Source organism: Pinus tabuliformis, chromosome 6 (assembly GCF_031772625.1).
Source record: "Pinus tabuliformis cultivar Carrire ecotype Pingquan chromosome 6, CPIR1, whole genome shotgun sequence".
Lineage (NCBI taxonomy): Eukaryota > Viridiplantae > Streptophyta > Pinopsida > Pinales > Pinaceae > Pinus > Pinus tabuliformis.
Genome location: NC_142292.1, coordinates 1,754,572,906 through 1,754,861,263, shown reverse-complemented (window position 1 = coordinate 1,754,861,263; position 288,358 = coordinate 1,754,572,906). Strand labels below are relative to the sequence as shown.

General features: G+C 38.3%; 1 protein-coding gene and 1 pseudogene across 1 annotated transcript; one reads left to right on the top strand and one right to left on the bottom strand.

Annotated features, from left to right (window-relative positions):
* Window positions 1–6,071: 6,071 nt before the first annotated feature.
* LOC149265946 (ubiquitin carboxyl-terminal hydrolase 26 pseudogene) lies at window positions 6,072–8,085 on the bottom strand (annotated as a pseudogene).
* Window positions 8,086–116,642: 108,557 nt separating this feature from the next.
* Window positions 116,643–262,096, top strand: CLPR1 (CLP protease proteolytic subunit 1). Its single transcript, XM_089429871.1, has 9 exons — window positions 116,643–116,990; window positions 179,907–180,022; window positions 180,335–180,541; window positions 180,693–180,797; window positions 180,943–181,005; window positions 260,585–260,696; window positions 261,002–261,063; window positions 261,201–261,383; window positions 261,553–262,096. Exons 1-9 carry the CDS (start codon window positions 116,747–116,749, stop codon window positions 261,643–261,645), a joined length of 1,185 nt encoding a protein of 394 aa, XP_089285997.1. The 5' UTR covers window positions 116,643–116,746; the 3' UTR covers window positions 261,646–262,096.
* The last annotated feature ends 26,262 nt before the right edge of the window (window positions 262,097–288,358 follow it).

Here is a 288,358-nt window from a genome sequence, read left to right as displayed (position 1 = left end):
AGATACATGTGGAGGCAAGATAACTTCAAAGTTTTATGCCAGTTCTTTATTCTGAGAAGATGGTTTTCTTGATTATGCGGATAAGTTTCTTATTTGTTGATTCAACAAATTTCCTTCCAAATAATAATTTGATGCATGTTTCAATACAATCCAATTCTATAATGCGAATTCATAAAGTTTTAATGATGAAAAGTAAGTTTCATTGTCAAAGACAAGTGACATAGGAACACCAAAACTAGTTATAATATTTTGTTGCAAGAAGTGAATGACTTCCTGGTCATTTACTTGTCCGAGAGGAACTGCTTCTGACCACCGAGTGAAATGATTTGTTGTTGTGAGAATATATCGATGTGTCTTTGACAAATTGGGAAAAATCTCTCGAATAACATCTAAGCCCCACTGTTGGAATGATTCCTCAATTGCTACTAATAGCAGTGGGGCGGATGACCTCTGATCACGACTGACGCTTATTTGACAAGCTTGGCACTTGCATACATATGCATGAGCATACTTAAATAGAGTGGCCCAATAATAGCGAGCCCTCATAACTTTATGTGTTGTAATGTCACCCACATAGTGGCCACATGTCAGTCTATTGTGTAAATCTTTAAGGACCTTCTTTGTATCCTGCAGCTCAAGGCACTTCAGCATGACACCATTGTGGTTTTTCCGGAAAAGCACTACGTGAACTAATTGATAAGATAGAGCCTTTAAACAGATTTCCCTCTTCTGTTTATTCGATAAGTGCGTGGACAAGGTGCCATACTCTAGAAATTGCCATAAATTTGCATACCATTGTGTTGTAGACATGGACTGAGGAACATGCTCAATGTTGTACATTTCTATCTCCCATCTTGAAAGATCTTACTCGGGAGCATCTCTTGCTTTGGTTGCTAGTGTACATAGGTTGTGACCCTTTATGGTATGAATTGGCTTGAAATCCATATCATATTCTTGTAGACAGGTCCTCTAGTTAGCCCTCTTCTTACCCAACTCTTGTTGCTCGAACAATGTTCTTACTGTTGGATGAAGTACACATATGATTGTGTGAACTTTTAATAGATTAGGCTTGAAATACTTAATTTCCTTGTATATAGCGTATACTTGTTTGTCAATGGCAGGATAATTTAATTTTGGCCCTTGTAGACTAGCGCTCATAAAGGAGATAGGCTGCTCATTTCCTTCAATATCTTTCTTAGTCAACATGGCCACAATCGTTGAACCTGAAAAAAATGTATAGAGCAGGAAATCTTTGCCATAATCTGGACTAAATAATGCGGGTGCATTGGGAATAGTCTGCTTGATCTAAGCAAACATGTTCTTCTCTTATTTATCCCATTTGTATATTGCATCTTTCTTAATCATCTCTTGTATGGGCTTGACTATCTGAGCATAATCAAAGATGAATTTTCTCAAGAAATTAATTTTCCCTAAGAAAGACTGCATGGATTTCTTATTCACTGGGAACGAGATCTGCGTGATGGCTTTGACCCTCTCAGGATCAATCTTAATTCCACTCTTCGCAATGATGTGCCCTAATAGGATCCCTTCGGACACATCAAAGATGCTCTTCTTGGGATTAAGGGAAATCCCATACTTCCGACACCACTCGAATATTTGTTTCAGATGATGTACGTGATCTAATATTCTCTTGGAGAACACATTAACGTCATCCAAATAAACAATGACACTCTGACCTATAAGGCCATGGAAAGCAATGTCCATCTCTCTTTGGAAGGTTTCACTGACATTGATAAGCCCATTTGGCATCCTCTTGAAGGTGAATGTTCCCCATTTGGTCCAGAAGGTAGTTTTAGAAATGAGCTTACTACTGGGGGGGGTGAATCACTAGTAATTGTGATTCTGTAACTTTTAAATTTTTTTACTAAAACACCAAATGATTAGTGAGCCAACATCAAAATAGAATTAATAGCATGTAGAATCATTACAACAACAAAGTAAAAACACCATGAAGAATCAACAATAAACCATGCACATAAGAGGACACATGTTTTTGGTGGAAAACCCTCTCCAGGGCAAAAAACCACCAAGTAGTTGGAAGACTAGACCACTAAGACAATCTGCTATCAACATTATTTGGAAAGACTTTTCTCTCGCGACTCTACAAACCACCATTCGCTGGAAGCCACCACAACCAACGACCCTCGCCCAATTCTACTGGACTCTGGAGAAACTGCTTCCCGTACTGATATGTCTACTAGAAGGCCTCCACCTTTTCTGCACACTATTTACTATGAGCCTCAACACTTCCATGTGAACCACATTTCATACATTTTCAAACTGGGCTCTCAAACCTGCTCAACATGAGCAACCCAGCAGCAACTCTGATATGAAAATAATATCTAATAAAGCATACAACTCCACACAACTACATATATGAAATATGCTAGATAGATCATTGTAGCACACTCACTCTCATGCCAACAATCAATCCACAACACCATCTTCTCACACAAATATAAGCCAAAATATCCTCAATAATTCTCCATGCGAATACCACAGGAAAATACCATGGTTATCTCAATACCACGGACACCTGTACCATGGTAATCTCCAAGTCAATACCACATGTAAATACCATGGTTATGCCAATACCATAGACACCTGTACCATGGTAATCTCCAAGTCAATACCATGGGTAAATACCATGGTTATGCCAATATCACGAACCCTCGTACCATGGTAATATCACATGCCAACTAACTCCACACACATACCAATACCATGGTAATGCTAATACCAAGAATACATGTACCATGGTAATACTCTACTCATGAAATATGCAAGATGCGCAAGGAAACCAAAGAAAATTCTCAAACAGAACTGAAAACAACTCAGCTCCAAAACATCTGACATAAACCAAGCCAAATCACTTGCAACAATAAAACATCTACAACCAGTGGAAAAAATCGCCAAATACGTCTGTAACAAGCCACAAACCATAGATCAAAGCTCAAACCACCTACAACACAATCATTTGCTATACATGTGCAGGTTGACATCAATGCCAACAATCTCCCCTTTTGGCATTGATGGTAACCCTAGTTGGGCCATCCAACTGATATTGGCCTCTGAAACTCATCTCCACAAGCACTCTCCCTTTGACATCAATGGCAAAGGGCTCACCTCAACAAATGATGGAACTAACAAAAACTCCTCCTAGACATTAGTTGGGTCAATCAGCAACAAGAAATCACGTTATCCTGGAGAAACAATAGTAGCATGCCATAACATAACCATCAAAATAGTATGGACAACAACAAAACATCCTACTAAACAACAACATAACCATCCGCAACAATAAAAATCAAATAGCAATAGCAGCAACACTCAACTCAGCAACAACAGACTTAACCAACTCCATCTCCATCAACATCACTATCAAAGAAACCTAAATAGCAGCAATCATATCCATCAACCATCTCTCCTCAAGCAACAACATAACATCTGCCTGATCAACAATCACATGGTAGACATGCTCCCCTTGAGCATCATCATCGACCAACAGTGGCATAGTTAATCATCAATATGATAAATATATACTAGTATCAACAAACTCGTGCATCAACTCCATCTTATGCCAAGATCAATGTAGCAATCATGAACTAGACGTGCTCTCCTTGAGCATAACAATCAATATCAATCTGCAATCAAAGCTTTCAAGCTCTTCTCCATGAACCATTTCCATCTTATGCCAAGATCAATGACGAAATCATGAACTAGACATGCTCTCCTTGAGCATCACCATCAATATCAATCTGCAATCAAAGCTTTCAAGCTCTTCTCCATGAACGAATGGATTGACTCTTGACGAATAATACTTGACTATAACTTACAGGGCTTTATAAACTAATTACAAGGCTAATTATGAAATACAATAATGCTCATAAGCCCCATAGACCTCATTATAATGTAACAAGACTCTATCAATACATTTGGTAGCAACAACATGCTAATACAAATGGCAATGCATCAATGCAAACATGTAATGCCCTACTTAATATTATCATGCAAATTTTACTAGTGTTTAAATTACCTTAAAATATTGACTTATAATTATCAAGAAATATTGGTACATACCTACATTGGTAAAATTGTAAATTTATTGCTCATATAAATTTTGTTATTATTCAATTCCCAACTTACCTCCTCAAATTTAAATTTTGATAGGATATGGTATCCTTTCATTTATTCCAATTTAAATATTCATATCGCATCCCCAAAATGTTCTCTCAAATTTACTTGGAAGAAGACTTGGCCCTCTCCAATTAATTACCAAATTATATATTCATATCTCATCCCCAAAATGTCCTCTCAAATTTACTTGGGAGAAGACATGGTCCTCTCCAATCAATTACCAAATTATATATTCATATCTCTTCCTCAAAATGTCCTCTCAAATTTGTTTGGGAGAAGATAAGTCAAATGTAAGGATGAAGGGGTAGTTATGACATTAATGAGAGGTGGTTGAGGTGGAGAAGAGAAGGGGGCATAAAAGGGGAAGGATGAGGGGAGGAGAAGGGATCCTTGGTCTTGCTTTTGGTTTTGGTTTGGTTGTGGTTTTGGAGGATTTGTTTTGAGAGGAAGGTGGAGAAGAGAGAAGGGAGAAAATGAAAGTATTGTTTATCTTGGACACACTACATCTAGTTGGACTTGGGCTTGGAGGGTTAAGGAACTTGTGGAGGTTTTCTGGGTTAGGAAATACTTCCTAATTGGTTGGGAGGTAAATCCAATCGGTAGTCAAGAGGAGCATCCCAGCAAGATCAAGAGCTCAGTGGAATCTCAACCAGGCTATCGGAACAAGTATTCCTCTGTTTATAGATTACTCATGTAAGTGATTGAAATGAAATGCTTACTATTTAATTGTGGGAAATAAATTTTAATGGTAAATTATCATCGATTAAATGTTTAGTTAGAAATAAGTTATTTCCTGTTTTATTGTATTTAAAATTAGAGAAATTTAGTTTTTGTTAGAGGACCCTAGGATGGATCCTCACACGTGGTATCAGAGCAAGTTTCAACTCTTCGGGACTTTATAGGCCCTATGCACTTGCTTCAACATACTAAAAATTTTTGCTAGTAGAAATTTAACAACCAACTCATGGGTAGATGCTTGTATAACATATCTATGTATCCAATAGAATTTTTCGTGTTATTTTTCCTTTTGGATAATTCAAACAATAGATACACACTTTCTGGGTTCACTAACTACTCGCATTCTCTAAATTCCCTAATTTTAGCAGTTTCTGTCAATGCGTCATCAACAATAAAGCCATTCAACCTCCACGAGGAATCCTTCACACAAACTCTATCATGAAGTGTTCTCATCCACTTGTGAACATCAAGGCTTGAAAAACTTGCAGAAAGGATCCATGCTTAAATTTTTTAACCCCAAAACTTGAATCCACCGCTAATAGATTATTATTTCCAAAGCGAATCATTTGTTGTAGTTGCCACTCTGTTTGAATTCCAAAAATGAAATCATCAGTATCAGACGAACCCTGGTAATAGAATACCTTGTTTCGATGATTTTCAACCCATATTTTTAACACTCACTGCATCATCCGAGTCCAGTTCATATGTCGACCGTCTAATATCCCTCTCTAATTTCCGTACATAATTGTGAGAGAGGAGATCATCACGATTACTAGGACCACCATGTCTCTAAATAGCTTTCATATGCTTTTGCATTATGCTCTCTACAGAAAATCCCGCATATAGCATCGATGTCATCCATAATCGAAGCTCCTCTGAGATGTAGGGAGCATACATGAACCGTGTTCCAATGGCCTTGTCATCAAGCGGTCCGTGGCAAGGAGAACCAGACTTATCAACATGCTTTCGTTGGTTGTATATGATAAGGGCAACAGACGGCTGAGCATATAAGCGTTTCACAATGAAATGACACAAACAGTCTCTCTTTGTATGTGGTCGTCCAACACTTTTTCTTTGATGGTTTAATACACTTTCTGCTAGGCCGAAACAGCTATGTTGCTAGTTGCTTTCGAAGCTCTAATGAACTCTTTCACACTACCACTCACAAATTTGCATCATAGTTTACCCCAGCCACTTTCTCTTGCCAGAAGGTGTGTTTCAGTTCCAGAACCTGATATTGAAAATGGTGACAGAACCCCTCCTATAACTGCTCTCCTGAACAACTCAAAATCTATATCATACGGTTCTACTCTCTTGTTTCCAACACCCACCCTGCGTGTTACATCAACCTCCTCTTTGCCAGAGTTGAAGCTTCCTAAGACATCCTTATCTACACTATTTCTTATCTTCTCATAATCATCAGTTGAGATCCAATAATATGGTTCATCAAGGAAATGTACAGGTGCCTCAGAAAGAACAGATCTTACTTCATTTTTCCGATCCACTATATTCTGCAATATCTTCTCTTTTTTTAATCTATATTCTTCACATATACTATCATACTGTCTGTTTAATTCCTCTAATTCCTCACAAAGATGTTTTGGAAGCGAAGGGCCATTAGTATTTAAATTTTCATTTCCATCAATATCCATTGGTTCAGCCTCTGAAACCAATAGTTTGGATCTCTTCACACACTCGTCTGACCTTCTACGACTATACATCAACATTTATGCATCCGCAGAAGAAAATATGTTCAGATTATCAGTATCATTGTCATCTGATATTATCTGTTGACCTAAAACAGAGGGATCTGTGTTGACATTCAAATCCGATGAGCTGGTATCAGGTTCCTGCAAATAATTGCCACCTTTACCTCGTGTAGACGATCCTTCCCCAAATGGATGAGATCCTAACTTTAACACTTGCTCATCATCAAACTCCCACCACATTCCACTGTGTTCTTCTTTAATATGTGCAACATAATGACCACTGTTTACCATGGCCCCCTTGTGTATCAATATAGCTGACAAATCATATATGAGAGGCACAACCTCTTGATTCTCACTCAATCTTGATCCCATATCCAAACTTCTTGGAAAACTGAATTTTGAAGTGACCTTCTTCTTCGATGGCAAGGAAAACACACCGTTTAAGCTGAAAATTGAGAACCGGAGGAAGGGTGAACAACTTAATACAACGGGTTGCATCTACATGAGCTTTACAAGATTCACAGAAGTATTGATTTTCACCTTGCAGATACTCAATACTCAAGTAATCATCCAAACTCTCTTGCAAATTATTTAAACCTTTAACATTCAATTCCAATTCATAGAAGTCTTCAACTTTACCAGAAGCCTCAGATTCTTGCCCACACATTGAGCACCTAGTAACATGTGACAGGCTTCCACGAAACAAATCCTGAACCACAATCCTTGCTTGAGGATTTTTGGAGCGACCAAGAAATCGCTCCAATAAGGAAAGAAGTAATGTGAGGAACTCGTGGCTATCTTGTTGCACGCCATTATCTAGCTCCAATGTCCTTGTAAAGGCATCTGAATCTACAGCAACCCTTTTGCCTGAGTGCAATTGCGCAAACAACCGTGAAAGTTGGTATAACACAGGCTGTTGTTGCAAAAGTTTTGGCTCGGCAGAAGAAAAAAAAACATGTCCTAAATGATGTATTCATGTAAAGGCATTGAAGTATGTTGTTTGCATAACATGTTGCACCCAAGTTTGTGAGACCTGAAGGAAAATCCAAGCTGGAACGTAATGAATCATTTGGATCTGGACCAAGTGCTACTATGGTGTCTGCCACTTTTGCCACAGGCCCTGCTTTCTGACTCCATTAGGAGGAGGAATCAATCCACAAAAGCAATTAGGTGAGTCTTTAGAATTGACTCGACAACCATGGCAAATAGGTTTTCCAATGTTGTATAACTGAAAAATATCATCCTTAGTTATCTAACCTGTTGCATTGATTTTCCTTAATGTCTCTGAGCAGGCATCCTCAATATTACTCAACCGTTGTTTCTTGCTTTTGCCTCTTGTATTTGTCCCACTCATTTTACTGCTAGAAATGTTTCTACCTTGTTAACTTGACTTTCCTTCACCTTAATAGCATTTATCAAGTTCCTACCACCTCTCTAACAAATAATTAACAGAGCAATACCGATTAATGATAGTAATTACTCTTTAATTATACAGATAAGTCTATTTACTCAAAGTCGTGTTGATCCACGAAGGTACTTCAAAGCTAGAATATTTGGATTTCCAAATTCTGATCAAGGGGCTCTCATTAATGTGAAATTAGTTCAAAGTGAACAGATTACTGATTTTGTGGGAGACAAATAAAGTCGTTTCACCCTGTTTCCTTGTTGTTAATCCTTGTCTTTCTCAACAAAATTCGCTCTGGCATTTCATAAAAGAGATTCAGAGCTTCCTTCATATCCCAGTTCTGAGGGTGCCCTGTAATCATTACATTCCATGTTGGAGTGCTTCGTTCAGACATTTTGTCAGGTCTCCACGGCCAAGTGCTCCTTTTCAATGCAGCCCATATATAATATAATAGGCTAAAACCTAATAATAATAATAATAATTAATTCCCAATTTTGCACATATTAATGTTTTTGTAATTTTTGTAATTTTTTTGGAGTTGTCTTTAATGCGACTTTTTGGAAGTTTTTAAGGTGGGTTTTTCCGGTCAAATTACTCTAAAATCCGGCAGGAATTTATTGAAATCACAAGCTTGATGGGTAATCCCGTGCAATTGAAGTGCCCTAGGGGTTTTCCAGGGTGCTAAATCTTTATATACAATCAAAAAACTAGTTTAAATAACACAAATGAAGATTTCACCTCAATGTTTTCCAGCAGAGTCCGGCACCAGAAAGTCCAAAAGTTCGCACTAAAAACAACTCTTTTTTTTACATGTAAAAAGTGTCAGCTTTTTAAAAGGAAATATGAATTGTGATTTTAATAAAGGAAAGGCATATTTATTATTATACAAGTGAGAGATATGCTAAATCCATGTGAGACCCCTTAAATTTGGGACAAGGGATATCATCCATATAACCATTACAATGTGAGGGATGTGTTAAATTGGTGTTAGAAACTTTGTTATTTTGGGATAAGGGATTTCATTTATATAATTATTTTAATATATAATTCATAAAAATATATATGTCTAAGTTTTTATAATTTATAATATATAATATTTAAACTCAAAATTATTTTGATTTTAGTTTTTCTAGGTGTAATAGTTAAGAATATGCGTTTTCAGTTACAGATTTGAATGCAGAAGATATTAGAGTATGTACACTGTTGGTACCATTCCATTACCATCTTTTTCTTCTAGAAACACCATCATTTGTCTACCTTTTTCCTCCATAGACCCCTTATATCCCTCGAAATTGATTAATTAATAACATTATAGTTGTTAGTTTGCATTAAAGTTAATTTATGAATTTTTATGTTAAAAATTAGGAATTTTCAATAAAAATATTACAGGAAGTCACAACATCCTGTAAATGGTTTATCATCTGACACGTGGCATGACAGGCAAGCCAAAGCAATGGATAGGAACGAGACTTGGAATGTACATGCATGGTGAAAAATCGATTCTACAGCAAATTAAAAGCTCCTGGTTATGCGGTCCACACTAGTCAAACCCCAGCCTTTTGGTTACAAAGGCAATAAAAGCAATGGTTTCCCAAACCGATTTCATTTTGTTTTTTTTTTTAAATCGGTTTAGATTAGAAATGACCAAAAATCATTCCATTGTAACAGCAGAAACATCTGCTTAATGAATGTACATTCGATTCAGATAGGGACAGGCAGATAAAGACTGCGTATTATTTTGTTTTCAAAAACAGTTACGATTATTATCTCTGTGCATCGTTTGAGAACAGAACTCTTGTATGTGATTTCAATCTTCAGCACTTAAATATAGTCACGGTTTTACTCCAGCAGTGTTTATGCGTTAATACTCTCGTTGCTTGAGTTTACTTCAGTGTACCATTGAAACGTGGATGGGCCTTGCGTGGATTGGTATACTGTTAATTTCATTTCCTTAGCAGTTTTTGAATTTGAATAGAACGCATAGTGTTTAGTGTTATTTCCATGTTTATAACTTTGTCAATTTGACTAGAAATTCTCACAAATGGTATTTATGGTGATAACTTGAAGATTTTATCGTTAGATCGTTGAACCATATCTTGTAAGAGATTTGATCCATCATTATATTTTAAAGCATCTCCATAGACTTTGTTTTCATGCATTTAAACTTTAGTGTGCTTTTGATTTTTCATGAATGCTTAAGTGTTAACTAGACAGAGCTTTTGTGCATAGCATCCTTGTAAGAGGATTAAAATCTCAGTCCAGCAATACGTTGTATCCTTAGGACAGTTAGATAAGTTAGGTGATCTGAGTGTTAAGGTGAGAGGAAACATATCTTAACCTTCTGTAAAGAAGTATTGTAGCCTATCACAATAAACACTTAGTTAGGAATCCTTTATGTCTATAGACTTTAGACACATGCCTCGAAGTTTACTGACCCTAGTTGATAATAAATCTAGTCTAATCTAGCACCCTAGATTGGCCACTACATTTTGGCGCCATTGCCGGGGAGGCGTAGTTAGAGGATTTCGAAAAAAAAAAAAAAAAAATTAAATAAACAAAAACAAGCAAAAACATAGATTTAATTTTAATTCATCATTTTAGAAGTCATGTTTACTTATGCCTAGATCTAGAGATAATAAAGGTAGATTCATAAAAACCCCCCATCCAAAAACTAACCTACCATCAGGAGCAGACCCTTTAGGAAAAGTTGAACACACAACATCAGCTGAGGAAGTCACCATACAAATATTAGAGGATAAACAGAAATCAGGGCAAAGACTCACACTCATCGAGAGGCAAATTCTATTAGCACACAAATCACAGAAGAAACATTTCCCTGAATCCTCTATAAAAGGAGAAAGTAGCACAGTAACTGAACAATATTTCCTTGAACTTCTCTTTGAAACAAGTGACAATGAACAAGAAATTAAATCAACAAAGGAATCTATCAAAATGGCTGAATAAGGACATGGATCAGAAAGAGGACCACCAATTCAAGGTCAAGAGGAAGAGTCAACCTTTAAATTTCCTATCCAAGAACCAGAAGAGGATGACGAAATAAAAATGAAAAACATACCTCCATCTGTGCTACCAAACTTTTATGGCATGGCTTTAGAAGACCCAGATTCATTCTTGCTTGAGTTTGACATTGTATGTCGAACATATGGTTACACAGATGATGCACATAGGCTTAGACTCTTCCCAGCAACATTAAAAGCATCAGCATTAAGATGGTTCATGGGGCATGGTGAACATGCGATAACTGATTGGGATGGCATGAGAAGAATATTCCTAAAGAAATATCAACCTTATTGTATATCGAAAGATTCCAAAGATGATATCTTTAGGATGAACCAACAAGAGGATGAAAATTTAGAGGAGTACTTAGAGCGGTTTGTTTACAATTTACAAAAATCAAAACACAGAACCATGCCTCTTGATCTGATTCGAACAATATTTTTGAAGGGCATTCGAGAGGAATACTTAGATGATATTAATTTGATGGGCAAAGGTGATATTTCCACTTTACCTTTTGAAGAAATTGCTGAGTTATGTGAAAATTATTCTAGGAGCAAAGCCAAAATTGGAAAAAAAAAAAACCATATCCTCCAAAGCCACAAAATCTGCTTCAGCAAGTGTCACCAGAGCTGAAATAGGAAACCTGTTAGAGGAATTCAGAACAGATCTATTGAGTACCTTGGGAACTCAAATTGACACTCTCAAAGCTAAGAAAAGACAAGAAGAGGAAGATCAAATGATGGCTATGTTTTGTCCAAAATGCCGGAAGAAACATGACTTAAAAGACTGCCCATTAGAAAACATTCAATTTTGTGCCTTTTGTACTGAAAATCATGATATATTTCATTGCTCTAAAGTCAAGGTTTTGCAGAACTATAATGTGGCAGCTAACACAGATATGGAAAATGTGTATTACATGGGCGCAAAGAGACCATGGCAGCCAAAACCAGCAGCTCAAGACATGTTCCAAAACCAGAATTTGCAATTTCCTGTACATGATCAGATGTATGCTCAGAATTTGTGGAATCTACCCATGCCATGGCAGCACCAAAATTACCCACAACAACAATGGAGACCATCTCAGCAATACTCTCAACAATATCAATCATATCCTCAACCATACCAACCATATTCGTAGCCATATCAACAACATCATCAGCCATATTCGCCATATCCTCAACCATATCAGCAATATCCTCAGCAGCAAGTTGTTTACCCACATCAACCTCAACCCACTCAGCAATCATTACCTGCTCCTCCACCAATAAATCCACCACAATTACAACTTCCATCTAACCCACAACCTCCTAGACCTACTCAAATCCCTGCTCAACCTGTACCAAATCCAAATAACAGAGTAGAGAGACCAGCCTACAATGTAGATGAGGGAACCTCATATCCCACATTACCCTTGCAAAATATCAATTTGAGGTCTGGTAAGATACTTCACAAAGAATCTCCAACAGTTGATAAACAAGAAGAAAACGAAGAAAATGAAAATGAAACTCCAATTCAAAGGAAACAAAATGATGACATCAAAAATAAACAAATGCAACCGTTGCATCCACCACCTTTTCCAGACCGATTGGTCCAAACAAAACTTCCCATGTCTATACCACAGTTTGATGTTTTAGATGAACTAAAGAATGTCTATATAAAAATTCCACTACTACAAGCCATAAAAGACATTCCCATATATACTAATGCCATCAAAGAACTGTGCCTTAAAAAGCCTACTAGAAAAAGAGTTGATCCACAAACCATTCATGTTATCGAACATTTAGCTGGCCTTATGACAAACACCATCTCAATGGAAAAGTATGTTGATCCTGGTATTCCCAGAGTCACTACAATCATTAACAACATACATATTCCAAACACTTTAATTGATCTTGGGGCCGCAATAAATGTGATGATTCTTGAAACCATGAAAACACTCCAGCTCACAAATTTGCAGCACACAACAATTGTTCTAGAACTCGCTAATAGGTCTAAAGTGATTCCTGAAGGGATTTTGGAGGACATAATTGTTTCACTGGACTCTTGGGAGTATCCAGCGGACTTTTTAGTTCTTCAGCCAAAATCCAATTTAGGAGGACACCCTATCATCCTTGGTAGACCATGGTTAGCAACTGCTAATGCATTCATAGGATGTCAATCGGGTAATATGATTATTTCACGAGGAACTGAAAGAAAACAACTCACTCTTTACCCATCAACACAATCACCAGCAGTAGCACACAATTTATGGCTTGACGATAAATACAATGACAAGGAAGAAGTTCAATCTGTTTTCAGCATCAACCAAATCTATGATTTTCAAGAACATAATAATGATGATTTGGTAGAGTTGTTCCTTTCGCAACCTAATGTTTCCGAAGATTTGAGAAATGACCAATATCATGCTGCAGATGAACTTTTGGCACAAAATTTTTAGGAAACATGCACCATTCAATCTTTGCAAACAACATTTCAAGACATTTTTCCTATCCAATCTATCACAAACACACAGAGCAAAACCATAGAGATTAGTCCAGGAAAAACTTTGAATATTGGCACTCACCTAGACTCATCTCAGGAGGAAAAATTGATTCAATTATTGAGAAAATAATAGAAAGCATTTGCTTGGGACTACACCGATATGCACGGAATTCACCCTGAAACATGCACTCACCATATTTATACGGATAGTAATATCAAACCAGTGAGGCAACCGCAGAGACGAATGAATCCCATGCTTCAGGATATTGTTAGAGAGGAATTACAAAAATCGTTGAAAGTCAATTTTATCTATCCTATCTCTGACAGTCAATGGGTATCCCCATTGGTAGTAGTGCCCAAGAAAAATGGTAAGTGGCGGATTTGTGTTGATTACAGACAATTAAACAAAGCAACCCTCAAATATTATTTCCCACTACCATTTATTGACCAAGTGTTAGACACATTAGCTGGGAAATCATCATTCTCTTTTCTTGATGGTTTCAGTGGCTACAACCAGAACAGGATAGCCTTAGAGGGCCAGGACAAAACCACTTTTACGTGTCCTTGGGGCACTTATTCTTATAATGTTTTACCATTTGGACTTTGCAATGCTCCAGCTACATTTCAGAGAGTTGTATTAGCTATTTTTGCTGATTTAGTTCATGATTGTGTTGAAGTTTACATGGATGATTTTTCAGTGTATGGTAATTCATTTGAGCATGCATTAGAGAATCTTGAAAAAGTTTTGAAGAGATGTATTGAAGCTAATCTGTCCTTGAGCAATGAAAAGTGTTTTATGATGTTAAATGGGGGGATAGTATTAGGCCACTATATTTCTTTTCAAGGCATTAAAGTTGATCCATCAAAAATCCAGATCATTGTCAATTTGCCAATTCCGAACACTCAAAAAGAGGTAAGAAGTTTCCTTGGCTATGCAAGCTATTACAGAAGGTTTATTGAACATTTTAGTAAAATAGCTTCACCTCTGTTTAAACTTCTAGCAAAAGATACACCTTTCAACTGGAATGAGAATTGTCAGCAAGCATTTGAAACACTCAAAGAAAAGTTATCAACCACACCAGTCTTAAAAGGACCTAACTGGAACCTACCATTTCACATCTTTACATATGCATCTGATACTGCAGTAGGTGCCTCATTAGGCCAAAAAGAGGAGTCTTGTCATTATGCCATCTATTTCATTAGCAAAAATCTAACACCTGCAAAATTAAACTACACAGTGACAGAAAAAGAAATGCTTGCCATCATACATGCTGTGAATAAATTCCGACATTATATAACTGGTTATGAGGTTTTTGTACATACTGACCATTCTGCCATTAAGCATTTAATGAATAAACCAGTAACTAGTGGCAGAGTTACCAGATGGTTGTTATTGTTACAGGAATTTAACATCACAGTGTTAGATAGACCAGGTAAGGAGAATCAGGTGGCAGATTTTCTTTCTGGACTGCAAAATCAAGGTGAGGTTGTTCCGGTTGAAGATTCTTTTCCAGATGAAAATTTATTTTCAATTTCAATAGTGAATCCTTGGTATGCTGACTTGGCCAATTATTTGTCCACAGGAAGAACACCTCCATACTTTACTCCAAAGGAAAAGAAGAGGGTAGTCAAACAAAGTGCTCTTTACTCATGGGTTAATGGCGATTTATTTTACACTGGTTATGATATGATTATTAGAAGATGTGTAAGAAATGATGAAATAATTGATATTTTAAAATCTTGCCATGATGAACCGTGTGGTGGGCATTTTACAGCTAAACGAACAGCATTCAAGATTCTTAGTCTTGGATACTACTGGCCATCTATTTTTAAGGATTCCAAGAAGTACGTGAAGAGTTGTGATAGCTTTCAAAGAATGGGTAGGCCAATAGCTACAAATGAGATGCCACTTCAGCCTCAAGTACACCTAGAGCCATTTGAAAAATGGGCTCTAGATTTCATAGGACCCATTAATCCAACTTCCAATGGTAAGAAGTACATCCTAGTATGTACTGATTACGTAACAAAATGGGCTGAAGCCAAAGCACTAGTCCGGGCAACTGAACAAACAATGGTAAACTTCCTTTTTGAAGAAATTTTTGTAAGGTATGGAGTACCAAGGGAGATAGTAACAGATCAAGGTACTCAGTTTACTTCAAAGTTAATTAAAGACATCACAGAAAAATATCAAATCAAGCACAGAAAAAGTACACCTTACCATCCACAAGCCAATGGCCAGGTGGAATCCACAAATAAAACATTGGAAGGAATTATCACTAAGACCGTAACAATGAACAGAAAGAATTGGGAGGAGAAGCTCAAATATGCACTCTGGGCTTATAGAATCACGTGGAAGAATACTACAGGATTACACCATATCAGTTGGTGTATGACAAAGAGGTAATGCTTCCTATTGAGTTTCAAATACATACTTTTAAGATGGTTGCAGATTTGGGAATTGATCTTAATGAAGCACAACAAGAAAGAATTCAGCAGTTGAACCAGCTGGATGAAATGAGGCAGCAAGCAGAGGAGACAACACTCCTCATGCAGAAACAAAAGAAGCAGTGGCATGATGCACATATCAAAAAGAAACAGTTCAAAGAAGGAGACTAGGCTTTACTCTTTGACTCTAAATTCAGAGATCATAAAGCCAAATTTACCACACATTGGATGGGCTCATATGAAATAGTTCAAGTTTATGACAATGGATCAGTCCAGCTTATTACCATTGATGGAGAAGGTCACCCCTTTCTTGTCAATGGCCATAGGTTGAAACTCTATCATAAGCCCATCACCAAGGAGGATTTTCTTCAAACTGTAGCTCAGCAAAGGGAGGTTAAGATATTGCAGCCTTCAGCTGCAGTATCTCTACCTTAGTTCATTTCATTTCAATTTAGAAATTTAGAAAAAAAAAAAAAAAAAAAAAGGAAAAAAAATTAATTAAATAAAAAAAGTTTAAAAAAAAAAATATATATATATATATAATGGTTTAGATGTGAAAACCAAACTCTGGCACACTCTAACCCAGAATTCTTACTTGAAAACCAATTCTTTGGCCGGTAAGAATTCCTTTTCTTTTTGTTTCTTGTTTGATTCATCGATTCAATAATGACTTGAGGACAAGTCAAAGCTTTAGTGGGGGAGAAGCATCAGCATTTTTGTTTTTATCTCATCTCCTCATTGTAAATTCTCAAAGAGTTTGTTTCAGCACTTCAGTATTTCAATAAAGAAGTTGTTTTTGTCTTTGTTCTAATCAGAGGGACCTGTTTAAGCACTATGCAGTGGGACCTGTTCAGAAGACCATGTTACCAGCACCAACATTAGAGGGACTTGTTCAACAAACATAAAAGGGACCTGTTAGAGACTGCTATCTCAAGTTACTTTAGCAAAGCTTCAACAAAGTTTCAACAGAGATTCAAAGGTTGCTCGTCACTGAGGCTCCATCAAACACCAAAGATCAAGGAAGCTGCACACATATAGTTCTTTTCTAGACTTCAAAGAAGTTGCACAAACATTCTCCAGATCTCAGAGGGACTTGTTGTATCCAAATTCATCTCAGAGGGACCTGTTATGGACAGCAAAGATTAGTCATATCTAAACAAGAAAGACCATTCCTACCTATGCATGCCAACTCAACTCTTGATCAACCAATAAAAGTGTAATGTATTGTTGTAATTTTTATTTTTAACATTTAAATTCTTAGATTATTTTAGTGTTAAATGTGATGACTATGACTGCTTATGATCAATTTCAAAAACACCCACATATCCATCACCCTTGTCATATTCCTAATTCCTATCATTTCCCAACACTCTAGCCTATCCCCATACTCCTCCTATGATTTTTAAATCCTCTATTATACCACCCTCCCAACCTTGTTATTAACTCCTTATCGGCCATCAAACTTTACTATCGGTCCAACATCTCCCTATTCGGCCAAGTACCAATGAGCAAGGGATAGGTGGTGAACTATTGGAAAGCCAAATGTTACACGGTTTCATTCATTGTTTTTGAATTGGCTAAGTTATAACATGATCGTTCGACCAAGTCGACTCATGCAAACAACTATCCGTTATTATACTCCAGTACTCCATACATGCTTACGGCGTTCTCATGATGGTACTCATACAACCCAGTACAGCTACTCCTCTTTCATTGAAATATGAATACGCTTTGTTATTATTATAGTGAATTGGGTCAAGTCGGTTGTTAAAATTCCATTTCATTCTCAGTTGTAAAAAGGGCGTTCCATACTAGCAATTCAAGTGCTGTGATTTCAAAAACAAAGGCCGAGAACAGCAAGTGCTATGAAAGGAAAGCACAGTAATTGGGCTCACAAGTTTCCACCTCTGCCATAATTCAAGGACAGTCATCCGGTCACTGCTTAAGCCATTGAAGGAGCTAATCTCGAAGAACAGAGGGCGCCACCAGGTCAGTTGTGTGGAGCGAAAAGCAAAGGTAACAAACCAAAATACCCTTGTTAAATTAGTAAGCATAAATGAAGAGGGTTAGAGCAGGAGTTTCTCTGTCAAAATGACTAATAGAGTAGAGCCAAACACATTTGATAGTTCTCAGTACCACGATGACTGCATTGCAATTTTAAGAGAAAAACAATGGCTACCCTTCTTGGAGAAGTTTAATGGGAGCAATGAGGAAGTAACTAAACAGTTTGCCTTTACATTTAATGGGGAGAAAGCATTGATAGGCAATTTCTCATTTAGGATCTCAGAAGACACCATAGCACAATCCTTGGGGATCAGCCCAGAAGGAGAAAAATACTTCAAAACAAAACAATTCAAAGAAAAATCATGGACCCAATTCATGTCCAGGTCGAGGGTTTCATCTGTTAACTGGAAGAAGGGTGTCCCTAGGAGCTGGCTGATGCATCCATGGGACGAAATGGTGTATATCATTCAAAAATTTGTTACGTGTGAGGGTCGTTACAGCATAGTCTATTTATACCACATCAAACTCCTGTTACATTTAAAAGGGCAGTGCACCATTAGTTTACCATATTTCCTCTTGCAGAGCTTGACCAAGATGTCAAAAACTATCCAAAAGCAAAAGGGTAATGAAGATAAAAGTTTATGTCATTTTGGGTTAATTAAAATTCTAATTGAATTTGAATTACAGAGGAGGGGAAAAACATGGAAGGAATTTCTAGCTACCAATCAAATCAAAGATGGAGAGGATGAGCAAGAACAGCAAGAACACTCAGGATTTATGCTTGACATTGATGAAGAGATCCCTGTGCAAATCAAGCAATGTCCCTTCACCCAGTAGTAGTGTGAGGACGAGAAAGATGAGACAAGAGGCTGCCCAGAAAATGGAGCAAGATAAAATTTTCACTACATATACAAGAAGATCCAGGAGAGCACAAAAGACCTAGCCACAAGAAGATCAACCAGAATCAAATGCACATGCACCGATGGACATCGAGAGTAGTGCTCACTCACAGCCTGGACCAAAAGTCGAAATGGAGGTTGAGAGCAACAATAGGCAAGGAAAAGAGTCACCACATGCAATTAAGAAACAAAGGAGGCTGGAAAAGCAAATTGAAAAGTTAAAAGAAGAACTGATGGAGGCCAACATGCTGGAGAAAGTCATTAAGAGGGAGAACGAAATGTTGAGAACTCAAAGTAATGAGACTCAACAGAAAAATGAGAAGCTGAAGGAGCAAATCAAAGAACTTGAGGCTGAACAAACTGACATTTGCAAGTGGGTAACCAGTATACCCAAAAGAAAGCCCTCAAGGAGAAATACAAGAGTTTGAAACATGAGCTCCACATTCAGAAAGATGCTCAAGCTAAGAAGAACATAGATGCATTGTTAAAAGCAGCAGAGGTACAGGCAGGAACAGAGTATAGAGGCAGCACATCAGGATTAGCATGAGGACATGCTAAGTCATTGAGCTTGGGGGAGATGTTGGTACCATTCCATTACCATCTTTTTCTTCTAGAAAAACCATCATTTGTCTACCTTTTTCCTCCATATACCCCTTATATCCCTCGAAATTGATTAATTAATAACATTATAGTTGTTAGTTTGCATTAAAGTTAATTTATGAATTTTTATGTTAAAAATTAGGAATTTTTAGTAAAAAGATTACAGGAAGTCACAACATCATGTAAATGGTTTATCATCTGACACGTGGCATGACAGGCAAGCCAAAGCAATGGATAGGAACGAGACCTGGAATGTACATGCATGGTGAAAAATCGATTCTACAGCAAATCAAAAGCTCATGGTTATGCGGTCCACGCTGGTCAAAACCCAGCCTTTTGGTTACAAAGGCAGTAAAAGCCATGGTTTCCCAAACCGGTTTCGTTTTGTTTTTTTTTGGAAATTGGTTTAGATTAGAAATGACCAAAAATCATTCTGTTGTAAAAGCAGAAACATCTGCTTAATGAATGTACATTCGATTCAGATAGGGACAGGCATATAAAGACTGCGTATTATTTTGTTTTCAAAAACAGTTACGATTATTATCTCTGTGCATCGTTTGAGAACAGAACTCTTGTATGTGATTTCAATCTTCAGCACTTAAATATAGTCACGGTTTTACTCCAGCAGTGTTTATGCGTTAATACTCTCGTTGCTTGAGTTTACTTCAGTGTACCATTGAAACGTGGATGGGCCCTGCGTGGATTGGTATACTGTTAATTTCATTTCCTTAGTAGTTTTTGAATTTGAATAGAACGCATAGTGTTTAGTGTTATTTCCCTGTTTATAACTTTGTCGATTTGATTAGAAATTCTCACAAATGGTATTTATGGTGATAGCTTGAAGATTTTATCGTTAGATCATTGAACCATATCTTGTAAGAGATTTGATCCATCATTATATTTTAAAGCATCTCCATAGACTCTGTTTTCATGCATGTAAACTTAGTGTGCTTTTGATTTTTCATGAATGCTTAAGTGTTAACTAGACAGAGCTTTTGTGCATAGCATCCTTGTAAGAGGATTAAAATCTCAGTCTAGCAATACGTTGTATCCTTAGGACAGTTAGATAAGTTAGGTGATCTGAGTGTTAAGGTGAGAGGAAACATATCTTAACCTTCTGTAAAGAAGTATTGTAGCCTATCACAATAAACACTTAGTTAGGAATCCTTTATGTTTATAGACTTTAGACACATGCCTTGAAGTTTACTTACCCTGGTTGATAATAAATCTAGTCTAATCTAGCACCCTAGATTGGCCACTACATACACATCATTGCTTGATAAATTATTCAATAAAATGCATCTCTTTAGAACCTTGTCATAGGCATTTGGATCCAATAGGAGTCCTCGTTCATAAAAGATGCCCATGGCTTCCTCCAAGCATTAGGTTCATTATAAATTATACATTTTCTGAGTTTCAATTAGTTAGAGTTGAGGATAAACAATACAGAATGCAATGGCATTGACATGGTAATGGAGTTTGATTTTGGGATGTTAATGTTTTCCTCTTTGTATCTAGAGGAATTTGGTAATTGGTCTCATTCATACTCTAAAATATACTCATATAATATGGAGTCCATTACATTGCACAAAACATATTTCTCTTTTCTCTTAGTAGATTTTAATACATTAAAGTTGTCAAATGTGAACAACAATAGATTTGTATGTTAGAATCACATACAATATACAATACTATTATCTTAAAGCATGTAGCACTAGCCATTCTATATACATCAATTGGATAGTATACATCTAACAATAGTGTCAATATGGAGTCGATTGAGACAGCTAGGCATCCACTTTGAAAACTAATCTAACATTGTTGATGGAATTTCTAGAGGACACCTAGTATAATAATGTGATTAAAATGGTAAGCTAATGTTTATGTGAATGCTCAAAATATTTAAGATGGATTTAGGATGGTTGTTTAGGGATATCTAAAGATATTTGAGGGTGACTAGCAGTGTGTGGTAGCACTTGCTTAGATAGCAATGGGAGAGGATTTAGTAGACCCACAGTTATCATCTCAATATTAGAAATAGTCATTTACAAGTATAACAAAAGGAAAACTTGCATCTATCATTATGCAAAACATGTGTGAGCCGAGTAAGAATTGACAAGGCCCTAAGTTGTGCTAATAAGTCTTACGTATCATACATATATTTGAACAATTCAAAATGGTGAGGACGCGAAGAAATCAAGGTCAAGGAGGGTCATCACAAGGACCTCCTACAAATGACCCATTACCTTCACCGGAGTTGACTCTCATCTTGTGTTCCCTAGAAGCAATTAATGAGACCTTAAAAGGGCGCCAAACAAATGAAGTGGAAGTGAAGCACCCTCCATCAGGGTTAGGAAATCTCGAGGTATCAAGAGACTCCGATAAAGGACCTCCAATCGAGGACATTACTAGGGAGCTCCAAAAGATTAAGCTCCAAGAGTTTGCTGGAGGTCATGCTAGCGAATGTGCAGAAGCCTGGTTAGAAGGAACGAGAATGTGCTTCGCACTAAGGGATTATAATTCCATTTCAAACGTTAAAATAGCAATATTCCAACTTAGAGATAGTGCTCTAAATTGGTGGGGTAACTTAGAGTGTCAGATACACCTCACTCTGGACACAATTACTTGGAGTTATTTGAGGAGAGATTCAGGAAAAAGTACCTACCAATATATTATGAAGAACAATAGGTAGGAGCCTTCCATGCCTTGGTATAGGGAAATCATACAATAGAAGAATATGAAATTAGATTCATGGAATTGGTCAAGTATGTCTCCTACATGAATACTAACCAGCGCCAAGCAGATCATTTTATTTATGGATTGAACCCTAAGATTAGGGCAATGGTGCGGATGTGGAAACCATCCTCAGTTGCAAAAGCTATGGAACAAGCTCGTTATGTCGAAGAACACTTAGACTTAAAGGGTGGAAACAAAACCATTTTTCCACGCCAACCAAGGTTTATGGGGAAGGCCCCTCGTACCTTCCCCAGGGGAGGAAGTTTGAGGCCACCACCATATGGAAACAGGGTTGTACCCAGAGCACCAACAGTGGGGATTTCAATGGTTACTAGTGTAGCTTCACCTGCAGCTTCAAGGGCACGTGCAAATCAAGGTCATATGCAAGGAGCAACAAGTAGGGGCAGGGGTCCCAAGGGAAGGAACTCTTTCCAAAGAACTTCAAAACATTTGGTTCAAGGTCTACCATCCGTCACTTGTTGGGGATGCGGGGGACCTCATTACCAGCGTGATTGCCCTGAGTTACAAACTGGTAACAACTGTAGAGAAGGAAAAGCACCAATGGGGGGGGCAAGTAGCCACCATCGAATCTATGCAGCAGTTGATAACCAGCAAGTTGAACACCAGTCTGCCATGGTAGAAACCTCAGGTATGATAAACAAATTAAAAGTTAAAATTTTGTTTGATTCAGGTGCTACAGATAGTTTCATTTCACCAGTTGCATTAGAAAAATGTGGGTTGGCAGCCTATGAGCACAATGACTTTAAGCAAGTTGAGATGGCTTCTGGGATAAAACAAGCAGTAGGACCTAGTGTTGACCAATGTCAGGTAAATCTCGGGGTGTGTATGACTAAGTTGAAGGCATACGTCACAGCATTAGGGATGTATGATGTAATTATTGGAATGGACTGGCTAGAAGCTCATCGATCTTTGGTAGACTATTTCAAGAAGAAGGTGATTTGTTTAGATGATGAAGGTAGGCCAATTTAGATTTTTGGAATCAAGAGAGGGGTGTCGCTACGATTCATATCCATGATGAAGGTAAATTGTTGTCTCTGACAAGGTTGCAAGCTATATGTGGTCAAGGCTGTAAGTGACCAGAAAGGACCCTCCCTAGATCAACACCCAATTTTGTCATAATTCAAGGATGTTTTTCCTAAGGAATTGCCTGGATTACCTCCTGTAAGGGAGATTGATTTCACAATTGACCTAAAACCTGGTGCATAACCAATATCTAAGACACCCTATAGGATGACAACTCCAGAACTTTGTGAGTTGCAGATGTAGTTAAAAGAGCTCTTAGACTTGGGATTTATCAGACCTAGTATTTCACCTTGGGGTGTGCCAGTGATTTTTGTCAAGAAGAAGGATGGTTCCTTATAGCTATGCATATATTATAGGGACTTGAATAGAGCCACAATAAAGAATAGGTACCCAATACCTCGAATAGATGACCTATTTGATCAAATGAAGGGAGCAACGATTTTCTCAAAGATCGATCTATGATCTAGATACCACCAATTGAGGATTAAGGAAGAGGACATCTCAAAAACTACATTTCGAACTTGGTTTGGGCACTACGAGTTCGTAGTTGTTCCATTTGGTTTGACCAATGCACCAGCAGTATTCATGAGCCTCATGAATGGTGTGTTCAGGAAGTATTTGGACCAATTTGTGCAAGTCTTTCTGGACGACATTCTTGTGTATTCCAAGAATGAAAAGGAGCATGAAAAGCACCTAAGAGTTGTATTGACTTTCTTAAGGGAAAATCAATTGTATGGAAAATTGTCAAAATGTTCCTTCTTTCAGAAGAAAGTTCATTACCTTGGGCACATCATTTCAGGAGAAGGGATTTCAATTGACCCAGAAAAGGTGAAGGCCATAATGGATTGGCCAGTACCGAAAAATTCTCATGAGGTGCATAGTTTTATGGGGCTAGCAGGGTATTATCGTAAGTTTGTGGAAGGGTTTTCGAGGATTGCAAAACCCATCACCACATTACAGCGAAAGGGGGTCAGGTATGAATGGGCATATGAATGTGACACTGCATTCACAGAACTAAAGAGGTTACTAACTAGTGCACCGATCCTTCGAGTACCGGACATGGAAAAAGACTTCACTGTCTGCACTGATGCTTCGAAGCAAGGATTGGGTGCAGTATTGATGCAAGAAGGCGGAGTAATAGCTTACACATCTAGAAAATTGAAGAAACATGAAGAGTTGTATGCTACCCATGACTTAGAATTAGCAGCAATGATGTTAGCTTTGAAACTATGGAGACACTACCTCGTTGGGAGAAGATTTGAGTTAAGAACAGATCATCAAAGCCTGAAGCATCTCTTCACTCAAAGGGATTTGAATGCTAGACAAAGGCGGTGGAGCAAATTCATGAGTGAGTATGATTTTGAGATCTCATACATCAAGGGAAAGGAGAATGTGGTGGCTAATGCACTAAGCAGGAGACCACAAACCTTCTCCCTAGTAGCCTTAAAGGTAAATTTGAGGGAACATGTGTTGGAGAAACTCTTTGAAGATAGTTGGTATCTAAAGGTTACCTTGGCACTCCAGAGTGGTAAGAAAATAGAACAAAGTTTGAGGGATATGTCCTTGAACCAGATGGACTATTGAGATCTCAAGGGAGAATGTACATACCTAAGGAAGGGGGTATAAGAAGGACCATCTTCGAAGAGTCACATAGAGCACTCTATTGTGCACATCCTGGAGTGAAGAAGATGTACACGGACATGAAGAAACTCTTCTTTTGGGCAGGCATGAAGCACGACATAGTCTAGTTTGTCATTGATTATCTTGAATGTCAACGATTGAAGGCTAATCATCGCCATCCAGCAGGACTCCTACAACCACATGACATCCCTATGTCTAAATGGGAGGTAATTTCTATGGATTTTGTTGTGGGTTTTCCACTCATGTCCCAGAGGCACAATGCTATATTGGTTATAGTTGATAAATGTGGCACGAGCCTTTATAAGCAAATTTATTTGACTACATGGGTTACCCACAAAGATCATTTCTGATAGAGACTCTCAATTTAGATTTAGGTTTTAGACAAGTTTGCAGTCAGCACCAAGGACTCAGTTGAACCTAAACACTGCATATCATCCAAAAATAGATGGGCAGACAGAAAGAGTAAATCAGGTTATGGAAGACATGCTTTGAATGTACGTCATGGATAATCAGACTCAGTGGGAAAGGTACTTACCATTGGTAGAGTTTTACTATAATAAAAGTTACCACAGTTCAATTGAGATGCTTCCTTATCAAGCTCTATATGGAAGCCCATGTAGGATGTTGTTGTGTTGGGAAAAGTTGGAGGACCGAGTAATAGTTGGGCCAGAATTAGTTCAAGAAATGGAGGAACAGGTAAAACAAATTCGACAAAGGTTAAAGGAAGCACAAGATAGACAAAAGAGTTATGTTGATTCACATAGGATTGATCACAGTTATGAAGTAGGGGACCAAGTTTTTATTCGTATCCGACCCAACAAAAGCACCATTCGGTTTGGGAAAGGGATGAAGTTGTCACCTCAGTTCGTAGGACCTTTTAGGATCAAGGAGAAGATTGGACCAGTTGCCTATCGTCTTGTACTACCACCCCATTTGCATAAAACTCATGATGTTTTTCATGTATCTATTTTACGACATTATGTTTCTGATGAATCTCACAAATTGGATTGGAGGGAATTGCAGGTCTCAGACATGGGAACCATAATGGTCGAACCATTACGCATATTGGACCGTAGGGTTCGACAGCTCAGACGTTGCATGGTGGACCAAGTTAAGGTCCAGTGGGACAAGTATAGCCCAGGATCTGCTACCTAGGAGGATGCAGAGACTATACGTTGTGACTACCCCTCACTTTTTGAGCATCTGTGATGCCCATTTTTTACTTAGACAGCTACCTATGCTAAGGTTCTATTTTGCAGTTCCATGTTATTTATTTATGAACGTTATGTAATATTGATGCATTTAGTTGGACACGTGAAACTACTTATATAAATCATTTGATGGATTTGGTATTGATGATGGAAATGTTTGATGTATGGCCTAATGTATGACTTACTTGGTCATTAATTATCTAGTGCATGACTTATCATAATTATTGTTGTTTATGTATGGCTCAAGTGGATATGATTTATTTAATGAATGACTTAGTGAAATTATAATTTATTTCCCATATGAACTGCAAGATTGACACGTGGATACTAGACTTAGTAAGATGATGTTTAAGATCACTTATCTATATATATCTTGTTGTTATATAAATGCATGAATGAGAGCTAACCCACAGATTGGAAAGAACTATATGATAGCCAAGATCTACTCTTCCATTGGGGGAAGGTCGAGATGTCTCATGAGGACATGCATAATGTACATTGTTCTATTACATTTTGTATCTACGGGATATGCACCCTTATGACATGGGTAAAATGTGAATGACAAGTGACAAGACTACCTGACTAGATTATTCGATAACAAGTATCCAACCAGCATTGTAGTGTGGTCCATATTACGGTGTTGACCCTAGTTCTGAGGAGAGGTGGAGGTATTTCCCACCGTGTAACCTCCAAACCTAGAATCGTGGGAGGGCAGTGGTGGACACGCTCCCCTAGACATGTGATGACGATTGCCAGTTGCTTGCTGGGGAAGTTAGGTCGATATAGTCGATGCTTCCACCATATTGGTTTTATTAGTGGTTAGATTGGTATAGCCGATGCCACCGTATATAGCAGCAGAGGATGGATAGGGTGGGAACGGAAGTAGGTCAGGAAGGATAGGAGGATATAGATCAGTTGGAGACTCTTGATGGAATGCGATGTCATTGTCTAACTTATCAAATTTTACTACTATAACTCTCTCTCTATTTTGTTATGCCTTATTTCCAAACTGCTTCGAACTCCTTGTATCTTTTACACTCTAACTTCGGGACGAAGTTTTCTAAAGGAGGAGTGTATGTAATGCCCTACTTAATCTTATCATGCAAATTTTACTAGTGTTTAAATTACCTTAAAATATTGACTTATAATTATCAAGAAATATTGGTACATACCTACATTGGTGAAACTGTAAATTTATTACTGATATAAATTTTGTTATTATTCAATTCCCAACTTACCTCCTCAAATTTAAATTTTGATAGGATATGGTCTCCTTCCATATATTCCAATTTAAATATTCATGTCTCATTCCCAAAATTTCCTCTCAAATTTACTTGGGAGAAGACATGGTCCTCTCCAATTAAGTACCAAATTATTTATTCATATCTCATCCCCAAAATGTCCTCTCAAATTCACTTGGGAGAAGGCATGGTTCTCTCCAATTAATTACCAAATTATATATTCATTTCCCATCCCCAAAATGTCCTCTCAAATTTACTTTGGAGAATGCATGGTCCTCTCCAATTAATTACCAAATTATATATTCATATCTCATTCCCAAAATGTCCTCTCAAATTTACTTGGGAGAAGGCATGCTCTTCTCCAATTAATTACCAAATTATATATTCATATCTCATCCCCAAAATGTCCTCTCAAATTTACTTGGGAGAAGATAAGTCAAATTTAAGGATGAGGGGGTAGTTATGACATTAATGAGAGGTGGTTGAGGTGGAGAAGAGAAGGGGGCATAAAAGTGGAAGGATAAGGGGAAGGGAGGGGATCCTTGTTCTTGCTTTTGGTTTTGGTTTGGTTGTGATTTTGGAGGATTTGTTTCGAGAGGAAGATGGAGAAGAGAGAAGGGAGATAATGAGAGTATTGTTTATCTTGGACACACTACATCTGGTTGGACTTGGGCTCAGAGGGCTAGGGAACCTGTGGAGGTTTCCTAGGCTAGGAAATACTTCCTAGTTGGCTAGGAGGTAAATCCAGTCGGTAGTCAAGAGGAGCATCCCAGCAGGATCAAGAGCTCAAGGGCATCTCAACTAGGCTATCAAAACAGGTATTCCTTTGTTTATAGATTACTCATGTAAGTGATTGAAATGAATTGCTTACTATTTAATTGTGGGAAATAAATTTTAATGGTAAATTATCATCGATTAAATGTTTAGTTAGAAATTGATTATTTCCCGTTTTATTGTATTTAAAATTAGAGAAATTTAGTTTTTGTTAGAGGATCCTAAGATGGACCCTCACACAAACATTATAGGGCTTCATATGGCAATGCATCAATGGAAACATTACAAGGCTTCATATGAAGTACAAGACTATGACAATAACATTTAAGCCCGTACATAACTGCATCAAAAATCTTATATGCATGCTTACTTCAACCTTCTCTCTTACACTTGGAATCACTTGTACCATTTGAATGCTTTGATGTCTTATAAAAAACCTCACTTGTACAATTTGAATACTTTGACGTCAATACATTTGTAACAGTGGTATAGGTATACTCATGACTAGAGCACCCACAAAACAGGATATGAATCCAATTTGCCCTCATGTAATTCAAGATATCACACCTTGTCAAATTAAACAGTGTTGTCAATCATACTACAGTTTGTTCCAAAGCACTGCACTTGGTAAATAACGTACTCCACTTCTGTTCCAATGCTACCTTTGAAACACGAGCTCGATTTACAACCAAAAACTTGATCACATTACAAAGGAACATTATTTATTTTTCCATGAGTTCTGAAATAACCTTTGCGCACACACACATTTCTAACAAGATGCTCAAGCACCTCATATTTCTTACCACCATGGACATAAGCCTTGAAGAAGCTATTGTTGGAAACAACAAATTCCTTTCTTTCTTTTTTTCGTTTTATCCCTTGAATGAATTCAATGAAAGGTTCCGACAATATTTGCAAATACCACTATAGTTTTTAGAAATGTGGAAACAACAATAAATAATGAAAACAAAAGACTGGGTAAAGTGTCAAAAGCTTGTATTTCCCATATTTGTGCTTCCATTCAATATGATCCTTGTAGCGGCCACAAACACCGCTTGCTTCTGCCAATGAGGCTCTGTCTCAATTGTCAATACGCCATTTCGTTGATGGCAACACTAAACTATTGATATTCAACTAAAAAATATCTAGTGTTGAGCAGTGTGGATTTTCTTCAAACTTGATCGCACAACTCTTATTGCATAGGTGCAAATAATAGAGCTTGATTTGGGAATTGTTGCATAGTTTGCTTCCTCTAACCAGATGTTATCTATGGTTGTCACATGTTCTTGTTGTATTTTGATGAAACAATCCCATATTCATCGTTCCTATGAGATTAAGGAGGTGGGAGAGGACTCGACTTTGGTTTGAAGTTAGTTTGAAGACACTGAAGCAAGTGATAGAAAAATGCGCCCATCAAAGAATTGAAGGCTGAATAGGATTTTGTAAGCATTGAGGAATAATTGGAAGCCCATCACTCAAATAATCCAACTAGCTTCCTCAAATGAAGTTGCCAATTTGCAATATAAATCTTTGGAGCAAAGCATAACGATTAGTGATTATGGCTATACAAAGGGAATGTTATCATTAATTATGAGAGATTTAATTATTCTCATCAATTGGGAAAGCATATGGAAAACATAAATACAATTTGGAAAATGCCTAGAAGTGAATGCGGTTAAGAGGTGTATTCTATAGTCTAATATGAGGTTAAGAGGTGTATTTTATAGTCTAGTATGATTGAAGAAGATGTGGTAAAAACATTTCACCGTCACTCTCTACCAAGGTTACTTGGGAGCAAGAGCGAGGAACAACATTTTCAAAAGCTCTTGGTTTAGGAGTAAATATTTATATAATATATATTTACACTGAAGGTGTCTCTTTTGAATCAGTTAAGCTACCAACCATCGTCTACCTTTTCATTTTCGACCGTTGGATTTGTCAAAGTTTTCCACCATTGGATCTCTCAAAGCACGTTGCCACACAGTGCGTGTTGTCCATGCTCCGTATGGTCATAGTTTCTCGGGTCAATAATAAATTGCCATAATTTCTTCGGTGGGCAATAAACGTATGAATGGTCGAGTGCAGGCCCAATTTCAGGCCTCACCTAGCGAGTGCATATGGATTCAGCTAGCATGGGTGGAATTTTGTGGAACCTGTTCATATGACCAACAGACAGCCTCCACTTCCACAGCCTTCTGGAAGGGTGGAGAGGCAAATGCAACTTTCACCCATCTAACGCCAATAACAACACTGCCCCTCATCAATCATCTAAAAATATCAGCATGAAGGAGAGAAAAGGAACATAACGTGAGACATTCACTACGGGAAGCAGAAGACGACGTGAGCCGTTAATAGATTTATATAGCAGACGGTTCTTTCTCATAACTCATTTATCTGCACATCAATCAGACGCGTACAAGAGAATCATGATAATTTTCGATTGGGAAAGATTATTTTCATATTAGCTCAACATTAATGTCATCTCCAGCCAGAGCTCCAGCCTCCAGTCACGAGTCCCAGCTTCTAGGCCCCAGCTCCAGCGACCAAGCACCAGCCCCATCCCCAGCTTCAGGTTCACGTACCATACGTTATTTTACTATGGTATGTTATGGTCTGCTTATCTCACAGTGATTTATACCCTTGTTCTCCTCTTAATTTGATTTTGTTGATCATGGGCATATTTTAGAGGATTATATAATTGATTTTCATTATGTAGTTTTAAGCATTGATATGCTTCAACGTTCTCTAGGTTGTGACGCAATTGTTGGACATGTTCAACTTCAACTTCATGCGAGGCGATGAACATTTACTAGGGTACTAGTCTTTATAACAACGAATATTCTTGTTCTTGATAGATAGATAACGTTCTTGTTCTTGGTACATACATAATGTTCTTGTTTTTGATATTGTGCATGATTCTGGTAAATATGACAATGGAGCACATTGATCCTCTATTCCGAGATGTTTGGAACTTGATAGGTGAGTGGATGACTGATCGTCCTACATTTATTTATTTATGTTTATATGGTGCGTTTAGAAATATATCCATATATTGGTTGTGTATGTAGTATGTACCCTGTCTCACCATGAACGGTAAAAATCACAGCAAGGGAAATTATTTCCCCTACAATGCCCAAGAGATATAATATGGATCAGAATCTACAATCAACCTAGAAGTGGGTATCTTCGCTTAGTGGCGCTTCTCGACCGGGCTGGAAATTTCGCATATGAAGATTTTCAAGTTGTGAACCTTTTGGGCTTCCCTATATTTGCGTGTTTATTGCTTCCTAAAAACATTTCGTTGGAAGCTGTCGGAGCTTAATGACTTCAAAATATGTGTGAAGAGCCCATTCCAACTGAACAATTGCCATCGCACCAAACAATTGACATTTTGAAATTTTGGAACTATAAAAATATATGGGTAAATCAACTTTACATTTTCAAGTGAGTAAGAATACTTCTAATCTTGGTATTTCAAGAACGTTTATAGTGTTTTTAAGCAAAGTGAGAGTAATTTCTATTTATATCTATATAGAGCTCATGGACTCCTTTAGCCATGGCCATTGCTCAGACTTTATACATTATTCATGAAATTTATGTTTTGATTTTCCATTTGGTTACCATTGCGTTTGGTTAATTTTGCATTTTCCTTTGAGTGGTTTGCTTCTGGGAAAATGTGTATTTAAAGAAGAATTGGAGGTGTGTTCTTTTTTTGAATTAACTAACTACTCATAACAATATAATTATAATTTGTGTTATGGATCTCGATGGATCAGTAACTTCTGTTTATATCAATATAGATCTCCTCGAGTCTTTTAGCCATTGCCAATGCCCAGAGTCTACATTACTCCAATGTGATTCCTATTTTGGTTTACCTTGTCTTACCATTTGATAAAAAATTTACTAAATCTTATATGTTATGTCTTTGCTTAACCATGTTGCATTTCCTTTTCATTGTGTGGGTTGCGCGAAAATATGCATTTAGAGAATAATGGGAGGAGCATTTTTCCAAGAAAGGAGTTTGAAAGTTAATTTTGGATGTTCTGGATTTGAATGATGGGTGTGCCTATAATAATACAAATATTTAAAATTTCATATTTCATATTTCAAGTGCTTACTAATATTCTGTAGAGAACAAAAAAAAGAAATATTATGAAAAGTGAATTGTGGCTCAACACCTAAATGGATAAATAATAGAAAACCCAGAGCAAATATTTTATATTATTTAAAATAAAATATATATTATATAAAGATTATCTTTCTCTTGGAAAAAAACTAATAATAACCTTGCTTTACCAACCAACCAAATAATTTTAACAAGTAAACTTGGTTATATGAAGGGGTTTCATTAAAATTGTTCCTTAACACAATTATTTTTTTCTAATCTTGAAATGATTGCCATATTTTAAATATTTAATTTCTTGGAAAAAATTTCAAATAACACAATGCAGAGTAATGCCATTGTGCGGAAAGTCAATGCATGCCATCACACTCGAGAAATACAATATGGAACACTGTACAATTAGAAATTGACATTGCAATACCAAGAGACACTGCAAAGTTTTTTTGGCAAAATGTTGTGAAAAAAAATCACTGACAATTTTACGAATAATTGTTTTCCACCATAAGCATCCATACAAAGCACTGACAATTTTACCAATAGTTGTTTTCCACCATAAGCATCCATACAAAGCTCTTTGTTTTATGTCTGCATAACTTTGATAGCCCATTACAATGACAATATAACATTAATAAATTCTTTGAACCTTCTAAATAGGAAATTTAACATGTGCCATAAGAACAGGATAATCCTAGATGCATCTTTCCATGAACATAATGAAATAATGGGCTCTTTGGAGTTTAACTCTTGTTGCTATTTATGGAAAAAATAAATGATGCACTAATGCTAAGGAAAAAATCATTTTAGATAGAATAAAGGCAAGGAAGTGTGGATAACATTTATAAAAGGAAACCATTAAATATCCTTTCTCATTTGCAATAAAATTTCATAAACTTTCACTATTATTTTTATCTAAAGAAAATTTTAAGTATCAACTTTAATATTGTCGAATTCATTGCATAGCTCTGATAAATTGTCTGCTACTAATTACATGGAAAACTAAAGACAATTATGAATTGGCTCAAATGATGACAGGGCAACAACACTCTCTACAAGACCATTTCAGGGGAACCACCACATTGAGCCAAGTCACGAGAAACGAACCTATTCATGTCCTCACAATCACATGGTTGTTTTAGCCGATTTCCAATAGTTACATGATTAGAATGGCTTTTAGACTTTTGCTCTGGTGTTGATATTGCATTAGCAATATTATCTGTTGGCCCTACATAGCCATGGTTAAAATGTGCAGTGGCATATTTTTCGGGTACCGCACTCCCAATCCTTAAATTTGGGACAGTTGTTGCAATTTCACACACAATTCACATATTTTGGTGATAATTCATTCAGGATGTTGTATGCATAACCATAAGACAAACTTGCTACTTCAAAAACAATGATGAAAGACAAATCTTCCATACCTTCGGTGTATCTTTTCACCTTTAGGGGCAATTGCTAGTTTCATATATTTTGATGCATATATATATGTCAACAAAAGCATGTAGAATGATGAATTAGATATAAAAAGTTGAAAAACATAGATTGAACAATATAACATCAATCAACTACAAATTATAATCTTCATCAACCACGTCCACAAGTTAGTAACATATAACTTATCGAGTCTCATGATTCATCAATCTTGGCTTTCAAAATTCAATGCATAACATTTATCATCATTGATCACCAAAATTATATAAAAATCCTAGCATGAAATGAAAGGCTATAAAATGAAATGAAATGAAACAACTTTCAACTTTCATGAAGCATCATATTCATAATTTCCAACCTCGAACTTCAAACTTAAAACTTAAATTTTCATATATTGTTTATAACCAATGAGCTATAATTGCCAACCTCAAACTTCAAACTTAAATTTTCATATATTTTTTACAAAAAATATCAAAATAAATATGAAAGAGTCAACAATTTTAAAAACTACTAGATACTAGAAAAGACAAGTAAATTTATCATCTAATGCTTCCTCTTGCCACGAGAAATGTCTAATTTCTGAGTAGGTCGTGGTGGTCTTCTAGGAGTCTCATCCTACATAGTCGCATGACCAAAACCAGAAGGCACATGCCCTCCACATGAGAGGATGTAGATGGAGGTCGCAACAACAAAGGAACAGTTGTTGGAACTCAAGCACTACTACTAGATGGTGGGGGTGGCATGGCTATTGTTGCTTCATCATCATCTCTCAAAAGTTCTTCTTCCAATTCTTCTAAACGTATAGTGACATCCTCCAAACTATTGTCCACTAGGTTGTTGTCCCAAATTTTATATGATGTATCTTCATAAGCCCGATCACAATAATGACTCAACAACCTCGAGTTGTAGCGCACATAAACCAAGCTTTTTGCCCGGTTTTCATTGAGTCAGTTTCTTCCAACACCTCTCTGCAAAAGAAGTATTTACAACCTACGAGAGAATTGTTTTTGCCAATTTTGGAAAAAGTCCCATGCTGCCATATGCCTCCTACCATGTGAGAGCATCAAATTTGTCTCTATCTTCCATTGCATGCAAAAAACCAAAGGAACCAGTGGAACTGAAGTATCTACCTAATTCAAGACACATATGCACACGCCTCCTTGTCAAGAACCAACTTGTCTAATGCTTCCATATATCCTTTAGATACCTCTAGAGTTGTATGGGATTTGATCCTAACTCCACCCCCAAGTGCAAGTTGGCCCAACCAAGATGGAGAGTAGTATTTGGGCATAAGGGTATATGCCAAGGCATGTAGTGGAACATTAAGTTTATTCCACTGTGCACACACATAATTATGAGTATACAAGTTGGGATCATTTTCCTGAATAGTATCTTTTATTTGCCCCAACATGTTATCCATCTACTCATACACCTCCCCAATCTGTATCTGCAAAACGAATCATGCTATAAATGGGCTTAGTGAATTGCAAAACTTTCCTCACACGTGCCCAAAACAGACTATCAAGAGCGGTCTCCTCCACATGTTCAAAACCTTGCTTGTCAATTGCGGTTGGAGCCCTATCCTTTAATACCTTCTAGTGTCGACTTGATACCATTGTAGCCAATGACTCTCTTACCTTCAAAAGGCGCCTGAAGGTGAGGTAATAGCTAGCAAATCTAGTCTTCGCAACCTTCAACAACTCCAATCTTGAATGACTGCGGAAAATCCCATGGGTATTGCTATGATTTGTAATAAATTTTATCATTTTTTTGCATCTCTTGTATAAATCACCAATCCATTTGTATTGATGGTTTTTTTTAATAGTATCATGCATCAAAAGGTTCATTGTGTGAACCAAACACCCAGACCAAAATATGTTGGGGTATCTATGCTCAATAATTGGTCTCGATGCCTTACAATTAGTAGCATTATCAGTGATCACTTGGATGACAATGTATAGCCCAATACGTTCAATTGTTTCAAGTAATGGTTCTGCAATGTTGATGGCGGTCTTGAACTTTTATGAGTAATCATATGCTGAAAGGAAGATTGCACCATTAACTGACACAGCAAGAACACTTATCAATGGCTTGCTTTTTCATTTGTCCACCCATCAGATACAGTGGATACCCCATGCTCATTCCAAGAATTTGTCATTTTACTCAAAGAATGTCCTATTTTTGCTTTTTCATGATCAAGTCCCATGGTTCTAGCCTTGTCATACCCAAGGCTCTTGTATCTTTTGGGGGCATCATTAATGGCAGAAACCATTTCATGCTCATAAGGTGAGTGAAGAACATTGAATGGTATCCCGCATGCATAGAGAAAACTAGTAAATTTTTTAATCCACGTCATTCCTACACCCTCCATCAAGGAATTATGATATGGTTCTATGTTGTAAAGAGATGTTTGTTCATGTGCCTCCATATCCACTGCCATGGGAGGGATGTTGATGGAGTTCTTTGTACATGTGATTATGGGCTATGTTCAAAGACACCCTTTGATCTTTTAGATTTGTATTGGGCTTCCTCCTCTCCCCTTATGTATTTGGCTCTTTGTATTGTTGACACACTTACATAAGCTCTAATTCCTATTTGTTTATCTCCATCCCATGGCCTTTTTCCAAATAGGTGCCTTCTAGCATGAGTGTATGAACCGTGTAAGTGTTTTTGCAATGGAGGCATGTAAATTTAGTGGTTCCACCCCCTTTCTCTCCTTCAGGCCTAGAAACATATTTCTATAATGGGGCTTGGTCTGGCTTGGTTTTTGTGCCCTCATCTCCACTCTCCTCTTCCTCCTCACTAAGGTACTCCTCCTCTCCAGGGTTTTCATCAAATCCATGAAAACCCACTTCATCCTCTTCATAATGATCAACCCTCCTTCTACTCTCCAACACCATAATAACAAAAAAAGGAACCAACAACAAGAGAATGCCAAGCCATATAGCCATGATGTTTGAAGTTTTTTCCCTGCAATAAAATGGAGGAATGGGAATGGGAAAGAGAGAAGAGAACATTTTCATTTATTAATGAACATATAAAAAACACAAATGCTAGATTAGAGTGTAGATCCTACCTCTTTGGTCTTCAATCCCAAGATCCAATCTCCCTTGCAAGCTCCCTCAATCTCACTCCTCAACTCAAGCTCCAAGCTCTCTCTTGCTCTCTCCGAGATCTCTCTTGCTCTCTCACAAAGGAAAATGATGAATAATGGGAGGGGAGGAGGGTCTTTTAACTTTTTCCCCTCCCCTTCCCTCCATGTTTGTCGCGCGGCTTTTTCGCTAGCAGGAGTGAAATAGGGAGTAGAAATTTTTTTAAGAGAGCGCGCTCCTGAGCGAAGCGCAATTCGAGAGCAGATTCGAGGGGGGAGCTCCCCCGTGACCCTACTCTCTACCATAGATAAAATATTTCAATGTCCATATGAGGTAACTTAATTTTATATCAACTTTAGAGGGAGATAAAATAGGTAAAAATTTATATTTTCACTTTTTAGTGTGAGGAATATGCATAGTTCTTATACTTCTTAAAAATATTTCAATGTAAAGCTTATATAAATTATTTGAATATCCATGTTAACTAATTTATTTCAATATCAACTTCATAGATATTAACAAAATAATAATAATAATAATAATTTAATGCTCTTTAAAGTAAAAAAAATCAATTACTTTGTAATAAGAAGAGACGTGCAATTCATTCACTTATAAAATTAATATGTTTCAATTTTAATTATGTATATACTATATATGGCTTTAAAAAAACTGAAAATAAAAAAAAATAAAAAATAAAAAATAATAATAATAATAATAATGGTTAAAACACTTCAAGTGGTCTTACTCTTCTATATTTTGACCCCCTTTTCAAGTATATTTTTTATTCAATTTTTTTAAAGTGCAATAAAGATTTGTTAGATTAATAACTTATACTATTTAGTCTGCACAATCCAAGTGCCCAATGGGATTTTAAAGTTATCGAATCCATTTATGCATTCAAAACTACAATATAAATAACTAATATGTGTATAAATTTCTTAAAATACAAATGTTTTTTTTTCACATTTACACTTAAAAGAAGTTTGCACCTTAAGAAATTTGATCCCTTTCTGCATTGGCTAAATCAATGATTAAGATAAATTTTTACTAATAATATAAAAATTTCAATATTTTAATAATTAACTAGACTAGATATAAATCTTTTTGAAGATATTTACAAAAAAGAAAATCCATCCACAATTATCGATATTATAAAAATGCCTCAATATTAATGTCTTTATATTTCCCTTACTTTTGTTGATGAGGGGAGATAATGAGAGATCACTGGAAGAAGCCTCTAAACATGAGCCGTAAGAGGTGATCCACAATTTCCAAAAAGATAAAAAGTCCCAACCCTTGTGGGTGTACTATTGAATTTTTTATGTTTTTTCATGACCTCGTGGAAGATGATCTTCTTAGGGTGTAAAAAATCCTTGAAGTCAAGAACACATGCTTGCTACTTTAAATTCTACATTCATTGTCATTATACCAAAGACGGATAATCCGAGGTAAAGCAGACCCATCTCACTTTGCAATAATTTTATATATAATATGATTATATCAAAGATTATTTTTAAGATTAAAAAACAAACTCCCATCTGAATCTATTTCAAAGAAGCACTTTGGTGTCTTAAGTAACATGAGTCAATAGTTGTTGCTAAGTAACAAACTGATACATGACTCAATAGTTGACATTCATCAAAACTAGGAAATTGAAAGCCAAGGTGGTGAAGTTGGACTTATAAAAAGTTTATCAGGGAAAATTTTAAGAACCCCCCTAAATTTACATGTATAATAAATGGGCGAATCTCCATGGTATATAGGAAAAATGGAAGGCGATTTTATCAATAATATGATATGTATATATAATTTTTTGGCGAATCTCTCACCATGCATGGCGAATATTTTACTCAATTATAAAATCTTGTGTTTATTGAATACACAAATGAAATCATTGCATTTCATTAAAATATCATTTGAAATCAAAATTACCGAAATTACATATCGATAACCTAGTGGGTGTAGGATAAAATTCACCCGTGCCATTCACAAAAAGCATGAGAAAAAACCTAATACTATATATAAAACCAAAAAAAATTCAAATTCATCACTTCTAGGGACCTCGTAACCACCCTGCCAATACACAAGTATGTTCTTGTTTGCAATTAGAAAAATTACCCAAATTACAATCTGTTTACTCCACTTCTAGGGACCTCGTAACCACCCTGCCAATACACAAGTATGTTCCCGCTTGCAATTAGAAAAATTACCCAAATTACAATCTGTTTACTCCAGCATATGTTGGAAAGTTATAGAAGGATGATTAGTGCAATCAATCCATTCCTTTTAGCCCTGGATTTGTTTCAGTTTAAAACAGAAGTATACAAATATACTTGTCGAATGTCTATGCTTTAACCATTCACCTTAAGATGTTTTTACAATATAATTTCCTAAGTCTATTTAATATCTTCATTATCATAAAAACCAACCTATATACATCTTAACTCCACATCTACCACTCTTAGGGGGATGAAATCTATTTATCCCTTTGAGCACTTGGTAGACCCAGAATTAAGATGGATCTAAGATAGAATTTCCCCTTTAAATAGTCTATGCTCACATGAATACCATGGGTCAATACCATGGGTTATCATAAACCTGGAGCTTAAAAATTACTATTAGTAATTTATAAAAATTAATAAAATTAATAGTTGATTTTTATTTTATTTTTATTTTAACCAAGCTAAAATGTTTAACATACATTAAATTACAACATCCATTTTTACTCTTGATTGGATCAAATATTTTTTCACTCTATGCTAGTTTGCATATCACGATATTTGATACCTCTCGGGGGTTAGTAGATCCAGAGTAAAGATGGATCTATGCTGGTTTAATTCCCCCATTTAAATAGGCTACATTCCAAGTGAATACCATGGGTCAATACCATGTGCCATTCTTATTTTTATTAATACTAATATTAGGATTAATAATATTTTTTTGCATGGTATTAATAACAATCTAGTCGATGGTATTTGTCCCATAGTATAAATATAAGGTGACTTATGGAGTAAATATAAAAAAACGTTTTATTTGTTTACCATACCTCTGGTTTATTTATATTTTTATTAATTTACCATACCATTCATAAATACAAGGTGACTTATGGAGTAAATATAAAAAAATGTTTTATTCGTTTACCATACCTCTCGCTTATTTATCTTTTTATTAATTTACCATACCTCTTTTACAAATATGGTATTTGGCCCATAGGATTCACTTAAATAAAACCTCTTTCTTGAGCCTTCATAAATAGAACGAGGGTTATGGACTAAATATAAAAAGAGGTTTTATTTATTTACCATGCGTCTAGTTTATTTATATTTTTATTTATTTACCATCCCTTTTGAGTAAGTATAAAAAGACATTTTATTTATTTACCATACCTCCACTTTACTTATATTTTTATTTGTTTACACCCTTGCATGTATATAAGGTGACTTATGGAGTAAATATAAAAAATGCTTTATTTATTTACCATACCTCTCATTTATTTATATTTTTATTAATTTACCATACCTTTTTTATAAATATGGTATTTGGGCCTTTGGCCCATAGGATTCACTTAAATAAAACCTATTCTTGAAAATGGGCGAATGGATTCACTTAAATAAAACCTATTCTTGAAAATGGGCGAATGGAAGGTTGTAACTCCTAATTTCAAGGGCTAAATTTACCTTTTTTACCCTCTCCCTTAAAATAAGGTGGGCTATTTGAGGTGATTTGTAAAAATGCACTATGATACAAAATATTTGCCCACTAAAAATTTAAAACCCCTTAATTTCGCCAAAGGGCGAACATTTGCCCCTAAAATCACCCCTAAAGCCTATTATAGGGTTAACTGACTACATTTGAGATTGATGTTGTTTCATTTGGGTTTCTGTCTCCATTTTGTAAATTGATTGATGAGTTGTGGTGGAGTCTATTACTATTCGCATTAATGGCTCAACCTCAAGCTTATTTAAGCCAGTGAGAGGCCTATGACAAGGATGTCCATTGTATCCTTATCTCGTAAATTGATGTCCATTGTATTCTTATCTCTTTCTTACTGTAACAGAAGTTTTAAGCAAGTCATCGTCAAAGCCCAACAATAGAGAGCAGAAAAAAGGGATAAAGTTAGGAAGAATGTTATATCTGACTCATTTAATCTTCGTGGATGACATACTTTTATTTCGTGATGTGTTTAGAAGGAATGCCCAACAGCTAAAAGAAATTCTGGATTTGTACGAAGAGGCTACAAGTATGAAGATCAACATAAATAAATAAAGATACTATAATGAAGTAGATGAGACTAAGGTAAGGTTCTTATTACCACCGTTAAACTTTCAACAAACAGGTTTTAATGATGGCATGATGTATTTGGAGTTTATACTCGAGCCAAATGATTGTAACAATTCTGATTGGAATTGGCCCATGATGATAATGGCAAAAACATTGGCAGTGAAGTGGAAGTTATTCTAGTGTACTAGATGTCTGTTGCCTATATTACCAAAGGAGTACCAGATAGGATAAGAAGAATCATCTTTAGATTATTATTCTTTGGACAAAGAGAAAAGAGTGTTGTAGTTAATGGAGGTTACAAAAACAAGAAAGAAATGAAACCGACAACAACCATACAAGTAATAACTCAAGATTTATGTGGTAAAACCCTGACAGAGTGTCAAGGAAACATCCACGGGGCAAGGGATTGGAATCTCTATTCAATCAATGAAATGATTCTCCGTTACAATAGTTCGGGCATTCATCAATTTTATATAAGCCTCCTTAGTTACATAACTATTGATTCGGTATGAAACTGACTTGTCAATAACTAATACAATTTATCCAAATTTACATTTACATTAATTTGTTGTCAATTACCAACAAACTCCACCTTGACAACAATTTTCCTAATCCCTTGCCCATGCCCATTCATCATCTTTTTTGCAAGCCAAGAGAAGCTAAACACCATCGCAGCTTCTCTACTGTAACTGGCTTTGTGAATATGTCTACACAATTCTCTCGTGTATGGACCTTTTGAAGAGCTACTTTTCCGCCATCGATCACATGTCTCAGAAAATGATACCTTACATCAATGTGCTTGGTTCTACTGTGATAAGCAGGATTTGTAGCCAAGTGAATAACACTTTGACTGTCACAAAGTACATTCACTTTCTCTTGCGTCCTTCCAATCTCATCAAGTAGACCCTTTAACCAGATTGCTTCTTTACTGGCATCTAAAGCAGCTATATATTCTACTTCGGTAGTGGACAATGCAACTGTTTTTTGAAGCTTTGACATCCAACTAATTGCTCCACCTGCAAGAGTAAAGACATAACCTGTAGTAGATCTTCTTTTGTCCAAATCACCTGCATAATCAGCATCTACATATCCGCACACTGATCCTTCACTACCATTAAAGATGATGCAATGGTCACTTGTGCCTCTTAGATATCGAAGCACCCATTTCACTGCTCGTCAATGTTCTTCACCTGGATTTGCCATGAACCTGCTGACAACTCCAACTACATGTGAAATGTCAGGGCTTGTAGATACCATCGCAAACATTAAGTTGCCTACAACATTTGCATATGGTACATAGAACATATATTGCTTTTCTTCATCAGTTCTAGGACTCAAAACCGAAGAAAGCTTAAAATGGGAAGCTAATGGAACATTAACAGGTTTCACATTGTTCATACAGAACTTTTCAAGTACTTTCTCCACATACTTCTGCTGTGATAACCAAAGCTTACCATTTTTCCTGTCTCTATGTATCTCCATGCCTAAGATATGTTTTGTTGCTCCAAGATCCTTCATATCAAACGTCCTAGAGAGCTGAGCCTTTAACCTGTTGATCTCTTCCATGCTTTTGCTTGCAATAAGCATATCATCAACATACAAAGCTAAGATAATGAATATGCCATTGAAACTTTTGAAGTATACACAATGATCATACTCACTTCTAATAAAGTTCTGGCTCACCATGAAGGAGTCAAACTTCTTGTACCATTGTCTGGGACACTGCCTCAAACCATACAATGATTTCCTGAGCTTGCAAACTAATCTTCTGTTGCAACCTTGTACAAAACCTTCTGGTTGTTCCATATATAACTCTTCATTCAAATCACCATGTAAAAAAGTTGTTTTAACATCTAACTGTTCTAACTCAAGATTAAGTAATGCAGTTAGTGCCAACACAGTATGAATAGAAACAAGTTTTACAACTAGTGAAAAAATCTCATGAAAGTCGATACCTTCAACTTGAGAATACCCTTTTGCTACCAGTCTCGCCTTATACCTTTCGATACTTCCATCAACTTTCCGTTTCAGTTTGAAGACCCATTTGCATCCAACAACACTTCTCCCTTCAGGAAGTTCTACAAGATTCCGGGTATTGTTCTTGGCTAAAGAATCCATTTCTTCTTCCATAGTCGTTTTCCACTTTTCGTTATATGTATCATCTACTATTTCCTGATAACAAGAAGGTTCCCCATCTTCAGTAATTAAAGCAAAAGATGAAGCAGAATCTTCATACCTTTTGGGAGTTTTTCTTTCCCTTGTAGACCTTCTCAGAGTGACTGGTCGCTGAACTGGTTCAGAAACTTCAACAGCTTCCTTTGTATCTTTAGTAACTTTTTCTCCAGAAGCCTTTTCTTCCTTTTGACTGTCACCAAAAATTCTAGCCTCCAACTGAACTTGTTGATTTGGCGATACCTGTTCCTGTTCAATTCTTTCAACATTTAATTTTAAAAAGAAGATTCATCAAATGTTACATCTCTACTAATGACTATCTTCCATAATGTAGGATCCCACAACCTGTATCCTTTCACTGCATAGTCATACCCAACAAAGACATAACATTTCGATTTTGGATCTAATTTTGAACACTGATTTTTAGGAATAAGAGAATAAGCATCACAGCCAAATATCCTTAAATGTGAATAATCACAAAACTGACCTGACCAAACTTCTTCAGGAATTTTACAATTAATTGCTACTGAAGGTGATCTATTAACTAAATAACAAGCAGTGGATACTGCTTCTGCCCACAACTCCTTTTGCAAGTTAGCATTGTTGATCATGCTTCTGGCTCTTTCCATAAGAGTCTGATTCATACGTTCAGCAACACCATTTTGCTGAGGAGTATAAACAACAGTTTTGTGTCTAACAATTCCTTCATCCTTACAGTATTGTTCAAATTCTATTGAAGTGAATTCACCACCATTGTCAGTTCTTAAACATTTAATTGATTTGCATGTTCTTTTCTCTACCATTGCTTTAAATTGTTTAAAGATATTGAATACATCAACTTTCTTTTTCAGCATAAAGACCCAAACTTTATGGGAGAAATCATCAATAAACGTTAAAAAATATAGAGCACCTCCATATGATACAACAGGAGATGGTCCCCACAGATCAGAATGAATATAGTCTAAAATATCTTTACTATTATGATTCCCAGTTTTAAATCTTTGTTTACATTGTTTTCCATACACACAATGTTTACAGAAATCCAACTTCAAGGATTTCAAATCAGGAAGCGATTTACGTTTCATCAATACCTAAAGACCTTTCTCGCTCATGTGACCCAATTGCTGATGCCATAGGCGAGTACCTTTTTCTTCTTTTTCTAACACAATCGCTGCTTCACTGACCTAATTACTTCCTTTGAGTCTGTAAAGATTTCCGACCTTTTCTGCTTTCATAACAACTAGGGCGCCTTTAAAAACTTTCAACACTCCATTCTGACCTATAAACTTATAACCATCTGAATCCAACACTCCCAAAGAAATCAATTTTTTCTTCAAATCAGATACATGTATAACACTAGTTAATGTTCTAACTGTGTTATCATACATTTTAATCCTAATATTTCCCATCCCAATAGTCTGACATGATACATTATTACCCATAAACACAGAACTACCATTTACATTTTCATATGAAGTAAACCGATTTCTGTGTGGACATATGTGATGAGAAGCACCAGAGTCTAACAGCCAACTTTAAAAACCCTGAGAGACATTACATACGGGTGAAGTTTCATCTATCATACATAACTCTTCAACAGATAAAACTCTATCTATCATACCTGAATCAACCTGATTTGCTTCCTTTTTCGGGTTATCAGATTCTTTTCGTTTCCAACAATCTTCTTCAGGTGTCCAATTTTATTGCAGTGCCAACATTTTGCCTTACACTTCTTTCCCTTTGATTTAGATCTGGAAGACCCCCTTGTTTTTTCTCCTCTTTCCTTTGACTGCCCTCTAGCTATCTTGGCTTCTGATGTTGTTGTTTCAGTACTGGATTTCCTTCATACTTCTTCAAATAAAAGAGCTCCCACAACTGACTCAAATTTCAAAGAATCAACGGTGCTCAAACTAATTGAAGTTACGAAGTGATCCCATGATTCGGGCAGAGAACACAACAAGGTTATTGCTTTGTCTTATTCCTGAATTTTAACTTCCATATCTGCTAATTGACATATAAGTGTATGAAAAACATTCAAATGTTCTGCAACTTTTGAACCCTCCTTCATTCGAAGACTGTGCAGTTGTCTTTTCAAATAAATTCTATTGGTTAACGACTTTGTCATGTATAGTTTTTGCAGCTTTTCCAATTAACCTGAAGCTATACTCTTTTCAACAATGTTGAAGAGAACTTCATCCGCTAGGCATAACCTGATGGTACTGAGAGCTCGGACATCCAAGTCCTCCCAGTCCGAATCTTTCATGCTTGCAGGGTTCTTATATGCCCTGTCCAATGCCTTGTGCAACTCTTGTTGCACCAGCGAATCCCTAACTTTCAGTTTCCAAAGAGCAAAGTTGCTCTTGCCGGTGAATTTCTCCACCTCGAACTTTGCATTCAACATCTTGGCCATTTCTTTCTGATTTGCTTCTAAACTATACTTCTAGGGTTGAATTTCACCACAATCTGCTAGCAACTAGGGTTTCTTTCTTTTCAACAAAAAACCTAATTTTGTTGCCCCCTTTTTAAACCCTAATTTCTATCTTCAACTATGGTTAAAAACTTAATTTTGTATTTATTTCCCAGAATTTCTTTTACAGATATTGATTTCTTCATGAAACAATTCAACTTCCAGAAAAATTACTTCAACCCCAAACAAAACCAAAAAAAATCAACTTCACCAGAGTCTTAGCAACAAAAAAATTCTTATTTCTGTTGTTTTTTTTTTTAAATACCCGAACTTACTCTGCTGATCGAATTCCTTTAGCGACAAGCAAGCCAGGCTCTGGGGTCCCTCCTCGACAGCTCTGGCAGCACGCTTCCTTGTCGGCTCTCGCAGCACCTCTGGCAGCACGCAGGCTCCCTCCTCGATGGCTCTTCCTCTCCGCAACACCGCAGCAGTGTTTCCCTCCAGCACGCAGAGGTCAAGGCTCTCCTCGACGCACGCAGAGACTGGACAGAGCAACGGTTAGGTTCTGGGCCTCCACGACAGCTCTGGTCCACGCAGAGAGCAGAGACACAGGTTCTTCTGGCAGCAAGAACTTCCTTGACGGTCTCGGCAGCAACCTCCTTAACAGCTCTGGCAGTGGTGGACAGGGCCAGCAACCACTTGCTCCACGCATATGCAGAGACCAAGAGAAATGAGCCTCTGGTACGCAGCACGACTGAGTCTACGCAGAAAAACAGTGGTCCACGCAGCGTCTCAGCAGTGGCTCTTCAACAGTGGTCCACGCAGCTCTGGTCTTTACCACATGCAGGCAGTCCAGCAATGACGCAGTAGGTGGAGCTCTGGACCATGCAGAGTGTTGCCTTCACACGCAGGCAGGCTTTTTCAGTATAAACTGCAAACACTGAAACGCCTCCAAAAAATGATCACGCAAGACTCAACTCAACTCATTTGCTCTGATACCAATTGTAGTTAATGGAGGTTACAAAAACAAGAAAGCAATGAAACCGACAACAACCATACAAGTAATAACTCGGGATTTACGTGGTAAAACCCTGACAGAGTGTCAAGGAAACATCCACGATGCAAGGGATTGGAATCTTTATTCAATCAATGAAATGATTCTCCGTTACAATAGTTCGGGCATTCATCAATTTTATATAAGCCTCCTTAGTTACATAATTGTTGATTCGGTATGAAACGGACTTGTCAATAACTAATACAATTTATCCAAATTTACATTTACATTAATTTGTTGTCAATTACCAACAAGTGCCATATTTGTAGTTAAATGGCAGATTGTGGCAAAGCCAACAGATTCTAAGGATGGGGCATAAAAGACATCTCTTTGTTTAGAAAGGCTCTTGCAGCAAAAGGGATCTGGAGGCCGATTTCCACCCAGGGCTTATGGAGTCAAGAAGTTACATGGAAGGATATTGCTCCAAACTCAGTCAAAAATTGGATTAGGAAGCTAAAAAAAACCATCAAAATGTATCAATAATACGGAAAGCAATTGTTATAACATTCCCATGGGGTAGTGGCTTAGATGGAAGGTAGGGAAAGGTCGAAAATTTGTGTTGGTTATGCCCCTTGGATATGCTTTATAGGGGATTTCTAATTGTCAAAAAAAGCTATTAATTCACTTTATCAGAGACGCATATTCTTCTTATGTCAAGTGGCCTCGGTTAATGAGAGTACAGTGTGGACAAAGGAATGGTTGTGTGCTGCGGACATAGATTTACCAGCCAGATGTGAGGAGGGGAATGCATTCATTGCTAAGTTCAAAAGAAGCCAAGTGAGGATAAAAAATGTTGAAGAGGAATTGATCTACTCAAGAAATTCAATTGGAGGAGCATATACCCTGAATACTGGATACTAGGCACTTAGTGATGATGGTAGTTTGGCTAAGCTACTTTGGTGGCGGGTAATTATATGAAATTTAAAATGCCCACTGAAAGCTCTGATATTTATGTGTCTTGCAATTAAAAACAAAGTGCTCACTTGAGAAGTCTTGCAAATGGAGAAACAAACAGGGAGTCAGCAAATCTCCTTTCTGCAGGAATGATGAACCATCAATCATCTTTCGATTTCATGTGCATAATCGGTTCAGGTATGGAAAGAGCTATCAGACCTTATTGGTTTTAGTCTTGTCTGTGATGGAGTTGTACAGAGGAATGCTTTAAGATCATGGTAACTTGCGATGATGGTAGTTTGGCTAAGCCACTTTGGTAGTGGATAGTTGTATGAAAATTCAAATGCCAGCTGAAAGGTCAGATATTTATGTCTCCTTTGTATAAGAATGATGAGGAAACCGTCAATCATCTCTTGGTTTCGAGTGCTTGTTTTGTTCAGATATGGAAAGAGATATCAGACCTTACTGGTTTTAGTGTTGTTTGGAATTGAGTTATACAGAGGAGTGCTTAAGATTATGGATAGACAATCATGTTCTTAAAAATGTTAAAGCACTTTCGCTGATAGCTGCTTGGGGAATATGGCTGGCTAGAAATGCAACATTGTTTAAGGATTGTCATATTGTACCCTCGTAGTGCACCATTCAGAGAAAGTTCATCCTAGACAGTTTTCCATGTGTTCAAAAAGAGAAATTTGGAAGGCAGGCAGTTGCTAAACAGATAAACAAAACTAGAGCATGGGCATACTTTGATGGGGCGTGTGAAGGCGAGCCTGCTGCATGTGGAACTGGAGGTATAATTTATGTGAATGATTACATTGTTTAAAGCTGATCTTGGAGGAGGTTCGAACAATTTTGTTGAACTGATAGCTCTTAAATTACTGTCCATCCTCTCTAAAGAAAAAGGGATCACAAAACTGCAAACCTTCGGTGATTCAATGGTGGTTATAAATTGAATGAGGGGCATAAACAATCCGGAGAACTACACTTTGAGTTTATATTTGGAGAGATCCAACTGTTCAAACCCAATTTTAACACAATTTCATTTCTCCATATTTAGACATATTTATAGGGAAAGGATTATAGAGGTGGATGGTCTATTAAAGGCAGGGCTGCAGATGGATCTAGATATATGGCATATTCAAGAATTGAAGGAATTCCAGTCATCTGACTATCATCATCCACCTTTCTTTTCATAGGCTCTTATCGTGATATCAGTTTTTTTTCTCTCATTTGCAGTTTTTAGAACTTTCGGGAGAAGATATGTATATTTCACTTTTCATTACATTTCAGGGTTCAAATACTGATGAAAATGAATTAAAAGAAATTTAAATGAATGCCAAAATTTAAGCAAACATAAAAAGGAACTCCTCAGCAACAACAAAAATTCCGACACCAAAACTTGTTACAAACAATCTCATGAGAGAGTTTGAGCATCAAAATGCGATTCGAACAATTTTATGGGGAATATCAAGCAGAGTAGGAGACAATTCCATCTGACCTCAATGGGCTAATTAAAGTAACATATATTAATTGGAAAATTTTGGAGCCAAACGATATAGGTGTAATAATATAAAATCACCCACTTATTATGGGTTGAGTTTCACCTTTAATGTACTGCAAATATTTGATCAGATTCTACCTAAATCTTCACAAAATTTCAGGTCAACATACATAGGGTAATTTTCTGTTGCGCGAGATTTATTAAGATCTAGGATTTGACGGCTTATCAGCTTTGTAAGAGATGATTGTAGCTTTTTGATGCACGGACCTCCTATCCTTGGGGATGCTAGCTGTTCCAAACACCCCACACTCTTCAGCAATAGGAATGACAGGGGATGTCAACATTCAAATCCAGCTCTTCCAAACACCCCACACTCTTCAGCAATAGGAATGGCAGGGGATGTCAACATTCAAATCCAGCTCTTCCAAACACCCCACACTCTTCAGCAATAGGAATGGCAGGGGATGTCAACATTCGAGCCCAGAACCTCATGACATCATACTCCCAATGAATCTCATTGGAACTTCTGTTAAATGCAAGTTTACATCCATTAACCATGGACATAATTAACCTCCCAATCCCAATCACTCTCTTTGCATGCAATAGCCACCACACTTATCAGACAAAAGCTTGGTCATTTTCTCATCTATATTCCATTATTTTATGAAACTTGGAATAGTAAATTAGAACCAACTTTTATATTTTGTCATGTGAAGAAACTTGAATGCAAATTACAACTCTGGATTCTAATATTTCATCATATCCTCATTATTGTGGATCAACCGCTGAGCCTCACAATTAACAATGTTCTTGGCTTACAATTAACAATGTACTTTTATAAAGAAACACTTAAATAGCAAATTCCAACTGTGAATTCTAATATTCCATCATATCCCCATTATTATTGTGGACTGCTAAGCCTCACAATATGAAGAAACTTGAATAGCAGCTTGCTGAGCCTCACAATATGAAGAAACTCTAACAGCAGATTACAACTATCAATTCTAATATTCCATCATATCCCCCATTATTATTGTGGACCACTAAGCCTCACAACTAACGCTGTTATGTGATGCCTGAAGTCACAATAACTTTGAAGATGGAGTAGACCCAATTCCTCCATTAATTTGGCACCTTTTCCCCATAGATCATTTAAGATCAACGCAAACTTGTTTCTCTAATTTTTCTGATTCAACTATATTTTAGTGATCCTGCACCTTTTGGTTGTTGAAGAGCTCATTAGAAACCTGGCCCACCCTTGCCAACCACAGAAATGGGAATGAGAGACATGCTCTCTTCTTCTGCATCTAGCACAAAAATTTACAGTCTTGCAAAGGGTATTTAGCTATTGAGCATTGGGGCAGCTCCTGAGTTTGGGCCATGTCAACAAGATAATCAAGTTTACACGCTTCTCCTGAGTTCCGAGATGTAAGTGGTGATCACTTTGATGGTTTTATGTCTAAAAATAACATCAAAACCTTCTCATTGAACAGGTTCAACTTGTAAAGCAACCTATTAATGAAGTTTACACAAATCAAGTGGTGATCACTTTGATGGTTTTATGTCTAAAAATAACATCAAAACCTTCTCATTGAACAGGTTCAACTTGTAAAGCAACCTATTAATGAAGTTTACACAAATCTCCTGAATTCCGAGATGTAATTGGTGATCACTTTGATGGTCTGATGTCTAAAAATAACATCAAATCTTGGTAGTGCCCACTATCTCACCATTTCAGGTCCTTCTCATTGAACAGGTTCAACTTGTAAAGCAACCTATTCATTTCAGAAGCCTTATTATTGATGTGAGGTGGTGGAATATCGTGATGGCAGCTTAGCTGCTCACTATCAGATCTAACTTGAGAGATGTCAACCCTTTCTGGATTGGATCGCGATGTTGACTTGGTATAGAATTTGGTGGATGAACACGTTAATGCTCGTACTAATAAATCCAGAACTAAAACCAGGAATATATGCATCCTACCAATATAAAATCCTGTGAGAAGGTAACCAGAAATTAGATGGGTGTGAATAAAACAAAATGCAACCCAAACACAAGATGACGACCATGAGACTTTCCAACAATAAAATAGAATGCAATTAAAACTTCAATCTTATGCAAACTAACAACAGATTTATCTGGTGAAAGTTTCGTTTCCGATTTTCAGAGTGACGCATATTTTTTTCTAAGGAGAGAATTCATCCATTTGTCAAATGGCAGGACTGCCATTCTTTTGAAAATGGGGATGTCATATCCATCCAGTCATAGGGGCAGGTTTTTAACGCCTTGCTGTGGACAGCTACAGAAATCTCTAGAACTCTGTCAGGCTGCTGGGCGTAGTGTCCGGGACCGTTACACATAATGAGGCCTGTTGGCCGTTTGCTGCGATGATATGTATATATTTTTTAACTTTTAAATGTTTAAATACGCTGCTACGCTGACTAATTGTTGGGTTTAGAACACATGAAATATCCAAAACCTAGAAATTCTTTGGTGAAATTTCACTTGGATTGTATTTTATTAAAATAATTAATATTTTTAACAGCGTTCTTAAGTCTAAATTTATGAAAATTAAAATATTAATGGGTATTAAGGAAAATATGGGTGAGAAGCTTCTAAGAGACGAGGATCAAGTATAATTTAATCTTAGCTGTTGATTAGAGACTTAATTTTCGCCGTTGATTTTTCAACGGGAAAAGTATAAAGGAAGGTTTGGGGTCAGTTGGAGAATACACAAAGAGAGATTGAAGAAATCGATTTTCTGAGATCAGAAATTCTCGGGAGGGAAATCGATTGGGGAGATCTTGTCATTGAGGGGCAATGATAGTTCGGGAATACAAACAGAGAGGCGGAGAGAAGCTTGTGAAGATAGCGCAGTAGCTGGGAGCACTGACGTTGGACCAATCTCGACCCAAGCAGCCTTGACACAGAGCCAAGTTGGCCAGCGCAGAGGAAGAGTTGCCTACCATGCAGAAAGCTGGGTCGCTACCGGAAACAACCGGAACATCCAGGAAAGCTGACGCAGTGAGCAGAAGTGTTGACGCAAAGCCCTAGAGAGCTCCACGCAGTCACTACGAAGGGGTAGCGGAGTTGTAGCCGGGGCCAACCAGTTTTGCTGCCAGAACAACCAGATTCTACCAGGTGAAGTGAAGTAAAATTCACTCAGGTTCTTCACCATTGTATTTCTCTGTCACTGGTTTGTCGGAGGGAAACCAGCATTTGTATTCAGAACTTTTGCTTAATAATAGAAAATCCTCAGAGCTTCTGCACCGGTTTTCCCGCATTAGGTTTTTCCAGGGACGTTTAGTCCAAAAATAAGTGTGTCCTTTGTATGATTGTCTCATTTACTTTTTAGTTCTTGATTTGTATAATGGTGTAGGCTGAAGTGTATTTACATTAATATTTTCTGAACATTTTTTAAAATAACTTGTTAACTGAAGAATACAAGTAGGTGATGTAAATCGGTTTTTCTACAGTAGAATTTATGGTGTGTTAGATTCAGAAATTTTCACATGGTATCAGAGCCAGGTTGCAGATCGAGGAGGACTGAAGCCATTAGCGAAAGGAAAAAGGAGAATTTGTGTTGAAGACGAGTGTCCCGAGAGACAACGCAGTTTTTAGCCGAGAGGGAAAAGCAGGGGTGATGCAGTCACCAAGGGAGGCTCACGCAGAGCCTGCGTCAACTTGTTTCTGTGATGCTGTAGTTGCAGAGGGTAGCACAATGATTGTTGGGTTAACGCAAACACTGTTGAGTCTCATTTTTCCATTTGTCAGAGCTAGAGGTGCAGTGCAAAACTTCATCTAGAGTTGTTGGTAGGACGTTGATTCTGTTGGTGCGGAATAGTACCTAGTGGGGCAGAAGCAAATTAGAGGGAATCAATTCCTCAGAAGATTTTTTGCTAAGAAATCTAGATCCAGTTCTGAGCAGCATCAAAGAGAGATCAAAGAGGGGTGGTTCGACAGTTGTTGGCAAAAGGATTTCCATGAAGGAAATCGAATTTCAGAGGGAGCTTGTTCCTTAGAGGATTTCTAGCGCCAAATAAATCCATATCCGAGTTTTGTTGGGGCGATAGGGAAAGAGGGAGAAGAGAATCAGTTTGACACTCATTTGAGCAGAGATGGCAGTTAATGGACTAAGGGATCAGAACAAGTTGGATGGAGCATCCAACTTTGTCATTTGGAAGGCTAGGATCCAGGCAGTTTTGGACAAAAATCACATAAAGGACTATGCCTTGAAGACGGTTGTTGTTCTGGTTGATGTTGGTCCTCTCAAGAAGTACGAGGAGGCTCTGGCAAAAGTGAAGTGCATGATCTTGGACAAGGTCAAGGATCATGTGACCCCACATATTGTTGAGAAGGACAAAGAAAGGGAAATGTGGAAGTCCTTGACCACTTTGTACGAGAGAACTTCCGTTCAAAGGAAGATGTTGCTTGAGAGTCAGTTGAGATAGTTTCAGATGCAGAAGGGAGAATAAATCCATCCCTTCCTTCTCAAGTTGCAAGGGATTCGTGACTAATTAAATTCTATAGGGACTACACCAGATCCTGAATTTATGGTGAGAACTACCCTAAATGTAGTCACTGAAGACTGGGAAACCTTTGTCCAAAGCATCTTGGGCAAGGCTTCTCTTACTGGTTGGGAGAAGATATGGGCAGCTCTTCGATAGGAAGAGATCAGACGATTAACCAAGGTGGGAATCAACAGCAAAGGGATCAGAGTCAAGAAGGAGGAAGAGGAGGATGCAGTTCTCGCATCAGCGGGACAACAAGAACAACAAAAGAGAGAAAAATGACATATCCAAAGTCAGATGCTTTAGATGTGGAAAAATGGTTCATTTCGCTACACAGTGCCCTCGGAAGAAGGGCAAAACAGAGAAGTCTGAGCCAAAGGCTGCTCCAGCGAAAGCTGACAGAGAGGACAACAATGATGATTGCACCATGAGTGCTCATGCACCTCTAGAGAAGAGGTGGGGCGATATTGAGTTGTAGTTGGGAGGACTATAGACAGGGCAGGATCCTTGAGGTGCCCAAACTCTTGGATCACATACAGCTACGGGAGCCCTTAATGATAGTAGCAGAATGATGGGAGTCAGTTGGTGCGAGGGATGATGGAGCAACAGTGGTAGAGCTAGAGTGCCAAAGTTTGAAGCAGCACAGTGGAGTGTTGCAGCAGTGCGGGAGGCACAGAGCAGATACAACAACAGCATAGTAGCAACAGAGGGTCAGCACATATTAGCAATAGAGGTAGCTTCAGCGTCCAGGGACATCCCAACTGACCAACATGTCATCTTTTGGGTGACTTTTTTAGTTGCTTACTTCTCAGCAATTGAGTTGCAATGCAGCAGTTAGTGGTGGCAGTGCGATGGGCAGCATATTGAGAGGGAGTTGCAGTACAGATGCAACAGTGACATTGGCAATGTCATGGGCAGCAGTACTGATTGTAGCAGCGCAGTGGATGAAGGGTAGCAGGCCGAGCATCAGCAGCGTAGAGGACCGATGTCATGGATCAGTGTGATACTTCTGCTAGGAAGTATTGCTAGAGCACATTCCTCGCTAAGAGGGAGTGTTGATTTTTTGGGTAGCATCAAATGTGCTCTAGCTCCGAAATTTTGTGGAGGGGCTAGAACACATGAGATCTCCAAGACCCAGAAATCGTTTCGTGAAATTCCACCCAAATTGTATTTTATTAAAATAATTAATATTTTTAATGGCGTTCCTAAGTCTAAACTTAGGAAAATTAAAATATTAATGGGTATTAATGAAAATATGGGTGAGAAGCTTCTAAGAGACAAGAGTCAAGTCTAATTTAATCTTAGTTATTCATTAGAGACTTAATCTCGGTCGTTGATTTCTCAACAAGAAAAGTATAAAGGAAGGCTTGGGGTCAGCTGGAGAGAATACACAGAAAGATTGAGGAAATCGATTTTCTGAGGTGAAAAGTTCTTAGGAGGGAAATCGATCGGGGAGATCTTGCAGCTAAGGGGCAGTGATAGTTTGGGAATACAAATAGAGAGGCAGAGAGAAGCTTGTGGAGGCAGCGCAGTCGCCGGGAGAGCTAACGCTGGGTCAGTCTGGGCCCACGTAGCCTTGACGTAGAGCGAGGAGGGCCAGCACAGAGGAAGAGCTGCCTACCACGCAGAAAGCCGGGGAGTTGTCGAAAACTGTCAGAACAGCCGAGAAAGCTAACGCAAAGCCTCATAAAGCTCCACGCAGGCCATGCAGCGACTGTGAAGGCGCAACGAAGTTGTAGTTGGGGCCAACCAGTTTTGCTGCCGGAACAGCTAGATTCTACCAGGTGAAGTGAGGTAAAACTCACTCAAGTTCTCTGCCATTGTATTTCTCTGTCACGGGGTTGTCGGGAGGGCAACCAACATTTGTATTCAGAACTTCTGTTTAATAATAGAAAACCCTCAAAGTTGTTGCACCGATTTTCCAGCAATTGGGTTTTTCTAAGGACATTTAGTCCAAAAATAAGTGTGTCCTTTGCATGATTGTCTCATTTATTTTTCAGTTCTTGATCTGTATAGTGCTAGGCTGCAGTGTATTTACATTAATATTTTCTAAACATCTCTAAAAATAACTTGCTAAATGAATAATACAAGTAGATGATGTAAATCCGTTTTTCTGCAGTAGAATTTTTGGTGTGTTAGATTCAGAAATTTTCACAGTAGTGTCAGGGACTGTTACACATAATGAGGTGTGTTGGCCGTTCACTGTGATTATATATATATATATATATATAACTCTTTTTAAAATTTAAATTTTAAATTTCTGAATATGTATAAGACAAGATAAGATAAGATAATTATATTTATGTCTGACTATTGACCACAAAGTCGGCCAAGGGGACTGTTGAGTACAATGATGTCCATACAATGGGGGAGAACCAAGCAGTCTCATATTAAAGATACAATGCATGAATATAAATGATACAACACATGGAGTATAAAATATATAGTGCATGAACATAAAAGATACAGTGCATGAAATGCGCTAGCGGAGAAAATCCAGTAGCTAATGGGTCTGAGGATCATACCCATCTCTCCTAATATTAGAGGTTGAATGAAGAACACTGAAGAAACTCACAAAATATGTTGGCCCAATGAAGAGTCGGTGGAAAGTGCAAATTGTCCACTAAATCGTTGCCTGGGGGAGTTTGCACGTTGTTGAGGTCTGAAGGACCTAGTCCGTCTTCCACGAACAAATCTGAGACAGATTTGCTGCTAAGATCTCGTGTGGCGGGGTGAGGTCCCACAGATCCTGGTATCAATCGGTCTCTTAGTGCCATTATCTAAAGGTAGTACCCTAAAAAATGGCGTGATCCTCTGTGTGGGGTCTAGTCTGTGTGAAAAATTCTAAATCTGAAATTCTATTACTGCAGCAACTGATTTATTTCACCTACTTATTATTCTCAATAAGTTATTTACGAAATTCCTTCCGCAAATATTAAAATAAATTCTACTGCAGTTATCACACAATTACCCAGAGAAAAAATACACGCACAAGAATCAATCACATCGACACAGTTATTTTGGACAATTGTCCCCGGAAAAACCTGATGCGGGAAAATCGGTGCAGTAGATGAGGGCTTTATTAATATTCAGCAACAATTGCTTTTACAAGGAATGATTTTACAAATAAATTGAAAGAAAACACCTTAAACTTTTCTTCTGAGACCATCTGACACTTTGGATACCCTGCTCCCACTTTTGTGTCACCCCTGCGTGACTTTGATTGACCCAGCGTGGCTCTGAGCGGCTCTGTGTCCCTCCTGCGTCAGCCTACGTAGGCCCTCCATCTCTCCTTTGGATTGTGTCTCTATTTCTACATTTTCTTCCACTGCCCCTGAGTCACCTCCTCCTTGATCACTTCTTGTTGTTGAGGCCCTCCTCTGCCTCCTCCCTCTGAAATCGATCTCCTCTTCCTTGAGAATCGAATTTCCTTGAAATACTGAGTATCTGCCGGTGTGTCTCTAAATGACCCCCAAGTCTTCTTTTATACTTTTCATGTTGATGAATCAGTGACCGAGATTAAGCCCCTAATCAACGGCTAAGATTTAAACAGACTTGATCCTTGTCTCTTAGAAGCTTCTCATCCTTATCTTTATTAATAACCATTAATATTTTTATTTTCCTAAGTCTAGACTTAGGAACCCATTAAAAATATTAATTATTTTAATAAATCCTCATCCAATGGAATTTCTCAATACGATTTCTAGGTCTTGGAGATTGCATGTTCCTTAGCGTCTCCTCCAAATTTCAAGGATAGAGCGCATCCGATGTTACCAAAAAGCAACACTCCCTCTTAGCGATGAATGTGCTCTAGCAATGTTTCACTTTAGAAACATCATACTGATCTTCCGCATCAGTACCTGTGTTGATGCTTGGCTTGCTGCCTCACATCCCTGCATTGCTGCTTCTTGTACTGCTGCCCATGACACTGCCACTACCACTGATACTCTGTTTTATTGGAGTGGGTCCTGCGTCCATAGAACAAACTTCTAATATTTATCAACACTTTTTATATTGACGAGATAAATTAATTCAATTAACTAATCTAATTAAAAAAAATTGTAAATATTCAAAGGAAATAAATTAAATTAATTAACCAAATCATAAACTATGGAAATGACAAACTATAAATTGCAATTAAAATAAAAACTTAACAATTAAATTATTTCATTATGATTCTTGCATTTCTCTAAGAGTCCTTGTTGTGGAATGAAAGAGAATCTCATTTGTTAATATAACGTTTGTTTAAAAATAAAATAGCAATCAATAAATGAGATCCACAATTTCTCATATGGTTTGCTAACAATTAGCAAACAATAAATATATTTCCCCAAGTTTCTTAGGCAGCTTGGTAATAATTAGCAAACAAGAAATGACTCATACATAATTATAAAATGTTTATTCACAACTCAATTAATCATGTCTAATGTTGATAACAACATCAACTCAAGGTTATGTTAGCTCATGAGTATGGGGTTGGCTCATGGTTTCGAGAGTTGTAGCAATGATTTACAACACCAGACTTGCAACAACGAGTTGCAATGTCAAAATTGCAGCACCAAAGTTATGGCAATGAGTTGGAGCACCAGAGTTATGGCACCAAAGTTACAACGGGTAGTTGTAGCGTAAAGTTGTGACAATGAGTTGCAACATAATTCCTAAGTTGCAACAAATTCCCAAAGTTGTAGCAACAAGGTTCCGTATTTGCGGCAATAGTGCTTCAAAGTTGTCGCAATAGTGCTCGAGAGTTGCAACAACATCCTAGAGTTTCAACAATAGGGCTCCATAGTTGCAACAACATTTTTCCAAATATGTAGAACCTACATTTCATTATTGAGTTACAACACAAGGGTTCTAGAGTTGTGGCAACAATGCTTCAGAGTTGCAACAACTACATTTCATTGTTGAGTTGCAACAATGGAAGTACAACTGAGATACAGTTGGTGGCTACATTACAACCTCCACAACAACCTTCCTAGAACTTCGTTTTTACACATTAACTCAAAGATAAATGTTGTTTTTCCAATGTTTAATCATAAATTCATGTTCTATTCTTGAGAATGTTGAAGAAACTTAAATTTTACTAGCAACAGTAGGATATCTACAAATCTAAGGGTTTTAGTAGATACAACACTTTTTATGTAATTAGACTGCTAGATTGGGTGGGTCTCTACCTTCGTTCCCACCCCATGCCCTGGATATAGTTTCCTTTAACTCATTGGTCGCAAATGGATTGTCCTACCAGAAGGAAAAGCCTTCTCGTTTTGTCAAAAATCTAGAAGAAATTGCAAAGGTCAAGGTTTTCGTGCCACAGTTAAGAGCACAAGCCCCGCGACTTACTAAACATGGCTTGGTAGCCCAGTTCACGGGATTTGTCCCTCCCTGTGTTCTATGAGGTCGTGGGTTGAAAAATTTTGAAACTCGTGATCAAGGGTTCTATCACTTTGGTTTTTTGTAGAAAAAGTTATTTTTACCTTCTTTTTCAACAATAAGAATGATCGAAACATGATCTTTTGAAGCGGGCCTTACTTTATGGGGGGGGAGGTTATGTATGGATTTATGGAGTCCATATTTTAACCATGAAAGTGATGTCGCATTTGTCATCCATGTTTGGATAAAGCTTCTGTTATGGTCCATGCATAGTTGGAATGATATTGCTTTCAAAAAGATGGACAATGCACTTAGAAAATGCATTGATAGAGTTAGGCCACTAAGGGGGCTCTTCTCCTGTGAACAATATGTGTGGATGTAAATCTAGATAAGGGGATCCCAATAGCAATAAACTTAAATCTGGATAAATAGACCTATATTCAGGAGGTTGGCTATGATCAACTTCTTTTTAAATACAAAGTTTACCATGAATATGGCCACTTTTAAATAAGTTGCAAAATGAAGTGGGAGGAGCAACAAAAACAACGGAATGAAGGAGAATAATGACAAAGAAAAAGAGGAGAAGAGGCTTGGATAAACAATAGAACAATCTATGATTTGTAAATTGTCATGGATATTACACTGGACAGTTCGTCACAACAGATCTGATAATATTATATCAAAAATATTACATTCTACAAATTTACAGTTCTATTAGACTTTAAGAGTTGTAGGTTTAACTTGAATTAGTGCATGCATGTAAATGGAAATTATGCAGAAAAGTAGAGAACGATTAAAAAATCTCACACACAAACACATAAGACACAAGATATGCTCTTTGGGAAACCCTTTCGTGAGGAAACCTAGCTAGAAGGTGAGGTCACTTCGCTCTCTTTATCTGTCTGAAAATATGGCTGCAAGTACAAAGAAGTAATGTATGTGGCCTGTGGGCTACTACAGTGCATAAATACTCTCAGTGTGCTCTACCTCCTATCTCTCCTGGCTATATTTACTCATCTATGGAACAAAATGCTCTTGAAAATATGGAATGCCTCTTCCTCCTAGTGGCTCGGTTATAACACAGCCTGATAGCCTGCTAATAGCTAATTTTGACTACACCAACTCTTAACTTGAGTTACAATATAAACTCTTCTAGAGTTATTTACATCATAATCACGTGGCTAACCCCTTTTCCATGAGTAATGGAGCTGACGCGACATCTTCCCAAACTGTAGGTGTGAAAACATGAAGGTCAACTTCTAAGTGGCATAAATTTTGCATTGACGTGCTTCTTGCACTGTTGGAAATATCTTTGTGTGTAAAATAACATGAAATGGTGCAATGCTAAGGCAACAAAGTTTTGCCCCCAAAAAACATCTTTTGATACCTCAAAATGCTCCTAAAAGGTTTCAGACCACGTTTTACCAAATCTCGCCGGTAAAAAATGGTCCTCTGAGTTGACTCCTCCCATTTTTCCACTCTAAATGCATCGAGATGGATGAAAAACAATATAATGATTCAATTCGAATCACACTTCCCCATTTTGGGAGGCTTTTGGTCCCCAAAAGCTTCTACTGAATGAGGTGAGTAAATTTTTCCTCCACCTCTCTAGTGTACCATTTAGCTTTGCCTGGAGGTTGTCCCTTCAATCCAATATGCCAAAGGCCATGTTGCCCTGTCTTGTAGTTCTGGACCTCTTTTACAAAACTGTATCTTCTGTCAACTCTGCCTAAGCATCTGGTGCCAAATCCTCCATGGAAGGTAGGACCTATTCCTCTTCCAGATCTAGCATGGAAGCTCATAGAGTTTCAAATTCTCTACATTCACAACTGAATAAATGTACATATTTGGTGGTAAACTGAGTCGATAAGCATTATCTCCCACCTTTTCCAGTATCTCAAAGGGACCATACCTCAGAGCCTTGATTTTCTTACCAAGCCCCTGCAACCTCTCCTTGTTCAACTATAACCATACTATGTCTCCCACCTTGAATGACTTCTCTATTATGTGTTGATCATGCCTAGCCTTATACTTCTCCTATGACTTCTGCAGTGTTTCTTGTACTTGTAAATGGATCTACCTGATCTTCTCTAAAAAAAATCCAACCCTCAAAGCATCTCCTATAAGATATTCCCTCACTCCTCCTTGTTGCCCATATGCAATATCCAAAGGTGAAGGTGGAAAATATCCAAAACAAGTCTCAAATGGGGACTTTCCTGTAGAAATGTGGACTGATTTGTTGTAAGAATGTTGTATATATACCATATTTTCATCCCAGGTCTTCGAATGCTTTTGGTTGTATCCCCTCAGAATTTGCACCAAAGTCCTATTGATTACTTTTGTTTACCCATCTGTCTGTGGATGGAATGTTGTAGATCTCTTCAACTTTGTGTTCGTCTTTTCCCACAATGTAGTCTAGAATGCTCTGAGAAATATTGTATCCCTGTTTGAAATGATGCTCCTTAGTATCCCAAAGTGCACCCAGACCTGTCCAAAGAACAAGTTTGTTGCTTCTTTCCCGTTGATGGTCTTTTTACAGGGCATCAAAACACACATCTTGTTGAACCTGTCAACTACCACGAACAAGTAGTCATGTCCCTTCTTGGTTGTCGGTAAACCTCCCACAAATTCCATGGAAATGCTTTCCCAAGGACGAGTAGGTACAAGTAAGAGATTATATAGACCATGTTTCATGTTGCTAGGCTTGTTGGTACAACAAAGCATGCATCCTCTTATGAACCTAGCTACTTGCTCTTGCATCTTGGGCTAATACACATACCTCTGCAAGCTAGCCATGGTCTTCCCTACACCAAAGTGCTCTGCAACCTTGGAGGTGTGAGCCTCTCTAATTAGCTGCAATTACTCACCTTTAGGAACACATAGCTTATCAAACCTGTAGAGTAACCCATCCTGGAGATGGTAGTCAACCGTGCTACCGCCATTGTGCACATGACTCTAACTTTGCAATTGTTGATTAACCTCCTTGAAGTCCTCATCTTCTGAATATTCTTCTCTGTATGCATCATGGGTGAATGGCTCCATGTGCATAAGAGTCCCCATAGTTGTGATTTTTGGTGTGGGTGGCCTTGAAATCATGTCGGACAACTTGTTTGTGCTTCCCTTCTTACTTGGTCACCAAATTAAATTGTTGTAAAAAACTCATCCACTTGAAATGCCTGGTCTCTGGTAGCTTACTCTGGGCTTGCAAGTACTGTAATAGCTGGTGATCTCTGTGGATTATTGTCTCCTTTCCCAATAGATAGTGCTTCCACTTCTTCACAACTTGCACCATGGCATAGAGCTCCTTGTCGTAGGTAGGGTAGTTAAGGACTGCCCCATGAAATACTTCAGAACCTCCCGGCATCAAGACAACTCCCATAGCATACCCACTCGCATCTATGCCCACTTCAAAGGTTCATTACAAGTTCGGTAATGCCAAAAATGGTGCTTGAATAGTCTTCTTCTTTAGCTCTTCAAAAGCCCTTTGCTAACCTTCTCCCTACTAGAAACCCTTGCCACTTGTTGTTATGGCTTGGAGCAGTGCTGCTACCACTGAAAATGAGGCTATGAACTTCCTCAGGTGTTGTGTTTCCCCAAGGAAACTCCTGACCTCATAAACATTATTAGGCACCAACCATTTCATGATGTCCTCCATCTTGGAAGGATCTATCTTCAGTTCTCCTCCACCGATCACTACCATAGATACACCAAAGGTTGTTGTGCAAACTCGCACTTCTTGAGCTTTTCTAGCAGCTAGTGCTTCTTCAATATTTCCATCACCTGCGTCAAATGTGACATATGTTCCTCCTAGGTAACACTATATACCAGTATATCATCCAAAAAGACAATAACAAATGAATCTTTAAAATGGTGCAATACGTCATTCATTAATCTCATAAATGTAGTTGGTGCATTACATATGGCAAATGACATGACCAACCACTCATATAAACCTTGTGTGGTTTTGAAGGTGATCTTCCATGTATCTTCTTCTTTTACTCAAACATGTTGATATCCAGACTTCAAGTCCAACTTGGTGAAGTACTTTGCTTGCTTCCACAGATCTAGCAGATCATCTATCTTGGGCAAGGGGTATTTTTTCTTGAGTGTGATTTTGTTCAATACCTGGTAATCTATACACATTCGCCAAGTCCCATCCTTCTTCGGCATAATGATGATGGATGACCCACATGGTGATGTACTCGGTCGAATGGCACCGTGTTCCAACAGCTGCTGCAATTGTTTCTTCACCTCACTTTCTTTTATAACAAATTGACTATAGAAGCCAATATTAGGCAATGGGGAGTCTGGCAATAGATGGATCTCATGCTCCACTTCTCTCTTAGGTGGTAACCCTTTAGGCTCTCGGAACACATCCTTCTACATCTATAACAACTCCTCCAATTGTTATTTATGTTTCTTAGTACACCCCTCCAAGGATGCCTTTCCTCTTAAGACTAACTTTCTCTTAAAAACAATAAAACATACTTATTGTTGGAACTAATCAATTTCTTGGCTTGGTTGGCACTTACTAGTGAGATTTTTTACTTACCTTTGTGCGCATTGATGATGAATGATTTTTCATCCTTGACTAGTCGATATTGGTTGACTCTCCCCATGAATATTGCATTACGCATGTATATGTATGTAATCCCAAACACGACTCCACATACATCAAGAGGAACCACATATAGGTCTACTTCATCAATAAAATCAACACTGGTAGCAAATCTAATTTTACATTGTTTTGTTACCTTCAACTATGCATCCTTATTTACCCATCCCAATGGATATGGGTTTGGATGATCCTAAACTTCCAGCCCCAACATCTTGACGAGTTCTGCTGCAATGAGATTCGTCTACGATCCTGAGTTAAATAGAGCATCAATCTTTGTCTTCTTGACCTATATCTTTATATGGAATAGTTTGGTCATTTCTTTCTCTTCCTGTTGTTGAAGTCTACTCAGATTCACCTCCTTTTGTACTGACGTACTAACAATCTTCTCATCCAAATCCGAGTTTCTTTCAACTTGGCTTCTCAAATCAATGGTTATGATATTCTTCTTGTTATCTTTCTTCTTGTTCTTCAGGTTTAGCTCTAGATGCAACTTCCAACATTTTTCCTCTATATGGCCATCAATGTTGCAAAGGTTGCTAGGATCTTTTCACTAGTGTGTTGTGGTTTTTTTCTTCTTATCTTTCCCCATTTTTTGCTTCTTCTTCCCCTCCTTAAAAGCTTCTTGTTACTCCTTTTGCTTCGATCCACTTGATTGTGCTCTCTTCAAGCCTATGTTCTCCAGGTATTGTACTTGTACACAAGCCTTGTCCACCAATTTGGGCTTGAACAACATCACTTGCTCATGCAAATGGCGGTGCAAACCCCCCAAATACTTGAGGAGTACATCTGGGTTCTTTGGGGAGATACCCAACAGTATAGCCATCTTCCTGAACTTCGTGGTGTACTCCTACACGCTTTGGCCCAACTTTTGTCTGAAGTAATGCCACTGGTCCTCCACATACCCAATGGGATCAAATTGTGACTTAATGAGGTTTTTGAAATCCTCCCACTTAGTCACTATAGGTTCTCCCTCCAACCTTATGGTTTCTGTGTGGCTCTCCCACCAAGTCAATGCATGGCCCTCTAATTTCAGTCATGCAAATGTCATCTTTTGCCCTTCCTCGATATGATGGACACTAAAATAAACTTCCAGTTGCTACAACCAATGGTTTAGCTTTAAAGCATCGATCTCATCGCAATGTGACTTGATATTAACTTTTGCTTCCATTTTAAACAAGGACTGTGATTGGTTCACAGCACTCGAACTGGGTTGATCTTTTTCGGGTCCTTTCTTCGACTAGTTCTTTGTTTCTCCCTGATCTTCTGATCCTCGTTCTGATTTGTCCTCTGCATTTGAACCCCCATCTTCTCCAAATATCCCCATCTTGCTATTCAAGGCCACCATGAGGAGGATTACATTGTGGTTGATATATGTGACTTGTTGTTCCAACCACGTAAACCTCACCTATGCAAGATCGCGAGGTTTGTTTACGGATTCATCAGCGATGATTAGGGTTTTACGATTTTTGGCCCCGTTGATCTAGATCCCCGCAATATTAACAAATTACCCAAAGGAACCTACTCTAATACCAAATGATTTGTAAACTATCGTGGATATTCCACTGGACAATTCGTCACAACAGATTTGATAATTTTATAGTAAAAATCTGAGATTCTACACTATTACAAATTTATTAGACTTTAAGATTTGCATATTTAATTGTAATTAGTGCATGCATGCAAATGGAAATTATGTAGAAAAAGTAGAGAATGAAAAAATAACCTCACACACACACATAAGACACGAGATATGCTCTATGGGAAACCCTTTTGGGAGAAAACCTAGCTAGAAGGTGAGGCCTCTTCCTTCTCTTTCTTTGTCTGGAAATATGGCTGCGGGTACAAAGAAGTAATGCCTATGGCCCATGGGATGATACAGTGCACATATCCTCTCTATGTGTTCTGCCTCATATCTCTCCTCACTATCTTTGCTCAATTATGGAACGAAATTCTATTGAAAGAATGGAATGCCTCTTCCTCCTAGTGGCATGGTTATAACACAACCCAATAGCCTACTAGTGGTTAATTTTGACTACATCAACTCTTAACTAGAGTTACAATATAGACTCTTCTAGAGTCTTTTACATCATAATCATGTGGCCAACCCCTTTTTCATGAGTAATGGGGGCTAACGTGACATCCTCCTGAACTATATGTGAGAAAACAGGAAGGTCAACTTATGAGTGGCATAGCTTTTGTGTACAGACTCTGATTGACGCACTTCTTATGTTGTTGGAAAGATATATGTGTGTAGAATGGCATAAAATGGTGCAACGCTATAACAACAAATTTTTACCCCCAAAAATCATCAATTGATGCCTCAAAACTCTCCCAGAATGGTTCAGACCTTGTTTTGCCAAACTGGGTCTCGCCAGGTAAAAATGGTCTTGCGAGTTGATTCCTCCACTTTTTTCACTCTGAATGCATCGATATGGATGACAAACGATATAATGATCCAATTTGAATAAATATGCTAAAGAAACCATATCATAATGAAAAAAAAGGGAAAGGACCAAATTCCCCTAAGCAATCCACTCCAAGGAGAGGGTAAGGATATGGTAAAGTCCAAAATGAGAAAAATAACATCTTCAAGGTTCTCAATTCGGTGACTAAAGAAGGGGAAAATCTTGAAACTAACATACAAGAACATGTACAAAATTTGGGACTAGGGCATGAACTAGAGAAAAAAGATGAATCCATGTTGCCAATAAAAAATGATCCAATATTAGAGCAACAAACAGCGTAATCTTCCTCATAAGAGGAAAAATTCATCTCCCCTAAAAGCTCCAAATGGGGCCTTCCTTTCCAAGCTCAGCTAGCGATAAGTCAAAGGCAAAGATGGAAAAATAATTAGAAGGCTCAATAGAAGGCTATTCAATGGACCAATAGAGAGGTAAGGCCCAAAAAAATAGAGAAAGATAAGAAATGTGAACACCAACAATCTTAGATCAAAAAATAAAGGGATATAGAAACATTAAGAAAATGAGTCAACTAAACCCCTAAGTAGGGGCTACTCATACAACAAGTAATGAGGGTCCTCTCCTAAAATTGCAAGGGATTGAGGAAGTGAAATCTTTGATCAAGAAAGAGAGACTCTTAGTTGTCTTGCTTCAAGAGACAGAAATGGGGGATCAAAAGGTCCTCCAAAATAAACACAAGATTTGGAATGGTAGTGGGATTATTTCCGCTAGTGCAAGGGGAGCTTTAGGCATAATATCCATCATGTGGTCTCAATCTTCACTCAAATTCCTAGAATCTAGTTCGACATCTCATGGTTGGCTACTCTTTTTCTATAGATTACTTCAAATCAAGTATGGTCCATTATTAATATTTACATGATTGTTCACTTAAGAGGAAAATATATATATATATATATATATATAATAAAAATGATTGTTGGAATTCCTTAAAATATATATATATATATATATATATATATATATATATATATATATATTGTTGGAATTCTTTAGTGGCCCTTGGGGACATGATTTTTCGATCAGAATGCATATTAGGTGGTGATTTCAATACAACCATCCATTAGTTGGGAAAAAAAGAGGGGATATCACATTTAAGATCAATTCCAAGAACATTTAGAATAGCTTATCCATAAATTAAATTTGTTATGTATAAAGCCTTACACTAACAAATTCACTTGGAGCAATAAGTGGATTGGATCATGCCATATTATTGCCCGATTAGACAAATTTTTAATTTTAGATTCATTCTTATCCCAAAAAATATGGTCAATTCTAGAATCCTCCCTTAGATCAGATGGGATCACAGGCCAGTTGCTCTTGATAGCTTATAAGGCTTTGACTTCGGGCCACTACCCTTTTGCTATTGTCTAATTTGGGAAAACTCGCCAAAGTTCAGCGATCTCGTGAAGAAGGATTGGATTGAGTGGGTATGGGGAAGTCTAGTTACGACATGGGAAAAAATACCAAGCACTTAAATCTTGCATTAAATAATGGGCTTGACACCAACAATTAGAAAAACAAGGAAATATGTAGGTACGTGAAAAAAGAATGGAAATTATATAGGATAAGATAGAGAATGGGTTAGTGACACGTGATCTGATGCAAGAAGAAAGAGAAGAAATTGCAGCCTATTATAATGCTCTCAAAGAGTAAGAAGAGAATGGGAATTTAAAATCTAGAAATGTTTGGTTAAAGGCTGAAGATATGAACATGATATCTTTTCACAAGCAAGCAAATAATCGAGTTTGGAAAAACATTATTAGAGATATTTTTGCAAGAGGTAGAAAAAATTCATATTTTGCATCACTTAAAGAGCAGGTGTTCTGACACTTCAACGATTTGTATAACACCATAGGCCCTAGAAGCCCTGAAGCAGAAAAATCAATTTTGGAGCATATTCCCGAGTCTATTTTGTAGGAAGGAAATGATACACTCACAAAAGAATCCACTGAAGAAGAAATCCACCAAGTTGTCTTTTCTTTCAATTCAAACAAAGCAAAAGGACCAGAAGGATTCCATACACATTTTTACCGACAACTTTGCGAGGTAAAATTTGATTTTTGCAGAATGTTGGCTTATACTTTAAAGAAAAATTGTATGGAGACGGAGGGGGGGGGGCATTATTTCTTCCTTTTTAGCCTTGATCCCAAAAGATCTAAATCCTACTTCCTTTCCAAGATTTTGGATGAAATCACTCTGTAATGTCTCTTATAAAGTGATCTCAAATATTATGGCTAAAAGGCTTAAGCAAATTCTAGCCAAAATTATCTTAGAAAATTAGGGAGTATTCATGCATTATAGATAGATATTTTATAAGATCATTATGGTTCAAGAGGCAATCAAATCTAGCCAAAATTGGGAAGACAAAGGCATGATCATCAAACTAGATATGGCAAATGCCTTTGACAAAGTAAGTCATGAATTCCTCTTCAAAGTAATGGACAAATTTAGCTTTGATGCTAAATTTACTTGATGTGTTTCTTTGTGTATCAAAGCACCATGGATTTCCCCTTTGGTTAACAAAAGAGTGGTTGATTTCTTCTAAGCTTCTCGAGGGTTTCCCTAAGGCTTCCCCAAGGCTACCGTATATTTCCTTTATTATATATTATCATGGCAAATTCTCTTAGTCATAGGTTGGAATATGAAAGGAGATGTGCGAGCCTTTCGGGAGTTAGATTTACCGAAAGTATCAAAAGCATCAAACACTCTCAATTTGTTGATGGCACACTCTTGTTTGGGGGTGCCTCCATAATAATAGCTAAAATGTTTTGAAAAAAATTGATTCCTTTCTTGAAGTCTCTCGAGGCCAAACAAACATAGGAAATCTTATATTTGTACATGGAATGTATCATTAAGGAAGCAAAGAAAAATTGGAAGAATTTTGGGTTTTCAAACATTTGAAGCATGGAAGGAATCCAAATATCTAGGAATTCCATTCTACCCAAAATTGCATTCAACTCAAACATGGGATGGAGTCTTAGCAAAATTTAAAGGGGAATTTGCCTCTTAGGGAGCTTGATAGCTCAACCTTCCTAAGTGTGTTGCTCTTATTAAGGAAATTCTTTATGTTATGCCTTTATACCAGTTCTTAGCTCTTCTTTCTCCACAGAGCATCCTTTTAGCTTTATTGAAAGAAACCCGCAAATTCCTATGGGAAGGTGGTAAGGAAAGATCCAAAAAATTCCATTTGCTTAAATACCCTTTGGTGAAGGCCCCTAAAAATCATCGGGGTTTGCGAATACAAGAACCATTGCCAATGAATAAGGCAATAGTAGCATAACTATTTTGGAGATTTGTCACCCAAGAAGAAGACTAGTGGAAAGTAGCCTTGAAGGAAAAATATGTTCAAGGAGAAAGAGCTTGATGACTAGAATCCATCCAGATAATGAAAGGATGTTCCTAGACCTAGATTTTATTTGTTTTATCATCCCTTTTCATTTGCTCGTGGTTGTATCAGAAGCCAAGAAATGGTAAAGATATAAATCTGTGGACTGATAAGATTATGGACCAACAACCTCTTGAGCGATTCGTTGAATTCCTTCCCCTCCAAGAATGTTTTTTTGCCAAAGGAAATTTACATTAGTCATTGGGGCGAATATGGAAATTAGATGATTGGAACTTAAGGAATGTTCCTCCAAATCTCCAACGCTTGGTTGCTAAGCTTCGTTAATGGTTAATAGGTTGTGCGCCTTGGAGAAAGGAGGATGAAGATCAAATCGGTTATAATGCTTCAAATTATTATGTTAAGGAAGGCTATGTAGCTTTTCTCTTTCCATCCAGCATATCTCCAGAGCTCAACATTTGGCAAAAAATATGTAAGACTAATGCCAATCCAAAGGTGAAATCCTTCAGTTGTTTCCTTACACATAAGAAAATCTTGACAATTGAGAACCTTAGAAAGGGAGGCATCTGTGGGCACTCAAGATTCTCTCTCTTCAAGAAGAAAGTGGAAGATATCTCTCATAATTTTTTAGAATGTGAGTATACAATAAAGGTATGGATGGAGGCAACAACTCTTCTCCACAGCAAGGTCAAATGGCCCTCTGCTCTACAATAATTCTTCTCCTCTTGGGCAAAAATTATGAAGGAAATATTATACAAAAACCTCTTCTCCAAATGTATTAGAAAGCCCTCCCAAATTTGTATGTTGGAAAGTTTGGCTTGCTAGGAATAATACAATCTTTAATAACAAGCTTACTCCTTCCCAAAGCACTACAATTAAATAATTATCATTATGTGCCAAATTTGAAGCTCAAAAGTAGGATCGTAGCTCCCCTATGAAAGGGTTGGATCATGCAGAGTAAGTATGGCTCAGTAAATTGGTAGGTATGGATAACATCCCATAAATTACTAGTTGGAATCAACAAAAGATGGGAGAATGATGGAAGCTTAGAATGACAGATGTAGAATTTAGAACTCAGAGGAATATTAAACAAGGTTGGATTCTCTATTGTGATGGGGCATCCAAACAAAATCCAATAGTGGTAGGAGGCTGAGCTGCTCTCATGGCCTTGAGGATGATGAAGTGTTCAGGTACTCATGGGAACTTGGTCATATGACAAATAATCAAGTAAAGATTCATGGTCTTTATTAGGGTCTCTTGATTGCCAAAGAAAAGCAGGTGAAAGAGCTCACAATCCTGGGAGACTCCCTCCTTATTTTGCAACATTTAGTTAAAGGCTCAATGCCAAAGGAAAATATCATGAAAAGAGCACAAAAAATGGTAAAATACATTCCATCAATAACATACTTTCATGTATTACGGGACCATAACAAAGAAGTAAACAAGCTCACTAATGATGGATGCAAATTGAAAGCAGGAGAATTGTGCATCAATGGCCAAATTAGGCCATCAATTATCCCTTAATGGAGTCTAATAACTCAAAAAATAATTTAACCCAATGCAGATCAGCTCATCAAATCAAGTTCATAGTCATCAAGAACTTTATTATCAATCAATAGTTTTATGTTTTGTAATATTGATTTTTGTTGGGGTAATTCTATAAGGTATACACCTAAGAAAACCCCATTTTTGTCGCTCAACAATATGCTCCTTGGGAAAGTTTAACATATCTCATGGATAAGATAAAAATGATAGAAATTTTGAAGAAGTTGATATGTAATTCCTTATGTATATGTCGTGAGCTAGGCGCATATTTATATAATATAAATACTCTTTTCAATTAAAAATAAAATCATAAATTCATGTAAAAGACTAAGAAAATGTAGTGGAAAACACTTTAGGTCTAAATCCCACATGTAAGTAGTAGAATGGACTGTTATTGGGTCATAAACAACTGAAAATAAATTAAGAATGAGGAAAAAGGAAGTAAAAATATGGAAATTCTAAGGCCCGTCACATGGTATCTCTTTTCTTTTAGCTATTTGGTTATGCTTTTAGAGCTTATCTCTTTAGAGGGATTCCCTTTTGTACCTCTAAGCTCAATGTCTTTTCCTTCTCAGGAAAATCTCATGAAAATATCATAAAAACTAAGGGTCATTATTCCCAATGATTGTAACTATTGGACCCATAATACAACATCAACTCCACCCGTTTGAATCATAATCATGGGACTATCCAATAAATACTCCCCCATATTAAACTTAATACTATGAAACTTCCTTGAATAATTTATGGTGCTTCCATCTAAAATCATTACTTGAAATATTGGTGCTAAAAGTACAAAGTAGTTAAGAAGTTTTTCCAATTTGTAATTGATGAAGTTATGGGTGCTACCTGAACTAATCACTATTGTTACCTTTTTCTTTCTTTTTTTATATATCATTTTATCCTAAGGGTTTGTGGAGTATTTATGGTGGCCAATGCATGACAATATATTGTTGGAGTAGTCTCTCCTAGCTCTAAACCTTGTGACAATTCCACTTCTTCATCTTCTTCATCTTCACAATTGATGTAGAAAAATTTATTATCACAACATTTGTGTATGTTATTGTACTTGTTTTCATAGTTGCAATATAGTCAATTTTCTCTTCTTTCAACCATTTAGTAAGGTGTCAACCTTATCGGTTTAGGAGAGGCAACATGATTTTCTCTATAGTTATCAATGACTATCTTTTTGGTAGCCATGGTTTTTTTTTTTTTTTTTTAAAACTAAAACCGTGCTCTAGAGATTTAGGTTCAAAGGGACACACCTTATGTTGGATGCTTTCATTTAAGATTCCCATAATTAGGTCTAATATATTATCCTCTAAAATAGTTTTTACCCTAAGTCTCAACTTTTAGAATTGTGAATGTGCTTTGTAACTAGACACCTTTGTCAAATATTTACCAATTGGATAATGAATGTGCTACTCTTAATATATTCATAATTTGTTATCAAATCCATTGTAAAAATGGACAAAGATACAATAGAATCATTTTCCTTTGGCAAATCCATTGATACCATGCATGCAAATCTTGTTTAAAAACACAGTTGCAATATTTGGCTTTGGTAATGTATTGTTTGGTGTAGATTTAGGTATTGCTGCATTTGAAATATCCATGTTACAGGATCATTACCATCAAACTTCCTCATATCGATCTTTGAAATGTAGTAGCTCCTTGGTACTTACTTGAAGCCTCAATGATGTGGATCTTGGATTGAAAATTCATGATGATGGCTATGTGGTCCAATATTTGTGCTCTCTAGTTGTGATAAATTACTCCCCATATGTGAGTTAGTCTCAATACCACGCTTCTTCTTATGTTCATGATTTCCTTAGATCTCTGTATCCCTTTTAGGGAGATTCCATATTAGCTTGGTTTATATTTTTTATTTCTCCCTTATTTTAAATCATGGTTTTTTGTATTTATATCTTGTTTTCCTCCATATTTCTAATCATCCTTTCACCATTGATAATTCAACCATCGTAGTATATTTTATTTGCTTAACCTAACATTCAAAGGTGGATAATCGACACTTGAAGCCTTATGTTTCTTACTGTGTCATGAATGATCCTTATAGAGGCTTAATTGGTGTAGTAGCTATTGGGTCTTTCTTTGGAGCCATGTGAGAAATAATAGTATTACTCCTCGTCATTAAAAATTTCAGTTGCCCAAAAAAATGGATCTTCTAATCAAAAGTTATGTGACTCATAAGTTATGTACCTTTAAACCTAAACCTAGAGACTATCTAAATGGTTGACATTTGTCTTTGTATATCTCTAAGATTTGAGCCCTTTTGAATATGAAATTTTGTCCTATAGTACTTTCATATGTCTTCTCTACAATTCCATAGCTACAACTAAAATTTGACGCACCAAGTGAAAGTTATGATAATTTTCCCATTTTTTGTTGATTTTCGGCCTCTTCCCAAAAGCAAACTTGTACATCATGCCATGTGTCCAATTATTTAGATTTGATTAAAAAAATTTACCTGAGTCACACTGGTATGTGTCCTCATATCTCTAAAAAATTTACATGTTGGAGTGTCCCAGAAATATTTACAATGAAAATGCCATGATCACTCTTTGAAATTGGTTTCAAGACCATTCGCAAACCCTAAATTCCACATGGTGTATCTCTAATTATAGTAAACCAAAGTACAAAAATTTTAACAAACGTACCTTAATATGTTTTCTCAATATGCTAAAAATTTCATGACCCAAGTCTTAACAAAAAGCAAATTATAGAAAATGTTCCAAGTTCACTCATTTAAAACTAGTTTGAGGACCATTCATAAACCCTAACTTCCACAGTGTCTATCTTTAAAAGTATAGGAAACGATAATATAAATTTTTTACTAGACATACCTTGAGAAATCTTCTCGATATGTTCAAAATTTTACAAACTGAAACACCTTGGAAAGTACATTATAATGAAAATTCTAAGATGACTCATTTGAAACATATTTCGGGACCAAAGACAAACCCTACCTCCCACTAGTATAAAATTGAAATTATAGCGAGCAAAAAATTGAAATTTTAACCAAATGTTCCTTGAGGCTACCCCTTAATATGCTAAAAAAATCACCATCTAAAACATCCCAGAAGAAAAGTTATAGTGGAAATGCCAAGATGACCTACTTGAAGCAATAAAACCCTATTCTTGTATGCCCTGATGCCAAATGTTATGAACGATGCATCTTAAAATAATAAGAAACCAATAATTACAATCCACTTTGAGGGGGAAACCTCATTTTACAATGAATACAATGTGTAAGACAATATTTTATGATCTTAAGACTAGGTCTTCGTATTATATAAATAATAGAGAATTTGTATAATATAATGAAGTGGTACAATGAAAGGTTTTAGTCGACATAACAATATAACAATCAAAATGTGACAACTTAATATCTAGGGTTTGATAGGGGGTTTTAGGGTTAGCATTGGATTTATATAGGGCTTAACAGTGGGACTAGAAAAAGAATTATGGTAGAGGCAACCAATGTTGCATGTTACCTAGTAAATAGGTCTCCATCATCAACATTGGTCAACAAAACTCCATATGAAATATGGTTTGTTAAAATCCACCACTCGCACTTCTCAATGTTTTTGGATATGAAGCATTTATCCATGTTCCAAAGGAAAAGAGGACAAAATTGGATAACAAGGCAATCAAGTATATTTTCATTGCCTACAAGGATGGAATGAAAGGATATTAGTTGTAGGATTTATTGTCAAGGAAGACAATTTATAGTCGAGATGTGATCTTCAAGGAAGTTAGGTGTACTTCCAGTTTTGAAGACACTCCAAAAAAGGAGAAAGGAAAACAAAAGTTGGTGTTCCACTTGAATTCAAAGGAAAGTGACTTAGATTAGTTGATTGAGTTTATCAAAGAGGTGGAACAATGTACTTCAATTCCAAGGAGGCCTAGTTGAGTAAGGCAAGAACATGAAAGGCATACCCCACCTAATTTTTGTTTTTTTTTTTGTTAACTACCACTGATGATGAACCCACGTTAGTTGGGGAGGTAATCAACACAACTGTTAGAAAATTATATACTACAGAGCAATGGAACACATATAATATTGCATAAACACAAATACAGAAACGCATAAAACAAGAGAGACATAGATATATGTGGTTCACCCAATTTGTGCTACGTTCATGGAAAAACAGCTAGTCCTTCCTTTTATATTATCCAGCAAAATGAAGAGATAAAACCTACAACAGATCCACTCTCACGCAACCTCCTCTCTCTCTCTCTCAGAATAATCATACACAACCACAATCCAGTTCCCTCATATAAATTGAGGGTTGCCTTCTAGGAAAAAAACCCTAAATTAACATAACTTCTACTGTCAGATCATTCGCCTAATGAACGACCTAAATTCACTACGAAATAAAATATTTTACAAGGAAAATTTTCATCTATTTTGTAGATGTCACCCCCCCTGGATCCCCCTCGTAGCTACCATACAGGTAGTGTTGTCGGCCCATTTAGGAACTTGGGTCCAACGCTGCTGAAACCTATAAATCAAGAAGATAATCAGGCTCCGCACCCAACAATAACAAAGAGTAAATTCTGGTTGAAAGCCATGGATGAAGAAATGTATTTTTTTCATTGAAGTGATACATGGGAACTAGTCACATTACTTTATGGAAGGAAGCGTGTTGGTTTTTCAAGTGGGTGTTCATGAAAAAGTTGAACACAATAGGTCAGGTTGAGAAGTACAAGGCTCAACTAGTGGCAAAAGGTTATTCCCAATATGAGGAACTAGACTTTGGTGAGATATTTTTCCTTGTTGCAAAATTAACTCCCATGAGAGTACTAATGTGTCTAATTGCAACATTTGATATGGAGATTGAACAATTGGATGTCAAGACAACATTTCAACATGGTGACCTAGAGGAAGAAATCTACATGAATCGATCTCAAGGTTTAATAATAAAGGGAAATAATAAACTAGTTTAAAAGTTAAAGGAGTCCCTTTGTGGTCTTAAGTAATCACCCATGATGTGGTACCATAAATTCAACACTTAAATCCATGGATTGGGATTTTTGAGAAGTCAAGTTGATTAAGTATATCTCAATTCATAACGAAAGTTTTTCATATATATAGTGTTGTATGTTGATGACATGTTGTTGGTTGTAAACAACATGGGTGCAATCTAGGAGGTGAAGATGCAAGTATCCTCCAAGTTTGACACAAAGAATATTTGTGTTGAACATTTCATTCTTGGAATGGAGATCAACATAAATTACATAATTAGGAAACTTTGGGTAAATCAAAGAAAGTTTGTTGAGAAAATCTAGAAGCATTTCACTATACAGGATTGTAAACTGGTGAAAGTACCAAATCCTATTGGGGCAAGAGTAATTGTTGAATATTGTCTGAAAACATAAGAAGAAGGAGAGGATATGACTTGTGTTCACTATACAAGTGTTGTAGGTAGTCTAGTATATGCAATGGTTTGCACTCAAATAGATATTGCTCGTAGTGGGAGTATTAAGCAGATACATGGCAACAATTGGAAAATAACATTGTTATGTTATTAAAATAGTATTCAAGTATTTATGTGGCACAAGTGCTCATGTGATCTACTACCATCAAAGACCGGAGGATGACAGTGAAGAAAATCTATGAGGATTTGTCAACGTTGCCTAGGTTGGCGCTCTAGACAAAAGAAGTTGACTAGCAAATATGTATTCAAGTTGTTCAGCGTAGATATTAGCTCGATGAGTAAGTGATAGTAAATCACGGTACTATCACCTATGGAGGCTAAATACATGAAAACGACTCATGCAAGTAAGGAAGCAATTTGGTTGTGGCAGCTGTGTTCAAATATGGAGTTTGATCAATAAGAAATAAGGATAAGTTGTGATAATCCAAGTGCAATCTTCTTGGCAAATAACCTAACTTACCATTCAAGAAAAAACACATTGATGTAATATAGTGCCCTTTCATTAGACGCATGGTCGAGAGCAAGAAGGTATTGTTGGTAAATTAGACACAATGAAGAATTTTGTGGACTTTCTAGCAAATTTGGTGAGTGTTGGTAACTCTCATGGTGTATACATTTGGGACTAAGGGCCTTGGTTCATTGAAATCACAATATTAACAATTCATGCAAAGAAAACAACAACTGGAAGAATGTTGAGGTGTTTTACTCTTTGCAGGTAACCTTAGTCAATTAGATTTTATTCGATTGATTACTTGGATAACATGACTAGGATTAACACACAATAACTCTATTAAGGGGCAATCAATAGGGACAACAAATGGACATAACAGTTGAAGTCAAATAAATGAGATGATTAGTTAACAATTGAGTCGATAGGATGATGGTCAAGTCAGAGAGTAGTTATCCTAGTTGAAGTTGGTAGGTGGTTAAGCAATTGATGGAAGCCAATAATCGACTAAAATAGTCAAAGGGATTGAAGTTAGACACATGCACATAATTAACTAAGATTGATGGTTTACCAATGGTTAAAGGGACAACAACTATATTCATAACTAGTTAGAAAACAATTAAGAATCCTGAGATTTTTGGGAGCTTTGCTAATGATCTTTAGCCACTTGTACTAATTCGAAAAGCTACAAATTAGTGTTTATTATGCTTATAAATTGATCATGATATAAGGCTAATGAGAGATAATGGGATGATGAATATTCACAATCATCAGAGGTTGGGTGTTGTATGAGCACATTGGTCTTATGTGCGGACCAAGATCAAAGTTCATTGTAATCTAGCTTTGATATTCGTTCTAGAATTTAAGAGCAGAGAAACTCAAAGGTTCAATGGTTTTCTTAGTTAAGGGTTTCCAAGGTAAAATATATGTGTCTATGTCAATCTCTATGGTGTGACATTGTTTATCTTCTATTCTTTATGTTCTCTCATATATGTTTAACGACTTATATCAATTGAACTTCTAGTTTAGTTGATATCTCTAGTTGACTCCATATTTGGACTTTTGGTATTAGGCACCTTAAGCCCAACAATGCCATGTATCAAAATTTTCAAATATGATTTTGGAATTTCTACTTGAAGTACTTCAATATATCTCCTCATAACCCTAAAATTTTCACAATCTGAAACTTCTATGAGAAGAAATTACAGCGAATGTACCCATATTACTTATTTAAAAAAACGGCGAAGTTGCATGATTTCTCTCTCTCCCTGAGATATATATATATATATATATAAGAATGTTCACACAATACATGTGTGGCCCTTGTGGGATAACTTGTGGTTTTCAAGGAAGGATAAGGCACTAGTGATCCACAATGACAGTTGAAAATCAAAATGATACATGACCAGTAACATCCTTAGTTGAAGCAACAATGCATAAGTTTCATACTCCTAGTCCTCCTAAGACTAACCGTTTTTCTACAATTTATATGGCACAAACACACTGTGATTTACATCAATTGGAATTGTTCATGCAAAAGTTGTACAGGATTGCACAACCAAATAACCCAACTTATCTTCAACATTATATAGCAATTATGTGAAGCATTATTCTAGACCTAGTTCAAAACTATATGAAAGAATGTAATTTGCATTTTCAGATTAATATTTAGTCTCTTTGCATGAAATAATAAAGAAAATGATTCAACAATAAAGTATGCAAAGAAAACCTGCAAGGATGGTTAAAAAACAACAATTGTTACCCCAGATGGGATGATAAGGGGAAAAACAGGACGTGACATCAACATAGCCACCTTCACCTCAAGGAGCATTTAAGGAGACATGCCTTCCACCCTATTTCATGGTTGTAATGTGGTTTACATTTGAGGCACTGCTAACTGGAGGTTAAAGCGTCTTAAACCTGGCATGCCCCTTCTTGCAAGCAACCTTGGATTTGATGAATTGGTTTATGAATAAGAGAAATTTCCCAAAGCTTGTTTGCATTGGTTAATGATGCCATTCTCTATACTCTAATTGGTTATGTTAATGTGTTCATTCACTCTCACCCCTCGAGTTTCTCTGTGACTGATTGGAAAGCTTGCATCTTCATATGCGAGTGGGTCTCCTAGTTGTGTCGTGTATTGCTTAGTGCAATTTGGGGAGAAGGTGCAAGCACAACATGATTATGTCTTTGCGTCATCTGTTTGCTCCAATCTGGGTTATTATGTCCTTATTTTGTTTCTCAAAGTTTTAATATAAGAGAAAACACAAAAGTTGTTGCAAGTCTGGAAGTCTATGATATGAGCGGTGTCTCGGTTGCTTGTAATCTTCGATCATTTCCTGTTTCTTCTCTCTAAAGCTTCTATCCCATAGGTGTAGTGGCAAATTTGGGTAGTTTCACCTCTACCTCACATAGTGACCATGATGACATGGAAACATGTCAAGTCTTGACGTGGTGTAGGAGGAAGAGGTTCTAATGGGAGTTCACATGCATGGGTTTGAGCTTAGTCCTTTGCTCGACTCTTCCAAATGCATACTCTTCCTGAAATCCAGTAGGAGTTAAGAGAGTCAACAGAGCATATTATAATGGATGGAGACTGCCATTTCAATTATGAGGTTCTGCTGACCATAGTTGACGGGGTGACAGACATGGGCAATATGAGAGGACATTTAAATCGATATTTGCACATGGTGAATATCTACTGGTAACTCAAGTCACTCTTAGGTAAAGTCATCTTGGAAAGGAATGATGTGAAGTTGAAATATGGTTAATGATCAAAAAGTTGTAACTGGAATTCAAGAATATGGACTAGCACTTAGCAAGCGTCAAATAAATTCTCATGCAAAACAAAGTGTGTGTTCCTTTGGATGGTATTGAGGATTCAACGCCCATTGAGGCGGTTGTTTCCACCTCTTCAAAATTATCTAAGTGATAGTTTCTTGTCTATATGTGTACTTGTTTAGCTTGTTTCAACATGTGAAGGTTGAAACTCTCTGCTTAAATGTTGTTTTTTTGTTTAGATTTTACTATAAAATCTTAGGTTGATAAGCCCTGTTCCTACACTTTTTGGAGAAATTATTGTTGTTGTTTCCCTTTTAGACAAAAACTCACATGTTGTGTCAATGGTTTGGTTTTCCTAGAAGTAGGTCAACAGTATACAGGTGGCTCGTTAATATGTAATCCTTTGGACTAATAGAAGTCTTTAAGTCACATTAAAAATAATCAAAACATGTTTCTTGGGAAACAATGTAATAAGTTTCTAGAGACTTACTCTTTTGGATGGGGAAATAAAGGTAAACAATTTAAATCAATAGTAAGAAAATAAGACGTGGATGTGAAAATTTCGATAAGAAAAGATACTTTGGAAAGAAAATGAAATATTTCTTTGTTAAGAAAATATTTATTCCAAAGAAGTGTTAAAATCTCTATTACAACAACCGAGGTAAATTAATTCCTTATGATTTCCTTACTGGAAAAATAATTTAGATTGATTTCTTCAATTCATAGAATAAAATACACTTGTTAGAAATTTAACCAGAAGTAAAAATTTACCGAAAGCTCTAGGAAACCAATCTCCAAAATTCACAAAGAAATTTTCGCCTTTCAAATATTAGCTTTCCATTAAAATTACTCAAAGCTTATAAGGGCTCCCAAAGTAGAAAATAGCCAACTAAGAGAACAAGAAAAATTTACAACAAAACTTGGTTGTTCTGGTGCAATGTACGAACCTATCAAAACTCGTTATAAAATCCTCTCGTTGTTATTGAAGTATGTCCCAAAAATTTATATGGCTTCCCTTCTATTTTGTTGGGTAGTACAAGCTCCTAAAGTTTCCTCTACACTTGATGTGTATGCTTGCTTCATTTTTTGAGAGAGGGGTTAATATCCTTTAACTGCTCACTTCTTCCTTTTTTCTCCTCTAGAGTTTCACATTGAGTGAAAATCCTTTATCAGTCTCTCACTTGGTGTTTTTCTCACACTCTATGTGTATTTTCCTTTCACTTCATATTTCTTTTATAACATTGGGTTGATGACCAACTTTCCATAACCATAATATCTCAATTAGGTTGATGGTAGAGATTAAATCTAAATCGACAATAGATTTTACATCTAAATCACTAATATAAATACCTTACATTTTATTAGACATTAATCAACTCGCTAAAGAAAAACTATTTGATTTGGCAATTAACTTTAATTAAAGAAAATTAAAAAATAGAAAGGACCATTTTGGATGACTATACGTCAAACACTAGACCTATGTGGAATCTCTCGTCTGATGCCACGAACATCAAGAAGAAGTCCTCCATGTGTTTTATTTGTAAATAAAAAGGATATTGGGATTCAACTTGGGATTAGAAAGGTCTATAACTTTTTTGCTAGTTCTAGATCTTGTGATGGTTCCAATTCTTGATCTTATTCCTCTTTAAAGTCTATGTAGAATAATTTCATCTCACTCCATTTATGCCCCTTATTGTACTTGTTGTCACAATTGAAACATAGTCAATTTGCACTTCTTTCATCCATTTGTTGAGGAGTCAACCTTCTCAGTTTAGGAGAGGGAGCATGATCTTTTCTATAGTTATCAATGACTTATATTCTAGTGGCCATATTTTTAATTTCATCTTTCCTTTCCAGATTGAAAGGATGTTCTAGACATGATCCAGGTGGATATCGATGGTGACCCACCTATTCCACTTGCTCACGACACAATTTTCCTATTTTGGTAATTTTTAGGTCCTGAACTTCAGGGGTCGTTTTGAGGACCTAAACAATGTTTTTTGGGGAAACAAATTGACAATCGAAAATCATACTTCTCGAATAGACCTTTCTAATGGGTTATCGTGCATGCCAAATGGAGATCGCATGTCAAAGTTACAACCCATAAAGTTGACATTGCAACTTAACTGGTCGAGGCCCATAGTACTTTGGTGTTTCATCTCCTAGAGTTAGGTTTTTGGGTGTTTAGGGTTTCTCATTATTTTTTCATGATAAAAAGGTCTTTGAGCCTCACTGTAACATAGTTCAGGAAGGTGTGTAGTTGTCACCTCTCTTCTCAAAGATAAACTACCACCATTGGAGCTAGTTTGCTTTCATTATGCACGTAAAGAATTTCAACATTTTCCATTTATTAATTGAAGTCAGGTTTCATTGTATTTATGTGTTTTAGGTTTAAATATGTATTTTGTTGTGTTCCTTCAATAAATATAGCTTAGTGGTATCAGAGCGGCCCTGCTCTTTCTCTATTTTTATGTACATGTCCCCAATGAGCTTGCGGTATAAGGATTTGGGACTCGAACTACTTGAGCCCTTGCAAGACCGTCCTCACCGGCCCTGATGATCTCCCATGACGAAATAAAAGAAAGATGAGGGAGCAAGAGATTCTATCAAATTGTTGCTTAAAGAATCCCTCGAGCAACAAAGGAATGAGACGATGGATAATCTTTCCTAAATCCTTCAACAGATACCAATAGGCGATGAATATTCATCTAGCGGCCACTTCAAAGGCGCCACCCCATTTAAGGTAGAAGTTAATTTTGATATTCCTATACATAAAGGCCATATAGATGCATATGTTCTAGAAAAATGGTTAAATCTACTAGAAGGATATTTTTTGGTTGATAAGTTTTCTGATAGGCAAAATATTATTTTTGGGCTCCTTAAGGCCACCCCCCATGTCAAGGACTAGTGGGAAACTTACTGTGAGAAAAGGGCCATGAAGGATCCACATTATTTTCAGTCACACCCACATGGAACTCTTTTAGGGATGTTGTTAAGGAATGATATTACCCTATTGCAATCTACAAAGACTAGTACATGAGATGGACCACACTATGGCAGGAAAGGGACCAAGCAGTGTCAGATTTCACAAACATCTTTCATACCTTGTGCACCAAGTTTGGTATCAAGGACTTTGGTGAAATCTAGTGCTCAAGTATCGTGGTTATCTACATAGATTCATCCAAATAGAAATGGGGTTCTTATACATCTCCTCACTTGGCCCAGTGGATTGACATGTTGTCAAAATCGAGCAAAATTTTAAAGAGAAGAAGTGAGACTTTGGATACATGAATACTTCACAGTAGAAGCAAGGCAAAGGCATGCCCAAACCACATAACAAAGGAAAAAACTAGTGTGGACCACCCCAAGACAACCCATAGAAACTACAAACAAAGAATGGTAATGGGAAGATGAAGAAATACACGGGAAAGTTGTGTGAGTTCCACAAGAGCCCAACTCACAACACAAATGAATGTTGAACAAATAAATCACTAATGGCCAATTTGAAAGCTTCTGAGTTAGACACAGGTTATGGCTCTTAACCTGACCTAGACAAGGGGAAATAAATCATCGATGCAGAACCTAGTGCCTTCGTTGCCACCACCCAGACTTCTGGCAAAGTGAGCCCAAAAACCCAGTGGAAGGTGAGTGTCTCTTTCACTCACAAATGTGGGTGAAGGGTGCTACACTACGTTTCAATGTCAATATTAGAAGTCAAAATAACCTCATCTTAGCAGATGTTGCTAAGCGATTGGGCTTGCTAATAAAATCACACCTACAACCATACAACATCGGGTGGCTCCACCAAGGGCGAGATCTCTACGTAAGCTAACAATGTCACCTCCTCTACAACATTAAGCCTTTCATGCATGAGGTATCTGTGATGTTGCTCCCCTTGAATTTTGTGATGTTTTTTTATGCCAACCATACTTGTGGAAATGTCATGTTGTGTATGAGTTCAAACTTCATAGTGTTTTATTACTTTGGGCATAAAACTTTATAGGATACCATAGGTAGCCTTGCCTACTTCCATTTCTTTGATCTTTGACAAGCAATGCAATAAGATCATCGCCCAGACTAGGAAATGTGTATTCTTCTTGAGTCACTCCTAGAGTAAGGAGAATATCATGGCGACATATGTGGCCTTCACACAAGGCTCCTCCGCATAGTAGAAGCAAGTGGATAAGGTCATGGAAGAGTAAAAAGACATCTTCTCCTCACCCACATGGATACCTTTGTACTATCACGTCAAGCATTCAATTGATCTATCCTCGATCCATCTCTACCTAATGAGACAATCTTTCTTTGCTCTCTTATGGAAAATGAGGAAATCAAGCAACAGATCCAGGAGCTACTACAAAAAGAGCACATCCGACCAAGTTCCTCATCATGTGGGATCCCAATAGTACTCATGCAGATGAAGGATGGGACCTAGAGAATTTTCTTTGACTATCGAGTTCTGGATAAAATCATAGTCAAGAACATGTACCTGATTCCCCAAATTGATGACCTTCTTGACCATCTCAAGGGGACCAAGTACTTCAGCAAGATAGATTTGAAGTGTGAGTATCACCAAGTTCCAATAGAACCAACTAATGTGTGGAAGGTCACTTTCAAGTCCAAGGAGAGTATTTTTAAATGGTTGGTCCTACCCTTTGGTTTGACCAATGTTCCAACAACTTTCATGGGGCTAATGGATGACATCTTATGGCCTTTCACCAAAATTTTCACGTATTATTTCTAGATGATATCCTCATCTTCAACAAGACTTTGGCACAACATATTCGACAGATCCTTCACACTCTACAACATCACAAGTTATGGGATAACTTGGAAAAGTTCTCCTTCGACATGGACAAGGTCGAATATCTAAGTTACATTATTGATGAGCAAGGTCTGCATGTGGATCCAGCTACAATCCAAGTCATGCAGGATTGGTTGACCCTAATGACCCTAACAGAGCTTCACAACTTCTTAGCCCTTGCTAATTTCTACAAAAGATTCATGTTGAGGTTACCTTATAATGCTTAGCCCTTGATTCAAGTTACCAAGGTTGGAGCAAAAGAGTCACAACAAATGACATTCGATGAACTATAACACCACCTTTGCTCTACACAAGTCCTCACCCTACCAAACCCACAACAACCATTTGAGATTGAAACATATGCCTCTGATTATGTTTTCAGTGCAGTCCTCATTCAACAAGGACATTTGGTAGCCTATCATAGCTAGACACTCTTTGATATTGTCAGGATATACCCCACCTATGATAAGAAGATGTACTCCATCATGTAGGCTTGTTAACGATGGAAACATTATATTATGGGGAAGGATATGATCGTCCACGTGGATCACAAGCCTCTTTAATTTATTTAGACACAAGGGAAGTTACAGAACAACCACCATCATAAATTATCCACATACCTACGGCAATTCCATTTGAACATCAAATATAAACATGGTAGTATCAATCATGTTGGATTGCCTTAGTCGGCCCTCGATTGTGGTACTAACCACAGTTCTCAACTCTTGTGGGCACGAGACCTCTGAATGACCACAACTATACAACAATGACTCATATTTTGTGGTCACATACCATATGTTGATGGAAGGCAAGCAAGTTCTAGACTTCCGCCTCTGGAATGGATTGTTGCATTACCTAGGACACATTTGTGTTCCTTCAAGTGAGTGTGCCATGTTGATATGGGAGGCACATTAAAAATAGGTAGCAGGGAACTTTTGTGTGGAGAAGACAATGGTATTATTGTAGAAGTATTTTTATTAGTCAAAACTTCAACAGGATGTTGGAAAGTATATCAGGTCCTACATAACCTATGCCATTGCCAATCCAACTATTACGAAGAATGGCATGTATACACCTTTGCCTACTCCTAATTGGCTCTAGGAATCCATCTTGATAGACTATATTTCTAGCCTTCCTTCTACTAAGCATGGCAATGACTATGTGTTTGTGGTAGTTGATAAATTTTTTAAGAAGGTCATTATGGTTTTCTATAAGAAGAGTATCACAGCAAAAGCCACTACCAAGCTCTTCTTTGAACTTGTGTGGGTACATTTTGGGACCCTGTAGACCATCATATCATATCAATATTGCAAGTTCCTAAGCACATTCTGTTCAAGCATTTGGTCATTATTGGACACCAAGCTCACTAAATCAACTGCCTTCCACCCCCAGACTGATGGTTAGACGAAGGTCATCAATAGGATGATTGTGCACATTTTGTGCATGAACAACGCCAAGCATCCCACGAACATGGGATGAGAGTCCCCCATATGTTCAACATAGCTACAACAAAGCTCTCCATAGCTCAATTGGCCATAACCCCTTTCACATGGGCTTGGGATTTCAACCATTATGCCCCATTGATGCCAAACTGCGACTTGCAACTACACAAGCATAATTTGCACATGTTCATTCTTAAGCTGACAAAGATACCAAGTTTTTTGAACGAATTCAGCACATCCACCAACAATTCCATGATATCTTGGAAAAGGCCAATATTAAGTGCAAACAATGCCATGATTAACACTGGGTGCCACACGTGTTTTAAGTGGGAGACAAGGTTTGGTTGCACTGTAGAAGGAATGCCTTACAAGGACCCATTGGAAGCTTCGACCACTTTGCTATGGACCTTACACCATCACCAAGGTTGTGGGAGGAAACAATTTTAAGCTAAGTATTCCCCCATTTCTTAGCCTGCACCTAGTGTTCAATGTGGATCGTCTTCAACCATACTTTCCACCATTGTTGGACACCTCAAAGATTGTAAAGCAGTTGACACCAATAGAGATAAACCTAGATTGCATGGAACATGCCACAATTGATCAAATTGTGGGCATGCAGATTAAGAACACCTGTTAATTGAGGGTACAATTGTATCGAGTTATCAAAGCAGGCCAGGTCCTGCACCAAGGCAAGTGTCTCACCAGGGGACAAGTTCAACAGAAGTTACCCCATCTCATGGAGGCACTCAACGTAATAGATACAATTTCTTCCTAAGTCAGGAATACTGATCTAGGTAGATCTCGATGGCCAACGCCCATTACATTGATTCATGGTACAAATTTCCTATTTTGGAAGTTTTCTATTTTTGGCAACTTTTTAGGTCCTAAACTTCCATAGTTGTTTTATGGTTCTAAATGATGTGTTTTGGGAACAGACTAACAATAAAATATTGTACCCCTTGGATAGAATTTTCTAATGGGTTATCGTTCACACCAAACAGAGATCATATGCCAAAGTTACAATCTTGGGATGTCGATGTTCCAACTTACCGCATCGAGGGCCACAAGCCTTTGGCACTTCATCTCCTCGGGTTAGGTTTTGAGATGTTTAGTGTTTTTCATTATTTCTTCATGATAAAAAGACCTTGGGGGCTCATTATAACATAGTCCAGGAAGGTGCATAGCCATTGCATCTCTTCTCAGAGATAAGCTACCACCGTTCAAGCTAATTTTCTTTCATTCTATATGTAAACAATTTTAGTATTTTCCATTTATTAATTGAAGTAAAGTTTCACTGTATCTCTGTTTTTTGGGTTTAAATTTGTATTTCATTTCATTCCCTTCATAAATCTAGATCAAGAGATTTGGGTTCAAATATATTCACCTCATGTTAGATTGTTGACATAGATTGTCATTGATAAACAGAGCAAAGAGCAGACAGAGTCATTGGAGGAAGCAAACGGAGCCATCAGAGCAATGGAGGAAGCAAACAGAGCTATCAAAGCCATCGGAGAGAGAAAAATAAGCTATCGGAGAGCATATATGCATGCATTAACACTATCGGAGGCCAAAACCCATATATATATATATATATATATATATATATATATATATATATATATATATATATATATATATATATATATATATATATATAGATATATATATATATATATATATATATATATATATATATGCATTTAACACTATCAGCGACTAAAACATACATATATAGGCTATATACACTATTGGAGGTGGAAGACTTGGGTGTATTGCAAATACCCTATTGGAGGCGAAAGTGTTAACGCTATCGAGCCCGTAGAACCCACATAGCATCACCCCTGTGTATTTATTTTTTATCGCCGAATGCCTTTTACACAGAGAAATAACGCTAAGCACTTAGCGGATTCGGGAAAGTGGACTTGAAATTTTATGCACGGGAGTGTTGAGTCTTATCAGGTCTGGCACATATTATCACATCGCTATAAGCAAGTGGTCTACATTAATGTCGAGCCCTGAACCTTTGCGATTTGTGATTGCCGATGTATATTGCATCAGCACTTTGGGAGCGGAAGTCATAAAGTGTGAATTGGTCCATTGCAATTGCCGATGATGATTAGCAATATCGCATCGAACCTCCACCAAGGGCAAGCGCCGATTGTGATGAATGTTGCGGACTTGATGCAATATTACACTGGACTTAAATGTTATATCGCGTCCACCATATCGGAAGTGACCATTGCAAGTTATAAAGGAATGGCGCGATATGCTGCGATTGTCGATTATGATTTCACTGCGGACCCGATGCAAGTATATATGAGGGTGCAATAAATTTTGAAGTCCGCCCTTAGCGCTTCACTCGTGGTTTTTTCTCATATTTCTTGTGTATTTGAATATTGGCCTTGCGCGCGGTTTGAAGGCTAAAATGCTTTAATAAATGCTCCCGATAGTTCAAGAGGCTGAAGTGAAGCCAATTGCGATTGCGATTGGGACGCGGCATGTCCGTTAAACAAAACTGTCTCTGTGTATGCCCATTATCATTGAAAAAACAGGGCTCTATTACAGTTTGAACAGGCAGCAGTTTTGCTCTGTGTGTTTGGTCCTCTCTCATGAATAAACGTGTCCAGTGAGCACAAAGAGACAGAGGGAGCTGAAGCGAGCGTTGAGGGAAGCCAAAGGACAAGCCAGCATAGAGGAAGCTGAAGCAAGCGTGGAAGAAGCCGAAGAGCCAGTGGAAGGTGAAAACGAATAGTCAGAGGCATCAGGAATACATAAAAACAGAAAAAACAAGGAGAGATGTGTTGTTGTCGTGGATAATCTGTGTGAGAGGCAGCAGAGGCAGTAGAGGCAGGAGAAGCAGGAGAACAAGAGTGAAGGAGAAGCTCAACAGAGCAGAGAACTACATCAAAACAATTTATACCAGGTTTGGGTTGGAGCCCACGGGGTTGGAGCCTCAGAACTGAAAGGACTGGAATCCTTGGGAGTTGGTGCTCCTAAGTGCAAAACTATTGCCTTGGAAGAACATAGTTGGTCCTCTGGAGGTTGGAGCCTCACAAAAGTCCAAGTTGGTGCTTGACAATCTATTGCAACCAGTTATATATTGTATTTATTTCATTGCACTGTTTGTGTTAATAAAAGCATTTATTTCAGCTGTCCATTTTTGTGTTCCATATATATATATTTTGGTGATAAAAGGAACAATTAAAAAGAAATATTGATTCACCCCCCTCTTTATTTCCAATAATTGGTATCAGAGCGGGCTTCTTCATATTAGCTTAATAGCTTGAACAAGGATTCGTAGTCATGATGAGAAATCACGAAGCGTCAGGAAAACCTCCTCTATTCGACGACACTAACTTTGGTTTCTGGAAAAAGAGAATGACCTACTACTTAATGTCCCTTGGACCTAAAGTCTGGCATTTCGTTCAAAATGAGTACCAAATGCCTACCACTCTTCCAACAGATCAAGACGAGAGGAAAGCCTACATTGCAAATGCAAAAACCTTGAACTCCATCACTAGTGGAATCACTGATTCCGAGTTTACAAAAGTAATGAATTGTAACTCTGCCAAAGAAATGTGGGATAAGCCAGTTGGCTTATACGATGGAGACTCAAAAGTCAAGAAGGCAAAGCTTCAAACTCATAGAAGGCAATTTGAAAGTGTAAAGATGGAAGATGAAGAAGATATTGCAACATACCTCCTCCGAGTAGTTGAAGTGGTCAACTCCCTTAAAGGATTAGACGAAAAGATTGAAGAAAGTACCATTGTTCAAAAGGTCTTAAGATCTCTTCCAGACAGATTTGACTCCAAAATAAGCGCCATAAAAGAAGCAAAGGATTTAGATGCTCTCAGGATGGATGAACTCCATGGAATCCTCACTGCCTATGAAATGAGAAAAGGTGGCCCAAGCTCCAAAGACGCAACATTCAAGGCCTCAAAATCCAAGAAGGGGAAAGAAAGGAATGACTGTAGTGATGACTCCGATGTGGAATCCGAATTGGCTCAATTTGTATTGAAGCTAAAGAAAGGATCTAAGCTAAAAAGTAAGTACCCTCTTATTTGTTTCAAATGTGGAAAAATAGGTAATTATGCTGCAAAATGTCCTCATAAACATGATAGTGATGATGAAGGAAATTCTAAAAGAAGGGTATACAAAAAGAAAGGGACCAATAAGAAGAACTTCTTCTCTAAGCAAGATGAGTCTGATGAGGATGAATTTGTAGTCATCAAAAGGAAATCAGATGAGGAAAGTGACCATGATGAAAGCCAAGAAACATTATTCATGGCATTCACAAATGAAGATGACTCAGGGCTAGAAGGAAATGTAGATGAACTGTTAATAAGTGCCATTGAAGAAAATGAGAAATTACAGAATAAAATCATTTCTCTCAAGGTAGAAAACGAGGAAACAAGAAGAAGAGAAGATCTCTTGGAAACAAAGCTAAAAGAAAAAGAAGAGACTTGCGAAGAACGTGAAGCTGAAATAGTATCTTTGAGGAAGGAATTGGAGCAAGTTAAAAAGGGTTGGAAAAGCTCTCAAATACTTGAGACTATCCTGAAAAGTCAAAAACCTCAACATGACAAGTCTGGAATAGGTTTTAAAGGAGAATCATCAAGCACTAAGAATAGTGTGAAAAGCTATGCCGATGCACTTTCCAGCAACCCAAAAGAAGAAAAAGTATGTCATCAAAGGCGCATCCCAGATCCAAAGAATGAAGAGAGAATAACACCAAAGAAGAATGTGGATTCGAATCATGGATACTATAGCAAATACAAACCAGTATTCCATCAAAGGCCCATCTCAAATCCAAAGAATGAAGCAGGAGTAATTCCAAGGAAGGAAATTGACTCAGACCATGGCTACTACAACAGGTATAAAACTATCTTTCTTGGACATTGTTTTCATTGTAAATACTTTTGTCATTAAGCCAGACATTGCATGGCTCGCAAGAGTGAAACACCAAAGCTAAAGGATCAAATAATCAAACCATATGGCCCCAAAAGGCAAGGACAAATCAAAACCTTCAATTCGTTTGATCCTTTGACCAAGTTTGATCTGATTTGCACATTATGCTACAATAATGGACACTATGAACAAAACTGCCCTCTCAAAAGAGGAAAAGCAAGTAGTGAGAATCCCAACATGGATAAATGTGGCCTGGCTCTATATGCTTAAAATAATGAAAATCACTGGTTTGTGGATAGTGGGTGCTCCAGACACATGACAGGAGACGAAAGGAAGTTTGTCTCATTGAGCAAAAAGGAAGGAAATGTGTCCTTTGGAAGTGGATCTGGCAGAATTGCGGGAAAAGGAACTGTTACCCTCATCAATGGAAAAGGAAAATCTCAAGATGCTCTGCTAGTAGACGGGCTCAAACACAGCCTCCTGAGTGTCAGCCAAATTTGTAATCAAGGACATAATGTTGTCTTTAGCACCAAAGACTGTGAAATAAGGAACTCTTCCTCAGGGGAACTTGTGGCGAAAGGGGTTAGAACACCAGACAATATTTACATTTTGAACAAGATTCAAGAAAATAAATGCTACCTGAGTCAGGCAGATGAAATTTGGTTGTGGCACAAGCGACTTGGACATACAAGCTTCGAAAATCTAATCAATATCAACAAGATTAAGGTTGTACGAGACATCCCAAGGCTATTCAAACCAAATCAAGGAGTATATGGTCCCTGTCAACATGGAAAGCAAACCAAAACCAGCCACAATGTCAAGGAGCTCTCTACATCAAAGCCCTTGGAGATCATCCATGTTGATTTATGTGGATCAACTAGAAATCAGGCACTCCAAGGAGAAAGGTACTTTGTTTTATTTGTTGATGACTATACTAGAATGATGTGGATATATTTTATAAAATATAAATATGAAACATTTGAGTGTTTTAAGAATCTAAAAGAACTTGTAGAAAATGAAAAGGACTCAAAAATTAAGTGCCTCAAAATAGATAGAGGGGGAGAATTCACATCAAAAGAATTTAATGAGTTCTGTAATAAACATGGAATTAAAAGAGAATTCTCTGCTGCCAGAACACCCCAACAAAATGGGGTAGTTGAAAGAAGAAACCCGACAGTTCAAGAAATGGTAAGAACAATGTTATTAGCAGTAGACTTGCAGCCAAAATTCTTGAGAGAAGCAGTCGGGACAGCTATCTATACCTTGAATCAAACTCAATTAAGACCAAATTGAGAAAAATTCCTTATGAATTATGGAAAGGAAGACCTGCTTCAGTAAAGTACTTCAAGATCTTTGGAAGCAAGTGCTTCATAAAAATCAATGATGGCTCACCAGGAAAGTTTGATTCTCGGGTTGATGAAGGGATATTCCTTGGATACTCTACACGGAGCAAAACCTACAAGTGCTACAATTTTCAACTAAAGAAAATAGTGGAAAGCATTGATGTAAAGATAGATGAAGACCTTCCAGAAAAAAGAAATTGAAGAACATGAAGATAATCCTCTCATTGAAGAAGAAGAACCTAAAGAAGAAGAAATAGACCAGGAAGAAGAAGAAGAGGAAAAAGAACCACCTCATACCCCCTCAAAGATGAAGTTTCTCCAGAAATATCATCTAGATGAGCAGATTATTGGCGATAGAGATGAAGGGATGCAAACCCGAAGAAGGATGATAATTACACCAAAGAGAAACGTTATTTCTCTTCTATCCATGATAGAACCAGAAACATTTGCACAAGCAAGTAAGGACCCCCATTGGGTAAAAGCTATGGAAGAAGAAATGTCCCAAATTGAGAAGAACGAGACATGGGAGCTGGTACCTCGTCCAAAGGACAAAAACATAATAGGAACCAAGTGGGTATTCAAAAATAAAATAAATGAAGATGGACAAGTTATCAGAAACAAGGCAAGGCTTGTTTGCAAAGGCTATTCACAAATTGAAGGAATTGACTTTGAAGAGACATTTGCACCAATAGCTCGTATGGAAGCTATCAGGATGTTCTTGGCATTTGCGTGCTCAAAAGGATTCAAAATCTATCAAATGGATGTAAAATCAGCATTTCTGAATGGAGAACTCAAGGAAGAAGTCTACATGGAGCAACCAGAAGGATTTGATCTAACTGAAGGAAAAGACTTGATCTGTAAGTTGAAAAAGGCTTTATATGGGTTGAAACAAACTCCCAGAGCTTGGTATGCAAGATTGGATCACTATCTACAACAACAAGGCTCAAGAAGGGAGTGGAAGGAAGTAATCTCTACATAAAGATAGATGAAGGTAAGCTACTAGTCACACTTGTTTATGTTGATGATCTAATTTTTGCTAGCAATAATGATGAAATGTGCCATGAATTTTCTCAAAACATGTCAAGAGAATTCAAGATGTCAATGATAGGAGAGTTATCCCACTTCCTTGGACTACAAGTATCTCAAACCAGAGCAGGATTGTTTATATCTCAAGCCAAATATATAAAAGACATGCTTAAAAGATATGGAATGGAATATTGTGCACCCATGAGCACACCTATGACCACAAACTGCAAATTGAGCAAAGATGACGACTCCCCTCCAGTAGATGCAACTCATTACAGGTCAATAATTGGAGCCCTTCTATACTTAACTTCTACAAGACCCGACATAACACAGGCAGTAGGAATGGTGGGAAGGTTTCAATCTGCCCCTAAACAATCCCATTTGTTAGCTATAAAACGAAATCTCAGATATCTGAAAGGAACTTCTGATTTCGGTCTTTGGTACCCTAAGAGCTCAACACTGATTGTAACTACATACACTGATGTTGATTGGGTTGGAAGTGTAGATGATCGGAAAAGTACTAGTGGAAATGCATTCTTCCTGGGAGACTGTTTAGTATCCTGGCTCAGCAAAAAATAGTCGTCCATATCATTATGCACAGGCGAAGCCAAGTATATAGCTGCAGCAGACTGTTGTACTCAAATACTATGGATGAAGGAAGCTCTAAAAGATGTCAACATAGGCACAGATCAACTGATTACCATCTATTGTGACAACTCAAGTGATATCAGTCTCAACAAAAATCCAGTGATGCACTCAAAGACCAAACACATACCAATCAAGTATCATTTCCTTCGTGAACAAGTAGCTGAACGAAAAATCATTTTGGAATATATCAATAATAAGGAGCAGATAGTTGATATCTTCACAAAACCTCTTCCTCAAGAAGCATTTGAACATCTTCGTCAAATGATGGGGGTTATCTCTTTAGCATCACTCAAGTTCATTCATAAAGATGTTGCAGGACAGGGGGAGAAGTTCGACAGGGGGAGTCCGCATGCCTTCCTTTGCCATTGATGTGAAAGGGGGAGAGCAGAAGAATATTGCCATCAATAACAAAGGGGGAGATTGTTGACATAGATTGTCATTGATGTCAATATGGCAATATTCAAGGAGCCAAGAGGCGCAAACAGAGCCATCAGAGGAGCAAAAAAAGCTATCAGAGGAGCCAAGAGGAGCAAACAGAGTAAAGATCAGACAGAGTCATTGGAGGAAGCAAACAGAACCATCGGAGCAATGGAGGAAGCAAACAGAGCTATCGGGAGAGCATATATGCATGCATTAACACTACCAGAGGCCAAAACCATATTATATATATATATATATATATATATATATATATATATATATATATGCATTTAACACTATCAGCGGCAAAAACATACATATATAGGCTATATACACTATCGGCGGCTAAAACCTATACATATATGCAAATACACTATCGGAGACGAAAGTGTTAATGCTATCGGGCCCGTAGAACCCATATAGCATCACCCCTATGTATTTACTTGTTTATCGCTGAATGCCTTTTACACAGAGAAATCACGCTAAACACTTTGTGGATTCGGGAAAGTGGACTTGAAATTTTATGCACAGGAGTGTTGAGTTTTATCAGGTCCGACACATATTATCGCATCGCTATAAGCGAGTGGTCTACGTTAACATCGAGCCCTGAACCTTTGTGATTTGCGATTGTCGACGTATATCACATCGGCACTTTGGGAGTGGAAGTCATAAAGTGTTAAGTGGCCCATTGCAATCGCCGATGGCGATTAGCGATATTGCATCGGACCTCCGCCAAGGGCAAGTGCCGATTGCGATGAATGTTGCGGACTCGATGCAACATTACACTTGACTTAAATGCTATATCGCATCCGCCATATCGGAAGTGACCATTGCAAGTTATAAAGGAATGGCGCGATATGCTGCGACTGCCGATTGCGATTTCACTGCGGACCCGATGCAGGTATAGATGAGGGTGCAATAAATTTTGAAGTCCGCCCTTAGCGCTTCGCTCGTGGTTTTTCTCATATTTCCTGTGTATTTGAATATTGGCCTTGCGCGTGGTTTGAAGGCTAAAATGCTTTAAGAAATGCTCCCGATAGTTCAGCAGGCTGAATTAAAGCCGATTGTGATTGCGATTGGGACATGGCATGTCCGTTAAACAAAACTATCTCTGTGTATGCCCATTATCCTTGAAAAAACGGGGCTCTATTACAGTTTGAACAGGCAGTGGTTTTACTCTGTGTGTTTGGTCCTGTCTCATGAATAAACGTGTCCAATGAGCATGAAGAGATAGAGGGAGTTGAAGCGAGAGTTGAGGGAAGCCAAAGGACAAGCCAGCATAGAGGAAGCTGAAGCAAGCGTGGAAGAAGCCAAAGAGCCAGTGGAACGCGAAAACGAATAGTCAGAGGCATCAGGAATACATAAAAACAGAGAAAACAAGGAGAGACGTGTTGTTGTCGTGGATAATTTGTGTGAGAGGCAGCAGAAGCAGGAGAACAAGAGTGAAGGAGAAGCTCAGCAGAGCAGAGAACTACAACAAAACAGTTTATACCAGGTTTGGGTTGGAGCCCATGGGGTTGGAGCCTCAGAACTGAAAGGACTGGAATCCTTGGGAGTTGGTGCTCCTAAGTGCAAAACTATTACCTTGGAAGAATAGAGTTGGTGCTCTGGAGGTTGGAGCCTCACAAAAGTCCAATTTGGTGCTTGGCAATCTATTGCAACGAGTTATATATTGTATTTATTTTATTGCACTGTTTGTGTTAATAAAAGCATTTATTTCACCCCGACCAGGGTGGAGAAATACGGCCAGTCTAAGGCAGTGATGGGATGGGAAGTTGGCCTGCACACGCCACACATCAAGGCTATCATTAATAGAGCAATGGCGACGGATGGTGGAGCAGTACGCATACCAAGGCGAGGAGCAGAGAGAATTATGGAAACGGCAGGTGAGAGGTTCGGCGGCGATCATCTGCTGCAATGGAAGCTAGGTGGCGGTATCCATATAAGATTTGAGGCAGGAAGAATGACAGACAATTGGAAACCTGGGAAGGTGGCGAAGGACAGAGTAGTTTGGCAGAGAGACGTGGAACAGAGACTCAGGCGACGTCAAAACGATATGGCGGAAGGAGGAAGAAGGGAAAGGCAGGTGAAAGAGGGAGAAGGAAGAAACACCCGGAGGGAGCAGGAGCAGATAGCGGAGGATACTGATAGCTCCGGAGAAAGGGTAATGGAGATAGGGAGGGAGGACTGTAGGGTGAAGATGACCTTCGAAGTTGGGCAAAGTAGCAGAAACAATAACAGAGGCAGGCTAGTAAAAAGAGGAAAAGGAAGGAGGCGAAGGGGACGAGGAAGACCGCGGCAGGAAGACCACCACGAAACGGAGACTCCAGCCTCGAATCAGCAGAGGAGGGGGCGTCGTTCCATTGGGCAGGCTGCGCAGGAAGCGGAGAGAGCTTACGGCAAAGAAACCAATGAAGACATCAGGAGGATAATTGACGCGCTGGAAAATAGAGTGTTGGAAGAACCCTCCGATCCAGAAATGGAGGAGTGGAATACCCTGCTTCCGGACCCTGGGAACACGAGAGGGCGATTAACGCTATATAAACAAGCATTACATATGTATTGGGTGATGAAGCATCTGCTTGCCAAAGCCATGGAGCAAGTTGCTGTTGAGATGACAGAGATGACCCAAGCTGTGCCGGATATGAAGAAAGAGATGACCAGTCTGCAGATCATGACACGAAAGCAGGACATCAAAATAGAGGAAATTCGCGGCATGCTGAAGGAACTGACCAAGGCGAAGCGAGATGAGGAAATTAAGCATGAAATCATGGTAGATTGAAGTTTTTTACCCAGTTAATCCTTTTGAATTTTGTAATAAGCAGTAGTGAGCCAATGTATATGGTAGTTTTTGTCAAGAGACAAATTGCAGCTAGGACACTGTTATGGTTTTTTGATATGCTGTGTCTCTAAGTTTGATAAGTGAACTTTTTCAGACAATATTTTCTGTGTGACCAACAGACCCGGTTTCCCTGCGGGGCGGGTTGAGGTCACATGCGTTTGTATAGTTTTAATTTTGTTGTATATAATAGAAAAGGTCACACCGTAGCTTACAAAAAAAAAAAGGCATTTATTTCAACCATCCATTTCTGTGTTCCATATATATATATATATATATATATATTTGGTGATAAAAAGAACAATTAAAAAGAAATACTGATTCACCCCCTTCTCAGTATTTCCAACAACTTTCCCTTAAAGTTCCCATAAATAGGTCTAACGAATTATCTTTTGAAATATTCTTTACTCGAAGACACAACTTTTGGAATTGTTGAGTGTGCTCTATAATTGGATCATTTTATTGAATATTTACCAATTGATTTAAGAATTCATCTCTTAATACCTCCATAATGTGCTATCGATTCTTCTAAAAAAATGGACCAAGATATAATGGAATCCTTTTCCCTTTCACAACACCATTGATACCATACATGTTGGTCTTGTTCTAAAGACATAGATGCAATATTTACCCTTTGTAAGGATGCCACTTGGTGTATATCAAAGTATTGATCGATCTGAAATATCCATGTTACAAGGTCATTACCATCAAACTTCCTCATATTCATCTTCGAAATGTAGTAGTTCCTTGGTGCTAACTTGAAGCCCTGGTGATGTGGATCTTGGATTGAAAATTCACGATTATGGTTCTATGACTCAATATTTGTGCTGTCCAATTGTGATAGAATACTCCCCATATGAGATTGATTCTCAACACCATTCTTCTCCCCATGTTCATGATATCCTTAGATCTCCACATCCCTTTTAGGGATATCTTTTAATAGAGTGTTTTGCAATTATTTTATTTCTTCCCTAATGGGTTTTTGCATTTCTTTCTTATTTTCATTCATATTATTTTCTATTTCTTCCCTATTTTCATTCATATTCTTTTCCTTTTCTCTTTTAATATTTTATCGAGAACCTCAAAAGCCCACCTTCAACAGGCTACCATCCATTTCATTAATTTTGTTCTCTAATTGAGATAACATAGTTTGTAAGTCTTCACTTTCTTCATGAGTCAAGGATGAGCCTTCAGTAGATTTAATTGGTGTAGTAGCTTTCTTTGGAGGCATTCTAGAAACTAATAATAGTACTCCTCTTTATCACAACTTTTTGTCACCAAAAAAAGAGGGATTTTCTAATCAATAGTTAGGTCACTTGTAATTTGGAGAATATCTAAATGGATGAAGTTTTTCTTGATATATCTCTGAGATTCTAATTCTTATGGATGATAAATTTCGGCTTGAAACACTATGATATGTCTTTTCTATAATTCCACAAGTGTGAACAAAATTTGATGAGCCAAGTGAAAGTTATGGTATCTTTCCCAAAACTTACTGATTTGGACCTTTTCCCGTGAGAAAAACTTCTATAGCATGCCACATGTCCAATTCTTCAAATATCATTATGAAATTTTGTTGAAATTCCCTTGTACCCCGGATCTAGTCTATGTCTAGAATTGATCACAAACACACTGAAGGTACCCAACTAAAAGCACTTTACATCGCGGAAATATAACAACAGTGAAATAAAAATAGTACACAAGAATATATATGAGCCCAAACCTAACAAGAAAACACCCAAATCTAAATTTCTTCTTGCAAATCTGACCTTCCAACACTCAAATTTGACTTTCTTCTTACAACTATAGCTCCTCTAAGGTAGATTTGCGGCTAGGTCTGTTAGCCTCCCTCTCTCAACAAGTGAAAGTCCTTCTCCAATTGTGTGTTTAGGCGTATTATTTATATTCATGTGAGTGATCTTGGGAGTTTTCCTTGTCCATCAAGAAACACTTATTTTACCACTTAATAAGAAATTAGATTAAGCAATTAATTAACTTGGATCTCAAACCCACAAATTTGGGTCAAAACCCCAACCACATTGGTACTTTTCCCAACCAACTAAATTTTGGTGGGTTTTCACCACTCAGAAATACCTTTTGAGCTACCTCATTTCCAACACTCCCTCTTAGTGAGGAAGGTAGTTCCTTCACACCTTGAAATCTCTAGCTCCATGACTTTCCTTGCATGCATGTGATTTCCCTTTCATGGGACATGGCTTTCCCTTGCATGGCCACGACTTTCCTCGCATGTGCTACATCTTATTTTGTATTATGCCTAGCTTTATCTTGCATGGTGCATGATTCTCCTTATATGCGGCATGGATTTTCCTTGCACTACCATGAGTGTTCTCACATGGTTCTTAATTGTCTTGCATGGGATAAAAAACTCCACTCTCTCTTGAACCTAAAGATTCAAACTTCCATTGGGCACATGGCATTCCTTTGTAGTCTCCCTTTGAAGCTATACTCCCTTTGAGTCTACACAACCTCCATTGGCTCACTTTACTTTCCCTCCTAAAAAGTTATGCTATTGATCTTGTGTCCTTTCAAAGTCAGTCCCAAGTTGTGATCAAACACTGGGTTTAATCCACTCTATACCATTGTAACTCAACTTTGCATGAGTCCTCATCCTCCTGAGTCAAATACCTCATGTGCACATGGCTCCCCTACCAGATGTGCAACTCCACAACCCATCAAAGATACTATCTCACAATCAATCTGCAATCCACACAAAGTTATATCGTCCATGCCAAAGCACCTTCTTTGTTGAACCTCCTACTCCATGTTTAATAGTTTCACAATGCCCTCTTAAGTTTCTTCTTGTGCACACTCTGATCCACCCGCTCTTCAAAGTAGCTTTGATACCATGTTGGAATTCCCTTATACCCCATATTCGGTCTTTGTTTAGACTTGATCATAAACACACTGAAGGTACACAACTAAAAACACTTCGCACAACAATGAAATCAACAATAATACACAAGAATATACGAGCCCAAGTCAATCCTCTTATTGATCCATTAACAAGAAAACACTCAGATATGACTTTCTTCTTACGAAGCTGGCCTTCCAACACCCATATGTGACTTTATTCCTGCAAATCTGATGTTCCAACACTTAGATCTACCTTTCTTCTTACTATTGTATCTCATTTAAGGAAAATTCGTAGCTAGGTCCTTTAGCCTCCCTCTCTCCACAAGTGAAAGTCCTTTTCCACTTGTGCGTCTAGGCCTCTTATTTATACTTTTCTGTGAGTGATCTTGGGAGTTTTGCATGTGCATCAAGAAACCCCTATTTTACCACTCAACAGAAAATTAGATTAAACAATTAATTAACTTGGGTCCCAAGCCCACAACTTTGGGTCAAAACCCTAACCACTTGGGTACTTTTCCCAACTAATTAACTTTGAAGGGTTTTCACTACTCATAAATACCTTATGGGCTACTCAATTTCCAACAAATTTTTAAATGAGATACTTCTATATGTCTTCTAAAATTCCTAAATATTTCACAGTCTAAAAAGCTCGAGAAAAAAATATATAGCAAAAATACCACACTGGCCTGTTTAAAAGTTATTTCAAGATTGTTCACAATCCATTAGTTCCACAAGGTATAACTATGAAGTTATAGTGAACCAAATTATGAAAAATGAATAAGATGTTCTTTGAGATTTCTCCTTCATATGGTCCAAGTTTCACTGTCTAAAACCACCTAGAAAAAAAATGTCACTGTGAAATTCCAAACTGATCTATTTGAAACCAATTTCAGGAGCATTCAAGTACCCGAAATTCCTTAGAGCATATATTCAAGATGATAGAGAACCAAGATTTGAAATTTGAACCAGATGTTCACTAATATCTCTCCTCATTGTGGTCCAAATTTCATAGTTTGGAACCTCACAAGAAAAAAAGTTATAGCGGAAATTTTGAATTGACCTATTTGGGACTAATTTTAGGAGCAATCATGTTTTGGGCAAATTTAGTGTTTCTACAAACGCCTAACCCTCTAGACCTAGTAGCTAGTCTAGAAACAACAGACAAAGTAATTCGTTGCTTTTCCTATAATCAACAGATAAGAGAAGGAGGAAAAGAAACCAACTTGTAACTTTCGCTTGCTCCCTCTCTCCTTTGACCGATTTCGTCGCTCCTTTCCGTACTTAACTCACTTGGAAAGTACCTGCACACAAGCCGAGACAGAAACCCATCAAAACATACAATAAAGATCTGTTAATGATCCAGGTGGATATTGGTGGCCACCTGCCAAGTCCACCTGGACCCCCACCATTGTCTTTCTCAGCATTTTTAGTTTCCTTAATTGTAGCACAACTTACTATTTTTAGCAGTTTTTCGGGTCCTGAACTTCCGGAGCCGTTTTGAGGCCCTAAACGACGTTTTTTGGGGAATCCGGGGGCAACATGGGTCCATGGGATAGACCGATGTTGCTCGTTCCAACAATGATAGTGCTCGGATAGATCTTTCTAATGAGCTATTGTACGTGTCAAACGAAGATCATATGCCAAAGTTACGACCCCGGGAAGTTGATGTACCAATTTACCCCAAACGAGGCCCACAGTTTGGCGTTTCATCTCCTAGGGTTAGGTTTTGGAATGTTAAGGGTTTTTCCATTGTTTCTCAACAATAAATAGGCCTTCGAGCCTCATTGTAATACAGTTCAGAGGCATGTAGCCATCACATCTCTTCTCAGAGATAAGCTACCATCGCCCTAGCTGGTTTATTTCCATTTCTGGTTGTAAGCATATTTCAGTATTTTCCATTAATGAAATGAAGTATTATTTCCGCTGCATCTTTGTGTATATGGTTATCTGTGTAATTTGTTGCGTTCCTGTTTAAATCCGGATCAGTGGTATCAGAGCGGTCTGCTTTTTCTCTGTTTTTCTTTGCATGTCCCCAACAAGGTCGGGATATAAGGAGTTAGGGCTTGAACTGGTTGAACCTTTGCAAGACCAGCCTCGAAAATCCCGACGGCCTCCCATGGCGGACGAGAAGAAAGACGAGGGGGCAGGAGATCCCATCAAAATCTTGCTCGAAGAAGCCCTCGAGCGACAACGGAACGCGATGATGGACAACTTTGCCCAGATCCTTCAGCGGCTACCTCGAAGCGGCGCATCGGCTTCCAGCAGCTCCTCTGGAAACGCCACACCCTTTAAGGTACAAGTTAATTTTGAAATCCCCATATTCGAGGGTCAGATAGACGCCGATGCCGTAGATAAATGGTTAAATCTACTAGAGGGTTATTTTTCTGTTCATGAATTTTCGAGTCGGGAAAAGATTGTTTTTCCTCTTCTCAAAGTAGCCCCCCACGTCAAGGACTGGTGGGAAACCTACTGCGAGCAGAAGGATGAAAGTACTGGCTCACTATTTTCAGCCGCACCCACCTGGGATTCGTTTCGGGATGCCATCAAGGAGCAGTACTACCCTGTCGGAAGCTATGAGGATGAATACATAAAGTGGACCACGCTGCGGTAGGGAAGGGACCAAGACGTGCTGGAGTTCACCAATCTTTTCCATACCCTTCGCACAAAGTTGGGTATCAAGGATTCGGAGCAACATTTGATACTCAAATACCGTGGCTGCCTGCACAAGTACATCCAGGAAGAAATACAATTCCTAAACATCCCCTCGCTCGGCACAGCATACCGATATGCCGTCAAGGTCGAGCGGAAGTTTAAACAAAAGAAGCGAGACTTTGGATCTGCGAATCCAAAGCAGGGGAAAGGTGCCCCTAAACCACAGAACAAAGGACAGAGCCAAGGCGGGACAGCCCAAGACAACCAGCCGAAGCTGCAAGCAAAGAACAACGCCGCGAAGCCGAGAAAGGACACTGGAAAATGGTGCGAGTTCCATAAGAGCTCCACTCACAACACAAGTGAGTGTCGGGCCAAGCAGTCACTGGTGGCTGAGCTAAAGGTTTCAGAATCAGATGCATGTTCCGACTCTGAGTCAGAACCCGATAAGGGGTATGAAAAAGGGAAGCAGATCATTGATGCGGATCCCAACGCCACTGTTGCTACCGCAAAGATCCAGAAAAATGAACCCGAAGATCCAGAGGAGGAGGAGCATCTCTTCCACTCCCAGATGTGGGTAAAGGGCTCCCCGATACAGTTCATTGTTGATAGCGGGAGTCAAAAGAACCTCATTTCGGCAGAGGTCGTGAAGCGGTTGGGCTTACCGACCACAGCACATCCACAACCATACACCATTGGGTGGCTTCACCAAGGGCGAGATCTTCGCGTGAGTCAGCAGTCTCGCCTTCCATACAACATCAAGCCCTTCACGGATGAGGTATTGTGTGACATTGCTCCCCTTGAAGTTTGTGATGTATTACTAGGACAACCATACTTGTGGAAGCGACATGCTGTGTATGAATCAAGGCCCCGTGCTGTTATTATTACATTGGGAAATAAGTTGTTCAGGATACCAGAGGTAGCACCACCTGCCGCCATCTCTTTGATTACTGCAAAAAATGCAGTAAGATCATTTCCAAAACCAGGAAATTTGTTTTCCTGATGATACGCCCTCAAGGGAAGAAGAAGACAGTGGCCGCGGCCTCCAAACGGGGTCCCTCTGCACGACAGCTACAGATGGACAAGATTGTGGAGGAGTACGAAGACATCTTCACCTCCCCGACAGGGGTTCCTCTGCACTGTCAAGTCAAGCACTCCATCGATCTGACCCCAGGTGCGCCGCTACCCAATGGACCAATTTATCAGCGCTCCGTTCTGGACAACAATGAAATCAAGAGGCAGATTCAGGAGCTCCTGCAGAAAGGTCACATCCGTCTGAGTTCATCACCCTATGGGAGCCCGATCGTGTTGGTACAGAAGAAGGATGGGACGTGGAGACTCTGTATTGACTATCGGGCGCTGAACAAGATCACTGTCCGTAATAGGTACCCGATCCCGCGGATTGATGACCTCCTAGACCAACTAAAGGGGGCGAAATATTTCAGCAAGATCGATCTGAAGTCAGGATATCACCAGGTACCAATCGAACCCTCAGATGTGTGGAAGACTGCCTTCAAATCCAAGGAGGGCCTCTTCAAATGGTTGGTCATGCCTTTCGGATTGACGAATGCTCCTGCAACCTTTGTGAGGCTAATGGATGACATCTTGCGACCATTCACCAACTCCTTTATAGTAGTATACTTGGATGACATTCTGATATTCAGCCACAGTTGGGAAGAGCACCTCCACCACATCCGACAGGTTCTCCAAACACTGCGGCAACACAAGCTATGTGCCAATTTGGAGAAATGCACTTTTGGCATGACCCAGGTTCAGTATCTGGGATACATCATTGATGAACAGGGGGTGCATGTCGATCCAGCCAAGGTCCAAGTCATTCGGGATTGGCCCTCTCCAACCACTCTAACAGAGCTCCGCAGCTTTCTAGGTCTTGCCAACTTCTACGCAGGTTTGTGTTGGGGTTTTCTCATATTTCTTGGCCCTTGAGTCAAGTCACCAAGGGAGGGGCGAAAGCAAAATTCTTTTGGTCTGAATCTCAACAGAAGGCATTCAGGGAGTTGAAGGATCGCCTCTGCACGGCACCAGTGCTCGCGTTACCAGATTTACAACAACCATTTGAGGTCGAGACAGATGCCTCTGACTATGCTATTGGGGCAGTCCTTACTCAACATGGGCATCCAGTGGCATATCATAGTGAAACGCTTTCAGACACAGTCCGGAAGTACCCCACTTATGATAAAGAGATGTATTCCATTGTACAGGCCTGCCGACAATGGAAGCATTACATTTTGGGGAAGGAAACGGTCATCCACACAGACCACCGACCCCTGCAGTTCATACAGACCCAAGGGAAATTGCAGAATGATCGCCATCAGAAGTGGTCTACATACCTGCAACAATTTCACTTGAATATCAAGTATAAAAAGGGCAGCACCAATAATGTTGCAGATTGCCTCAGTCGACCACCGATCATGGCGCTGACCACCGTGCTCAACTCTTGTGGGCACGAGACTTCTGATTGGCCACTTCTCTACAAAAGCGACCCAGAATTCGGCCACACATACCAGACACTCTTGGAGGGTTGGCATGTTGCAGATTTTCACCTCCAGGATGCCCTATTATGTCACCTCGGTCACCTTTGTGTTCCTTCAAGCGAGCGTGCCAAGATGATTTGGGAAGCATACTACAGTCGGGTTGCTGGGCATTTCGGGGTCGAGAAAACAGTGGCAGTACTGCAAAATTATTTCTATTGGCCGAATCTTCGACAGGATGTTGGGAAGTACATCCGATCATGTACTGCCAGTGCCATTGCCAAACCGACCATTAAGAAGCACGGCCTCTTACCTCGTTGCCTACCCCTAGTCGACCTTGGGAATCCATCTCCATGGATTACATGTCAGGCCTTCCTTCCACTAAGCATGGAAATGACTGTGTTTTTGTGGTCGTCGACAGGTTCTCGAAAATGGCCATTATGGTGGCCTGCAAGAAGAATATCACAGCAAAAGCCACTGCTAAACTCTTCTTTGAACGAGTGTGGGTGCACTTTGGGATCCCACAGTCTATCATCTCAGATCGGGACAGTCGGTTTCTCAGCACATTTTGGTCTAGTCTCTGGTCAATGCTGGACACCAAACTCACGAAGTCCACAGCCTTCCATCCTCAAACTGATGGCCAGACAGAGGTTGTCAATAGGATGATTGTGCACATTCTGCGCATGTATAACTCAAAGCATCCACGCACATGGGACGAGAGCCTCCCCTATGTTCAGCACAGCTACAAGCTCTTCACAGCTCCACTGGCCATAGCCCTTTTCCACTGGCCATAGCCCTTTTAAGGTCCAGGGTTTGGGATTCCAGCCACTATGCCACATTGATGTACATGCACACTTGCAGCTAGCACATGAATTCAGCTCATCCGAAACAGTCCGAAACAGATAAGGCCACCAGCTTCATTGAGCGCATCCAACATATTCGCCAGCAGGTCCATGACATTCTTGAGAAATCAAATGCCAAGTACAAGCAGCGACATGATCAACATCGGGTGCCACATGAGTTTCAGGTGGGCGACAAAGTCTGGTTGCATTTGCAAAAGGAACGCCTTACTGGAGCCCATCGGAAATTGAGACCACTCCGATATGGTCCTTATACCATTACTAAGGCTATGGGAGACAATGCATTTGAGCTCAGCATTCCCCCATTCCTTGGCCTGCACCCAGTGTTCAATGTGGACCGCCTTCGGCCATACTTTCCACCATTGCTAGACACATCCGACATTGCAGAACAACTCAAACCCACAGAATTAAATCCAGATTGCATGGAACAAGCTGCAACTAATCGAATCATGGACACACAGATCAAGAACACTCGCCAACAGAATATCCAATTGTATCGAGTTGTCAAAGCAGGCCAACTCCTTCAGCAGGGCAAGTGGCTCACCAGGGAACAAGTTCAGCAGAAGTTTCCTCATCTCATGGAGGAGCTCAACGCAATGGGGACCATTGCTTCCTAAGGGGGGAGGAATGATCCAGGTGGATATTGGTGGCCACCTGCCAAGTCCACCTAGACCCCCACCATTGTCTTTCTCAACATTTTCAGTTTCCTTAATTGTAGCACAACTTACTATTTTTAGCAGTTTTTCGGGTCCTGAACTTCTGGAGCCGTTTTGAGGCCCTAAACGATGTTTTTTGGGGAATCCGGGGGCAACATGGGTCCATGCGATGGACTGATGTTGCCCGTTCCAACAATGATAGTGCTCGGATAGATCTTTCTAATGAGCTATTGTACGCGTCGAACGGAGATCATATGCCAAAGTTACGACCCCGGGAAGTTGATGTACCAATTTACCCCAAACGGGGCCCACAGTTTGGCGTTTCATCTCCTAGGGTTAGGTTTTGGAATGTTAAGGGTTTTTCCATTGTTTCTCAACAATAAATAGGTCTTCGAGCCTCATTGTAATACAGTTCAGAGGCATGTAGCCATCACATCTCTTCTGAGAGATAAGCTACCATCGCCCTAGCTGGTTTATTTCCATTTCTGGTTGTAAGCATATTTCAGTATTTTCCATTAATGAAATGAAGTATTATTTCTGCTGCATCTTTGTGTATATGGTTATCTCTGTAATTTGTTGCGTTCCTATTTAAATCCGGATCAGTTAATTAAACATATCATAGAATCCAGATACGATATACATCAAATAAGAATATGAATGGGAAAAGCTTTGAATTCTTTATTGATAAAAGGAAATATTACAACCCATGAATGTTCATGCTTGATTCAGTGTCTTCCTTCCAGTTTCAATACCTTCTCTCCTCATGAAGCAACAATTTGACATCATTACAATATTCTTACTAATCTCTTTCAAATAACATCTCCTTAGCTCAAGAAATTCCAACCCAGACCAGCCTTTGAATGCTTGATCAATTTATAGCTAAATGGAGGAGGTTAAGCCATTAATGGCCCTCATGAATGCTCTGTCAAGTTTGGGAGGTGGTTCCATGGAGGAAGGGATAATGGATTGAGGTTCATTCATCCTCTTCCTCATCCAAATGCGAGCTCAACCAACTTGGAAAGTTCCAGAAGTATCCATTGGATGAGGAATCCAATGGATTCATTTAAAAAATTAGTTGAAACCCGCTCAATGCAGGTGAAACAAAGGCTAGGTGCGCTGCAGTGCACCCAGTCAATGCAATGCCTGCTTTGCAATGCAGCTTTATAGAAGGCTGCTTGCGTTGATCTCCTTAGGGACACTTTTTGGATGAATGGTGTCATGGTAACTCTTGGGAGGCAAGCATGATGTAGGTTGACCTCATAGGGAATGAAAACAACTGAATTAGGGATTGATGGACCCTAATAATACGGATCTGGAAGTCGGGGTTGATGTACCCAAATTGAACTGTAACAAATCAAAAACCCTAACTTTTGTGGATCATATCTACAAAAATATAGTGAACCAAGATTTGAAATTACATTTAGATATTTCCCAACATGTCTTCTCAATATTCTTTAAATTTCACATTTGAAATCTCAAAAAAAAAAAAGAAGCTAAAATGCCATGATGACCTGTTTGAAGCAACCCGGGATCATGAGCTCTGATACCAAATGTTATGATCCATGCGCCTTAAAAAAGATATTAAACAAATAATCACAATCCTATTCGAGGCGGAAATCTCCCTTTACAATGAATACAATGTACAAGATAATATTTTATGATCCAAGACTAGGTCTCCTTGGTACATATATAAGAGAAAACAGGTATAATTATAATAAAATGGGACCATGAAAGGTTCTAGCCTACAAAACAATATAACAATACAACAATATAAATGTAATCACTCCATATCTAGGGACTAATAAGAAGTTTTTGGGTTAATATGGGCCTTATTTAAGACCGAACAAAATGTTGCTTTGAAACAACAACTTCAAAAATTTGCATTGATAGTAACATAGTAATATCATCAAAACAATAGGATCTAGAGAATAAAGAGAGGGCTAAATTTTTGTCTTATCTACCTACCGAATATTATTTGCTTCAAAAAATAATTAAAACATTGAAAATAAGCATCAAACAGATCCATTGGTTAAGGGTTGAACAAGTAGAAGAAAAATATGAGTTAGAGCAATTGTTTGGAAAGATAGAGTGAAGTGTGTTTTTTAGCCCAAAAGAATTTAAAGTAGAAGACAAATATATGCAGACTATATAAGAACAATAGGAAATATTACTAGAAGAAACCCAATTAGGTATGTAATGTGGACATTTTAATAGTATTGTTCAAATGTTAAGAATGCGAGGAATCCAAGATAGATTGCTTATACATATTTCATTGAAGTTCATGTTATGTAATAATAATAATAAATTTGTAATTATAGATTAATTAGGCAAAAGGGCATGATCGTAAGATCATGCCCTTTCACCAAGATGCACCTGAGGTGGTATATAAACCAGGGCCCTCGTATTAGAGCTTGTTCACTCCTTGGTGTGTGCAGTTCATTGATCTGTATTGATCCTAGTTCGTCCTGTCCACCACCGTTGATTGTGCCTGTGCTTGTTCACTATGTTTGTGTTCTGATCGAGCTCCATCGTCCACTAATCGTAACCACTATTCGAACACTCGTTATGTCTGTCTCATTCTTCCCGCCTATGTTCTCTTGCATTGTCAACTGTTAGCTTGTTCTACACCATGGTGTTTCCCCTAGTGTAACACCCTGTTCGACTGCTTGATCATTCTAGACCACATCTTCTCTTTAGCCGCCACTTCTCAAATTTTTGTCTCACTGTTGCCTAGTCAACCTGTTCTCTGTTAACGTCCTACTCTGGCACTTGTTTCCCGACCGTGTTCCTCTACACGTTGCCCGACACCTTCCACTCAGTTCGTCGTCTAAGCTGTCGCAGTTTGTATCACGGTCAACCATCACACCTTTCAAGTCGCACCCATTGGTTGATTAATATATAAAATTAGCTCGGTTGATTATCATGGTCGACATTATATAATCAATATATAAAATAACATAAATTATATAATAATTATAATTATAGTAGTTATAATTGTTATATAGCTAATAATTATAATTATACTATAAAGTTACAATCATTTAATTTAAAAAATAAAAAAAATAACTAACATAAAATAAAAATGAAGTTCCAGTTAAGGAAGAAGGTTAAGCTGGATAAATATACACCACCACATACCTGATTAATGTCAGCATCAATGACGATTGCTAATTTTAATAAAATAATGATAGATCTTGAGAATAAGGTTACCAGACATTCTAATGAAATCAAAGAGCTCTAGGACACAACGAAGAGAATAGAGAATCAAGTCGAGCATAATCATAATGAATTTAAAAAGGGTCATGCAATCTGTTCAAATATGCTGGATCGAAATAATAATGCAACATTAATAGCTCATAATCAAGCAATGGTGATGTTGAACTGTATTTGTGAAAATTTGAAAATTACACTTTATCAACTACCTTATAGTAATGAAGTTACTCAGCATCTAGATTCTTCGGATGCATCAAAATCATCAGACTCACATCAGACCCCTGAGTCTCTAAAAGCATCTTCCATGCCCAATCAACAAAATAGTAACACGAAATTTCAAAATGTGCAACTCTGGAATCAATACCGAAATATGTAGATCTCGAATCTATACCCCTTCTTCACCCCACCAGTTGCTACATATCAATGAAGAGAAAAACTTGAGCTCTCCAAATTTGACAGTAACGAGAAATATAATGTTGCATGGTTCAATAAAGCAGAAGAACATTTCAAGATTTACGGTATTGAAAGTGACGACGAAAAATCAAGCATGCATCCATCCAAATGGAAGGTGAAGCATATAATTGGTATATGTGGTGGAAGAAAATGACACATGCTATCAGTTGGAAGAAATTCAAAAATGCATTCTTTAAGAGGTTCCAAGGTGTCAAAGAAGACCAGGTTGCAACACAATAGAGATGTGGACGAATACACTAGAGAATGGGAAACTCTAGCTACACAAGTACCTGGGTTATTAGAGACTTGTCTTATTCAATCGTACATCACGTGACTTAAACCACATCTCCAGGCTGAGCTTAAGCTTCGCGACATCACTTCTATAGAAGAAGCAAGACATAAAGCAAAAGCTGTAGAAAAGAAGCTTGAAAGGATACAATGGCCAAAAGTTGAAAGAGTATATTCGAGACGAACATTTCCCCAAACTGTTAACACAAATAATACAAATATGTTCCACCACAACTACGTGAAGGAGGAAAACATATTTTGGAACTGCAAAGAATGAAAGAAGGTAAGTGCAAACATTATGGCGAAAAATGGGATTCTAAACATAAATGTGTTAAGGGAAAAGAGACAAAAAACCTGTATACATGTGAAGCAACCAATGATTTAAATAGTGAAGAATAAGACATAGAAGAAGTTGAAGATTCTTCACATTTTTCTCTAGAATTAGGCAACGAGAATATTTAGCAAGTGTTATTATTGACCATGATAGATATATCTCAGCCCCAAACATTAAAGTTAAAAGGACATATAAAAAAGAGCAATGTAATGGTTCTAATAGATACTGGTAACACCCACAACTTTTTGGACTCAAATATAGTGAAAAGGTTCAACATTTGCATATATCCCATGCCCAATATGAAAGTGATGGTAGCTAACAGAAAGAAAATTGGAAAAGTAGGGAAATGTCATGAAGTCAAATTGCATATTCAAGACTACAATCTAGGATCTTCATTCTATAATGTACCATTAGGAGGAGTGGATGTGGTCCTAGATATCGAATGGCTACAAACCCTAAGAACTTACTTTGCCAATCATCAAAAACAATTTATAAAGTTTAGATGGGAGGGGCATAAGTACAAGTTATTTAGGTTCCAACCCTCTCATAATCAAATTGTATCATCATACTAGATGATGAAGTTGATTTGGAAGGGAGCACCAACATATGTAGTGTAGTGTCATCAGATGGAGATGTTGGCTTCAAGATTGGTTAGAAAAGGGACACTTGAAGTTCAAGAACTACCACCTGAATTTCAAAAACTGATTCAAAAACACAAAAGGTGTTCCAAGATCTTCATATGAAGATGGCGCCTGAAAGAGAAATCAAGCACATAATCAAAGTCAAATAAGGGTCAAACCTATCAACATCAAGCTGTATAGGTATGCACATCACCAAAAAACTGAAATTGAAATATTAGTCCAAGATATTTTAAAGTGTGGAATCATTGCAAAAATTAGAAGCCCATACGCTGCTCCAGTGGTTTTAGTACGAAAGAAGGATGGGTCTTTTAGACTGTGTGTAGATTATCGAGGACTGAACAAGGTATCGATTAAGAATAATTTTTTGATCCCCTTTATAGATGAAATTCTAGATGAACTTCATGGAGCCTAATACTTTTCAAAATTAGACTTGAGATCGAGACTCTGCCAAGTCTGAATAAGGTTAGAGGACACAACTAAGATTGCTTTTAAAAAACATGAGGGTCATTATGAATTTAAGGTAATGCCCTTTGGATTAACTAATGCTCTAGCAACCTTCCAAGCCACCATGAATGGGGTATTTCGTCCATATCTAAGGAAGTTTATGTTAGCGTTCTTTGATGATATTCTAATCTATAGTAAAACATGGAAGGAGCATCTACAACATCTGGAGCAAGTTCTCACTATATTAGAAGAACATCAGTTCTATGCAAAGTTGTCCAAGTGCACCTTCAGAAAAGAAGAGGTAGAGTACCTCAAACACATAATATCCAAGGAAGGAGTAAAAGTAGATCCTAACAAGATCAAAACGATAAAAGAATGGCCCAGACCAATTAACATCTCCAAATTAAGAGGATTCTTAGGGTTAATTGGATAATATCAAAGGTTTATTTGAAATTATGCTCATGTATCTGCACCCCTAACAAATCTGTTGAAAAAGAACTCCTTTCAATGGGATGATAAGGCAAAAAAATGTTTTGAAGACTTAAAGGAAATCATGTCCAAGGCACCTGTATTAGCAACTCCATATTTTTCAAAGCCTTTTGTAATTGAATGTGACGCTTCAGGTTTTGGCATAAGAGGAGTATTGATGTAGGATGGTCATCCAATAACGTTTGAAAGCAGGAAGCTCAACAAGCGAGAATGTCTCAAGTCTACATACAATAAGGAAATGCTCGCCATTATGCATGCATTAGCTAAGTGGAGGCAATATCTCTTGGGAAGTAAGTTCTTAATACGAACATACCATAATAGTCTTCAACACCTCCTCCAACAGAAAACTCTATCCACAAAACAACAAAAGTGGATTGAGAAAATTGTCGCCTTCGACATGGATATATTACATAAGAAAATGAAAGACAATGCAGTAGCAGATGCTTTGTCAAGGAATGACTAAGAATCATCATTACTTGTAAATTCAGTTTTTGTCCCACAATGGCTTAATGAGATTTGAAGTGAGCATGCAAAATATCTAGAAACAAGTGCTATAATCAATAATCCTCCTCAGTATTCAAAATTTAAATAGAAAAACAATATTCTGTGGTACAAGGGGAGAATTTACCTAAGTCCAAATTCTAAATTTAAAGCCTAAGTTCTCAAAGAGTCCCACGATTCATTGTTAGCCTGACATGTAGGTTTCTTTAAAACCTACTATAATGCATGACAATCATTTTTCTGGAAGGGAATGAATAATGATATTAAAAAATATGTAGCAGAATGCGATAAATGTTAGAGAAATAAAAATGAGAACATTATGACCCATGGACCTCCATCCCTTAAATATTACAAATCAGCTATGGGAGGAAATATCAATGGACTTTATCGAAGGATTACCTGTGTCTAATGGCAAGGAAGAAATTATTGTAGTAGTTGACAGACTCACCAAGTATGCACACTTCGTTGGAATGAGGAAATTAGACTCAACAAAACAAATCGTTGAGATATTTCGCAAGAATCTCTACAAACTACATGAGTTTCCCAGGGTCATTGTTAGTGATAGAGATGCCAAATTCAAAGGTAATTCCTGGAAGGAAATTTTCAAACATATAGGAACCTACCTCAACATGAGTTCAACATACCATCCTCAAATAAATGGGCAAACAAAAGTTGTCAATAAATGTTTAGAATCCTACCTACATTGTTATGCAACAAACGAATAAAATAAGTGGGCTCAATGGTTACATCTCGCCGAATGGTGGCACAATTCCACTTACCACACTTCAGTGAAAATGACTCCATTTCAAACTGTGTACGGTTACAAACCTCCTAAATGAAAGGACCTTGCCATTATCGAGACAAAACTTCCAGCAGTTAAAGATCAGTTAGAAGAAACACGAAGAGTATTCCAAGCACCAAAGTAAAATCTAAATATTGCAAGAAATTGTATGAAGCAACAAGTTGATCAAACACAACAGAAAGAGAATTTGAAGCTGGAGAATGGGTATTTGTTAAACTTCAACCTTACAAGTAGTTATCCTTAAAACAAAAGGGAAAAAAAATTGGCACCAAAATTCTATGGACCATACCAGATTAACAAAAAGACCAACCAAGTAGCATACAACTTAAACCTTCCTAATAAAAGTCGCGTTCACAACGTTTTCCATGTATCTTTCCTTAAAAAGGCACGTGGCAAGCACCAATCAACATAGACAACACTTCCGACTTTAGATGACGAAGGGAGGATCATTTTAGAACCAGAAGGTATGATCTCCACTAGGGAAAAGAAGTTGTGATCATGAGTAATTATAGAATACTTGATTAAGTGGAAAGATCTACCAAAGAATAAGTTTCATTGGAGACAAAAGCGTTTCATCAACAACACCCGTCGTTACGTATGCTTCGAGTGCAAAACATCTTTTTGAGAGGAAGGCAATGTTATGTAAAAAAATTAATAATTTTGTAATTACAGATTAATTAGGCAAAAGGTCACGATTAGATGATCATGCCCTTTCACCAAGAGGCACTCGAGGCGGTATATAAACTAGGGGCCTTTCTATGTAACATTCATCATTCAAGCATTGACAAATATATATATGTATTTATGTCAAATTCTAAGCTATTTCGGTCTAGTTCCCAGGGTACAAAGAATATCAGTTAGATGCTCAAATAGATAATGGTTCCATGATTACTTGTGTAAAATTCAAAGCACTTCATAAATATATGTGGGAGCCTTATGAGACAAAGTTTGGGGCTATCAATTATGTAATAGTACCACTCACCTACAAAGCAATTGATGTTCCAATTAAAATGGAAAATAAGACTGTAAAATGTACATAGCTTTCATACGTTGTTGGATGTGATATACTTTTAAGGCAAGACTTTGTTAATATGTGTCTACATTTCATTATAAATAAGAACTTTATCAGACTCACTATTGACGACGAGTTAGTGGATTTTTTTGCTAAACAAGATTATTAAGAGAAGGTGAGACTTGATGAATTAGGACTACAAATGCCTCCCTTGTTTGTAGAAAGTTTAGTAAAGATTAAGAGGATCGTGAGGAATGTAGAGCTTCACAACAAAGATGTGCTTCGTCCAATTCAAGAAAAAATAAGAAGGCATTATACCTCGGGAATACTAAAAGCATTTTGGTATAGAGAAAAGTATTTTGTTGATTTGCCATATAGAGAAGGATAGTTAGGGACTACCGAGTCTATGAATCATATGCCTCCATAAGAAGCAAATTATTGTAAAAAAGGGATTGTGAATTTCCTTGAGAGAAAATTGACTAAACGAAGCAGAAGCCCTTCAACCTATGTAATATTCTACATGAAGAAGCACTCTAAACAAAAATGTCATAAGCCAATAATGGTTATAAATTACAAGCCTCTTAATGTTGCTCTTATGCCAATTAGATATGCAATTCCTTATAAAGAAATGCTATTTGTCAAGGGTTAGTAACTCAAGTGGTTGGGAGCATGGTTTGTTCTCTCATCCCACCAGGGTTCAATTCCAAGGGCATGTTTGGCCCGTTGTGATAAGGCTTGAAAAACAAGTGACCCCTGGGATAGATTCCACTCAGGTAAGGTCAAGACGTCTTGACTCTTGTTAAGTCATAAGTTAATTGTATATCTAGCTCGCAAATTGTTGGATGTACTTTTGGTGTTATGGTGGTCGCTGAAATATTTGACCCTTGGCCTTGCCCAAATAAATCCAATGAGTTATTGATTCACCATGATAAAAATAAACTAAAATAAATAAATGTTATTTACGAAGATCACTAACTAGAATGCATTCAGGAAGTTTGATCTTAATAGTGGAATCTAGCAAATAACGATATCTCCAAAGAATATGTATAAGACAAGTTTTATTGTCCATCATAGACAATATAAGGCTTTCACCCTTGTTCTTGATACATAATGAGTTGGTTATGTGGTAGCCATTGCCATGCTTTGCAAGGTGTCTCAAAATTCAAAAATGTTGAGGTTTACATGGCTATGCAGGGGGCAACTCAATAGTATTAGGATATAAAGAGATGACAAGTGGTCTTATTTCAAGTTTAGTTACATCCATTCATACATTGTGAATAATGACATCCATCTACGTATCAACTATAATCACAAAATTGAAACATAATTTATTAATTTTATTCTTTCACAATAAAATGGTTCAAACATATAGTAATTTAAAAATTAAATAAAAAATCAATAAAGTTTAACTTTATTGATTAATATTATATACTAATTTCAACACAAAATAGTTTTAGTATTCTTCGTTTTACCATAAATAATAATATTAAAAACTCAATAAATAACTTGATATTCTTTATTTTCATAAATTCTTTTGGATTAATCACATCATGAGTCGTTAGTTGAAGTTTCAAACCATCTAATATTGTTCATCCTCAATTTCAATGTAATTTCAGAAAGAATTTGATATTTTTTTGTTATTTCCAAATGGTTTAGTTTTTTTTAATTAAATTTGTTTAGAGAAAAACACCCTACATAAAATAACTTCACTAGTCAGGGGAAGCGAGTGAAACACCTGGTGCATCACCATTAAACACGCTAATAGCCAATTCTCCACTCAAAATAAGTCGGATAAAACAGATCAATTTGAAGTCACATGTTTAAGCAATTATATCAATATTTTAAAACTCAGTGTGTATATAAGTCGGCGAATTTGATAAAATTATAAATTTAATTCATACTCTAGAATGTTAGAATGTTATTCGAGAAACAATATATGAAGTAGATATATAGGTATCCACAGAAAGATAGGAGGAATCCGGAAGCTCTCAGCCATGGCTTCCGTTGGAGTTTCAGGAGCATTTACATGTGAGAACTTAGTCACCAGAAAATCTGATTTATCATCATCATTATCATCTTGCGCAAGTCAATGGAGAGGTGGGTCTGTTCAAGTTTTCGGAAGGGGATTGGCGCCTTCAAAATTATGCAATAAGAAGAAGCGCGGGAAGATTCCTGGAGCCAAGGCCAGCCTTGATCACATTCCGAAGCAGTTCAGACAGGAGAATCTCAAAGAAGGGTGTAAGAACTCAATATTACAATTTTCTCATCAAACACAACTGTTTTTTGTTCCTCTTTGTTGGAGACTATAACCCTAATTCCCTAGGTCGTGGACGCGGAGCCCTATATCCACATCAATTCACTAGTTAATTCAGACTATGCCCGATGATGCAATACGAGTAACTCTACTTGGAACTTCTCCACCCCAGGGACTGTATTAGATGCAACATGATATATATCGTTTTTTTGGGATCAATTTTCAACCGGCGAGGCTCGAACGATTTACTCCATGTTTACCAGGCACCCACGTTCTTAGCATGTCTTGGTAGGTCGACACCGGCAATCTCTTTAGTTTTGATTCTCATAGTCTAACTATTTACCATTTCACTCATAGCGGTCTTGGTGATTTGGGCCTCCTTTCCAATTCACTTTCCGTGCCGGAAGGGATCTAACAAAGTCACTTGAAGGAGTTGAATGGTAAAACTCCATATAGTCCTGCTTTGTATGGCCCCAAGAAAGGGCAGACCTAAGTTGTTGAGTGTTATACTGTCACCGAAATCATTCCATGTCTATTGCTATCGGTCGATCCACCTTGAGACCAGGCATGGCACCCCAAAATTATGGTGGGAATTATTAGAAATAGTTTGGTACTAATACTGGATAAAAAGGTGCAGAAATTTATGTTTTAACAATCTACGAAGAGAGACACAATCTTTGGTATGAACAACACTGCATTTATGAATCAACATCTACTGGTGAATGTATGTTTAGACCTTCAGATAGACGTCCTTGGAAAAGGTTGACCGAGGCTTAGGAGGAGATGTAGAAACTTGCAAGAGATTTTTTTTTTTTTTTTTTGAGAAATGTTATGGAATTGATTCTTAGAGAACGATTGAGAAATGCCGTCCAAGGATAAGGAACCAATTCATAAGGAACAATGACAGTATGCAACTATTGAATATTGCACAGGGTGTCAACGTCTCATTCTTTGATGATACCTTTTTCTTGACATTAAGCTTCCAGTTATCACTATTGCAAAACTGCTCTTCCAATGCTGGGAGTATTATAATCGAATGTAGTTGGTTTATAACACTCAAAAGAATCCCTATGGCTGAGATGCTGAGGTTGGGGGTATCTATTATGCCATAGTTGCTCAGAACTTGCCCTTGGCTCCCAACGCATGTCCATGTGAGGAAAAATATATCTTTGGGGATTTGAAACTTGATGGGAGGTAAAAAAACACTCCCACTTTATGATCGAACTGAGACCTGGTTGATGTTTGTCTTTATTACCAATTACAGTTCCCATGAATTGATCCATTTTTTAATGCGATGCCAGAGTTTTCCCTAGGTTTCACTTTGATCTTATAGTAGTGCCAAGATTCATGGGAATACGTTTGGAAAATTACATCTATTTTATGGCTCGTATAGTTTCTAAAATAATTCATGGCTACCTGTACTGTAGGACCAGCCCCATGTGGGCAAGGATGAAACCTTCACTACGGCTCTAGTCAAATCTTAAAGTTACAGCTTAAGTAAAATTAAAAGTAAATTTTTCTATTTTTGGAGTATGCATTTGTTCTGGTCATTCTTAGGGATTCTGGATTAGACTTGTTCATGCTTGTGCAATTTTATCAGTAAATTGAGCTATTTTTGTTTTTTTCGTAATATTGTTTCACATGTATTATGCTTGGATTACCTTGCCAAGATTCCCATGCCATGAACTTGTATCATATTTCTACTCATTAGTGATATATATGCCTATGGTTGTTATGCTCCTGTTGCTGCAAAATCTAGCACACCTGGTGCAAAGCCTCATTGGGTGGGGCGAGACCTTATGGGAACAAGAGAAAGGGTTGCCACTGTCACCTTAGGAACCTAAGGAACCTTTCTCCTGCTCTTTAGTGCCATTGAACCACAAGGGAGGCTTCCCTAGATCATGTAAAGGATATTCTAATGTTATGGTTCAAGGTGATGGATGAGATGTCTATAATATGGACTAGAGCACTGGCAAGGCCTATATGGCCTAGATGTTCTATACTAGGGTTTAAATACGCTATACATATACTAAAGATAAGGCTGCTATAAGTTAGTGTTTGATTGATATGCAATAATAAGGTGCACAATGTCATATAGTAGTCAAGGAAGAGGCCTTCCAATGATATCAACAACAAAGGAACAAAGGTATTCCAATACAGACTAGGGTTAGGGTAGGGAATTGATTTTTATGGCTGAAATATATGCATAAACAACAAATGATGGATGACGTTAGCCCTAAATAAGGAGGTTTAACTATGCACTATGCTAGATTTTGATTTAATATAATTTATAGATGCAATTCCTATTTTATAAGCCAAAAACATCCAACAAAAAATCACTTTTATGCAGAATTTTGCCCTAAAAACCCTAGTGACTAACCCTAGACGTCTAGGAATGGGAGAAAGAAGATTAAATTCAATAAAAATTATGGAGGATCAACACAACAAAGATTAGTGCCATATCCTACAAGGTTTTAATGGAGTTTTCTAGGGCTAAAATTCCATGAAGATGTTTTGATGGAATAAGGGGGAATGGCCAGGTCATCCACTTTTTAAAACCCTAACTATTTTCCTTGTGCGGGGAAAAATCAAATATAACGAATGCACACTCAAAGTTTCTTTATAGGTTTCAAGAAAACAATTTGGCATAATATAATGGACTGGGATTTCACCAAAGAATTAACATTTAGTTATGGCACAAAATTGAAATCCTATTTCACACATACAATATGAAAAATATAGAAGATCAAGCATTAAACTTACACATTTCTCCAGGGAACACTTCTTTCAATCCTGGGAAAACATATCCAGACAAAAATCCTTCTCCAAGAGAAACTTGAACCATAGAAAGAACACATTTTGCCTAAGTAGCGAAAAGGAATAATTCACACTCTTTTAGAGAGAAGATTGAAGTAGCAAAAAAGGAATAATTCACACTCTTTTAGAGATAAGAGTGATGTAATGTGTGATGATGAAAAGTTCAAATGAGGCAAGTCTATGTTTATATGAGACTTTTTACCCTCATTTCTATAATAATACAAGCAAAATATCCTAATTACACGTTTATTTTGAGTGTTCCACAATAGAGAGGTCATAAGCCAATCTCATAGCTCAAAAACATAACAAAAGATGCCAAAAAGTCCACACATGTGGGAGAAAATGCCTCCTCCACTCTGACGTCATCCTCCAAATGAGCTCTAAATGCCACAAGCAAGTATCAAGTGGGCTAATGAGTGCTGCATACTCCAAGGAGTAGCTCCATGTCCATGGGAATGCCTCCAAAATGCCTCCAAACTAGGATGTCATCACCATGGTGCCCAACATCACCCTCTAAAGGGCAAGAGGTGGTGACATGACACTCTTCTAGTCAAGATTTGGGGCTAAAAAGGGATATGCAAGTCCTCCCCTATCATCTCAATGATAACCATCATCATTCGGGGTTTGGAACAAGTAATGCCCATCAAACAATGTCAAGGCCAGCCTAGGCACTGGACACATCATCAATATCTCCAACACCAAGCTTCTAGGCTCAATGTTTCAGCATCTAGGCGTATCTCAGAGTGTCAAGTATGATGTGGAATCATCAATTAGCCCAACACTTTGCTTTTAGTGGGCAATGCCACATCAACAAGGCCATATATGCTCTTTGGAATGTGTAAAACTGTAACGTCTTCACTACAACTTAAATCTGACAATTGTAATTTTTTTTTAAACAGGAACTCATCATTTTGATACATAAAGACATACCTGGCTTTTGAGTTTGAAGTCGATCTCGCGCAGTTGTAGCTCCAATTTGCTCCAGTTACCAAATGACCAAAACCTCCCTACCAAATTGGACACAATCTGTGTACCTAGCTCCATAATACTTCCAATTTGAAGTAATTTGGCCCCGTGCCCAAAATCTTCAAGAATAATTGCTCAAATCTTAGCTCTGAATTCCAATCCTTCAACTTCTGTTAATTTTAGATAACAATGGTATGTTCTATGCTTAAGAGCAATTTTACTTCGATTTTCTTATTAGCCCAATATCAATATCTAGATTAGCAATCACATCAACATGACAGTAAAATGCAGATAGAACATAAACAATAACAGTAGAAGACAAGCCAAGACAAGAGGACATAAGATATGGCACCAGCCAGGGACAAACCCCAATGTGGGGAAACCCTTGATCAATTCTTCTTATTATTCTTCAAAAGTTCAATAGAGAGAGAGAGTACAATATACAATATTCACTTGCCCAATCAAAGTGAAATCTAACCAATCAAACAACAGTAACAGAAAGCCCTAACTAGAAAGTCAACGTTGGTCAACAGGGCAAATTTTGACCTCCAAAACAACTCGGTCAACTTGGCCTCCAATAGCTAGTCAAATCAACCCAAAATAGTTCAAAAATATCCAGTCCAATCTGGTCAACGAAAATCAATGCTGTAGCAAACCCTTTTGCAGTCAACGCTGGTCAAATAACCTCGATTTTTGTGCCCTAAAGGCTAAAATGCGGACTACCCAAACAGAGATCACCCTTACAAAAACGTAGTCAAAATAGGTCAATGCCGGTCAAAACAGCCTCACTGCAACTTCGGTCAACGCAGGGACAAAAACCCTTCCTTCTTCGCACGTGTGGAGAGTTGCCTTAGAAATTCGTACCCAATCAACGAAGGAGAGAGAAGAATGTGAGTGAGTGAGGTGACAAAATGAGGAGCAGGCTCCTTGTATTTATATGCAACGTTGTGGGCTTGAGGGTGCAAATTAGATGGCTAGCTGACCTTGACAATTTGTCCATAACCAAAATAAATTCATAATTCCATTTGTACATATCAGAATGGGATGATCTTTAGATCAATCCTACATCTCTCGGAGAGAGGAATCCAATAAAAACATCAACTGCCTCAAATGAGCTGTCCAAGGTGAAGTTTGGCCCTAGTTGCCAAATTTAACACTCCCTCTCAACTAGGGAGAACTTCACCTGCCAAACTGTCATACCACTCTTAATTGACCCGAAGTCAGTTTCCATTGATCCCAGATCAATATCAAACATCTTAGCATAGGGAGTACGGTAGTACACGATGTGTCCATCGGTAGTACTATGGTCCCTATCCTCATTTCCCTACTCATTGGCCAGATGAAAGGTACTTCCCATGAGTCCCAAACTGCATGGGTAGGATGTGCCAGCAGGAGAAGGTGAATCACTCATCCTAGTCATATGCCATTAGAGAAAGTGAACCACTCATCCTATGCATATCTCAACATGGGGTATCACAGGGGAAGGTGAACCACTCACCCTGTACATTGCACACCATTAGGGGAAGGTGAACCACTCACCCTATGGTCGCTCATCGCTCCAAGAAGTACCCCAAGCCCCCTGAAGCTACCATAGCTCAACATCCATCTCATACGGGACCCTCATAAGAGGGTCTCTCGACGACTCCAAGTCGTTCACTGAAGGATAAGAATTTGACCTTCCCCAGGGTCTTCGTAAGAATATCAATGACTTGATTATCAGTCTCAATATGACGGAGCTGTATTGCTCCCTGTTGTACTATATCCCGGATAAAGTGGTACCTGATATCAATATGCTTGGAGTGGTCGTGAAACACGAGATTCTCAGAAAGACGAATCCCACTTTGGTTATCACAATAGATCATGTTGGTATCCAACACATTTCCAAATAGCTCACTAAATAGCTTCCTCAACCAAACAGCTTCACAGGAGGCCACACTAGCAGCATTGTATTCGGCCTCAGTGGTGCTCAAGGCAACCAACTTCTACTTCTGCTCATCCATGATATCGAAGCAGAACCTAGAGAGAAGCAACATCTAGGTGTGCTTTTGCGATCCACCACACTACCAGCCCAGTATGCATTAGAGCAACCATGGAGCCTCACATTCCCAACAATGTATCTCAATCCATAAGTGATTGTGCCTTGGAGATAACTTAAGAGATTCTTGGCAGCAATCCAATGTATGTGATGAGGCTCGACCATAAACTGACTATGTATTCTTTGCAAAACATATGTCCGGACGAGAGTTCACCAAGAACATTAGGGCCCCCACGAGTTGATGATAGTTAGAAGGGTTTCCTAAATCGGGCCCAGCAACACTTCGACATAACTTCTTGAAGTTCAGTTCCATCGGAGTAGTCACGTACTTGCAGTCCACCATCCCAAATCTTTCAAGTAGCTTCACGATGTATTTTGCTTGAGAAAGGAAAATCTCACCTGGCTTTTGCCAGATCTCCAACCTTAGGAAGTAATGCATCAATCCTAGGTCCTTCGTCTCGAATTCGGAAGCCAACTCCCTCTTACATTGATGAATAAGAGGGTCTGCACCCATTAGAAAGAGATCGTCCACATAAAGTACCAAGATGAGAGGTCTATCATTCTCAACCTTAAAATAAAGGTTTAGATCAATTTCACGTCTTGTAAATCCCAACTTCATCAGATAACTGTCGATCCTCTTATACCAAGCTTGGGGAGCTTGCTTCAACCAATAGAGGGCTTTCTTCAATCTACATACATGTGTATGACGATCTTGAACTTTGAACCCCTCATGTTGTTCTACATAGACTTCCTCCTTAATAAAATAATGTAAGAAGGCGGTTTTAACTTCCATTTGGTGTAGATTCCATCCTTGCGAGGCAAAAAGGGCTATAATCAAATAGATGGTGGTATATCGGGCAATAGGTGCAAATATCTCATCGTAGTCCACACCTTCCTTTTGAGAGAAGCCTCGAGCAACAAATCTAGCCTTGAATTTTTCAGCACTTCCATCAACTCCATGCTTGATCTTGTAGAGCCATTTCAAGGTGACAACGAATTTGTCCTTGGGTCTAGGGACCACATTCCAGACATCATTGTTCATAATCGACTCACACTCTTCGTTCATAGCATCCTTCCAAACTTGGTGCTTCACAGCTTCTTCAAACATGCCAGGTTCAGATTGAACAATGGTGCTCATTGCAGTTAAGTACCCTTGGTACCTATTCGACTTCTTACTTTCACGAAATGTACCCCTAGGGCCAACATGTCACTCGACATCTTCGAGAGTTTCCCAAAGCCATGAGGGTCTCCTTTTTGAGGAGGAGGGCTCATGAGGGGGTGGACCAATGGGATCCATTGGTCCTTTAGCATCGGGCATCAGCTCATCTTGCGGTTCTCCATGCTTTTCTGAATCTTCTTCTTTCTCCTTCCTTGGAAGAGGAAGGTTACTAATCTTCCCAAGGGCAACGGCCACATCGAAGGTGACATCTTGACTTATCTCCACTTCTCTTTGACCAGGCACATAGATTCTATATGCCTTATAAGTTTCACTGTTGCCCACAAATGTTCCTTTCTTTCTAGAAGCATCCAATTTGCTTCTCTTTTCTTTCAGCACATGAAAATATACGGGACTACCAAAAATTCTAAAGTGAGAAACATCAAGTTTCTTACCGGTGAAAACTTCTTCAAGAGTTTTGGAGTCCAACGCTTGATGAGGGCATCTATTTTGAACATACATGACAGTGTTTGCAGCGTCGCCCATAAGAACTTTGGAAGGCTTTGTTCATGAAGCATGGCATGTGTGGCTTCTACAATAGAACGGTTTTTCCTTTCATCGACACCATTTTGCTCAGATGTATATGCAGTAGTAGTCTCCCTCTTAATGCTGACTTCTCTACAATAATTATTTTACTCATTTGATTCATATTCGGTTCCATTATCGGTCCTCAATATTTTGATCTTCTTCCCGGTTTGATTTTCGACCAAAGCTTTGAAAGAACGAAACCATGAGAATACTTCGTCCTTCTTCTTCAAGAAATATATCCAAGCCTTGCAAGAGAAATCATCCATAAAGATAGCATAATATAAATATCCTCCCAATGAGTTCACGAGCATCATACCAGATAGATCAGAATGAACCAATTGCAATATGTCGGTAGTCTTGCTATCACTTGAGGGGAATGGTCCCCTTGTATGCTTTCCTTCGGCACACCCTTGACAAACACCTTCATGTTCTACTTTAAATTCGGGCATACGTGTCACCATCTTCTTCACATTAGGTAGAGCCTTGTAATGTAGATGAGCAAACCTCTGGTGCCATAATTCGGATTGAAGTGATGTGTCACAGGACATAGCTCCCAATGGACTTCCTCCAACTTGATATAGACTGTCAACCCTGAATCCAAGTGTAAATGCATCTTTGAAACTTTTATTCCACACACGTACCTTTCCATTGATTAATGCCACCTTGAATCCTTTGTCCTCCATCGCTGAGATAGATACCTGGTTCTTCTTTAGATCGGGTACATATGGTACTTCTTGTAGATGAATGGTGTTACCTTGATTCAATTGAAGAGTAACATTCCCAACTCCCTTTAAGGGATAGGTGGCATTGTCTCCAAGGATAATTTCCAAATTTGTATCTTTTTCAATCAGATTTGAAAGAGCTTCCTTATACCTAGTGAAGTGGCTTGAGGCACCACTATCAATCAACCAATTTCCGAAAGTGTCCGGAGGAGATGCAGTAGAGAGGGCAAATATAAGATAAAATTCTTTTTGCTTGTTATCAACAACATTAGATTCATCATACTTAGTGTTTCTTGATCTCTTGGGTGGGCGACCATTTCCTTGATGAGGAGCAAGAGCATTCCTTTTTCCTCGGTTGTTGAATCTGCCATTCCTTTGATTGTTGTTGCCCTTGAAATTGTTGTTGTTGTGGTTGTCATCATCATGAGGTGTATCCCTTCTATTAGGACACTACCTAGCATAGTGGCCAAACTTGTTGCAAATGAAGTATCTTCCCTTCCTTCCATTTTTGAAACCCGACCTTCCTTGACATTGCTTCGTTGAACCTGCATTGTTCTTCTTTTTAGCATGAGCAGAGAATGCAGTAGGATCATTCCTATTTGAAGGCATATTTAGTTCCATCATCCTTGTTTCTTCTTGAGAACATTTAGTCAGCAATTCTTCAAAACCTGGAATCCTGTCGTTGTTAAGAATAGTGGTGTTGAACATGTGCCATTCATGAGGGTCGGAGGGAGTCCTCCAAGGGCAATGAGAGTAAGCTCCCTATTAGCAATAGCTTCTCCAATCGAAAGAAAATCATTTTTGATCTTAGTAATCCTCATGAAGTAGGATTGAATGTCTTCACGAGTGTTGCGAAAATCGCGATAATATCGGAAAATCGCGATTTTTTGAGTTTGGCGATAATATTGCCCGATTTTTACATTATATATATATATATATCCTTTTTTTTAATATTTCGCAAAAAAATCGCGGTAACTTGAAATAATCGTGCGATTTTTTGGGAATTTCTTTTCTTGCCGATTTTTTGATGAGGAGGAGGAGCAACAGGGGGAGGAGGTGACACAACCTACCCAGGGTACCCCTGTCACTAGTAGAGGACGTGGTCTACCTCTTGTAGCTCCTATTTCTTCAGCTTCTAGAGCACATCAGAGTCCACTGCCAACTTCACCGGCATCTACATCTAGAGGGAAAGCTATTGCATTTTCTCGCAAGAGGGGCAGAGGAAATCAATAGTATTAGTTATTTGGTTCATTTCATTGTATATGACATTATGACTCATGATATGAGATACATTATTATATTTTTTGTTGATATTTTGAGGCTAAGTTGGGACTCAGGAGGCAGGACTGACTATTCAGGACATGCTTCACTGTTATGTATGATGTAGCACTAGAAATGATATTACACATCTTATACATTAGTTCTTTTATCATATTTATGTGTCAATGTATTTATTTTATGTTGTAGATGCTTTAGATATTAAAAAAATTGAAAAAAATGAATATTTTTGTATTTTACGATTTTTTTCTCGATTATTTCCCTATTTTTACGGTTTTCCCTGATTTTTTCCCTTGCGTATATTATCCCGATAATGATTACTCCAACATTGGTCTTCACCTCTTCCCTTCTTTATATCCTTCAACTTGTTTTTGAGAAAGAGAACTTGGTTTGCATTGCTAGATTTGAACATGCCAACCAACCTGTCATATATCTCCTTTGATGTGTTCAAATCGAAGATGTAAGCAACTAAATGCTTATGAATAGAATCCCTGATGATCTTCTTTGCTTTGATTTACTTTGTCTTAGCAGCAGCCGATGCATTAGAAGGAGGTTTCGAAATCTTTCCCTGCACATAGTCCATAACATCTTCCTCTTCTAAAGTCAAATCAACAGACATATGGCATGTATGATAATCAGACTTATCATGAAGCTTGTCATTAGACTTGAAGTAGGATGTGGAGGTCATTGAATCTTGTCCTTGATCAAAGGATCTCAATGATTGCTCTTTTCACTCTTGCTTGGGCTTTGTCTTCACCTCAACTCCAATACCATGTTAATTTTAGATAACAATGGTATGTTATGCTTAAGAGCAATTTTACTTCGATTTTCTTATTAGCCCAAAATCAATATCCAGATTAGCAATCACATCAACATGACAGTAAAATGCAGATAGAACATAAATAATAACAGTAGAAGACAAGCCAAGACAAGAGGACAGAAGATATGGCACCAGCCAGGGAAAAACCCCAATGTTGGGAAACCCTTGATCAATTCTTCTTATTATTCATCAAAAGTTCAACAGAGAGAGAGAGAGTACAATATACAATATTCACTTGCCCAATCAAAGTGAAATATGACCAGTAAAACAACAGTAACAGAAAGCCCTAATTAAAACGTCAATGCTGGTCAATAGGGCAGATTTTGGCCTCCAAAACAGCTAGGTCAAACTCAGTCAACTTGGCCTCCAACAACTAGTCAAATCAGCCCAAAAATAGTCCGAAAATATCCAGTCAAATCTAGTCAACGAAAGTCAACGTTGTAGCAAACCCTTTTGCAGTCAATGTTGGTCAAATAGCCTCGATTTTTGTGTCCAGAAATGTGGCCTACCCAAACAGAGATCTCCCTTACAAAAACGCAGTCAAAACAAGTCAACGCTGGTCAAAATAGCGTTCCTGCAACTTTGGTCAACGCTGGTCAATGCAGGGACATAAACCCACCCCTCTTCCCATGTGTGGAGAGTTGCCTCAAAAATCCATACCCAATCAACGAAGGAGAGAGAAGAATTTGAGTGAGTGAGGTGACAAAATGAGGAGGAGGCTTCTTGTATTTATATGCAACATTGTGGGCTTGAGGGTGCAAATTAGATGGCTGGCCGACCTTGACAATTTGTCCATAACCAAAATAAATTCATAATTCCATTTGTACATGTCAGAATGGGATGATTTTTAGATCAATCCTACACCTCTTAGAGAGAGGAATCCAATAAAAACATCAACTGCCTCAAATGAGCTGTCCAAGGTGAAGTTTGGCCCTAGTTGCCAAATTTAACAACTTCAAATTCCAATCTTCAGTTCAAAATTTCAATCCTTTGTTCCCTTCCTCCCCCTTCTAGTTCTCTACGTACTTGTATAAGTAGCTTTTGCAGGGGGTCACCACCTTCTTCCACCGCTCTCGACAGATTTGATTTAGAGAGTCATAATGTTATGTGTTGCTGGAAGGTGAGTACGATTTTTTTTAATAACCATAGATATTAATATGTTTTTATACTTTTAATTTTTAATTATAGGTACATTTATATTAATATGTTTGTAATGTTTATTATCTAAATTAACTTTATAAACTTTAATTATAATATTTAAATAAAATAAATTTATATATATTTTATAATTATTAACTTATAACTTTAATATTATGGTGGAGAGTATTAATTTTATTCATTTTTTTTTCTAAATATGACTAATTCTATTAGTGTAACAAAAAAAATACATGGAGGCACCGACCTCTGCAGAACCTGTCTCAGATTTTACCATGTTTTAACAAACAATAACTGAAATTGATTGCTCTCATTGGGGAAGCCAGTCCAAAACTCAAGAAGTGTGTTGCCCATGCAGGGGAACCAGCCTGTAATAGCAATGTGGAATAGCTTTTTGAACAAAACAACATAATTGACCACAATTACAACAACAAACATCAGAAAAGACCCCTAAGTTGGTGACCAGGTACGCAAAGAAACCTGAAATAAACCTTGGCCTGCTAGGTGTCATTAGGTGGCAGAGGTTCCTCCACTATTAGACACCTGTAAGCCTCTAAGTCATCTTCGTTGTGCTGTTGCTCGCTCGTCATTGCTTCCATATTCGTATTTCCACCTGGAGTATTGTGTCCCGAGCTGCGTTCGTTCGTTTCAAAGCTTCACCATGTGTTCTGCGAGTCCCAGAGTTGCTACCAGGAGTTTTCCTTTTGCTGGTGTTGGTCCTTTCCTGAATGATGCGAGCCGGGACGACAGAGCTCTGTGGCTCCTCTCTGAAAGCAACAGAAATGGTAGCAATAATGCACAGGTGCTCCAGCATGCAACGAAACTGGAATTGGGTAGAATGGCAGGGTTGCATCGTCGGGACAGAGGCATTAGGAGGTTGATGAGCGTCTGCAGCATGCCTAGAGCCGGCTGTCTGAGCACGCCCCCTACCACTGCGGGTGGCGGGATACTGACTCGTGAAGTGAGCCTTAGTTGAGGGAGAGGAGGAATCCGAAGGAATAGAGTCAGAGAGGGACCGCAAGGGAGGGCGAGTTACTCTGCCTCTGCTGTTGCCCCTTCTACATCGCATCCTGTGCCGCAAACGAGGCATATTTGCCTGGCTGGAGATGGTTCGACAGGTGCTAGGAGGAGCAGGACGAGGGATAGAATGGCCAGTGGGAGCAGGAGAATGGGGAATTCAAAGTTCAGAAGCAGAATTCAGGGCCGAAGCAGCAGTTCTGAAGCAACAAAGCAGATTATGTGAGAAGTGGGCACCTTCAACCATTTCAATACAGCAGAGGATCTGGCACCTTCTCCCCGTTGTCGTGTGCGAGCTCGGCTCTGCAGCAGCGGGGAGGCAGTTACAGTTCAAAGGAGGCGTAATAGGGGGAAGGCAGTCCGAAATTGCCATCTTATGGATCAAAGTGAGGTTTCCTCGGCTTTCACACAACATTAAAACGCCATTAATTATGGCGGTGGGCTTCTGGCTGGAAGCGTGGGTGGCCATGTGGCTGCGCCACTTGCTAGCCCAGTTTTGCTGCGTTGTATCAGTGCAATTAATCACTCGCATTCGGGATATTAATTTTATTCATTAATCTTATACTTATGAAATATTTATTATGCATATTCTAAGTGTCAAATTTTAGGTAATATCTCCTTTCTTAATTATTTTAGGTACTTAAGTGATCAGGATTTAAACAGGAACGCAACACGTTACAAAGATAACCATAAATACAAAGATGCAGCGGAAATAATACTTCATTGCATTAATGTAAAACACTGAAATATGCTTACAAACAGAAATGGAAATAAACCAGCTAGGGCGATGGTAGCTTATCTCTGAGAAAAGATGTGGCAACTACATGCCTTTGAACTGTGTTACAATGAGGCTCGAAGGCCTATTTATTGTTTGAGAAACAATGGAAAACCCTAAACATCCAAAAACCTAACCCTAGAAGATGAACGCCAAACTGTGGGCCCCGTTTGGGTAAATCGGTACATCAACTTCCCGGGGTGTAACTTTGGCATACGATTTCCTTGACGCGTACAATATCTCGTTAGAAAGATCTATTTGAGAGCTACAACTTTGGGAAGAGCAATATCGATCTTGCTCCCAATTTTCCCAAAAAAAGTCATCTAGGGCCTCAAAACGGCTCCAAACGGCTCCGGAAGTTTAGGCCTCGAAAAATGCTAAAAATAGTAAACTGTGCTACAAATAAAGAAATTGAAAAACTGAAAGAGACAGTTGTGGGGGTCCAAGTGGGATAGGTGGGTGGCCACCAACATCCACCTGGATTATTCCTCCCCCCTTAGGAAGCAATGGTCCCCATTGCGTTGAGTTCCTCCATCTGCTGAACTTGGTCCCTGGTGAGCTGTTCTGCAATCTCTGATGTGTCCAGTAATGGTGGGAAGCATGGTAGAGGGCGGTCCACATTGAACACTTGGTGCAAGCGAAGGAATGGGGGAATGCTGTGCTCCAAAGCATTGTTCCCCACAACCTTGGTACTAGTGTAAGGACCATGTTGCTTCTTGTACTTGTCATTTTTCAGAATGGAGTGGTGATATATCGGCCCGTTGGGTAGAGGTGCTCTGGGAGTCAGATCGAATGAATGCTTGACTTGACAGTTGAACGGTACCCTTGTGGGTGAGAAGATGTTCCTGTGTTCTTTCATGACCGTATCCATCTGTTGTTGCTGCTGCGTGGAGAAACCTTTGCGGGGGTCATGGATGTGGCGACGATCTTCCCCTTACTTTGGGAGTGAACTAGACAGAAAATGAATTTCCTAGTCTGGGAGATGAGTTTGTTGTATTTCTTAGCAGTGATCAAAGAGGTGGTGGTAGGTGGGGCTACCTCCGGTATCCTGTATAATGAATTACACAAAGAAATAATGACAGCACGAGGCCTTGACTCATACACAACATGTCGCCTCCACAAGTATGGCTGGCCTAATAATACATCACAAACATCCAGAGGTGCAACATCACACAATACCTCGTCTGTGAAGGGTTTGATGTTGTAGGGAAGGCGACACTGCTGGCGAACTCGGAGATCTCGTCCTTGGTGAAGCCACCTGATACTGTACGGCTGCGGGTGTGGTGTAGTTGGTAGGCCCAACCACTTCACGACCTTTGCTGAAATGAGGTTCTTTTGGCTCCCACTGTCAACAATGAATTGCAGCGGCGAACCCTTCACCCACATTTGTGAGTGGAAAAGTCGCTCCCCCTCCTTTGGATCTTCGGGCTCATTCTTCTGGATCTTGGCGGTGGCAATAGTGGCGCTGGGCTTCGCATCAATGATCTGCTTCCCTTTGCCATTCCCCTTGTCGGGTTTTGACTCAGGGTCGGAACATGCATTTGATTTTGAAGCCTTCAACTCGGCCACCAGCGACTGCTTGGTCCGACACTCACTTGTGTTGTGAGTGGGGCTCTTATGGAACTCACACCACTTTCTTGTGTCCTTCTTCGACTTTGTGGTGTTGTTCTTTTCTTGTGGCTTCAACGGGTTGTCTTGGGTTGCCTCGTCTTGGCTTTGTCCTTGGTTTTGCGATTTGGGGAAGCCTTTCCCTTGCTTCGGATTCGCAGATCCAAAGTCTCGCTTCTTCTGTTTAAACTTCTGCTCGATTTTGATAGCGTATCGATATGCCGTGCCGAGCGAGGAGATGTTCAAGAAGTCCATCTTGTCCTGGATGTATCTTTGTAGGCAACCGTGGTACTTGAGTACCAAATGCAGCTCAGAGTCCTTGATACCCAACTGTGTGCGAAGGGTATGAAAAATGTTTGTGAACTCTGGCACATCTTGGTCCCTTCCTTGCCGCAGCGTGGTCCACTTTATGTATTTGTCCTCATAGCTTTTGACAGGGTAGTACTGCTCCTTGATGGCATCCCGAAAGGAATTCCAAGTGGGTGCGGCTGAAAATAGTGAGCCCGTACTTTCATCCTTCTGCTCGCAGTAGGTTTCCCACCAGTCCTTGACGTGGGGGGTTGCTTTGAGAAGAGAGAAAATAATCTTTTCCTGACTGGAAAAATCATGAACAGAAAAATACCCTTCTAGCAGATTTAACCATTTATATATGGCATCTGCGTCTATCTGACCCTCGAATATGGGGATTTCAAAATTAACTTGTACCTTAAAAGGTGTGGCGTTTCCAGAGTAGCTGTTGGAAGTCGATGCGTTGCCTCTGGGTAGCTGCTGAAGGATATGGGCAAAGCTGTCCATCATCGCATTCTTTTGTCGCTCGAGGGCTTCTTCGAGCAAGATTTTGATAGGATCTCCTGCCCCCTCGTCTTTCTTTTCATCCGCCATGGGAGGCTGTTGGGATTTGCGAGACTAATCTTGCAAAGGTTCAACTAGATCGAGCCCTAGCTCCTTATATCCCAACCTCATTGGGGACATGCAAAGAAAAACAGAGAAAAAGCAGACTGCTCTGATACCACTGATCCGGATTTAAACAGAAACGCAACAAGTTACAGATATAACCATAAATACAGAGATGCAACAGAAATAATACTTCATTTCATTAATGTAAAATACTGAAATATGCTGACAAACAGAAATGGAAATAAACCAGCTAGGGCGATGGTAGCTTATCTCTGAGAAAAGATGTGGCGGCTACATGCCTCTAAACTGTGTTACAATGAGGCTCGAAGGCCTATTTATTGTTGAGAAACAATGGAAAACCCTAAACATCCAAAAACCTAACCCTAGAAGATGAAATGCCAAACTGTGGGCTCCGTTTGGGTAAATTGGTACATCAACTTCCTAGGGTTGTAACTTTGGCATACGATCTCCGTTTGACGTGCACAATATCTCGTTAGAAAGATCTATCCGAGAACTACAACATTGGGAAGAGCAACATCAGTCCATGGACCCATGTTGCTCCCAATTTTCCCCAAAAAGGTCGTTTAGGGCTTCAAAATCGCTCCAAAAGTTCAGGACCCGAAAAAATGCTAAAAATAGTAAACTGTGCTACAAATAAGGAAACTGAAAAACTGAAAGAGACAGTTGTGGGGGTCCAAGTGGGATATTTAAACATTTTTCTTATTTATTTAATAAGTATATTATTGCAATGTATGCATATGTAGCTATCATATGCATACATTGTTATATATGCTAATACATTTTTGCCTATAAATCGAAAATGGGTCATTACAAAAATGACCTTTGGACTGTTGTTGAGAAAGAAAGAGCATAATCATGTTTTTGAAGGCCTCTACTACTGTGACAACACCACTCGAGAAAACTTTACTCAAAATAAGGTGAAATAACTAATCATTAGGGACAATAACAATAAATGCATCATACTAGACCATACCTAATGGCACAGGCATGGGAATACTTCACACAAAGCTCACTTTCAAATGTTTAACTAGGTCAAGTCTCATAAACATGATACCTCCTTATGTTAAGTATTCGTTAGATGGAAAACCCTGTTAGGTGTTTCCAACGCTCAAGGGTAGGTGACATGTTCCAAGTTAGCCCATCAATCCATACGTGTGTGTGAGAATGGTGACAGTGCAGTGGGAAAGACTTTAGGGAAAGGTGCCATAGCCAAGTGACTAGCTAATGGAGGTCCAACATCCAGAGTGTAGAGATGTAAGGTGTTGGAAAATGTAACTATGTTCGGTCTTCAATAATGTATTTGTCAAAAGAACAAAGAAAATAATTCTTATTATTATTATTGTGACTTATTAAAGCATGGGTTTCATGCTTGGGTCACCATGTTTTAGGTTAAAGTCCCCATTGAGGACTTCTAGGATTTATTCCGAGTCTATAGAGTTATTGTACATTTAAAGAGACCCTTCTTGGGCTTTTGAATCATGTAAAAAGGTTAAGTATTGAGTCAAATATGAATTATGTAACCTCCACACCATGTCGGCCTAAGAGAAGATCAAGTCGGCCTAAGGACCCTATTCGACCCCACAAGAAGCCTATAAAAGGAAGCACATCGAATTCATTTGGAGCATCATTCTCTCATCAAGTTCGAATTCTCTTGTAGCTGGGAAGAAGTGCGAAAATCTCTTGTTGCTGGGCAGAAGTGCGAAGTTCTCTTGTAGTTGGGAAAAGGTGCAAGTCTGTTGCTGGGAAGCCGAAGTGAGTGCGAGTTTGGGGAAGTCTAAGGAGACAAGGAAAATCAAAATTTTGGTGTTTCTCTCTCTCTGTTTCGTGTCCTAGATTGGGAGATTGAAGTCTTCCAAGTTTCACTGTTGTCGAAAGTTGCCAGTTGCCGTAAGTTGCTGCATAGTCGAAAGTTGCTGGGAAGAGGTCGAAATTCTGGGAGGCTGACTTGGTGTGGAGGAAAGGTCTGGTCTTGGTCTAGGGTGAAGAGTCTCAAAGAATACTATTGAAAGGAAGAATTATCTTGAATGGGTTTTCCCCTCGAGGGGGGTTTTGCCCTGGCATGTGCCTACATTTGGTGTCTATTGTTTATGTGCTGTTGCTTTTGGTAATTGCTTGATGAACTAAAGAAAGAAGGTATAAAGAATCGTAATAATGAGAAACATCACAAGATTATCAAGAACAAGAAAATCTTTACTGCCTTTCTGATTTTCTAACATAAGGAAGGAGCAATCATGGAGCATGAATTACCCCTTTCCTCAACTTGCTTTTCCCACCCTCTGGTGCACCTTTTACTTCTTTAGGATTTGCTTTGATTTGGGTTTTTGAGATTATGCATTTATTATCCCTTGGAGATGAGTCAGAGTATCGCTCGTCAAGGTTGGGACAATACAAGGGTTCATTTTATAAATAAAGCATCATGTGCTTGAGGCACTGGGTGATGGCTAATCAAATGTCTATATAATTTTTTTTTCTTCTTCTTTTCAATGTGGCTTTCTTATGCTTTTACCTTTCTTATAGTTGCATCAACCCCCAGGGCAAAGATTTTGGGCCCATGCTCAAGGTTGAGGATGGAAGGGTGCCAATCCCCATGACCAATGACCAGTAGCCCAACGAATGGAGATGAAATAATGGGAAAGATGGAAAGTGGAACGTATGGCATCTCATGGACATGCTACTTTAATCAGGGCTTCCATAGTAGTACCCTTCTGAAACCCTAAGGCCTCAGAGGAGGTCCCATTGGGCTAGAGTCAAAGAATAACCTCCCAGGTGAAGTGAGGGAACAAGAATACAATTAAGAATGGTCAATCATTCAGTTTTCCCCTTCATCCATATTAGTATGCTTGTAACATTAAGTGAAAGCACATGACTGCAAAATGGTTAAAGTACCTGCCGATGGAGGACCCAACTTCCTTCAAGAAGAAATGTTGGATGGGAGAGAGAAATCCGATGGGAGCAACCCCTATGATAAAATGGGGGTCCAACGAATGAATATGGAGGGACCTGGTTGTAATTGATTGGTTGGCTAACTAGTTTGCCATCTTATCCACATACCTTTTTATGTGCCTGATCTCCCAATTATTAGCACAGTTCCTTGCTTGTTGAATTAGGAAACTTTGCTCATCATTTCCCACGAAGGTTGTCAGATTTTCCATTGGAATGTTCCATGATAAGTTTTAAGACTCCTTCAAGGACTGCCTTGCTATATCTTCTCCTTAATATTTCTGTTACATCTAGTATCAAGCCTTCAATCTCTGCTTGATTATTTTCTTTGGTCTCCAAAAGCTTAGCCATGATGTCGAGAATGTGTTAAAATTTGGCAACTTAGGGATGAAGTTCTCCTAGAAGAAATCATATATTTCAGTTTTGTTTGAACCACCTATAATAAAATTTCATTTCTGACAATTCTAATATGACCTTCCAAAAATAGTAAGTCACATATCAATTTGGAAATGACTTTCCAAAAATAGAAAGTCATGTCTAAATGATCAAGGATGATCTTGACATATGGAATCCACTTTAAAATAAAATCAATCATGATTATACAAGTCAAGCATTAATATTTTATCCTTACTAGTATTATTATTATTATGATACTATTATTTATAAACTAGTTTAAAGTCATTCACCTTTAATGGATTAATAAAAACGAATTCTCAATAATCTCATGGAATAAGTCAACTAAATTGAGAACAAGCATTAATATTTTATCCTTACTAGTATTATTATTATTATGATACTATTATTTATAAAATAGTTTAAAGTCATACACCTTTAATGGATTACTAAAAACGAATTCTCAATAATCTCATGGAATAATCTTGGGTGGTTTGACCAACAATGACTCACTGGTATTTTTAGTATTTTGGGTTTGGTTTTGGCACATATTCCTAGACAATTTACGTAATTGTGAACCTAGATGAAGAACAAATTTCTCTTAAAAGAAAAGTTGTTGGGTTTTCTCCTAAGTTTGGGTTTCCCAAGGAAATTTTTTTGTCTCTATTGTGCATGGCTGTCTCTTTATGTTCCTACTGTTTTCCCTATATTACTGTTGATATTTTCTGTGTATAATTGCTCAATGATATCAGTGGCTTGAAAGATAAATTGTTAAAGATCATTAGGAACTAGGAAGTAATTATCATATCAGAAAATTACTTTCTACTGTTCATCCTTGTAGAAAAATCTGCATGGTATCAAAGCCTTGTTGAAAGAACAACCACTAAGTCAGCCTAAGAGACAAGTGTTCAACAACTTGACTATTTTTATCTGCTTCCCAAGATCCACAATGGAAGACAAGGTTCAGGAAGAAGCTATTCTAAGGCCAAAGGGAGCTAAGGAGGATTTTGTTTCTGCTCTTGCAAGCATTATTATAAATATTAGTGATGTCTGGTTGGTAAATACTAGTGCCTCTAGGCATATGATTGGTTTTCGAGAAGCTCTCACAGATTTGAGAGAAAGAGATTCAACATTATAGGTGCAACTTGGAGACAATGGTAAGTATGCGGTAAAAGGAGTTGGATCGACGACGTATCAACTAGAATCTAGAAAATCTCTACACGTGAAAGAAGTTCTATTTGTACCAGAATTGGAGAAAACTCTACTCTCTATCTTAGCATTGGAAGATAGAGGCTATAAAGTCGCATTCTCGTATGGACAATTTTTTATATGGCCTAAGAATTTAAGCACAGAATCTGCAAAAGTGATTGATGTTCGAGAAGGAGGACTATCTAGACTGATAGGACGACCAACCCAAGCATTGGTCCATGATAGTATCAGTCTATGTGAGCTATGCCATTGAAAATTTGCTCACTTACACTACAAGGCTTTGTCAACATCAAGAAAATAGTTACAAGTCTTCAAAACTTTAGATTGAGCATGATGGCATCTACAAGGGTTGTGCACTTTGTAAAAATACCAAAAGATCTTTTTCGGGCAGTGGTAGTAGATGCAACGGGATCTTGGATCTAGTACATTCAGATGTATGTAGATTGATGACTACAACTTCCTTGGGTGGCTACTTATATTATGTAACGTTCATTGATGATTACTCTTGAAAGACTTGGATCTACTTTATGAAGGCCAAGGATGAAGTCTTTAGGAAGTTCCAAGAATTCCACGCACAAGTAGAGAACTTGACAGGAAGGAAAATCAAAGCTTTGAGATCAGATAATGGAGGAGAGTACACTTCTAGGGACTTCAATGATTTTTGCAAGGAAGCAGGAATTAAGAGGGAGTGGATTGTTCCTTACAATCCTCAACAAAATGGAGTAGCAGAAAGGAAGAATAGAACGATTGTGGAAGCAGTAAAGGTGATGATTCATGATTAGGATCTTCCAATGTTCTTATGGGCAGAAGCTGCTAGCACAATTGCTTATGTTCAAAACCGAAGCCCTTACCGAATATTAGAAGACAAGACTCTCGAGGAAGCATTCACAGGAGTAAAACAAGAGGTCAGTCATTTGAGGATCTTTGGTTGTCCAGTATACGTTCACGTGTGCAAGCAAAAGAGGAGGAAGTTGGAACCCTCTCGAAAGAAGGGTACCTTTGTGGGATATTGATCCAGGTGGCTCCAGACACATGCACAAGTCCAAGAGGGCTCAGGAAGGGTCAAAAATCAAAGTGTTTGGATTGTGCTTGAACCAGGTTCATGTTGAAGATTTCGTCGTCATGATCACGGTGGTGCGAACGGTTCGTCAAACCGAGTCCATGTGCGAAAGTTAGGAGCAATCAAAGTTCAAGGTTGACTTGGGTGACTGGGCAGGATTAAGGAGACAACAATTTGGACAAAATCCGGCCATTGGATTCCGGCCAATTTGGGCCGGATTCCGGCCAATTTGGGCCAGATTCCGGGCGAATTTGTGGCCTGTTTAAATTGTCTCCTTTTGTCAATTTTCCGATTTTTCAAAAATAACCATGCATTTATTATAAAACAAAAAAAATATTTTTGGGTGGTGGGCCACCAACCCCGCCACCCCCCAATATCCAATGTATAAAACAAAAAAAAAAAAATTAATTATGGGCCGACAGGCCATGACCCCCGCCGGCCCTCCCTCAACCTCCGTAACAAAACATTTAATTAGGGGTGGGTGGCCATGACCCTGTTGCCCCCATCGAACCACAAACATATATATATGGTGGGGTGGGCAGCCATGACCCTGCCACCCCGGAACCCTCACTTGTTTATAATGGTGCCAATGGGGTATGGGGGGAGCGGGCCACCGAGACCGGTGGATCGGCCTCCCAAAAACATAAATCACAACTGTTATATGGTAAAAAGGGAGTGGTGGGATTTGATCCCCCGACCCCTTCTCAACGATTTGCTTAACTTAACCATCACGCCAAACAAATTCCTTCTTTAATCCGCCCAATAAATTCTATATGACCCTATTTGCTTAGTGCGTCGAGGGGGACACCAGGAGCGGGCACAGATTTCTATGTAGGTGGAACTGTGAGTAGTGTAGACGGGGGGCCGAAACCATGATTTGAGCGATTTCTCTGGGGGGCTAGATTTTCATTTTGTTAGTTTTCGACAAATTTTATATGGTTTCAGCATTTCTCGACGCCACGAACTCAACGATGCTGTCTGTTTCTCCATCAGAGGTCTGAAATTTTCGGGGTTCTTCAATTTTGGAGGTATAAGGTCGTCATTTTTGATGTACTTTCATTATTTTGACATCTAATGAAAACAGGGCCTCCCCACTAATTTGAGCAGGGCCCGGAGATGTAGTCCCTCTTGGATGAACTCCGATATCAATTTTGTGTCTTCTATTCGTGACTTGCTATTCTTCTCTTCCTCTTCTTTTATGCACTTGTAATTTCATCGTTAAATGCAAGCTTAATATGTAATTCTTTAGTGCATCACAAGGAAAAGATTTTTGGGATCAAGTGGTATTGGAGCTGGTACTTGTAGATGTGAATTGCATGTTTCTATGCTAACAAGAAATAGGCTCTGAAGAGGCGAAGGGAAACTAAATTCTTTCGATCCCGAAGCGGGGCGTGAACATCGAAGGAGGAGCATGGCAGATGAAGAAGCTCGTTATGAAGAGGAGCTCAATTTCCCAAAACCTTCCAATGGCAGAAAATGTCGGTCAGTTGCTTTCAAGGCTGGAGAACGCAGAAGGGAAAAAGGCAGAAGAACAAGGGTCAGTGCATGGAAATGGTGGACAAGAACCCCCTCCTTTTCCTTCCACGAGTGAAAGTTCTTCTTCCTCTCATCACCATCATCATAGAAATTCAAGGGGTGCATCTAAGAAACCTTTCTTTAAATTAGATGTCAAATTTGATCTTCCCATGTATAACGGTGAAAGTAATGCAGAAAAGCTTAATAACTGGATTAGGCAGATTGAGATCTACTGTAGGATTCAGTAGATCGAAGAGGACGAGGCAAAGATTTAGTTGGCCTCTCTTCGGCTAAGTGGCACCGCTCTTGTCTGGTGGGAGAGCAAATTGCGAAGCAGTAAGAGTGTGGGTAATCTTCTTTCCTCATGGCCTAGTTTCATTTCTGCATTAAAAGAACAATTTTATCCCTTGGGTTATAAGCAAAAAGCCTTAATGGATTGGCAATACTTAAGGCAAGGCAGGAGTCAGGATGTTCAGAGCTTTACCGAGGAGTTTAGAAAAGAAGCACTTAATTTGGGCATTGCACTTGACTCACCTGAATTAGTAACCAAGTATATTGGATCATTACATAGTTACATTAGACATTCATTATTATTGTTTGAACCTACTACCATTGACTTGGCCAGTGTAAAGGCCATTCATCTGGAAAACAGGGAACACATGGACGAGATGACCACCCAAAGAGAACCGCAACAACCAAGAGAAGGGGAGCAAAGCCCTCTTGTACACATTGTGAGAAAGAGGGGCATGACAAAGAAAATTGTTGGAAGCTGCACCCTGAGCTGAGACTTGAAAGGAATGACAGAAAGGGGAAGCAGAAGGCCGCCACCACCGTGTAGCAAAACCAAGATTTCGAGTCAGAGGAAGATGAGAAGGTCATAGCTGCGGGATTTGCACGAGGTAGGCCCATTGACTTGGGGTCCGATTCCAGCGATGAAACGAAGTTTGCAGCCCTTGGGATCGCGACAGGAGGACCCATAGATTTGGGGTTTGATTCCGGCAATGAATCAAGGATTTCAACAGACATAACGAAAAGGGCACTCTCCGCAGCAGGACTCCAAGAACTTGAGGAGATCAACCCCCGCATCCAAGCAGAGAATGCTGAACTAAGGAAGCTTCTACAGGAGGCAAGGGAAGAAAAACAAAGATTACTACGCTAGTTGCAAGCCAAGGATAAGGCCTTATAAAAGCGGCAACATAGTTATTTGGAGGGAACAAGCGATTCTTCGATTTCATATGATTTTCATGATGATGAATTCTCCGCTTTAGAAAAACATACTACAGGGATTTGATCCAAACTATTGAAGAAGATGGGGTATCATGGAAAGGGCCTCGACATTAAAGGCCAAAGCATCGTAAACCCCATCAAAGTCCAGGAATTGCCGCGTCGTGCAGGACTCGGATACGCCAAAAAAGGAATGGGAGAAAGCTCCAATACAACAAGTAACCAGCCAACGACAGACGATGAAACTCCTTCCTCACAGTCGAGCAATAGTGAGGGCTTCATGAACACTTATCGGAGGAACACCAGGGGAAAGCACCCCAAGGCAACCCCGAAAGTTTGGAGGAAAAAAATCGTTGTAGTCATTGCAATAAAGAGGGACACCAACAAACCGCGTGTCCGATGCTCCATGCTCTGGAAACATCGCTAGAGGAGTCGAAAGGTGAACATGTTCAACAAATGAATCCACCCCATTCACGGTGGTCTACTTTATTAAGTTGGTTTTTCTAAGGTAGTAGCTTGTTATGGCCACCATTGTAAATCATATGTTGCAAGTAAATGTAAAAGTGATGGTGTGTTTTCTATCACTTCAATACGCAACAATGATATTTTGGCCTTTCTCTTTATTAGTAGTTGAGGTATTGATTACTTTTTATGTAATCCTTGGCCAAGGAGTGTGTGCTATAAACTCTTGTCAAGGAAGGGTTGTTAAGTCATGTGTGGTGTGCATGATTGCAAAGAATGTACTAGTTTCACGTGCAGGTGATTGAAAGTGTGGATTGAAAAGGACACAAATAGTGTGCTAAGTGTAAATGCTTTTGGGGTCCAAAAGCTCTTCAGTGGGGAGGATTGATCTAGGTGGCTCCAGACACATGCAGAAGTCCAAGAGGGCTCAGGAAGGGTCAAAAATCAAAGTGCTTGGATTGTGCTCGAACTAGGTTCATGTTGAAGATCTCGTCGTCATGATCGTTGTGGTGTGAACGGTTCGTCAAACCGAGTCCGTGTGCGAAGTTAGGAGCAATCAAAGTTTAACTTGGGTGATTGGGCAGGATTAAGGAGGCAACAATTTGGACAAAATCCGAGCGAATTTGTGGCTTGTTTAAATTGTCTCCTTTTGTCAATTTTCCGATTTTTCAAAAATAACCATGCATTTATTATAAAACAAAAAAATATATTTTTGGGTGGCGGGCCACCAACCCCACCACCCCACAATATCTAATGTATAAAACAAAAAAAAAATTAATTATGGGCCGATGGGCCATGACCCCCGCTGGCCCTCCCTCAACCTCCGTAACAAAACATTCAATTAGGGGTGGGTGGCCATGACCCCGCCGCCCCCACCGAACCACAAACATATATATATGGTGGGGTGGGCGGCCATGACCCCGCCACCCTGGAACCCTGACTTGTTTATAACGGCACCAACGGGGTATGGGGGGAGCGGGCCACCGGGATCAGCGGACCCACCTCCCAAAAACATAAATCACAACTGTTATATGGTAAAAAGGGAGGGGCGAGATTTTGATCTCCTGACCCCTTCTCAATGATTTGCTTAACTTAACGATTGCGCCAAACAAATTTCTTGTTTAATCTGCCCAATAAACTCTATATGAACCTATTTGCTTAGTGCGCCGAGGGGGAGGCCAGGAGTGGGCATGAATTTCAATGCAAATGGAACCTTGAGCAGTGCAGAGAGGGGGCCGAAACCATGATCTGAGCAATTTCTCCAAGGGGCTAGATTTTCATTTTGTCAGTTTTCATCAAATTTTATATGGTTTTAGCATTTCTCGACGCCACGAACTCAATGGTGTTGTTCGTTTCTCCATCAAAGGTCTGTAATTTTCGGGCTTCTTTAATTTTGGAGGTATAAGGTCATCATTTTGACTTTTGATGTACTTTCATTATTTTGACATCTAATGAAAACAGGGCCTCCCTACTAATTCGAGTAGGGCTCGGAGACGTAGTCCCTCCTGGACGAACTCCGATATCAATCTTGTGTCTTCTATGTGTGACTTGCTATTCTTCTCTTCCTCTTCTTTTATGCACTTGTAATTTCATGGTTAAATGCAAGCTTAATATGTAATTCTTTAATGCATCCCAAGGAAAAGATTTTTGGGATCAGATATAGTGAGACTTTGAAGGCATACCGGATCTACATTTCAGAATGATGTCAAATCGAAGTTAGTCGAGATGTTACCTTTAATGAAGAGGTAGCCTTTAGGAAGTTTAGAGAGTCCCACATGGAAATTGATGATGAGGAATAGGAGGCTCTGAAGAATGCAAGTATAGGTCCCTCTAAACAAATTACTCATTCTTCAGATGATCAGGAGGAGTCAATAGAACCAACAGAACTAGCAGGACCTAGGTGTTGTTGTGACCAAGAAGAGACCAACATGGCTTCTTGATACTTTACAAGATTCAGAAGGACATGTAGCTCCTAGAGGTCCATTTAGGGAGAGTAAATGACCTTAGCGGTACTCAAATTATATGGCATTAATGAGCCACATCATTGATTCCGAGCCTTCTAGGAAGCAGTAGGCCAGCTGGTTTGAAAGGATGCCATGATGGAGGAGTATTAATCCATCATGAAGAATGATGTGTGGCAGATAATCTCGAGACCTGAAGGGAAATCAATGGTGACTTTCAAATGGATCTATAAGATTGACCATGTAGTGGATGACACTGTTGAGAAGCACAAGGTGAGGTTCGTGGCAAGAGGATTCTCCTAGAAAAAGGGAGTAGACTATGACAAAATGTTTGCTCCAGTTGCTAGGTACCCTTGTATTAGAGCTATTGTTTCTTTTGCTTTTGTTATGGGTTGGAAAATACATCAGATGGATGTAAAAACTGCTTCTTAATGGTGTAATAAAGGAAGAAGTGTACATAAAGCAACCTCAAGGATTTGAGGTGCATGGGAAGTGTTACCCCCCACTTGTGGGTGACACCCATAGGAGAATTTTTTCTCCTAGATTGCCTTCGGCTTGCGGCCACCACATAGCTCGATGTGCCATTATCTCCGCCACCTGAGCCAACCATTATGTACCCTCGCCCAACTTTTATGATTGTATGTTTGAAGGTGCGCCTTATAACCTCGAAGGTATGGCTTTCATTATGTAGTTGGGTATTTTTGCTTACTTATCATGGACACTTTTGCGCATGGATTAGTGGGGGGATTCGGTGGAAATAATGGGCTTGGTTTGTACTCTTGTCCCCTCGTCCAACTTGGTGGTTAACCTTGTATCCTAGTCTCGTGGGATCTCCTCTATTGGCTACTAGCTTTAGGAGTGGCACTATATGGGAAACCTTGATTTTGGTTGCGTGGTCCCGCTTGCTGACACCACATACATCACTCCCCTCCACTCATTATAACTCCTTTTCACATATTTCCCATCCGGGTCCACATTTGTCCATTGGGTCCATAAGGAATTAGCCTCCGCATCACCTTGTCCACACTTTGGGTTGGGCTTGGAACGATGCCCCAAAGGTTGATGCAACTAAAAAGAAAGTTAAAAGCATAATTTGGCCACTTACAACAGGAAATTTATCATAAAATGCAAAAGATGGTTGAGACATACAACTTTAGCATGTGGGCAAAAGGCAAACATGGCCTCTACCCCTTATCATGGCCATCAACCTGGTTCCTAGGACCCCTATATGAGCCCTCTGCATCATTAAGGAACCCATGATTGTCCCAACCCCTGGTGGGCGATGAACTGCCCAACCTTAAAGGGGGTATTCACTGCTTTATCATTCACATCATGCTCTCATTCCCTGGAGCCCCGAGCTGTTATGAAAAGAAAAGCAATAGAAGGAAAAAGGCATATGAAGAAGGGCGGAAAAACAAAGGCTGGGGTAACTCATGTACCACGATTGCTCCCTCCTACATCTATACACCCATGTGTGGGCTTCCCTCATTATAGCCACTCTTGTGCCATGGCATGTGGCTTGGAGCTTTCCCTTGCTACCCACTTCGTTCCACCATTATTTCACATGACACATGCCATTAGACAAATGTACCATGGACCTGTCACACTCTTAGAGGTTGAAACCACCTAATAGGATCCTATATTAATCCCCTTCTTGAGCCTAGGGATACTTGTACATTCTAAAGCCCATTATGGAAGGGCATGCCACTATGAAGTATCCACTTGTACCCCTGATTTGTAAGCTTATTTACTCAATTGCACTAATGAATTGTGTTGTATTGGAAGGTGAGGAACACATTGGATCTTATACAAGATTGTTGGTGGGTTTTCATCTTGGGTTTGGCCTCTCTATACAAGATCCAAGCCCTCCAGAGGGTTTTCATGGCACTTGTAGGGTGAGCGTTGTGAGCCATGGGCCTTCACTATAGTAGAGAGTAGATAGCCACGCCATGGGATCCTTTAGCACCACCTATTGCTTGCTAGTGTCTCTATTATTCGATGATGATGATGCACTTGGACCACATTGCCCAGTCGGCTACACACTTGCACTGCACACTTGGCAGGTGATCCAGGGCCCAGTTGGGGTTTTGTCGCACTTAGGGAGACAAGGGAGGGCTTGCATCAACATTCTTGCCATTACAGATGGAGCACATACTTGTTCGATTCAGTTGGAGACCCATGAGGACATTATTTGTGCTCCCACAGTCACTTGGGAGCACCACGGGTTATTTGCTTGGGGATTAACGGGCCACCCCCTTTATCATTGTTATTGGAGCCCTCCTATTCATTATGGCACATGAGGGACTTGATGTGGCCTTCCAACGACCCTATTAGCTATTGTTCTATCATTTCGGCCCTCTTGAGAGGCTTATTATTCATCTTTTGGAGCTATTTTGTGGGCTTGTCACCAGTTAGGGTGTTATTTGCACATTAGAGTAATTTTTAGTGGTTTGTTAAGCGAATTTGACCAATTCGAATTGTAGGAGGCTCATATAAATACAAGTGAGACCTCATTTGTAACTTATCATCACTTGGATTTGGGATATATCTTTCTAAAGATTTCGGACCTACAATTTGTGGAATGATTTGGATGATTAAATTCATTTTGATGTGTGGAATATTTTCGCTCTCTCTCTTGGAGCTTCTATTTGGCAAGTTTATGGATGGATATATTCTTTTTGTCATGTAAGTGCCCTTTTCATGCAAGTCTCATAATGCTTCATGTCTAGCATATGGAACGCTATGTCATGATTTTACTTGTGCCCTAAAAATTAATGCAAATTTATGAAACACTTGTAATCTTGGCTCATTGCATATGTTATTGATCTTGTCAAGTAGAACGAATTTACCTAGGGGTGGGTTGTGAACCTTTTACCTAGAAACTCCATCAAATCTTGCATATCGACGTATAAAAGTCTAAAGTTGCTGTGTAGTTGCATCCATTATTAGTGAAGCTGCTTCTTTAGGCCTCTTTGAAGAGCGAAGTTCCCAAGTGTTGATCATTTTGACTCCAATCTTCCCAATAGCCAGGCATTGGTCCTAGATCCTTGATGGTCAACCCTAAAACTACTTTTCTTTCACCTTTTTCTTATTTCTCTGCCCTAACCGTAATAGCCTCCTAGGGCATAGTGCGAAATATATTGGGCTGGTCCAAATTAAGTGCAAGTTGGTCCATAGCTGCATTGGTGTCTCCTCTAGGTTTCCACAAAATTTGAAGCTATTCCTATGATGGGATTTGGAGAAATCCCAAGCTCTAGCTCCAACATCATTTCCGTCCTAGTTTGCTTTGGTTAGTGGCTTTCAAAGGGTTATTTCTCGCTCAAAAACTCAAAGGAAGTTAACCTTTAAGTGACCCTTCTTCTCATCCTTGTTTGGCCTAGTCACACTGTTGGAGGATCATCCTAAAACCCTAGGCCTTGCTTGGATCCCCTAGGTCTCTCTTGTGGTCCCAAACTTTATATGCTTGTTATCTCGCAAGACCTTAAGAGAGGTGCTTCTATTTCTTTGGGCATCCTTGATCTAGTGCATTCCTTGTGTTGAATATTTTTATCACCTAGGTCTAGGTCTCCCCCCTACAAGCCTTTCTTGGAGAGCCCCTTACCTGCTTTTGAAGCAAGCTAGCCATTATCTGAGCCTCTCTGTGAATGGGCTTTGGAAATCACATTGTACATTATTATTGACCCCGCCATTCTAGTGATTTCCTTGATATCGAGACTCCTCCCATCGGTGAAAATCTGTAAAGAACAGTGCACATTGAATGAGGTGACAGTGGGTCCTTGTCCCGTTGTTGCCATTTGGTCTAATTTTCCCTTTAGGAACCCCTGCTAGATTGAGCGTTAACAGGAAGGAGTCCCATGTTTGCATGTTAAAGAAGGCTTTGTGTGAACTCAAGTAACCACCCAGAGCTTGGTATTTAAGGTTTAATGGATATTTGATGATTTTGGACTTCACCAAGATTGACGTGTTGAGAAACCAAGTTGTTAGTAGATAAAGATTGATTTCTCTTGATAGTTACTTGTGAATGTTTGTTGGCTTCTTATTAAATTTATATTCTCTTCATCAAGCAATTAGCAAAACATAAAGATCACAAAGAGACAAAGAACACAAGAAATTAGGCTCCAAGCCAGGGCAAAACCCCACAAGGGGAAAAACCCAAAATCCTTCTCTTATAGAATCAGATCAAAATGAGATATCCAAGACCCAAAACCAAGATCAATACTAACACAATGAACCCAAGTCAGCCCTCTTCCAAGTATCCTCCAACAAAGTCAAAGTCAACAAAGTCAACGCTAGTCAAATCTCCGAAATTCTGGTCAAACACTGAGAATCTTGGGCTTGTAGTGAAGGTTGAATTTCAGCCCTGCAAGAACCTTTGAAAAACTATAGGAACTTCGCATGTGTGGACAAAATTAGGGCAAAAACAACTTGTCTTCTCTCTCCTTTTGACTTTGCTCTCTCTTCTTATGCTTGCATAGAAATTGTGATGTGTATGATGAGTGAGTGATTGATCTCAAAAGTGGTCAAGTTGGCTTCTATATATACATGTCCAGGAGGGTCAAATAGCTGCCCCAAGGGCCGACTTGTCCAAGGAGGGTCGACTTGGTCTTGTGGCCGACAATTTTACTTTTTGACTCGAGAAAAATTCTTTTTCTTTTTCTTTCAAAATTCCAAATGCGACTTGACTCAAGTACATAATTTTTTGACTCAAAATAATTTCCTTTTCACTCAGTTGACTCTATAAGCATGAAGAACATGATTTGACTAAAATAAAATAATAATGATGAATATAATGAATATATCAATGGTACATTTGAATTACATAATGAAAACTGACTCTAGTTACATTTCCAACACTCCCTCTTAACTAGGGAGGTATTCATAATGACACAACAAGATACTCTCAAGTTGAAATATTCATATAAGAAATGATTCATATTGATAAGCATCAACATAACCAGCATTGCCAAAAATAACAAGGCCTTGACTAACAAGCTTTATCTCTCCACTATATCAAAGCACAATGCTGGGAGGCATAAATTTGGACACCACTGCCTCTCTAGGCACATACCCCATCCTGATGTTCACCAAGTATGTCTTTACAAGACTATTCTTTTTCGGGACTGTTCTTATCTTGAATACATATCCTCAAAGAATATCGGTCCCAAATGCTTATTCAATCCACCATTCTCCCTATCAGTGCCTTCATTAGGCTTACGATTGTTAGTCCTGGGCATAGTGCATGATACATGTGTTGGAGAATCAGGTAGGGAAACTATTTGTACAATTCTCCTTATCCTTAATAATTTCTTGTGAACTTTAGTTAGCTTCTTCTTATTCTTTATTAGATTCTTTTCATCAAAACAATTATCAAGAGCATAAACAATAAAGACAATAGACGCAAGAAGTAGGCTCTAAGTCAGCGCAAAACCCCTCTAAGGGAAAAACTCGAAAAGAATCTCTTCTCTTGTTATAGAATCAGATCTAATGAGAAAGCCAAGACCAAGACCTCCTCCAAGCACCAAGTCAATCCTCCAAAAGATCTTCTTCAAGACAAGACAAGGTCAACCAAAGTCAACGAAGGTCAACTTCCTTAAGGTCAATACCAATGAAAATTTCGGCCCTCAATTCAGGTTTACAACATCGGCCTGCAACTTTCGGCCCCACAACAACTGCAGAAACCCTAGAATCTTCACACCTATGAGAGAAAATGATCACAAAATTCAGATTTTTGTTTTCTTCTTGAGATGCTTCTTTCTTCTAGACGTTCGCTCCCTTTTCTTCTTCTTTCTTGCTTGAGATCGAACTGCAGAAGTGTGTGCTAATTTGGTCGAAGCTCCTTTTATAGATATGCTTCTCATGAGGTCGAATAGCCCGTTCTTAGGCCGACTTGGTCTTGGAGGTCATTTTGACTTTCTAGACTAAAAAAAATTCTTTTACTTGTTACAACTTGCCCAAATGGGTCTTATACAAATGATATTGATTCTCTTGACTCATGACAATTATTCTTGTGACTTGACAAACCTTAGAAGCATGAAATGCATGCTCGATCTAGTTGACCATTTAAATGGAACATGAAACCCATGCTTGAAAATAATATTTTTCTTTATTCTTTTGCTTGTTACATAAAATATACATAATGACATGAGTACAATGACAATTATGAAGACCAAAACTAGTTACATTTTCCAACACTCCCTCTTAACTAGGGAGGTATTCATAATTGTACAACTGGTACAAAGATATTCTCAAACTGAAGAGTTCTCATAAGAAGAGTCGGATTGATAAACCATCTTTAAGCATCAACATCATAACCAACACTGTCAACATAGTAAGGCCTTTAAATGACAAGCTCATTTTATTTCAGAGCATAATGCTGGGAGGCTTTACGTGAGACACCACACTACCTCTTAAGGCACATATCCCATTCAGATGTTCACTAGGTATGTCCTTTTAGGACTGTTCTTATCTTGGAATACCCATCCTCAAAGAACATCAGTCCTCTTCGACCACTCTTGTCTTGGATACTTGTCTAATCCTCAAAGAGTGTCGGTCAACTTCCTATCTTGGATTTTCTATCCTCAAGGAGTATCAATCTCAGATGCTTATCCAATCCTCCATTCTCCTTCCTAGTGCCTTCACTATAATTACGATGGTTAGTCTTGGTCTAGTGGATGATGTTGAAATATGTAACTAGGTTCGGTTTTCATAATGACATATGTAATCGTGATTTTATACATTTAATGTAAAGAGAAAAATAAATTTATTGTTGTTGTTCTTGAGTCATGGGTTTCATGCTCAAGGGAAATTTATTTTATAGGTCAAGCTCCCATTGAGAGCTTCTAGGGCTTGTCATTGTGTCTACAAGTCAAGAAAGTCATTGTCATGTATGAAAGACCCTTCTTGGGCATGGTACATATTGTAGAGGAAATTATTTGAGTCAATATTAGAGTCAAAAGACCCTCCAAGACCTCGTCTTAATGTAGTGAACAAGTCGGCCTACACAAGCATCAAGTCGGCCTAGAGACAATTACAAGTCAACCTAAAAACATGGACAGGAAGCCTATATAAATAAGACTTCGACATCACATTGGAGACACACTTCACTCACTCGAGTTCAATCACAAGGAAGAGAAAAAGTGCAAAGTAGTGGAGGACAAAGCAAGAAAAGAAGGACGATATCTTTGGATTAGTTTTGGGCCACTTCTCTCCACACATGCGAAGGAATTAGGGCTCCTCTTGCTGCAGTTAAAGCCAAGTTGCAAAAGACAAATTAGGTCACCAAGAAGAACATTTTACAAGCCGAGTTCTCTAGGAGAGAAGAATAAGTCATTATCTCTCACACGTGCAAGGGTTAGGGTTTCTGCAAAAGAATTTGTTGGACAGGTCGAAGTTCCAGAAGAATCTACCGGGAAGGTCGAAATTGCAGAAGAAGTTATTGGAAGTCGAAATTGCAGAAGTTGCTGGAAGCAAGGTTTGGCTTGGTCTTGGAGGGTCTTGGTCAAGGGTCATAGGTCTTGGAATTCATGAATTGAAGGTCTATAAGAAGAGAATAATTCTTGTGGGTTTTCCTCTCAGTTGGAGATGTTTTGGCCCTGATTGATCCCCTATATCTTCTGTCCTGTGTGTTATAGTTCTTCATGGTTTGTTAACTTTCGATGAAGAATATTCATACTAATCAAGTGAAAGAAGAAAGCTAATCAAATTAAGTAAAAATACATCACAAGCAGTTATCAAGAAAAGAGAAATCATCTGCCCTAGTTGCCCCTAGATTTCTCAACAGATGACACATGGAGAATATGATGTCTAACATCACTCCCTCTTAACTAAAGAGGATATCCTCATTCCCTCTTGATCGAGGAATAGATCCTTGCTCCTTCTCAAACATTTAAGGAGACTTCTTACTCTCTCTCAAATGTAGAGGAGATTCCTTGCTTCCTTTTAATTTGGAAGTCAAGCTCTTTAGTGTGTCTTCCTTGATAATTCAACTACTAGTTCTTCATGAAGATCTTCAAGTAGTAGTTGCATGGATCCTCATTTCTTTTGTATATCATCATATTGAGCTTTTATATAATGGAACCAAACCTCTTCTTCAAATTGTGACAGGGTTCACACCATCAACCTTTCATATCACTTTCCTCTAGTCATCATCAACAAAGGCATTATATTGCGCCAATAAAAGTAGAGCTAATCATAGCTTCCTCTAATCATGAAACTGATCTTCATTGTCATCGAAACTTCAAGTTATCTCTTTGTACCGCTACATTTCAATCCCAAGATGATGTAGACATCTTGACCACATAAACTTCCAAGGATTATCAAAGCCATCCACTCATCCATGTATTCATTGAATTGAGTTTAACAAAAATAGTTGTAGATACATTTGCCTTAACTGCGATTATGCTTTTTTGCAACATTCTACTAGGTAGCAAAATTATATACCAACCAGATAACCAATACCAAAACATCAATATCATAAATACCTTATCATGATGGCCTCTTGTCAAAATATCAGATTCTGCGTTAATTGTTTTGAGATCAACATCCTTCTACATGGTTTATCAGAAATCCTTTTCCATGCTTTCACTTTTGATCAAAGTGCCCTTGGAATGAACTAATCATCGGGCTATTATGTCTTCTTCCTTGGATTTCATTATTAACTCTCTTTCTTTCTTCAGGAGACCATATATGATGTTGATCAATATCATCATTTCTAAATCATGCTTTCTTGTGGAAGAGTCTTGATCTTTAGCCATTCCAAAACATACCAACTTCTTAAGCATCAAGTAACCACATGGAAGACTTCTCATGCTTGTGTTTATGACCAACTCTTTCTGCAAGATTCCTGTAGACATGAATTCTACCTTCTAGAGAAGAGTTACTAACAACATGCATACCTTTTCTTCCATATAACCATCTAGTTGTCCTTCCTTTGAATGAGCTTGCTTCTATCCTTATCAAAGATAAGCTTCCTTCTTCAAGAGGAGAAAGACTTCAATTATGCCTTTCATATTGCAACTCGACCATCTGCATCCCTTCATCCTTCAAGACTATTGTTTCCATACTAGGTGGAGTATACTAGTCATAATGCTTCTTCCAAATATTAAAGAGCCTTCCCAAAATGATGGTTCTTATTAGAGGATCCTGGTGATCCTTGCAAGATGACTACTTCTAACATTATGTTAGAAAATGCTTGGATGAACTATGATGTGCAAGATGGTCTAAATTTTCTCATTCTTGCCAGCTAGATGACTTCTGCCAAAGCAATTTTATCATGTAGTTTCTAAATCTTGTATATGCTTCCTTTTGTGATGCCATGCTTCACAAAAACCAAGACTTCTTCTTGAGAATGCAATTATGCATGCCTACTCTAATTTCTACTTTCTACTAAAAGAAAGACAAACTGTAAATGAACCTGATAGAGATGGAGCTTCCTTCAATAGTATAGATCTTTGGGATCTTCACTGTTCAACTTCTTCTCAGGTTCTTCCTTTTCTTCGGCTGTGTGAGCTCCATTTCTCTCTTTCCTTTTGTTGTTTTTCTTGTTTCGAGGATGGTTTGTGTGAAAATTCGGAAACCCCCTGATTAAGTTATTTCTATTTGTTTAATGAAATGAACAAATTATTTATTGTATTCTACGGTAAATATCGAAACTAATACTGGAAGAATAGATGCACACACACACAAATACACAATTATTTGTGGACTAAGTTCCCGGAAAAACCCAACTCGGGAAAATCGGTGCAACAATTGAGAGTTTTATTATTATGTAGTAGTAAAATCTAGCAATCCAGCAATCCATACAGAGAAATCACTGACAATAAGTCTAGTGAGAAAAATCTCATTCCCACTGGCGATTCGACACTGACCTTGGCTTAGGATGAGCCACTGTCTACTATCTCTGCGCAACACTTGCGTCAGCCTACGTAGTACTGCGTCCCACAACTTGAAACTGCATCTCTCTTGCTATTTGGTCAGCTGCTGTCTGGTAGATGGACTCTCCTGGCCTTCGGGTTCCCACTCCGACTTCTGGCACTGAATCACTTCTTCTCCCCAACAAAATGCAGATTTCCCTTTGAAGCATTGCGCTACCTCTGCGTGGCTTTGTGTGGCTTTGCGTTGCCTTTGCTTGGCTCTGTGTTGCCTCTCTGTGGCACTCATTGCCTCTCTGCAATGCACTCACCGGAATAGGAAAATCTTCCTTTGACCTTACTATCCCGCCCCTCTCTCACTGCTTCAAGCTCACTAGCTCTCTCTCCAGCAACCCAATGCTGCTACTTTGGAGTTCGATTTGCTAGTAAATTCAAACTGCTGGTGGCTCAAGTGTTTTCTTTAACCCCCCATCGAATTTCTTCTTATAATCTCTTGTTGAGACATCAACGACCAAGGTTAAACATAATCGATGGCTAATACTAACTAAAACTTGATCCATGTCTTCTTCTAGAAGGTTCCCACCACGACTTAATTAATATCCTTTAATTAACCAAACTTCCTAAGTTTAGATTTAAGAAACATTAAAAAAGATTAATTATTTTAATTAAGTCGTCTCTAGGTGGAATTTCCAGAAACGATTTATGGGTTTTGGAGAATACATGTATTCTAGCCTCTACCCCAAATTTCGTGGCTAGAACACATCCGATGCTACACAAACTAACAATTTGGACAATCCTTCTTAAAATGTTTATATGCATTGCACCCAAAACATTGTATCTTGGACATATCTTGTTTTCCTTTTGACTTTCCAAACTTTCCTTTCTTCTTCTTGTATTTTACAACAAAGGCTTGAGACTTTTCATTTGATTTGGTGTCATCCTTTGCCTTTATCTTTATTTCTTCCAAGATACATTGAGCCCATAGTTCATCAAAGGGAGTAGTATCTTTTCTTGAGTAGACACTAGTTGCAAAACTGCTTCATTTAGGCAACAATGCACTTAGTACACAAGTAGTCATCTTTGAATCGGAAATGACTTCCCCAAGCCCTTGCAACTGGTCCCTCAATTGTGAGATCCTCATAAGATATGAGGACATATCTTCATCCTTTGACATCCTTGTTCTATATAGTTGATTCCTCAAGGATATTTTTTGACCTGATGTACTTATAGAGTACAATTTCACCAATTTATCATAGATTGCTTTAGATGTAGTCAAATCAACAAAGGGAATGAGATGATCTTTTATAGATTCAGAAAGAATCCTCTGTGCCTTCACTTTCTCTTCTTATATCTTGCTAATCCTTAGGTCTTCTCTTTGTTTGGTTGCGTAACTTCTCCAAGAACATATTCCATGACTTCATTTTTTGTAAGCACCAAGAATTCTTCCATGCTAGGAAGTTTGTTGATCCAATGAGCTTGTTGCTTTCCTTGCAAAACAAAGTCATTTGATTTGTAAGTTGAGACATGGAGAATAATACGATACTTGTTAAACAAGTGTCCTTCTTGATGATGTCTTCAATTATCTTGATACCTTCAAGAACCTCCAAGAGGATTCAAAGATTTCCTTCAATAGCAAAGAGCCTTCAAGAGAGAAAGATAGATGTCCTTTCTTCAGATGATGAGACCTTCAATGAGAGCTTGATGTAGTAGCCTTCCTTTCTTCAATGAGAGCTTGATCCTTCTTAAGATGATGAGGTCTTCTTCCTTATGCCCTTCCTTGTGTCCTTAGCAAATGATTCCTTTTGATAAGCAACCTTCTCTTATGCCAACAAGATGATCTTCAAGCTGCCTTCTCTTCACCTTAGCTTTGATACCATGTTGGAGAATCAAGTAGGGCAGCTATTTGTACATTTCTTCTTATGCTTAATAATTGCTTGTGAACTTTAGTTAGCTTCTTCTTATTCTTTATTAGATTCTTTTCATCAAACAATTATCAAGAGCATAAACAATAAAGACAATAGACACAAGAAGTAGGCTCCAAGCCAGGGCAAAACCCCTCTAGGGGGAAACCCAAAAAGAATCTCTTCTCTTCTTGTAGAATAAAATGAAATGAGAAAGCCAAGACCTAAACTTCAAGACCAAGACCTCCTCCAAGCACCAAGTCAACCCTCCAAAAGATCTTCTTCAAGACATGAAAAGGTCAACCAAAGTCAACAAAGGTCAACTTTCAGAAGGTCCACTTTAATCAAAATTTAAACCCTCAATTCAGGTCTGTAGCTTTTAACCCTGCAACAACTGCAAAAACCCTAGAATCTTTGCACGTGTGAGAGAAAATGATCACAAAATTCATATTTTCAGTTTCTTCTTGAGATGCTTCTTTCTTCTAAACCTTCGCTCCCTTTTCTTCTTCTTTCTTGCTTGAGATCAAACTACAAAAGTGTGTGCTAATGAGGTCAAAGATCCTTCTATATATATGCTTCTCATGAGGCCGAATAACCCTTTCTTAGGCTGACTTTTCACTGGTAGGGCTGACTTGGTCTTGGAGGTCATTTTGACTTTCTAGACTCAAAAATAAATTCTTTTACATGTTACAACTTTGCCCAAACGAGTCTTATACAAATGATATTGATTCTCTTGACTCATGACAATTATTTTTGTGACTTAAAAATCCTAGGAGCATGAAATGCATGCTTGACCTAGTTGACCATTTAAATGGAGCATGAAACCCATGCTTGAAAATAATATTTTTCTTTCTTCTTTTGCTTGTTATATAAGATATACATAATGACATGAGTACAATGACAATTATGAAGACCGAAACTAGTTACATTTTCCAACAACATGGAGAATACAATGTCCATCCTCACTCCTCAACGAGGGAGGAGATCCTCACTCCCTCTCAAACAAGGGAAATAACCACAAGCCTAAGCTTGTATCAAAATATTCATCAATGCATCAACTAATGGTTCTTTCATGGAGGTTTGTTTGTAGCTTCTTGGCTTCTATTTGCATCACATCATAACGAGCTTCAGCCTTCTTGGTTTTCTGACAATCTTCATATCGAATGAAACGTGTCATCAAATAGTTCATCATGCTGAGAAATCAATGCATGTAGTTATTAGGGTTTTGATTCCTTTTTTCTTGATAATTACTTGTGATTTGTGTTGGCTTCTTTACTTCTTTATTATGTTATCTTTCATCAAGCAGTTATGAAATCAATAATGCATGAAGATAACGAGAACAAGTGACACAAGATGTAGGCACTTAGCAAGGGCAAAACTCCTCTCCTAGGGGAAAACTCAGTCAAACTCTTCTTCTATTATAGAACCAAGTCAAAGTGAGACAATCTATGACATTTTGACCAAGACAAAGACCTCCTCCAATCACCAAGTCAACCCTCCTTTCAGGTAGAAAACTCTACCAAAGTCAACAAGAGTCAACTCCTTCAAAACTGCTTCAGTCTACAACTTCGACTCCTTGCAACTCAAAATTTCGAACCTGCAGTCACTGCAGAAATTTCAGCGCCTGCAACTTGCCCAGAAACCCTAAAAATCTCACACGTGTGATAGAGAAGATGCGCAAAAACTTCGATTTGTTTCTTCCTTTTATTTGACCTTCTTTTTGCTTGACTTCGCAATTCTTTTTCTCTTCCTTTACTGCAGATCAGACTTTTTGATGGATGGATGCCAAATAGGTCAAGTTCTATTTATACTACTTCCACAGGGTTGAATTGCCCCAAATAGGGTTGACTTCATCAAGGCAGGGCCGACTTGGTGAGGAGGTGAAATATGACTGTTTGACTCGAAATAATTTTTCTTTACATGATACAAAAGCCCAAGAAGGGTCTAATAAATATGACAATGACTCTTATGACTCAAGAAAACCCTAAAAGTCTACAATGGAGGCTTAGACCTAATAAATAAGTAAAAGGAGCATGAAACCCATGCTTCAAAATAATTTTCTTTTTTTTTTCTTCTTTTTCAATTTTACAATAAATACATAATGATAAAGTTGTTAATTTTAGATAACAATGGTATGTTCCATGCTTTAGCAAAATTTACTTCAATGTTCCCTATCCAACCCAAATGACAATTTTCAATAGTAGCAATCACATTAACTTAAACGCATTGATAGTAAATGCAGATAGAACATAAAAATATGTGCAGAAGACAAGGCAAGACAAGAGGACACAAGATTTGGCGGATGCCATGGAAAAACCGCAATGTGGGGAAAACCCTTTGATCAAATATTCTTATTATTATTCAATAGTTCAACAGAGAGAGAGTAGATAGATCAAATTTACTTGCCCAATACATAGTCAAAATCAGCAGTCGACAACAATCAACTGCAGCCCTAACCAGAAAGACAACGTTGGTCAAATCAACACCAAAACGTCCTCCAAGTAGCTTGGTCAACAACAGTGCAATTCGGCCTTCCAGAAGAGTCAAAGATAGCCCAAAACCCAGTCAAAGAAGAGAGAAACACTACTGTAATTTCTGCGGTCAAATTTGAAGTCAACCTGCCCAAAACACCTTGGAATCAGTGCCCAACAACGCGTCCTCGAGAAATCAAAAATTTTCCCTGAAGATCGAAGTCAAACTTGGTCAAATCAGCCCTGGTCAACGACTCAACGCTAGTCTGTTTCTCTAAAATTCAGCCTCTTTTGTCCCTGAAAAATTTGGCTTCCTGCCACATGTGCGAAGGAGAGAGAGGCTGTCCTCAAGCTATATGAAGCAATCAAGAGAGGAGAGAGATGAAAATGATGTGATGAGTGATGTCCAAATGAGGAGAGAAGTCACTTCTATTTATACAATTCGTTGAGGGTGTGGAGACACATCCATTGGGCTTCTTGAGCATACATTTGACTGAGGCCAACCTTGACAATTTGTGCATGAGAGAGAATAAATTCAAATTTCCACTCCTGCTTGTCAAAATGAGATGATATTTATATCAAAATTGGACCTCTCGATGAGAAAACCCTGCTCCTATGCGACAAATATTTTTCGCTTCTGGTAACAAGGATCTTCCACTATGCGGGGGCGAGGAGGTTGAACCCTAGCCGCCTCTGCCCCCAGTTTTGCCTCTACATCTTGGCCGGGATCCGATGGTTTTCGTTGCTGCAGATGGTGCAAGTTGGCAGTGCGTTGGCCTCTCTTTTGCTGAGATTTGGAGTGTTGAGGGAACATGGGCGTGGAGGACCTGGCCGACACTGTTCTTGTTTCATGCCGCTGCAACTTGGCTGGGTGTGCTGGGGCTTCTGAAGGCTGCTGTGGAAGATAGATGGCAGCTTGTTTATTTTCTGGTTTGTCTGATACAGGAGGAGAGTTTGAGGGGGCGGGGGAGGAGTGGCTACCCAGGCAACTTTTTCCCCATTTCGTGCCTCTCTTTATTGTCTGGGCTGCCAGGGTTTGAGCTTACCTGTCACAGATTCTTTTCTCAGGAGTGTTTTCGCCTGTGGTGGTTCGGTGCCGAGTCTGAGCTGTTCGTGGTCCAGTTGGTTCTGCCGTCTCTCTCTTGGGGCTGCACCATTGCTATTTATTTGATGTGTTTTGTAGTGGGTATGGGGTTTCTCTGTTACCCTCTACAAGACTGCTCCAGGGCTCAGTGTTTTGCCCCTTTGGGGTTTCTGGGCACCTGTTTCTGCAGGATTGCTGGGGTTTTCATACCCGTTTTTTTGTCTTTTGCCCTAAAGACTGTACTTCGGGCTTTTTCACGAATACTCCATTTGGAGTATTGAACTGTAAGTGGCTTTGCCCACAATTCTACATATGCTTTTTGCCTCTACAACATGTAACTTTCTGAAATCAATGAAAATTACGCTTTTCCTCCCCGGGGAAAAAAATTGGACCTCTCGAAAAGAGGAATCCAATCATCTCCATCATATGAGCTGTCCTAAGGTGGAATTTGGCCCTAGTTGCCAATTTTAACACTCCCTTTCAACTAGGGAGAATTCCACATGTCAATCCATCTGTCATCATCATGCCATCCTGTCATCATGTACCATCTCTATGTTCATTGCTCTGCTTTGCTGAACCATGAAGTAATAATGAAGAAGTGATCGAGAGTGGGTCACAAGATCATACCACTCTCCACTGGCAAAAGTCAGTCCTTCATCTCAGATCAAGTTTTTGAACACCATGCATCCTAGTCTTAGGGAGTACGACAGTACACGATGTGTCCATCAGTAGTGCTATGGTCCCTAACCATCTTTTCCCAACTTATTGGCCAAATGAGAGGTACTTCTCATGAGTTCCAGACTCCATGGGTAGGATGTGTGCTAGGGCATCAGCAAGAGAAGGTGAACCACACATCCTGCTCATATGCCATAGGAGAAGGTGAACCACTCATCCTATGCATATGTCAATCGTAGGGGAAGGTGAACCACTCACCCTACACACATGTCAACCATCATGGGGTATCGCAGGGGAAGGTGAACCGCTCACCCTGTATCTAGCGCACCACTAGGGGAAGGTGAACCACTCACCTTATGGTCGCTCATAGCTCCAAGAAGTACCCCCAGGAGCTCCCGCAGCTCAGTGTCCAACTCATACGAGACCCTCATAGGAGGGTCGTTCCAAAACTCCAAGTCTCTCTCGAAAGGTTAAGAATTTGACCTTCCCTAAAGGCTTCGTGAGAATGTCCGTGACTTGCTCATCCGTCCTAATGTGTTAGAGCCTTATTGTTCCTCATTGTACCATATCCCGAATAAAGTGGTACTTGATATCAATGTGCTTGGAGTGGTCATGGACCATGAGATTCTCTGATAGGCGAATCCCACTCTGGTTGTCGCAGAAGATCACAGTGGTATCTAGCACATGCTCGAATAGCTCACTGAAGAGCTTCCTCAACCAAACAACTTCACAACAGGCCATACTCGCAACAAAGTACTCGGCCTCGTCGATGCCTAAAGCAACCGATTTCCTCTTCTTGCTCATCCAAGATATTGAAGCAGACCCCAAAGAGAAGCAGCACTTAGACATGCTCTTATGATCCACCACACTACCAACCCAGTCAGCATCAAAATATCCATGAAGCCTCAAATTCCCGGCAGTGTATCTCAGTCCATAGTGGATTGTGCCTTGGAGATATCTCAAGAGATTCTTAGCAGCTATCTAATGAATGTGATGAGGGTCGACCATAATCAACATGTTCACAACGAAGCATATGTTAGGGCAGGAGTTTACCAAGAACATTAGGGCCCCACAATTTGACGATACTCAGAAGGGTTCACTAATCTGGGCCCAACAACACTTCCACATAGCCTCTTGAAGTTGAGTTCCATTGGAGTAGACACAGACTTGCAGTCCATCATCCCACATCTCGCAAGTCCATCATCCCACATCTCTCGAGTCTCAAGTAGCTTCACAATGTATTTTCCTTGAGAAAGGAAAAATCTCACCTGGCTTTTGCTAGCCGTCCAGTCCTAGGAAGTAGTGCATTAGTCCTAGGTCCTTCATCTTGAATAAAGGAAGCCAAATCCCTCTTGCATTGATGAATGAGAGGGTCATCACCTGTAAGAAAGAGATCATCCACATAAAGGATCAGAATGAGAAGCCTGTCCTTTTCCACCTTGAAATATAGGTTCAGGTCAACATCGCTCCTTGTAAATCCTAGCTTCATAAGATAGTTATCAATCCTCTCATACCAAGCCCTGGGGGCCTGCTTCAACCCATAGAGGGCTTTCTTCAACTTGCATACATGTGTCTTTCGATCTTGAACTTTGAACCCCTCGGGTTGTTCTACATAGACTTCCTTCTTAAGTGAGCCATGCAAGAAGACAATTTTGACATCCATTTGGTGAAGGCTCCATCATTGTGTGGCAACAAGGGCTATGATCGAATGAATGGTGGTATATCGAGCAATAGGTGCAAATATCTCATCATAGTCTACCCATTCCTTTTGAGAGAAGCCTTGAGCAACGAATTTGGCCTTGAACTTTTCAGCACTTCCATCAACTCCTTGTTTGATCTTGTAGAGCCATTTTGAAGTGACCACTAACTTGTCCTTGGGTCTAGGAACCACATCCCAGACATCATTTTTCATGATCGACTCATACTCCTCTTTCATTGCATCCTTTCGAACTTGGTGTTTCACGACTTCTTCAAATGTATATTTCTCAGATTGTACAATGGTACTCATGGCAGCTAAGTACCCTTGGTACCTATTCGGCTTCTTGCTTTCACAAAATGTCCCCCTTGGTGCAATATGTTTCTCAACATCTTCAAGAGTATCTTTGAGCCACAAAGGTCTTTTTCTTGAAGTAGAGGGCTCACTAGGAGGTGGATCAATGGGATCCATTGGACCTTCCACTTCTGGCATCGGGTCATTAGTAGGAGCTTCATCCTGCTTTCCTGCATCATCATCATCATTGTCCTTCCTAGGGATAGGAAGATCTCAGACTTTCCTAAGGGCAAAATCTTCATCGAAAGTGACATCATGACTTATTTCCACTTCCCTTTGACCAGGCACATAGATTCTATATGCCTTCAAAGTTTCATGGTAGCCCACAAACGTTCCTTTCTTCCCACATGCATCTAGCTTGTTTCTTTTCTCTTTTGGCACATGAAAATATATTCTAAAATGAGAAACATTCGGTTTCTTACTAGTGAAAACTTCTTTGGGTGTCTTGAAATCCAATGTTTGATGTGGGCATCTGTTTTGAACATACACATCGGTGTTGGCAGCTTCTCCCCATAAGAATTTCGGTAGACCTTGGTCATGGAGCATGACACAGGTGGCTTCTATGATAGTACGATTCTTTCTTTTGGCAATTCCATTTTGCTCGAGAGTATATATAGTAGTGATCTCCCTCTTAATCCTAGCTTCTCTACAATAGTCAATGAATTCATTTGACTCATAGTCAATCCCATTATCGGTCCTTAATATTTTGATCGTCTTCTCGGTTTGATTCTCGACCAAGGCTTTGAAAGAGCAAAACCATTTGAACACCTCGTCCTTCTTCTTTAAGAAATAGGTCCATGTTTTGCGAGAGAAGTCATCCAAAAAAATTTCATAGTACAAATATCCACTCAAAGATGTCACGGGTAACATACCTGATAGATCATAATGGACCAATTGAAGAATATCGGTAGTTTGAATTTGACTTGAGGGAAATGGTCCCCTTGTATGTTTTCCAGCTGCGCAACCCTGACACACACCTTCATGATCTAAGTTGAATTCAGGGATGCCCATGACCATCATTCTTACATCAGGTAAGGCTTTGTAATGAAGGTGAGCAAATCTTCAGTGCCATAATTTAGATTGAAGAGAAGTATCGCAAGTCATTGCTCCCAACGGACTTCATCCAACCTGATAAAGACTTTCAACCTTGAATCCAAGAGTGAATGCATCTCTTGGGTTCCTTTTCCAAACACAAACCTTCCCATCAATGAATGTCACCTTGAAACCTTTATCTTCCATCGCAAAAATAGAGACCAGGTTCTTTTTCAGATCAGGTACATACAACACTTCTTGTAAATGAAGGTTTTGACCTTGATTTAAGTGAAGAGTAATAGTCACAATTCCTTTCACGGGATAAGTGGCATTATCCCCAAGTATAATCTCCATATTTGTCTTCTTTTCAATCAAGTTGGAGAGAGCCTCTTTGTACCTAGTGAAGTGCCTTGAGGCACCACTATCAATCAATTAATGATCCAATGTATTTGGAGGAGAGGCAGTGGTGAGGGCAAAAATAAGATAAAATTCTTTTTGCTTTTCACCAACATTAACTTTTTCATACCTGGAGTTTCTCGACATTTTGAGAGGACGACCATTTCCATTTCGAGCATTAGGAGCATTCCTCTTTTCTTTGTTGTTGAACTTGTTGTTCCTCTGATTGCCATTGCCCTTGCCCTTGTAGTTGTTGTTATGGTTGTCATAATCTCTTGGAGTATCCTTCTTGTGAGGACACCCTCTAGCAAAATGTCCAAACCTGTTGCAATAGAAGCATCTTCCTTTTCTTCCTTCTTTGAATCCCGACTTGAACCCTTGACCTTGTCTTCTTAGACCATCATTGTTCTTCCTCTTAGCATGAGCAGAGAAGGCGATAGGATTGTTTCCATTTGAGGGCTTGTCTTTTTCCATCATCCTTATTTCTTCTTGAGTGCATCTAGCCAATAATTCATCAAACCCTGAAATCCTGTCATTGTTGAGGATGGTAGTGTTGAACACATCCCATTCTCTTGTAAGGCCTCCAAGTGTAATAAGAGTGGGCTACGTGTCACCAATGACTTCTCCAATAGATAGGAGATCATTCTTGATCTCGGTAATCCTCATGAAGTAGGATTGAATGGATTTTCCTCTATCCATCTTGATGTTTTTCAACTTGTTCTTGAGAAAGAGGACTTGATTTGCATTGAACATCCCAACCAGCTTGTCATACATCTCCTTAGATGTTTCCAAATCAGAAATATAGGAAATCAAAGGCCTGTGAATAGAATCAACAATAATTTTGTTAGCTTTAACCTCACCTTTCTTGTATTTTGTTTGTGCAACTGCAGATACATTTGAAGGAGGCTCCACTACTCTTCCTTTGACATAGTCCATGGCATCATTTTCTTCCAATGTCAAATCTAGAGACATCTTCCATGCATGATAGTCGGATTTGTCCTTAAGCTTGTCCTCGGATTTGAAGTAAGATGTAGTCCTCATTGGGACTAGTTCTAAATTTTTGTCCAACAACTTCCCTTAGTGATTGCTTTTCCTCACTCTTGCTTGGGCTTTGTTTCCACTTGAGCTCTGATACCATGTTAATTTTAGATAACAATGGTATGTTCTATGCTTTAGCAAAATTTACTTCAATGTTCCTTATCAGCCCAATGACAATTTTCAATATCAGCAACCACATTAACTTAAACACATTGATAGTAAATGCAGATAGAACATAAAAACATGTGCAGAAGACAAGCCAGGAAAAGAGGACACAAGATTTGGCCGATGCCAGGGAAAAACCCTTTGATCAAGTCTTCGTATTATTATTCAATATTTCAGCAGAGAGAGAGTACATATAGTACATAGATCAAATTTACTTGTCCAATATATAGTCAAAACAACCTTGTCAAAATCAGCAGTCAACTGCAGCCTTAACCAGAAAGTCAATGATGGTCAAACCAACACCAAAACGTCTTCCAAGCAGCTTGGTCTACAACAGTGCAATTCGACCTTCTAGAAGAGTCAAAGACAACCCAAAACCCAGTCAAAGGAGAGAGAAACATTGCTGTAATTTCTGCAGTAAAATCTGAATTCAACGCTGAAGTCAACTTGCCCAAAACACCTTGGAATCAATGCCCAACAACTTGACCTAGAGAAATCGGAAATTTGCCTTGAAGATCGAAGTCAAACTTGGTCAAATCAGCCCTGGTCAATGCTGGTCTATTTCTCTGAAATTCAGCCTATTCTGTCCCAGAAAAATTCGGCCTCCTGCCACATGTGCGAAGAAGAGAGAGGCTGTCCTCAAGCTGTATGAAGCAATCAAGAGAGGAGAGAGATGAAAATGATGTGATGAGTGATGTCCAAATGAGGAGAGAGGTCACTCCTGTTTATACAATTCGTTGAGGATGTGGAGACACATCCATTGGGCTCCTTGAGTTCACATTTGACTGAGTCTGACCTTGAAAATTTGTGCATGAGAGAGAATAAATTCAAGATTCCACTCCTACTTGTTAGAATGAGATGATCTTTATATCAAAATTGGACCTCTCGAAAAGTGGAATCCAATGCAATAATCATCTCCATCATATGAACTGTCCTAAGGTGGAACTTAGCCCTAGTTGCCAATTTTAACAATTGTGAAGACCGACCATAGTTACATTTTCAACACTGCCTTTTAACTGGGGAGGTATTCATAATTGTACAAACAGGTACAAGGATGAACTCAAATTGACATTTTCACAGAAGGTATCAACATACACAATGCTAGGGATACCATAACTGCCAAGGTATCCTCCCAATAGGGACTAAGGCGTGATCAAGGCAACTTGCCACTATAGGTACCATGAGGCTACAACCCTGATATCGTTCCAACTAGATATAGATACCATCTAGGCCTCCATGCCAAGGTATCATCAAGGTGAAACACTAAAACAGAGCCCCGTAAGACCAAGATACCCTCCCACACCGAGATCTAGACATCATCAAGGCCAAACTATAACTGAGACCTCAACACCAATCAGGCCAAGATGTCCTCCCAAGTACCATCATATGGGTAGTTTATGGTACTCATCCCTCCCTCTCAACCAAATCATATATATCCACCAATCCAAGCATGCTTCTTAAATATGCAAACTTCTTAGAAAGAGATCAACATACCAGCAACTTGTTCATCCATAAGAACATATTGTAGCCTCATGACCCAAATCACTTCCAAAATATTGGTTCTTATTATCAATATGCTAGCACAATCTCTGGGGTCCTCAATAATTCTGATGCTGCTTAGTTCATCATAATATCCAAAAAATCTTGACAAAAGCTTCCTTTTCCAATCTTCTCAAGCAACACCAAACTCAGCATCAACATTTCTCAAAACAACCAAGTCTTGTTCATGACGTCATGAAACACAAATAACCATCAGTAGTGCTTCAACCATTCTCCGATTCTTTTCCTTATCGATATTTTCCAAGATCATGTTCTATCTCTTAACTATGGCGGATTTACACTTTTGTTCATCCAAGCTCCCTCTTCAATTTAGGGAGATCAACAACTTTATTCTTCCAACTACATAGGCTCTTTCTTTTGCATCATCATATCATCGGAGAACTCTGACCTTCCAAAACTTCATTCCTTCATATGGCAACAAGGTCATCATTCAATCATTAATGTAAACTTCAAAGTCATCAGGGTTCTTGCAATGCCCTCTTTTCATCATGCTCATCATCATCATAAAGTCATCATCAAGTATGAGGTAACAACTTCTTGCAAACTATGTGCTTGGAAAACTTAACAAGTACAATCGTGCCCACAAATATATATGTACAAGAGCATGAAATTAACATGTTATCACAATGAGAGTATCTAGGGTTATCAAAACTTCAAACAAGAAAATAAACCTTAGATATTCAAAACCTAAACCTTGTTAGGGTTTCAATTGTACAAAAGCATTTACACCTAGGGTTACACTTTTATGCCCTAGACTCTTACAACAACCTTTGCTAGGGTTTTGTCACAAACCTTAGATATTATTATCAAAACTTAGATATCCAACAATTAAATCATGTTAAGGTTTCAAACATAACAAAAGCATCTAGGGTTTCTCTTTTAAATCCTAGAATCTTATTTCAAATTTTACTAGGGTTTTTATCATAAACCCTAGATAATATCATCAAACCCTAAAAAGCTAGGGTTTTGTCATATGCCCTAGATATCATCAACAAACCCAAAAATCCACAAGGCTAGGGTTTTACCAAAGTTAAGAAAGAGCAAATGATAGTTATTGCAAGTATTGATTTGATCTAGAGATCAAACACTGTAGCAATATAAGAATCTTCATGATTCTACAACAAAACCCTAGACATGAGAGAGACATTAATATAGACAAAAGTGATCGTACCTCCTTTCATGATGAAGACTTGCTACAAATCTTATAATCTTAAACATACCTTGAGTTGCTTCTTTCACAAATCTTGTAGGGCTTCCTCTGGAAGAGCTCCTTCTGCAACAAAGCTTCTTTCACAAATCTTGTAGGGCTTCCTCTGGAAGAGCTCCTTCTGCAACAAAGCTTCTTACAAATTTCCCTTTGAAGTCTCCCTCTGAATCTAGCGACAATCTTTTCCTTTTGTCAATAAAGGCTCCCTCTGAATCTAGCGACAATCTTTTCCTTTTGTCAATAAAGGCTCCCTCTAGAATTGATCTTTTAGGGTCTTTTTTGTTCCTTCCTTTCATCATGCTCACCAAAGCACAAGGGATGTTATGCTTCTTATTATGTACTTGCATTATTCATTGACAAGTACTACCAAGCAAAAATATGCCAGGATGATGTCAAGATTGTTAATATAGGGATTTTGAGATATCTTAATGACATCATACCCTAGACTTTACTTAATTTCATCCTTGGTAGGATTAGCTATACACCCTAGACTATCTACAAACCTTAGAAATCAAGAGCTAAGGATTCTATGAAGGAATAATCAGATTAGGGTTAGGGTTTTTATATTGACTATAATTCAATATTTATCTAGAGTTTATAGTCCTGGATAAAAAATCTTCAACAAATATAAGACTGCAAACCCTAAACTCAAAACATATAGCAAAAACTTATAACTGAACATGTTATATTATACGTACCTTATAGCAGTCTTACCTTATCCTTTCTTGCAAGTCACTGTTTTCCAAGGATGAAGTTGTACCTTCTTTAGTGCTGCCTTCAAGAGGAACTTCAAAGATGCCAAGTCAAGATGCTCTTTCTTAAGTTGATTGACTTTTGCTTCTTTTGGTTAAGGTATGCTGTTACAGATCTTCAACTAGATTTCTATTACTACTTCTCAAACATTGCAGATTTGTCTCCTCTTCAACGTGCCACTACTAGATGAATGGTAGGATTATTGTTAAAATTGGCAACTAGGGCCAAACTTCATGTGGGTCATCTTATTCATGGCTGATAATATGTTCATTAGATTCCTCTCGTTGAGAGGTGTAGGATTGATATAAAGATCATTCGATTCCGATAAGTATTCATGGAGATATGAATTTATTTTGATTATGAAATTATTATCAAGCCGACCTACAAATCATGTAGGCTCAGAAGCCCAACAGTCGCATCTATTCAAACACCAACGTTGTGTATAAATATAGGAGGACTTTTCCTTATTTGGTCTCACTCATCTCATCACATATCTCTCTCTCTACTGCGCAGAAAAGAGTCTCTTCTCTACTGCGCAGAAAAGGGTCTCTCCCTCACACATGTGAAGCCGGAAGCTACTGAAACTGAAGCTGCAACTGCAGAAGTAAAGTTTGACCTGCGTGGACTAGAAGATCTCCTCATCTGAATTGCGTTGTAGGTTCGTCTGAACCTCTTCTGAAAGCCGCAACTTTTGGTGGTGGAATCAAGTCAATCCGACGGACGGTTTGCAGGATATCGACTGCCCTAGTTTGAAGGAAGCTGCTGAAATTGAAACTGCAACTGCAGAAGTGAAGTTTGACCTACGTGGACTAGAAGATCTCCTCATTTGAACTGCGCTGTAGGTTCATTTGAACCTCCTCTAAAAGCCACAACTTTTGGTGGTGGAATCAAGTCAATCCGACGGATCGGTTGCCCTAGTTTGAAGGAAGCTGTTGAAACTGAAGCTGCAACCGCAGAAGTGAAGTTTGACTTGCGTGGACTAGAAGATCTCCTCATCTAAACTGCGCTGTAGGCTCATTTGAACCCCCTCTGGAGCCGCAACTTTTGGTGGTGGAATCAAGACAATCCAACGGTCAGTTTATGAGATATCGTCTGCCCTAGTTTGATGATGAAGCCGCTAATGCTGATGCTGCTAATCTAGGGTTTGCTACTGCTGATATAAATCAGATTTATTGTACTATTTCTCTCTGCTGAATTATTGAAGATAAAAGAAGATTTGATCAAAGGGTTTGCCCACACATTGTGGGGTTTGTCCCTGGCTAGTCGCCACATCTTGCATCTCTTGTCTTGGCTTGTTTTTTGTCGATTGTTGAATGTTCTATCTGCACTTTACTTTATGTACATGTGATTGCTAATCTGTGGAATATAATAAGAAAAAGAAGTAAACTGTTATAAGCATAGAACATACCATAACTTAACATGGTATCGGAGCTGAGGTGAAGACAAAGCCCGAGCAAGAGCAAGAGCAATCACCGAAGAGAAGATTGGCAAGGCTATCCTAAAAGAACTATGGGGTCCTCATCACTCTTCCTTGCTGAGGACAAGCTCCGTGAGAAAGCTGACTATCACGGATGGAAGATGTCTATCGATCTAACCCTTGAGGATCAAGGAGTGTTGGATCATGTGAGAGGCAATATTGTTGAGCCTCCATCAAATGCACCTCCTGCTGCTAGGAACAAATGGAAGAACAGAGAAGTTAAAGTGAAGAAGATCATCCGGGACTCTATTGACAAGCACTTGGTGGCGTACATCTCTGAATTGGACACCTCCAAGGAATCTACGATACACTGGTGAGTTTATTTAAAGTTAATGATGCAAATCAAGTTTTGTTTATTAGAAATAAGCTGAGGGAAATCAAGAAGGGTAAAGATGAGAGTATGCAAGCATACTTCCTAAGAATCACCGAGATCAAGAACGATCTCCTATCTATTGGGGAGACTATTACTGACAGAGAAATGGCACTCACGACTCTTGGAGGATTACCATCCAAATGGTACGTGTTCAGGAGTACTCTTTTGAACAATAATGTAATTCCTGGTTTCGAGGAATTAATGGCTAGATGCATTCAAGAAGAAACAAGGGTAGAAGAGCAAGAAATGTCCTTGCCTAAAGGTCCTCCTCCTGCTTTTTCTTCTCATGCTAAGAAAAGAAATAATTCTGGGTCTAAATCGAAAAGAAACGCTGGACCTAAGTGTGGAAGAAAAGGACGATGTTACATTTGCAATAAAGTAGGTCACTGTGCAAGGGAATGCCTTGATAGAAAGGACTCTCACTGTAACGATGATCAAAATCCCTCGAAGGAATGGAAAATTCAATAGCAAAGGTAAAAGGAATGCCGGAAATCAAGGAAGAGGGCAACCATTCAAGAAGGCTAGAAATTCCAGGTATGAATCTAACACTGTTGACAATAAGCAGGCTGAATATTATCTACCAGCTGCTCTATATATCTCTGCTCCTTCGGACTCAATGGGAATTTGGCTCATTGATAGTGGTGCCTCAAGACACTTCACTGGTTACAAAGAAGTCCTCCATAATTTGGTAGAGAAAGAAACTAACCTGGAAATTGTCCTTGGAGATGACATGAAATACCCTGTGAAATGTGTAGGCAATGTTTCTCTCAAATTGAATCAAGGTAATATGATCCACTTACAAGATGTATTATATGTACCTGATCTCAAAAAGAACCTGGTATCCATCTCGGCAATGGAAGACAAAGGCTACAAGGTAACCTTCAGCGATGGCAAGGTACGTATATGGAAAAATAATGTTAAATATGCTTTCACTCTTGGGTTTCGAGTTGATTCTTTATATCAGGTCGGTGGAAGTCCGCTAGGTGTCATGTCTTGTGACACAACTCTTTAGTTCGAACTTTGGCATCGGAGGTTTGCCCACCTTCATTACAAAGTTCTACCCGATGTAAGACAGATGGTAATGGGAATGCCCAAATTCCATGTAGAGAAAGGTGTATGTCCAGGATGTGCCGAAGGAAAGCTCAAAAGGGGACCATTCCCCTCAAGTCAAAGCAAGACCTTCTATATATTACAACTAGTTCACTCAGACATATTTGGTATGATGCCTGTGAACTCCTTGGGACGATATTCATATTATCTTACTTTTACAGATGACTATTCTCAAAAGACCTGGATATACTTCTTGAAAAAGAAGGATGAAGTGTTCTCTTGGTTTCGACACTTCAAAGCCCTGATTGAGAATCAAACCGAAAAGAAGATCAAGATCTTAAGAACTGGTAATGGGACTGAATATGAATCTAATGAGTTCCATGATTTTTGTAAAGAGGCTGGCATCAAGAGGGAGACTACTACACCATATACTTCTGAACAGAATGGTGTGGCGGAAAGGAAGAACCGCACGATTATGGAAGCTGTCCGGGCCATGCTACATGATCAAAGACTTCCGAAGTTTCTATGGGCTGAAGCTGCAAACACCGCCATATATGTACGAAATCGATGCCCTCATCAAGCATTGGGTTCCAAGACCCCTGAAGAAAAGTTCACCGGTAAGAAACCTGATGTTTCTCATTTTAGAATTTTTGGAAGCCCTGTATATTTTCATGTGCCGAAAGAGAAAAGAAATAAATTGGGTGCATCTGGAAAGAAGGGAATTTTCGTGGGCTATGGTGAAAATACTAAAGGCTATAGAATCTATGTAGCCGGTCAAAGGGAAGATGTGGTTAGTCATGATGTCACCTTTGACGAAGATATGACTCTCAGCAAGGTGGACAATCATCCGACTTTGAGGAGCTCTCAAGAAGCCGACACCAGGGAACCGAAAGAAAAGGATGATGAATCAATGCCTGATGTAGAAGAACCTATGGATCCGATTGATCCTCCTCCACATGAGCCTTCCTCTTCTAGGAAGAGGCCTTCATGGCTTAGGGGGCTACTTGATGATGTTGAAGGACATGCTGCACCCCGAGGAACCTTTCGTGAAAGTAAGAAACCTAATAAGTATCAGGGATACCTGACCATCATGAGCACGATCATACAAAATGAGCCTTCATCATTCTCAGATGCCGTCAAGCATCAAGTATGGAAGGATGCTATGACCGAAGAATATGAGTCTATTATGAAGAATGATGTCTGGGAAGTAGTTCCCAGACCCCAGGACAAGACAGTTGTTACTTCCAAATGGCTTTACAAGATAAAGCATGCAACAGATGGAAGTACGGAAAAGTATAAGGTTCGTTTTGTTGCTCGTGGTTTCTCCCAGAAGGAAGGTATAGACTATGATGAGATATTTGCACCTGTTGCCAGATATATGACCATCCGCTCGATCATAGCCCTTGCCGCTTCACAAGGATGGAACCTACATCAGATGGATGTCAAGACTGCGTTCTTGCACGGCTCGATCAAAGAAGAGGTCTACGTGGAGCAACCCGAAGGATTTGAGATTTATGATTGAAAATCTCATGTATGTAGGTTGAAGAAGGCTCTCTATGGGCTGAAGCAAGCACCCCGAGCATGGTATGAGAGGATCAACAACTACTTGATGAAGCTGGGATTCACTAGGAGTGAAGCCGATCCTAACCTTTACTTTAAGTTTGAAGATGATAAACCTCTCATACTGGTGTTGTATGTGGATGACCTCTTTCTAATAGGTGCAGACCCTCTCATTCTCAAATGTAAGAGGGAGTTGGCTTCTGAATTTGAAATGAAAGTCCTAGGACTGATGCACTATTTTCTATGACTTGAAGTGTGGCAGAAGCCAGGGGAAATTTTCCTATCTCAAGGAAAATCTGTGGTGAAGATATTGGAAAGATTCGGTATGGTGGACTGCAAGCCTATAACTACCCCAATGGAGCTTGACTTCAAGAATTTAAGCGATAGTGCTGTTGGACCTATTTTACGAAATGCCATCGAGTATTGGCAACTCGTTGGAGCATTAATGTTCTTAGTGAATTCCCGTCCAGATATATGCTTTGCAGTCAACACGTTGAGTCAACATATGGTTGAACCCCACCACATACACTGGATTGGTGCCAAGAATATGTTGAGATATCTTCGTGGCACTATCACTTATGGGTTAAGATACACCGCTGGAGATGTGAGACTATTTGGATACACAGATGTTGATTGGGCAGGCAATGTGGAGGACCGTAAGAGCACTTCCGGGTGTTGTTTCTCCTTGGGATCTGCTTCGATATCCTGGATGAGCAGGAAGCAGAAGTCGGTGGCCTTGAGCACCGCCAAAGCAGAGTATATTGCTGCTAGCATGGCCTCTTGTGAGGCAGTTTGGTTGCGAAAGCTCTTCAGTGAGCTGTTTGGATTTACATTGGATACCACCGTGATCTTTTGTGACAACCAGAGTGGGATTCGTTTATCATGATCGCTCCAAGCATATCGATATTAGATACCACTATATTCGAGATATGGTGCAACGGGGAGCTATAAGGCTCCAACATATCGGTACAGATGAACAGGTCGCCGACATTCTGACAAAACCCCTTGGGAAAGTAAAATTTCTGACTTTTCGAGAACAACTTGGAGTTGTTCAAAGACCCTCCGATGAGGGTCATGTATGATGCATTGAGCTCTGGGAGCTCTAGGGGGGTGCGGGGTACTTCTTGGAGCAGCGTATGACCACAGGATGATTCACTATCCCCTGGTGGTATACATGTACACCCCATGGTGACATTGTAGCAGGATTGATGTGTTCTCCTGTGAGGGTTGGATTGATGTGTTCTCCATGGCGATTGTAGCAGGATTGATGTGTTCTCCATGGCGATTGTAGCAGGATTGATGTGTTCTCCTATGAGGCCTGGATTGATGTGTTCTCCATGGCGGCCTGGATTGATGTGTTCTCCATGTCGATTGTGGCAGGATTGATGTGTTCTCCTGTGAGGACAGGATTGATTAGTTCTCCTGTCGAGGCATCCTACCCATGTAGTCTGGGACTCATGGGAAGTACCTCTCATCTAATCAATGAGCAGGGAAATGAAGTTAGGGACCATAGTAGTACCGATGGACGCATCGTTGTATCTACCGTACTCCCTACGTTAGGATGACCTCCATTGATCTAGGATCAATGATACTGGTCTGGGACCGATGGTAGGAGTGGTACATTCTATGACACTGACTTTGGGTCGGTTGAGACTGGTCTGGGACTAGTGGTACACACTCTGAGACTGACTTTGAGTCAGTGGGGGATATTATTGGTCTGGGACCAGTGGTAGGAATTGTACATACTATGATGCCGACTTCGGGTCGGTTGAGACTGGTCTGGGACCAGTGGTACATACTCTGAGACTGACTTTGAGTCAGTATGATACATCCTCGATCATTTCTTCTTCTTCATAATTCAGACAAAAGCAGAGCGGAACAGGACAAAGCAGAACAGGCAGAATAGAGCAGAGCAGGGCAAGGGTCAGGTTGTATAGGGCAGTGCATTTGATGGATGAATAGTAGCGACTGACAAACAGATTGCAGATGAAGTTCTCCCTAGTTGAGAGGGAGTGTTAAAATTGGCAACTAGGGCCAAACTTCATGTCGGTCATCTTATTCATGGCTGATAATATGTTCATTAGATTCCTCTCGTCGAGAGGTGTAGGATTGATATAAAGATCATCCGATTCCGATAAGTATTCACGGAGATATGAATTTATTTTGATTATGAAATTATTATCAAGCCGACCTACTACTCATGTAGGCTCTGAAGCCCAACAGTCGCATCTATTCAAACACCAACGTTGTGTATAAATATAGGAGGGCTTTTCCTCATTTGGTCTCACTCATCTCATCACATATCTCTTTCTCTATTGCGCAGAAAAGAGTCTCTTCTCTACTGCGCAGAAAAGGGTCTCTCCCTCACACATGTGAAGTCGGAAGCTGCTGAAACTGAAGCTGCAACTGCAGAAGTAAAGTTTGACCTGCGTGGACTAGAAGATCTCCTCATCTGAATTGCACTGTAGGTTCATCTGAACCTCCTCTGAAAGTCGCAACTTTTGGTGGTGGAATCAAGTCAATCTGATGGACGGTTTGCAAGATATCGACTGCCCTAGTTTGAAGGAAGCTGCTGAAACTAAAGCTGCAACTGCAGAAGTGAAGTTTGACCTGCGTGGACTAGAAGATCTCCTCATCTAAACTGCGTTGTAGGTTCATCTGAACCTCCTCTGAAAGCCGTAACTTTTGGTGGTGGAATCAAGTCAATCCGATGGACGGTTTGCAAGATATCGACTGCCCTAGTTTGAAGGAAGCTGCTGAAACTGAAGCTGCAACTACAGAAGTGAAGTTTGACCTGCGTGGACTAGAAGATCTCCTCATTTGAACTGCGCTGTAGGTTCATCTGAACCTCCTTTGGAAGCCGCAACTTTTGGTGGTGGAATCAAGCCGATCCGACGGTCGGTTTGTGAGATATCGTCTGCCCTAGTTTGATGATGAAGCTGCTAATGCTGATGCTGCTGATCTAGGGTTTGCTACTGCTGATATAAATCAGATTTATTGTACTATTTCTCTCTGTTGAATTATTGAAGATAAAAGAAGATTTGATCAAAGGGTTTCCCCACACATTGTGGGGTTTGTCCCTGGCTAGCTGCCACATCTTGTGTCTCTTGTCTTGGCTTGTTTTCTGTTGATCGTTGAATGTTCTATCTGCACTTTATTTTATGTACATGTGATTGCTAATCTGTGGAATATAATAAGAAAAAGAAGTAAACTATTATAAGCATAGAACATACCATAACTTAACAATTGTTGTAAGCCTTGATAATGATTGATATAGATATGTGACTATGTTTCTTTGATTAGGGCTTTTGACACCCACAGAAAGAGTCCTTGTTAATAGGCCTAATACACCTTTCAAATACTGATATCTTAAGGAGATCTTTTCACTGGATTGAAGTGGCCTTCTAGGCTATAGTTAGGACTTGTACTTCCTTACATTAATATGCACAGGGCCTTATACTTTTCGGATCTTTGATATAATGTCAAGACACTTATTCTTATACTCCAAACTTCGAATTTCTTCACAGGATCTTCGATTTTATCTTTGCTATTTAGATTTCTTGGAAGTGATGACAAATGATGCCGAGAGTGCTTTTTGGCACTTTTTCGACCTTTTAGCCCAAGCTTGCGGCCTAATCACTGTAATGTCCTTCTGCAATATGCTTCGGATCTATGCAATGTATTTCAGACGAATTGATGCCACTGTCATAATATTTCGGATGTCATAGATCTACAAGAGATTCAGATGATAGGTTTGGTTAATATCATGCCACATATCAAGCTATATGATAGGATCATAAACTTTGTTTTTCTTTCCATAGTCTCAGATTATATATTTAGATCATCTAGACATAACTCGGATCATCATATAAATGTTTGATGTCACAAGAACAAAATTCGGGACTTGCATCACAAAACCTTCAGATCATACTTTTATAAACAATATTTGTTTTGTGTCCAGTATCATAATGAAACTTGATTCACAGAATTTCGCATTTGTTAGATCTTGTTAAGAGAGCCTTTAATGGAGGAACTGTTGAGGAGGTATCTTCAACTATGCCAACGATAGTGATCTTCAAAATGCTTCTTTTATTGTCCTTAACTATGATACAATGTTGAGAAATCAATGTATGTAGTTGTTAGGGTTTTGATTCCTCTTTTCTTGATAATTACTTGTGATTTGTGTTGGCTTCTTTACTTCTTTATTATGTTATCTTTCATCAACCAATTACCAAATAAAAAATGCATGAACATCACAAGGAAAATAGACACAAGATGTAGGCATTCAGCCAGGGCAAAACCCCTCTCATATGGGAAATCCTAGTCAAACTCTTCTTCTATAATAGAACCAAGTCAAAGTGAGACAATCCAAGACCTTTTGACCAAGACAAAGACCTCCTCTAATCACTAAGTCAACCCTCCTTGTTAAATTATGCAACTAGGGTCAAATTCCACTTTGGACAGCTCATTTGATGGAGATAATTATTGCATTGAATTCCTCTTTTCGAGACAACCAAAATCAACCTAAAGATCAATCAAATCGGACAAGGAGAAGCGTATTTTTGAATTAAAGCCCACACATGTGCAAATTGTCAAGGTCGGCTTCAACATCATGTAGGCTCATGAAGCCCAAACGACGTGTCTTTTCACCCTCATCGATTCATATAAATACAAGAGACCTCAAACCTCATTTGGCACTTCATCACCTCACATCACATCTTCTCTCTCCTATTCCTATTGGTTTGTACAACTCAAATTGGAAGAATTTCTCTCACACATGCGAAGGACAGTTGGCTGTTTTTGATTGGGCCGAGTTGCAGGACTGTTGCGGGGCATTGACTAGGGTGAAGTTGACCTCATTTGACTGTGCTTTTGGGTGGAAAAGTTCAATTTCTTTAGGCCGCATTGAAGGACACACAAATCGAGGGATTTTGAACAATTTGACTAATGTTGACTTTCAAGATTGACCGTAAAAAATTGCAGACTGTGACGACAACTCTCTCTCTCTCTCTTGACCGAGTTTCACTGACGTTTTGAGCAGTGTTGCACAAATTGGCAAAAAATCGCGATAATATCGTATTATCGCCATATTTTCAAAATGGCGATTAAATCGGGCGTAAAAATCGGGAATTTTTTTTGGCTGATTTTTTCGGTAAAAATCACGGGCCCGTTGGGCAGCGCGCGTTTATTAGGAAAAAGTTTAGATATTAAAAAAATTGAAAAAAAATGAATATTTTTGTACCAAACGATTTTTCCCCAATTATTACCGATTTTTTCCCGATTATTATGATTTTTTCCGATTTCTTGTTTGTTCCAACTTTTGAGTTAGAGCCACCAACCTCCCTAAAAGTTTTAAACTTGTCCTCAAGAGCCACTATAAAGAGGCCCATGTTGCAAGAGATATCAATGACATGTTCTTACACCTTCAAAATTTTTTTCTTTGCCTCATCTCGAGGTTATGACTTCACTCATTTTCCATGGCTAGGGCTCTGAGACTTCCTGCTTAAGCCAATTCCTGGATCTTGTAACTTCCCACAAAACCACAAAGAAAACTTCTATGATATCCTTATGATTTGTAAACTGTCATGGATATTCCATTGGAACGATTTGTCACAACATATCTTATAAGATTATGGAATCTTTATTATGCAATTTATTTCCTTGGATCTTGGATTTAATATTACTAGTGTGGCAGTAAAAATTATGGAAATAACTGCAACTGAAATGAAAGAAATAAGCAAATGAACACACCATCCATATAGATGAACACAAGGTGTGACTTGGGAAACCTAATATGGGAGAAAACTCAACTAGAAGGAGAGGCCTATTCTCTGTTCTTTTTTCTCAGTTATGAATCACAAGTACAAAGACTTGCCATGTACGGTGTGGCCTGGTTGATTGCTATAGAATCGTCTACCTTCTCTATTATGCTTCAACATCCCACTCCTAAATTCCCTACTCAACTATGGAACAATAACAATACCAAGAGAATGAAACCCCTTCCTTTCCTAGCAACCCAATATTTAACATATCGTAATAGTTGTCTAGGGTTCGGGTTACGGTTTTTGCATGCCTCAACCCTCAATTAGTGTTATGGTTTTGGACCTTGTAGAATCTTCTTGAAAGTCTACATGTGACTAGTCCCACATGTGTTTAATGGGGTGCTGACGTGGCATTCACTCAGTACCATGGTGGTCAACAAGGTAGGTCAACTTGTGGGAGGCATAACTTTTGCATACGAATTCCAATTGAGGTGATCTTCTCACTATATGAAAGCATTCAATGTGTAAAATGATGTCAGGGGATTGATATAAACGATACAGATATATAGAAATGCGTGTATTAACAACATATGAAAAGTGATAGTATCTTTGGAATGAAACAATGTATGTATGAATTGAGATCCATTGGTGAATTAAGTAATTTATAACTTAAGAATATCTTCTTTTGGAAAGGCTGACAGAGATTTACGAGGAGATGTAGAAATGCGAATAGAGAAAATGAATTGTTTTTTGGAGAGGTGTTATGGGATGGATTCTTAAATTACAATAGGGAAATGCCATTCAAAGATAAGGAACCTATTCACAAATAACGATGATTGTATGCAACTACTGAATTATTGCAATGAGTGTTTATTTGGTTTGACATATGGCTTTTGGAATTAAGAGTTACAGTAATCTAGCAAGGTGTCAATGTCCCTTGCTTTGTTTATCCCTTTTTTCTTGACAATGTGCTTTCAGTTATCACTGCTGCAATCACGTCCTTCCCATTCTGTGGGTAAAAGAATCCCTTCAGCTTAGATGCCCTGGCGGTGGAGTATCTATTACAGCAATGTCTTGCAGGGCTTGCACCTGGCCCCAACTGAACAAAATGGCCCACTTGCATGGCTGAGATGGTCCATGAGGGAGAAATGTGTCTTTGAGGGATTTGAACCTTGTTTTCTTTTTCTTGGAGGGGGCGTGTCGAAATAAAACCATCCCACTTAACTATCAAACCTAGTCACTGTTGACGATTGTCTCAATTATCAATTGGACTTCCCATGGATTGGTTTTTTTTAATGTGATGCTAGAGATTCCCTCGGGTTTCACTTTGTTCTTAAAGCAGTGCCAAGATTTATGGGAATACTCTTGAAAAATTACATCTATTGTATGACTCTCGGATAGTTTCTATATTAATTCACGACGACCTCTACTGTAGGATTGGTCCATTTTAGACAACGTTGAAGCTTCAATACAGTTTTTTTCAGATTTTAAATGTTACTGTTTAAGTAAAATTAAAAAGTTCATGTTTTTTATTTTTGGAGTTATATATTTGGTCTGATTAGTTGCTGGATTAGATTTTTGCATGCTTGTGCATTTTCTTATCAGTAAAATGAATTTTTTTTTTTTTTCCTTCTATTCTTAATATTATTTTGCATATATTATGCCAGGTTAGCTTTCCAAGTTTCCCATGCCATGAACTTGTATCATGTTTCTAGTTGTTAGTGAGAGATGGACCTATGGCTGTTATGCCCCTTTTGGATGTTAAATTTGGGAAGCTAGATCTGTAATAGGTTTTTCCTTGACAGATTTGAAGAATTGTTCTAATAAAGATTTGACTGTTCTTGAAAACCACATGCAGTGATGGAGAATTTCAAAAATATTCCTGAATCTCTTTATGGTCTCAATCCTTCACAAATGGATATGTTCCTTACAGAAGACAGCCCAATTAAGCGGCAAGCTGACCGAGTTACTGAGGTTGTTTTTTACTATATATTGCTTCACAAAGTTTTAGTTTTATTCTTAATCAACCTTTTATGTTTTGCCAAAAAAGATGTTAAAAGACAATTTGCTTGTCATCGTGTACAGCAGTGGGGAGATATGCTCTGAATTTGTATGTGTACTTTTTCATATGAGATTGTCATGTGGTTTCAACTCTCCACTGCTTTTTGTTTAAAATGTTTCATTCACTTGGATGGTTTTCGCTGATGCATTTTTGTTGTTTCAAATCATTGTATAGATAAGCCATACATGTATCTTTACATGAAAATTGGATTTCCTCTTTCTCAGGAATCAATAACATCTGCAAAACACTATAGCGAGGGTACTGGCATGTGGAGTTTGACAGGCTTGAAGGATGGGCCATCTAGACTTAGTATGAGTGTGAATATGTACCGAGGCGGGGGAGGGGGAGGAGGATATGGAAGGCTCAGGTCTGCTCCACCTGATTTACCTTCTCTGCTTTTGGATGCTCGAATATTGTACCTAGGCATGCCTGTATGTATCAATTCTGAACAGAGTGCATATAATTTTGATTATCTATAAGGTTGGTCTTTTATGGTCTTAAAGTGATAAGAACAGTTGGTAAAGTATGACTGATGCAGCAAGTTATTTGTCTAATGTTATCTGTCTTCTTTTTTCATGTCAGATTGTCCCTGCAGTAACAGAACTCCTTATTGCTGAACTTATGTGGTTGGACTATGATAATCCTTCAAAGCCAGTTTATTTTTATATAAACTCACCGGGAACACAGGTCTGCGATTGATTGGTGTATTAAAACTAAATGGCTTGCCTTGCATTACACTGGATTGCCACTTTTAAGCTGTACACTAGAACCAATTCTAACAGAAATTGTATTTTCTGTCCCTCTTGACATCTCCTTGCAATCAATGCATCAGAATGAAAAGCATGAGCCCATCGCATTCGAGACAGAGGCATATGCTATTGCAGATACGATAGCGGTAAGTAACAAACTTCGTAAATTACAAAGTTATTTAGATTTGTCAATGAAAATGTTATCAGAACAGTTGAATGGACTACTTATGTAGGCTAAGTCACCTGGTTTGAGTTTGTTTTCTAATTTGACAACCATCAAATTTGAAAAAAATCGACATTAAAAAATTAAATGATAAAATTGGACTTGAAGTTTGAGAAGTTATATATATATAATTTTAAATTATATTGAAAATTAATTTTATAGCATAACATTCATATTGTAAGAAAATTGCTAAATAATTTTAATATTAATTATATATTATAATCCAACTTATTAAGCTTCATAACTTAGTGTTATATATATATATATATATATCTATATATATATTTATTTTAAACAGAAATGCTATCATTTATATTAAAAATACTGGTTTTCATGGCCAAAACCATTTACATGCCTCTGTTACTTCAGCTGCTTCAACATTCCTGTACAACCACATCAAATTTTTCTTGCCTCTACGGGCTTTTTTCACTATGATTTTGCACTGATATTGCTCATAAACTTTACAAAACTGACCCAAAAATAGTTCAAATTTACAATATATTTAATTAAGGAACCCCAAAGCGGCCTGCTTTTGATTTGTTTCCCCTTGCTACCTGTTTGCCATGAGCTTGTCCTTCACCAAGTGATGCTTCTTCAACGCCAGCCTTCTAGAGTTTCATTGCCAGGTTGGAGAAGCCCTGCAAGTCATCATCGTCGGTGCTCCATGCGACTTCACGTGATTGAGTCTTCAGCAAGAGAATCTCTGCCTCCAGACCGACGAGCCTCCTCTCCATTCGAGCTTTGTAACCACTCAAATTTGAGGTCCATAATCTTGCACCTCTCAACCCTTTCCCTCTCCACAAACTCTAACCTCTTGTTGACCAATTCAGACATACCCATCAGAATTCTAAACAACTTCTCTGCAAACTTCTTCCAGCGGGACATTTCCCCTTCAACATCTTGGCTCTCCATGGCTGCCATAATAATTGTCCATTTCCTTAACGGGCCAATTAAGCGTAGAGGGAAAGAAGCAACTGTAGCAAATGCTCTGCTGTTCATCCTATTTATTATTGCACACGCTCGCCAGGTATGAATCTCCCTAAGAAGAAGCATTAATTCAACCCGCAAGCGAGATCTCCAATCATCCTCCCCTGCCATGCAGATAACCCTCGCGCAGTGGGATCGCTCTGGTGCATTAATGTTCAAGGCATCTGGAAATTTCAGGTGGATCCTCAACATCAATTGAAGAGTCTGCTTTGCATTAAAACACCACCATCCTCCAGGCTTTTTAATCCAGTTGTTATCGCCCGCATGCAAGAGTTGCAACGTTTCGAGACTATGACAACCACATGGCTGTCTGCTTGAGAAGACAATGCCAAGGAAATGGAATTCCAACTGGTTCCTGACATTTATTCCTTTTTTCGATTATCATGAGCTTCGATCGAAGCAAGCTCCCTGTTTTTCTCATTAAATTCATTTGGAATCACGGGATTGGAGCCCTAGACCTTACTCCATCCTGAAATTTGATAATCCCTTGCTCTGGCTGTGAGCCTAGCTTGGCAAGCTTATCCGCCTTGCCATTTAAATTTATAAGGATATGCTGGAGGGTAATTTCTTAAAATTTAAGCACTGCAGGGCTATCCTATGAACGATTGGAGGGAGACTAGAGAGGCCACCTGATACTGCCTTGGAGATCTGCCTTATAATGACCATAGAGTCTCTGAGAACTTTTAATTTCTTTATTCCTTTGCTTATGACAATGTCCATTCCTTTCCAAAGTGCCCAGAAATGGAATTCCACCTGGTGCCTGACATTTATTCCTTTTTTTTCGATTATCATGAACTTCGATCGAAGCGAGCTCCCTGTTTTTCTCGTTAAATTCATTTGGAATCACTGGATTGGAGCTGTAGACCTTACTCCATCCTGAAATTTGATAATCCCTTGCTCTAGCTGCGAGCCTAGCTTGGCAAGCTTATCCGCCTCGTCATTTAAATTTATAAGGATATGCTGGAGTGTAATTTCTTCAAAATTTAAGCACTGCAGGGCTATCCTATGAGCGATTGGAGGGAGACTAGAGAGGCTACCTGATACTGCCTTGGAGATGTGCCTTATAGCGACCATACAGTCTTTGAGAACTTTTAATTTCTTTATTCCTTTGCTTATGACAATGTCCATTCCTTTCCAAAGTGCCCAGAATTCGGCTTGGTTGTTTGTTGCTATTCCTAAGCCCCACGCGAAGCTGTAAACTGCTTGTTCTTCGGGGCTGTAAATAAGCTCTCTCGCTCTTGCCTCCCCTTATATATTATTATATATTAATGAATAAATAAATTATATAAATTTCAATTATGATTATATAAAATTTCAAATTATTATGTGCTATATATATATATTTTGTTGGTTAATCTTAATGTATAAGTATATTGAAATTTATATATAATTATTAATAAATAGCTCTGTTACACCGGAACCGTTCCCGAGAGGTGGGAAACCTGTTTCGATGGTTCCCGCGCTTTCGGGAGCTTTGGAACTGTATGGGAATGTTACCTTTTCAGTGGGAGCTGCAATGGGAGCTGGGGAAAGTTCCGGGAGCTTTGAAGATTGATTCTTTTGGAGTTCCGACATTCCCTGGGGTTGGGGAATACAAAGCCTATAGAGAAATATGCTGAACTGCCCACAAAACATGAGCCTATGTTGAAACCTTAGTAGGATGAAAGGCCAAAGACATCCTTAACACTGATATCCTTAATTGAGAAACTGGAGCAATCCCTTGATGGGTTAAGGAAGCGTGTGGCACCTCAACATAAGGGCGATATCTGGGATGTCATACTGATGAGTATTTTTTTTGCTGTTTATGTATATGTATCACAGAAGATTGTGTGTGCATATTGTATGTGGCAGTCAATGCGTAAACATTAGAGTTGTTTTTTCTCTTGAGAATAACTAGAGAAACATGTCAGAGAACTGATAATGAACTTGACATTTTATATATATAAAAGGGAGAGACTTGAGGAGAGAGACACCTAGAGAATATATTTATATATAAGACGAAGAGAGATTATGTATTTATTATTTATATATTTAAATTGATTTTAATATTTGAATTTTTTGATTCAATATTAATTTTGATTATTATATAAATTATATAATTAAAAAAATATTTTATATTTTTATATTTATATTTTTTATTGTTATATAATATTACGCTCCCGATTAGCCGCTTGTTGTAAATTTCGGGGAAACGTCTAGCCGTTCCAGACACCTGTACCCAAGTTCCCAACGTTCCCACGTTCCAAAAACTCATGCAACATAGATATATAGCTATTGTGATAAATAAATAAGGTATATTAATTTAAATTATGATTATTTAAAACTTTTTAAGTTATGTAATTTTTTTTTTACATATCTCTACACTTCGATTTGAACTATACAGAATGAAGGCTTCAAGAATTGATGTCCCTATTTAAAAAAAATGATTAAACCCTTGCTGAGCTCATTAGATATTAATTTCAGGTTTGCATTTGTGTTCAATTTGAATTTTTCTGGTGAATTTAAATGAACAAATTTTAAATATGATTAAACCCTCGCTGAATCCATTTGAATATTATATTCAGGTTCACGTTTGTGTTTAATTTTAAAATTTCCAACGAAATTAAACGAACAAATTCGATTTGGCTTTCGGTTCGGTGAATTTTGAATTTCAACATTCAAATTCGCCGAACCCGGTGACTTAGCATGTAGGTAGTTGAGTCATAACTTAGCCATCATTTTCTTGTTTTCACACCTTGAAAGTAGATGTTTAGTAGTGGTTTTTCAAACATATTGCTTTTGTAGTGTAACTTTTCAGCAATTGAATTCCATCGTGCAGATATGCTGCAAAAAATGACTTTTTAGAAAATCGTTTGCACTCTCTTATAGCATCCTATATGGTATTGCAGCAGCTTGAAACTTAGCCAGGTTTGTGAATGAAAACTGCCTCCTGTGTGCGTCACAAGGAACTTAATAATTTTGACTTTGTTGCGTGGTCACAACATTTCACAGTGGATTTTCTTTGAAGATTGGATTCGTTAGAAGATTTGCTTTCCCTTTTATTTATGCAACCATCTAGATTATGAAAATAAACAAAAATGATCAGTCAATTTTCCCCATTGTTCCACCAAGACTCTGAGACGGGGGACGTGGGTGCGGTGAGACACACAGGTGTGTGTGGGACTACCCTCAAATTTTAGGGAAAATTAGGGGGGACAGGGAGACATCGGGGTATATATATATATATATATATATATATATATATATGTATATATATTTCAAATTCATATTCAATAATGAAAGCATAAATGTACCTATCCACACATAATTAAATTAAATAATGAAACACACTTATCCATATTCATTGTTCATACTGGTAGATGCATCATTCATCCATACACCACAAGATTCAATAATGAAATATATTGATCCATATTCATCATTCATCATTCTAGAATTTACATTGATTTAGAAATTAAATTTATCATTCATCATTCATCATTCTAGAATTTACATTTATTTAAAAATTAAATTTATCATTCATCATTCTAGAATCTAATTAGTACTAAGCAAAATAGACTTTAGTAGATACCAATGTTATCAGAACCGAATCGGTGATCGAACCAGAAATTCCTTTGAACTGATAATGGGTTGGAACTAGACCGGAACCAGTAAAATCCCAAACCAAAAACCAGTCAACCAAAAACATCTAAAATATTCAAATTTTAAAGTAAAACTTATATATTCATGTGCATCCAGATAAATCCAAACCATTTATACACAAATAAGCAAAAGTTCTCATTTATATAGCATGTAAGGGTGCACATAACCAAAATAGTACCGAGTACAATCCATCTATGAACTGAAAATACATCAACAACTAGGCTCTAGAAGGCTTCTAGCACAAAAAAAAGTCATGCTACAACAAATACCTACTTATCATCAAAATCATTACCTATATTGGGATCTTTTTAATTAGTATCACTCTCTAAGCATTAAAATAAGATAGGAAAAATGTAGCATGTCAAGTCAAAATTTTGTTTGAGTGATGGGTACATTTTTAGTAGGGTCATGATAGAGGAGTTTGACAACCAATGCCACTAACATCAAGGTACATAAAGGGCTTGGTGCTCTTGATTAAATACTATTCCCATACCCTTGTACATGACAAAATTTAATGGAAATGTTGCAATCCCCTCGATCTTGAACTCTTGAAAAACTATTAAGTCTACTGGATTTTGTGTGAGATCTAAAATTTTACTTTCTCCATATGAAATCCAATGAGGTCAAAACCACTCTCAAACATCCTGAGTCATTTCATGGTAATGTGAAAAATTTAAGTAAAAGGATGAAAATGAAAGATAAAGGAGAATGTCACTTTTACTTTAAGAATTTAACATTATCATGAATTGCATAGAAATAATAGGGCCATAGGCTTGAATATTAGGCTTCCCCACACAAAAGTTCTTGAAACTCAAAATGGGCACTTCTAGGAGTCCCCCCCTCGAAAGGGGTGCTTTTGGGTCTCCCCCTTTTGAGGGGGTGCACCCAGAAGCACCCCTTTTGAGGAGACGCGTACCCCACACAGGGAAACGTTTCTCCCTGTGTCTCCCCATGTCTCCCCATGTCTCCCCAAAAAGGGGATGTGGGGAAACGTTTCCCTAGGAGTACCCTCGTCTCGGGTGTGTGCAACCCACCCTCGGGGGACGTGTCCCTGTGAAACACTGATTTTCCCTGATCATTGCTGATATTTAAATATTAGGTTTGTTGAGGGGTGGTTTATTTTTGTGTCAATTAATTTTTCTTTGAGAAAATCAAGTTATTTTTTTCCCAAGGAAAACCTCATAGGGAAACCCAAGGGATGATTCACCCTTGCTCAGTAAACCTACGCTTCTCCCTTGGGGCTTCGAACTAGGCACCTGCTGGCACGAAACTAGTCAAATCCCCTAACAACACTGGTGACAATAAGTTGAGCTACCCCCTAGGCTAAGAAAATGCTACTTATATTCATACAAAAGAACCTATTACAAAGATACAGTGCAATGGGAAAATGACTCACTTCTACCTAAAGGATAGTAAGATTTCCCTTAATTTTTATTGAGCCTTGGGATCATAATATCTCATATCTTTTTTAATGAGATTGCCTTTAACGTGGAATTGAACAACCAACTTAACAAAAAGTTGTTCTTGAAACACAAAAGTCAAGAACAAGAACTTAAACTTACTAAAAACAACATCACACCTAATCTTCAAGATTACATACAAGTTAATGATTATGATACAATGTCATACTCTGGAAATGGTGAGGAAGAACAAGGTCAATGTTCGTTGAAAAGTGTAACTAGGTTCTATCTTCATAATGACGCGTGAATTGTGATTTTATGTATTTGATGTAAAGAACAAAAATAAAATTATTATTGTAATGCTTGTCTCATGGGTTTCATGAATAAGGAATTTTATTTTTAGTAATGGCTCCCACTGTGAGCCATTAGGATTGGCCATAAAGTCAAATTGAGTCAATGTCATGTATGAAGGACCCTTCTTGGGTATGTTACATATTTGTTTGAGTTAATGTGAGTCTAAAATTGTAAAGGAAACCCCTCCAAGGTCAAGGATACAAACCACAAGTCAAGTCGGCTTGCCAAGAGATGTCAACCTATTTTGGAAGCCCAACAAAGCCTATATAAAGAGAACTCGACCTCTCTCAAAAGACATGAAGAAGACAACACAAAAGTTTGATCTAGCAAGGAGAAGGAGTCTCATTCTATAGCGAAGGAACATCAAGGATAGGAAGGACGAAAAATAAAATTGTTTGGGTTTGTTTTCCATACATGTGATCTGCAACTAGGGCACACTTCTTCGCTGTCAAGAGGCAAAGATCACAGTGACCATAGAAGGTTGAATTTCAGTGGAGGAGAGTAGTAATCTTGTAGGCCGAGTGGTTGAAGTAAAGGTATCTCATCACATGAAGAAAAAAGGAAGGCATTCTCTCCATTATTTTGACTACACAGATTATCTAGGGTTTTTGCAGTGCATACAAGAGGTTGCAGGTCTGAAAAGAAGGTCGAAGGAGAAGCCATCATCATTGGAAGGCTTGTAAGTTGTCTTTGTGCAAAGAGGTTGATTTGATCTTGGAGGGGTTGTGGTCAAGGGTCTTGATCTTGGTCTTGGTATTCGTCAATTGAAGTCTCAATAAGAAGAAGAATTTGTTCGGGTTTTCCTCTAAAGTTGGAGAGGTTTTGGCCCTAGCCGATAGCCTACATTTTGTGTCTCTTGTCTCTTTATGGTTTATGCATTAGTAACTGTTTGATGAAGAAGAACACTATAATAACATAAGTAAAAGAAGATCCTAATCCAAGAAGTAAAAAGCATTCACAAACAATTATCTATTATAGAGAAATCACCTAATTGCTATGCCCTAGAGCTCTCAACGTGGTATCAGAGGTAAGGTAACAAATCAAGGAAGGGTAGCTCATCAAGAGACACTTAAACATTCAAGGATCGAAACTCTAGAAGGGCATCAAGGCAGATCTAAAAGATCATCTCATCCAAAAAGCATCTTGAATTCAAGATCTACAAGTGTCGAAACCCTAGATCAAAGAAGAAGTCTTGGGGTCCTCACTCAAGCCATCATCAAAGAAAAGGACCACAAAGACCCTACATCTACTCAAGTTGAAGAAGTCTACAAATCCAAGCAACTTGAAATCTATTCATCCAAAATAAGCACTTCAAGGACAAAGATCATGTTAAAATTGGCAACTAGGGCCAAACTCCATGTCGGTCATCTTATTAATTGCAGCTGATATTTTTCTTGGATCCCTCTCATCGAGAGGTGTAGGATTGATCTAAAGATCATTCGATTTCGATAAGTATTTATGGAGATATGAATTTATTAGTGTTATGGGACAATTCGTTAAGGTTGGCCAACAACCAAATAAACCCACTTGTGCTCAACATTTTAGTATAAATAGAGGTGGCCTTCAAGTCATTTCACACACTCACTCTTGAGATCTCTCTTCATTTTGTTTTGGGTTTGATGAAGATGATATCTAGAGGGAGTGCCCTATGTGATACGTTGCCCTAATAGAAGATGCCCTAGAAGCTGTCGTGGACAAGGCTCTACGCTGCCCTGATGGAGAAATCTAATATGCAGCAAGAAGAAGGCTCACGCAGTCAGGGAGGAAGGTTTCATATGAAGCCTTAACGCTGGTATGGTAGAAGCCTAATGCTGTCATCTAAGTAAGGTTCTACGCTGCCCTAAACGTGACCTTCCTACACAACAAGAATAAGCCTAAATGATGCCCTAACGCTGCCCTAACAAACTGTTCTAGGACGCAGTTTAAAGAGGGTTCTTATGTGCCCTGACTGCTGTAAATGCAAGCCCTAGCCGCAGTCCTATTGGGAGGACTAGAGCCTTAACCTAGCCGCTAATAATGGAAAGACTTGGCCACAGTTCGAGGAGATCTCTAGCAGTCAAAGAGAGTCACCATACGCTGCCTAAAAGTTTCCTCATCCACTATCTAAACACTCAGCCTAATCTGCAGTTTCAAAGAGGCATCTATTTGCCCTAGCCCCGCAGTAAAAGGTGAAGGTTATAGCCATCGAAATAAAGGTTTCGAGCAACTGTCATTTATGCTTCAAACCGCAGTCCAAGTAGGGCCAAATACTACCCTAGTCTCAGCCCTCAAGGAGGTCATCTTGGCCGCAATTGGAGAGGACCCTATCAGCCAAATGATGAAGTTTAAGAGGTCCATAACTTTGTAAGGAATGAACCCTTAGACGCTTTAAGGAAAGTCAGATCTATGTCACATTGCTGTAGATGATAGCGTGACACATTTGAGATCAGTTCTGGGCATGACTGTGCAACTATAAGGTTGATTGGTAGACATTGTTCTTCAAGGGTAATAGCTGAGTACTGTATGACAATCTTGCTTGCTGCTGGGCTAGGCCACAGGCCATAGTCAGCAACATATTGTGTTAAGGGTTTCACAAGGATAAGGAATGAAGGTTGATGTGACTGCTTGTGTGGTCAGCATGTTAGACAATATGGTTAGATGCAGTAGTTGGATGCAGCATGGTATTAGAGACAACAATGAAGTGCAACATAGTAATAGTTGGGTGCTGCTCGGTGATGGGAGGAGCATAGTGATAAGAGCAGTTCAGTGATTGGGTGCAACACAGTGACGGATGCAGCATGATGATGAGGTGCAACACAGTGATGGGTGCAGCATGGTGATGGAATCACCTTGGAGAATTAGTTGAAGCAGCATGTCTTCAACTGATCTCATGTAGAGATGATCTATTCTCTTATCTAGAAAGTCGAAGTGTTGACTTCTGTTGTAAATGTACTATCTCTCTCTTTCTCTGCTGAACTATTGAAGAACATATAAGAAGAATTGATCAAGGGTTTCCCCACATTGGTGTTTGTCCCTGGCTAGCGCCACATCTTGTGTCCTCTTGTCTTGGCTTGTCTTCTGCGATTTATGTTTATGTTCTATTTGCAGTTTACTTTAATGCTGTTGTGATTGCTAATCTGGAAAATATATTGAGCTAACTATGAAAATTGAATTAAATTGCTCTAAGCATAGAACATACCTAAACTTAACAGATCACATTATTATCTTGAAGCAAAACCCTAATTCAATCAAAGAAGCATTCTTGGGATCCACACTTAATCTTTGAGTGGAAAGTATCTTAAAAGACTACTCATCCAAAAGAAGCTAGAACAAAAGGCGTTGTCATCATCAAAAAGGCAATCTCCTTTTTATTGAAGCAAGGACTAGAAGAAGATCATCCAAGAAGCATGAAGACATCTTCATCAATCATCATCAACAAAGGGATTAAGTTGGAGATTCTATCTTCACTTGACAAGTAAGTACCTTTTCTTCTTTAATCTAATCTAGTAAAATGACTTCATTTTGCAAGGAGATCTATACGCTGGTTGGGCCATCGAACTTCCTTGCATGGAAAAGGAGTATAGACATAGTCCTCGAAGAAAATGAAGCTATTGATCATGTCAATGGAAAAGTCTCTAAACCATCCGAAGGGCAAGCACTATTTGGATACATGGAAAGGGATATGAGGGCTCAAGAGATTCTTATGGAGTATCCCCCCATTCCCTATATAGTAGAGTTGGGGACATCAAAAGAGATATATGATAAGCTGGTAGAACTATTCTCTGAAAGTGCGATAAGAAAGATCATATCACTTAGATCTGATCTATGCAAATTGAAGTTATTGATCATGTCAATGGAAAAGTCTCTAAATCATCTGAAGGACAAGCACTATCTGAATACAAGGAAAGGGATCTAAGGGCCCAAGAGATTCTTATGGAGTATCCCCTCATTCCCTATATAACAGAGCAGGAGACATCAAAAGAGATATATGATAAGCTGGTAGAACTATTCTCTGAAAGTGTGATAAGAAAGATCATATCACTTAGATCCGATCTATACAAACTGAAGGTATCTTCACTTGACAAGTAAGTACTTTTTTTTATAAACTAATCTAGTAAAATGACTTCATTTTGCAAGGAGATCTATAAGCTGGTTGGGTCATCAAACTTCCTTGCATGGAAAAGGAGGATAGACATAGTCCTCGAAGAAAATGAAGTTATTGATCATGTCAATGGAAAAGTCTCCAAACCATCCGAAGGAGAAGCACTATCTGAATACATGGAAAGGGATATATGGGCTCAAGAGATTCTTATGGTGTATCCCCTCATTCCCTATATAGCAGAGCTGGAGACATCAAAAGAGATATATGATAAGCTGGTAGAACTATTCTTTAAAAGTGCGATAAGAAAGATCATATCACTTAGATCTGATCTATACAAATTGAAGGTATCAAAGGATGAAGGGATATCTACATGTCTCTCAAAAGCATCTCAAATAAGAACTCAACTACAAGATCTAGGAGAGATGATATCTGATAAAGAAATGGTCTCCATTGTTCTAAATGCATTAACTAATGAACAAGGTAACCTCGTATCAAATGCCCATAAGGAGAAGGAAGCTATCCCATTCAACAACTTGTGGTTTCTATGCAAGATAGAAGAAGACATGTTGAAGGCAAAAAGTGATGAAGGACCAAGTGAAAGGGGCCAAACATTTACCAAGAGGAAAGGGAAGTTCAAGAAGAATAGTTCTCAAGAAAACATGGTTAAGATTCAATGCTATGCATGTCAAGAATATGGGCATTACAAGAGAGATTGTCCTAAGATCAAGAAGGACAATATCAAAAGAGGAAGAGAAGAAGCCCATATCATCAAAGAAGTGGAGGATGCTGAAAGGAAGAAATCCAAGAAAGAGGCAGTAAGAGATCTCTACTGTGACTGAGATAGCCTTCCTCACCTAAGTTCTTTTCAAGTGCTTGTTCTCAAGTCTTCTGTTGTAAGATATGGCTATCATGATTCACTAAGAAAAATGATGGGATGCATCGTGGCATCATAGAAGCATTGAAAGCAAGAGCTCGTGACATCATCATAGAGAAGCATGAAAGATGGTTGACATTGAAGTCCATGGCAATCACCCATGGAAGGATATAGCTCTTGGAAACCTTATTTGTAACATAGGTGTTACTTATGGAAAAGAAAGAAAAGGTCATCTAGTACAAGGCTCATCATACATCTATAAAAAAGAAACATATGCTGGATGAGGATACTCAAAATCCTCTATTGGAATCTTTGTCGGAAGGTTCACCAATCAAAAGGAAGCAAGGGTTTCATGATTCATTAAGAATTCCAAACTTGTGGAATTCATGGGATGATGGTATGATGACGAAAGAGGTGAAGCAGATCAAGGGATTGAAGTTCTTTCAATCAAGGAAGCTGCTAAAGGAAGTTTGAATGACATAAAAGAAAATGAGGTATGTTTGCTTACATTTGATATTGTAGAGTCATGTCATATGGTTGCAGGTAAACATGGATAAATGCTCTATCTCGAGAACATGATCAAAAGAAAGGATCTCCTCCTTTGAAAGGATGCAGGAAAGCATGAGTCACACATTGTCTAGATGAAATCAACATAATATATCCTCATATGAAATATGAGGTGGTTTACCGTGATTGGAGGAACTCTGATTAAAAGTTCCTGGGAAGAAAATGTGTGAAGAAAGAAAGAAAGAGATCGTGGAATGTGCAAACCATGAAGAAGGCAATCAACATCGAGGACTAAGAGATTTGACTAGGATATCTCCATGAAAGATATGAGGACTCTTGTGAAGTCTAAAAAAGAAAGAGACCCTTGACAACATATATCTTTGGGAGATGTGTCAATGCAGGATGCTGTTGCAAAACTAGAAGATGTCATGATGAAAGATCATCACAAAGGTAATTTTGATTTAATGTTCATTCCTTTATTTTTGAATGATATCTGGATGGGCTTGTGCAGGACTGCCAAGGGAAGATCTATGGATATCTTCCACCCATGATGTCCATATAGTAGGATGAAAGATCCTTAAGGAAGCATGACATGAAGAAGGCAACATGGCATGAAGGAAGGCCAGATAAGAATTGATAGATCACTTTCTAATGAAAGGAATAATGACATGACTAACTCATGGATGAAAGTGATGGATGGTTTGTGCCCTACAAAGAAGTCCCAAAACATGAAGACTCCTGATTAACGAAAGGAAGTTCATGACATCATGAGGAGGAGTTCTTCAAGCTGTTCGTTGTCCTGTCATCTCCACTTGAGGAGTTGCTGTAGGTCCCAAATTAAGAGGCAGCCTAGAAACACATTTCTTACTTGGTAGAAACTTGGAAGCAAAATTCCTAAACCAGGAGGGAGCTTAGGTACATTCCTTCCGTAGGAATGAGTACATTCCTTCATTGGAATAGATATGTCCTCCCTACTTAAGAGGGAGAGATAAACACATCTTTCTTGTCTTCACTTGGGAAGACAAAATGGAGGATTAGGTAAACATCTGGCCTCTGATGCTCTTTGATGATGAGTTAGGGCATCCAAGATAAGAGTAGTCGTAGATGACCGATATTCTTTGAGGACTGGGAATCCAATATAAGAATAGTTCTGGTGGAACACACCTTGAGAACGCAGGTGGGGTATGTTTTGAGCGAGACAATGATGAGGGTGTCCATACATCGTTGGCCTCGCCAACATTGAGCTCAGATCTTGTGAAGAGATAGAGCTGTTAGTCAAGGCCTTGCTATGTGACAACGCTGATTGATATGGTGCTCAACAGAGGGGTTACCAATCCGACTCTTCCTATGAGAATTCTTTAGATTGAGAATGACCAAGTACCATTATGAATACCTCCCTAGTTAATGGGGAGTGTTGAAAAGTGTAACTAGGTTCGGTCTTCATAATGACGTGTAAATTGTGATTTTCTATATTTGATGTAAAGAAGAAAAATAAAATTATTATTGTAATGCTTATCTCATGGGTTTCATGAGCAAGGAATTTTATTTTTAGTAATGACTCTTGTTGTGAGCCCTTAGGATTGGCCATAAAGTCAAATTGAGTCAATATCATGTATGAAGGACCCTTCTTGGGTATGTTACATATTTGTTTGAGTCAATGTGAGTCTAAAATTGTAAAGGAAACCCTTCAAGATCAAGGATACAAACCACAAGTCAAGTCGGCCTAGAAACTTCATCAAGTCGGCCTGCCAAGAGATGTCGGCCTATTTTGGAAGCCCAACAAAGCCTATATAAAGAGAACTCGACCTCTCTCAAAGGACACGAAGAAGACAACACAAAAGTTCGATCTAGCAAGGAGAAGGAGTCTCATTCTATAGCGAAGGAACAACAAGGATAGGAAGGATGAAAAGCAAAACTGTTTGGGTTTGTTTTCCATACGTGTGATCTGCAACTAGGGCACACTTCTCGATTGTCAAGAGGAAAAGATCACAATCTTCATAGAAGGCTGAATTTCTATGGAGGAGGAGTAATCTTGGAGGCCGAGGGGTTGAAGTAAAGGTATCTCATCAAGCGAAGAAGAAAGGAAGGCATTCTCCCCATTATTTTGACTACACAGATTATCTAGGGTTTCTGCAGTGCATACAAGAGGTTGTAGGTCCGAAAAGAAGGTCGAAGGAGAAGCCATCATCATTGGAAGGCTTGTAAGTTGTCTTTGTACAAACTTCAAAGAGGTTGATTTGATCTTGGAGGGGTTGTGGTCAACGGTCTTGATCTTGGTATTTGTCAATTGAAGTCTCTATAAAAAGAAAAATTTGTTTGGGTTTTCCTCTCAAGTTGGAGAGGTTTTGGCCCTGGCTGATAGCCTACATTGTGTGTCTCTTGTCTCTTTATGGTTTATGGATTGGTAATTGTTTGATGAAGAAGAATACTATAATAACATAAAGAAAAGAAGATCCTAATCCAAGAAGTAAAATGCATTCACAAGTCCCCTAAAACGATGGCTTTCAAATAAAGTTTCAACACATGCAATTCCAAAAAATTGTACGCAGATGATCAATCCATTTAACTTCTTCATCTGAGGGGCCCCATATTCTGTTAAGGATTTCTTTAAATGCATGTTTTACTCAGAGCACTTTGTGCAATCTATTGTTGGGCTTAAGGCACCTAGTTCTTAGTACAAATGCAGAAAGTCCAAATACACAAACGACTAGACACTATGTTACCGGATCTGTGGATCGAATATGGATTCAGATTCAGATCTGCCAAGATACGCTAAGTGCACTTTAAGAGCCGCTTTCGAAGAGTGGATACTTCATAGTAAGCAAGGCCTACAAAATCAAATGTGTTCTATTGCAGTATGATTGAAGAGTTTGCAAAGGAAGGTGTGTCTGTCAGACCAGATGGGTAACAAGATGTGTAGACCTGCCAATAAATGTCTATCGGAACATTTAACCTTAAGACCCGCTTTTGAAGAATGGACCATTCCTAGTAAGAGAGACCTGTAAAAGTGCGGCTTGATCGAAGAGTTTGAAAAGGAAAAGGAAGTTGTGCTGGTTAGACAACAACATGCACAAACGTGTTAATAAATGTCTGTTAGGACGTTTGAAATATTATTGAAAAACTCGTTTTTTTTTTCCAAGGAAATATCGGGGTAGATCCACTCGAAGGGATCACATCCCGTCGGCTTATTAGCAGAGCCTAACCCTGAGGGCGTTGAGGAGAATTGACCCTGTGACCTCCCATTAACAAGGTGCTTTAACGGCGAGAACTCGACCAATTGAGCTAACCCTTGGGGCTTTAGAAAACCCATTGTTGAATCACACAATTATTTATTAACCGACCAGGTTTAACATAAAATTATAACGCTAGCAAAAACTCATTATGCGAATTTTAAATGACCGAATCCCAAACTTTTAGTCTCGAATGGTTTAACTTATTAAATTCTTGAATCTAATTCACTTTATAAACGAATCTAAATAGTTCGTGTCACTTTAATTTAATTTATGTTTATAATTTTTATAATAGTTGATATTATGTTTGACATTAATTATAAACCATTTAATTTGTATGAATACTTAATATAATTTTTTTGTAGATTAAAATGCTTCTTATTACTTCAAGAGGCAAAATTACATCATAGACAAACGAACGTACAGAGGGAGGGAACACATCTCGACCTTTGACATCGTATGTAGACAATATGTACTAACAAAGCTAAAAACATAAACCCCATTGTCGTTACAGGCTAGGGAACTATTGAGAAATCTAGGGCATTAGCATTAGATGATTTCTCTTTTATTAGTGACTGTTTGTGAATGCTTTTTACTTATTTAGATTAGGATCTTCTCCTTGTTAGATTATTAATGTTCTTCTTCATCAAACACTAACCAATGCTTGAACATAAATAGACAAGAGACACAATATGTAGGCTATGAGCCAGGGCCAAAACCTCTCACTCTTTGAGAGGAAAACCCACACAAATTCTTCTTATAGAGATTCCAATTGATGAATGCCAATACCAAGACCCTTGACCTAGTAGCCTCTCCAAGACCAAGACACACATCCTTTTTCCATCTTCTCTTCCACTTCAACCTTCTTCATAGCATAAACTGAGATCATCTCTTCTCATGACAATGAACTGTCATGTCATCAAAGATAGCTCTGAATCCTTGAGACCTCTTCCTAGCAGAGATCTGAACTTCATGTAATGACTTGATCTAGACTGGTCACTGTGATCCGAATTCAGGGATACCTCCTCTATTCTGTGATCCGAGTTCTAAGAGAGATCTGAGATTCTCTTCAGCCCTTACACTTTGCTACTCCCTTATCATTTTACTAGCTGTCCCTCATTCCTGTTCATGACTAGACATCCGAACTTGTCACATTATCACTGTCCTTGTGATCTGAATCTTAGAGGGATCTGAATTCCCTTTTTCCTCCCACATAATTGTAGCCTTCAACTGCAGCCTTTAAACTGAAGCCTTCACTGAGATATCTATCCGAATTGGAGGTAATCCGAACCTCCCTTTCTGTCATTTCTTCACTGAAATCTCAGACATATCCATCCAAACTTTCTTCTGTTATTACCCATCCGAAATCACAGAGATATGTGAAAATATGACTGTGGAAATGCGAAGTATGTTCACCCTATTTATAGTGGTTGGTCCATATATTAAGCCGACATGACATCTTGAATAGATGTGTCTCCATATAACTAAGCTGACATGAGTTATTATTTCATCTTGCAGGCCGACATAGGAAGATGATTGTGTGCTTGTCGTTGGAGGGCTATTTAGACACATTATAGATTGTTATATCCCCAAGAAGGGTTCTTCATACATGATATAGACTCTTTGACTTTTAATGACCAATCCTAAGGCTCTCAATGGGAGCCATCTAAAATAAAATCAGTTGCTCATGAAACCCATGAAGCAAGGCTTACAAAAATAATTTTATTTTTTTCATTACATCATTTACAAAAGTCACAATTACATGTCATTATGAAGATCGAACCTAGTTACACTTTTCAACACTCCCTCTTAACTAGGGAGGTATTCATAATGGTACTTGGTCATTCTTAATCTGAAGAATTTCTCATAAGAAGAATTGGATTGGTAACCCATCTGTCTAGCATCATATCAACCAACATTGTCACATAGCAAGGCCTTGACTAACAACTCTATCCAGATGATAAGAGCACAATGCTGGTAAGACCATTGATTCATAGACACCAAAATCATTGTTTCTCAAGGTACATACTCCACCCGGGTGTTCATAGAGTATGACCTTCTTTGGACTATTCTTATCTTGGATAGCCAGTCCTCAAAGAATATTGGTCCATGACTACTCTTATCTTGGATGCCCTATCTCCTCCTCAAAGAGTATCAGATACCAGATGATTACCCAATCCTCCATTCTGTCTTCCCAGGTGAAGACCAAAATGATGTGTCTATCTCTCCCTCTCAATTAGGGAGGACATATCAATTCCAATAACAAAATGTACTCATTCCTACGGAAGGAATGTACCTAAGCTCCCTCTTGGCTTAGGAATTTCCAAGTTTCTTCCAAGTAAGAAACTTGCTTTCAGGATCCCTCTTAATTAGGGACCTACAACAACTCCTCGACCAACTGCTTGAAGAGCTCCTTCCTTCGATGTCATGAATTTCTTTGTCCAGGAGTCTTCATCTTTTGTGGCTTCTACATAGGGCACAAACCATCCATCACTTTCATCCATGAGTCAGTCATGTCATCATTCCTTTCAGCAGAAAGTGATTCATCAATATTTATTTGGCTTGCTTCATGTCATGCTGCTTTCTTCATTTCATATTTTCCTGAAGGATCTTACATCCTTCTATATGGTCCTCTTGGAAGTCATCCACAATTCTTCCTTTTGGCAGTCCTGCATAAGCCCATCCAGATATTTGTTCAAAAATAAGAAATGAACACTTAAATCAAAATTACCTTTGTGATGGTCTTTCATCATGACATCTTCCAGTGTGCATCAACATCTTGCATGTTGACACGTCTCCCAAAGATATCCATTGTCAAGGGTCTCCATATTTTTCAGACCTCCATCGGAGCCTTCATATCTTTTCGAGAGATTTCCTAGTCAAATCTTTCTTGGTCTTTTGGATGTTGATTACGTTTATCATGGTTTCATATCTCAGGATCTCTTCCTTCCGTTCTTCACATTCCCTTCCCATGAGCTTCCAATCAGAGTTCCTTAATTGTAGTCAACTACCTCATATTTCATATGAGAACATATTATGTTGATTTCGTCTAGTGTGACTTATGCCTTCCAACATCCTTTCAAAGGAGGAGATCCTTTTCCCTTGATCATGCTTATCAAGATAGAAGTAGTGATCCATGTTACTTGCAAACATACAACGTGACATTTAAATACACGCGTACATACCTCATTTACCTTTAGATCATCTAGGCTCCTTTCAACAACTTCCTTGATTGAAAAGATCTTCAACCCCTTGATCTGCTTCATCTCTCATGTCATCATACCATCATCCCATGAACTCCACAAGTTGGAGTTCTGATGAAACACTTGCTTCCTCTCTAGATCGGTGAACCCTCTGATGAGGATTCCATCAGAGAATCTTAAGGATCTTGCATATCCCTATCCAACAGATGTTTCCTTTTTGACTTGATGTATAATGAGCCTTGTCTTGGATGACTTCTTCCTTTCCTTAAGTTTGCAATGAGGTTCCCAAGAGCTATATCCTTCATATTTGACTGCCATGGATTTTGTTCTAGACATCCTTCATGTTTCCTATGGTGATGTCACGAGCTCTTGTTTCTAATGCTTCCATGATGCCATGATGCATCTTATTATTTATTATAGCCATATCCTATAACATAAGATTTAGAAGCTATGTCGAGACCTTTTGTGAGGGAGACTATCTCAATCATAGTAGAGATCTCTTACTTCCTCTTTTCTTGGACTTCTTCTCTTCAACTTCCTCCACTTCTTCAGTGATATGGGCTTCTTCTCTTCTTTTGATATTTTCCCTTTAAGACAATCTTTCCTGTAATGTCCATAATTTTCCATCCATAGCATTGAATCTATGCTATGCTCTTCTCTTTTCTTTTCTGAGGACCAAAATTTCTTAACTTCCCTTTACTTCCTGCAAATGTTTGAGTCCTTTAACCTTCAACACTTTTGCCCTCAACTTGTCTTCTTCTATCTTGCATAGAAACCACAAGTTGTCGAATGAGGTAACTTTCTTATCCCCATGGACATTTGTTACCTTGTTCATCAGTTAGTGAATTTAGAACAATGATGATTATCTTCTTATCATCTCTCCCAGATCTCATAGTTGAGATCTTATGAAGATATCCCTTCATTCTTTGATACCTTCAATTTTGTGTAGATCAGATCTAAGTCATGTGACCTTCTTTCTCGCATCTTTAGAGAATAGCCTTACAAACTTATAATATACATCTCTTTGATGTCTCCAATATTGCTGTATGAGGGGACCTTTCATAAGAATCCCATTCCATGTATTCAGAGGAGACCTTTTCATTGATATGTTCAATGACTTCAGTTTCTTCGAGGACTATGTCTATCCTCCTTTTTCCATGCAAGGAATTTCGATGACCCAACCATCTTATAGATCTCCTTGCAAATACGAAGAAAATTAAAGAATGAAAGATACTTACTTGACAAGTGAAGATGAAATCTTCAACTTGATCACTTTGATGATGATTGAAGAAGATGTATTAGTGCTCCCTTTTAGATAATCTTCTTCCAAATGAAAATGCGTTTCTTCAAGAAAGGAGATTGCTCCTTTTATGATGTCAATGCCTTTAGATCTAGCTTTCTTTGTTGATGGTGATTTTGCTGCTTCCTTGGATGATCTTCTTCAAGGATAAGAAGAGGATCCTAGCATCAATGAGAGGGAACTTGCTTTGTAGCTTTTGAAGATGATGGCAATGCCTTCTAGCCATCTTTGTCTTCAAAATACTTCACCTTCTTTGGTAGTGAATGAGTGCAGATCAGAATTGCTTCTAGGGTTTCGACTTTCTTTAAGATGATGTGATCTTCGTCTTTAAAGTCCTTCTAGCTACCTTGCTTTGTAGATAACATGATGAGGGTCTTTGTGGTCTGGAGGGTCCGAAACTTTGCTGTTGTAGACTGCTTCTTCGATCTAGGGTTTTATTCTTCAAAGTAGATCTTGATCTTTTGCTTTGATATTCTTCGACTTGCTTAGATGCCTTTGTTGAAACTCGATCCTTGAGTGTCTCTTTGATTAGATGCCCTTCCTTTGACTTTAGCACCTTAGCTCTGATACCATGTTGAGAAATCTAGGGCATTAGCATTAGATGATTTCTCTTCTATTAGTGACTGTTTGTGAATGCTTTTTACTTATTTAGATTAGGATCTTCTTCATGTTAGATTATTAATGTTCTTCTTCATCAAACAGTAACCAATGCATGAACATAAATAGACAAGAGACACAACATGTAGGCTATGAGCCAGGGCCAAAACCTCTGACTCTTTGATAGGAAAACCCACACAAATTCTACTTATAGAGGTTCCAATTGACGAATGCCAAGACCAAGACCCTTGACCTAGTAGCCTCTCCAAGACCAAGACACATCCTTTTTCCATCTTCTCGTCTTCTCTTCCACTTCGACCTTCTTCATAGCATAAATTGAGATCATCTCTTCTCATGACAATGAATTGTCATGTCATCAAAGATAGCTCTGAATCCTTGAGACCTCTTCCTAGTAGAGATCCAAACTTCATGTAATGACTTGATCTAGACTGGTCACTGTGATCTGAATTTAGGGATACCTCCTCTATTCTGTGATCTGAGTTCTGAGAGAGATCTGAGATTCTCTTCAGCCCTTACACTTCGCTACTCCCTTATCATTTTACTAGTTGTCCCTCATTCCTTGTTCATGACTAGACATCCGAACTTGTCACATTGTCATTGTCCTTGTGATATGAATATTAAAGGGATCCAAATTCCCTTTTTCCTCCACAAAATTGTAGCCTTCAATTGCAACCTTTAAACTGAAGCCTTCACTGAGATATCTATCTGAATTGGAGGCAATCCAAACCTCCCTTTCTGTCATTTTTTCACCGAAATCTCAGACATATCCATCCAAACTTTCTTCTATTATTACCCATCCGAAATCACAGATATGCGACAATCTCAATATGGAAATGGAAAGTATGTTCACCCTGTTGTCGCACAAAGTGTCTAGGCACAGCGACAACGCTCAGAGTAAGGACTGTCACTCTAATCCTTACTCACTTCGTTTAGATTCTCCCCTAGACAAGTCAAGTGGGGTAGTCCCTGGCGTGAATGAATGAGGATAGCCTGTGAAACACAGGCTCTAGGAGACTTAAAGATGGACAACTTGACGAATGTAAATGAGTCTTGGTTAACTAAGATGAATAGATCAAACACTAATATGACCAAGACACAACTACAAGATAGAAATGATTATAGACCAGTGCCTTATATTCAACTAACCATAGATTAAATAAAAACAAATTATCCAGAGCAATTTACAAATGTGATGAATAGTGACAATCATGAACGATTAAATGTGAATGCTCAAAGCTTTATCATGCAAGAGTTTATAGCAATTAAATCCTGTGAAGAATTATGCGCTAAGCAATGATTCTAGATTTAAAATGATTTTCATTAATAACCTAGATCTAGAATAATTTATCATTCTCCAATAGTCAATGATTTTAAGACATTAATCCCTCTTGACAATAGAGAAATCACTACCACGAAAGGACACCAAGGAACTTTAGATTAACAATTAATTATTCCTCACGTAATTAATTTAATGTGGCAATGGAAAAAATTAAATTTTTAAATGTGACAAAAGTAAAACAAATCAAAAGGGTTAATAAATTGAAATTTTAATGGGCCATAGGCCACATTAAAATATTTAATGTGAAAGTGCAAATCCTCTTTTGATTTAATTCTTTTAGGAATTTTGAAGTCACATAAATGATTTTTTTTTTTAAATTTTTAGATCTTTTAAATGTTTATTTTATTTTATTTATTATTTATTTTTTAATCTAAACAAAAATAAAAAAAAATCAAAACAAAAAAAAATTTAAAATGAAAACAAAACAAAAATAAAAAAAAGGAAAAGAAATTAAAAATGAAACCTAAACCAAAAAGTAGATTTTTTAGAGTTTTTAATTTTTTTTTTCAAAACAAAATCAAGATAAGAAAAAATAACAAAAAATAAAACAAAAAATATAATCAAACAAAAAGTAAAAGAATAAAATTGAATTACACGTGAAACCAAAGCCTAACCTAAAACAAAAAGAACAAACAAGAGAAATGAAAGTTCGAAACTAACCCTAATGCATACATACAAATGAAATAAAAAAGAAAAAAAAGTCGCATTGTTTTGCTTTGCTGTGTAGGTCGAGAATGACGTTGATAGGAGCTGGATGGGCAGAAGCAAGGGTTTAGGCAGTGATTAGAGAGTGAATGTGAGGAGGCTCGAGTGAAGGAGATGGAGCTGCGAGATGAGCAGAAGGTGGGACGGTGCAAGGAAAAGGAAGTCGTGAAGAGGGGAGGAGACAGGCAACACGTAGAGATAAAAAACACAGGTTTGTTTGCAGGTTGGATATTGCTGCGAGCGTGAATGGTTTAATGCGGGCAACGTTTGACAACAAAGGAATGGAGGACGCTTAGGGAGGTAGCGAGCAGCAAGAGAAAACGCAAGTCAAGCAACTTCTGGGATAAGGTTAAAAGACCCACGCAACAAGGAGGGACGCGGAGGAGGGAGGAAATGAACTGCACGGAGGGATAAGGAAGCCCGTTTTTTGCAGGCAGAGAGGAGAGATGGAGCTGCGGGTTAGAGGGAAGGAGATCTCAATGCAGAGGAAGGGACAACGAGAGGGCAGCGATGAAGGGACGATATTGGAGGGATAAGGGTTTCCTAAAAAAAATTGAAATTTTGCAGCGAACCCAAAAACCCAGGCAACAAATCGAAAAAACCAATCAACAGAGAAATGGTAGCCCAGAAACTTAAAAGAAAATTCATAATTTTTTTATTATTTAAAATGATATGTTTCTTTGCTTCAGATTTATCCTTGAAGCCCTCATGAAAATTTCCAAATCTAAGAATTTAACAACCCTTGGACTGTAAAATTTGAATAATATCCCTGCAAAATTATGTTGATAAACCCTAGAGATCCAGATCTTACCCTCAAGGACCTAGATTTGGACTCTACATAAATTTCTTCTCAGATCTGTAGCTGCATGACAACAAGAAAACACCCAAACGATATATACGATGATAAAAACTAATACCCAGAAAAACCCACGTTAGAAAAATAATTACTATTATTTTTCTATTAACTTCGCTTGATTGAGTTTAGTTTTCACGAATCTTTCTTGCAGAGTGGCATGATTCATTTGCATAGTCTTTATTAGATTCTTAATAATGGACATTTGATTAGAATGACTAACTTCCATTATTTTTAATCTGTTTTCGATGATATCTATTCCCTTTGTACTTATGACACATGGTACGTGCTTTTCTTCTATGGCCAATATTCTATTCTGAAGAGATGTTTGACCAACTTCCATGTCCTTTATAATTTTATGATTCTTTGCTTTCATGCCTATGAAGCAATTTTGCATATAGTTTATCTCTTTCTTATGATTTGCTTGCATGGTAGCTAACTGATTATTATAATTGAATTTCATGATGGTCATTTCTTCATCCATAGTTGACAATTGTTCTAAATCGAACTTATTTCTTCTTGATAACTTGCTTCCATGGCAATCACTTGAGTTGAATGATTGAATTCCATGATCGCCATCTTTTCCTCTAGGGCTAATAACTTGCTTTGCATAGAATTAATTTCCCTGGCATGATTAGCTGTTAAAGTTGCTTGATTAAGTTCCATCTCTTTAATAAGTTGAGCCTGATTAACTTTTGCATTTGCTTACTTGAGCCTGATTTAACTATATGACTTTAACCATTTGAATTAACTCCTTGAAGTCATTTTCAAATTTCAGCTTCTATAGTTTCCTTTACTTCAACTTTTGCTTTGACTTTGTCTTTATCTCCATATCTATCTTCAAAGGCATTAATGATTGATTGTAGAGAATAAAAAGTGTTATTAAACAAACCAATCTAAAGCATCTCCAGATAAGGTAAGAATGAAAATCTTCATCTTCACATCTTCATATTTAGAATATGGGAGACACTTGCTTATATAGAGACTGATGTTTTGAAGGTGAGCTTCGGTAGTAAAGGCATTGTTACCTTGAAAAGGAGGAAATTCATCGATGGTGTCACCAAAAAAAGAAGGATAACCATGCAGAGCTCCCTGAATATTAGTAAAATCACAAGGAGCAAACAAGTCATAATCCATGATGACTTGTTTAACGGGAAAAAGATGGGCCAAATGGATATCAGAGAGAGAGATCCCTACTCAAGAAAATCAAAACATCTACAAGAAGCGAGCTTCTAGCAGAAATTATTGTAAGAAATGGAAGAAGTGGAGTCGCCACTTGAGCATGAATCTCTCACAAAGTTTCCAAAGGCGAAACGAAAAGTTAGTGGATGGAGGCAGATGGATATTCAGGGAGGGCTCCTTGTCTAGGATTAAATGAATGAATAAGTGGAGTCGCCACCCAAACAGGAAACCAACCGGAATGTCCAGGTGCAGAAAGTGAAGATGAAAGGATTAGATGAGAGAGATGACGAGAGTTAGGATGAAGAGATGAAATGACGCTAGAAAAATGAGATGAAATGCCGTAAAGCCAAGGTCCAATAAATAGGTCCTTGGTGGAAATGCCAAGAAGTGTTGGCTTTGCCGGCTCAAATGAGAGATGAGAAATGAGAAGAATGATGAGGAAATGTCGTTGAAACGCCGAGAATAAAATATCCTCGGCAACGATGCAAAAAAATGTTGTGCCACTTGATGGGCTAATGAATGGAGAAAAATATGAGATGATTAGAAAAATGTCGTGAGGACCAAGGACAGAAAAACTCTATCCCTGACAACGATGCCAAAAAATGTTGTCGCACAAAGTGTCTAGGCATCGCGACAACGCTCAGAGTAAGGGCTGTCACTCTAATCCTTACTCACTCCGTTTAGACTCTCTCCTAGACAAGTCAAGGGGGGTAGTCCCTGGGGTGAATGAATGAGGATAGCCTGTGAAACACAGGCTCTAGGAGACTTAAAGATGGACAACTTGACGAATGTAAATGAGTCCTGGTTAACTGAGATGAATAGATCAAACACTAATATGACCAAGACACAACCACAAGATAGAAATGATTATAGACCAGTGCCTTATATTCAATTAACCATATATTAAATAAAAACAATTTATCCACAACAATTTACAAATGTGATGAATAGTGACGATCATGAACAATTAAATGCGAATGCTCAAAGCTTTATCATGCAAGAGTTTCTAGCAATTAAATCCCATGAAGAATTATGCTATAAGCAATGACTCCAGATTTAAAATGATTTTCATTAATAACATAGATCTAGAATAATTTATCATTCTCCAATAGTCAATGATTTTAAAACACTGATCGCTCTTAACAATAGAGAAATCACCACCATGAAAAAACACGAACAAACTTTAGATTAACAATTTAATTATTCCTTGGTAATTAATTTAATGTGGCGAATGAAAAAAATAAATTTTCAAATGTGACAAAAGTAAAACAAATCAAAAGGGTTACTAAATTGAAATTTTAATGGGCCATAGGCCACATTAAAATTTTTAATATGAAAGCGCAAATCCTCTTTTGATTTAATTCTTTTAGGAATTTTGAAGTCACATAAATGATTTTTATTTTTATTTTATTTTACTTTATTTTTTTTTTTAAATTTAATTTTCAGATTTTTTAAAATGTTTTTTATTTTATTTTTTATTTAAGCAAAAAATAAAAAAAATCAAAACAACAAAAAATTTAAAATGAAAAAAAAAAGAAAAAAAAAGGAAAAGAAATTAAAAATGAAACCTAAACCAAAAGGTAGATTTTTTAGAGTTAAAATTAATTTTTTTTTGTAAAACAAAATCAAGATAAAAAAAACAAAAATAAAATCAAATTAAAACAAAAAGTAAAAAAATAAACTTGAATTAAACATGAAACCAAAGCCTAACATAAAACAAAAAAAAACAAACAAGAGAAATGAAAGTTCGAAACTAACCCTAGCGCATACATATAAATGAAATAAAAAAGAAAAAAAGTCGAATTGTTTTGCTTTATTGTGCAGATCGAGAATGAGGTGGAGAGGAGCTCGATGGGCAAAAACGAGGGTTTAGGCAACGATTAGAGAGCGAGGATGAGGAGGCTCGAGGGAAGGAGATGGAGCTGCGAGATGAGTAGAAGGTGGGACTACGCAGGGAAAAGGAAGCCGCGGAGAGGAGAGGAGACGGGCAGCACGCAGAGATAAAAACGTAGGTTTGTTTGCAGGTTGGATATGGTTGCGAGCGTGAAGGGTTTAATGTAGACAATGTTTGACAACGAATAAATGGAGGACACTTAGGGAGGCAGTGAGTAGCAAGGGAAAACACAAGTCAAGCAGCTTCTGGGAGAAGGATAAAAGACCCACGCAACAAGGAGGGACGCAGAGGAGGGAGGAAATGAGCTGTGTGGAGGGATAAGGAAGCTCATTTTTTGCAGGTAGAGAGGAGAGATGGAGCTGCGGGTTAGAGGGAAGGAGATCTCAACGCAGAGGAAGGGACAATGAAACCCTCATGAAAATTTCCAGATCGAAGAATTTCACAACCCTTGGGCTGTAAAAATTTGAATAATATCTTTGCAAAATTCTGTTGATAAACCCAGAGATCCAGATCTTATCCTCGAGGGCCTAGAACTGGACTCTACATAAATTTCTTCTTTAGATCTGTAGCTGCACGACAACGAAAAGACACCCAAACGATACATAAATGATAAAAACTAAAACCCAGAAAAACCCACGTTGGAAAAATAATTACAAAATTTACAAACTGCAGGCTCTAATCAGCTAGATCTATCGTTATGTCATACAAAAAATTAAAATTTTTAAATTTTAAGGAGGTGCTAACTCGAAACCCTTCGTGCATCACCAACAAAAAATCTTATGATAAGCCCAGGATTAATTATTGGGCTCCTCAGAAAACACAGATCGGGAGTTGGCTGGTCCAACTGAAAACTTTTCCTAACGCCCGAGTATCTAAAATCAAGATTTCCCTGCAGAACTCGATTCAACCATTAAAAATAGAGCGAGAAAATAATAATAAAACCCAGACAAATAGAGATACCTGCTATTATGTTCAAAATTTAGATTATTATTCAAACCCTAGCAACTGAGCAAGATACGTGTACTCAAATCACTCTTTAGAAGCTATCATCAATGGCTTTAGAAAAAATTATGTATGAAAACAACACATCTTATAGTATTTCCATGAAGAGTAACACCAACAAAACTTAACCCCAAAGTCTTTCTTTATTGTCCAAAAAAAGATTACACGAGCTTCCTGCTAAGCACACGACTCAATGGTCACATCAATCGACTGACAAATGACTTTCTATTTAAAAATAAATCCCCCAACGACTAGTTTGAGTGATCCTCATCCAATCAATCTCGACCGTTGATGAAGATTAAAATTTCTTTTAATTTCATCCGTCGAAATATTTAATTCTTGAGGAAATTCGATTTTTTTTAATTAAATGTATTTTAATTAACTCAAAAATTAATTTTTTTAGTAAATTTCTCCAAAAATTTGACTTTGACTTAACCCCAGGAATCAAATGTTTAAAATTCAGCAAAATAATTAATTTACCTTAATCTGAGGACCTTTTAAAATTTTATTTTTTAGGACCGACGAATTTTGCCTTTGGAGAATTTAAATTTACCTAGGACCTAGAATTAATTAAATTTCTGGCTTAGGATTTTAATTAATTTTTGGCCAGAAAATTTAATTAACTAATCTATGAGGGGTTTTTTTCTTTTTGGTTGTTGTTCTGTCTCTCAAGACACTTTACATCATGATTTTCATATTTTTTACATCATAAGGGTGAAAACCCATTTGTAATAGACCCTCACAAACTACCAATTTCTGCAACACAAATATAATCTAGCAGACCAAACAATTTGTAATAAAATAACCTAACCAAATAGTTAGGATTATTCCTAAATCACTTTTACATAGAATCGATCTAAAACACTAGGATTCGCCTAAGATCCTAGTGACAAAATCCATTCCAACTTTGGGGTAAGAATGGAGGAAAACTTTGCCGACCATCCGAGAATGGATCGGTGAGACAAAAATCCTTCCAGAATGGAGATCATTACTAGAAAAATAGGTTTACCTAGGTCGTTACATACATGACACGGATCTGCTGATATTATTTACATTATACACCTGCAGAAAGGGTTTACATAACATCTTGGAAGTTAGGCTGATGATGATAGCTGGACAACACTGACACATCGATCAAGTGCTATCCCTTTTGCGAAAAAAGGGGGTGTACTGGTATGGGTCGTTGACACGTAGTGGTCAACACACTCTATTTATAGTGGTTGGTCCATATATTAAGCCGACATGACATCTTGAATAGATGTGTCTCCATATAACTGAGCCGACGTGAGTTATTATTTCAACTTGTAGGTCGACATAGGAAGAGCACTATGTGCTTGTCGTCGGAGGACTATTTAGACACATTATAGACTCAAATACATTGTTATATCCCCAAGAAGGGTTCTTCATACATGACATAGACTCTTTGACTTTAATGACCAGTCCTAAGGCTCTCAATGGGAGCCATCTAAAATAATCACTTGCTCATGAAACCCATGAAGTAAGTCTTACAAGAATAATTTATTTTCTTCATTGCATCATTTACAAAAGTCACAATTACATGTCATTATGAACACTGAACCTAGTTACACTTTTCAACAGGAACCATCATAATCATTAAGGAGTTTGGGACAAGAGACAAGAACAGAAACGAGTGCCTGAACCTTAGGCTGACATTGCCATCACAAAGAGATACAGGAAGAAATGACTCATATGCCACAACAGGAGAACCATCAAAGGACAAGGACAAAACACCATCAACCAAAAAGAGGAGCAACCACCCATGCCATCCCAAGCATTTGTCTTTCATCCAAACAACTTCATGCCAAACACTAACCATCTTACTTTTATTGCCTAGGAAACAAATGCCAGCTCTAAAGGATGAGACTTGACACCGTAAGTAAAACTTAGAAGCACATTGTCGCGACCCACATGTCGCTGTCATCCGTAGATAAGAAGGATCATCACAGGGCCTTTCACATACCAAATAAAAAACATTAGGAGAGACCTAGAACTTACCCACCACCTCCCACACACACTATTCATTTTCTGAAGAAGAAATGCTGGTCGTAACTACTAGAGCCAGAGGGGTCCATATACTCTCCTCCATTTGAATCATGGGCTATGTGGCTCTCCACATGCATTAAACGAGCCTCAATTTTGTCCACAAAACCTTAGGTTCCTCAACATTCTCTTCACATCCTCTATAGACGCAAAGATATTATATTTTTCCACCTGCTTGTCTCTCAGCACCAACCCCATAAGCGTTTTCATTTTCCAAGGGAGTGCTACTAAGCTTAGATACTTTCTTACACCTTCCCCTGGCGTGTTTGGGGTTTGGAACCCATACTAACATGCCTTCTAATAATTCTGAGTTCGAGAGAGATTGTCTCTCTTCGCTTGCGAATCTGTTGATGAGTTTCAGGTATAATAGCATTAAAATAAGTCACCACAGAGTCATGGGCAAAAAGCTTTGCATCGTGTTGACTTGGCTAAGATTTGCCACCTCCTTCCCTCTTGCTCCTTGCCCTCTACCTTGGCGACATCGTAGAGTCACTAGATGGTTCTTCAATTTCCTTGCAAGGGCTGCCTCTACAAATAAGGGATACCAACAAATAATTTTGTCATAGAAACACTAGACAAATGGCCTAGCTTTGGACGAAGACCCACCAGACAGGGAGGGGGACAATACTTCTTCAGCTAGAGTCTCAACTGCCTTTGTCACTGAGTACACCAGAATACACCCCAGGACCCAAAAAACTCCACATCCAAAAGCCCACAGACCATTAACCCAACCCAACCCACAACAAATGGCCAACCTCACTAGTAAAGACACTCAAACCACTCTATGAATTAAAACCCAACTATCCACTCCCAAGCGAAGACACTGACCCAACGCCCAAAGCCAAGTCGAATTTACAAACCCAACAAAATCCCAAGCTCCCTGGACACAAGCCCCATCTAACAACTGAGACATTGAACCCAAAAAACTATGCTCCTAGAATTACCAAGCAAGATATTCAAATATATAACCAAGATGAGGCCAATAAGAGTGCACAAGACTTACCAACTCCGAATGCCAGCAAGAAACTCCAATTGAAGGCAGTCGACCCCTTGCAAGGCCATGCCAAACCATATACACTCTCAGCCAACATCCAAATTGGAGTGGCTCGAGGAAATTCCTTACTTATGAATCACACCAGCTCCTCCCTCTTTACCAGAAACTCACCACCAGTGAACCCTGCGATTGAACTACACCAAGGTGATGGGTATCTCACCTCTCCCTCAAACCATTTTTCGCAAATGACATTGCCACTCATTCCTTCGCCAACTAGAGGGCTGCATGTGAGACGCCAGGTGTGTCCTATCTTCATAAAAACGCAATTGCTCCATCAAGGGTGGTGGTACAATGCCCAAAACCCGCTTCTTCCAATATAACACTCCCATCGGGGGTATGAATAATTATTAATATTTAGTAATTATAAATAATACATTAATTTTAATTTTATTAATGGAATATATTAATTATTTTGTATAAGCATTACATTATATATATATATATATATATTTTAATTATAAAAAAATATATTTATATTAATTGTACTAGTCGTTTCCTTAGCTTATCCGGGTCTTGGCTTTCCAAACACTAGTGGATCCGTATCCGAATCCTGGTAACTTAGACTAGACATCTAAACCAGACTGGAAGCTCAATTAACATAAGCCTTTAAAATGATGAAAGTGCTTAAAGATCATAAAATAAACAATGGCACACCATAAAGAATTACACAACACACAAAAGATGTTACCCTAGAGACCCTTAACTAGGAAAAACAGCTAACCTTTGAGCTCCACCACTCTTATATTCTTCAAAGAATGTTATAGCCAGTTTACATTGAATGTTGACCTTAGTCCACACCTAAGACTAATGCATTCATTCTACATCATCATCATCCTTCATCAGCCTTACATCATGCTCTATTTAAAGGCATATAAAACCCTAATGTGAAGCATCTCGAATCAATACAGGTGGCTGAAGATTTTTGGCTAAAATCCTGGGAATCTCGGGATTCATAACCATTTGTCGACTGTAGTTGATTTACTTTCGACCACCAGCTGACCTTTAGTCAACCACCAGTCTAAGTCAACTATGCGCGTGCACCCATCTGTGATCCCTTTGACTGCTCCAGCTGACTATCTGCTTTCGTCGGCTGCTCAACTGTCCATTGACTTCGACTGAAATAATTTCTCGTCTGACTTGACTGATGATAGCCCAACTCAACTGTTGACTAGTTTTCCGTTGTTGATTGTCTCAACGAAACTTATTTGGGTTCATTCCTAGTCATATTGCTTGACCAGAACATTGACTGATTGAACTCCAGTCGACTGAGATAACTTGCAAAGAGCACAACACCTCAACATCTATGAGGTTTAAATCCAAATGGGTCTATTATAGCACCACATACAATCCTGCCTAATTGGCCATTCAGTCCTGCCTAATTGGCCATGGAGTATATTAAGCTTATAGATTTCTTTGGCTGGAATGCAATTTTATAGTTCCCGGATTGCTAACTGTTCTTAGTGAAGAAGTCTATACTCACCTGATAGAAGAGGCCAGGCCTTCCACTCTTACATGCCCTTATCTTACAGATTCATCAAATGGGATGTTCTCTTGCTAGACAGTGTCTCTGGGACAATTTTTCTCTAGTTTTTGCATTAGGTGATGTTAGTAAGCTGTTGCAGAGTATTCAGTGCTGTTGATTTTCTTTTGTATTGTTTAGGCAGGTCATTTTATGATTTTAAGCTCTTTGATTACTGTGTAAAATCGTAAATGTATCTCTCTTGAAATTCCATGCAATATAATAGCGCTTCTTCTGTATGTCATGCGATTAGTAGCTAAGAAAATGTGTATAGTGTAAGCAAATGCTAGAAAAGGGGCAAACTTCTTCGATATACACGCGCATAAAAAATCTAAGGATTTCTCTTGTTATAAGAGTTCAATACGTTGTGTTGAAGACAACAAGAAACAATGTCAGTTTGGTGGGCCCATTTAGAGTTCCTATAATGGTGCCTACCTCATAAACATCGTAACAATGCATCTATGTGGATTACTTTACATATCTGTTGTAACTTGCAAGCTTGCTTTTAAATCAAGTAAAATATTCATGTGAAGAGGCTTCTATTGATTGTGATCCATTGAACAAGTCACCTTTGACATACATTGGCTGACATGGATCACCTTTGAATTAGAGCTTGCTGAACATGTCAAATTCAGAATTTGATTGGGCCTGCTTAAACATTTAACAATTCACTTAACCTTTAAAATAGGAAACAGTTTCCAATAGGGAGGCATATATATGGAAGCAACCAAAAGTCCCTTTGAGGGATTAGTATTGTAAATGGGTTGGTCCGAGAAAGATAATGAAACATTTATATGTAAAATAAAAGAAAATGGGAGGGCCACTAATGAAAAGTGATTGACACGCTATATTCAAAATGAAGGAAAAATGAGAGTTTCTTATATACAAATAGATAAGGGCACTTGTTAAATTTCATAGGAACTAAAGATAAATATTCTTATATTAGTGAAGGAAAAAGGAGAGTTTCTTATATACAAATAGATAAGGGCACTTGTTAAATTTCATAGGAACTAAAAATAAATATACTTATATTAGTTAACTATGATGTTGGAACAAAAATAAATTCTTATAAGGAGAGAGAAAGTTTTATGCTATTGCTTATCACCTTGGAATGTGCTCTAAACAAGATCAGAAGATTGCCAAATTATTTTTGCATGTTGATCTTGAAGATGAAAGAAAGGATCAATATCCACATATATTTTAATATATTCATTGTGTTAGAGCATTCTGCTCATTCCTAATAATTCCATTGGTCATTACTTTTCCCACTATTGCAACAAGGGGTCTGTAATACTTTTAAGATAAATATAATAAATAATTAACGTATAAATGCAACTGTAAATAATATTTATCTCTTCTTAAAATTATGTAGATTAACACCAGATTTGTCGATGCAAATTTGATTGTTAAGTTCCAACACATGTTCATGAGGACATTCAGTATCGGGTTTTACTTCACCTAAATCTTCTTGATCGGTTTGGCATGGGTGGTTTGTGGAGACATTAACAGTGGATTATGCATTGACGGTTCATGAGGAGCTTGACCATATGGGTACACTGTTGCAGATCATCATTCCAGGTAGACCTCCTTTCAAATTTGTGTTGTATGAATGTTCAGGGATCATCCGGAGATCAGTTATCCAGGGGGACAGCACATTTGCTTTTTTTAGCGGGGTTAGAGTCAAGGTTTCTACATCTATTTTGAAAGGTTTTCCCCATGCATTGGATTGATTTTTAGATTTTGAAAGGTGCATTGGGGGTTGAGTACTATTAGATGGACATTTTTGGAATCTTTATTGGTGAATTGGGGGTTGAGTACTATTAAATGGACATTTTTGGAATCTTTATTCATTTATTTTTAGAAGTTTCAATTTATAGAAAGTTGATACTTGTCAGCTGTAGTTGACTGTTTTGGGCATCCAGTTACGAGTTCTCAAAATGGCACTTTCGGAGTTTCAAGTTTCACAATCTTGAGAAATTGCTATTTTTAGAAATTTTATCCTTCATAAGATCCAAAAGTAGATTTGGATACACTTTTGAGAGATGAGCACATGGTTCTGTTTTTGTGAAATTCCAAGATGTTTTAGGCATTGTTCAAAGTTAGTCAACCTTGGTCAATCGTAGCTATAAAAATAGATTTTTGTGTTTCCAAACATAATCACATTTTTTGGGTACCCACTATTGAGTACAACACGGGTAAGATTTGGTGGCAATTTGATATTGTGAATTTTTGGGTTAAATTAGGATTTGGCTATTTTAAGATTTGACCATATATTTAGACACCCATTACTCCGAAATTCTGATCACCCAGAGGGTGATATTAACCAGTTAATTATTTTGCTTGAATTTTTCTGGATCCATCACGCTGAGTTTTAAGAATCGACGTTTTGAGCCAGAAAGTGTGGCTCATCATCGGGATTGAAAGCCGAGAAATCTGATGAAGACCAACAATATAATTAGGAGAGAGGCATAGAGATGTTAAGTCAAAGATTAATATTAAAGGAATCTAAAAAGAAAAATTAACCCAAGAAGAAAGGAAAGAAAAATAAAATAAATACAAAAAAAAATATAAATATTAATATAACATTGATAGTATATAAAAAATGTATAAATAAAATAATAATATATAAAAGTAAATAGAATAATAACCCTAAATAGTAAACAAAGGTTACAGCTATATCAGTTATTATATGTAAAAGTAAAATAATTAATAATAATAATAATAATAGGAAAATAAATTATTCAAATAATTATTAAAATAAGGGAAAGATATAAAATAATTGATAAAGAAATATTAATAATTAATAGTATATAAATATAATAAAGATTATAATGTACGTAAATATATGTATAATATTAGGGTGAAAATATAATATTGTAATAAATATAAATAAAATAATAATATATAAAAGTAAATAGAATAATAACCCTATAGTAAAGAAAGGTTACAACTATATGTAAAATTAAACTTATCATATGTAAAAGTAAAAATTTTAATAATAACAAAAATAGGGAAATAAATTATTCAAATAATTATTAAAATAAGGGAAAGGCCGAAAATAATTGATAAAGGAACAATAATAATTACTATAACAAAGTAATAGCATATAAATTATTAATAATAACAAAAATAAGGAAATAAATTGTTCAAATAATTATTAAAATGAGGAAAAAGCCTTAGTGTTTCATTTTAATTAGAGGAAAGCTAAGATGTTCTTATGGATTTGATAGAATATAAGATCCTGGATTCCTACAAATAGAGGAGTCACTGGGGTAGCTCATGAACAAGCAATCTCACCGTCTTCTGCTTTTATCACACCGTCCCACATAGCGTATGAAACATAATGCCTCATATTTTTGCCAATTTTCTATTAGATTAATCTTATGAAATAATGCAAGTCTTAGGTAATTTAAGAAAATCATCCCCTTATCTGCGATCTGTGCATCAACACAATCAAAGTGCTTGAATATTTGTAAGTGCTTGGGACCCCCGACCCTCGATGGGCGATGGGTGGGTTCACCCTGCCCCCATACTTTAAATTATATAAAAGTTGTGGGCTTAATGTAATTTGTTCGTGGGCTAGTGTGATGCATCTGGTGGTTGGTGCCAATATGGTGTTAAACCGTTTCATTGTGGCTTGCACCCCCAACCTCCGATGACTTTGTGGTAGGACTCGCGTATGGTATCCAACAAACAGGGATGGAGTAATGTATTGACATTCGTTAGGGCTCAAAACCCTGATGGGGCAATGGATGGGTCTGCCTTGTTATTCAATTTCCAGTCTACAGGCCTTACATATCCTCACAATTGTATGTATCGCAAATTTGGCAGCGTTGACGACAAAGTATGGTGAGGGTTAGGCCACTAGCGTATTGCCGTGGTCTCATTGATTTTCAATGTGATGGTATGGTGAATGGGAGGGACGCATAATATTTGAAACGTGTTCACAAACGTTATATATATATATATATATATATAGATATATATATATATATATGATTCCCCACGCGATTAATTTGCATCATTGTTGGCAGGCCTGATGATGGGGTAAAATGCGGGGTAGATCCTACAGGGGTCTCCGCTGAAGATGTTCATAATGTTTGAAGATGTTCATAATTGATGATGACTTGATAATAATGATGAGCATGATAAAGGAAGCTATAAGAATGATGATGATGAAGATGACCTTGATGCCATGAGAAAGAAATAAAGTCTTGAAAGATTATAGCCTCTCCAATTTTAGAAAAGAAGTTGTTGATCTCCCTAAGCTGAGAGGGAGCTTAGATAGAAGAAAGGATATATTTCCCCAGTTAAGAGGGAGGACATATTATGAGAGTCATAGTAAATACCTTAAAGAAAGAATGAAGCTGAAGAATGAATGTAAGTACTACAAATGGATTTGCAAACAAAAGACTGAGAAGTATTGAGGCTGTATTTGGTGCTACCAAAGAAGTGAAAGAAGAAGAAAGCTTTCGACAAGTTGTATTTGGACAACTTGGTGATGATACAAGTAGCATCAAAATGACCTCGAATGTTTGTGTTGACTTGTATATATATATTTGAAGGTTTATTACTGATAGGGGTTGTGATTGTGCAGGATCTCTTCGTAAAATGGTTGAATGTTTGAAGCATGCTTGATTGGTGGATATATTTGGTTTAGTTGATAAGGACAGATGAAGCATCTTGTGGCAACAAGATGCTTGGGAGGACATCTGGCCAGCTTATGTGTTGATGTCTAGATCTTGAAGTAGGGAGGGTGGTGTTGGTCTTGGAGCTCTGACCTTGGATATGCACCTAGATCCTTGGGTTGGTGTTAGAGCTTAAAAGCCTGATGGTACCTAGAGTGGCTAAAGCTTGAGTACACCTTAGTACCCTGGTCAGATATCTAATCTATAGCATTGCATGTGCTGTAACTCTTCATGGAGCATATCATTTTGAGATCTTCTATGTACCTTTGTTTATATGTAATTATGAATACCTCCCTAGTTAAGAGGGTGTGTTGAAAAATGTAACTAGTGTCAGTCTTCATAATTGTATTTGAATCACAATGTAATGTATTTGTCAAAAGAAAGAAAAATAGATTTTATTGTAAAAGAAATTGACTTATTAAAGCATGGGTTTCATGCTTGGGTCAATGGTTAATAGGTCAAAGCTTTCATTGTAGGCTTCTAGGGTTTGTGTCAAGAGTCCTTGTCCTTGTCATGATGTAATAGACCCTTCTTGGCCTTCTCGAGTCGAGAAAGAAATTTATTTTAATGTAAAATAGGTCTTTTAGGTCTCCTCCACCAAGTCAACCTCAAGAAGGGCAAGTTGGCCTCATCAAGGGAATTCGATTTCATAGATTCACTATATAAGGGCAACAATTCGACCTTATTTGGAGCACCAACCAAGAGGTTCGATCTGCAGTAGCTGGAAGCAGTAAAAGGGTGCGAAATTCAAGAAGGAGGAGGAAAGACTAGTGAAGGAGAGGGAAGTCTGTCAAGCAAAAAAAAATGCATTTTCTCTCTCTTTGTCTCACATGTGCAAAGGCGCTGAAGTTGTAGGAGGGCTGAAATTGCAGAACTGAAGCTGGGCTGAAATTTTGAAGTAGCTGGGCCAAAATTCTATCTTTAATGCAGTATTGATGCAGTATTGTTGCAGTTGATCTTTGGAGTCTGGAAGGACAATTTGAGGGCTGACTTGGTGGAGTGAGAAGAGTCTTTTGTTAGGTCTAAGGTCTTGGTCTATCTCAATTTGATTAGTGGAAGAGTTTGACTGGGTTTTCCCCTAGAGAGGGGTTTTAGCCCTGGCTGAGTGCCTACATTTGGTGTCGTTGATCTTCATGTTTTGATTTGATGATTGCTTGATGAAACAAAGATAAAAGAAGAACATAAAGAGAAGATAATAAGACTACAAGAATATCACAAGTAATTATCAATATAAGAGAATCTTTCTGCCTTTCTGATTTTCTAACAGTCTCGACCTATGAGAGTTGGCCCTTTGTTTGGTGGGCGTGATGGGCAAGCGTTTCGTCGTGTCGTTAGCGTGCACGAGGTTTATATAAAAGAAGGGAAGGTAGATTGATGGACAAAGCGACTGTGCCAATTAGTTTCAATCTATGTTGCACGGGTTCCCGCACCCGGGGGTGGGGTTCTTGAACCCGTCCCGGGTTCCCGCACCCAAGTACCGGATTCGGGTATGGGTTCTTCCCAGAAGAACACAGAAGAACCGGGTTCTTCAAAAAAAAATTTGGGTTCTTTTCCTTTAATGGGTTCTTGGGTTCTTCGGGTTGGGTTCTTTGGGTTCTTTTAAAGGCTTGCCAGAATGAATGTCACAATTTCTTGCTGTTTCGGACTGTCTGCAGCATGAGCCACAACTGTCAGTCCACTTTTATACACTCAATTTGCCTCTTACAGCTGCGGCATAGTCCCTCCTCCTTGTTGTTGTCAAACGCTGAGCTGTAGGGCTTGATTCATGCCACTGTTTACACAAAACAGCTCACTGTTCACTAAGGAACAGACCTCGGCCTCCCTATGCAGACTCCTGTACCCAACCGAAGCCCTAAACAAAGATGACAATGCCATAAACTTACCTCTACTCATCCCATACTTGTTAAATTTTTAATTTTTTTATTATATGCTATAATATGAGAAGTATACGTTTCAGTTCTTTTAACCTGAAATAGTTGCAATTAGATTAATAAAGCGCAGAAACTCTTCATCATTTTTTGCATTAATGAATGACATTACATAAATGCATTCATACACTGAATATAGCTCTGTGCTATTCTTTACAATATAAACTGTTCAGTGAGAATGTATTTCAACTCAATCATCTACACAACATTCAAGCCAGTTCATTCTCTACCCTCTAATAATGGTGTTGCTTGCCCTTGCAATGTAATTTCACCATGGATCAACAAAATCCAATTAAATGGTTCAGAATTTGTTCAGGGAAAAGTAAAACAGTTTATAGTATATATATTTTAATTTTTGAAAAATTGAATCATTAAATTCTGTGGTTTTTTTTTAGGCTTGTGGCTACATTAAAGTATAAATTATGGCTGCTGGCAGCATATATTTCACTGCTGTCCCACCAAACACACAAGGCAGCCCAATAAAATAAAGTTTAAAATGTTGAGTCTTTGAGAACTCAGAATACTTAAGAATTTTTGAGCGAAATCCTGAGTTTGTAGGAAACTTGGCTAGTGTATCTCAGTCAGCTGTGTGTGACAAAATCTGTCCAATATCATGATTCATGTTAATATGTAAACAATGACAGTTTTTTGGTGATAAATTTTGAAATTTCAATGTCAATGTTGAATGTTCAATGATGTGCATGTTTAAATTATTATCATTAAAGTTTTCTTGTTTAAAGTAGAAAAAATATACAAATTCAAATTTCATATATATTATTAATTATAAATTTATAATTTATAAAATATAATTATTAAAATTTAATATTATTATATTACCCGACGAACCTACGCACCTTGTTTCCAAAAATGCCGTCCCTGTCCCCGTCCCCGTCCCCGAACCCACGTTTCCTGGCAACGTAGGTTTCAATTTTTCAAAACCACATGCCCTAACCATTTGGACAGCCAACACATTTGAAATTTCTAAAATTAAGATTATTTGGACAAAATATAGTGTTGAACCATCCATATTCCATATATATTAGATGAAACACAAAAGTGTTGGGACGAAGCCATCTCCATCCTGGTATATATATATATATATATATATATATGTTGTTTTTTATTATATTATTATTGTTAGTGAAATGAGATATGTTTTAGGAATAGTGTAATATTAATAGTAAATTTGAAAAATACCACACATTAGTGTTGTTAAGTGTAGATTCATTTTCAATAAATTGAAATAAAATATTTATATATAAGAAGTTTAATTGATTAGTTTTAAGGTGCAGAGATTGTAGTTTGATGCTCTCCGGGTTAATAGTCCTTTGAATTAAAGAATACATGTCGTATTTTGGAGTCATTCATGTGGGTACTATATATATATAATTTCCTGAAAGAATACAAATGATTAGTTAAGTGCAACCATCTTCTAGCTGCTTATCAATGCAAGCTCCAAGATCATTTCTAAACACTTCTTTGGATAAAAGTTCTCAATTGCTAATCTCCCAAAAGCTCTCCCCGAGCCGGACATTATTATCTAATTCTGCAAGTTTTCAGAGAGTTGCATTTTTCCATGACCACATCTTCTTGTCAAACATTAAAAAAAATCAGATTCAAGATGTTAGAAACACCTTCCACAACTCATATTATTACAAGGGAGTGGTAGGTAGTGTTACAGAGTGTTAGAAAAACACAAGTGAGAGGGATAAAGGATTTTTGTTCCGTGTGCAAGTCCAAAGAAGAAAAGGGGAGACAATGCCAGCAAGAAATGGAGATTAGTCTAGCTCTTAGCAACTGAAGGGGTCAAACACAACTAGTGTAGATGCAACTTTTGGAGGCTGTACAACTTAGCCAAAGAGAAGGTCGGCCATACAATTTTTTGGGACAGATTTCAGCAGGATGGGGTTTTTACAGCAGGTTTTGGAAAGGCCGTACAGGCTGTAAGGTGCACTAGAAGTTAGAACAGCTAGGTTTTGCTGTATTCTTTTCATGTTTTCTCAGTGGGCTATTTTCCTAGTTTGGGAGACCTTGTAAGATTGGAGAAATTTTAATGAAAAGTTTGATATCTGAAGCGTAGGATTTTTTCTGTATTTTGGAGATTGGTTACCTGTAATTTCTGTTGATTTTCTTTATTTTCAGTTTATTTTTCAGCAAGTGTATTTTATTCTGTGAGCTAAAGAATTCAATATAAATTAATTTTTAAGTAAGGAAATCATAAGGAATTAAATTACTTAGGTTATTGGAATAGAGATTTTAATAGAAATAAGACTTATGAATCAAGAAGACAATCAGGGTCCACAACCAACATATTTTTCTGTTGGTAATATAAAAACTGTTGTGGATATTCCATTGGAACAGTTTGTCACAATAGATCTTGTAATATTTTGAAAATTTTAGATTATGCAAACTATTTCCATAGATACCAGATTAATTGTTATTAGTTGAGCGCTTGAGTCTATGAAATAACTTAAATCAAAATGAAAGAACAAAGCAAATGAACACAAGATGTATCATGGGAAACCCAAAACAGGAGAAAACCCAATGAGAAGTTGAGGCATATGCTCTTCTCTCTCTTCTTCAATTTTGATATGTAAATACAAAGAAAGGGGTACTCACTATAGAGTTGCCTATGACACTATGACTTGAATGCTGCTACAAAATCTTATTCCTCTTGTGTTACAAATTTGACTCCTAGATGCTTTACACAAATATGGAACAAGTACAATGCTAAAGAATGGAACTATTTCTCCTAGTGGCCCAATATTTAAAATAGCTTGATTGTTGTCTAGGGTTACGGTTTTTGCATACCTTAACCCTCTGTTGGTAATAAAGTTTAGACCTTTTAGAATCTTCTAGAAATTCCACAAATGACTAGCCCCACATGTGTAAGTAATGGGGTTGATGTAGCATCCACTCATACCATGATGGTGAACAAGGTACGATTTAGGACAACTTGTGGGAGGCATAACTTCCACATACGAGCTTCAATTGAGGTGATTTTCATACTGTTGGAAAGGTCTTGGTGTGTAGCACTTTGTCGAGGGGTTGAAAGTTAAGCTCACAAAGTTTCTTCCCCAAAAAAAGTTGTTTGTTGCGTCAAAATGCCTCGAGAAGGTTCTATATCCCAAATTTTCAAACTCAGACCTACCACTAAAATTGGGCTTACAAGCCAATTTCTGTAATTTTTCCACCTAAAAAGTATCAAGATAGATGACAAATATATAATGATCCATTTTGAATCAATTAGTCATCGGTATTAACATGACTTTTACACTTGATTGTATATTCTATTGGAGTGTTATTGTCACGACCCTAGGGCCTCCTATAGTAGCGAGGTGCCTTTGGGCGCATCACAATCCCTTAGTGTGCGACACCGATGTGTTTCGCCTCTGCCATGTGGAGCACAAGGTTACTTCACCCAAATCACTCCTCATAGTAAGTTCACTTATATAATCTCTATACCATTGGTTAGCAGAATATCATAACTCTTCGATATAGTGCAAGCAATCTTACTGTCACTTCTACTTCAATTTATAATTTCATTCATAAGGACATGAGCATTATATCCAAGACATCAAATCACCATTAACATCATCATAAATATGCACATACTAAAACAGTGCGAAACACGCATGTAAAAGAATATTGAATTAATTGATCCACAAAGAGCAAACAGCTCAATGATAATACAAAGATATTTACAATAATAGAAACAACAGGTTTCTATGTACAAACAGTTTCATCTAAGAAACTGCTAAAAGAATAAAATTAGCAACAACTAGAAGACTGAGCATTAAACACTAAATAGACATATTCTAATACCCTCCCTTAATGCTCAATCTATTTACAACACCAATAGACCCTCGGAATTTTACAAATTTATCAGGACCAAGCGGCTTGGTGAAAATGTCGGCGGGCTACTCTGTTGTGGGAACATATTGCAACTGAACTGAGCCGTCTTCAACCAGCTGGCGAATGTAGTGGCAATGAGTTTCCACATGCTTTGTTCGTTCATGAAAGACTGGATTCTTGGCAAGTTTGAGCACTCCCTGATTATCACAAAACAAAGAAGTAGGCCCTGTCTGGAAAACATGCATATCTGCAAGCATACGACGAAGCCAAACTGCCTCACAGGATGCCTTAACTACTCCCCGATACTCTGCTTCTGTTGAAGAGAGAGCCACTGCCTGTTGCTTCTTACTAGTCCAAGTAACAGCACCAGATCCTAGACTAAACACATACCCAGCTGTAGATTTACGGTCATCAACCGAACCGGCCCAGTCAGAGTCAGTGTAGCCACTGAGAATAGGATTGGAGCTGCGAGTATATAAGAGGCCATAATCAGAAGTACCACGCACATATCGTAGCACCCGCTTTGCTGCTATCCAATGATCAGCTTTAGGAGCTGACATAAAGCGAGAAATGTAGCTTACTGCAAAACTGATATCAGGTCTGGTAGCAGTAAGATAGATGAGACTGCCCACTAATTGCCTGAATAGAGTTTCATCCACAAGGGGAGAGGATGACTGTGCTGAAAGTTTGAGCCCTGGTTCCATAGGAGTCGTGGCCGGTTTGCAATCCTGCATTCTGAACCTTTCCACAAGATTTTTGGCATACTTGGACTGAGAGAGAAAAATCTGATTTTCAGTCTGCCAAACTTCAACCCCCAGACAGTAATGAAGAAGTCCCAAGTCTGTCATCTCAAAAGTTCTGCATAGATCTTGTTTGATCCCATGGATCAAATGTGCAGAGCTGCCAGTAATGATAAGATCGTCCACATAGACAACGACAAACAAGATATCAGCACCAGTATGCTTGATGTACAGGTTTGCATCAGATGGGCTCCGCTGAAAACCCTGATCTGTCAGATACTGATCAATTTTCATGTACCAAGCCCGAGGAGCTTGTTTCAATCCATAGATTGCTTTAGCTAACCGACACACTTTCTGTTCTTGACCAGCAACCTTGAATCCTGGAGGCTGCGTCATGTAGACTTCTTCCTGAAGATCACCATTTAGGAAAGCACTCTTTACATCCATCTGATGAACTTTCCAATTGAACTGAGCTGCTAGGGCAAGAACAAGCCTTATGGTACTCATCTTGGCTGTAGGAGCAAAAGTCTCCTCATAATCGATGCCTTCCTTCTGTGAGAACCCTCGAGCCACAAGACGAGCTTTATACTTGTCTATGGTTCCATCAGCTTTGTATTTTACTTTATACACCCATTTGCAGCCTATGGGCTTTTTTTCGGCAGGAAGATCAGAAAGTGTCCAGGTGTGATTCTTCTGAAGACTCTGGAATTCGGCTTCCATAGCCTGTTCCCACTCAGATGTACCCTTAGCCTCTGAATAGGTTTGAGGCTCAAAAATACTGTGAAGGTTAGCCATAAGAGCAAAATTGACTGTAGACTGTTGTCTGTTCTTATGTCTAGAAGTTCTACCTTCAAGAAGCTCATCATCCCGGAGATCACCTATGGTTTTAGCCCACCATTTAGGCCGAAGAGAAGAAGAACCAATATCAGGATTAGAGGAACCAATATCAGGAGGAGGGGAAGAAGGCTCAAGAGCAATCGGGACAGCAAGAGGAGGATTAGCTTCTGGAGGAAGCTCAGATAGAGTAGTATCAAATCCTGATGCTACATCATCCCTCCCATCAGGTGGACTGACTGGGAGAAGAACACTGTGAGGCGGATCCTCAGAACGCTGCTCAGAAGAAGAAGACTGAAAGAATCCTCTGTCTTCATCAAATACTACATCTCGACTGAAGCTAAGACGACCAGTGGCTATATCTATCAGCCTATAGGCCTTGTGATGATCACTGTAACCTGTCATCATGAGTTTCTGACTTTTGGAATCCAACTTAGAGCGCTTAGCAGATGGAATCCAAACATATGCAACTGAGCCAAAAACTTTGAGATGACTGATCTTAGGCTTACGACTAGACCACACTTCTTCAGGAGTCTTCCCTTTAACAGCCTGAGTGGGTGATCGGTTAAGAAGGTAAACAACAGTAAATACTGCTTCAGCCCAGAATTTGTTTGGAACACTCCTGTGTTGTAACATGGAACGAGCCATTTCAACAACCGTGCGGTTGCGACGCTCGACAACACTGTTCTGCTGGGGAGTGTAAGGTGTGGTTAATTGACGTTTGATGCCATGAATATCACAGAAGTTGGCAAAAGCTGAGGAACAAAATTCCCCCCATTGTCGGTCCTAAGGGTCATGATATTACAACCAGATTCTTTTTCAACTAAGGTTTTAAACTTCTGAAAGGTACTAAGAGCATCAGATTTATTTTTTAAAAAATACACCCACATCTTTCTACTGAAGTCATCTACAATAAGTAAAAAATATTTGCAAGCAGTGATAGAAGCTGTATTCATAGGACCACAAATATCAGCATGAAGTAACTGAAGTACCTTGGATGCGCGCCAAGATTCTCCATTTTTGAATGAAGACCGATGTTGCTTTCCCGCTTGACAGGCGCTGCATACCCCCAACTGCTGAGTCTGAATATCAGGTAATCCTGATACAAGTCCCTCCTGAGAGAGCTGAGAGAGATACTGCATATTTAGATGCCCATATCGCTGATGCCATAGAGTGCTGATGGGAGAGACACGTGCTGCTAGAGCCACTTCTGGAAAGTCACCGGTGTCAAGTAGCCTGTATAGACCATGGTCCTCTAGGCCAACAGCAACTGTTAGACTGGTCTCCCTGTCAATGATGGAGCACTTGTGTGCACTGAACACAACATCAAGCTGAGGAGAATTCCTCATAATCTGGCTGACAGATAGCAGATTAATCTCCATACCAGGAACATAGTAAACATTTAGAAATATGAGCATGCGTCCACCAGAATGAATTTGAACTGTACCCCTGCCAGCTACATTGTACTTTTCACCTCCACCAAATACCACTGAATCACTGAAAGGTGAGAAGTCAATAAACCAGTCACGCCTGTGAGAGAAGTGGCGTGATGCACCAGAATCAATGTACCATGCAGAGGAAGGAACATGTTCTGAAGACCTTTTAGCCATAAAGGCGTAAAAGGCAGAATCTGCCTGCTCGGAATGTTCTGCAACATTCGCTGTCTGATTTGGCCCTCCCTGTTTCTTCTGTTCAGAAGCAATCCTCTGTCGGCAATCTTTCTTCATGTGACCGAACCTGTGACAGTAATTACACTGCACACTTTTCTTCCTAGCAGGATCAAAAGACTGATGAGAGCCTTTCTGCTGAAAAGACTGAGAGAACTGGTATTTTGCAGCAAATGCATTTTCCGAGGGCACTGATGAAGTACCACTACCAAACTGCTGTTTCCACCGATCCTGCTGCAGAAGTTTGGTACATAAATCTGGAAATTTTAGATCAACATTTGTGGTTGTAATGTTGAGAGTTTCTATGAAGTGTTCATAAGATTTCGGTAGACTCTTCAGAGTAATGACTACCATATCTTCTTCCTCCATGGTCCGACCAATGGCTTCGAGCTGATCTCGAATGTCTTTAATTTTGTTGAGATGTTCCTGTAAAGACATATGTTCATCCATCATGATGGAGAACAACTGATTTTTGAGAAAAAATGCTCTGCTTTTGTCAGATGTCTCGTGCAGTTCTTTCAACTGTTGCCAGATTTCGGCAGCGGTCTTGCCAGAAGGAATCTGTGGTAACTGATCATCAGCGACAGAGAGCTTGAGAAGCATAACAGCCTCCCGATTTCGATCATCAAATTTATCTTGATCGGTACCAGCTGTACCGGGACGAGACTCTTTGCCCAAAATGAGCTGATCAAGACGCCTGTATTCAAAAATGGTCAGCATTCTTTGTTTCCAAATGTTATAGTTGCTGCCATTAAAGCGTTGATTTCCTTCTAGCATCAGATTGGTGAGCGTGGCCATTTTCCCAAAGTTAATACAGAAGTCTGACACAGAACAAAGTGTAGCTGCCTGCTTTTAAAAATCTTCTTTCAAGATGACTGTACCAAATCTTAACTTGCACACAAAAAATTACTCAGATCTGTATCAGTGCAGCAGATATAAAAAAAAAAAAAAAAAAAAAAAAAAAAAAAAAAAACTAGACCAAAAAAAACTCAGATCTGATCACGCCACTTTAAAGATGACTGTAATGCTGGTTTTGATCCCTCTTCAAAAAAATGACTGTGATGCTATTCTGGTCCCACCGCTTCAAATAAAATTCACAATAAACTTTGATCCAATTGCTAAGCAGATACGTAAATCTGGAAAATACCTGTACGTGAAACTGCCGTCACATGAAACTGCCGTTACGTGAAACTGCCGTCAATTTCCAGTTACTGTTTGAGCTGAGAGATTGGGAAACCGGAAGAATTCTGAAACATGTCGGGGCGTGGTAAGGGAGGATCTCGATCTGATGAAAAAAACGTGAGCCAAAAAACACGCGAGGAAGACGCAAACGCTTTGGACGCAAACGCTTCGGTTCAGGCACTTGAGACGGCCAATGTAATACCACGGGGGCTGTTTTCGTGCTCGTTTTCAGGTCCTGCGGCTGATCGAACTTGCTACCTCGCACACCATAGTCGTTTTGAAAAACAAGAATTCGGGCATGAAAACTGTAACACTGATAACACTGATATATTCCCGTGACTATGACTGTGTGAGCGACGGGCATATAAACTGTGTTGCCACGGAAGATCGATACGGCGTTCAGGTTTTTACTCCGGTTTTACACAACGGATGCATCCACCACTGTTAAAATCTGCGAGGAATCTCGAGCAGTCTGGAGCGAGGACGAAAACCCCGAATTACAATCTCTAGACAGCGAAGTCGACGACGGCACCTTGGCTGGATTTCTCCTCGAAACTCGGGTCGAATTTGGTGCCGCTGATATGTTTCGGGCGTTCTAAAGACTGCTCAGTATTTTGATGCCGCTGATATGCTTCACGTGTTCTAACGACTGCTCCGACGCTTGGAGGTTTGCCGTTTTAGAACTTGGGCCCCCCCCCCCGGGGTTTCGAATCTTGGTTCTTCAAAGACGTCGACAGTCCTCATAAAGTGATAATGCAGGAGAAGAATCCCTTTCTGTATCGAGATTGACGACTGTAAGCTTTTATCACAATGAGCAAAGCCGAGGCTAAGACTCAGTGAAGGCTACCTGGCTTACAGAGGGCTCGACCTTAGAAAGAAATGAAGGAACTCACGAGATTAGGATATGAAGAGGATAGCTGATCAAGAAATCTACAGACCCTGAGAGCAGTTTCGAAATAAACTACTGAATTTTTCAAACTATGAAAAATTATTTCGAAAAAAAATTCCTGAGCTCTGATACCATAAAACAGTGCGAAACACGCATGTAAAAGAATATTGAATTAATTGATTCACAAAGAGCAAACAGCTCAATGATAATACAAAGATATTTACAATAATAGAAACAACAAGTTTCTATGTACAAACAGTTTCATCTAAGAAACTGCTAAAAGAATAAAATTAGCAACAGCTAGAAGACTGAGCATTAAACACTAAATAGACATATTCTAATACATACTTATAAAGGAACGACCCACTAACCTTCTACTTTTATTACAATTACAACATTTCCCCAAGACAAAGGCTGAGTCCAAAAATCCACAAAGCCAAGAAACTCCAAGCGAATACAACAAAACCCCTACTCCAACCTTTCGGCCCACCGGGTCACTCGTCACTCTAATGTGGGCCGTGTCCACCCTACCACACTGGTTTGGTTTGACTGCAGTGTCCTCGGGTCTTGTACTATCGCAGGCCTGAGTCCTCACCTCAGCTACTTTGTCTTTGCTTGTTCCAAACTCGATTGTGCCCCTTGTTCGATTTGACTTTTGTCCCTTCGTCTCTTGTGATGTTCTCTTTGTGTTTTCGTTGTTGTTCTCTCCATTGCGTGACTCTTCTACTTATACGACTTGTTCCATGCGTCGTGCGATTCTCCACCTTACATTTCGGGTTGGCGCTCCCATCGATCCACTCTTGTACGGGTTGACCAGTCCATTGTTCCCTTCTCGCATAGGTCGGCTCGCCCATTGATCCACTCTCACATAGGTTGGCTCCCCCATTATTCCACTCTCACATGGGTTGGCTCACCCATTGTTCCACTCGCACAGGTCGACTCACCCTCCATGTCATTCCATTCTACTCGATCGACCTGACTTCGGTTGGCCATTCCAAAGCTTGGCCCATGGCTCGGCCTGTCTCAGCTTGTCTTCTTGGGGACTCAACCCACTACCCATTTCATCATGGCGCCCTCTCCTCAATCCTACTTGCCTCGAGCTAGCCTCCTCTCATGTTTAGTCTCTCATCTAGGGTGCTTTGGTCCACGACTTGGGGTACTCATGCTACATCTCATCAACTCATCCTGGGCCTTATTATCTATCGCGAGGCCATGTCAGGTGCTTAGTCATTCACATCCATCGTGTTGTCGAGCTACCTGCGTGCGCCCAATGGAAACCCCAAATGCTGGTTTCTCGACACCTTGTTTCGGTGCGCCCTCGCCCAACATCCTCTTTCGTTGCAAATCTTGCGATGGAGATGTCGCCCATGATGTGCACCTCGATTAAAGGCATGCCCAACTCTAGGCCTTGACATCCTCCCCCACTCAAAGTTATTGTCGTCTCAGGCAATAGTCCAACCATAACCCTCTTGTCATCTCCCACTGGATGTCGTGATCATGATGTAGCCTCTCCGGATGATATCTTGACTGCATCTCTAGAACTGCGTACTTCCCTATGGCACACTTCTCATCCTCTAGCCTTAGATCACTCAACTCATCATCATGGTGTACAGGTACCACCCTAGGCACCCCGTGGTTCGTTTGTCAATGTTGAGTCACCAATCCTGCATCTGTTCGACATCTCAAACTCATCCTTAACACTTGGCTTGCACATTGAGCTCCCCCATCTTGTAGGTTGTTGGGGTAGCTAATACGACCATCACTCCTACTTAACGAGAATGGACCTCGTCTTGTCACTTGGTCCTTTCTTTGTGCTTCTGTTTATAGGCCTATCTCAGGATCCTTGCTGCTGCTTCTTGATGCCATTTTTCTAGGCATCCGTTGTGGCTGCGATGCCTCCCCTTTGTAGCTTGTAGGAGGAGACATCACATGCCTCCATCTTCCTCTTTTAGTGAGGGGGCTTGGAACACCCCTCTGAGGCTCTGAGTTGTCATTGTATTTGAAGAGTAGTCCTCCTCGAGGTACCCTCTAATTACTTCAAATTCCTTGTCAGTACATCCCATACTCTTCAGTCTTCTTGGTGTCAGATGGAAGTCATATATGCCTATAACATGCTTGCAATACTCCATAATGGAGGTATGATCCCTACCTTCCTCTTCCTCCCAACTGCTAGACTCTTCTTCTTTTTGTTGCTTGACATCCAAGCTATACATGGCATATATCCATGAATGACTCCAACTTCCTTCTTCAAGAATTAGTGTTTTGGAAAGACTCTGTTCTTGCCACTACTTAGTTTCTCTGCTTAGAATGGTGATGCCAACCAACCTCTTGCTGAATCATTGACATATATGGCATACCACTACAAACCTTGATGGTTATCATCCTCGGTTGGTACCCCAATTTTCTCTTCCTTGTTAGTGGAACATGAATGGTTGTTTCTCCTCCTAGAAACACCAATTCTCAATTTCTCCCCTAGCAAGTGCAGGTGCTACCTTGGCTGCTTCTAAGAAATCTTGACCCAATACCATGGTACAATCATCTAATGGAGCTATTCTCAGATCCTTTCTCCTAAACTAGTGTGCCACTCTAATTGAAACTGCTTTAAACTCTTTTTTCATTCCTTTTTTTTACTGAATTAACTACTTTGAACATATCTTGTTCATGTTTTTAGGGGTGTTGTATGGACTTAGCTGTCTTCTCACTCAGTTGGCTATGAGTTGCTCTTGAATCCATAAGAGCTGTTAGATTCCTTCCTTTCACTGTTGCTTGAACAAATTGAAGGTCGAACCCACCCTTCATACTCCCCTCATCCTACATGGTAGTTGCAAGCATCACAACTATCTTATGCAATGCATCTTCCGTTGTCTTCTTTGGTTGATCTATAGTGATCACCTCTTTACTGCTTGCTGCTATGTCTTCTCTCCTTTGGATTGTGCTGTTAACACTACTTCTTTTGCTTGGACTTTTGCAGGTGCCCCATCTCAAGGCTTGCTCGTTTGACCCTAAGCTCCTTCTTATGGTCAGCTCTTGACTGGTCCTCATGTGGAGCGATTACTTTCCCATGCTCCTCATTGGCTTGGACCACTCTAAGATCGTCATAAGCTCTCTTGCCCTATGGGAAAAACTCCACAAAGTGTTTCTTTGAACATAGGCTACATCATATCTCTCACATCACTGTAGAGGGCACCTTCACCCCTTCTTCCACTTTTAGTTAGAAGTCCTCGATGTCCAATGCCATCTCCTTTAGCTTGTCAAACTGCTTGGACCACTTGCTTGTAATATTCCTAATGTTTTTCAAGAACCTTTCAACATTATTCTCCCATGATAACTCTTCATAGGCTATTCCTAAGGGACCATCCATCTTCAACTTGTACCAAGAACCAATAGCCAAAACCCCCTTGCCCACCTGGCAATCGATTATAGAAGCTCCTTCCCCAATAACCTACAAATAGAAGGCTACTGTCATTGAAATATTTCTTCAGCTCTTGCTTCTTCTAGTACCACCTGTATAGAAATAACAATGCAAATGTCTAATACTACCTTCGTGTGGTACAACTCTTTGCCATCTGCTCCGATTATTTCTTCTACTTGTATGTAGAGTGGTATATTTAGATACCAACTTTGGGTGGTAGAAGAGCACTGCTGTTAACTCCTCTACTTCCACTTGTATGTAATATGGATATTAGCTCTGATACGAACTATAATGACCCTAGGGTTTGCTACGGTCACAAGGCGCCTTTTAGCACCACGATCCCTTGAGCATGTGACACTAACGTGTTTCAGCTTCACCTTGTGGAGCAAAGGGTTATTTCACCCAGACTACGCCTCATAGTAGGTTCGCTTATATAATATGTATACCATTAGTTACGTAGCGGAATATCATAACTCTCTGATATAGTGCAAGCAATGTTACTGTCACTTCTACTTCAATTTATAGTTCCATTCATAAAGACATGAGCATTATATGCAAGGCATCAAATCACCATTAACATCATCATACATATGAACAAATTTATAAAGGAACGACCCATCGACCTTCTATTTTTATTACAATTACAATGTTTCCCTGAGACAAAGGCTCAGTGCACAAATCCACAAAGCCAAGAAACCCCAGGCGAATACAACATAACCATTACTCCAACCTCTCGGACCCCATTGGGTCACCTATCACCCTATCGTGGGTTGTCTCCACCCTATCGGGTTTGGTTCGACTGTAAGGTTCCTCGGGGACTGCGCGACCACTGACTCGAGTCCTTGTCTTGACTCCTTCCTTCATCCTTCGCTTATTCCAAACTCGGCTGTGTCCCTCATTTGGCTCGACTTTTGAAGTTTTGCCCTTCGTCTCTTGCGATATGCTCTTTGTCCTTTCGTTCCATGCATCATGTGGTTCTTGACCTTACATCTCAAGTTGACGCTCCCATCATTCCACTCTCGCATGGGTTAGCTCGCCCATCATTTCGCTTTTGCACAGGTTGAATTGGCCATTGTTCCAGTCTCACACGAGTTGGCTCGCCCTCCACGTTGTTCCATTCTACTAGCCAACCTAACTTCGGTTGGCCGTTCCAATGCTTGGCCTGTCGCTCGGCCTTTCTTAACTTAGTCGTCTTGGGGACTTGGCCCACTACTTGTTGCATCATGGCGCCCTCCCCTCGATCCATTTTGCCCCTAGTCAAACTCCTCTCATGTTTGGTTGCTCTTATAGGGTGCTTTGGCCCGCGCCTTGTGGCGCTCATGCTGCTTCTGATGAACCCGTCTTGGGCCTTTTTATCCATTGCTAGGCCAAGTCGGGTGCTTGATCACTTACATCCATCATGCTGCCATGTTGCCCACACGCGCCCAATGGAAACCCTAAGTGTTGGATTTTTGACACCTTGTGTTGGCACACCCTTGCCCAATGTCCTTTTTCGTCACAAATTGTGCGATGGAGATGTCACCTATTGACCATTGAAGTACACTTGAAGACTCCATGCCCAAGGATATTTTAGATCATTCCTGCATTTATAGAGTTCCAGATATCATCAAGGATTCTAAGCCCGCCCCTCTCTTATTCTTTACTGTACTCAGATTCTGCAACCTACCGGGATATTGTAAATGTGATGCTAGCATGATGAAATAAGGTTATGTAACAAGCTTCGGTAGCTTAGGACTTTGCTATAAAGTGAGTTCGCTATAGGGAGTTTTTTTTCACTTAATTAATTATGTGTGTTTTTCAGCACTTAATAATTAATTGAGTTTTTTCTCCCAGATATAACCCCAAAGCTGGAGTGCGGCTTGATGGTAAGGCCTTAAGTGAGTCTTAGTGTTTAGAGTCAATGTATATTACCATGTTAGATCACTCGTAAAATTTCGCGGAATTTGATTAGGTCTAGGTGTCATTTTTAAATTATTAAAATTTCCCGCAAAATGAGATTTTTAATAATTTTTTTATGTAAATTGTAATAAGTGATGTCTAGAAAAGTTGTAGGGGGTATGAGTAATCAAAATTAGACCTCTACACCTCAACTTTCTACTAAGACACACTTTGAGGGGTAAAAAATCACTTATAGACCCTCAAAACCCACTTTTCCTAAGTCTAGGGGAAAATGTGGCAGTAAATTAGCTAGAAATTAAATAAATGAGAGAAAATAAAGATTCTCCCCAAGTCAAAGATGCTAAAAAATGAGGTGGAAACTCACCAAGAGATAAAGTGAAGTTCAAAAGTGATGTGGATTCCACCTATAACCAAGAATCAAGGAAATAACATGTGCTCAAATTTGCAAATCGAATTCTCTAGAACGGACCATGAGTTCTCCAACAACTTGCATTTTTTGAGGAAGGGATTTCGAGTTACAAGATTGAGTTAGGAGTTTGGTGGGGATGTGATTGGATTCACTTTGAGATGAGGTGGAGAGTGGTCTCCTACCACTCCACTTCATCTACACACATGTTCCCCTCTTCTCCAATGAATTCCTCAATCAAGGATTACGTAGATCATATAGGAGAGTTTGAATTGCATGGATGGGATATTGGTTGGTGCATTGGGATTATATACTATGCCACTTGGAAAGGAGTTTTCTCATTGGGATTTGTTGCCATTCTTCTATTTAAATGAGCCATTGGCTCCATGGTACTCATGTAAAAACAAGCTCTTGTGTTTGGGGAGACTATACTGCTTTGTGTACTCACATTTTCATGCTATAATAAAGACTTTGGGGTTCATATTGTGGTGTTCTTCTTCCATGGATATGGTATGATATTTTTGATTATGTGCTTATTGTTCTATTGACAATAAATCGGTTGTTATTTTCATTTGCTTTCATAGATTTACTAGTGTACAATTTTTTTGCATTGGTATTTGGGTTAGAGAAGTATTCTAAATTGGGATGTTTTAGTAAATTTTCGGTTAAATTTCTAGAACTTCCTATTCATTGTATCATCTAATCCCTATGGATTTAACAATTTACCTTGAAGTTGTGTAGAAAATATTTTGAATAAGATCTTAAGTGTGAGGGGACGTTTTGGTTGAACTAGCCCACTCCTGAGCATAAAAGTGGAAGAACCCACGTATTGATTTCCAAGGCCTTATCATTTGAGATTTGTTGTGCAGGGGTTTCTTTGGCCTTGGCTTGTGATAAAATCTATTTCAACTTATTTTCCTCAAATATTGCACTTCTATTGAAAAGATTCGCTAATATAGAGCATGTTATTAACTAATCAAAGAGAAGAGTTATACTGACACTCGTTGATTTAGCTCTTGTGAATCATTTTTACATATTTTTTTGCGTTATTTTCTTGGTGTCATCTACTAATCCTTGAAGTTCATTTTGTAGAAATATAAGAGCTTGTCTAAGGGGTTTCTCTCATTCAAATTTTGGCAAAGACATTAGAGGTTAAGGCTGGCAACTATCTCCAAATTTTTGCAAGTTGCCAACTACCTATTATAGGAAGAAAACTTGATTTGCTGTGAGCCCTTGAGGCCCTCCTTTTCTCCCTTGCCCGTGAGCAATAAGAGGCTACTATTTATCTTTGTTAAGGTTGCGAGCAAAAAAAGGCTTATCCTCTCTTATTTTCGCAGATTTATTTATGCTATAAGTGGCTGGGGCTTTTGAGTAAAATTCCTTTGAAAATTTTCAAAGTTGTATTGAGGAGTTTCCTTTGTGTCTCATTGCCATAAATTTTGTAAAATCTCCTCACTGGTTTCTTAAGGAAGGGTTCTTTCTTTTCAAAGTTCAATATCATTGTAAAACCTTCCTTGAGGATTTGAGCCCTTCTCACTGTCAAAGGGTCTCCTTATTTGTAATATCTAATAATAAAGCAATCTTGTTTCTTGAGGGAGCTTGGGAATTTTCCCATGGTATCCCACCTCCTTATTTAAAAAGGAGGATTCTTTTGACTTCTTAGCTTAGTTTAATTTAGATCTAATTGCTAACTTATCGTTTGCTCTAATTAGATTAGTTACATCTTCATTACATTTGGATCTAATCTCTTGTATCTTTGTTTAATTTGCTATATGATTTAGTTGCATTTGAATGATTCATGCCTTCATCTCACTAGTATCTTAGATTAAACTAATCCTTCTATTTTTGATTCGCAATCTCATTTGCCTATATTTTCTTGTGCTTTGTGTTATAACTCTCACTTGGTCTAATTGTCTTATTACATTATAAGCGAAAATACATTTTGTAGAACACTTTTCAATCCAAGGTAAATTGAGTTATTATTTTAGCTTGTGATTTAATTTTCTTTCATTGGCCTTGTTTCATTGAGTAATTGTTACATGCTTCATTGATTATTGTTATAAATCAATATCATATTGTGCTCAAAGTAACTTTAATCATAGGTGGATTGTTATCTCATTTCTTTGAAGCATCTTGTTATCACTATATCTCATTTGAAACATTGCATTAACATTTTGACATCCCATTTGCATATTAGATTTAGACTTGCACTACTAAAATCGACATCCAAGCATAAGCTTGGTTGATAAACCTGAGTTTGGGATAAGGTTAAAACACATGACCTTGTAGTTCTCTTGTGGCCAAGCCCTTGTAGGAATGGAGGCACGTGGATTGCAAGGAAGATAGGAAGTGTTGTTATTGACGAACTTGTGCCCCCTCAGCGTATCCTTCTTGCAAGCCACACCAATCCTTACCAAGTTTTGAGAAATTGAGGGGAAAATTTTCACCATAGATTAGGCATTCAATTAAAATCAACCAAGATCCACGCATCACACATAGATATATCCTAAATTCATTCATTTAGAATTGTCTTTCAATTGGTTATGGTAATTGAATTGTGGGTTAATTCATTTATTTGCAAGCTTTACTTTATACTCTTGTACTTGTCTATTATCTATATCATTGTTGAGCATTTTCCATTGGAAGTACAAGCCCTCTTTTGTTGCAAGTTATATCTCAAGTCTCGTTGTTCATATTTTTAGTTATTTCTTGTACTAACATTTGTCTTGCAGCGATTGCTTTTTGTTGTGACTTGTAGTATCATTACATTTTGCAAGTGTTATTTCTTTATTGAGCATTGTTTCAAGGCACTGTTTTATCACTATTGTCTTTTCATTGTCATATTGATCTCATTGGAATCCATCTCGGTAATCTTTACATTTCTCATTTAAATAATCACACTCGCTAAATAATCCTTAAATTCAAGTTACTTAGAAGCTATGAAACCGGATTCGTCCCCTAGGCCCATCGTTTCCCAAATCCGGCGAATCGGACACGATTCCGACAGATTCGAATCTGAAAATCAGGATTCGTCGTGTTCGGTTAGGACATGATCGAATTCAGATTGTGTCTCGATCGGACATGACAAATCCCGATTTTCGGATTCGAATTCGGAAAAAAGGATGTCGTGCGGTGTTATAAAGGCAGTTTTTGCCGTTCTATTTACACAATCACTTGTTTAGTTTGTTGTGGGCATTTGGGAGCAAGGAGCAAAGGGTGTGGGAGCATTTTCAAGGAGATTCAAGCAACAGGCAAGTGCATCTTCTCTATTTTTTTGCAATTTTATCACAACAATTTGCATGTGCATTTCTTTTACAAGTTTATGCATTTTTTGTTTTTTTTTTACAGCATTCATGGCTCAATCAAGGGCAGCAAGGAAGGGGCAAAGGAAGAGGAAGAATGTCCTCATTGGAGATGCCCCTCCTCTCCCAATTTCATCAAGGTCTACAAGTGTTCCCTCTAGTGCAAGTGGGGCTGCAACAACAGCTTCAAATGTTGAGGGAAGACTTCCTTCTCAATGTAACAAATATCCCTTGTGGAAATATGTCACAAGAGAGCAAGGGCCAAGCAACAAGGTGAAGGGAGGAGGCAATGTTAGTTGGAAATGCAGCTATTGCCACAATACTTTAACGAGCACATATTTCCGTGTGAAAAGTCATTTGTTGGCTTTACTAGGTTGTGGAATTGGAGCTTGTACAAAGGTGCCTTTACCAAAGAGGAAAGAAATGGAAAGAGAATCCAATGTTGGTATGGCAAATGTGGCTGCAAAATAAAAAAAACCAAGAATGATGACCGCCTTCCATTCTTGAGGAAAAGAAGCAACAAATTTCCATTTGATATTTTTGGTGGGGGACAAGTAGCAAAAAGAAGGGCAATTTCACTTGGTCCAATGGACAAGATTTTTCAGAAGGAGAAACGAGAAGAGCTTGATCTCACCATTGCCTTTTTTCTATCAAAACTTCATATCCTTTAATGTTGCATGCTCACCTCTATTTATTGAGATGTGCCGAGCTCTAACTCAAGGGGATCCATCAGGGTATGTGCCTCCTGGGATAGAGAAGCTTAGAACCACATTGTTGATGAAGGCAAAAAAATAGGTGGAAAAAATGCTTGAGCCTATTAAAGCATCATGGCCAACATCTAGGGTTAGCATTGTTTTTGATGGATGGACAAATCCAACACGACACCCACTCATCAACTTCATCGTATCTTCCTTGAATGGTCCAATTTTCTTGAAAGCAGTGGATTCACTTGGACAATACAAGGATGCACAATATATGGGTGAGTTGTTTATTCTTGTGTGAAAATCATTACAGATACTGCACCTGTTTGCAAGGTTGTTGGCATGATTGTGGAAGCTAAATATCCACAAGTGTTTTGGACACCTTGCATTGTCCATTCATTGAACTTAGTACTGAAATCTATTGCTTCTGATGTGCTTTGGATTGGTAACATTATTGAGGATGCACAACATATCCGTAACTTTGTACAAAATCATACAAATTCCCTCACTATCTACAAGGCTTAAAACAATCTATCATTGTTGAAGATTGTAAATACATGGTTTGCCTCTTCAAGCATCATGTTGAAGAGGTTGAGGGAGGTTAAGACTGCTCCTGGGGCCATGGTTATTTCAGAAGTTTGGTCTTTTTGGAGAAAGACAGATCAAGTAGCCTCTAAAAGAGTGAAGGACACAGTGTTAGATGATGCTTGGTGGGAGAGGGTAGATCTACTTATTCAGATTATGGACCCTATCATTTCTTTGCTTATATTTGCATATATAGACCAACCCATCCTAGGAGAGGTTTATGAGGGATGGGATTCCATGATCGAGTCTGTGAGGAGCATTATTTTACAGAGTGAGTGCCCTGAGTATGAGACATCATCAGAAGCCTTCTTCACCATTATACATGATATTCTTGTTAGCATATGGGACAAGAATTGCACACCTTTACATTGTTTGGCTCACTCATTGAACCCAAAATACTACAATCATGAGTGGCTGAATGGTGGACCTTCCCGCAGATTCTCGCCTCACATGGATGGTGAAATCTCATAGGGGAGTAAAGATGCAATCCGGCGGGTTTTTTAGGATAGAGCATCCCTTGATGAGGTGGAGGATGCATTTGTAGAGTTTTCCACTAGCATTGGTCGATTTGCAGGATATCATCTGATTAGAGACAGGGGGCTAAGAAGCCCTATTCTTGGTGGGAAAATCATGGGGCAACAAGCCATCCTCTACAACAACTAGCCACGAGGCTCCTCTTTCAGGTGACTTCATCCTCTTGTGGCGAGAAGAATTGGAGCACATATGGGAATTTGTATTGTGTCAAGAAGAGCAGGCTTGAACAGTCCAGGGCAGAGTCAATGGTGTTTGTGCACACCAACCTTTGTCTTATTTACAGGTAGAGGGATGAGTGGTTGAAGGGAAAGACAAAGATGTGGGATGTCTTTCCTAATGATATGGGTCTGGACAACAGTGTTGAGTTGGCATTGGCCAACTTGGATCTCAATGATCCAGTGCTAGAGCCTGTCATATTTGATGATGGTGATACTGTAGAGGGGTCATTCTCCACACCAACAGATGCATAGATGACTTTGGATACAGAGGAGGAGGAGCAATAGAGGAGAGCAGTGGTGACCATGATGATGAGGATAATGATGCTGATTTTGATGATGACTATGAGGATTGATGACTCATGAGTCATGAGCTACCTACTACCTTGAGGCTTGTATACTTGTAGTTGTTTTGTATTTGCTATTTCTATTTTCCATTGGCATTGCACTACCTATGTAACACATTTTGATTTTGATGACTTAATGAGAAAACTACAATATCTTTATCTTACTATCTTGTCTTTCTCCTATTGGATCATTGATGAATTGAATATGTATTATGATTTATCATTTATGTCACAATTGTATTTGTATGCATAATGTTACTTTGTAAAACTTACATCTAGATGAAGATCTATGTTTGAAATCAATGAATTTGTATCATGAATGAGAATTTGTGTAAGAAATATCTAATTTTAATATATATATATATATATATATATATATAAAAATAATATATAACTTATCCAAAGGTGTCCTGTTCCGAGGGGTCATTGTGTCTGTATCCGACACTCGAATCCCCGTATACGTCGAATCTCGAATCCACGTGTCAGCGGACTTAGCTTAGAAGCAAATTGCCTTGCCCTTAGTCTCCTAGAACTTGTTGTTTTCAACAAGTCTTTCCTTTAGAAACCTTCCTTAGGGTCCACCCCCCTTGGCTTTAGCTAGGAGAAAGCCTAGACGGAGAGAGTTAGGATTATGTGACAACCCCTTCTCTGAGCTTTGCCACAAAGGCCACACCTAGTAGGGTTGAGGATGTTTCCCACATTAACTTAGGTGTGTAAGTGAGGCAACAACATCACCCATGGTGCACACCTCAGTTAAAGGCGTGCCCAACTATAGGGCTTGATAGTTATACTCCAATACTCCAATACCACTTAAAATTTAACACTACAATACAAAGTGAAAAAAACATTAAATGAAAATTTCTTCCTTAGATAATATAAGATGAGATAATTTTATCAATGTCCAACAAATGACTACAAAAGCGGGTCAATGGGACTAAAGAATGCAACCAAGATGAATACAATGTGGGAGTGCAAGCACAACTCCTAGAAAATGTTGAAAATAACATAAAGAAAGAAAAAAACTTACTATGGTATGAACATGGGCGGGACTACTTGCAAATCTATTCCAAATGGGTGGGACTATAGTATGTTGAAGAATGTAACTAGTGTCGGTCTTCATAATTGTACTTAAGTCAGGATGTGATATATTTGTCGAAAGAGATTTTTATTATTAATATAAATTGACTTATTAAAGCATGGGTTTCATGCTTGGGTCAATGGTTCATAGGTCATAGCACCCATGGTGTGCTTCAGGATTTCTCTTATTAAGTCAAAGTCATAAGAAAGGAAAATTAGTTTGTGTCAAAGAATCTCCTCCACCAAGTCAACCCCTTCTCATACAATGAAAACCACCTATCCTTCAAGTTGGCCTCCAAACGATTGACAAAGGGTGAACAAGTTGGCCTAAAGAACAATTAACAAGTCAGCTCCTACAAACTGCTCATGTCGGCTTATTAAAGGACACTCCAACAACTATATATAGGTGTGTATTCAACCCATTACAGAGGTGAACATAGGCATATCCGCAGTGAAGAACAAAGGACAAAAAGTGATGCAAAGATCATAGAAAGGATAGTCAAAAGGGAAGAATGAAGAAGTATGTCTAGTTATGGAACCAAAGTCTTTATGTTGCACTTATGATCCTGAAGTAGATTATAGGGGGTTGAGATTGAAAGTTACAGAGAAGCAAAAGACAATAATATGTTTGACTATTTGTGGTAAGGGCTGGCTTGGTGGATGGAATGAGTCTATGTCTCTGGTCTAAGGTTAGGAATGTCTCATTGTGATTTGAATCTACTGAAGGAAGAGTTCTTGATTGGATTTTCCCCTATCTAGGGGTTTTTCCTTCGCTGTGCGCCTATATCTTGTGTTCTCTTGTGTTTTTGGCAATTGTCTTGATGATATTAATGTAACAACAAAGGAGAAGAAAAATAATTAATCGCAAGAAATTGTGAACTAATGGAGAAATCAAACTAAACCATACTACCCTCGATTTATCAACATAGTACAACCTTAAGATGAAAAACATATATATACAACAGTGACAAAGGTACGATGATACAAAATACAAAGACTAAGTGAGTATGTCCAAGGTTGGAAAAGTGGACAACTCAAGAACCTGTTAAGAGAGAGAGAGTTTGAGAGGGAGATCAAAAGATGACGCTAATGGTGTTAGGGTCTCTAGGGTTTAATGGTCGAAGGCGAGGGGTGTGAACTCTGTATTGGCTAGTTGTTGGAGTCCTTGCGAGCCATTGGGGAGTCCAGTTGTATGATCCTAGGGGTGATGTAGGAGCAGGGATACTCCTAGCATTTGAGGTTGAAATAAAGAAACTTCGGATAGATATCTAGCTACTCTGTCAGACTTGGGGGGTAATATGATAGGTGGAAGGTGCCCTGGTTAGGGTTCGTCTGGAGTTAATCCCTCTACCGCTCTAAGGATGTATGGATTGATGTACTTTTGGACACCTCCAAACTTGTCTCAATGATATTGGTTGATCTCCTGGAGGGGGAGGCTAAGGAGAGACACTAGGTCTCACCAATCTACTATTTGGTGCATTGTGGTACTTTGCTCACCTCTTGTTGCTCTGATTTGATGGATCAACTTGAAAGAATGAGGTGATTGTCCTAGTCATCCCAATATGGGGCATAACATGTAGGAACAATATATCTATGGTTTAAGATCTCCCTAATGAATAGGGCTAGGAATCTCTAGTTTTGGTACTGAAAAGAAGTAGAGAGGGATGCCATCGAGGCCCCTTAGAGACATTGATAGTACCCTTTGATCTCATAGTATAAGGGGGCATTGAAAAATTTGGTGCATCTCTGTCTCCTGCCCATATATGTGGCAATTCTGGTAGATCTTATCGGACTGTGGTATATGGTGGTTTGTCTCTATCCAGAGTTGATGAAAATTGATCCATAGTTATCCCGAAGGGATCTTGAAGGAGTGCATCCAATTCTTGTGTCTAAGTGGGGCAAGCAATGATGCCATCCTATAGCTCCAAAAAGTGCTTGAGGTAGAAGGACATCTTCAAGCCCATGCGTGTAGGAGGTGAAGTTCAAGTGACCTGAATGTACAATTTGTAAATGTCCTCTTTGATAGCTTGATTCAATATCTACCTAGTTAGCAAGAGATGTCATGGTGCATCAAGAGAGAATTTGAATGGGAGAAGGTGCTCTATGGAGATAGTTATTGACTAGAGAAGCCAAGAGACTTTTGAAAAAAACCTAGTGCACGACTCGAGCGGGGATTCGAAGTGGGAGTTCCCAAGGAGAAATGTGGAAGGTAGGATTATCTCTCTGTCACACTGGCAGAGATTTTGAGAGATCTGACTTTATGAAGGAAAGAGATCAAGCGAAAAGTGGACTTGAGGCAATATGAGTGGACACTGAACTCTACTTGAATAATTGGTTGCAAAATCGCCTGCTTACAACAGATGATATGATTGAGAAGTAGGTGTTGGACTCTCTCGATCTTGGAACAATTTGTCTATAATAGGCTCGATACCCAAATCTTGCCATAAAGAGTTGTGGTACTGATAATCGCCTCCAATGAGGTAGTGTTTGGATGAGATGTGAAAAATCCATGATTGCAATAAATTGGAAACTATTCTTCTAACTAATGCAGTTTATTTGGCTTCTCTTAATTAATTTTTTAACAACAAATAACGAATAACTCACTACTGCAATCTTCACAAATAAAATACTACAAAAAATAAAATTGGAAGTGAGAAATTCATGCACACAATTAATTTGGACTACTGTCCTCGAAAAACACCGAAGGGAAAATCGCTGTAGCAGATGAGTGTTTATTTTATTATGCAACAAATTTGAGAATTACAACTATTGGCCTCCCTGCCTCAGTTCCAACAATTATATCTCAGCTGGGAAATTTAATTTTCCCTCTCCCCAACTCAATCTGGCGCTCACTAGGCAACTCACACTGCAGAACTTGGCCTCTCTGTTGGGAAGTTCGACCTTCCTTCCCTGACGCTGGAAATTGGAAAACTACATGAGAATTCACAGTGCCTGGATAATTTGCTCTCCCTCTTGTGTCAACTGTATCACAATTGTATCTCTCTTCATCCCATCGACCGATCTCCTTTAATCTCTCATTGGAGCTTCAATGACCATGATTAGATCTTCATCAACGACTAAGATCATCTTAGACTCAATCCATGTGAGTCTCTAGAGCATTCTCAATCTTCCTTAATTAATTCCCATTAATTAACCAATTTTTCTAAGTTAGACTTGGGAAAAATTTAAATGATGGTTAATTAATTTAATTAAGGCATTTCACAAGCTTATCTCGCAAAACCTTTTTTGGGTTTTAGAGATCTCGTGTTCCTTAGTCTCTTAGAAACAAATTGAAACTAGAACACTTGCCGATACTAGCAAAATCTAACACTCCCTCTTTGTGAGGAAGGTGTTCTCTCTCTACTCCATCATCTCTACTGTTATGTAGCCGGACCATGTTGTTTGTGTCTGACATCTGTAACAACCTATTACTGTCCACCAAGCCACTGCGCATACTCTGACTCATCTTCTAACCTGTAGTTGAACGATTTTGCATCTGTGCTGCTGCTAACACTACATTATGCTTTCTTGCACTACTGACAACACTGCCTGCGCTGCATCTGATTTCATGTTGCTGCTACTGCAACTATTGCAACTAAGAACTGATCTACTGTCCCTGCAACTGGCTTTTGCAATTGCCCCTTGAGTCTTTGACTGCAACTAGCTCTTCTCTTTCTACTGAGTATTTAACTGTGCCCACCTGTCTTTACGCCCCTCTAGTATCTAACTGCAACTAGCTCTGCACTGTCTCTCAAGATTTGACTGTGCCTTGTTGACATCTTGATCCTCTTGCTACTAAATACTGTGGGTCCTCGTAGCAAAGGTAATGATCTATGAAGAAACACCTATTTGACGCTGTGCCTCCTCGGACCCTACCCAATTGGCACATTGGAGTCTCATACTCCTCTTGGATTTGGTGCCTTACCATCTCCTTTTGAGCCTTGTCCCTTATTGGGACCTTTCTTTGCTTCGCAACTCGCACTTCCTCCGACGCTGTCTCCGACCACTGGAAGTCGATTTGCTGCCCAGATCTGCGCTCTGGCTAACTCACACGACCTCCTCTGGAAATCTTGTACGACCATATATGGAAAGCTGCAAAATCCGTGAAACTCAAATAATTTGGAGATTGGCCCTGGAAATCTCCTTCTCTTCCTTGGTGTTGACGGTGTTGGAAGCCGCCAATAGGGTAGGGGGTCTCCTCAATGCGAAGTCCCAATTAAACCCCAGACCGTTTGGAGTAGGAGCCCCAACTGGAATATGACCAGTTGTTGAAATGGTGGTTTTTAATAGTGTGCCTTAGCTGCAATAAACACATAGAATGATGTATACGTGACACTTCACAAAGTTCATACACTTATGTATATGTGACACTTCACAAAGTCCGTACACTTGTTTCCGCCAAAGTCACGTATACATCATTCTATGTGTTTATTATAGCCAAGGCACCCTAATAAAACCCACCATTTCGACAATCGACTATATTCTGGTTCGGGCTCCTACTCCAAATGGTGTGGGGTCTAATTGGGACTTCACATCGGGGAGACCCCTTGCCTTGTTGGTGGCTTCCAACACCGTCAATAAGGGTCTAGGGCTGTGCCCTATCCTATGTACATAGTCTGTTGTTTTGTTTGTTTGTCATGTTTAGTTTTTTCGTTCTATTTTCTTTTGCTCATGTGAATAAGCGTCATGTGTAAGTGTGTTTTTTGGTTCCAATGTATGTGGCAGAATTGAAAAGGGCTTTGTGACACTGCAACATTTGGCTAACCTTTAGTCCTTCTTCTTCGTCTTGGTTATATCTTTTGGTCGATGATGTGTTGATGGAAAATACGATCCTTGCGTAAGGAAAGCTTTGTGTCGAACCATGATATCTGTGTCTATTCTAGAAACCTCATGCCTACACTTAGCTCTTTATGTTTCAGTGTGTTCCATGTTGATTTGATTAAGTAGAGAAATACAAGGGGAAAATCTAAACGAGCAAACCAATATCAAAGGTTTTATATATGCTTCTCTGAAGGAACAACCTCTTTTGCTCTCAATAAGTCGGGATCCATCTTCCACCCCATGAAATAAATAAGCGTCGATACATAGTCTTATATAAAATAAATAAATAAAGGGTGAAATAAGACAAAGGCTTCATGCGCACGGAGGTGAAGCAAGCAACTCTGCCAGGGTATTGTTTAGGCTCATTGGTAGGCGAGAAATGTTTGTGTTCCTAAAGTGGCTCCTTTGGGGTACTGTCCAGGTCTGTTAGCAATGGAGCAACACCAGAGATATAAAACTATACTTTGAATATCCTAAGCTCTCGAATAACATTACCCTTCTCATGATTCAAAACATTGTGATATAGCTGGCTTTATGATTGTGTTCAACCGAGAAAGGATGAAGGGGAGTATGTTTACACTCGGGTTAAGTGGGGAGACCAAAGTAATTGGAATGATGAATCAATACTTCCTGAAGATCTAGACCCTGCACAAAAGATTTGACCAAGGCAGAGAAGCTGGAATTCAACCAGTGTGTTGCCAAGTGTTGTTGCTGCTACAACAACCTCCAAAATTTTGGTCTACATCCAAATTTCGAAGCCTACTTTGACTTTGCATGCTGTCATCGCAAGTATTAAGATTCATCAGATGTGTTTTCTCTAAGGCTTTTTGTCCTGTTCAAAAGAACTCAAAGTGTCGTCTTTTAGCATGGCAAGCGTCGCATATCGCACATATGTAGTTTTGGTTTGTTTCAAGGGGTAACCTTGGTGCTAATGAGTCACTCTTATCATGTAGACATGTATCACACTCATTCCCAAAGTTTCAAGCACTGTCATACAAGTGTTGTCATTGTCGTCGCAAAGTGTACCTTTAGTGTCGCACTTGGGGAAAGTTGTCGCAATGTCATCGCATTGGGGAATTTATGTTGTTCATTTGTTCTGAGTGATCAGTGTTGTGTTGTCAATTGTTCTAATTGTGTGATCATGCTCAGATTTTGTCCTTGTTCACTTTGGCCTTACTGATCCCACACAACCAAATCCGGAAAACTTCCCGACTGAGCAACCTGGCCTCTCTCAACCTCCCTAAACTGTGTAGTCTCAGCCCTCAAGCTCAAACCTTGCCTCTTGGAACTGCACAATGCGCAGTCCCTTCCTTCCAAAACTGCGCAACCCCTGCCTCCATCCATCCTCTTTTGCGCACTTCACAGTCTCAAGCATCAAGCCTCAACCTTGGCCTCTTGAACTATGCAACTACGCAAGCCATAGGCCTTTGTCCCTTCGAAACTGTGCAGTGGGCAACCTTAAGCCTCAAGCCTCCAGCCTGACCCCTTGAGCTCCTCAATTGCCATAATGTCTTGCCCTGGCCTGCCTGAACTGCGGATTGCACGGTCTCAAGGCTCATTCCTAGTCCCTGACCTTCTGAGCTGCGCAATTACACAATGCCTGAGCCTGTCTCCCAGCGTTTCACTGGTTCCAACTCAGTCAGTGAATGTCATGAAGCATGTTAGACTAGGGATTTATTAGATTGATGTCGTCTTGTCATGAGTTGATTTTAGTTGCAGGTATCATATCATGTTATGACAGGATGATGATGAAGGAGATGAAGGAGACCTTGCTAGAAGACACCTTTGAAGCTGCGAAGACAAGTTGATCAATCAAGAAAGACAAAGGGACACTAGATTGCGATAACAGCTGGAGATCAAGATCACATTGGAGACTCCCTATCTTCAAGCCTTATGGAGGAGGAAGGAGAAGAACATGTTCCATCTTTCAAGAAGACACGAAGATAACAACAACAAAGAATGGCTTGACATTGCCATATCATCATGCAGTCCATGTCATCAGTGTCATGTCTTGTCATGTCATGAGTCATCATTTGCCACATCATTTGTGGATTATGTAATTTCAATATTGGAGAAATGTAATGTAAAGTGGAAGTACAAGAGTCATCCATAAAATGTGAAAAGTCATGAAGGAGTCAGAGTTATAGAGAAGTCAAACAGTCATGAGGGTAGTCCAAGGGTCATAAGGGAGGTGAATGATCACCCTATTTGTTATTTATATACCCTCATATCTAATGCAAAGGACTTTTCACCTTGGCTCCTATTACTAGGCATTAGAGAGGAATATAATTCTCTTGGAGGAGCAAGTGGTTGCTCTAACGGTCCACTATTGGGGTTAGTGGTGTTCACTGTATTGATGTATCTTGGAACTTTTGCTTAATTTCGAAGCTCATTGAGCCAACACACTTTCATGCGTATGTCGTAAATATTGCTATTCTTTGAATGTTTGCGATGTATGTTGTTTTCACCTGTACCAAGGAAATTAAACTATTGTGGTGGCTTTGGTACTTATATTGTTGAAGGTGTGTTGTATGTGTTTTAGCAATCATTGGTTTTTTGTTAATTTTTTCACTAGTTGTCCAACGATTTATTCATATTTATATGCTCGTGTGTCTTTACTGGATCATTACTATTACTCTTCTTTTCAAGGCTCACTTTTTCTCTCCCTTTCGGTAGAAGAACCTTGATACATTTTGCAGTTGAACATTCCACAAGGCATAGTCACTTGTTCATTCGAAATTACCTGTGCATTACTCTCTCGTGCTGAACATTGTAGCCAAGGCAAATCTTTAATAAGGTATGGCAACTGGGCCTTATTTCTAGAAGGGCACCCACAACCAAACGGTGCGAAGTCTAATTGGGACTTTTTATCAGGGTGACCCCCTTTCATGTTGGTGGTATCCAACACCATCAACACCTGCTTGGCCTCTCTTTTGCTACTCTCACTCCCTTAGGAATGCCCAAATCTGCTCTTGATTGCCTTCGGAAATCCTTCTCCGACTCCCACATTGCCTACTGCTCCACTACTGGGCAACTCGCTCAACCTTCTGAACGCCCTTCTCTGGAATCTGGTATATGATCTGTTGCATCTGAAGCTCACACTTGCTGACTGGAAAAGCTACTATGACATACTACTTCTGGAAATTACATATTTCCTCCTGGATTTGGATCTGGAAAGCCTTTGAGAAATTCTGGAAATTTTCCTTCAGCGTGCTTTTCTCTTCCTGTCCCTGCACAGGTTTGTAGCTGAAATCCTCGTTACAAAATCATTGCGCCTAGATCTGCTCAATGAACTGACTGATCTACTCACTGGAACCCTCTATCCTACAAACCCATTCCTTGCAAATTCTTCTTTTGAGGCTATTCAAATTTTTCCTCCACGTGGAACAGGAAATCGAACCCCACTACCTCTGCAATTTGCACTCTTGTTTGGCTTGCACAAATCTGGGAATTGTGCCCAGATGTCCCTCTAGAGTTGCACAATTTTTCTCCTCTCGCTTCTGAGCCTCTAATCTGCTTTGATACCATGTGAAAAATCCACGAATGCAATAAACTGGAAACTATTCTTCTAATTGATGCAGTTTATTTTCTTTCTTTTAATTAAATTTTTAATGGCAAATAACGAATAACTCACTTCTTCAATCTTCACAAATAAAATACTGTGGAAAATAAAAATGGAATTTGAGAAATTCATGCACACAATTAACACAGTGATTTTGGACTAATGTCCCCGGAAAAGGCTTGAAGGAAAAACAAGTGCAGGTGATGAGGGTTTATTACATTATGCAACAAATCTAAGAATTACAACTGTTGACCTCCCTGGCTCAGCTCTAACAATTATATATCAACAAATTTGCTCAACCAGACCGCAAGTACGCACTGTTGTTGTAGGTGAAGTCGATCTTCCCTAGAAACCTCTCCATATGAGCTGTCCTTCTGTATTTGCCTCCATAAACAATTTTCTAGGCTTCTTGGTGATAGATCTGGGCACTAGTAGCTTAATCAATCCTCTTCGGGCAATTCTCTCTCGCAATTGGGCAACTCACACTGCAGAACTCAAGCTCTCTGTTGGGAAGTTCGACCCTATGCTGGAAATTGGAAAACCACCTTAGAATTCTTTTGGAAATTCTCTTTGCTGCTCCCTCAATCACTGATGCTCCTCCTTTGGCTTGAATTCTTCCCGCATTGAATCACCGCGCACTGGGAAATTCACATTGCTTAGATAATTTGCTCTCCCTATTGTGTCAATTGTATCTCTCTCCATCCCATTAACTTTCTCTTATAATCCCTCGTTGGAGCTTCGATGACCATGATTAGATCCTCATCAACTGCGAAGATCATCTTAGACTCGATCCATGTGAGTCTTTAGAGCATTCTCAATCTTCCTTAATTAATTCTCATTAATTAACCAGTTTTCCTAAGTTAGACTTAGGAAAAATTTAAATGATGGTTAATTAATTTAATTAAAGCATTTCATAAGCTTATCTTGCGAAACGTTTTCTGGTGTTTGGAGATCTTGTGTTCTTTAGTCTCTTAGACGCAAATCGAGACTAGAACACCTGTTCGATGTCACCAAAATCTAACACTCCCTCTTAGCAAGGAATATGTTCTCTCTCTATTCCATCATCCCTACTCTTCTGTAGCCGAATCATGCTGCTGGTGTATGACATCTGTAACAACCTGTTATGTCCACCAAGCCACTGCTCATACTCTGATTCATCTGCTAACCCTATAGCTGAACCACTTTGCATTTGCACTACTGTTGACACTGCATTGTGCTTCCCTGCACTGCTCCCAATACTGCCTGAGCTGCATTTGATCTCATGTTGCTGCTGCTACTGCAACTATTGCAACTGAGAACTGATCTACTATCCCTGTAGCTGGCTTCTGCAACTGTCCCTTTGAGTCTTTGATTGCAACTAGCTCTGCTTTTTCTACTGAGTATCTGGCTGTGCTCATCTATATTTGCGCCCCTCTAGTATCTGACTGCAACTAGCTCTGCACTCTCTCAAGATCTGACTGCGCCTTGCTGACATCTCGATCCTTTGCTACTAAATGCTATGGGTCCCTATAGCAAAGGTAATGATTCTTGAGGAAACACCTATCTGATACTGTGCCGCCTCGGACCTTGCCCAATCGACACACTGGAGTCTCAAACTAGTCCTCCTTCTGGATCTGGTGCCTCACTATCTCCTTTTGAGCCTTGTCCCTTACTGGGACCTTTCTTTGCTTTTCAAACTCGCACTTCCTCTGGCACTTGTATCCAACAGCTGGAAGTCGATTTGCTGCCTAGATTTGCATTTCGATTACGCACATGCCTCCTTTGGCAATCTCGTACAACCATCTCTGGAAAGTTGCAAAATCTGCGAAACTCAAATAATATGGAGACTGAACCTGGAAATCTCCTTTCTTCCTTGCTTGGCCTCTCTTCTGCTACTCACACTCCCTTAGGAATGCCAAGATTTGCTCCTTCTTTCCTTCGAAAATCCTTCTTCGACTCTCACACTAATTGTTGCTACACTGCTGGGCAATTCGCTTAACTGTCTGAAAGTCCTCCGAAATTTGGTATACGATCTATTGCTCCTGAAGCTTGCACTGGTTCACAGGCAAAGCTGCTATGATCTACTGTTTCTGGAAATTATAGATTTCCTCTTGGATGTGGATCTGGAAACCTCTGAGATATTCTAGAAATCTTCCTTTAGCGTGCTTTTCTCTTGTCCCTGCACAAATCTGCAACTAAAACCCTCGCTGCAAAATCATTGCGCCCAGATCTGCTCAACGAACTGATTGATCTACTCATCAAAACCCTCTATTCGACAAATCCACTGCCTGCAAATTCTACTTCTGAGGCTATTCAAAATTTTCCTTTACTTGGAATTGGGAATCGAACCCCACTACCTCTACAATTCGCACCCATGGTTGGCCTTCGCAAACCTGGAGAAATTGTGCTCAGATCTCCCTCTGAAGCTACACAATTTTTCTCCTCTCTCTTCCTGCCTTTGATTTGCTCTAATACCATGTGAAAAATCCACGATTGCAATAAAATGGAAACTATTCTTCTAATTGATGCAATTTATTTGTCTTTTGTTGATTAAATTTTTAATGACAAATAATGAATAGCTCACTACTGCAATCTTCACAAATAAAATGTTGCGGAAAATAAAAACATAATTGAGAATTACATGCACATAATTAATATAGTTATTTTGCTGGCCTTCGCGAACTTGGAGAAATTGTGTTCATATCTCCCTCTGAAGCTGCACAATTTTTCCACTCTTCCGAGCCTCTAATTTGCTCTGATACCATGTGAAAAATCCACGATTGTAATAAAATGGAAACTATTCTTCTAACCGATGCAATTTATTTGTCTTTTGTTGATTAAAATTTTAACAACAAATAATGAATAGCTCACTATTGCAATCTTCACAAATAAAATACCGTGGAAAATAAAACTAGAATTGAGAATTATATGCACATAATTAACACAGTTATTTTGGACTATGTCCTAGAAAAACCCGAATGGAAAACCAATGCAACAGATGAGGGTTTATTTTATTATGCAACAAATCTAAGAATTTCAACTACTAGCCTCCCCGACTCAGCTCCAACAATTATATCTTAGTTGGAAAAAAATATTTTTCCCTCTCCCCAACTCAATCTGGCTCTCACTAGACAATTCACACTCCTTGGCAAATTCACTCAGCCAGACTGGAAGTACACACTGCTGCTGCAGGTGAAGTCGAATTGCCCTGGAAACCTCTCCAAATGAGTTGTCCTGCCTATATTTGTCTCCAGAAACAATTTGCTAGGCCTCCTAGTGATAGATCCAAACACTAGCAGGTGAATTTGATCCTCTCTAAGCAATTCGGTCTGGTAGCTGGGCAACTGACACTGTAGAACTCAAGCTTTCTTCTAGGAAGTTTGGCCTTGCTTCCTTGATGTTGGAAACTGGAAAACCATTTGAGAATTCTTTTGGAAATTCTCTCTGTTTCTCCCCCAATCATTGATGCTCCTCTCTGGCTCAAATTCTTCCCTCATCGAATCACTTTGCATTGGGAAATTTGCATGGCTTGGATAATTCACTCTCCCTATTGTGTCCGCTGTATTACAACGGTATCTCTCCATCTCATCGACCTGCTCTTATAATCTCTTGTTGGAGTTTCAACAACCATTGATTAGATTGCCATCAACGATTAAGATCATCTTAGACCTAATCCATGTAAGTCTCTAGAGCATTCTCGATCTTCCTTAATTAATTCCCATTAATTAACTATTTTTCCTAAGTTAGACTTAGGAAAAATTTAAACGATGTCTAATTAATTTAATTAAAGCGTTTCACATGCTTATCTTGCGAAACCTATTCTGCGTTTTGGAAATCTCATGTTCCTTAGTCTCATAGACACAAATCGAGACTAGAACACCTGTCTCATGCTACCAAAATCTAACATGAGATGTCCTGAGATTGACCTTGGAAGCATTGTCTCTTGATGAGAGCCAAGGAATTGTACCCTTTATTGAGTCGAGGTTGGAGGGGCCACTACATACCAAAACGAGGTCCCATGAACTATACTCCTGAGTCCCAAGTAAGTGTAAGCTTTGGTGATCTAAATCTCTACCTCTGTGGTGATCTATATCTTTGCCTTCTAGTAGTAGAAATGTAAGTCTGTAAAAGAGTTCTTCTATGCATTGAAGATTAAGACCTTGATTTTAGCCAAGTTGACCATTAACTATCGAAGTTCACAAAAGCTGGCCTATGCGTTGATTTATCTTTGCAATCCCTTGGGTGTAAAGCTCCAAAAGACCATGCGGTTGGTGAACGTAAGGAAATCAACACCTTATGTAGAATACAACCATTCCCCTCTTGGATGTGTTTAAGGAGGAAGGACAGTAGCTCATCAATATAGATCCCGAAGAGGGTCGACAATAGGGGGCACCCTTGTTTTACCCCAATAGTACTCTAGATGGAGTCATAAAGTTTGTGTGCCTTCCATATTATTCAAAACTGGTTGGTTCAACCGTAAACTAGTCAAATCGCCTGGTTCATTAGCCCAGGCCATTGAACCAGTTGAAAAATCGGGTTATCTGAGCAGCTCCACTGGTTTTTTGGTTTGTCTGGCCATAAACCGATCGATTTATGGCGGAACCAGTTGGTTTTCCCATAAACCGACCAGTTTATTGCCAGACTAGCCACAAACCCCACAAAATGTGGTTTTGAAGGAAATTTGGGGTTGTTTCCCTCCAAAAACAACCCCTCCAAGAAAAGCATGCCTCCCCTCTCATTTGCCTCGCACATCTCAACCCTAGCAATGCGGACAATCCTTTTCATCCTTTTACTTAAATTTTTAACATTATCATGAAATGACTCGGATGTTTGAGAGTGGTTTCGACCTCATTGGATTTCATATGGAGAAACTAGAATTTTAGATTTCACTCAAAATTCAACAGCTTTAATGGTTTTTAGGATTTCATGGTTTGAGGGTTTGCAATGTTAAAATTTGATTCTATCATGCTCGAGGGTATGAGATTGGTATTTAATCAAGAGCATGAAGCCCATTAAGTAACTTGATGTTGGTGGCATTGATTGTTGAACTTTGTTGATGTTGGTGGTATTGATTGTTGAACTCCTCTACCATGACGTTAACAAAAATGTACCCTTCACTCAAAGGAAAATATCTAGTTAGGCATGCTAAGCTTTTTCTTCCACATTATAAAGTTGAGGAGACGAACCCTTCACTCAAACCAAAATCACTGATTAGACATGTTAAACGTTTTCAATTTCTATCATATTATAAGGTTGAGCAATTCATGTCTGAAGACTTTGAGCTAGATAATATTTTTGTATCTCTTGTTGATGATCCCATTTCTAGTAGTGCTGAATCAATGATGAGTTTCATGAGTGATCATGTTGATCAGTGATTTGTAGTTTTGACATCTAGTTTTGCTGTTACTACTACCACTACTATTAAGGTTGCAGAGGAGTTTAGGAGTCCTCAAACTCTGAGCCATATTATTTATGTAGCTCAGTGGCCCCATAAGTTGTAGCATTGTTTTTGGACTCTAGAGGCCATTTAGAGCCTCATTGATTATGTATTTTGTTGCTGATACTTATTGTACTCGGAACCATTTTGATATATTCACCTTTACATGGTATATAAATGAGCAAACTTTGCATATTTTGTCTCTATTGGTTTGGAATCATGGTTTTAAATCTTAAAATAGTTTTTTTGTAAAATTAATTATTTCATGTATTTTTTAAAGACTGGTTCATTGAGATTTGACTAGTCCTAGTTTGAAACCCAGTTTTATAGGTGGACCGATCTGGTCATTGGTTCCGGTCTTGAATACTATGGACTTCCATCCTAATTTGTTCCAAAACCGAGTCGTACAATCTCAGGATGTTTGCTAGGAGGGTCCCAGATATGCCAATGTTCTGCAGTGTTTGAAATGATGCCTCCCTTGGAACTATGTGAAATGTTTTTTGGAAGTCTACAAAGCAATTCTAGACCTTTGAAGGGCAATGATGAGCCTCCTCAATAATGGTTCAGAGTATGAAGATGTGATCAATTGTTTGGTAATTTGGGTGGAAACTTGCTTGTCCTCTAGCCTTGATGTAATGACCAAAAGTCGTATACGCAGTGGAATTATTTAAAATACTTTGAAGACAGAGACATCCATTGTAGGATAGTAATTGTAAATTGTATATTGTATAAAAGAATTGATATAGGATGAGTACAAATGAGAATGAGGCCAAGTGCCCTTCCACGAACGATCATGTCTCTTAGACATGCCTTTTCATTACTAACTAACTAACCATTTGTTAATTACTTATTATTTATTATTATTTATATATGAATTAAATTCATAACATTGTCTCTCTCTTCAAGAAGCTTTGTCCTCAAAGCTTACTGAGAACATGTTCTTGTCTCTGAACTTTCATCTTCGTTGATACAAGATGATATGACACTCTGAGTGATAAAACTGTCGTAATGAGAATGGATCAGACCATCCTAGATTAATCTTCTGGGGAATTTTCTAATCTTTGGAGATGTGTGGTGAATAGTTATCGTATGACTAGATTCTGCAAACTTCAGTATTCCTAGGAACATAAATCTGTCGTTTATTTTTTGAGTGACACTGGGACGTAGCTTGATTGGAAAGTCTGCTTTTGTGATTCAGATGTTGATACATAGCTCTTTTGGTTTGGCTTTCCCTTATCATGTTAGTGGTGGATCCCTGATTTTCTTCAGGGGCTGTTGTTGTTGAGTTGGCGACTAAATCGTAATTTGGAATGTCCATCGTTTGAATTGCAACTTCTGCATATGTTTTAACTTCTTTAGATTCTTCGTCTTCCTTACTTGTGATATTGACTGGATCAGTGTCTATTCCATTATCTTCAACTTGGACTGAAAGGGAGGACGACTTCGACTTGTCATTCAGTGATTTCTTGTTCTGACTTGTCATTCAGTGATTTCTTGTCATTTTTAAGTTTTTTTATTTGCGTAAGTAGGGTTTGGTTATGATTCCTTCGACGTACAAGTTCATCATTTTCTAAGTTGTTGACTTTATTCTTAGTAGCTTCATCATCTTTTAAACTTTTGATTTGTTCTAATAATGTCTGGTTAAGGCTCTTTAAATGTAAATTTTCTTCTTTTTGTTCTAATAAACGCTTCTTGAGTTCCTCTTTGTGGCTTTAGCTTTCTTGACTTGTTCAAGTAGTTTTTCTTGGTGATCTTTGAGGCGCGAAATTTCCTTGTCTTTACTGCAGATGACTTCTACAAGCTCTTTTTGCTTCTTTGACATAGTTCTTTTATTATCTTGAATCATCACTTCAGTTCTTTTATTATCTTGAATCATCACTTCTGAATATCCTTAAAGTCTTCTGTTGACGATGTTATTGATTTGATTTGCTTGTTATGTCCCGAAATGTGACCATCTTCCCCTTATAAGGAAATGTCAAAACTTGTTTCTCTATGTTTAACATGAATGTACCCAAATCCTTAAACTAAGGTTGACTTAGAATGATGTCAATCTTTCTATTATCCATAGTGACAACACGAAATTGAGATATATACTCATAATGATCTACTGTCACTTGTAAATCACTAATTTTATACTTTTTTTGGCCAAAAATATTTTTCCTTTTACCAATGCTTGGTTCTAGAATTAATAATAACTGATTTGCCAAATTAGTGTTGATGTAATTTTTATTGTTGTTTGTGCTGATAGCGATATTAATTTCTTTCCCTTGGATACTTCCTTTTAATGTAATAAATCTGTGATTCATAACTGAAAGACCATTATAGGTAAATCATCATTCTTTCATCATTTTCGAATTAGGTTCCATTTTGTGCCTTTGTTAATAATTTTGTCGATTGATATATGAAACCAATTCCTTCTTGACTTATTTGTAGGCTTTTTTGAAATAATTTTATTTGTTAATATATATATATATATATATTATTTATTTAATAACTAAATTAATTAAATTATATAATTAATTTAATTATATGACTTTGGACAAAACTTTATAACTATATTGATATGTATATAGTTGAAAGTTTCAGACTGTTGACCGAGTGTCACACCGTTTGAGGCAGAGTTGAGCACGTAACAATAAATGATAGACAGATTCTAGGGCAGTGTACATTGTTCGAGTGGACGGTCGAAGACATAGTCAGACGCGGTGGAATACCTGTCGGGATGAGCAATGGTGACAACGAATCAATTGGGAGAATTGGTGGATAGGTAGCGTGGAGAATTGGTGGCTGTTGGGAGAGACTGGTGGATTGGTAGCGTTGGGTGGTTGTTCGACAATGGGAGAGGTGACTGTTCGATAGGTGTTCGAACAACAGTCTAACGACGGTAGTTGTTCGAACAACACTAACGACGGTAGTTGTTCGATTGTGGTGGAGACAAGGTGCAGGTTCCAGAGGAGTTGGGGGCCAGAACTGGATGGGATTGGGAAACAACAGACGGTGGGAGCTGTCGAGCCATTGTGTCCTGGTAGCTTAGGGGCCTAAGCGTTTTGTAAACCGACAGTGGTGTGGTTATGTCTGCGTGGAAGGTGTCGGACAACGATGGGGTGGCCATGGCTCAGTTAGGAACAACGGACGCGGGGGTGGATGTCGTTGTTACATTTACAATTTTTTTATTTGTTTTTTTTTTTTTTAAATTATATATATATATATATATATATATATATTTTTAAATTATATATATATATATTTATTTTAATTTTATATTATATATATATATATATATTTTTTTTTTTTTTTTGAATAATTCCTTTTTATATTGACCCCCTTTTTTTTCCAATGGCCAAAAAGCCTGACAGCGAATCCCGTGGAATGGAGAATCTCCAAGACTGGCGAAACCCCTAAATCACAACGACAACAAGGTTGACGATAGGTTGATAGCCGAAGGCTGGATCATACGTAGTTTTGATACCAATATAATGACCAAAAGTCATATACGCAGCAGAAATATTTAAAATACTTCAAAGACAGATATCCATTGTAGGATAGTATTTGTAAATTGTATATTGTATAAAAGAATTGATATAGGATGAGTACAAATGAGAATGAGGGCCTGCTTATATACTCTAGGCAGGTGCCCTTCCACGAACGGTCATGTCTTTAAGACATGCCTTTTCATTACTAACTAACCATTAGTTAATTACTTATTATTTATTATTATATTTATATTTATATTTATTATTATTTCTATATGAATTATATTCATAACACTTGAGGTGTCGGCTCTCTAGCATTTGAGAAAGCCACTGGTGTAAGACTGTGGTGTAGAGCTTGTGAGATGTATGACCGACTATGATAGTCCAAAATTCAATGTCTGACACACCTAAGTAACTTCAAAATCATGCAGGCACTCTGTCAAGTTGTCTCATCACTGTCATAAGGGTAGTGTTCTTGAATTCTCGAATTCCCAAACTCCCCAATCGATGCAACTCATTCCTGAGTGCTTGAACTCCCTAATCATTGCAATTCCCAAATTTGCAAATTACCTGGACACAATCCAGGCCAAGTTAAACCTTTTCTAATCTTGCTATTTCTTTCTCTGCTAGTATGTACAATGAAAATTAGTATGTTGCAGTTGAGTTGTATCTGTCTAAGAACAAATGCGTTCTCAAATCAAAAGTTCTTTTGGTTTGCCTCTGAATCATAATACACACTGTGAAGGGTTTCAGTCCTTTCTCTTCTTTCCTCCCTCCTTGATTTGAAGAGTTTGATATTATGTTCAAGTTCTAGTTAAACATGCCCATAAATAATTTTATTCCTCAAAAAATCTATTATATTTAACAATCTGTGAAAAATGATTTTTGTTCTTCACGTGCATGGATGCTTGCTACTTAGAATGCGTTCTTGTTTGAGTAGGGCTTCCATTTTCCCACCAATTACATTGTATATGACGATCAGTTTGCTCTAGTTATCCTTTATTGTGTCAGGTATGCATGGGTATTCATATTGTCCAACACTTTTCACATTCTCTGCACGTGGTAACTGCATACATCTCTCTGTCCAAAAATCTTGGGATGGCTAGGGGGCACAAGTCTTCGAGCTGCATTTAGGTCAGGTTCTCCGCCTTCATCAATGATTATCAGACTTACAGTTAATTATGATTGTATGCAAGGATTTCTCTATTGTGCAGATTGTAAGATGCTTCTCTGATGTCGGCTGTGGGCTTTCCTTTTCATTGCGTGGTTGAATGAATGGCTTCAACCTTTTCCTTTTTAAATTTGTTATACGAAATTAAATATGGCTTTGATTTCTATTTTTATGAAAAATTGCAATTCAAACTCTTGGAAATTAGCAATTGAAACTTACGAGACTTGCCTTTTAAAACTTCCCCCTATTTGAATTCTTGTAATAATCTTCAACTCTGAACTTTTAGCTATAGCTGAACAGATGGATCTTTTCTTTTACAGGTTGAGGCAGGTCAGTATCGCTTTGATACCATTGTTAAACTTTTAAAGACACGAGAAAGGTTGGAGACATGATAGAAAGAGACTCATGTAAAATATGTGCTTTCATTACAATGAAAGTCATTTGATTTAATGGGGTTGATCCCCTTTCATTTCATTTACTAGGTAGTTGTGCTACCTGTAAACCTAACTACCCCGTTTACTAATATCTAATTAACTTCTCTATATTTTTATTAGTCACTTCTATTAACGTGACTTTGACATTAGAATGTATATACCATTTTAGCTACCATCCTAACACTCTGGCATGGTTTACCTTACGAATTTGGTAGTTTTATCAACATGAACCATAAAATTAAAATGAAAATTTTGTCTGAAGGCACATAAAAGGTCCTCTTTGGATATGCCATTTTGAGGGTGCCATACCCTGTTTTTAAACATCTTGAAAAGCACAGAAAATATATATTCTTAATATATGGGAATACAAATAGCGATAAAAGCTTCCAATATTTGGTGTTTGTTTCCAAGGAAGTTTATAGGATTTGTTGAAACTTTAGATTTAATGATTTGAAACATTCCAACACATTGCTGAATTTCACAGGGGAGTTTATTTATTTTGAACTTGCAACTTTCCAAGGAAGAATTACAGATGCTGATATAAATATCCTATATGCAGTATGTGAAGCCCAAGGTTTATACACTGAACTGTGGAATGGCCTTTGGCCAGGCAGCAATGCTTCTGTCACTTGGAACCAAGGGTAGTCGTGCTCTTATGCCTAGCTCAACAAGTAAGTGTACTTTGTGAGTCTCTCTTTCATTCACGATTATGCAGTTTCTCATTAAATTTCAAGCATACACTCAGAGCTTGTTGCAATATGGTTCTACTGGAACTTGAAAATAAGATATCATGTCAGGAATTCAAGGGTCACTCATATGCAAGTGTGAGAAGCACAGTTGAAAGTGTCCATAAGATTTGTTTTTTCGCTTTTCCTAAAATGCATGTTCTGGTAATTTATGCCATCATAGTAGGTTCAGATATCGAGTCATTCTTTGTCAAGGAATATGCTGATGAACTGTCTTTTTTCTATCATAGCAAAACTGCACCTGCCAGTAGTGAATAAATCCAGTGGTTCTTCCGTTGATATGTGGATCAAGGTAATACTATCTTGTTTTTAGAGATATGTCAAGAAATCTGGAAAGTTGTTATTAACAGGTAAATGATCACTTAGCTTCATTTAAAGGAGCGCTTAATACTTATTGTATTCCAGCTGATGAAATTGTGTCTTCTTCAGGCAAAAGAGTTGGAAGTAAATACACAGTATTACATTGAATTACTGGCAAAAGGAATTGGCAAACCGAAAGAAGAGATTGCAAAGGATATTCAAAGATCAAGATACTTTTTTCCACAGGAAGCAATCGATTATGGTATTGCTGATAAGATCCTTACAAAACAGGGTTTGTCCGTGGAGAAAAGGGTAAGCATTAACCTTTTTTTTTATTTAGGATGAATGCCTTGCCTTAAATTTAACCTAAGTTTGCAGGATTGTTTCTGAACATATTCTACACTTGTTTCTCGTTATGTTCTTTGCTTTGAGTTTATACTGACCTCTTTCATTCTTTTTAATTCTGTTTAATGACTTGCAGAACTATGATGAGATGCTTGCTCAGTCAAAAGCCGCACGGCTGAAATCTGGCGGGGCTGCTGGAGCACTGGCTTCTCCAGCAGGCAGGCCCTAGGTATAGATGAGCTGCACAGAGACCGCTACAACTTATCATGTTGGCAGGATTTGTATAACCTGTAAGATGTATCTTAATATAACCCTGAACAATCTATGTTATTTGCTAGCACACATATAGTGTTTTGTATAATGTCAGAATCGCAATGATCTTCTCGACATGTAAACAAATATTCAAGGCAATAGGATTGAATATCTATTATGAAAGTAAGCACTACAAAAATACATATTGTGTATTTATGTTATCTTCTTTTCACAGGCACAACGCTGTATATTTCATATGAGGAATATATGTATACTGTCAACATCCATCATATCACTTGCAGGAATTGAACCTGGGTGGGGAGGACTTCATTCCTTCCTCACAACCACCCAGGATAACCTGAATTGATGTATTTATGTTATCTTCTCTACTCTGTGACCTGTTGATTATATTGACAGATTTTGCTTAATTACATAACCTGTCTGTGATTGTTTTGGATTTTTGCGTAAAATATTTGAAGCCCAACATTTTGGGTGAACACTTCATCCGTCATCAGGGAAGCCCAACATTTTGGGTGAACACTTCATCCGTCATCAGGGAAGCCCAATTGTAAGATAGAAAACAGTGTAGCAACTGAGTGGGCTTATATACAAGGGAAGCCCAATTGTAAGATAGAAAACAGTGTAGCAACTGAGTGGGCTTATATATAAGGTAGGAGGGAAAGTCATTCCATCCTCTTCTTTCCCTTCTACCCTATATATAGCCCTTGACTTTCACTTGTACCTTATTTATAGCCTACTACCTTATATATAGGTGCATTCCTCATTCGCAACATTGGTTTCTTAACTCATGATTGGTTCTTCTGACTAGAAGTGAAGAGTTCACCGGAAACGATGGGAAATCTTGGGCTTAAAATCTCAGATGCGGTAAAACCTAATAATTACATAAGCAATATGTTCAGTTGCGGAAATCTGCCTTCAATATAATTACAGCCTATCGCAAATAATTTTCCTTTTTGGCCATGAATGTTTTAGCTTGCAGACAATGTTCATTGTTTGCTTATTCAGCAATCCCAACTCCTGAACAAAATATCAATTTTTTTAATGCAAACATTTTTCTTCACTGAACTTGACAAACTCGAAAACTTATGTACGTTCATGGGTTTGGGTTTCCTTTTCAATTGTTAACGCTGTTGATGTAGAAAATATTTAATGAAGTAAGTTTGTAGTTTTTTTTTTCCTTAACCCACTCGTGCTCATTGGGCCTAATCAAATTTTGGTTTTGGGCTTAGTTATCAGTAATGAGATACCATGAACCGTTTCGCAAAATAGTCCTTTTCTTTGCAAAGGAAACTTCGTGGGATGCCTCCCCTTTTCCATGGAATATGTGGGATGGAGGGAGGTTCCTAATCACCTGGTTCATATTTGTTTGTATTCGAATTTCATTTAAAATTCTCAATTTCCGTGGCCAAAAACATTTCATGAAAATTTGTCATTAAGTTTGAATATATATATATATATATATATCTCAATAAATATATTTTAAAAATTATATAATTTTAAATATAACTATTATAAATAATAAAATTTTATTATATATATATATATATATATATATATATAATTTGCGGACTATATTAGTTTATATTATATAGCCTACATTATAGCATACCATTTGCCACGACGATTATAGTTAAGTGATTGAAATTGGCTATTCGTATCCCCTTTTCTGTGAAATATATTATACTATATATTTGTATTTGACCTCATGCGATATAATAAAGTGATTTGTCTAGGGGCATCTACAAGGTTTTGCGCTCTCTTTTGCTTTTTTTTTTTAATGTTTTTCGTGCACTTGCTTTTGGGTTCTCTCTCTCGACTGATACAACTTTTTCGGTTGGTTTTCTTTGTGTGTTGCATTGTCTTTGCTGGTTTATTATTCATTTTATTGTAGAATTTATGTCTGTGATGGCTTCATTGGATTCTTTGGCTATTTCACAAGGATCTTAACAGTGACCAATAATAGTTTCTCTAGTTTAAGTAAGTCATGATAATGATGTTGACTTCAATTCACATTCTTTGTGTGTTGCATTGTCTTTGCTGGTTTATTATTCATTTTATTGTAGAATTTATGTTTGTGATGGCTTCATTGGATTCTTTGGCTATTTCACAAGGATCTTAACAGTGACCAATAATAGTTTCTCTAGTTTAAGTAAGTCATGACAATGATGTTGACTTCAATTCACATAATCAATATGATAGGACACTTTACTCAATGCTCTCCCTGATGGTCCAAGATTTGCTGAATCAGTTATTAGGCTTAACCATGGTTTAACACGTCTTATTGGAATGGTAGGCTACGATTGAAATTTGAAAATAGAAAATGTGTTTCCTAAAAAAAATTCCACAAATTAGGAAAGGAAGATCCGAACAAACCCTGATTAACATGGTTATGAGGAGAGTAAAAATGAATAATTTTACTTTCGTCAAACAAAAAGCAATGTCATAGATTACACGAGGAGTTGGGGAATATTTTTTATATAAAAGCAAATAATTAAATGAATGAAACAGGCAACTTTTTAGGCATTTTTTGTTGTTGTTGTCTGAAATCAAGTAATTTAGTTTGAAATGAGAACTATTTTCATAGACAGATGCTTTTATTCTCCACATGAGGTAAAAGTTACGATAGCAATCGTGTTTGCATTTCTATTCTCCACATGAGGCAAAAGTTATGATAGCAAATTTCTTTGCACTTCTAATTTAGTCAGAAGTGAGGATCATACATAAAGAAATTTTGGATGCTTTTGACTATTACCAAGAGATCAATAAGATTTACCAGACTTGGTTCCCTTTCATATTAATTAATGAGGGAATTTCTAAATTTCTTTTATTTGTTAGAGTAATTTGTGTAAATATAGAGGTCGTTGGTTTCTTTGGGCTAATTAATGGAGGGAACTTCTAAATTTCTTTTGTTTGTTGGAGCAATTTGTGAAAATGTGGATGCTGGGCTCGAGTTTTTCTTAGTAAGCTTGTGTTGTTTTGTTCCTTGTAAATACATGTTATTGATGATGAGTAAAGATTATATATATATATATATATATATATATATATATATATATATAATTTCCTAACATCGAATTAGTCTAGTGTTAATAGCTGTTACAAGGAATAATCAACATGGCTAGATGGACTAACAAGCCTTTTATAGTTATGAGTGATCAATAAGTACGGGCCGATTATAGAAATATATATATATATATATATATATATATAATTTCCTAACATCGAATTAGTCTAGTGTTAATAGCTGTTACAAGGAATAATCAACATGGCTAGATGGACTAACAAGCCTTTTATAGTTATGAGTGATCAATAAGTACGGGCCGTGATATAAATCGATTTGTTGCAATATTATGCTTTACCTTCTAGAAATGTTTTGATTACTGATTACAAGTCAATCTCTATATTCTTGTTGATGAAATCAAACTTACATGTAAGATTGAGATTTCTAAGATCTAACAAGAGACGAAGCACTTTTTTTCAGAGGAAAAAAACCATCATAGATTTATATTAAGAAAATATAAAGGTCTGCATTACATAACAAGATTTGGGGGCAAGAGAAGCCCAGATGCTGATACTAAATAAAGGCTAGATTTCCAGGATCATCCAAAACTTATGACAGAACCATATACATAACCTGTATTATCCGAAGATGATACAATAAACATTCTATCGCAAAAGAAGCAAAAACAACAAAAGATTGCATGATAATACACCATTCATAGAGAACTTGCGGCCCTTGCATGGATGAGAGTCACATTCCATTTATGCTGAAATCCTGTATGAGGAAAGAGCAACCATCAAGCATGACTGATAATGAGCACAGACCAGGTTGCATGCTGAGACCATCCTTTGAGAGGATATCAGCCTGGGCATTCCAGGAACGAGGAATATGCTGAAACGTTATCCGGTTAATTAAGTTGCTAAAGAAGCTGATGCGGCTTAACCATCCAAGGAGATGTGGACAGTTAATAAGACCCAAACCATTAACATGATCAATGAGCGATTTTGAGTCTCCAAAGATCGATATAGACTGTATGCCCAAGAAGACACAGAAAGCAAGCAGCCCCGAGAGAGCCCTAGCCTCCGCCAGAGAATTCGAGCCAAAACCACCATGCCAAGATAAAGAATAGTGAAGGCTGTCATTTATAACAATGACAACCCCGCAGCCACAACAATGGTTGCGTTCAGCTCCATCAAAGAACGCGGCAGGGGTCTAATAGGAAAAGATTCCCAGCTCCTTTTTGCAGGATTTTTTTGGCCGAGTGTCGACCTGATGAAAAGAGTCATGGCATGCCATAATATGCTGAAGAGTTGCATGAAGGGGCTCCTTTGATTCTTGAAAAATTTGAGCGTTTCTCCATTTCCATAAGAACCAAACAGCAATGATGAACAATGATCTCCAGGATAGACATTTCCCACTCCACCACTTATAACCATCCTGTACAGAAGGAAAGATAAGGTAAGGAAAACCAAAAACTAAAGAAAGTTCATACCAGATATGGAGGGACGAGGCGCATTGAAAAAACATATGCATGTTTGATTCCTCTGCATTGTGGCACATAGCACATCTACTGGGACCCTGCCAGTTTTTCCTTTGAAGAACCTCCCATGTAAGATTCCTGTTCCCAAAAACTAGCCAAGAAAATAAAATCATTTTAAGCGGACATGCCGCCTCCCAAAGGCATGGAGGGAAGAGCAAACCAGGACTCCCAGCGAGAACCGGGATCATTGCAGCATAGATATCCTTTACGCGAACTGGCAGTTTTGCTTTAGGAAGAGACCATACCAAGGCATCCTTTGTACCTGCTCGAAAAATCCCCAGGCTATTTAGTCTCTCTTTAACAGAGAACCAGAGAGGGATCAGCGGTTGAGGCAAAAGCAGATCCTCCCCATCCTTCCAGACAGGGATTGGGCCTGACCAGGATTTGATCAGTTTATCCCATGTGAAACATCCCTATCTATGAAGAAAGCATATCAGCGGAGAAGGGAAAGAGAAGTCCAGACCATTTGAAATAGAGTCAAAACCGATAAGCATACTAGATCCCGAGCATAAAGTCCATCGAAGATTTTTCATGAAGAAAGGATGGACTTTCCTGAGGCTTTGCTAGATAGTCGATCCCTTTCTAATGCCAATGGAGTGCCTTCTGTACCAGAACTCTAAGCTTCTGCCTTTTAAATATTTCGCCCTTATAACCTTGCTCCATGGCCCTTCGCCAAAAAACCTCTATAGAGAGATTTGCAGAGAAGTGCTTTCCCGAAAGAGCGCATGGGATGAATTTTACAATTTCAATGTTCGAAGGTTGCTGATGTTTATATAGAGGAGAAAGAGTCCACATGTAGATATCCAATATTCTTCTCTATAATAGAAAAATTTGCATTGCTATTTTAACTGCAATACAAAATTGACATATTAGAAGACTACATATAAAGGTCTAATCAAAATTTGGAAATACTGTATATTTTCTGAAAGCGATAAGGACATTTTTTAATGTATAAGATAATTGTTACGTTCATAAGGTAATTGAAGTTTTGGTTGTATTGTTGTTTGCAAAGAATAATCAACCATTAGTCATTTAAAAATGGTGAAACTAGAAAAGATCACACAAGTTAAAATAATTAAGGCCTTTTAAAATAATCAATCAATATCATGTTAATTGAAAAGCTCTTTTATTTTTTATTCCAAAATATGTGAATGTTTAGTATTGATAATTTAAATAAGTTTGACATGGTTGGGTGGTTATTCACTGTTTTTTCAAAAACAAAGACCTATTTGCAGAGCTGAAAGAGTAACTGTCTTTTTATGATTCATATGACGTAAAGAAAACGATGCAAATTGAGTGTGACAGAAACTAAGAACCATATGTACGGATAATTGTTTTTATTTATGATTTATATGGAAATAGAGAAAAGATTTAAATTTAATGTGAAAGAGAGGGAACCTAAGCTAACACAAAATAGAATGAAATACAACTTCCAAGGGTTTTAATTTCTTCTTTAGGAGAAAACAATGTAATTATTACTTCAGCATGAAGGGAATGTACATTGTTCGACAATTTTTTTTTTGGTAAAAATCACATAGGAGATAATTTGTCTATGCATTTCGAACCAACTAGTGTGGTTCATCTTCAAGACAAGATGAGGAGCCCGATCTAGGTAATGCAGCTGGTTGATCAATAAAGTAAAGGATTTATGAGCACATTGTTGACATCAAGCATGGTAGGTCTTGCTCCTTTGCTTTCGCAGAACATGCGGAACAGAGAAATCATCGCACCTGCATGGAAGAGGCTAGGGTCATTGTCAGGGTTGGCCATTTTCACCATCGAAAATTTAGGGAGGTCGAAATTGAAAAATGCCTATCTAAATTCTTTTTTGTGTTTTGTTCAAGTTCTTTTTATTTTTATTTATTTTAATTTTATTTCTGATTTCTTTGTTAATAAAAAATATTTATAATAATATAAATTTTATTTTCTTTATTGGTTTCTTTTTTTATTTGTGTTTGGTAATATTACTATGATAATTAATTTTATTAATAAAATTATTTATATTAATAATTATTTATTATTAATTATTTTTAATAATATTATTTTAATAAATAGATTTTTAACAATTATTTATAATAATAATTTTTTTATTATTAATTATTTTTAATAATACTATTTAATAAATAGATTTTTAACAATTTTCTTAAAAAAGAAATAGAGATATTATAAATAGATATTATTTATAATATTTTTTTTAATAATTCATAGCAATAAGATATTATAAATAGATATATTATTTATAATATTTTTTTTTAATAATTTATAGCAATAAATTATTTCTTTCCATAAAATATTTTTATTATACTAATAATGATTCTTTAGTCAAAGTAGTCGTTATAATCTTTATATTTTTTTATATAGTAATTTTATTATAATTCATAATATTTTTTTTAATAATATTACTTCAATAAATTTAATTTAAATTATTTCTTTTTATAAATAGTATAAATTAAATATTATTTAAAATTATTTTATTTTGAATATATTATTTTTGTCACACCAGGCAGTAACTCAACCAAAAATTGATTCGTGTTTATTCCTTCAGGTAGGTCTTCATTAAATACATGAGGGAGACACTATTCAGTTCCTCTCCCGATGACTGTTCATATTATTTATTTATCTATTTACATTATATTCACCCAATCATGAGGATTAGGTGTCAACGTTCCCCCCCTTAATTTGAAGGGATGTTGGTGAGTCCAAGTATCATTCTGAATCGTTCAAGCTTTTCTCTTCCAAGCGCTTTGGTGAAGATGTCTGCAATTTGCTCATTTGTGGAACAATGACGGAGATGGATTGTTTTGGCCTCAACATGATGTCGAATTAGATGATATTTAGTATTGATGTGCTTTGTTCAATCATGAAACTTTGGGTTCTTGGCCAACTTTATTGCAGAGGTGTTGTCAATCATGAGTGGAGTTGATTGTAATTGTTTTGCCTGCAAATCTTCAAGAATTTTCCTGAGCCACACAATTTCTTTTGTTGCTTCAGCTGCTGCCACGTATTCTGCTTCTATTGTGGAATCTGCTGGAACTGATTGTTTGCGTGATCTCTAGGAGACAACTCCTGATCCAAGACTCATAACATATCCTGAAGTAGATACCCCAGTTTCTTTGTCTCCATCGAAGTCTGAATCAGAGGATCCAATCAAGCTGAAGTCGTCCACCAGTGTATACTTGATTCCAAAGTCTTGAGTTCCCTTCAAGTACCTTAGAACTCTTTTTGCAGTAGACCAATGTCCCTCACAAGGCTTTTGCATAAACCTGGAGAGGATTCCAACAACAAATGAAATGTCTGGTCTGGTAGTAGTTAGGTAGTTGAGACTTCCTACAAGTTGTCTATACTTTGTTGCATCCTCAAATTCTTTTCTTTCAATAGATGTGAGCTTTAAGTATTGTTCCATTGGAGTAGTAAGAGGATTGCATTCTGTCATGCCAACCCTGTTCAACAGATCTCCAATGTATTTATTTTGAGAAAGAAATATGGACTTCGGATGTTGGGTTACTTTAATGCCAAGATAGTAATGAACATCACCCAAATCAGTGATTTCAAAACTTTTTCCCAATTCTTTCTTTATGGATGCAATGTAGCTTTCATTGTTCCCTGTCATCAAAAGATCATCTACATATACCACAAGATATACAACTGTTTTGCCAACTTTCTTGACAAAGAAAGTTGCATCATCAAGATCATAATGTTTGAAATTGAGTTTCAGAAGATGCTCAGTTAGTTTTTCATACCAGGCTCGTGGTGCTTGTTTGAGTCCATAAAAGGACTTCACAAGTTTGCATACTTTATGTTCATGTCCTTTCACAGCAAATCCTTCAGGCTGAGACATAAAAACATTCTCTTTTAGATCTCCATTTAAGAAAACAGTTTTTTACATCCATTTAATGGACTTTCCAACCATTCTGAGCTGCTAGTGCAAAGAGTATTTGGATGGTAGCCCATTTTGCCGTGGGGGCAAAAGTCTCCTCATAATCGACCCCTTCCTTTTGTGCAAAACCTTTTGCCACAAGCCTAGCTTTGTGCTTGTCAAGCAAGCCATCAGCTTTATACTTGTTCTTGTAGACCCACTTGCAACCAATTGGTTTGGTTCCTAATGGAGGATCAACCAGCTTCCAAATGCTGTTCTTTATGAGGGCATCATACTCCTTTTGCATCGCTTTTTTCCTTTCATCATGAGAAGCAGCTTCTTTGAAGGAAGTTGGTTCAAAATCTGGAGACAATTTCAATTCACAATCATAAGAAACATCCATATCAACAGGTGAATTAGAGTCATCTACATCACCTCCATTTTGCCGGTTTGAATTTCTAGTTCATGTCTGTCCAACCTCATCAGGATGAACACTTTCAAGTGTCTTTGTCAGCCACTTTGGGGGACCTTTCTCAGATGGTCCAGGTTGCTCCGTTGATTGAGTTGGGACTGAATCAAGATTGAGTCTCCCAATTCTATCAATCACATCACTTAAAGCATCATCTGTTGTTGGAGTTTCATGCGGAGGAGAGTGTTTTTCAGAAGAAGATTCCACATGTTGATCTAGTATAGGAATCCCCCTTTCAAGATGTAGAATCTGATTATCAAATTCTTGAAATGATTTTGCTTTTGCGAATCTATCCAAGCAATCAAGTTGCTGCTCAACAACATTGTCAGTTTTGGATGATTCAAGAAAAATTACATTTCTAGATACAACAAACTTTTTGTTTACTTCATCATAGAGACAGTATGCTTTGGAGGTGTTTGAATACCCCAGGAAGAAACACTTACGACTTCTAGCACCAAGTTTGTTTCTATGTACCTTTGGTATCAAGGCATAATAGGTGGAACCAAAGACCCTGAGATGCTTTACCGAAGGAACATGTCCATACCACATTTCATAGAGTCTTGTTTCTAATAGCATTATATGGACATCTATTCTTTATATATGCAGCACATAGAACAACGTCAACCCAAAACATTATCTCTACATTTTTGAAGAAGAGCATGGATCGTACCATATTTAAAATTGTCCTATTCATTCTTTTAGCTACACCATTCTGTTGGGGATTATAAGGCACATTTGTTTGATGTTTGATCCCATGTTGGCGAAGATAGTTTTCAAATTCATTTGATGTGTATTCTTTTCCATTATCAGTGCGAATAGACCCAATATGAGATTGTGCATCATTTTCAATCCATTTATGAAAATTCTTGAATGTTTGAAAAACATCAGATTTGTTCTTCAATAAATAAACCCAACACACTCTGGTGTAGTCATCAATAAATGTCATCATATATTTATTTCCATTTGCAGAAGGAACAGGCATTGGACCACATAAATCTGAATGAATGAGTTCAAGTTTTCTATGTGCTCTTGAATGTGAATCATGAAAAGATTGTTTGCTATGCTTTCCTAGAATACAAGCATCACATTGCTTAAATTTCCTAGGAATTGTAGGCAAACCAGCAACAACATTTTTCTTCAACAAGCAGAGGCTGTCATAGTCAATATTTCCAAATCTAGCATGCCATAATAAACTTGATGGAAGTGTACCTTCTTCATATGAGAATTGTATGAGGAATGTTGTGCATGAGCAGAGGTTCTTTGCAGCTTGAGAAGCCTTTCTTCTTCTATTCCCTTCATGACAAGTGAGTGGTCAAATGCTTTTCTTACCTCAAACTTGCCATCAAACATATGAATGGAGTGACCTTGCTAGCGGATGTGGACCAAGGACAACAAGTTTCTCTTGAGCTGTGGGAGATATCGTACATGATGCAGAAGAAAGTCTGGAAGACCAGGCAGTTTAAGCCTAATTGTGCCAAGCCCTGATGGCTTGATTTTTGATTGGTCTGCAAAGTATACTGCTCCATTAACATTGTCAGTAAATTCTTCAAAAAAATATTTTCTATGAGTCATGTGGCAGGTTGCTCCTGAATCAAGCAACCAATCATTTTTCCAAGAAGTAAGTGAAGCATTAAATAAATCTTCATTTACTCCAATATTACATTGTGCCACAACATAGTGAGCGGATTCAGGTGCTTTACCTTTGTCTGTATCATCAGTTTTACCTTTCTGTTGGTTTCTTTTCTGCTCAATGTTGTCCCATAGTAGCTTGCATGTAGAGGCATCATGTGATCCATTTATTTTGCAGCGAATGCAGTGAAAATCTGCCTTTTCTCCTTGAGAATGTCTGCCCCCTTGCCTCTGAAATATCTTCCTCTTCCCATTCTGTAAAAAAATTACTTCTATTGATAGAAAAATACTTATATATAGGGCTTTGTACTGTCTTTGTCTTTAGTGAAAATATAAAACATAGATCAGCTATGCATTCTCAAAAGATTTCGAATCTCTTCCTCATCATTTTTTTTTCACAACTTTCTTGAATTGTTTTACATGAAAAGGCAACAAAGCTATCTGAATTTGGTCTTCAGCAATCTAATCTCAACGTATATACCATAAAACTTCAATACAACAACGTTAAGAGTACATTCAACAACATTCAAAGTACATTCAATGCATGGCTATTAACACATTTTACATGCCAAAAAGTCTTCAACGCATATACCAAAAACTTTCAAAGTATATGCCAACGTTATGTGAAAAAACTTCAACGTGTATGCCAAAAAAACTTCAACATATATACCATCATTCACACAGTAGACTCAGGCGCCTTTTCACTCGATCTTGCTTCCAGCCATTCAGCAAATGTAAATAAAAAGACAATGGTACCTCCTTCCAAATAATCCCCCAAACCAAGAGTGCCTAGAACTGTTCCAGATCAGTGCCAGAACGAGTTCTATGCTTCTCTATTCTTCCAATCCGCGTGCACAACTAATAATAAGCTATCATCGCTTGGAGAATGCATTCAAGTGGTCCTCCAGCTGATATTGTGAGATAGTCTTTGCATTAATTTGGCACCAAGATTGCTACTGCTTCTGCTGCGCCCAACCAGAAAGGAATAACAACAGGTAGGGCGGTGAAGAAGGAGCCGCCAAAGGAGAAGCCGGTGAGCAAGTTTAAGAATTTGCTGATGCACGACGTAAAACCCTGGGATTCCGATGCCAAAGAATTCTATGGAAGCCTTATAGAGGCTCGCAGGCGGGTAGATGCGCAGCAGGACCAAGATGATTACTATTGACTGGCTAAATTATTGTATATTTTCTTTTGTAAGTAAATGTAACCAAGTGAAAGGAAATAGGATTGGACTGTGTTTACTATTCGCAGGTCAAAGCCGAAGATGAAGGGAATCTCCGAGATATCCCATGACAGTCGGCGGTATAAACCATGCTAAGGTAAGCAGCATAGCTCAAACACAGTGTGACCTGGACATGGACGCAAGAAGCTATACAAATTTCATCACCGAAAGAGGGTTTTATAGCACTTTGCTTAACAGTTATGAGGAGACGACATTGTCACAGAATCACTAAGATTTGTGCAAGAAGAGTGGTGGATACAGATTACAGAGATATTTCAGGAGCATAATACAAGAGCTCAGGCTTCAACCATCATCGCCATGGAAGCCCAAGGTGCACTAGAAACCAGGGAACAAAGCCACTAGTCCATGATGAAGAATCAACAGTGGCACAATGGTAAGGCAGAGTAATTGTAGAGAGTAGGTCGTGGGTTGAAACTCACAGTAAAGACATGCGTATAATACACAACGAAATGGAACTCACACACAACGAATCGACTCCTTAATGCACTTCAACTAATACATTAAACAATGAATGAGATTTCACAGGGATATGTTAGAGATGTCAGCCTGCAGAACATGGGCATAATATAAACAGAATATGCAGGAGGGAGTTACAAAGTAGAGGGAAACTAAAAAAAGGTGCTGGCTCTGATACCATGTTAGACCAGGCAGTGACTCCTCAACCAAAAATTGATTCGTGTTTATTCCTTTAGGTAGGTCTTCATTAAATACATGAGGGAGAGACTTTTCAGTTCATCTCCCGATGACTGTTCATATTATTTATTTATATATTTACATTATATTCACCCAATCATGAGGATTAGGTGTCAATAATTTTTCTTTAAAACAATTTTTATTTTATTAATAATACTACCCGAGTCAAAGTAGCCATTATAATCTAACAAATTGTTAGCTTTTCTCTTCCTCTATTTATTTCGGTACCTAGATCGGGTTCCTCATCTTGTCTTGAAGATGAACCACACTAGCTGGTTCGAAATGCATCGATAAGATTTTCTCCTATGTGATTTTTACCGAAAGATTTTTTGTCAAATAGATTACGGATCACATAAGTTTGGATTCGGAAATGTATACTCTTTAGGTATCATAACACATAATTGCATAGGCTTCAACGTGAATGACCTAAAACAACATAAAAGTGACTCCCCCATCAACATATTAACCATTAATACTGCATACAAGTTTGAAATAAAAAATTTATGAAGTGATTTTATCAACAGATATAAAAACATGATATCATTAACACTGCATACAAGTATGAAATAAAAAAATTATGAAGTGATTTCATCAGAAGATATAAAAACATAATTACATGCTCTGAAAGATACTGTTTTTTACACTGTTGAAAAAACCATAAACCAACAATTGTAAGATTGTACCCCACTATGTGGTAAAATGAAAGTCATAAGAGAAGATAACATATATAGAGCAGAAAAAAAGGCTCCATATTCAACCTCTACTAAATTTGTTGTGCTTTCTGTATGCCGTTGTCCATATTTTGACAATAGCTCAACATCTTGGTTCAATTGCTTAAACATATGAGATAAAGAAATGCTATCAAAAGATACAACCACTTGCAACAATGAATCACCCACAAGCTTTGAGTTGAATAACATACAAGAGAACAAAACCCTTCATTTAGTTGACGACTAGGGATGCGTCACCATCAACTTGAATGCACTTAACATTATGATCCAGAGCACATTTTAAAAGCAATCTCAAAGCTTGAAGCTCAACATAGTTATTGTAACATGGACAAGACCTACATTGAATTTGTTAAAGTAACTATTAGACTAATAATGGCCAATTGGATATGAGTCTGTAGGTATTAATAAAATCATTTTGGATTTGGGTAATTTTATATTTTTATGTTTTGTTTCACTTTGGCGCGTTTCCAAGTCTTATCCCACATTCTTAAAGTGGATTTACTAGACTAGTATGCAACCTTTTATAAGAAGGCTTTCACATATAATTAATAGGATACAAAGAACTTTTTCAGGTTATCTTTGATTTTCTTTGTGTTTGATTTTCCTTTATTGTGATATGATATTAAAGATTGGTTAGAGACACATACCTTGCAAGAACATGAAGACTTAGGGATTGACAGTGGTAGAGATAGATCAATGGATCGGTAGCATAGCACATTGAAGTGCCAAAAGGGTTTCATCAAGACTAGGCACGAATTTTTTGTTGTTGATCTAAATGATTTTTTTTTTAGAAACTTAACATACTGAAAAAGTTATATGGGCCAATCCATATGATGGTACAACATCGAAGCATAGTGGAGAAAGAAAATTTGAGCTTGCATGTGAGCTTTATATGATTGTATGGTATCATCAAAGAAAAAATTTAGTTGCTAGAGAAGTGTAGATGAGTTGCTAGAATAAATTAGAGGCTTATGTATACATATCAACGATTGCAGAATTTTCTTAGTAGGTGAGGTTATATGGCATTGTAAGGTAAACAATTGAGCCGCTAAGCTAATTAGACTTATATGAATGTTGCGAGGGAGTTATACAACAAAAATGTTGTTGCATGGTTTGCTTGGATAACCAATCAGTGAAAAATTTCAGTGTTATTATCAATGTGGATAATTTGGAAACAAAGTGAACTTGTTCCAACATATATTACTGCCCAAATTTGCAGATTTGGAAGTTTAATGCTATCTTGGTGATTTTCAGAATATAAAAAGATAAAACTAATATGCTATCTTGGTGAATTTTGTGTTGTTTTTGAACATAATCTTAAAAAATTTGTGCTTTGGCATTGTTAGCAAGCAAATCTATCAAAGTTCGTTTTTGGATGTTGTTTTTTTGAAGTTTATTAGAAATATACATGTTTTTCAACGAGACATAGTTTCTAAGAGTATTTAGAGCTAGTACCTAACTGTTTTTACTCTAAGGTTGTAGATTGAGGGAGAGAATAACATATTTTTTCAATATTTAATTATGCTCAGTATATATTTCTACTTTTTTCTCTTGTACCAATGGCCTCTTTGACCAACACATTCTCCGATAAGAAATATAACATGTGGAAGTAGTGTATGTTGGGCATATTTGAATGCAATGTTGGGTTGATATCATCCTCAGGAAAGATACTTGACTAATAACTATAGGTAGAGACATGAACATGTATGATGAGTGGGACAAAGATAGTAATGTTGATGAGGTTATCTATAACATATGAAATATTTCTTGAAGTTTAGACATGGAGGACTTCAGTGACAGTGTGGAAGCATTTGCGAGGGTTGATTGGGCAAAGGCTTTTTTATGAAGAATATGCTATTTTTGATTAAGATGGATGAGAATGCATCATTCTAGGAACATTTACTCAAAATTGAAGATTGGGAAATAGAAGAGGACATGGTGGTAATTGCACTGAAAATCTTTCCATGTGCTTATGAGCACTTTATTATGACTTTTAACATCACCGCCACAAATGCTTACATCAAGATTTAAGAGTTGTGCAATAGGATTTAACAATTGGACATATGAAAGAAATTTTTAATAGCTTCAATTGACTTGTAAACTGTTATGGATATTTCATTGAAATATTTTATAACAAATCTTCTAAGATTATTGAAAACATCTCCTTAGATCCTAGATTAATTATTACTAGCTTAGGTTTAGTGCTTGGATTTATGAAATAATTGAAATCAAAATGAAAAAACAAGAAAATGAACATACCATCCATACAAATAAACATGAGATGTATAATGGGAAACCCAATATGGGAGAAAACCTAACTAAAAGGTGAGGCCTATGCTCTTCTCTCTTTTCTTTAGTTATGAAATGCAAATAGAAATAAAGGGGCACTCAGTATGGAGTCATCCTTGACATTGTGGCCTTAATGGCTATTACGAAATCTTCCTTCTCCTCTATTAAACTCTCAAACCCCAAACCTAGATGGTCTGTTCAACTATGGAATGAGTACAATACTAAGGAATGGAACCCCCGCTCTCAATGGCTCAATATTTAATATATCATGATAACCATCTAGGATTAGGGTTTTGCATTCTCAACCATCAATTAGTGATAATGCTTTGGACATTTAGAATTTGATTTAGAGTCCACTTGTAGCTAGCCCCATGCGTGTGAATAATGGAGGCTAATGTGGCATCCACTCAGTACCATGCTGGTTAAAAATGTAGGTCAACTTACAGGAGGAATAACTTCTATATACGAACTTTGGTTGAGGTTATTTTGACACAGTTCGAAAGGCATCGACGTGTAGAATAGCATTGAGAAATTGGGATCGATGCTTACAAATATTTGAGCCCCAAGAACATTGTTTAATGCCTCAACATGGCTCTAGAATGTTGTAGACCCTAAATTTCTAAATTGGAACATGCAACTAAAATGTGCCCCACAAATTGGTTTCTCCAAATTTTCCACCACGAAAGTACCAACATAGGTGGAAAATTATATAAGGATGCTTTCTAGATCATACCTCTCGATTTAGGGAGGATTTTGGTCCCAAAAAGATTTTATTGAATGATGTAATTAAATTCTTCCTCTATCTTCTCCCCGAGGTACCATTTTTCCTTTGAATTTGTCCTTTCAATGTACTTTTCCAAATGTCATGATGCACTTCTTTGGTAATTCTAGACTTCTTCTTACAAAAGGCTATGTCTTCTACCAACTTTCCCTGAGCTTCTTGTGGTAAGTTCCCTATTGTAGGTACACCTTGCTTCTTAGTTTCTTGATCCAAGATGAAAGGCTCATAGAATTTTACATTCTCCACATTTACCATTGAGTAAATGTACACATATAGCGTTAGACTAAGTCTATAGGAATTGGCATCCATCTTCTTTAATACCTCATAAGGGCCATACCATAGAGCTTTGATATGCTTACTAGGACCTTGTAGTTTTTCCTTGTTTAACTAACTAAACTCCATCTCCCACTTTGAATGATTTCTCAATTCTATGTTGAACATGTTAGGCTTTACACTTTTTCTATAATTTCTAAGGAACATAATAAATTAATAGTAAAAATAATAAAATAAGATTTATGAATTTCTAAAAGAAAAGAAAGAAAACTGCATTTTTGACCTATATCCTTGTAGGTCTACTCAAATTTAAGTGTGTACACTCGTTGAATGCAGAATTAGATTTCACATCCAATGAGTACCCACTATGTATAATTTTGAGTAGATCCACAACATAAAAAATTCAAAATACATGAAAAAATGTGTTTCAAACATGTTTTTTCATGTATTTTGAATTTCTCTCACTAAGGATCTACATAAAAGTATGAAGAATGGGAAATCGTTGGATGCAAAGTCTAGTTCTGCATCCAACAAGTGTACACACTTGAAATTTGAGTAAACCTACAAGGAGATAAGTAAATAATATGACTAAAAAATGCAGTTTATTTATTTTTCAGTCCAAAAATATTCTCCCCTGGGATGACATCATCATCTTGAATCCTATTGGTTCTCTTAAACTTGATTTTGTTAGTACATTTTTCATTTTGAGGCCCATTTTTGACCTCAAAATTCCTCGAATGTATACATGAATATGGATCTTCATAGTCTTTTCAGGGAATTTCTCTACTTTTAATGATTATCCTGTGACATCTTCTTCGTTCATATTTTTTTTTCCATGTATAATATTTAAGGGTAAAGCTAGAAAATACCTAAAACAAGGTTCAAAAGGTAACTTATTAGTAGAAATATGAACTACTTTATGGTAAAAGTGTTGAATATAGATCATATTTTCATCTCAAGCCTTTGGATGCTTATGATTGTAATGCCTCAGAATCTGTACTAATGTCCCATTGACTACTATTTTCCCATATGTTTGTGGATGGAACGTTATATATTTATTCAACTTGGTGCCTATATTCTCTGAAGGTGTAGTCCAAAAGGTATTGAAAAATTTGGTATCCCTATTTGAGATGATGCTCCCTAATGTCCCAAATTTCACTAAAACTATTCAAAGAACATGTTTATTGCTTTTTATTTTCCTTTGATTGTGATTTCTTCAACTTGGTGCCTATCTTCTCTCAAAGTCTAGTCCAAAAGGAAATGAGAAATTTGGTATACTTATCTGAGATGATGCTCCTTGGTGTCCAAAATTTCACCTAGAACTATTCAAAGAACATGTTCGTTGCTTTTTCTTGTCCTTTGATTGTATTTTACAAGGCATAATAATGTACATATTTTTGAACCTATCAAATACCACACATAGATAGCCACGCTCTTCCTAGTTGTTCGCAAACTATTCACAATCTAGCTGCGAATGGCGAATCAACAAAATATTATTCCTATGGGGCACCTACATGGAGTAACTATGGATATTGAAGGGGCACACACCATAGTCGATTTTTAAGTAATTGAAATAGTGGATGACAATAATCCATACCCAGTGCTGATTGACATTTCTTGGGAATTTGATATGAACGCAGTCATCAATCTGAAGAAACACAACATGACATTTGAGAAGAAGGAACTAAGGGTTATTGTTCCATTGGATCAGGTCGAGGGTGTGCGATATATTGAATCAGTCTAGGATTATTATGAGGAAGATGACATTGAGGATATCTATAAGATTACTATGCGAGATGAGGATTGGATCAACCCTACGACAGATGGGCAAATTACTTGGGAGAAGGACAAGTCCTGCAACTTAGATTCAGATGAGGAGCTCGAACAATGGAAGAATAGATTGCATGAGGTATCGACGTTGCGATACAACATGCTTACTAAGTCATTGTGATGTATATCCACTAAGTTACGCAACACACTGCATTATGATGGTTTAGAAGATGTAAATTTATTTCTAGATAAACTTGAAAGGGATGTACTGGAGGAACATCGATTCTAGGCACTCAACACTGCGCTAGATCTATGCCTTCCAGATGGTGGGGTACACATAAGAACAAGTTTTCACACTGGAAGGAATATCAACAGATGATGGAGCTGCAGTTTGGGTATCCCAATACCCACATTGCAGAGAAATATACATGAAAGGATGATCCGTGTGAGCTTCTGGCTCAATGGACGAAAGCATGGGGAGAGGAACCACAACCAGAATGGGTTCATATATTATGCCACCCTTTGGATACTATTCCAATGAACTAGTATCTATAAACAGAGCTGCGACATAGAACCACAGAGTGGGATGTTCTGAAGGAAAGTTTTATGTTAACTTTTAGTTTTGAAGATGAATTTGAGTGTATTGATGAAGCGCTATAGGAGATCAAAGCTGAAATATTTAGAATTCCTGAAGAACCTATCACATGGGTACAACCAAACTTGGAGTCCCCTTTCATTGTCAGAAAGAGGTATAAGCGATGTTCTACAGGACCTTGCAAGAAGAAAAAGTCTGAAAAGTCTGCGAGCACGACACCAATGGTCCTCATGGAAGTGGACCTAGACGAGATCGAAGACGTGGTCCGTAATGCCATGGAAGCAATTTGGGGCCACATTCAGGACCAATACCATCAAACACTGGACAAGGTACAATAGGGCCTGAGGGAATTACAGGTCCAGACAGGGTCAATTCAAGCGAGTGTAGGATAAGCGAGCCTAAAGCAAGCGAGCATGACAACAAAGATCACCACAGAACTCTGCGTAGTGAAGTTACCAGAGGGATCACTGCACGTTGAGATTTCAAAAGACAGGGCGTGTATATTTCATTTGAAAATTTTGAGTCTTAACCTTGCGACACTCCCTATTTAGACATTGCATGAGCTGCATCAAGGAGTATCAGATGAGCTCAGAGTTCGGGAACGACGAGCATTATTAGTGATTAGCAAAGTAAAGACCAACAACCAGTAGATGTTCAAGGAAAATGCGCAAGCACTCAAAGAATGGGAAGAAGTCATTGTGCGTACTCAGCAGCTGGAAGCAACAATAGTGCAGGCCTGCAGTGAGCTTCTCGAGCTCTAGATCCCAATAGAAGCAACCTCCACAGAGAAGATCCAGAAGTTAGCTGCCGCGGTGAAAGAATCAAAGGAGGAAATTAGAAAGGTCCGATTTGAGTTGTAGCTAAAGATATCTGAGCTTCAAATTAAGCTACAACCAACCACTCCTCTGGAAGTCAGAGAGTAGCACGAGGCTGCTAATAAATAAGACATGACTAACTCGAAGTTGCAGTCAAGGATTGCAGCCCGACTTTTGAATAGACCATGGAAATGTGGACCTTGCTAAAGGAGGATCCACACTTGCAGAAAATCGAAGCATATATCTGAGAAAAACAGGCACAGTTCGACAATATTAGAGATACAATGTGAATCTTAGCACTAGTACAAAGGTTCACTAGATTGCTGGAGGAAAAGTTCATCCAGACCTAGATTGATGAGCTACTTCAGAAGGCATCCATCATATCCTCAAGGATGTAGCCTTGATATAAAAGGAAATCCAGTTGACACAGACAGTGCAGAGGAATCTTAAGGCTATGAAGCAGACACAGAGAACCATGGGCCTTGCAGTCGAAGGTCCAACTACAAAGAAATTGGTTGAGGAAGTTCTTCAAGACGTTGCATAGTGAGCAACAAATCTTCAAGCGTTAAAGATAGAGTTCAGTGGTCTACAGGCAAAGATCGAGGTAACACTAGTAGAGTGACTTGGGATGAGTCATGACTTTGTGTTGGGGGACTATTGGGACAGGGTCCCCCGGGGTTAAATTTTGTGACAGGTTTGTTAATATTGTAAAGTCTCTGCAGTTTGAGGAGTGGAGCATGCAGGTCGATAGGAGTCAAAGGGGATTTAGGAAGGTCAAAGCCCCTTAGTTTGTTAAGAGTTAAGTTGTTTTGTGACCTGCCCATGGTTCACAGACCATGGTATTGTAATAGAGAATGATATAAAAAGGAGTCTTAGAGAGTCATGAGAGATATCAATCTATCAAGCAGTGAATGATCTACGTAAGAGTTAGAAGTCTATTTTTTGTACTTAGGCGAAGGGGAAGGCTCCTGCAGCTATGTGCATAGAGACCTTCGTAAGTTCGCAACTGAGTGTGCGGGCCCTTACAGCTATGTGCGCAGGGTTGGAAGAGTCTGTAATTGAAGAGCTAAGAACAAAAAAGGCTATTTTGGAGCATTATCTATGTATCTATGTCTTATTGTTTACTTCTAAAATTACTATATGTTCGCTTTGTTTACTGTAACTTATCATGAAAAATACTTAATAGATGCAAAAAATGGGTAGATATGTTTAGTTACATGATGTTATGAATGTTTAGAACAATCGGTGAAGAGTTTGGATCTATTATCTGTTAGTTACTGTATTTTCTGGGTTTTAATGGTTAGGGTTTGTGAAGGTTGGAATAAATCCCTAACTATAACAACAACACATCGCACAGTCCTTTAGATGCAGAAACCTGGTTCTAACATCCCCCAATACTTCCTCGGGTGAGTCTACAGCCTACGCTACATGGGTTATTTTCGAAAGGGCCGGTAGTGTTGGGTTTTGTTGGTTAGCGTAGCTAACTCTGAACCTGGGTCCAGGCCCCCTCAAGCCAACAATGTTTGATGAGAACCTAGTATAAAACTTATGTGTTTCATTTCCCTGTTAGTATTTCTCTGTTATTAATTGTCCCTTTCATGTCTAAAATGTTAGTTTAAAGAGATTTGATTTCATTTGGTGCTCCTATCTTAAATTATTGGTCATTAAATACTTGTTGTTCTCAACTCTTATAAGCTCTGTATTCTCCTAGTTCATCTTTCTTCGAAATCTCCAAAACTATCAAAGGACTTGTTACTCCCATTCTTTGTGCAATTTGCGCATTAGATCTGTGATTTCATTTGGTTGATAGCTTGAATCCATGCCCAATGGTAGGTTTTGAGGATCATCCAACCATCTTATACCTAAACCCAAATCTGGATACTTGAACTCAATTGCGAAAACCTTCTACTACAGTGACCATAGAGTAGTTGAATTTAATGGAGAGATCCCCCTCCAGGTTGAAGGGATAACTTTTAACCTAAAAGTGGTTTGTGGTTACCTCAGGGTTTCTCCCTACAACCAGGGTTTTATCTAAGTGATAACAAGAAGGAGGACAAAGGCAATAAATGGAAAATTAATTGCTACAGTCCAACAAGGACATGAGACAAAAATTCAAAAGGAAATAAAGGAAAATGAAAAAAATTCCACTTCAACAGGTGGGAAAGAGGAAGAGATAATAAAATTATAAAAATAGTAAAAGAATATGCATGCAAGGGAAAATGAAGGAAAGGTAAAAAGGAAAAGAAAAGAAATTGGAGAGACAACATTCTAGCATTCTCTTTGGGGTAAAAGAGAAGGAAAAGAAAGAGAAGAAAGAACACACTAGATCACTTGGACATAAGCAAGAGACAATAAAGACAAGCAAAGAAAGAAATGATCACATGAAGAATTCGTGTGACATCCAAGAAGAAGATTGTACAATAGCTAGCAAGGGAAACAAAGAAAATATAAAAGAACATTTAACAAGAGGATTTTTACAGGTAAAAATGTGCATGTTTCATTATCTTGTTGGGATTTGAATGCATGGTTCATGCATTGGTTTGTTGGTCATTTTTGTTGTCATTGGCATGGGATTTTCCTGGATTTACAGTGATGTACAACCTTTCCTTATGCCATTTCTTGGATATCCATGATGTAGTGGGGTCCCAGTTTGGTTGAGCTTTGGATGTTGATATATTTTAGATCCGGGTTGGGGTGGTCTCAGGAAAATCCCAAGGGTTGAAGGTGGAGTTGGTTTTCCCTGAGCGAGCCTTTGATAGGTGGGTGGAGACAAGAAAATTTCTCTAGGCATGCCAAAGAATTTCTAAGGTATCCAAGCTTGTACTGGTTTTGGTGATTTCTGGACCTGATATTGGGTGAAATCACTGTGGCTTCAGGGTGGAGGTGGTTTCCTCAAGACTCCTTGTTTGGTTATGTTTTGGTTTAGGCTGTGTAATCCCAAATTCAGGCTTGGAATATGGCATAAGGATGATTGGCTAGAAGAAATATTTGGTTTATCCCAATATATGATTAGGTGGTATGTGGAAGTCCCTGGCTTGTTTGGTACTATGCATATGTTATTATGTGTCACTATTTAATGAATAGCAATGAGCACATGCTTTGATTTAATGTGATTATGTGACTAGTTTGTCATGGCTTCATTCTGGTTAAATTCTTGTTACATGCATGGTATATTTCTTACTATATGATGTGCTCTTGTTATTGATATTTATCATGGTTGACAAACTCTTGGATGTTTTATATGAATGTATGAGATACTTTGTGTTTTATGCAAATAGTATGAGAGGGCAATAAGCCTTCTTGATGAGCATCTGATGAAACTAATGAAAACAATGAATAATTATGCATTCATGACCTACATGTACCACAATCACAAAGTGTTTGAATAAATAATAACATGTGTTGAGAAAGTATGAGCAGGAATAGAGCATACGAACTTCTAATGGTTAACAAAGTTCTGGAAAAGTATGGGTAGTTGGCTTGACTACTGGCCCTAAACTTTTGGAATTGAGTATGTGGCTTCATGCACAAATCAAGGAAATTTGGACACTACTGCATGGGAGATGGGTTATGCGTGTGAATGGAATCCTCTGGTTGTACTAGTAGGCTTGCATGTGTGAAAATGGGAAGTAAATGAACGTTGAATATGCATTAAGCTCAAGGAAATGATCACCAAGAGAGGTTAAATAGATAGGCAATGTGATCATGTGTCTTTGGGTGTTGCAGTAAAGTTTGGAACAAGTGGACCCCATTTCCATAATTGTGTCTTGGAAGATGGTTCATGCATAGTAACTCTTAGCTCATGTTCACCCTAGTAAGTAGGTAAAAGTGGGTGAATGTGGGGTGGGGTGTTACATGAAGTGAGTGTAGTTCCATTACTTGAATTTCTTCCCCTTAACATGGTTTCCACTTTGATGTTCACCCACAAACATGAGCAATTTTTACTGTAGGTGGTTTCCTATTTTAGAGCTCCCCTTTCTTAACTCACAACAAACCAGGGGGCCTTGGGTGAATGCGGATTGTATATTGGACCCACACCATGATTTCACTACCTTGAGATAGTGACTCTTTAATTATGAGGGCCCCGTAGTGGGAATTCCCATATTGAACCCCCCCTTCATTAACCCGCAGTTCACCAGAGGGGGCTTGAAGTGAATATAGGTCATTGATCTACCCACACCCAAAACATGCCGTCCAAAGAAGGCTACTTGATAGCGAGGGCCTAGAGGGTGAGTATGATAAGTAGTGGGTGGTCCTGTTAGTTGAAAAACCCAATAGACGAAAAATTTTATGCCAATTTTTGCCACTACTCTACTGCTATCACCCGATTGTGAATGAAAACATGCTATAAGTGCGATGAGTGGAAAGTGGTCCAGTTAGTTGACGAGTCTGATAGATGAACTATTCCACAACATTTTCCATTTTGTTTCCTATCATCAAGTTAAAATAAGAAAGCACCTTTGGTCATGAGCTAGCTCGCATGCAATGGGAGACATAAACAACATCAATATGCAAGGACGATAGGCTAAGCGACTTTTGGGTTAAGCCAATGTTTTGGATTCAATCGTATGATTTTATATTGGGTGGCAAGGTTGTAATGACCCCAGTCATTTTTCTTATATGTCATTATGATGTTGGTTGTTTCGGTCATGGTGCACTTGTGTAAATAATATAAAGATTGTTCTAGTTACTTTACACTCGAGTGGTTATTGCAAATGTTTTATGGTTTTGTTATATTGGAGTAAATGATGTTCTTTTCTTAGGTTCTTTGAAATGGTGTGAATATGGTCACTTTCAACTTCAAAAGTGTGATTATGTGTTTTAACATTGCAAACATAATCAAATTTATAATTACGAATAGATGTATGAGTGGCATTAATATTATTGTAAAGGTGACACATGCATTTATCAAGGTTATTATAAACACTTGAAACACATTACAAAAAAATATAATATAAATAAAATAAAACATCTTTGACAAATGAATGGTAAGGTAGGCAATGCAATACCTTAACTAATTGCAAAAGCCCTAATTAACTAGAGGGAAAAACTCAACAGTAGAAGAAGAGGAGGGGAGATGGAAGAGACATGGAAAAAAAAAGGAATAGAAACAATGAATGTTATGCATAAAAAACGAAGAGCATTCAAAGGGTAGCACCAGGAGTATGTTGTAGCAGGAATAAAAGTGCAATAAACCTAGTCATATGCTCTATACATTAATCAGGGAAAGGCAAACTTGCATACCAAGAATAATTCAGGACATTGAACAATGATTTCTCCTAGTGAGTTATTGCAACAAAGCTCAATTTTGTGTACAAATGTATGAATTATCCTTCTTTGCTTTCAAATTAAATAAAAATAGAACTGTGGCTCCCTTGTTTTGATTGAATATGATTACTATGTAAATAAAACTGGGGTGGGAATTTGAAGCCCCTGAACTAAGAGAGGGTGGAGGCTCTCACCTTTGGAATCCCTCATTGGCTAGTGGATGGAGGTGATTTGCCTCTGGAATCCATGGAATGCCATGGACTAAGAGAGGGTGGACTAGTGGAGGCTCTCACCTTTGGAGTCCCTCATTGGCTGGTGGGCGGAGGTGTCTTACCTGTAGAAACCTTGGAATAGCCTGTAAATGAGTAATGAGTACTTTTATGCCAGAAAGGTGGAGGTGGGTCATACCTCTAGAATCCATGGTACATCTGGCTGTATGGTCATTGAGACTGTTAAGCTAGGGGGTGACAACTACTTGAAGAACTTATTGATACTCTGTCTATGGTTGGGAGGAGAATTACAAACCTTGTCCCAATAGCCATTACATTAATATTCACATGCTAGAGTATGTGTAAAGCAAAGATTGCTAAAATTAATACATCTTGTTTCCGCTGTACATGTATAATGATCTACAATATAGTATCTGAGTTTATGATCCAAAGCACATAAAAGTTTTGGTTATTATGCCTGTTGGAATGATGTATCAAGTTTAGTTTTTATCTATGAGTAATCACCCTGGAATTACTGCCCGTCATCTCTTGCAAATAAGATGAATATACCATGTTTTGGAATTAGGGCAGGGATACTTTTATTGATAATATACCCAGGGGTCGACTCTAATCAAATATACATGATACGAGTATGTTTTCACAAGAATTTGATACTCGCTATTTCCTAAGTAAATGGATGCTAAACAAAATGTTGAGCTTATGATTCTTTTCCCTAACAAATAAATAACCTGAACTAAGATTCTATTTTGACCATTTTATGGTTTCAATACTAGAATCATATTATTTACGTTAGCTTTAACCTGTTCTTTGCAATGATGTATGATGAAAATTTATCTACAATACCATGTAGAGACTCACATATAGGAGATGTGATTTATTTAAAATAGTGTTGTAAATATACAACTTAAGAAGCAAGGTAGACTCTGTCTTTGTCGTTGAATGATATAGGATGGAAAACCCCACCTCTATTTTATCATGTGTTGAATGTTAACTGAATCTCAAAACCTCTAATCAAACATAGGTTACACAAAAGAGTTGTCATCCAGAATTACGATATCTGGTATTTTTGTTTTTGAAAATATTTGTGATATTTTATTGGTGCTTACCATAGTTGCAATTATTCTTGTAAATAGGCTTGGATTCTTGAAACAAAGAACGATCACGAACAAAAATGATATATATATTTCATATATGCAGTTTGTAACAATACATGGAATATCAAATTACAGTTATATTTTTAACCAAACTTGGACAAATTCCATGCAGTCAAACTGTGATTTGTCCTAAGGTTATTTAATCCTTAGATTTCTGTTGTGCAAACATCCTCACCTATGAAACATAACCAATGCGTGGAAAGAGGAAATCATCGGTTGTGCATAAACCCTGTGAGGGAAAATGAGGCATATAAACTCTACCTACGTATTCATGTCTATATCCATCAACAAATCTGGTAAATATTATGGCTGCTGGTTTGTAAACATATTTA

Excerpts from the sequence above, each read along its gene's own strand:
- CLPR1 (XM_089429871.1), top strand. The coding sequence starts at position 116,747 with ATGGCTTCCGTTGGAGTTTCAGGAGCATTTACATGTGAGAACTTAGTC. Across the intron at positions 180,023-180,334 it reads AAGCTGACCGAGTTACTGAG|GAATCAATAACATCTGCAAA; the intron begins GTTGTTTTTTAC and ends CCTCTTTCTCAG. Across the intron at positions 261,064-261,200 it reads CCGTTGATATGTGGATCAAG|GCAAAAGAGTTGGAAGTAAA; the intron begins GTAATACTATCT and ends TGTCTTCTTCAG.